Genomic DNA, 288,358 nt, shown 5'->3' with positions numbered 1-288,358 from the left:
TTTCCTGTTTGCAGACAGAGAATCTCCAGAAAACAATCCGCGAACAGTAGTTCGGGGTCAAAAAAAATTAATCAGTGTGGGAGAGGGAAATCTCCCGAGAACAATCCACGAACCGTAGTTCGAGTTCAAACAATCAATCAGTGGGGGAGAAAGATAGGCACGATGGCTGCGTTACCTATCCTTCACTGTTTGCAAAGAGAGAGAGCCTGTTGTTTCTCCGTTTGCAGACAGTGAATCTCCAAACAAGTCAACAAAGAGTAATACTAGTATTTTCCGAACAATCAAACAATCATTTCGCAATTCGTCGTGTTTACACGACCTTACCCGGACCGTATGGACAGTTTCTTGTCTTCCGAATCCAGCGCCCGATCGTCCTCTTTTCCTTGTATTCCTCGCGGCACTCCTGATGGTTCCCAGTCAGGACCGTAGATCACTCGAGAGAGGTCTGTTCGGAACCAGTGAAGTTCGGATGATCGGCTGCCAGACGAGGGTCTATTGGGCAGGAGCTCTCCCGATCGTTGCAGTCGTTCACTCTGTCGTCAGGACCTCTCCCACTGGATCCACGTGTCGCTGATGGGCCCCACCTTGGGCGCCAATTGTAAAAAAGGTCAGGGACAACCAATATTTGCCCGGCGGTATTGCCTCTTTAACCCACAAAATATTAATCAATGAAGAGGCAGGCGCTGGAGACTGGAAGGCAGGAAACAAGGTTTTATTCTCTCCGGAGGAGAACACATCAGTTCGGACAGCCAGTATCGTCACGAGGTGCTCTAACCGCATCTCTGAGGCCTGGCCTCTTATACACAGGTTTATGATCTTTATTGCAGGTTACACATTCTTGCAATGCTTTGAAGTATGAAAGGACATCCTCGGAATCTCCCCTTCAGGTCCGTTCCCACACACATTTACAGTTGAAGTCCCCACCCCGGTCACAACAGGTGATGATTATCGCGCAGCTGGACATTCCGCCGATTCACGGAATGTGTGGGGTTGATCGGATCTCATAGGGTGGGGGCTTTGATCAACTCGAGGGTCCTTTAATGGGGGAAGCTTCCTACTGTACGGGGGGGGGCAATAAACAGTATCCGCAGAGCCAGGTGGCGGCCTGGGAACGAGGAAGACAAACGGGCACACAGGAAAAAGGGGGTTGCCGTACGGAGTCTGCTTTTTCACCCAGTCATCTGAAATGAAACAGCTGCTCCCCCATGGAGTTTTTTCTGCCTGTGTTTCCCTCTGTGAGTGTGTGTCAGTGTCGTGTTCTCTGCTGCACCTGGCCAATTCTGAGGTCACCTAAAAAATTCTGGCCACACAAAAAAGTGGACATATGAAGGAGGTGAGTAGAAGGATCATTATGTCAGCAGACACAGGAATGAAGACAATTCACATTTTTAATGTTGAAGACAAGATAGTGCGGAGCACTGGGCACCCGTAGTGCTTAGAAATAACATTCTGCATAGCAAGCACTATACATAAACCAAGTTGTTATTCTTATTTACTTGCAGCACTAGAAGGCACTGACAGCAAGCACTTTAGAAACATGTTTTATTGTTATTATATGTCAGAAAAGTCATGTAATGTTCATACTTTAAGTTAATACTACAACAGGAAATAGAGACTCAAACCAACCCTGTTTATTTGAGACCCTGAGGATGAGCTCGTAGATGGCACGCTTGCATGACAGGTAGAAACACCCTTTCCTCCTGCTTTAGCTCCTATAGGTACGGTAGTTTAAACTGCACTACACAAAACGAACCCAAATGCACTCTGGGAGCTGTAGTCGTGACTCAACTGAAGTACTAGACTTTTGAATTCATTCTGCATTTCGGTTTTACTGAATCTCAACACTTTTCAAAAATAACTTGTACCAGTATTGCTGCAAACGCAATCCAAAAGAGTCCCAGAGAGGACTGCTAGAAAATTGTTTTAAAATAGCTCTGGCAGCGCCAATAGGTTGCAGAAGGGTGGTTTAGGGAGAGCAGGAGGAAGGCAGGGTTTTAAAAGAGGGGGAATTTACAAATCATTGAGATGGGGTGGGGTGGGGTGAGTTTTTAAAAGCAACTAAAAGTGAGAGGAGAACGGAGTGAATGAAACATACAAAAAAAAGCGCACGCGCACCTCGCGCGGCAGCAGGGGGGAGGAGGGAAGGAGGGGGCTGCGCGATTCACTTGCGTGAGCGATAATTGCCACCATATGGCGACGCTGGCTGCCGCAAGTGAATTGCCAGACGTGCACGCGTTGCCATTTAAGGCAATGAAACGCGTGCACGTGTTTGGCTCAAAAGCCGAAGCTATAGCAATAGGTCATTTTGCCTATGCAGCGCATGCGCGCTGCGTAGGGGAGACCTAAAAATAGGTCGTGGAACACCACCTCCTCAAGAGAAGGCTATGATAAGTGCACATACATCTACAGCGATTCAGCATTTCTTGCTCTTGCGGATGAGGAAAATGACTACACCATCACTGACCCGCAAGAGGAAACCCCTGTGTCTAACTCTCACCAGCGTAGAAAACAAGTTCAACTAGTACCATGCTACAAGCTTGACAGTAATATTTTTTTATTTTTTCAAACATTGATCGAACTGTGAAAAATGCTCTGCTTGATACCACCATGACTGACAGGAATTCGCCCCTACGTATAAGCACGTTATTTGCAGATTTGATCTACAATATATTTAGAAACTGATGAACAGACCCAATTGGTGGTGAAATAAGTGTGCATATTATCACTGCAGATAGTATTATTGGAAAAACAGGAAAGGACTGGGAGCATACTGCAAAGGAGAAGAAACATGCCTTGGCAGCCGTTTGTGTTTTTGCAGCCAGCAGAGACATACAAATAGAAAGAGGTCTACTGTGCACTCACGGTCCGTACCGCAATGAGGGGAGCTGCGAGCCAGTGTCTCTCGTGAGGCTGATCTTTAGAGATGATACAGGTACAGCTGTTGGTTTAATGTTGATATCAGCTGCAAAACACCCTAAGCAGTGTTGTGGGAGATGTGAGGGGGAGGGTGGGGCAGCATAGGGAGAGTAAGTGATTGGTGCGAAACACAAGCAGGCAAATATAAAGAACGTAGTCCCCAGAGCGACATATCAACACAAAGCGTTAGGAGAGAGTAGCTAGTCGGTGCTCTGTGGCAGAAGAACAGCAAAACAAAGGAGGGAAAAAGCGGAATCATTGCCTGGTAGCAAGCAAGGATTTCTAAAGGACAGTGGCACAAACAAATATAAAGCAGAGGCAAGCAGTGGGCAGAGTTTTACTCCACGAACAATCTACAACAAGTCACTAAGCAACAGCGCATGCGCTGTTATGCACGACCAAAAAAGTGGACTTGGGCAAATTTTTCTAGTAGTGGGTGTGATGATCATGTTAATATTGGTTCGAATAGAGCTCATTCTCAGGAACATTATCTTAATAGACTGTATAAATCATGTGGGAGACTCCATTTTGGACATGGCTTGTCGATCTATACAGTTAAAATTCCTTCAGCCATAAATTACCCCTGTGAGGTGTTGGCTATCGGTTATTGGAGTTCCTTTGTGGGTTGGATTTTCCACCACATTTGCAGCTTGAATACTCTGACAGTCCTCAATGTTCTTCACCCGGATTTTGGCTTAATGTCAGCCTTCACTCTAGTATAGCAAAAGACACACAGATGATGGACAGAACGCAGAGCAAATCAAGCATCCACCCCCAGTCAAGAGATCTGGGTTAAATTCATTGTTCTTTTGCTCAACATGCCACCCCAGTTTAGACCCAGCCATCTGGAGACAGCCAGCCCGAATTGCCAAGCCAGGTCCTCCCTGAAATGGAAACAAGCATCCTGGGACCGGTTTTGGGGCATCACCCCTCATCAGCCAGGTTAGCTTGAATCCAGTGGCACTGTGAGCCCGGGACCCGGCATCACCCCTCATCAGCCAGGTTAGCTTGAATACAGTGGCACAGTGAGCCCGGGACCCACGTCTGGGCATACCTGACACACTTGGGGCGAGAAGGCAAAAGACACACAATTGATGGTTGGAATGCAGAACAAATCAAGACATTCACCCCAGTCAAGAGATCCAGGTAAAATCCATAATTATTTTGCTCACCCGGCCACCCCAGTTTAGACTCAGCCACATGCAAATCAGTGTTGACCCTGTGCCTCACGCAGACAGTACAGCCCAAACTGCCAAACCAGGTCCTCTCTGGACTGGAATCAAGCATCCTGGGACCGGTTTCGGGTATCAGCCAGGCTAGCTTGAATCCAGTGGCACAGTGAGCCTGGGATCCACGTCTAGGCATACCAGGCACACTTAGGGTGAGAAAGCAAAAGACACACAGATGATGGACGGAATGCAGAGCAAATCAAACTTTCACCCCCAGTTAAGAGATCTGGGTTTAAGCCATCATTCCTTTGCTCACTATGCCCCAATGACCCTGTGCCTCAAGGGAACAGTCCATCCTGAACTGCCTAGCCAGGTCCTCCCTGGAATGGAAACAAGCATCCTGGAACCGGTTTTGGTGCGAGGACACGGCCTGGCAGTTCAATCTGGACTGTTCCCTTTGGTTGCAGGGTCAAGACTGATTTGCAAATGGCTGGGTTCAAACTGGATTGGCATGGGGAGAAAAAAACGATGGATTTAGGCCCAGATCTTTATACTGGGGTGAATGTACGACATTGTTCTGCAGTCTGTCTATCAATTGTTCTTTTTGCATTTGTCACCCCAAGTGGGATGGGTATGGTCAAGCTATCCTGGCTGATGAGGGTGAAACCCCAAAACCGGTCCTAGGATGCTTGTTTTCAGTCCAGGAGGACCTGGCCTGGCATTTCAGGCTGAACTGTTCCCATTGGGTGCAGGGTCAAGACGGGAAACAACCTTTTTAACGCAACTTTTACAACGCACTACCATTACAACGAAACTTTTACAACGCAACATCCATTACAACGCATGCATTTACAACGCAACCATTACAACGCATGACACTACAACGCACACCACTACAACGCATGTCATTACAACTCAGTCATAACAACGCATACCATTACAGCGCATAACATTACCATCCAACACTTACCCTACTGTTGCACCCCCTGGAGTTAGAGTAGTAATTTTTACCCCTACACTATCCAACACTTACCCTACTGTTGCACCCCCTGGAGTTAGAATAGTAATTTCTACCCCTACACTATCCAACACTTACCCTACTGTTGCACCCCCTGGAGTTAGAATAGTAAATTTTACCCCTACACTATCCAATACTTACCAAACATGCAATGTAATGTAATGCGTTGTAATGGTATGCGTTGTAAATGTAGTTTTTAAAATTTCGTTGTAATGGCATGCGTTGTAATGGAATGCGTTGCAATGGATGTTGCGTTGTAAAAAATGCGTTGTAAAGGTATGCGTTGTAAAAGTGTGCGTTGTAACGTCATACATCCGGTCAAGACTGGTTTGCATATGACTGGGGCCATGGGGAGCAAACAAAAAAAAACAATTGATTTAGGCCCAGCTCTCTGTACTGGGGTGAATGTATGACATTGTTCTGAATTCTGTCCATTAATTGTTCTTTTTGCATTCACTCTGGTATAGGCTGCTGTCTTGAGCTGGGGAAATGTGCTTTTGGGTGGAGAGTCGGGCTCACTTTGTGGCGCTCTTAAGTGCGACATGTTTGCTCTTTGGATTAGATTTTAATGTAGGTTCTTGTTTGCCTCGATCTCTTTTTAAGAGTAATGTAAAAAATGCCTCATATAAAAAAGTCAGGTCAGAGATATTGCACTGTGTCAAGTAAATGAGAGAAATCTGTAGGAACAAGAGAATAATCTTGGGTTTCACCTGCAATGGTATTTAACATGGAATCTCGCACATGGGACTCATTCTTTTGACAACAATGAATTTGCTTCCCATACGCTTTATTACTTGTATCAGGGACAAACCCCAAAGAACGAGAAATTGTGTGAATTATGTTTGTTGCATGTTCCAGATTTTAACCATTTATTATTTGCATGTCCTTCTTAACATGTTGCATGTTGCCACTTTCTAAGGCCATTGTTTCTCAAATATAATATTAGTTCAGTTTCTGAGGCCCACATGTGTTAAATGTTTCCTCTCAATTAAATGGCTTGTGGTAGGATTTTTCGCTTTTGTAAATGTTTCTTAAACCTGTATTAATGAATTAGGTTGGGCCTGATTCACAGAACTAACTTAAGACAAATTCCTAAACTTACTACCATTTTGGTATTCACAGAAGGCACTTACTCATTTCGGTATTCACAGAAGTTAGGAGTCCTAACTTTAGGACTCCTAAATGCCTTCTGTGAATACCAAAAATCTTAAAGTTAGGATTTTTCTCAGTTTAGGAGTAGTAAAGTTAGGACTCCTAACTTTAGGACTCCTAAGTGCCTTCTGTGAATACTAAAAGTCTTAAAGTTAGGATTTTTCTCAGTTTAGGAGTAGTAAAGTTAAAGTAGTAAAGCAAAGTATATCCTGTAGGATATATATATGTATAGCCTCAGCTCATACATCAAAGATATGCAGGATTTCCTGAGACAGATAGAGGGGATCATGTGGGGGGAGGACATGCTACTTATAACGTTGGATATCACGAGTTTATACACCTGTATTAAAAATCAACAGGGAATAGAAGCGGTTAAATGGCTCTTGGTTAAGTGTCCCCTTAGATTTTGACAGAATAATATCATGCTTTAGGAGATGGTCCAATTTTGCCATGAATACAAAATTTTTATTTTTTTAGGCCAGCTCTATAGGCAGCAATGGGGAACTGCAATGGGCACGTGCTTCACCCCCAGCTACGCATATCTTTTTGTTGGCTGGTGGGAAGGGCACATGGCTTGGAGGGATACACCAAATAATTGGTTTGAGAACTTGATATTGTGGGCCTCAGCGGAGGAATATATATCTTTTCTCAATATCAATGACTTGAATCTGACATCAGTGACACAAGTGTAGTCTATCTAGATCTGGAAGTTTATGTTGCAGACAGACATATTTTGACCCTGCTGTATCGGAAACCTACAGCGGGCAATTCTGTCTTGCACGCCAGAAGTTTTCACCAAAGGAGCATGATTATCAACATCCCTTATGGGAGCTCCTATGGTTGAAAAGCAACTGCACGACATCAGAAGAATAGCTCCTGGCCAAAGAAGAAGCATTTAGGCATTTTAAAACAAGGGGATACTCACATTACATTCTGAGTGCAGCAGAGAAAAGGGCTGGTAAAATCACCAGATCAGAACTACTCATACCAAAAACATCACATACAGTAATTCGAAGTAGTGGGACCAAGCCTGTTAGAATGATTACCGGCTAGTGGTACAATTTTTCAAAAAGAATTGGCATATCCTCCAGGCAGACTCCATCTTGAAAAGTGTCATTCCCACACAAACTGATCACATACAAAAGCTGCAAGTCCATTAACGACCATCTGGTCTTTAGTCATTATCGCACGCCCACACAAAAGAAAGTGTCACCAGTTTTTATCCTTGAATGAAAGGCAAGGCTTGTAAACACAGTCAGAAAGACAACATAAACTCAATGTGGACCGAAAGGCAAGAGAAAAATCAACCGATTGCTAAACTGCAATTCGGAATTCACGGTGTCCTGCTTGGAGTGCCCATGCCCAAAGTGGTACATAGGCAGTACTATCCATCCTGCAAAGAAGCGTGTTTTAGAGCATATGCGTGCAATCGCGTAAAAGATCCAACTTATCCAGTGGCACGCCACTTCGAGATTGCGCACAACAGCAACCGTGATCTGGTAAAATTCTTTTGTGTAGATCAGGTCCCAAAGCATGAGAGAGGTGGTGACAGAGTTAGAAACCTACGAAGAATGGAGTTGAAATACATCATCGATCTTAACACCATGTCACCAACAGGGTTAAATACCTCAGATCAACTTATGGGTTCACTTAGATTAATACTCCTGTCACTAAGTACTGTTCTTCCATTCCAAGCCCCCCTTTTCTGACAAGTTGAGGGTGAACTATTGTCATTTCCTAATTTAGCCTATTCCTTTGAGCCAACATACAGTCTCCGAAAGTATTCACGAAACGCCAATTTAGCCATTTTTAGCCTATGTCAGCTCCTTTGCCGGGTTTAGAATTCGCCCATTCAGGGCTTAATGTTTGCTCAAAAATTGAAAGGCCTGGTATCATGTGTAAATTGAGGAGAAAAGAAAAATATTTGAACACAGTTAACTTAGGCAACACGGAATACGTGAAGGCCCATCTTCTGCACCCAAGTCAGTCGAGTTTTAGAGCAAATTTCAGTACTGAAACTGCTCTATTAGATGTCTCTGAAACCATAAAAGCTACACTTGACAAAGCAGGCAATGTGGTACTGGTGTTGCTGGACCTTTCCGCGGCCTTCGATACCGTGTCCCACCACAGACTCCTGCGAAGACTCCAGGAGGGAGGTATCGGAGGCACGGCACTCAGATGGTTCAACTCTTTTTTAAATGACCACCAGCAAACTATTTGGTCCCCTCCTTTCTCAGCTCCTATCCCTCCTATTAATGTTGTGGTCCCACAATGCTCAATATTGAGCCCGACATTGTTTAATTTATAAATGCCCCTCTTACGCTCCTCACAGAGAATTATGGCGCAAAAATAGGGTCGTACGCTGATGACACGCAACTGTTGTTCACCTGTGAGAAGGGTGCCGATTTCAAAGGCAGTGTGATCAACACCTGCCTATCAGAGGTGTTTTCCTGGCTCAGGCAAAATCAACTGAAGTGTAATCCAGAAAAGTCGGAGATTATTTTCTTCAGCCCCCTTCCCTGTGTAGCATGTTGTCAATGGTGGGCGCAGGACATGTCCTCCCAGCAACTTCAGTTGGCATTGTGAAAAATCTTGGGGTTAAGTTGGACACTGCCCTGTCCATGAAGGCTCAGATCCAAACAATGGCCGGGACTTGCTTTGGATTATTGAAAATGCTAAGGAATGTTATTCCCCTGCTCCCTGTCTCACACAGGGAGATGGTAGTCCACGCCCTGGTGGTATCGAGACTGGACTATGTTAATGCCCTGTACCTGGGCCTTCCAGATTATTTACTAGGCCGCCTACAGGTGGTCCAGAATGTGGCGGCCAGAGCCATTTACATGGCAGGGCTTAGGACCCGAATGACCCCTCTTCTGTCATCTTTACACTGGTTACTGGTTTAAAAGAGGATTCACTTTAAACCGTTAGTCCTGGTCTTTGAGGCCTTTCACAAGATAGGGGTCCCCTACCTTGAGAAAAGGTTTCAGCACTATGTCCGTCGATGGACCTTGAGGTCCAATGCCCAGCTTCTGACGTCCACTCCAAAGTTCTTGCACTTCCGGGTAGGTGACAGATCCTTTCAAGTGGTGGCTTCTCGGTTAAGGAACAGTTTGCCCCTTTGTCTTAGACAGGTGCAGGATCTCCTCACCTTCAGGAAGAAACTAAAAACATGGCTCTTTCAACATTAGATCATGGCCTGTTTCGCCTTGGTGCACTCTGCGTGGTCTTTCGCAGCACCGGGACACTCTGTGGAGTAGCCGCACACTCTACAAATACCTAGTTAACATAAAATATTCTGGAGGGGTACCACAGAGTCTGCAGAGCAATTTGTCAATCTCTTAAATGTCAATTATCTAAATGTGAAGTTTACCCATACTATCAGTAAGAGCAGCATAATGTTTTTAGATTCTGAAGCAGGCAGAGAAGCTAGAGACTAAACTCCACAGGAAGGAAATGGTAGGAAATGCATGCAACCAGTTTCCACCCAATCCACGCTAAACACAGTATACAATACAGAGAGATGCTAAGAGCTAACAGGAATTGTAGCACGACAACTGAGTTAACCAAATGCCAGAGTGAAATGAGTCAGCGATTTCTGGAGAGGGGTTACATTAAAAGAGTGGTCGATGAGGCTTGCAGGGTTGCCAACAAAAAGCAAAGGGAAATGATCCTATTCTCCACAAAAGTGCCAAGGGAAGAGGAAGGTAAACCACAGGTGAGGTTTTTAACCACCTATAATATCCAACACTGGGAGTTTAGAGATTTATGGAGTGGAAATTGGCATATAATTAAAGCTGATCCTATCATTGGCAAGTTACTTCCCAGACACCCCCCAACTTACCGGAGAGCTCCATCATTGAAAGATGTAATTGTGAAAACAAGCCCAGAGATTGAAAGTGAAGCAATCTGGTTGAGACCACCACTGGGCTTTAGGAAATGCAGTCTTTGCAGGACTTGCAACATAGGTCAGGACCGCACAACTTTTTTGACCCCATTTGATGGAAGAGAGATAAAGATTATGGGATTGTTTACATGTGAGACTGACTTTGCAATCTACTTGCTGACATGGGCAGCACTACGCTGCAGGTGCACAAAAGAATCCTACAACATGTGAGGGCTATCACCAATGGTGATTAATCGTATCCAGTCGCCCGACATTGTGAGGTTGCACACCAGAAGAATCCTATGCATGTTAGGTACTTTGTCATAGATGCAGTACCAGTCAACAGGAGAGGTGGTGTCCACACTACGAAATTCTGGGAGCTGGAAACCAGATATATCTTGGCATTAGATACTAAGGCACCGAATGGACTGAACCACGAAGAGGAATTTCACTCCTGTTTGTAATTCTGGAGGTGAAATACTGAGTGGTATGCCTGTGGGTGTACAGGAAGATCTATTATGTAAATAAGATAAATTCCCTGTAATGTTGGCCTATTTTCTATGACAATCTTGAATGATGACAAAACTAAAGATGGCATTAAGGATTAAAGTTATTATCAAGGGGAGGTAATGATCAATGGGCATTTAAGAGGTCCAGCGTACATACCCTAAATTCAGGCAAACAAAGAAGAATACGCAGTTCCTATGTGAAATATTGGTCACCATTAGAAAGCCATGACAGATAATGTCTGGCAATGTGTTACAGGGGTTCAACCAAGGGGGGGGGATTCCTCCTTTCGGAACTAGGGCTCTCACACACCCAGCAAGCTAGGTGTCATGCTACATCATATTAGCCTGCTCCTCGTTGGGCCGGTGCAGCAATGCCCAACGGGCACCCTTAAAGGGGCGCTTTGCAGGAGATCTTTTGTTCCTTGCGGTAAGGGTGCAGTGGGTGTGAGGGGCCTAGTCTGGTGTATATGTGTGTTTAAAACAAGTCAGGGAATACTTTTGAAGACTTTATTCTGTTAGGTACCCTAACTGAGTAAAATAATGCGGGAGGGGTAACGTATTTTGTTTTCTATGTAACAAATTACCTACTCTACTCCTAGATGGTCGACATGTTTCTCGCCTTAGACTTGTAATAAGAATTATCAGTGGCGATTCTTCAGGATCGTGACCAAACAATATTAAAATACAAACTATCTACAAAGGGTGTGGCAATGGTCCAATGCTACCTGCCAATGGTATTACCCTAGAGTCTTGCCTCCTAGGGATCTGTAACCACCTGTAATAGAAACAAACAATTACAAAACACAACAGTCCTGATTGTATACAGTGTATGTCATGGGACGTTGTGCGCAAATTGCATATTTGTAGAGTAAAAACACTGTGTTCCTAGTGGGTTTGACAAAATTCAGCTATCACTTGGAAACCACAATGCTACTTCAATATCCACAGTAAAATAAATACAACACCACAGGCATTACGGATTAAAGCAAATAGATTTCTTGTATAGAAAAGGATGTACAAGGCACTTGCCTAGAATTATGTTGAAGTGCACACAAGTAATCTAGTTGCACTGCATATATTGATAAGCCATAGAAGGGACTATACAGTGGCCGCTCCTCCATTGGGGCATGGGGGTGTTGCCCTACTGCTTTCTCGCAGTGCGAGAAGCGGAAACATAAAATGGTAAAACTACCATTTTATGTTTCTGCTTCTCGCATTGTGAGAAAGCAGAGGTGCCTGGTTGGGGGCATGCGGGTGGGTTGTCTTGCTCGAGAGCAGGGGTGAGTGGCTTGCCTAATGCTTTGGGCCCTGACTGTTTGGTTGTCCGACCAAACCAGTCATGCGCACTCTGTGCGCGGCTGGGACGCTGTCCGCTATACTGCACCAATCGCAACGCTGCCATTGCAGCATTGTGAATGGCTTAGGAGAGGGGAGGGAGGCTGCCTAGGTAAAACGCGGACAGCAGCAGCTGAAGCTGAGGCGGCGGATCATAATCCGGAGGAAGCCAAGGTACGTTTTTTATTCTATTTTACTTACCGTCCCCCCACCTGCCTGCCTGTATTGCCGGCCGTGACTGCGATCACTGCAGAAAACCCACACAGAGAACTATTGGGTTTGAGGTTGGGTTCAGGTTAGACATATACGTGCTGAGGTAAGCTCGCTAAATGCGCTTCTTACATTTTCCATTTCACAGCAGCGTCTGGCTAGATTAGCAATAACTTTAGCACCTTATATTCTTGCAATGAACACAAATGCAGAGGCGCTGTGTTGTATATTAGTTCTTCATATAATATGGCTGCCAGTGGTCATTCCTTTCTTTGTGTTCTTACCTCCTCAGCCTTTCAGAATACCTGTGGGTGTTCTAACTTGTACCTGGAGTGTTCCACTGTTGACAGTTGATGGTCTGGTCAGCTGGCGAGGTGTGCACACAGCGGATGTATCACGATACATTGCGCACATTGTGATCGCGTGCTTCTACCCCGCGTCTATTACCTTGCACAGACCATTACATCGTCAACGATAACATCGATGTCTGTTGCAACGCGATTGCATTGCTTTCTATTGGCCAGAACATTACTCCGCAGAACATGAAGTCGCAGACCAAAACAACGCGGTTTGTATATGTCCTACAATAGTGTTTGGTATCTGCTCCGTGAACCCGCCTCTAACCCCTGACCCCCACTGCCCCCCGCACGCTAATTCTTCTATTTTTATTTCGTGTTATTTTTTTTTGGGGGGGGGTGTAAATTCATTCTGTAAATGTATTACTAAAAATGCCTGTATTTTTTGAAGGCTTACCTTGCCATGTTTTAAACACGTATTGGGAGGGTATAAAAGGAGTCGCCCACCCTGCCTCCATCCATTTCGCAGTGTATTGTCCAGCTGGTCAGACGTGAGTGCAACGTTCTTGCGCACAGACCTCCGCCATTTCAAGTAAGTTAAATTAAGTAATTGCTGTGCCTCAAACCCGCTCTTTGCATTAGTTGTCCATAAACGAATTTCGTTTATCTCTCGTCCAGGACGTGGCATTCAGAGGCATAGTGCTTCAAAATTGTGAACTTGCTCGCTTTTGGACTTGCAGTGTACGCGACGTTTCCCTACGAATAGGTACGTGATTTTAATGTGTACTCCCAGCACTCTGCACCTTAGTAGGTTTGTACATCTGGCCCAAGCTGTATTCTCCCATAAAGCCTCTCACCATGCGGTTTCTCTCCCATTCATATGCCTTCTTGCTCATTTGACCCTCATACTTATCCGTTAGCTGTTTGCCGAGATCATCACGGTTCTCTCCTGTAAGATAACTTTGTGAGACAATGACTGACAGCTAAAACTGGTGTGAGGCCTCGAGGTCAAAGGTTCAAATCCTTGCATGACAGACTCGGCATATCATTTTTCCACGGTCGATAACATTCCTACAGTTGATTATTTACAGTGCTATACAAAGGGAAAACTACAAATAGACAGCACCCTACAAAAAGCAAGTCATCGTTATTGAAATAGTTATTTGTGATTTATCAGTTTACTGATACATCATATTCATTTTCCTGCTATTAAGCACTGTTTTAATGTATGGGTACAGAACATAAAACATTTTATTTCTTTTCAAATATTCCTGAAAATGTTTGCGGGATTCGGACAGAAAATGTCGGCAGCGTGCCTGCTGTAAGTTGGTGGATATACATACCGTTAATCAACAGAGGTCTCTGCTTGGGTGTATCATTTTACAACAGTGTTTGGTATCTGCTGCTATTAAATGTTATTACACAACAAAATGTGCACGTTCTGTTTTTGTAGGCGAGGAAAGAATATGGCAAGTACCACTAACGCCTAAAGTTTCCAATTCTGTGATGGCATTTGCCTGTGCTGTTTGTTCTGAGGATGACATTTGTTTGGAGTTGAAATGTCGATTAAAACAGAACACAGTTTGTGTACAAAGGACTGATTGGACACAGGTTTGATAATGTATATTTTTTGTGTTTTAGTGTGTCTTTTACATATTCACTCGGATAGAGTTGTTCATGTTCTGCACTTGCTCATAACACCGTTTTATTTTATTTATCTAGCCATCTCTTTTATGTGAATTTAATTACTAAAAAGAAGGGCATCTAAACGTATTTGCGGTAGCTCTTATTGCTCTTATTTTTCAAAAAAAATTATATGATTTTTTTTAGAATTCTTTCAGATGGAAGTTTGTTTTGTTTGCTAATACAATACCCTTGTTCCCTCGTTGTATTCCTGAGTCACCCCATATTCATCGTACATTCATAGCTGGTAGCGTCTGATTTTAAAGAGAGGCGAAGCTTTCAAGGAGGAGCTGGCTTCTGCAGTAACTTTTGCTTTTTGTTTTTTGTTTTTCCTCTTAACCGTAAAGACACTCTTGAAGTTTGATAGGTCAGTAGGTCAGGTTAAAAGGTAGGGCTGACAGAAAACATTATATGTATCTGCAGCTACAACATTCATTGCAACCTTCCAATGGACCATTCTGGCTACTATGTTCTTTGTCGAATAGGACCAGTTTACTCAAAATAACCTTGAGATGCTTTAATGGTGCTTTGCATAGCCAGATATACTATTGTAACTGCATTAGGCCTAATGGATGGATGGGTTTTGAGTTTGAGTTTAAAATATTTATAAAGCGCGCATACACCTGGCGGTTTCATGGCGCTATGAAGTACTGAGTCCAGGAGGGCTAGAAGTCAGGAGAAGGAAGGAAGAGACAAATTAAGTAGAGAAAGCTTGTGTAAAAAGAAAAGTTTTTAGCGCCTTACGGAAGAGAGTGTATTGGACGCAAGATCTGAGGTGAGCAGGGAGAGAGTTTCAAAAAGCAGGGGCTAGTGTAGAGAATTTCATGCCTCCCCACTTTTTGCGTTTAAAGCGAGGAACTATGAGCAGTTGTTGGGCGGATGAGCGTAGCTCCCTGACCGGGACGTAGGGTTTGATTTCTGAGGAGATAAAGGCAGGGGCTGCGCCGATCCGGGCCTGATAGGTGATGCAGGCCAGCTTGAACTGGGCTCGTTCTCGGATGGGGAGCCAGTGTAGGGACTTAAGGAGGGGAGTGACGTGATGGAATTTGGCCAAGTTAAAGACCAGGCGAGCCGCCTGGTTTTGGACCAGCTGTAGTCGTCGCATGCTATAGGCAGGCATGCCACAGTAAAGTGCATTGCCATAGTCCAGGCGAGAGGTTACCATCGCCAAGACTATGAGCTTAAGGGCGGAAAAAGAGAAAAAACGAGAGACTTTACGAATAGTGCGGAGTGAGAGAAAAGAAGAAGACACAACAGAGCTGACTTGGGAGTGAAGAGTGAGTTGGTCATTAAGTTTGAACCCAAGGGTTTTTACAGATGAGGAAGGGGGAGGGGGAGGGCCTAAGGAGGGGGGCCAGAAGAGGGAAGTCCAGGGACTGGAGCAACCAGCTGTTAAAACCAGCTCCGTTTTGTCAGGGTTTACCTTCAGGTGGTTGTAGTTCACCCAGTCCCGGATGAAAACCATGACAGAGTGGAAGTTGGACATGGACTCAGGGGATGTGGATAAAGAAAAAATAAGCTGGAGGTCATCCGCATAATTGTAGACGGAGACCTCCAGCTGTTGAAGGGCAAAAATAAGAGGGGCAATATACAAGTTAAATAAAAGAGGGGAAAGGGAGGAGCCCTGGGGGATCCCACATTGAACTGCGCGGAAGTCCGCCGAGAAGTCACCCAAGCGCACTGCCTGGGTGCGGTCACTCAGGAAGGAGGACAACCAGACCAAGGCCGAACCTCCAATCCCCGCCGCCCTGACACGGGAAAGTAAGATGGAATGGTCAACCGTGTCAAAGGCGGCGGAGAGATCGAGGAGGACCAGGGCCTGGGGGTGGTTTGTGTCCATACCCTCTCTGAGGTTGTCAAGGACCGATAACACTACGGACTCCGTGCAGTGAGCGGGGCGAAACCCGGCCTGGCGGGGGGCTAATACCCTCTTCTGCTCCACAAAGGTACTAAGCGCTCTGGTCACGTGGCGCTCCAGTACCTTCCCCAGAAAGGGCAATAAAGAGATGGGGCGGTAGTTGACAAGAGCAGAAGGGTCAGCGCCAGGTTTTTTTAGAATAGGAAGGATGATGGCCGATTTGAGGGGTGGAATAACAATGCCTTGTGACAATGAGCTATTGAGGAAGTTGAGAGGGGGCAGCACACAGGCTGAGTAGATCTGTTTCAGTATGTGAGCAGGACAAGGGTCCAGAGGGGAGCCTGATTTGACCGTGGACAAGAGGGAGTGGAAGGATTCCTCTGTAAGAAGGGGGATAGAGTCGAGGTGTGCTACGACTGGCGGGCACTGGGGGTCGGCAAAGAAGGAGGGGGGGAGGGATGTTTGCTTTAATGTTAGAAATTTTATCTAGGAAAAAGGAGTTGAGGGAATCACATAAAAGCTGGGAAGGAGAAGGTTTAAGGGTAACACGGTCAGAGTAGGCAAGATCGTGGACGATGGAGAAAATTTCTCTGGGCTGATTTTCGGCAGTTAAAATTTTAGTGGAGAAGTAAGCTTTCTTGGTCGCCAGGATTGTTTTTTTGTACAATGCCAGGAGGGTGATATACTGTTTTTTAAGAATCGGACAATAGTCTCGCCTCCAGGTCCGTTCCGCACGGCGGACACTGAGTTTTTGAGCCTTCAGTACCTCATTGAACCAGCGGTTCGCGTCATTCGTGCGCCTGGAAGACAACCGCCTTAGGGGGCGACTAAGTCGCAGCCTGATAGAAGCCAGGAGTTGATTGAGTCGGCTTGTGCGGAAGACCACAACCCGTAAAGGTCTGGGCTGGAAGCGGAGAGTATGGCGGACAGAGAGGCCACATCCGCATGGTTCCAGGAGCGCACCCAGATGTTTTTGGGAGGAGAGGGCTTGGGAACTGAGCTGAGGAGTAGGGAAAATGAGATCAGAAAGTGATCAGACCAAGAGCAAGGGAGGTAGACAGAGAAGTTACTGGGCAGTTAAGGGACCAGATCTGATCAAGGGTGTGGCCCTGGATATGGGTTGGGGAGTGAACGTGGAAGACGAAATTGAGGGAACCAAGGGTATCCGAGAATTCTTTCGATGTGGAGCATTCAGCCGGATCTGAGGGCCAAAAGTTAAAGTCTCCTAACACCAAGATGGAGGAGTTGTTAACTGCTAGAGTGGCCACCAAATCTTGGAAGCTAGGAAGAAAGAGTTGGGAGGGTAGGGGGGGGCGGTACATAAGCAGACAAGTGAGAGGAGTACCAAAGGAGAGTGAGCGAGCAACTAGGAAGTCTGAAGAGCCGATGGGGGAGAAGGCTAGAGGTTGAAAGGAGATTTCTCTACGGGCAATCAGGGCGACGCCGCCGCCCAATTTGCCGGAGGGTCGGTCGGCTCTTAAAGCATAATATGAGGCAGGGAGTGCTGCAAGTAGAGAGGGAAGGGAGTTGTCACCGAACCATGTCTCTGTAAGAAATAAGAGATCAGGTTTGTGCAGGTCCAGTAAGATGAAGAGTTCATGGCAGTGCTTGACTGCTGACCTGGTGTTAAGGTAATAGGCGGATAGGGTGATGGGGACAGGGGGAGGCAGTAGATCAGGACACGGACCAATGGTTGGAGGAAAAAATGGGGGGGGCAGTGGGGTGAAAGGAGCGGGGCAGTCAGTCCCAGCCTGTCGATTCGTGCGGTCACAATATCGTTCAGAGGCCACGGGCCTTGGAGGTTGACCAGCTGCACGGAGGAGTACTGTATAAATTGGGCATGATGGGGGGCCCCTGGACCCGGTCGGGCGCGGACGGGCGCAGACGGGCTTACCTTTGGCGCGCCTTCGGCGCGCAAATGTCGCGCCCGCTGCGCTTCCGGAAAATACACATAATTTATGGTAGATGGAGTGGCGGCCGGGGGGGGCGTGGCCTGCGGCCTTGCCGGAATGGCGGCGAGGGGTGTTTGAGCAGAGGGTGAGTTCTTAAAAACACAAATAGTTAACAGTGACAATCAATTTTAAAAAGCAGGATCTCACTCCCGGCTTCCGCCTCAGGAGCTCAGTTCAATCTAGTGATGGCGCTAGTAATCAGCGTTTATATAAAGTGCTCAGCCGGGGGGCGTGGCCTCCGAAAAGGGGGCGTGGCCTCGGCCTTGCCGGAATGGCGGCGAGGGGTGTTTGAGCAGAGGGTGAGTTCTTAAAAACACAAATAGTTAACAGTGACAATCAATTTTAAAAAGCAGGATCTCACTCCCGCTTCCGCCTCAGGAGCTCAGTTCAATCTAGTGATGGCGCTAGTAATCAGCGTTTATATAAAGTGCTCGACCGGGGGGCGTGGCCTCCAAAAAGGGGGCGTGGCCTCGGCCTTGCCGGAATGGCGGCGAGGGGTGTTTGAGCAGAGGGTGAGTTCTTAAAAACACAAATAGTTAACAGTGACAATCAATTTAGGTGGGTGGATGGGTGGGTGGGTGGGTGGATGGTTGGGTGGGTGGATGGGTGGATGGGTGGATGGATGGATGCTGGATGACTGGATGGGTGGCGGATGGATGCTGGATGGCTGGATGGGTGGATGGATTGGTGGATGGATGGGTGGTAGGATTGATGGATGGGTGGGTGGATGGATGGATGGATGAGTGGATGGATGGGTGGAAGGATGCATGATGGATGGATGGATGGGTGGATGAATGGGTGGATGGATGGGTGGTAGGATGGATGGATTGGTGGGTGGATGGAGGGAGGGATGGGTGGATGGAAGGAGGGATGGGTGGAGGGAGGGATGGGTGGGGGGATTGGACGGATTGATCAAGCCCACACACTGCAGGCGTTTCTGGTCCACCTGGCACAGCCTCTTCCCCCACTACTACAACAGACATTCAGAATGCGCCACCCTCATCCTTTCAACTTTAAAAACATTATTTAGCAGGTGCAAGTCTCTCGCCTGAGTACTGTGCGCTGTCAGTTGTGTATTCTTCAAACGCGCACTCATGGCATCAGCCTCAAAGACTGGGGCTGTGGCCACCAGCCGGGCTCACAGACACATGAATGCGCGTGCAGTCCGATCCCAGTCACGAGAGCACTGCACATGCATATCTACATCCTAATGCCCATGCCTTCCTAAGACACCCACACTTTAGCTCTGTGGGTTAATACAGTTTTCTACACTTTTTAAATTGACAAAGCCAGGGCTATCCCGATTTCTTGATTGTAAAAGGGATTATGAGTGTGTCTGGAGCCTCAGTAAAGTGAGTTATAGGGTACAAGGAGCCCTGGGTTAGGGTTCAGACAGGTGCGTGACTCAGAAAAGTTTTAGACAAACCTTTATTTTCTTCACCTGGGTATTAAATCGGATTTTGGGATGGTAGCCACGCCCCCTTGCCCTGTGCCAAAGTGCTGTTGGCCCCACAAACATATTCACGACCCATGGAAGCAAAGAGCCCTGCGTTAAGGAATGGAGCCTCTGTGCGCTGTGTGATAACCTAACTGAAAAAACGCACTGTCCATTATGCCATCTTAAATACATGATACATGTATTATACCAATCTTATTAATCACACAATGGCCATAAACCTAAAATCACATGTAGTATTCAAGCAATGGCCATATTTTTATATTAGTTATTTATTTATCCCTCCAAATTCGGGTACCATTGAGATTTAATTTTTTTTATGTTAAGTGATAGCCATATTTTGTAGGTGCTGATGTACGTAATCATTTCTATTGTATACCAACATGTGTTTGGTTATGGCCGCTATCCCACTCATTGTTTTTACATCTCGCCTAAGCCTTCGCGTTAGCGATGCTTTGGCGAGATATTAAGTAGGGGCTTTCAAAAATGCTCCCAAAGGCTTTTCCAGGCGGATTGCCTACAGTGCATGTGAGGAGTATTGCTCTGGGAGTATTTAACCCCTTAGCTTATGCGTGTGCAAGATCCTGTCAGTAGAGGATCCCTGTATTGTCTGCTTCTCTACCCCCATTCGCACACCACCTCTCACTCTAGTTACACCCCCCTTCCACACACCAATAACACTCTGTGCCACATAATTATATGCTACATAATTACAGTGTGCCCAACTCAACGTACACTACAAATAACACTCAGTGCTACATAATTACACGCCACATAATTACACTGCACGCAATGCAACATACACTCCAAATACCACTCATTGCCACTTATTACACGCCACATAATTACACTCTACTGAATGCAACTTAGACTCCACACAATGCCACTCAGTGCCACATAATTACACTCTACTGAATGCAACATACACTCCACACCTATACCACTCAGTGCCACATTATTATATGCTCCATAGCATCCACTCCCCCGTTAATAATGTCCCATAACAAAAAAATTATAACAACCAAGCATGAGAACAGGAAGTAGTTGCCATCAGGGCAAGCACAAAAAAAGTAGAAGACAAGTTTTATGTTTAAATCTTTTTGTAATCAGGTTTTTCAGCATATAATGTTGCCTTTGTTTGTATAAAAGTAACAAAACTGCTTAACACTTTTATTATAAGTTTTCAACATAATGCACAGCAGCCACAATGCTCGACAACATAGCCAAAAGTTCGGGCTAATCACATCAGGTCCCCACGGCAAAACCTATTGGCTATGGCAATGCTTGTTTCCTTTTTTTGGAAGTCATGTACCTATAACCATCTACATCGTTTATGACTTGCAACAGCAAATAATGTTCCTGTTTGTGTCTTGGAAATGATTCCCTTTGCTTTTTCTTTTAAAGGAAATGTCGGATCTGAAGGTGGCCAAATACATCACCTCCAGCAGAGGAAACCGTCTACTAAAACACAGTGGTTATATCTATTGTAAGGAGAGACATTCGGAGCCACGGGGTCATTGGTGGTGTGTCCGATACTACTCCAGCCATTGCAGAGGCCGAGCGGTTACTCTGGGTGACTCTGTTTTAAGAAGCACCAACCTTAACCACTCTGCCTCTGCAACTGCAATTGAAGTGAGAGAATCTATAAATGAAATTAAAGTGATTGCAGGCAACTCCAATGACCCGTGCGCTCCTTTTTAAGGGAGGCATCCCAAAACATTCCTGGACATGTTGCTAGTAGTATGTCCACTATTCCAAACTTTCGACGAATAATCCAACGTAAGAATCAGGCAACAAATCCTAAACGCATTACACCACAAACCTTTTCAGGTATAACAATACCTCGTGAACTTTCCCCTACAGTTGCGAATGAACCATTTCTATTATATGACAATGAAAATGCTCAAAAGCGTAATTTGATATTTAGTACCCCCCGTAATTTAACTAGGTTGGAGAACAGTGATGTTTGGATGATGGATGGTACCTTTAAAAGTACTCCCACCCCTTTCACCCAAATATACACTATTCACGGCTATGTTAACCGCACAGTAGTTCCTTTAGTGTACAGTTTACTATCAGACAAACAATCCCCAGCATATACTGAATTTTTGTCAGTCCTAAAATTAAACATTCCAAACAAAAGTCACGGAAAAGTAATCATGGACTATTAGCAATGCTCAATATTATAACCAAATTGTACATGGATACCCAAATCCAAGGATGTTTTTTCCTCTTTTCCCGGGCGTTTTGGCGTAAAATCCCAAAAACATCCCTAATTGAGGATTTTGCGTCTGACAGCATATTACAGTTTGAGCTTAAAAACTAACCGCACTTTGCATTGTTCCTCCTGACAGGGTAGACGAGTACTACACATTGATTACCGAGTCTGAGTACTTTATAGCAAACGAAGACAAATTGTCACCAATTTTTAATTATTTTGAAGACACATGGATTGGCCATCTAAGCAGGTCAGGTCGCCGGAGGAAACCACGTTTTCTTGTTGACTGGTGGAATTGCTACTCGACCTGCTTAGAGGGAGGAGCAAAGACAAACAATGCCATAGAGGGTTGGCACAACTCTTTAAAGTATTGGCAAAACGCACCCTAATTTCTTCCATTTTGTAGAGATTTTGCAAAAGGAGCAAAGCTACCAGGAAATGCGCATGTCACAATCGTTAGCATGTACTTTAAATCCACGTCTTTTCCATCGCACAAAGGAAATGTCTGCCCGACTATTGGCAGCACTAAAACTTTTTTCCTTGTCTGTGGTTAGTGACTACCTAGCTTCCGTTGCACATATACTGAATTCCTTTCCCTAAGAATGTTTGTACGTTTCTGTTTATCACAGCTAATCTGCATAATAAACAATACTGTCAATGTTATATGCAAATGTTCCATCAGCAATTTCTGTGCAACATCAAACAAGAATGCAAAATGTGAAATCATGGCGTCATTGTTTCCAGTGTAAATAAAATTTAAAATATGTCAGTAATTCCATAAATCTGAAGTATCAATTACATAAATCAGAAGTATCTATTTATGTGATATCAATACAATGTAATACGAATAAAAATTTACGGATTTTCCCTTATTCTCGTGTGTTGTTATTTGTTGGGACAAAACTGCAACAGTTAGTGAAATGAAAGTTTGCTAGGTGAGGAGCGCATTCAGTTTTGTTTCCGGGGTGTGCCTGCGCAGTAGCAGTGGAGCCCTTTACAAGGGCTGCAGGTCGACCACCCATCCATCAATCATCCATCCATCATGAACCCACCACCCAGCCACCCATTCATTCACCCATCCATCATGCATCCATTCATCCACCCATCCATCCATCAGGCATCCACCACCCATCCACCAATCCATGCACCCATCAATCATGCATCCATCCATCATGCATCCACCACCCAGCCACCCATCCATCCACCCACCCATCCATCATGCACCCACCACCCAGACACCCATCCATCCACCCATCCATCATGCATCCATCATGCATCCACCACCCAGCCACCCATCCATCCATCCATCCACCCACTCATCCATCCACCCATCCATCATGCATACACCACCCAGCCACCCATCCATCCACCCATCCATCATCCATCCACCCACCCACCCATCCATCCACCCATCCATCATGCATCCATCCACCCATCCATCCATCCACCCATTACACTCTTTACTCTCTATTAATTGTGTGCTCATGCTGCCGTGTGAATTTCTCTGTTTACATACTTAGCACAATCTGTCTATTAATCTGCATGCTCTGTCGTAATTAATTGGGTGCTAATTCTAAGTTTACAACTGTTTTGTTTGTGATGTATTATACACAGTAACTCTTTAAATTATGCATTGAGCAACAGTTCGCTGTCTCTATTAATTGCGTGCTAATTCTCATTTTACACACTGTCTATTAATGTGCGTGTGTTTTGTTTGTGATTTATTCGATACCCGGTGAAGCAACTATTTCGGGACGCATGCTACCACATCCCCGGCGATGCAACTATTTCGGGATGCATGCTACCCCATCCCAGCGATGCAATCGCCAGCGATGTAGAAGTAGCCGCGTTGTTGTAGCATGCGTCCCGAAAGCATGCGTTGTAACGCCGCCCGCGATGTAAAAGTCGCGTTGAGATTGCAGCGCGAACTAATACATTAGGTGTAACAGGTGTTTCCCGCGCACAGCTGTGTCTTAAATAAAACTACATGTAACTTAACTAGAAGTGTTCTGAGATCCATCTACAACAATTTGGCGATGATTTGGCTGACTAGACCAGAGAAGAAGTCATCACAGCTTCGAACAGCACCTCGCACCAAGAATCCTTCAGTGGTCCACCCATCTGCTGCCAGTAACGAATCAAGAAACCTGAGAAATGAGGGAAAGCTACAAAAAAACGAAACTAAGGAAAAGAAAAGAAGCAAGTACCTCACACGTCACTCGCTCCAACTGTGAGTCAATTGCTGGTCTGTGCGTGTCCCTCCCTGAATGCGTCATATAAACTCTTGACCACAAGATGGTGTATTTACACTTTGGAAGTGCCGAACGAGAGCAAAGATTGGACCACGTTGCTAATTAATGCTGTTTGGCAGTGATAATTGACACCATCCAATGAGTTGATCAGGGGCAAAGATCGGGCCTGATGGTATCTGAGGGTGTTTCGTAGAGTTGATTTACACCTTAAATCTGTTATCCGGGGCAAGGATTGCATCCCGGTTTGAGGTTCAGACCACTTTGCGGATTCACGCTTTTAAGATATGGTGATCGGGCGCATAAATCAGGTCCCGCTGTGAAGTGTTGATCGGGGGCGAAGGTCAGGCCCCGCTGCTTTGAAGGGTGAGGACAGCAGTTCCTTTTGAAAATAACAGGCACTTTTAGAGCTACGACACTAAGGAATGACAGTGGTGAGACATTTGGAGATATTTTGATTGATCTGTATGCTCCTCCACACCCCATTGCTGCCATGGATAATTTAACTGTCACTGTGCCATTTTTTTATATTTAGCATGAGCCGGTTGAAGCGAGTTAAGCTTACCTATAATATGACAGTCGCATAGAGGAGCAATTTGTCTTCCTTGATGACGACATCAATTGTGCTGCTTATAGATGTTTTTTGCACTAACGTGCCTGCAGCCACCCGGCACACATTTTTACCATGTGCCGCCATCTTGTGTGTCATTCTTTTTTTCACCGCAACGCCGCACTCATACTCTATCATTTCTTGCGGCTGGATTGTAGACAGCAGTTATGGTGAAACACAGTCTTTGAGGTAAGCGGTGGCATGCAAACTATAGCGTCTTGTACATAGAGGACACTGATAAATCACAACCTAATGTAAATGCAGAGAGACAATTTTTTAAAGTGTTTTATGTGTGGGAAGTCACAGTATGCTTCTGCATTTGAAAGTCAAAAGAAATTAAGACCACACAATAAATACTGTTGTGTCAAAGGTTGATGATTTATATGAAAGTGGAGAGTCCGTCAGATGTTGTGTTGTAATTACATTACCAGTTGTTATTACATTGCCATGCCCTCCCAGATCTGAGTCAAAGAGCTCACTATAAGAGACAGAGACAGAAAGCCCAGCACTGGCACGGCGTATCAGGGACAGTGAGTCCTGAACCGGGTCCAAGAGCCCATGACTGGCACAGTGTACCATGACAGAGTACTCTAACCGGGCATTAAGGTCCTGTGACTAGAACCGGGTCGGAGTGCTAACAGAACTGTGACAAAGAGCCCAAACCTAGGACTGAGAGTCCAGAACTGAGTCAAAATGGGGACAAAGGTCCCAAAAGAACCCGAACCATGGCCTAGAGCCTAAAACGAGGAAATGGATAGGGGACAAAGGTCCCAGTACCAGTACCAGAGGGGACAAAGGTCCCAGAACCGGCAATGAACAAAGGTCCCAGAACCAAGAGGGGACAAATGTCCAAGAACCACGATGGAGAGCCGGGACAGAGAGCCCACAACAGGGACAAAGGTCCCTGAACCAGAACCAGGTGAAAAACAAAAAACAAAAGCAACACTGGGCAGAGTGCCCACTACCAAGAACTTGAATACAAACTGAAACAGAGATTCCAGAAGTGAAGCGGCCCACAACCAGGACAAAGTGTCCGCACTCGAAGAATCAAATCGACATGAGAACTCAAGCTTGAAATGTTACTCAGTAATGAAGCGCAGAATTTTTTTTATTATAAAGGATGTTGTGATCATATGTCAGTCCGAAGTACATCAAGTAATAATAAAAAACTCCTAACATCACATGCGGTACTGCACTTGAAAATCTCGAAGATTACCCAGGACTGTGGCATCTGCTGTTAGAGTTCTATGCACCCTCATAACTTAACATTAAAGAAATCTGTAACTAAAGCATGGAGGCATCTGTTGAGCAGTTGATCTTCAACTTGGAGCAGAAAGTGATGGTGGACGGAAACAGATTGAAGAAAGTGAACTCTCTCTTCCTGTTTTTGGTGCACAAACAGTCTAAGGGGAGTAGGTGGTGGAGATGCCTGTTAGTTGTTTTGGGTGATGTCTTTCACCTCACCCTTCACTCTTTATCCCTAAAAGCTCCTTTGCCTTTGCGAACTAAAAACAGTTCAAGACGTCGTAGACCTCCTATCTGTCTTAAAGATTTTTGTTGTTGTCTCCCATACATTAAGCTTTATTTTTGTGATTTGTTTATTTCCTTTTTTTCTGTAAAGGAGGAAGATGTGTTGTATGTTAGTTCTTCATGTAACATGGCTGACAGTGGTCCTTAGCCCTTCCTTTGTGGTCTTACTTCCTCAGCCTCTCCGAATACCTGTGAGTGTTCTAACTTGTACCGGAGTGTTCCAGTCGTGTCAGTTGATGGTCTGGTCAGTTGGCGAGGTGTGCGCTCAGCTGTGTCTTAAATAAAACTACATGTAACTTAACTAGAAGTGTCCTGAGATCCATCTACAACACGCTCAAGTGCATAATATAATTCCTGCCTTTTACAATAAGGCAGGGAAATACTTTGTGGGTTACGAAGTAAAACGAAAGTCTGAGGGTTTCAGATGTCTGTGATGAAAACACTCAGCTGAGCTCCTGGTCTGTAAATGTGGCAGGCAGGTTGCCTACAAAACCTGCTTACAAGAGTGGAAAATTGTACGTGTAAATGCCGGCCTACAACTTAGAAATCAGATGGCAGTGCACTCCCTTTACAGACAGACACCAACACTCCAGGTCCTGGGTGACTCAGGTTTTCAGGCCTTGGCCACTCTCTGTGGTCAGCTCTGCTGTTTAAATCCTGTAACGGCGATTATTATTTCTTTCAAGTTCCAGTGGCAATCAGTAAAGAAATGTGGTCTACTGTCGGTGTAGAAATAGAGGATGTTTCTTCCTCAGTACGGACATGAGGCAATGCAGTGTTCGTTACAATTTCAGCAACCTGGATTTTGCTAAATAAACATCACACACATTAAGAAATGTTGACTGATCATGACCTGCAAATGCGGTGCCGGTGTGAGAGCTAGGGCTCTTTGAGTTAGAGAAGGTCAAAGGACTCCGAGATACCCGTGAGCACTCCAATTTGCTCATTGTTATTTCTTAGCTTTTTACTTGGTTTTCCGAGCCCAGTGCTCACACTTCTGTGCTTACAAGGTTGTGACTGGGAGCTATGTCTGTGACTTACTTTGTTCACTTGTCACAATGGCTAGCTGCTTCTTTAGAAATCTGTGAAGTCACAATCAGAAGAAGACCACTAGGACATTCCAGAGGGCTTCATGTATTGTATGAGAGTCAGTGTAGCATTGTTTGGGCGTACGCGTGTTACTAAAATTATTGTCAAAATCAAATTCGAATTTGGGGAAATTAAAGAATTTTTCTGACCAAATCTGAGATGACGTGTCCTCGGTGTAATATTGGGATGAATGATGTTCTAAATGGGATACTCATAATTTGGAAATATAGGGTTTCATTTTTCAGAATGTATTTGAATGCACAAGTTAGTACGGGAGGGGATAATAATCGTACTGTTATTGCAGAGTAAATGTGAAACCCGAAAGCCCTAATGTATTGCATGAGCGAGATTTTTAATGTTTACAGACTGTGGTAGGTCAGTGGAACCTCAGAAAGAGTTAAAAAATATATATTTTACCTACAACTTCAAAAATATGTCGCATTGCTCCAATTTTTGCATACATTATGTTGCCTCGCTATACAGGCCTCCGTAGTGAGGCCTGGAAGCACGATATTCAAAGTCTGTTTCTATTTGAGGTTAGAAAAGATCAGATTTAACAGGTCTGTGATGATCTTGTGGAATATGGGTTAGTTTTGTCTTGGCATCTTTGCATCTCTCTGACACGGTTCCATGGGTCCAGTTTGAGTCTGACCGGAGTCTTCTGTGATTCTGGACAATTCACTTAATCTCAAAATGAATATTTCAGTCTGTAATGCAATTGGTGCTTATGTAAAGCGCTCTAATACCTTCTGGTCGAGTTGGCGCTATATAAAACTGCAAAAACAAACAAACAAAAAACTGTTCCTGTAGAAGCCTGCAGCCAGCTCTCCCACATGCTGGGTTGCCCACTACAAATGCTGCCTATGCTTGATTCCACTTAATATCTCTCCTTCTAACACTCAGTAGTTCCTGTCTGTTTAACTCACTTATGGGTTCTTTTGCATCCCTGCTTTATCCCCTGGTCTCTCTTTTCTTACCTTACTTTACTTCCGTCTTTCTCCCTTTTCTGACTTTACCACCCTTGTTCTGGGCTAAGCTTGTTGATGAAAAATAAGTTGCAGTCCCCACAAATAAAGCCAGCACCCACTATCTGCAACCACTGGCACAAATTAAGCACAGCAGGCACTGATCCCATAGTATGGACTCCACATGATACACCTGGTCTCCAAATCTTGTAAATCAATATCAATATTAATCAATATTAATGAGAAATGTCTCTTATCAAAAAAATCTGGTTAAACTTTGCTCTGTCACTTTGTGATGCACTGTCAGTAACTGGGGCCATAGGCACTGAGCTGCTGCATTGAGCCCAGCTTCATCACTGAATCTCTGAAAAGAAGTGAGGAGCAGGGCCATCGTGGTGAGATGACACATGCTCTTTCTGGGATTTACCTCTGACAGGAGCGGATGGAAAAATGTCAACTGATGAATTAATCCTTGTGAATGATTTCCCGCCGGGAATACTATAGATGTCTGACATGAGTGAACTCTGTGTTAGCTCATGTAGCATATCTGACATGCTAGAAAATGCAAAAATGATGAGCCCTGCGGCACGGGGAAAATTATAGAATTAAACTATTCCTCCTCATTTCAAAGTATGTGTGCCATGCACTTATTTAAATAAGAGAACAACTCTTTTGGGAGTCTAATTGTATTACACCTTACATTTCGCTAAAACCCATGCTGTAATTTATTTTACATGTTTTAAGGTCTACTTCTCATTGCTACTTCTGATTACTTCATTCCAACTTGACTTCATGTGTAAGGTCATTTAAATTTATTATTATTACTTTAATTTCTCAAATATGCTTGAAAATGCACCATTTGTCCACTCTTGACACTTTCAAAATTTGACTTCAGAATTTTGTGAGTCTCCTGAGATTTAAGGAGCATTGTTAAACACCAAATTCATAAGCCTTAAATTTACAAAGCATTACAGAGGTGACACAAACCTGGTTTTCTGAAAATAACTAAAGGGCAGAAGGATATTTGGTAAACCTTTGTGGCATGACAAAAATGCCAAGCGACATGTAGAAAAGGCTATGTGTAACAAGGAAAAGCCTTTTGAGGCACATCAAAAAGTTTCTTTTGTTGGCAACTAATTTTACAGGATAAATATTTTAATCGCAAATGTTGTACTCCAAAACATTATATGGTGCATTGCATTACAGTTACATTTGATTAGCAATCTAAGATGTTGTGGGTTGTTATGATATTGTAACATAATATATTTATTTGTAAAACATACACTTACCCTGGAGAGTGGATGTTCATCATGAATTAACTCACCAGTACTCATTTTATCAACCTCAGAAGGATGAAAGGGTGATTGTGCCTGCCAAGATTTGAACATGTGACAGATCCTTACAGTGGATGAATTAATGCAATACAACACAATACATTACAATACACCAACATTTATGAAGCGCACCAACTACCTCAAGCAGAGGTGTCCTGGCGCTGAGTAACCAGACCCAGTTTGTAGAAGGCAGCTGTTGTGTGCTGAGAAAACAGTAGACACTAAACGTACTTTACATGCGTTCAGTGGTAAATTGAAAAGTCTTGGTATAAGTGGTATGGTCGGGTAAAAAGGCCTGGATGCGTGCCCCAATGAGATGCTGTACTTAGGAGTGTGGCCACAGGATTTCCAGGCTGCTGCAGGGAAGTCACTCTGCAGCACCTCAAGCACTCAGAGAGAGATACCTATAACCAAGACCATTAAAATGTAACAAGTTAGCCTATTTAATGCTGACTGATTGGGGCTCAGACGCGTGCGGTCAGTCTCTGAAACCCTGCTGCTTTCTTTTTTACTGAATTTCTTGTGTTTTTATTTTCATTGCTTTGCTCTGTTTTCAATAAATTCGTATTGCGTGAGGAACTTTGGGGTTTAAAAATGTGCAGTGTTTAGTGCATGTTACTCTTAATGGTGTTGGAGTAATTACCTCGCCTTGTTGTTCAACTGCTCTAGTTGCAGTGTGGGCGAGCCCCTTTCTCTCTTCAAAAGCCCGTACGGTCTCCCTTTTTAGGTCGAGCCTAGACAGAGCTTGCGGTGTGAGGCAATCTGTTGTCTGTACTTTGTGGGGTCTGACTCCTCCCACGCTCTGGAGTGGCATGTGTATGTGGTCATTTAAAATCACTGCCTGCAAATGGCTAATGATGGGTGCATGTCCCACCTTTTCTCAGAAGTTCACTCCCTTGGAGAATTGCTGCGGGAACAAGCAGCGATGCGCACGCTGATTGCGAGCCTTTATATTGTTGTTTTAGCTTGAATGTGCTTTCAGTACGAAATGCGTTAATCCGATGTGTACCTTTATTAAAAGTATTTATAGTTTTGTGTTTAAAGTCGGATGCTTGATTGAAAGATGCATTTGGAGAGCTGCAGCTCCCAGGGGTGGCAGTGCGAGCCGCACTCACCATGTGAGCAACTTGAAGCTTCCTAGGAGCAGTGTATGCTATGCGGGGATGGTTTGGAGAATAGCTGATGTTCGCAGCCAGAGCGGGCCGCTGCAGCCTCGCTGTTCCTCTGCAACCTCACTGTCCTTTGCCAACCCACTGCCACTGCCACTGTCACTGCCTCGTGCCTCTATCTCACACTCCTACTGCTGCTTCATTAAGGTTGCATTTTTTTAAAACATTTTGCTGCTATTTTCGCTTCCTCTGGGTTGGTTACACGAACCCATCCCCCCCGGACCGCTCTGCCCCTCCTCTCAGTCCTCCCTTTCTGCTTTACCTCTCTCCCTTTTCGTGATCAATCAATCAATCAGTCAGAGCATTTGTATAGCGCACTACTCACCCGGGGGGTCTCAAGGCGCTGGGGGGGGGGTCCGCTACTGCTCGAACAGCCAGGTCGTGAGCTGCTTCCTGAAGGCGAGGTGGTCCTGGGTCAGGCGGAGGTGGGCCGGGAGGGAGTTCCAAGTCTTGGCGGCCAGGTAGGAGAAGGACCTTCCTCCTGTTGTCGCTCTTCGGATGCGGGGGACGGCGGCGAGGGCGTGGCTGGTCGATCGAAGCTGGCGCGTGGGAACGTAGAAGTTGAGGCGGCTGTTGAGGTATCCTGGTCCTTGGTTGTGTAGGGCTTTGTGTGCGTGGGTGAGGAGCCGGAAGGTGATTCTCTTGTTGACCGGGAGCCAGTGCAGGTCTCTCAGGTGTCCGGAGATGTGGCTGCGGCGGGGGATGTCCAGGATGAGTCGTGCTGAGGTGTTCTGGATCCGCTGGAGTCTCTTCTGGAGTTTGGTGGTGGTTCCGGCGTAGAGGGAGTTGCCGTAGTCCAGACGGCTGGTGACGAGGGCCTGGGTGACCGTCTTCCTGGTCTCGGTGGGGATCCATCGGAAGATCTTGCGCAGCATTCGCAGGATGTTGAAGCACGACGTGAAGACGGCGTTGACTTGTCTGGTCATGGAGAGGGTGGAGTCCAGGATGAAGCCCAGGTTGCGTGCGTGGTCAGTTGGTTTGGGTGCGCTGCCCAGGGCGGGGGGCCACCAGGAGTCGTCCCAGGCGGAGGGTGAGGATCCCAGGATGAGGACTTCCGTCTTGTCCGAGTTCAGTTTCAGGCGGCTGTTCGACATCCATTTGGCTACGTCTGTCATCCCCTCGTGCAGGTTGGCTCTGGCGGTGGCGGGGTCATTAGTGAGGGAGAGGATCAGCTGGGTGTCGTCGGCGTAGGAGATGATGTTCAGGTTGTGCTGGCGTGCGATGTCTGCGAGGGGGCTCATGTAGACGTTGAAGAGAGTTGGGCTGAGCGAGGAGCCTTGAGGAACGCCGCAGATGACTTCGGTGGCCTCCGATCTGAACGGGGGGAGGCGGACTCTCTGTGTCCTTCCGGCGAGGAAGGAGGTGATCCACTCCAGTGCCTTCTCCTGGATTGCTGAGGCGCTGTACTAGGGTACGGTGGCAGACAGTGTCGAAGGCCGCGGAGAGGTCCAGGAGGATGAGGGCCGCTGTTTCTCCGTTGTCGAGCAGGGCTCGGATGTCATCTGTAGCTGCGATCAGGGCGGTCTCGGTGCTGTGGTTGGCCCGGAAGCCAGACTGCGAGAGGTCGAGGGAGCCGTTTGTCTCGAGGAAGGCGGCCAGTTGCTTGTTGACGGTCTTCTCGATGACTTTGGCCGGAAACGGGAGCAGCGAGATGGGGCGGTAGTTCTTGAGGTCGGTAGGGTCTGCTGATGGTTTCTTGAGTAGGGCGCTGAGTTCGGCATGCTTCCAGCTCTCCGGGAAGGTGGCGATGTCGAAGGAGGTGTTGATGATGTCCCGCAGGTGGGGTGCGATGACAGCGTCGGCCTTGTTGAAGACGTGGTGAGGGCAGGGGTCTGTCGGAGATCCGGAGTGGATGGAGTTCATCGTGCGGATGGTGTCTTCGGTGCTGATCGGGGTCCAGGCACGGAGGGTGGTGGTGGGGGGCGGTGGTTCGGTCGTGGCGTGCGTTGGTTGAGTGCTGAAGCTGTTGTGTATGTCCGCGATCTTGTTGTGGAAGTAGGAGGCGAGGGAGTTGCAGAGGTCTTGCGAAGGGGTGATGTCGTTGTTTCCGGCGTTGGGGTTGGAGAGCTCTTTCACGATGTTGAAGAGTTCCTTGCTGTTGTGTGCGTTGGTGTTCAGTCGTTCCTTGAATGCGGTTTTCTTGGTGGCGCGGATCAGCTGGTGGTGTTTTTGGGTGGCGAGCTTGAGGGCAGTCATGTTGTCCGGTGTTGGGTCTCTGCGCCAGGTTTTCTCGAGTGCTCTGCAGTTCTTCTTGGAGCTCTTGAGTTCGTCGTTAAACCATGGGGCTTTCTTGCTGCCGGGTCTGCTCGGCGGGGTCTTCAGCGGGGCGAGGTCGTCTGCGCAGTCGCTGATCCATTTCGTGAGGTTGGTGGCCGCTTGGCTGGGGTTTGTTGTGCTGGTGGGAGGGTTCTTGCTCAGGGAAGTAGTGAGCTGGTCTGCAGTGATCTTGTTCCAGCTTCTGCGGGGGGCCTGTTGCTGGTGATGGTGGAGCGTGGTCCTTCTGTAGCTGAAGTGGACGCAGCTGTGGTCCGTCCATTGGAGTCCCGTGGCGTGGCTGAAGGCGATGTCCTTGCTGGAAGAGAAGACCGGGTCGAGCGTGTGTCCAGCGTAGTGGGTGGGGGTGGTCACCAGTTGCTTGAGTCCGAGGTTGGCGAGGTTCTCCAGCAGGGTGGTGGTGTTGCGGTCGTTGTTGTTCTCCAGGTGGAAGTTGAGGTCCCCGAGGAGGATGTAGTCAGCGGAGAGGAGGGCGTGTGGGCTGATGAAGTCGGCGATGTCCTCGCTGAATTGTGTGCGTGGTCCCGGGGGTCTGTAGATGAGGGTGCCTCTGAGGGTGGTCTTGGGGTTGACGTGGATCTGGAAGTGCAGGTGTTTGGCGGGTGCGAGGTTGTCGTCGGTGTTGGTCGTGATGCGGATGGTGTTCCTGCGGATGATGGCGATGCCTCCTCCTGTCTGGTTGACGCGGTCCCTCCGGATGATCTTGTAGCCGTCCGGGATGGCGATGGCGATGTCGGGCGCTGAGGAGGCGTTCATCCAGGTTTCCGTGAGAAAGGCGACATCTGGGTCTGTGGTGTCGAGCAGGTTCCAGAGCTCGACGGCGTGTCTGTGGACGGAGCGGGTGTTGAGCAGGATGCACTTCAGGTGGGTGCTGCTGGAGTTCGGCATGGTGGGTGCTGGTGTAGCGTGGGTCCGGTCGCAGGTGAACTTGCAGGAGTGGCAGCTGAAGGGTCCGTGGGTGCGTCTCGGTGTGGCTCGGTAGCAGCCCGGGGTTCGGCCGGTGTTGAGAGCGTTGAGTTCGGTGGAGTCGTAGGTTCGTCTGGTCGGCTTCCGGCGGGTGGGCTGGGGTCTGCGGGGGCACCTGCAATGTATATAAAACTGTCATCTTCCATGGGGCATATGTACAAGCCCCTATCGCCACTACACCGTCACTTTTACCGACGTTGTGTTGGCGATAGAGGCTGCGCCTTATGTACAAGGCAGTGTTATGCCTTTTAACGTGGCTTAACACTGCCTTGTACATAGGGCCCCCTTTCACGCAACGGTAAGAGTGAAATGGGCTTGCAGTGGGTGTTGTAGTGGGCGTTCCACCGCAACACCCATTGTATTTGACGCTGCCCCTGATGCAGCGCTACTCCGGAAATAATTTCTAAAACCATGTCACCTTTCCCTGAAGTGCAAAATCATACATCTACTCATCAGTGGGGCCCATAACACCGCGAGTCACTCAAAAACACTTCCATCCTACTTCATGGAATGGTGAGATTCAAAGGAGAGCTACTGTATCATAGCGGAGTGTCTAAACTAAAACTAGATATTTATACTATTTACACCTGCAGTTTAAATGTGTTTACCATTGTTTTTATTAACAAAACATTTGTTTAGACACGCCACCATTATGGTTGACGAATCTGCTAGTAAAGAGTAGGCGTAGGAAAATACAAGACCAGCTTAATTCTCCATTTATCTAATTTCTATTAAAAGCAAAGTTTAGCATGTCTAAAAGTTTATTCACTTTATTTATTCCTTTATTTTAAACGACATTAAAGGAATAAGAGTTGTATTTCAAACAGTTATACTCATTTATTTCAGAAATTCAGAAATAGACATTTTATTTAGATTTTAGTAAAATTCATGTTCTCCTTACTTCCCTTACTAATAACCTCATCTAAAGCTCAATTCTCATTCAAAGGAAAAATAGAAATTATTCTAAGTTGTACATGTCAGAAAAATCAGCATACCGACAGCATCTCTGGAGGAAATCGAAAAGGAGTTTTTTCTCAAGTAAAATCAGCACTTTTTATACCTTTTCACTAACTTTATCTATCTACAACAGTAACTACCAGCATAAAGTCGAGTTCTGATTGGACAATTTAGGGATGGATGAGCATCACCTCATCATTCTAATATTCGCTTTCCGTTGTGTCAGCTGAATTTTAAAGGGTCCTTTGTTTAAGAAAGTCTTTGGCCTAGTCACATCCTCAACTAGCAACTCCATGAACTTTTCCCACGTTCAGTATTTCAAACGTCCATTCTTTTTGGCAGTCATCAGGACTTCCAGGGCATGTTGGCCTTGAACTGCTTTCATTCAGGCACAGGCAGCTCTCATTCATTCTCGTCTTTCAGCCGCGCATGCGCTTTTTCTCTCGCTGTCTCAATAATCAAGAGACTCCATTTTTTAGTAGGCCTCACAAGCCAGAATGGGAACTATCATAGAAACAAACACAAATAAATGTTAGATTATTGAATTTTAGCCTTTCTGTTCACCTCCGTCCATACTATGGTTTCCCTATTAGTTATTACCTAGCAAACAAGCACATTTATGCGTGATATGCTCACCTGTCTCCAACCTCCAGCCACAAATACATAGACAAAAAGCACAATTATGGCATTTTCGATTATTTAATAGCTGCTCATCAGTTCAGGACACGACAGAATCACATATTTAGTTAATTATGATTGCAACATAAGCAAAATTATTTTCCCACGTGTACTTGTCTAGGTGCAAATTTTATTCTAGGTTGGTTAATTTCACACATCACTCAATTAGTTCAAATTATGGTTATGGAAGTGTGATTTCACAAGGGGTATACAACATTTTGTTTCTCCACCTTGCTCCATCACCCCCTATGTACAAGGGTGGCGTACATAGGAGGCAGCACCAAAATTAAGACCAGGAAAACCCTGGTCTTAAGTTGGCGAAACGAGGAGAAATACACTAATTCTCCTTGTTTTTGCTTTTTCCATGTGTGCTGCCTTGTGCAGCACACATGGAAAAAGCAAAATGCCATGGTTTGTTTATGTGTAGGAAGGTGTCCCTTCCTGTACATAGACAAACCTTGAGAAAATATTCCATTTTGTCACTTTCATGTGTGCTACAAGAAGCAGCACACATGAAAGTGACAGAATTGCATTTTTGGATTGTTTATGAGCAGAAAGGGATACCTTCCTATACCTAAACAATCCTCCCCTGCACCCAGACACCCTTTCACTCTGGTGCAAGGGTGCCTGCGTTGGCGCTAAGTTGCTAAACTTAGCACCATCGCAGGGGGAAACACAAGGTTGCACCACATTCTTATAAATATGGTGCAGCCTTGCATTTCAGAAGTGGCGGAGCGTGTTGTTAAGCCAAGGAAGCTAACGACACGCTCTGCCACTTCCTAGTACATATCCCTCTATGTTTCAAAGACAGCAGCTCTGAGCTGTCCTGTTGATTTGTGAAAATGTTGATACACAGATAGACTGTGTACGGCTGCTATTAAGGGCTATTTTTAGCACATGATATAGGAAAGCGTGTGAATTTCACTTATGTTTTCCAAGCTGTGGGAAAGCTGTTAGGCTACAACAAAACAGTAAGTTCTCTTCTTTCAAATGACCCCTTTTAAGGCAGACTCTGGCCTCTATGTTGGTGTAAAAAAAAGACGTTTTATAGACCTTACCCTCTTGAATTCCCCCCTATTCTTTTTTAATCCAAATAGCAGACTAACATGTCCACCACTCAAATAATTTCATATTTCCCTATACTAAATTTCCACTAATCCTGTTTAGGTTCCAGAGTAGCGTGCTACCGTCCAAAAAGCACTTCAACACTGCCTCAGGCGGCAGCAAGTGCTATATGAATCCAAACCCTTCCCTCTTTCATCCCTCCACTATCATTTCAATCCGAATAAAAGACTAACATGTCCACCTCTCAAATTAATTTCATTTTTTCCTAGACTAATTCACAACTAATCCTTCTTGGGTTGCAAAGAAGTGTGCTCCCCTCATAAGGCGTTGCAAGCGCTATATAAATGCAAACTTTTCCCTCTTCTAGCCCTCCGCTATCCTTCGCAATCCAAATAACAAAGTAACATATCCAATGCTCAAATTAATTTCATATTTTCTATACTAATTCACCACTAATCCTTTTGGGTTCCGGAGTAGTGTGCTACTCGCTGAAAAAGCACTTGGACGCCTCATCAGGGGTAGTAAGCGCTATATAAATGAAATTACAATACAATATAATACTACAATACCATCTGCGTATTTCATACCATCTCTTTAGTGAACGTGTTTCGCTAGATGGAGCTAATAAAGTAAATCTACAGCCTTGTATAAATGTAGCAGGGGCGACACCTAGTGCTGATATAGGAAGCGCTTGCTGTGATGAAGTTTAGCCCAGGTGATCTACCTTTTGGATATAGCTGTTCCCATTTTTAAACACTACTCATATTTTTGAAGAACCCCTGTAAAAAAATGGTTCCAAACCAAAATAGTGACTTTTGTTTTGAAAAGTGCTTAACCCGCCAGTGGCTGTGCCTGCTTCAGAGAGCTCAAGTGCTGGCTGATGTGATGGGGTTGAAAGTCTTGTTTACACTCATTGCTTGCCCGCTACTTGCTAGTCCCCCAGCTGCAAGTAAGCTGAGGGTCTGAGGTTGGACCGGGAGGGAGGGGGAGCAATCCTGTGATGTCGTTGTGGGTGTCAAAAGATGTGACAATGCCTTGACTATGTAGAGGGCTCTGATACCTTCAGGTCTAGCCAGCGCTTGGGAATCCTCTTTAAATAATTAAATAAATATCCTTTTCTCCGCCGACTTAGGGGCAGATTTACAGAAAACTGACGGATCTGTAGAGATGCATTAGTTTCCTTGCCCTTTCGTGAAAAACCCGTGTGCCACGATGAATGCACCTTATTTACACTACGGCGTACTATGGCGGGTCAGGTGCGTCAGAAATTCGGACGCATCCGAAATTCGGACGCATCGTTTGGCAGAAAAGTCATGCATTGCTGGAATTGTGTCACAAGTACGACGCACCTGCAGCAATGCGTATTGCGGCCTATTCCCAATACACTGCATTACTCCTTACACCTGCTTCAAACAAGCATAAGGTTTTGACGCACCCTGCATACAGTATTACTGACGCAGGAATAATGTCACGCAGGGCAAGCAAAGAACTAGAAATAACTGGCTCTGTGTGCGTGTATTGGACCCTCCGCGCAGACACACACCCATCTACTTTCAGTGAAATGTTGGTGGACACAAAAAAAGAGTCTCCGCATGGTGACGTGTGACCCTCCTGCATTTAAACGCTGCAAGACTGTGCTCGTTCTGCAGCCAGTCTGAAGCTTAGTGAGTGGTGCTTCAGTGAGTGCAGGTTGTGCTGGTAAGTGCCATCACTGTCCCCCCCTACACCAGGACATTCCTTCTCACTTTGTCATGTCTTGCCTATGTGACTGATTGCTTTATGCAGGTAATAAGTAGAAAGGCATCTGCTTCCCAGCACAGTCCTCCCTCATAGAACGTTAAACCATCTACAAGGAATTAGTACTTGCTGGCTAAAATCTAGAGGTAAAGTGCACTTCTGTTTATATATGTGATTTAACTCTAAAACCTGATCTGGATCGTTATCATTGTTTAGGATAAAATTAATTTCTCCTAAACTCCCTTTAACGATGGAACTTAATAGTTCCTCAGATTTTTCACCTTTCCACCTCAGTCTTACACCATTCGGCCTATGTGGTTCAATGTTCACCACTGTTCTCCAAGGGTGGACAGTCCTGCCACCCCAAATTGTGGTTTCTAGAATGATACAATTATGGTCACTCAAGAAGGTGACTTCAATCCTAGGGACCAAACAATAGGGGACGATATTAGAAGACACAATAACATGGTCAATGATAGAACTGGTGTTCCTACTCTTAAACATAGGAACAATCTGGCCATTTTCATCGTTTAAGTATTGTAAAATTTCCAAATCATGGTCTCCCATAAATTTGTTAAGTAATTCGCCGTAAGTATTATGGCGAAAATGCAGGTCGTCCATTCCAGTGTTACTTTTGACCCCACAGACCTTTTGGGTAGACATTTCACAGATAGGGATATTAAAATCGCCCACCCAAATAAAATCAAAGGAAACATTTGATTCTGCAATCAAGTTCTCAATAGCAATGGCCAAATCCTTCACAACTTGCTGTCCAGTATTATAAAAGATGTTATTGTAAAAAGTAAGTAGAAGTACATTACGACCGTGCTTCTCATGCAACCAGAGAATCTGTACATGGGCCCCCACACTCAAAAACCTCTCCACAATAGGAGACTGATTAATAGAAACTAATATCAAAAGACCACCTTTGGCTCTTCCTGACACAGAACCCTGTGCTAATAAGTTGTATGAAACAAAACCCTCGTAGTTAACAAGATCCGTACACCATGTTTCTTGAAAACAAATAATGTCGTGTGAATTATTTAAATTCATCCAGCCCAAAATATCACCTTTAGAGTTCAACCCAGCGATATTCCAGCTAACGATAGATATCCCATTTTTGCCTCAGATGCCGATCATTTCTGGGGTGGGAACTTCTAGTTGTACGTCCCCTGCACTTTGATCGTTATCTTGTCTACCCCTTTCATCTACACCCATACTTGGGTTAGCTGTTCGTAGAAGCCCAGGGTCTTCAGATAATTCCAAATCTTTATCAACCTGGCTAGCGGGCATAACCTCTGTGCTAATATAACAATCCGGGTTAAATCAATCGTTAGCATCTAAAGAACTTAGGGCTTGGTACCGGTATAACACAGGTACCTCAAACACGGGATATCGATCAGTACGTCTACTGGGGGCAAAAAAACCTCTCTTATCTCTATCAATGGGTTCATGGATAATGTGGCTATAGAAAAAACCAAGTGGGCGTAAACTAATACCTTTATCAGAGTATGGTAACGAGGCCGCTCTTATCAAGGTGGTTGCAGCATAGGGAAGGTTTTTAAAATTAACAATAATGCAGTCACCCTCAATACTCTTTCTGGAATTGCCAATCCAATTAACCCTTCTGGTGGTGAGGATCTGATTAGAAGAATTCATAGGGAACCCACATTGTCGATTGAACCAGAACATCGTTTTATTTTTAAGAGAATCAGGTGATTCCGGCTGATTCTGGTTCTTATTCTGTTCCAAGGGTGGCACATTTGTTAAGACAGCCACATACCGAGCACAATCGTGAGGTAGATTGATAGTGTGGCTCCGCTTGACTTCGATGGATGTCTGGCCACTCTTGGGTTCTACAGCTGCCGGATTCTTCTTACCACCGGTAGATTGGGAATTATGCTCGCCTGCTACTATCTTGTCCATCTCCCCGCTACGTATTAGGTATACCTGGAGCAACAATACTAACCCTGTGTCCTTCCGCTGCTTCCCTCGAACTTTTTTACCAGTTCACTATGGGCAAATAAATGATCCCCTATCCTAGAGTCTAGAAAGGGAGTCTAGCTTTTCGGACAAAGGTTTAATCAAGCTCTCTATTTTAGCACCAATGATATTAAGTAATTGCTCAAACTCGACCGTCATTTAATTTTACTGTACTAGGGCTACCCATTTACTCCTCTCTACCTGATATGCTTTTGGGCAGTGTTTTAGCTCCCTTATTATTATTATTTCCACCTCGTTTTTTGTTTGAGCTTTTCTACAGCCCCTCCTAGTTTTAGGAACTGGAAACCTTTGAGTTGAAGTATTTAATATATCAACTAGTATGGTTGGTGTTATTGGTATTTGGGCTGAGACCTTCGGAGATGTACTAACTAGATTACTAGACTCCCTACTTACTACAAGAGGGACTAGTGATGGTGTTAAGGGCATTGGTGGCAAACTACCTGAACCCAATGAAAGTCGCCGTTCTGTTCTATCAATTTCATTATTAATTACATTTACTGCTCTCACCAGATAACTATCGAGCGTTGCACTAGCCTGCTCAAGGGGGGTTTTATTTCCCTTCCGCTTTGACATAGTTGCAGGAAATAACAAAACACAAATTAATTTCAAATGTACACGAAGCTAATATGATTTAAATGCTAAAAAGAGGACAAAATTACCTCGAAATGTTAAAATTGGGAGAGTAATAATCAAGTCCACTACAAAAGGTTCATCGTCCCTTTACGTAAACTAAAGTGGCACTTGAAAGTCTTACTTCGTTGCTGTGGAGGTGTCCTGAATTGGAAAACCCAAGGGGTCTGGCCCAGCCCAGCCTCATCCGTATCGGACGGCCTCAGACGGCAGGCCCTTTGCCCGGGCTTGGCCCGGCGTGAGCCCGCAGGACAGGAAATGGTGTTTAGCTAAATCACCCCCGATGACAAAGGGGAGGGGCCGCTGGTGTCATGCTTGCCCCTGCAGCCTCCTGGGTCCAGTAGTTTCTCCTGCGGTGATCTGCCCCACACAGCCGCCGGTAAACGCTGCATCTCCCGCGGGAGCGCGAGGTCAATATCAATGCCCCCGGTGACAAGAGGAGGGGCCGCTGGTTTCGTGCTTGCCCCTGCAGCCTCTTGGGTCCAGTAGTTTCTCCTGCGGTGATCTGCCGCACACAGCCGCTGGTAAACGCTGCGTCTCCCGCGAAGCGGGAGTCGCAAGGTCAATTTCAATGCCCCCGGTGACAAGGGGGAGGGGCCGTTGGTCTTGTGCTTGCCCCTGCAGCCTCCTGGGTCCAGTAGTTTCTCCTGCGGGGATCTGACCCACACAGCCGCCGGTAAACACTGCGTCTGGTTGGGGAATCTTTTCCGTCTTGGAAGTATGCACCAGACACTCCAGCTGAAGGCAATAGGCCTCATTCTGGGTCAACATTAATGTGTGTCCCAACGCTGCTAAATGGCAGAATTATACTTGTGTTTGACTAGATTACCAGCTTGCTCCTCATATGCTCTTGCAGAGCTAATTACCCTTTAGTTGTTCTAGGAAATTTGCACCGGAAAATGCATTATTTCACCTCATTTGTAAAATTAATTCATGATATAAGCACTACTGCACTCCTCGCCTCTGGAGGTTGTTGTTGAAATTTGGGCCAGGTATTGTGCCACAACACTTTAAAAGATTACCAGGTGCCACTGCTCACATGGAGTGTAGGTAAGCCATATTAGTCTGAAAAGAAAAGGTTTATGCTTTATTCTCATGTTATTTATGTGCTTCAAAAGTGAACCTGAATTTAATAGGGATTTTTATGTGATAAACATTTACCTCTCCTAATCGTATAGTCAGGTAGTAGATATTCATGCTTATTTAATAGCAAAGAGACCATCACAATACTTTTGCAAGAGTAGTTGTTAGTCCTGCCATCTTTTGGCATGGTTTCCCCTGTCTTTTTGTTCTCTGACCTTTTGTTTTTGACTGTGTGCTATATTTTGTTTTTGCTGATGTTAGGATTCTGGGCACTTTACCACTGCTGACCAGTGCTAAAGTGAAAGTACTTCAATCAATCAATCATTGACACTTATAAAGCGCGCTACATACCCGTAGGGTCTCAAGGCGCTGGGGGGGGGAGGGCGGTGCCGCTACTGCTCGAACAGCCAGGTCTTCAGCTTCTTCCTGAAGGAGAGGTGGTCTTGGGTCAGGCGCAGGTCGGGAGGGAGGGAGTTCCAGGTCTTGGCGGCCAGGTAGGAGAAGGACCTTCCTCCTGTAGTCGCTCTTCGGATGCGGGGGACGGCGGCGAGGGCGTGGTTGGCTGATCGGAGGTGGCGTTTGGGAGCGTAGAAGTTGACTCGGCTGTTGAGGTAGCTCGGGCCTTGGTCGTGTAGGGCTTTGTGTGCGTGGGTGAGGAGGCGGAAGGTGATTCTTTTGTTGACGGGGAGCCAGTGAAGGTCTTTCAGATGTCCGGAGATGTGACTGGTTCGTGGGATGTCGAGGATGAGTCTGGCTGAGGCGTTCTGGATCCGCTGGAGTCTCTTCTGGAGCTTGGCGGTGGTACCGGCGTAGAGGGCGTTGCCGTAGTCCAGTCGGCTGGTGACGAGGGCCTGGGTGACGGTCTTCCTGGTCTCGGTGGGGATCCACCAGAAGATCTTCCGTAGCATGCGTAGGATGTTGAAGCACGCCGAGGAGACGTTGTTGACTTGCCTGGTCATGGAGAGGGAGGAGTCCAGGATGACGCCCAGGTTTCGTGCATGGTCAGTCGGTTTGGGTGCGGTGCCCAGGGCGGGGGGCCACCAGGAGTCGTCCCAGGCGGAGGGTGAGGAGCCCAGGATGAGGACCTCCGTCTTGTCCGAGTTCAGTTTCAGGCGGCTGGTCGTCATCCACTCGGCTACCTCTTTCATCCCTTCGTGCAGGTTGGCTCTGGCGGCGGCGGGGTCGTTGGTCAGGGAGAGGATCAGCTGGGTGTCGTCGGCGTAGGAGATTATGCTGAGGTTGTGTTTGCGTACGATGGCCGCGAGGGGGCTCATGTAGACGTTGAAGAGGGTGGGGCTCAGGGATGATCCTTGGGGGACGCCGCAGATGACTTCGGAGGCCTCTGACTTGTACGGTGGTAGGCGGACTCTCTGTGTTCTTCCGTCGAGGAAGGAGATGATCCATTCCAGCGCCTTGTCCTGGATGCCGATGTTGCTGAGGCGCCGTACTAGGGTGCGGTGGCAGACCGTGTCGAATGCCGCGGAGAGGTCTAGGAGGATGAGGGCCGCTGTTTCTCCATTGTCCATCAGGGCTCGGATGTCATCGGTGGCGGCGATGAGGGCGGTCTCGGTGCTGTGGTTGGCTCTGAAGCCGGACTGTGAGGGGTCGAGGGATCCGTTCGTCTCGAGGAAGGCGGCCATCTGCTTGTTGACGATCTTCTCGATGACTTTGGCTGGAAACGGGAGGAGCGAGATGGGGCGGTAATTCTTGAGTTCGGAGGGGTCCGCTGTGGGTTTTTTGAGAAGAGCGCTGAGTTCGGCGTGCTTCCAGCTCTCGGGGAAGGTGGCGGTGTCGAAGGATGTGTTGATGATGTCTCGCAGGTGGGGTGCGATGACAGCGTCGGCCTTGTTGAAGACGTGGTGAGGGCAGGGGTCGGTCGGTGATCCGGAGTGGATGGAGTTCATCGTGCGGATGGTGTCTTCGGTGCTGATCGGGGTCCAGGCGTGGAGGGTGGTGGTGGGGGGTGGTTGTTCGGTCATGGTGTGCGTTGGTTGGTTGTTGAAGCTGTTGTGTATGTCGGCGATCTTGTTGTGGAAGTATGAAGCGAGGGAGTTGCAGAGGTCTTGCGATGGGGTGATGTCGTTGTTTCCTGCGCTGGGGTTGGAAAGCTCTTTCACGATGTTGAAGAGTTCCTTGCAGTTGTGTGCGTTGTTGTCCAGCCGGTCCTTGAAAGCTGTTTTCTTGGCGGCGCGGATCAGCTGGTGGTGTTTCCGGGTGGCAAGTTTGAAGGAGGTCCTGTTGTCCGGTGTCGGTTCCCTTCTCCAGACTTTCTCGAGGGCTCGGCAGTTCTTCTTGGAGCTCTTGAGTTCGTCGGTGAACCATGGGGCCTTCTTGCTGCCGGGTCTGCTAGGCGGGGTCCTCAGAGGGGCGAGCTCGTCCGCGCAGATGCTGATCCACTTCGTGAGGTTGTTGGCGGCCTGGCTGGGGTCTGCTGAGCTGGCAGGAGGGTGCTGGCTCAGGGACGTGGCGAGCTGGTCTGCTGTGATCTTGTTCCAGCTTCTGCGGGCGGTCTGTTGCTGGTGGTGGTGGGTCGTCGTTCTCTTGAAGGTGAAGTGGACGCAGCTGTGGTCCGTCCATTGAAGCTCAGTGGCGTGGCTGAAGCTGACGTCTTTGCTGGAGGAGAAGACTGCGTCGAGTGTGTGTCCGGCGCGGTGGGTGGGGGTGGACACCAGTTGCTTGAGTCCCAGGTTGGCGAGGTTGTCGAGCAGGGTGCTGGAGTTGCGGTCGTTGTTGTTTTCCAGATGGAAGTTGAGGTCTCCCAGGAGGATGTAGTCAGCGGAGGGGAGGGCATGCGGGCTGACGAAGTCGGCGATGTCCTCGCTGAAATGTGTGCGTGGTCCGGGGGGTCGGTAGATCAGGGTGCCTCTGAGGGTGGTGTTCGGGTTGGTGTGGATCTGGAAATGCAGGTGTTCGGCGCTGGTCAGGGTGTTGTCGGTGCTGGTCGTGAGACGGATGGTGTTCCTGTGGATGATGGCGATGCCTCCTCCCATCTGGTTGGCGTTGCGGTCCCTGCGGACGATCTTGTAGCCTTCTGGGATGGCGATGGCGATGTCGGGAGCTGAAGAGGCGTTCATCCAGGTCTCTGTGAGGAAGGCAACGTCAGGGGCTGTGGCGTCTAGGAGGTTCCAGAGTTCTACGGCGTGTCTGTGGACGGAACGGGTGTTGAGCAGGATGCACTTGAGGTGTGTGCTGCTGGTGTTCGATTTGGCGGGTGCTGGTGTGAGGCAGGTCCGGATGCAGGCGAACTTGCAGGCGTGGCAGCTGAAAGGTCCGTGGGTGCGTCGTGGAGTGGCTTGGTGGCACTCTGGGCGTCGGCCGGTGTTGAGTGCGCTGAGGGTGGCGGCGGAGTACGTCCTGCGGGTCGGTCGGGATCGTCGAGGTCCAGGGGTCCTGGCACTGGGTGCGGTCCAGGCGCGGACGGGCGCAGACGGGCTTACCTTTGGCGCGCCTTCGGCGCGCCCGCTGCGCGTCAACGCTGCGCGTTCGCACGGTCGCCATTTAAGGCGAAGTGCGCGGGTGGGCGGAGCAGCTGGGAGGCGGGAGCGGGGAGGGTACAGAAGAAAAAGGGGCGGGGCTAATGGCGGTGGCGGGAAGCGGGAGCGGGGAGGGAGAGCGGCGAGGTAGGCGGGCAAGCAGGAAGGAGACAGGCACAATGGAGGTCAAATACACGAGGAGAAAAACGTCACAGAGAAAAACAGGCAATAATACAGGACAAAACGGGGAAAAAACAGTGGAAACGCGATCTCGGGCACAGAAACAAAACAAGCACAATTTTCCGACAAAACGGGCAAAAACCAAAGGGGAGCGCTCAAGGCAGCAGCGAGAACGGCGCTGAGGCAGAGGCAGGCACTGGGGGCACACGCAGCAGCTGGTGGCCGTGCGGCGCGGGGGTGTCCCACAGGTGGGTCAAACTCACCTGCGTCGCACGGTCGCCATTTAAGGCCAAGTGCGCGGGTGGGCGGAGCAGCTGGGAGGCGGGAGCGGGGAGGGTACAGAAGAAAAAGGGGCGGGGCTAATGGCGGTGGCGGGAAGCGGGAGCGGGGAGGGAGAGCGGCGAGGTAGGCGGGCAAGCAGGAAGGAGACAGGCACAATGGAGGTCAAATACACGAGGAGAAAAACGTCACAGAGAAAAACAGGCAATAATACAGGACAAAACGGGGAAAAAACAGTGGAAACGCGATCTCGGGCACAGAAACAAAACAAGCACAATTTTCCGACAAAACGGGCAAAAACCAAAGGGGAGCGCTCAAGGCAGCAGCGAGAACGGCGCTGAGGCAGAGGCAGGCACTGGGGGCACACGCAGCAGCTGGTGGCCGTGCGGCGCGGGGGTGTCCCACAGGGGCTTCCTGTATGAAATGTAATAGAATTTGTTTTTTCCATGATTGGCATGTTTGAATTACTAGTAAATCCCTAGTACAGTGCACCATGTGTGCCAAGGGCCTGTAACCAAATGCTACCTGTAGGCCTGCAGCACTGAGTGTACCACTCACATTGGTAGCCCTGCAAACATGTCTCAGCCCTAGCACTGCAATGTTTGTGTGTGCAGTTTAAATTGTCATGTCAACCTGGCAAGTGCACCCACTTGCAAGGTCCAAACCTTCCCTTAAATTAAATGTAAGCCCGCCCCTTATTTTTAGGCAGAATGTAGACTCCTGGGCAGGGGGCAGTGCATTTAAAAGGTAGGACATGTACTGTTGTGTTTTACATGTCCCATAGGTTGGCAATGGAGCTACCCTGAAACATCTTACAGTTGTATCTTCCAATTGAGAGCTGATGGAAAATTGGAGTTTGAGGTCCCTGGACCCAAAATGTCAAAATATATCTTTTAGTGAAGTTGGTTTTTAAATTACAGGTCTGAAAAAGCTACTTTTAGAAGGTTGACATTTTCTTACTTTAACCAATCTGTGCCTCTGTCTGTTCCTGGATACATGTCTGGGTTAGGATGACAGTTGGGCTGTTTGTGCGTTCACTCTAGACACTCACTCAAAGAGAGCAGAGTTGTGCCCTGCATATCCTGTTGGCCCATCACCAGGCTGATGGGTCTTCCTGAGCTAAAGTGTTTGGAGGAGTTGAACTGACACCTAAATAGGGCTGTGCCTGTCATACACAAAGAAGTCTCCACCCTGTGTAGTGTGTCTGAAGCCAAGGCAGGGATAGGCAGTGTCTTGTGCAATATAAAAGACTGTCCTTTAAAATGTTTCCGACTTCAAAGGCTAAAATAGGTATAAATACTGGACCTATGATCTACTGCTACTTTGCTGTTTGCTTTGTTGTGTTGGCCTGCTGCTAGCTGCTTCTCTCCTGGGAGTGAAATGACTGGACTTTGCTTTCTACATCCTGCTTCCAAGGTGCGCGGTTCTCCAGGGGCTTGCATTGACCTTGCCTCCTGTTAAGAAGTCTCATGGCCATCAAGACTACACCTCCCAGCACCTGGGCACTCTTGCTAGGTCCTGTCTTGCCAAGTGGTGCCCAATCCAGTTCCTGGGTCCTTGGATGTGAGTTCTAATGATCTCAAGAAGAAAATCCATGCATCGACTCTCAGTGCCATTCCGAATCGGCACTTCGCTGCAAAACTCAATGCATCACCGCTTCCAGCACTGGAGCATGGTCCCCGTTTGACGCATTCGACAGCTGCTTACAACGCAGCCCCTATTCTGTTTCAGTGCTTCAGAGGAACCGCTGCTGTGTGACTTTAGAACACAGCATTACCAGAATCCGTGACACACCGCTCTGACTCTGACACAGTACTGGCTTCATCACTGTGGAATCGACGCAGCATAGCTTGACTTTTGACGCATCATCCCTTGATGCCGATTTCTTCATCGACACCGCACAATTGGCTCATCACCTCCCCTGCAAGAGTAAGCAACTGACTCATCACCTCCCCTGCCTAGCAGTAAGGAATTTATGATTCATCTCCCCTTTAGGAGTAAGGAATCAACACATCACTTGCTTTTCCAATGCTTTACCTCCCATGCACCTCACATCATCCTTGATTTTTGACGCATCAAAGGTACTTTGTCCCGATCAAGGCATTAATTTATTTCAATGTATTAGACTTGCTTTCATCTTTTAAAAGTGATATCTTGACTTGTGCATGTTGGATTTTTGGAGTCCTTTTGTATTGTTTTCACTGTGTATATTGTGTGTGTGTATGTGTGTGCAAATACTTTACACATTGTCTCTGAGATAAGCCTGACTGTTCTTGCCAAGCTACCAAAGGGGTGAGCACGAGTTATTCTGCGGGTGTAACTTAATTGCCCTGACTAGAGTGAGGTTCCCTACTTGGACAGGGTGCAAACCACTGCCAACTAGAGTCCCCATTTCTAACATTGGTGATCAGCATTAAGGATAGGACTTGTAGTTGTGCAGTGCATACAGTGATTGGTGTACACTACTTCCATATCTCAGACCATTACACCCCAACATAATGTTTTTACTTTTCACTATTTTTGCAAATCTTGTGTTTTTTGCCACAGTCATGCCTCGGTCTGTTGAGCCATCAGCTGTAGCTGCAGATATAGTGCTTGAGGTAGAGAAGCTGGAAATGCATACTGTGCTTCACCTCAAAATGTTCTGGAGGGAGCACAAATGTCCTTTTAAAGGCCTCACTAGGAAGGAAGAGCTGCAAAAGGTGCTGAAGACCTGGTTGGAAGCCAGGGAAGCTGGTGAGCACCCATATGTTAATGATAATGTGGATATGGAGGAACAGCGCCTGCATGGTGAATTTGTGGATCAGGATCTACCTGAGGAGGAGAGCACCCTCCAGGGCAATCAGCAGCGTGTCCTTCAAAGGTCCGTCCACAGAGGAGCTGGAGGACAGGCACGTACTAGAAAGCACAAGTTGGAGCTGGGCTTAAAAAGCTCAAACTGGAGCATGAGAAGGAGCTACCTAGACTCAGAAGAGAGACAGAAAAAGATAACTTGTTCATGGAGAAGAATACATTGGCCATGGAAAAACGAAAAATTATGTTAGCTCAGGTGCTGAGTTTGAAAGAGCTGGATTTGAAGGCCTACTTCAGCACAGATGATGGCAGCAATTCTAACGTGCAATCTGAAGGAAAAGTGCACATACCCAAGTACTTAGGCAAAGAGTACACCAGGGAGAATGACCTACATATGGGGTTTCAGGATTTAGAGTCAGCTCTCCACATGAATCGGGTCCCTGAAAGAGAATGGGGCAGGTTTGCAAAACTACAACTGAGGAGGGTAGGGTCACATTGTTGACACTAGGGAAAGCAAGTGAGCTTACATACCCTGTCATGAAGGATGCCCTAATCACTATGTAGGCTGTGAGAAGTTGGCCTGGCATATGATGTACACTATTCTAGTGGGCACCTTGCACCAGTCCAAACTACCCTTATTGATGGTAGGTTTAAGACAACCTTTATGGAAAGCTATCCTAGTGGTAGCTGCGGAGAGCAGCCTTCAGGCTAAGTCTTGAAGGAATGTAAAGCAGCTTGTTTTACCAGTCTATAATCTCTTGAATGATCAAATGAAAGTACACCACACAAGGTATACATATAAAATATATGTATTTATTCTAAACATAACCCCTCAAGTCTCTTTATGAGGCTAGAGACCAAAGTACAATACAAGGAACTTAATTAGCATACGATAAGTTGCACAGTATACGTTTTGCCCAAGGGGCCTCACAAACCATATACTAAAATAGTGGTATAAGAACCATGTGAGGGTTAGAAATCAGGCCTAGGGCCTGTAGAAGCACTCGGGCAACCAGGAACCACCCAAGGAAGGGACGCAGGAGACACACGGGGGACGAGTGCAGTGTCTAAACACAGCAGCGAATCACCATTGACTTTCTATGGAGAACGAACAAGTTCCAATTTTAAAGATTAAGGACACTTAGAGGTGAACTACGATGGAACCCTCTTAGACTTAGACACTTCGAGAGTTAAGACCCACGTGAGCACTGGAGTACTTGTGTTACCTCACCCAGGGAAGCCGGGTGCATAGGTGCCTTTTAGTGTCGAGTTTTGTCGTCAATTCCAATGGAGAGCTGGGAAGAAGTGCTGCAGGCGACCAGAGGAAAAGTGTCCAGGTGGATCCAAGGGTGGATCGGAGATGTGAAGAACCTGAAAGCAGAGGGAACAGAGTCTGGGTCACTAGCCAGTGACCAGGATGGCAAAAGGAAGATGCCAGACGATGTCAGTTGCTTTTGCTTTCAAGTGGAGTAGGTGAAGCTTGACTCTTCAGCCACGAGGCGCAGGAGGCGTTGACGCTGACCAGGAGCTGGATTTGAGCTGTCCCACAAAGGATGTCGAGTGCTGTAGCATCGCAATTTGGATTGGACTCAACAAGCCTTGGCAACAGCAACCCATGCAAGATGACAAGATTGGCTTCGGTGCAGACCAGCAAGGTCTGAGGGACTCACTTGTTTGGAGCAAACAGGAAAGCTCAAGAAACAAAGGATTGTCCTTCGTGGGGACCCACTAGCCAACAGACTAGGGATCGCGAAGGAGCATCGATCTGCGGTGAAGAAAACGGGCCCATGGAACACTCGTGGAGTGTAGGCCTCTCAGCTTTGGTGCAAAAGGTGCTCGGGGCAAGGGCAACAAATAGCCCAATGCACAACTTTGGAAAACTTCGGGAAGTAGGTGCAGTTGCAAAATTGCAGGATGTCCATGAGTTCCGGTCCCACGTCTCTCGTGTCAGCTACAGGTCTCAGCTTAGCTGGGGACTCGTGTCAGCCTCGGAGATGTCTGGAAGTCCATGTCCTGTGTCGCAGATTCTTCGGGATCCGGCGGGAGCCTCGAAAATGCAGACCGGCAAGATGCGCTTTTGGTGCCTGTTTCAACAGGGAGGTCACTCCTTGACCTCAAGGGAGATTCTTCAGTCTTTCAGTCGAAATGAAATGTCGAAAGTCCAAGATTTCTTCTTCAGAGTTTCGTCAAGGATAATCTAAAGTACTAGGGACTGGGTTCCTATACCTATACCAAGTTTAGGGGTTTGGCTAACTCTGGGGTCCCACTTATGGGAGGACCTGAGGAAGGGGTGGTTACACCCCTTCCCCTTTGTCCAGTTTCATGCCAGAGCTGGGGCAAAGTGCCCCAGCAACCAGTTTGAACTGGGAAATGCATGGAGCACCTTGTGTGCCCCAGACAGTGTCTGAAAAACATTCACTGAATGCAACCCACCCTGCCCCAATACACTAAAAGCTGTCTGGGGAGATGCTGGCACATCCCTGGACAGGAAACCTATTGTCCAAGCCTCCTCTGCCAGAGTTTCGTTCAGCAGCAGGAGGTCAGACTTGTGTCTGTGGCAGCAGCATCCCTTTTGTGATGCTGGGGCTCTGTTTAACTTTAAACGGGTAAACCAGTGTGTACATGTCTTCTCCCTCTAACAGGGTGGAATGCTACCCCGCCGCCAGAACAGGGGGGAGGGGGGGGGAGTATTCCAAAGTGTTTGACATCAAACACGAAATGTTTTGATAAAGCCAAACCAAAGTTAGCATTAACCACGAGGATTATAATGCACTTAAGAGTATATGGTATGGCTATATCATGGAACAGCTATAAGGAGATATTTCTAAAAGCTGCAGAGGGGGTCAGCTCATGCTAGGGCACCCTCTCACACAAAACCAAGCACTCTGCCTTCAGGATTGTCAAGGGCTGCCATAGGAGTGACTTATAGGTTAATATGTGTCTATATGTAAAGGTAGATATAGGTAGACTATATCCAAGTAAGGGGTGCTTACACCACCTTACCCAGGCTGCAAGTGCAGACCTGTGGTGCCATTTTGGAAGGCTTCCCAGGGGTGGCATCATACATGCTTCAGCCCCTGGTAGGCCTTTGGGGTACCTATGCCCTGGGTACCTAAGGTACCATATACACGGTCTCACAAGGGTAACCCAGTAACTAATCTGGTATGTACCTAAAGTACATTGTATCAATTTAGAGAAAGCAGATAGCATGGGGCCCTGAATAGCAGGATCCCAGTCCAACTAACTCGAAAACCAGCAAAACAAAAGGCAAAAAGTGGGGGTAACCACATAGTCAGATTCCACCTTTCTACACACGGTCTTACTCCAGAAAATCACAGGGACAAGTATAGGAAGAGTACCAAACTCCTGAGCCAGAAACCTCAATAGGAGGGGCAGGAACACAAGTACCTGCAGTCTCTGCGCCCATTGCTGCCACCATCTCTCCTCAGCCTGCGCCTGAAGGCACATAAATTGAGTGGCTGGGCCCCAGCATCACTGGAGTCCGAAATCACACCAGAAGGGGCAGGACCACAAGTCCAGGCAGTCTCTGGGCGGCCGTCGCCACCACCATCTCACTGCAGCCTGCACCCGGAGGTACATAAATTGAGTGGCCGGGCCTCCGCTGTGGGGGAGCCTGAAATCGCACCAGGAGGGGTAGGACCACAAGTCCTGGTAGTCTCTGTGGCCTTCGCCACCACCATCTCTACAGAGCCTGCGCCACGAGGCCCATAAATTGAGTGGCTGGGCCCCCGCAGAGCGGGAGCCCAAAATCGCACCAGGAGGGGCAGAACCACAAGTCCAGGCAGTCTCTGCAGCCGTTGCCATCACCTTCTCCCTGCAGTCTGCGCCAGGAGGCGCGTAAATTGAGTGGCTGTACCCCCGGCCAATCTGTACCTGTCAGAGACCGGAGGAGGCTAGTCTGGCCACCCCTCTATCTTCTTGGCCAACATACAGGGACGTTTGTTTGCCTTATTGCCTGTTGCCGTGGGGGGGCAGGAATTACACGCCCAAGCCTGCAAAGTGGCTTTTACACTTCCACCTCCACCATCGCTGCTTTCATGCCAGGAGGCATTTATACACTGCCCAAGGTACCTGCAGCATCTTACAAAAAAAGCAACCCTGGCAGTCACAATATTTCAGATTATATTGATGACATAATTCTGTTCAACCTAGCAAAAAGAAAGAAAAAGGAGAAATCCTCTTGACACAGGAAACACAGGAAGTGCATTTATTAAGACATTGATACATTTATTTGATAAATATCAAAGTACCAAAATTAATACAAGAAATTGCAAGGACTCAGACACTTCAGTCTGGATAATACAGTCAAAGATCTCTACAATGATGAAGATTGTGATCCCGTCCTTGTTGCAAAGAACATGAAACAGCCAGCACGCGTTTTGTCATCACCGTGACTTTCTCGAGGCTGTGGAAACAATAGTAAAAACATGTATAAACACTTATTATATCCCTACAATGTATAATACATCCTATCCACATAGAACAGTGTATAGGCAGGATATAGCAAGAAAAGAAGGTCTGAAACCATGCAGAAAGGTGCAGAAATGTAACAATTAGTGTAGAAAATGGAAATAAATTCAACACAGAGTAAAGGTAAACCCAATACCAACAATCGCGTAAAGAAGAATAGAAAAAACATATCGTGATGTTTTCCAATCCATTTGGTGCATAAGACAAGCAGAAAAGGGAACATGGAGAAAGATTAACAGTGGAACCACCGATGTGAAGCAAAACCGTCATGTATCCAAAAGAGTATAGCTAAGACTCATGACCTAAGAGGTATACAAATTGTTTGAAGAAGTTAGATGGCTCAGCGGTAGTGGTAAGCAGATGTAATGGGAGTAAATCTGTAATATCGGCATACAAAGCTGAAAACATAAGAGTTACCAAAAATCAGAGACACAAATCTGAGTGTTTAGAATGAAATTGTAATGTCTAGCTTGGCTGTATGCTCACTCTGAAATTTGTATCTAGTGCAATTTTCGGTCACCGTTGCCTTAGCTAAATCATTTAGGGCTAGATGTAGGTAACTCTAATTTACCGACTCATAAATACCAAATTTTACCGATTCGGTATTTATGAATCGGTAAATTAGAAGGAGGGAGATGTAGGTAATTTTTCAATTTTAATTACCGAATCGGTAACATTCGGTATTTACCAAATCGGTAAATACCGATTCGGTATTGCCCATTGATTCCTATGGGCCTTGAAGCCCATAGGAATCAATGGGCAATACCGATTTGGTATTTACCGAATCGGTAAATACCGAATCCTGCAAGGGTGCAGGGGGTGTCACTATGACACCCTCTAGCACCCCAAGTACAGGCTTGTGTGACATGTGGCACACATACATGCCCTAAGGGTATGTCTGTGTGTCACATTGCACAGGTGTGCATGCACAGATGTGCATGCACACCTGAATTCGGTATGTTACCACCCAATAGGATTGGGTGGTAAAATACCGACTCTTAAGGGCCTGTGGCATTCTTAGGAGTGTCAGCTACATATGGATTTACTGAATCGGTAAATATACCGATTCGGTATTTTACCGATTCTGTAAATCTACCGATTCGGTAAATTTACAGAATCGGTAAAATATAGGCCCCCTACATCAGACAACCCTAATACCGGTCGGTAACGGCCGAATTCGGCAGTTTCCGACCGGTATTAGGGCTCCTCCATCTGGCCCTTAGTCGTGTCCTGAAAGACTTGTACTTGAAATCTGCCTGTTAGCAAAGAAATAATATATTCTGAATTAAAATTGCAAATTAGAATTTATCCGGCATGTCAATCACATGTAAGATTTTGAAATAATAACATCTGGATTTAAAATTATATGAATAATTGATTCCCGTCGTGACTTACATGTCAAAGTATTCTTTGTAGAAATTATGGATGACGATTTAATACAGCATCTAGGGTGCTATGATAAGTCCCAGGACCACTTACAACAAACCAAATTAAAAAAAAACAGGAGGGGGCAACACCGCAACAAATGCAGGAGAAGGGGCAACCACGAGATCAGTCTCATGCAATCTGAAGAATTGAGTCAGACCACAAACACTGAACAGGCTAGAGGAAATAATATATGTACCACTCTAAAAGAGAATATAACAATTGTGAACCTGTCTGACCATGCAGTCTCACAATGTGATACGGATGTGTTGATCAAAGGACGTGGTTTCTGTCCGAAAACACTACAGGCCTTTGCACATGTTTATATTGACCTGTTTAAATTCATCCGTTGTATGAAACTGAAAAAATTCTATGAAGAGAAACCTGTACCTGTGTATTCTATCAACCCTACGATATTACATTGTAATAAAACCTTTAAGGATATTCAGGATCTGAATTTACTGTTATCTTTGGATGATAGTTCTAATTCCCCTCCTTCTATCCTAGATATCTTATCTGATTTGGATATTGTACCCAATTTAAACTTAGACTGTGGCTTGCAACATAAATCCATGTTTATACCTCCTCTACCACCAGACAACCTGGTGGATGCATTTTACAAAGCAGTTACACATGATTTACACGGTAATGATTTGGATATAGTGGTAATGCGAAACACAGACTATATTCAAGAAATTGAGAGGCAACTCATGGATGGTCAGGGGTACATAAGACTAACTAGCAACCCACTCAGTGAAATTACCAAATACATAGAGCACAAACTAACTATGTTGAGAGAACACAGGCATATCACTGATATTGAGTATAAATACCTGTTCAACTCTTCACCTAGGGCACAATGCCTATACATTTTACCGAAAATTCATGAACCCAGTACTTTCCCACAAGGAAGACCTACAACTTCCAGTATTGGGTCTCCAACTGAACATATATCGGAATAGATAGATGTATACCTGCTGCCGTTAGTCCATAATCTCCCTTTCTACCTTAGAGATACAGGAGACCTTTCGAACAAATTGGAAGATATTGAATAGGCCAAAGAATTCTCTTTTGTTACATTGGACGTTTGGTCCCTCTACACTTGCATACCATTAGAGAAGGGATTACAAGCTCTTAGTGACACACTATCCCGGAGAGATGCAACTATGTTCGAGCACACTCAGATGCTTCTAGACCTTACTCGCCTGACACTAGAAAACAATGTGTTCCTACATCAGGGTATTTGGTTTAGACAGGCTGTGGGAGTCGCAATGGGTTCTAAGTTTTCACCCTCCTACACAAACCTGTACATGGGCAATTTCGAACAGAGACATCTGTGGAGGGCTGCACCTCCAGAAGTCATTGGGCAGATAATCTATTGGGGATGGTATATTGAAGATATTTTCCTGATCTGGTCAGGGAACGAGGCATGTCTGTCTGAGTTCTTAGAACATCTCAATAACAACTCCTACAGCCTGTGTTTTACTTATAAAACAAACAAACTAGGAGATTGACTTCTTAGATGTGGTAATATATGTCAGAGAAAATAGAATCATGTCTAGACATTTTAGCAAATCAACAGAGTGTCATTCAGTACTACATGCCTCTAGTGCGCATCGTAGTTCACAAATAAATGCCATCCCATTGGGAGAGATGACACGGATTAGGAGGAACTGCAGTGAAGATACGGTCTTCCTTACAGAACTGAGCAGATTGGAGGAACGTTTCATTCACAGGGGCTACTCACAAGAAGTCCATGACATCTCTCTAAAGAAAATCCTTAATACACCAAGGCAGTCTCTACTGTACAATAAGAAAAAGACTTCATGGAAAGGTAGGGAAAACAAATTGGCTTTTATTACTGGTAACAATACACAGAGCCAATCGATCTACAAGATTCTACACAAATATTGGCATTTACTCCAATTAGATAAATCATTGGATAAATACATTCCCAAGAAACCACTGGTGGCACATAGAAACACAATACGGGAGATTCTCTGCCTAAGTTGCCTGCCCCCAATTAAACATAACACAACTGGTTACCCACCAGGCCATGTGGTTTCTAAAAATTTGCACAATGTAATGTTTATCCGTTTTCACTCAATAAACTAACAGAGTTTCAGTATAACACTCCTACTAAACACTGCATAACTGCAACACCAGGTTTGTAGTTTACTGTATTATATGTCACTGTGGACTAATCTGCATAGGAAGTACCCTACGCCCTCTAAAAGAAAGAATCCAAGAACACATGAGGACTATTCACAATAACAACCCAGACTACCCTTTTACTGCGCATTTTAACAACTCACACTCCTCGGTGAACATGACTGGTATTAGATCGTACGACTAGTAAATGCCAAAAGCACAAACAAGAAATATTTATGGCATATAGAGGGGAATAAAGTCGAAACAGTCGCCTCCTACAAATATCTTGGATTCTTGGTAGAACGAAAATTAAGCCACAAATCATAGCTCATTTCAATGAAGTCAAAATCTCAAAACCTGATATATGGCTTCAATGTATTAAAAAAGAAATGAAGCTGTCCATCATATGGCAACTTATTAACAGTTATGCAGGTACACTTAATGACAACAGTAACCTATGGCACTGAAATAATGAAAGGAAGTGAAATCACGGCCTTAAACAAAATACAAACAAAAGTATATTAAAACGTCTTCCATTTCCAGCAAGACGCATCGCCTGCCCAGGTGCGCCTAGAGTTTGGCTTATTAAGCCAGGAATTTTGCAGCAAAAGAGCATTCATAGAACTGTGCTGGAGGTTGCGTTCTTCAGCAAGTGGGACCATAGATCACCTATGCTGGAAAGAAATAGAAAGACAAAAAGAAAAGAAAATGCAAGGTACTGGGGTAGTTACTTAAACCAGGTGATAAAGGACCTCTCTGCCCTAGGTATTTGGAATCTTAGCATAGGAAAAAAGGCATTCAACAAACTAATCAACATCACAATAAAATCCATGTCCCACTCAACGGATGAGAATACCCTATTGCAAAGACGGCATGCCTGGACGGTTATTAATTCATATGGGAAAAGGAAGCCTCAGGAATATTTATCAGCCTATTTCTCACTTACCCTAAAACATCAATTTATGAGGTTGCATCTGGGCATGTGGGAAACAAAAGACTTTATCCCAGCATGGAAGGATAAAAGGGAATTGTAAATATATAAGGATATATATTAGTACAAAGAGATAATTTTAAGCCGAATGTATGTAGATTTATGCTTTCTAAACTGTGTATCATTGATGAAATAATGAACAGATGATGATTGAATACATTTTTTTTTTAAAAGGAAGGATAAAAGGGAAAATCGAGACAGCAGACTATGCGGATACAAAGACGAATCTATTCAACACATTTTTTGCGTATGCCCTAAGCTATTAAAGGAACAGAAGTCACTATTAAAATCACTACTGAATAGTTCGAATATGCGATCATGTAGAGAAGCTGTAATCACCTGGCTTGGCTGGACCTCAATCCCCCTAGTATGTAGAGGGGTGAAACTTTTAAATGTGTATTTAAAGGAAATCGGTTGAAACTCTGTAGAGAGCGCAAAAGATTTTCTATCAAAAACTAAGACAACCAGGAAAATCAAGAAGAGTTAAAGGCCATTTTAATAACAATGATGTTAAAAAGACATGAGCTTTTTAAAGTTTCGTTTAAAAATGAAATTTTAAATATTTGATGCACAAAAGTACTGTATAGATGAACCTTGTAAGATTCTGCCAATGATTTTATGTGTTTATATGTAGTAGAACTATTTAAAAAATGGTTTTTTGTTTTTAAAAATACCGATCACCCAAAAATTAAAATCTTGAACATGGCTGGTATTAGATTCCATGGAATTGCACAAGAGAAGAACAGAGACACAATGGATTCTGAAATTGAGAGCTGTAGAGATGGGTCTAAATACCGATAGGGAACTCCACGTGTTTCTGTCCGAATAATCCCTAGAGCCGGCCCGTTAGAGTTTTACATCTGCTAGAAACACATGCTCAATGTATGATAGATTAATTCTAGTAACGTAAGTGCTGTGTGAAGAATGAGGCTTTCATATCCATATTGCGTAGTGTGTCTTTTCTTATTGTTTGTTTAGGTGCTTCTTGAGGGATCTCAACAATTCGACACATGCCATTGTCATAGGCCAAACTCTATGACTATCACTGAGTCAGTGTACAGCATAAATGTCAATGTTAATTGGAAATTTGTACCAATTTGTAATATTTGTGACATTACATGTAATAAACGTTCTACATGTCCTTATTTCTAACTATCTTACCTTGGTATGTCCATCCATATATGGTGTCCGTGAATTGCAATACATTATCAGTTTGCTTGTAAATATTTGTATATATTATAGCGTATTGCAATTATTCTTATTCGAATTGCATGTATTGTTATTAACTTTACCTTTTGTCTGTCCACACTATTATATTGTATGTGAATGTCTGTCTGCCACTCTTTCTCACTTTGGATGCCCTTCCAAGATGGCCACCACGTTGCTCCTGCTATATAATCTCAGTAGGTAGTATTATCGAGCTAAATGCCAAGGTTTTTTCCTATTGCTGCTAAACCTTCTTTCACGTGACTTCTCACTTTATTTCCGGTTATCGGGATGTTTAAAAATGCAACAATGTAGCGATTGGTTATCGCTACGGTACAAATGGGAGGAGACTGCTTTCACCAGAGGTTGGCGAAGCAATGAGGTTAGTGTACGGTTGTTTTAGGAGTAAGCACAATGATATGCCCCTCTCGCCTCACATGCTCTTCATTTTTTAACAGGCCACTATCTGTACCAAGAGCACTTATGCTCCGTGTCTCAGAGTGTGCTGCTTGTGTATTAGCATGCCGCACTCACTGTTATGAGCCCACTTGAGCTAATCAGTTTTTACGGATATTTTGTAGCAAGCGTAGCATGCTGTGCGGCTTTCTCATAACATGCGGTTCACTCAAAAATGGCCAATAATTTGTGTTTTGGCGCTTTCTTCTAACATTCAGTTTACTCTAAAATAGGCAATAATGTGTATTAAGAGCCCAGCTGCTCTTGTCTCTCGGCACATGCTGCATGTTTATTAACATGCCCATCTCGCATAACATGCTGTTAGTTTTTAAACAGGTAACTATCTGTACCAAGAGCTCGGTCATAATAGGCTGTTAATCTGTGCTGCTTTCTTCTAACATGCAGTTAATTCTAAAATAGTCAACAATTTGTATTAAGAGTGCAGCAGCTCTAGTTTCTTGGCACATGCTGCATGTTTACGAACATCCAGCACTCTATGTTGTGAGCACTTCTATGTTTAATATTGGGAAAGTTACTGGAGAATTACTGCATAAGTCTGTTACTTTGCCCGGAATGACATATGTTTTTGGGCGTGCTGCTTATCAGCACTACAGATCAAGGACACATTTGTTTAAAATATTGGAAAATCACTCAGTTAAAGTGATTTATATTAGTCGCACTTCTCTGAATAACAACTAGTTTGTTCACAGGGACTTATCATAGCGCCCTAGATGCCGTATTAAATCATCATCCATACTTTCTACAAAGAATACTTTGACATGTAAGTCACAACGTACATCAATTATTCATATCATTTTAAACCTGGACGTTATTATTTGAAAATCTTACATGTAATTGCGGGTCTATGGTTGACATACCCGATCAATTCTAATTTGCAATTTTAATTCAGAATATATTAGTCTTTCAGGACACAACTAAATGTTTTAGCTAGGGCAACAGAGACCAAAAATGGCCTAGATACAATTACAGAGTGAGCATACAGCCAAGCTAGATATAACAATTTCATTCTAAACACTCAGATTTGTGTCCCTGATTTTCAGCTTTGTTAACTGATATTACAGATTTACTCCCATTACGTCTGCTTACCACTACCGTTGAGCCATCTAACTTCTTCGAACAATTCATATATCTCGAAGGTCATGCTATAGCTATACTATTTTGGATACATGACTATTTTTGCTTCACATCGGTGGTTCCACGGTTAATCTTTCTTCACGTTCACTTTATTGCTTGTCTTATGTATCAAATGGACTGGAACACATCACAATATGTATTTTCTTTTCTTCTTTATGCGATTGTTGGTATTGGCTTTACCTTTACTCTGTGTCACATTTATTTCCATTTTCTACACTAATTGTTAAATTTCTGCACCTTTCTGCATGGTTTCTGACCTCCTTTTCTTGCTATATCCTGCCTATACACTGTCCAATGTGGATAGGATGTATTATACATTGTAGGGATATAATAAATGTTTATACGTGTTTTCACTATTGTTTTCACTGCCTTGAGAAAGTCACGGTGGTGCTCAAACACGTGTTGGCTGTTTCATGTTCTTTGAAACGAGGACTGGATCACTATCTCTATAATTATAGAGATTTTTGACTGTATTATCCAGGCTGAAGTGTCAGAACCCTTGCAATTTCTTTTATTAATTTTTGTACTTTGATATTTATCAAATAAACTAATGAATGTCTTGATAAATGCCTTCCTGTGTTTCCTGTGTCAAGAGGATTTCTCCTTGTTCTTGCTATTTGCTAGGTTGGACAGAATTATGTCATCAATATAATCTGAAATATTCTGAATGCCAGGGTTTCTTTTGTTGTAAGACGCTGCAGGTACCCTGTATAATTGCCTCCTGGCATGAAAGCAGTGATGGTAGCGTTGGCGGCGTGTAATCCCCCCCCCCACTCCCCCTGCCTACACCCATGGAAACAGCCAACAAACGTTCCCGTATGCTGGTTCAAGAAGATAGAGGGGTGGCCCAGCCCAGCCTTCTCCGGGCTCTAATAGGTGCAGATGGGCCCGCCCCGTGCAGTGGGGGCCCAGCCACTCAATTTATGCGCCTCCTGGGGCAGACTGCAGGGAGATGGTGATGGCAACGGCCGCAGAGACTGCCTGGACTTGTGGTCCTGTCCCTCCTTTTTACTAGGTTGGACAGAATTATGTCATTAATATAATCTGAAATATTGTGAGCGCCAGGGTTTCTTTTGTTGTAAGCTATTTCACAAGTCACTGCTGTTACTTGTGTTTCCTACACCTTAGGTAGTGGGGTGTTCCTTTCCCTAAATGGCACCAAGTCTACTCTTTCATGCTAGGTTACTATTTTAACTTACTCTGTAGCACGTATATACAGTAATTTGTAGGTGCACCCCTTGTATCCACCAGGACCTATTCCTGTTTTGTATACCCGCAGCATCTGTCCGCGCCTGGCCGAGGCCGGGCCCACCCTCTTCAGCCTTGTCTCTCGTCATCACACAAGAACGAGCACTGAAATAGGGCATTGAAGTGGGATACTAAAGTCAGCAAAAAGAGAAGATAAAATCAGGTCTGTGCATAAATGTTCTCAATTGTTCTTTTTCTACCGCTTCTAACCTACTTTTCATCTAGTAATCACTAGCCAATATTAAAGACACTATAAATGGGCAAACGTAAACTATCACAGCCACTGGGAAAAGGGGTCTCAAAAGTGCCCGCCTCTGCCAACTCAATAGCAAGCTATCAGACGAATGTCATGGGTATATTGAACAGTGAAATTACTAATGCAGAAGTAGGATTGGCTGCTACAAAGTCTGCCCTGCATAATGCCATGGATAAGGTGACAGAGAAAGATAGCTCAACGGACACAGAGAACCTGCTAACCGTAGTAAAATCTGTCACACCATGAGTGTTTAATAACGCCTGATGATTAGCGAGAAGAAGAAGACAACTACAGGAGTTAAAGGAAATACCCATGAAATCAAGATATCAAGACCTAACACTAAGGAGAAATTGAAGAAGACCGCCAAAACAACAGACTGCTCTCTAAACAAGCATTCGCAATGCAATAGGTCTCTCTTTTGCGAGATTTTGAGCTATTGGCATTGTAAATGACAATGCCTTTTATTGATGTGTTTTATAAACCTGCAAGCGGTGCCTAAACAGGCACTTTTTACTTATTGTTGTTGCTTACGAGAAGCCAGGCTGACAGTAACTCTGCCTCTTTTACTTTGTCATCATATTCTTTTTATAGTTTATGGCAATCGTATTTACATCACCCAGGAATAGTGCTACCTATTGTGGACCTCCAAGTAAAACGTATTTTGCCTTTGAAGCGTTCCCCAACACCTAGTAATAGGTCCATTTTCTGTCAGCTTCTTGTGATTTAAAGCCTCCTAATTCTGGTCTAAGGCAACAGATTTACATGTGCATGTGGAAAGGCTGGCCTTGACATCAAGGAGTTCTCAAAACAGTGCTTAATACAAAAAGACACCCAGAGTGTTTTGCATCTCTTTTCAAGCTTGTGCTTTAAATATGGAATCACATTCTACTGGGACACTTACAATATAAATATTGTGCGTAAAGAAATGTCCAGAGTGCTGTTTTTTATGCAAAGTGTGCTTCCTAAAACTACGGAGCGTCAACAGAGAATAAACTAACCCCAGTGGTCCAGAAGAGTTTTTTTTTATTTCAACATGAATGCTGATAAAGTTGTGTGTTCTGCGTTCAACAACTTATTTTGCTCGAAGGTACATAACAAAATATATACAAAATAGCTCACTTGAGCTTCCATGGAAGGCAAAAATGTCAATTGTTGGTTAATAATAGTTTGAATCTCATCTTTTGAACACATAGTGTTCTTTCTCAAGAAACATGTTCTAAACTACTCAGGTTCAAGTTTTTTAAATATTTGTTTTAAAATGACCTAATAGCTACAGAATACTGTATAATATGGTTGTTTTGCATAACATGCAATTCTTCAGTTGATCATGTTTCATAATGTGGTCAGCATTTCTGCTTACATCTTGAAACCATTGTCTGTTGCAGAGAGTTGTGGCTTCCATTGCGGTAACGGGTATGGAGAACACCTACTATTAGCAATGGGGGGAAATGTTTCACAAACAGCTGCATCTGTTTGCAGCATGCTTTGACTTTTGTAGACAGGTATTTACAGTCCTGATTGTTTACAGGCTGTGCACTTGCGCATATTTGGAACATCCGCCCCCCATGTGTAGAGGTGATGTCAGGTTTCCCATGTGCAGCCTTTGGGTTCTGTGCGCGCAGTATTCAGGATTATGTGTGTGCATCAGATTGTGGTTCCATTTGTAAATACTGGGTTTTGTGTGTATTTTCAAGGGTCCCATATTCACAGTATTTTGAAGTCTGCGTGCGAGCTTTGGGATTCGTGTGTGAGGTGTACTCAGTATGGGGAATATTTAGGTCGGATTGGGATCACAATTTGGCCCGGAACCTGACGAAAAAAGTGGCCCACATTCAAGGGGCGTGGCCCACAATTAAGGGGCGTGGCTCACATTCAAGGGGCGTGGCCCACATTCAAGGGGCGTGCCCTTTCATGGAACACCGTTTGGTTACTCTTTGAGGTTTAATTTGTAGTGAAATATTTAGTAAATTAAGCCTTTTAAATCTTACAGAGCAAGTAACATTGGTAAAGACTAGGAGCACTGCAGTTCTGATAACTGAATACTTACTTGCAGTCTTAACGCCCTGCACAATGCTGTTAGATACTCTTTCCCAACCAGCTATGTCCTAGACTCTAATCATCACATTAATCCGAAATCTAGCACAAAGTCAAGGAGAAAGGGTAAGAATGGAATCTCTGGGAATAAAACATGTAATAACAAAAGTAAGAATTCACAAACGAGGAAAAGGCAGTCTGGGGTGTAAAGAATGCTGGAAAATGTATCTGTACAATCTAGTCATAAGTGAATTTCACAACCAGCAGGTGATGTCCATATACAAAAAACACAGTTCTATTTATGAGTACCAAATACAGTAATCAATTAATATTGGGTGGATGCACAGCTCAAAGGTTGGTTCAATGTCTCACCAAAATTTAGAAGGGGTTCTGGTGCACCAGAAGGGTGACGTCGAGGGTCCCACGACGTCTATACAATAATGAAATAGTGAAATAGTGAGACTAGACGAAGTCTAGTCTCACTATTTCATTACCAAATACAGTACACATGATCCAATTTTTTATTTAAGGGCCCGGGCGATGAAGTGATCTGCCCAGAATCACAGGTTGTTGAGCAGACGCTGGGACTCAAACTTGAATCCCGATCTCTACAACTCTTGCGTCAGGCCACATATGCCTATGCACAGACCAGAGACGTTTTAAGGCATGGACAATGTGGGCTCTGGCCCAGGGCCCCAGCCTTTCAGGGAGCCCCCTGATAGAGCCAGCTCTGTTCTGCAGAGAATCTTGACCTAATGACCATGCATACTCCTTAAACAGATTGTTTTAATTACCAGTTTTTCAAAATATTTTTAATATGGGCGATGAGTAAGAACCTATCACAGAGATTTTGCAGAAAAATGTGTTTATGTTTCATGCAACATCCATAAAAAAATGTCTTTGATATCAAACAGGCCATCACATATGAGAAATGGGAGGATGTCACTGAGATTATTTTCAGTAATTTTAGTGAGCTGCTACCGTGTTGTAATATTGAAAACACATGTCAATGTCCTTGAATATTAGATGTAAATACATTAAGAATTTGGACAAGTATGGTAGTGCACTGTCCAGTGACCAGCTGAAAGAGGGCATCAAAGAGGAGAAATTGGATTATAAATTCAAATCTGTTCCGAACAGGCACCCAAAAATATGTTTGGCCCAGGGCCCCCAAAATCCTTAAGATGTTTGGCACAGACAAGGAATGAAAGTGAGAGGGCACAGGGCCAAGGTGACAATGGCCTATATGCTGAGCAACTAAAAAAACAGCAAGGCCCCTTTCTGTCACAAAATTATTCGAGCCCTCCAGCAAAGGAGCACCTAATAAGCAGGAAGCCCCTGCTATTACTAACCTACTCAGCCCTACCCAGACCTTCAGCTCAGGAGCACATGAACAGCAGTAAGGCCCTGCAATTAGTAAATTAACCCCTTCGATGCGGGGCTGTTTCCCCCGCTGTGCTGGGGGGGGGCGCCTACAGCGCCCCGGTGCTCATGACGAGGTCAGCTCGTCATGAGCTACGGCGCTCCGGTGCTCATGACGAGCTGAGCTCGTGCCCTCTGTGAGACGTTTTTTTTTTCTCCCCTTTCCTAGTCCACAGAGAGCACAGAGACAGAGAAATGAATGCAGCTTCACTGTGCATCTGGGAAAGGGGAGAAAAAAAAACGGCCCACAGAGGGCACGGAGACACCGGCCCTTCGGCCCATGCCCGAATGCCTCTGAGACATACCAGGGGTGTTATGTCCGTATTTGGGGCTTATTTGTAAAACATTCAGGGCTCCGTGTACATAAAATGTAGGGTGTCTATGTTTAATATTTTTCTGGTTTAGTATGTGTGTAATATTTGGAGTTCTGCGTAATCATGTTTCTGTGTGTGCAGCATGAGTGGAATTGTGTGCAGACTTTTAGCTTCAGTGTAGTCCGTTTTTGAGACCCTCTGTGTGTAGCACAGGAGTGTTTTTTATGCGCAATATGTGGCTGTACGGATAGTTGGGTAGACGTGAGGGGGGAGGTGAAAGGAAAAGAAGGGGCTGTGGATGGATGGCTGGGTAGCAGTGCTTAATTAGTGCCGGGAGGTGCATGTGGTAGGCATCAGCACTCGTCCATGTGTTCAAAATTACATTTAGTCTTTGGGGATTCGAGTATTTTTGTGTGTGTGTTCAGATTTCTGTAGCGCCAACTCCACCCGATAGCCTCAGAGCGCTTTACACGAGCAGCAGTTGCATTACAGATGGACGCATCCATTTTTAGACACGAGGAGATTAATTATTCGCCCAGAATCACAGGATGTTTGTTCCCCTGCTTCAAAGTCAGCCGCCCTAGCCGTTAAACCAAACTGCACCCTGGGGTGCCAAGTGCAGCTTTAAAGATAAGGAAGAAAGATTAGTAAAGGAGAAAACAGAAGACTCTGTGAAGGGAACAGACATATTTTAAGATCCTGTATTCACAAGTACCTTCAGCAAACAATTGTTTTACTCGATGCCAAACGGGTACCCCTGGATTACACCTATGCACCCCTGAAGTGTGTAATAACAGCTGTTGTTTTGTGTGCTTTGAAAGGTCGAAATTTCCAGCAAATAAATATCTGTCTCTAATGATGTGACATGCCACGCAGTAGTGTTCTCTGTGTACAGGGCTGTGGAGCTTACAATCAACAGAACTTGTTTTGCTCTGGAGGAGCAAGAAGGAGCCTTGCACCTCCTGTGGTCATTCCTGGACAGTAGCATCATTCATCCTTCATATGTACCTTCATGTAGTGTTACCCAAAGTCGGAGCTGGCTCCTTCCTGAAAAACACATACTTAAACAAACCACGTTGCAAGTGCAAATTCCCTACAGTTTCAAGAGCAAATTCCGTTCATCAAATTTTTTTTTTGTCTTTTTTTTTTTTGTCTTAATATAGCGCTCAGCTACTCCAAAGGAGTGTCCTGGCGCTTCATCAGATTTGAGAGCAGGTGTTTAAGGGCGGGCAGACCAGGCGAGGACTATTATACAAAGAGCCATGTCTTTAGCTCTTTCCTAAATTTCAAAAGGCTGGTATTCTGTCTCAGGGGGACCGGCAGGGAGTTCCACAATTAGGAGCTAGATAGCGAAAGGAACGCCCGCCCAGTCGAGCCCGTCGGACAAGAGGAACAGTTGCCAAGGCCAGGGAAGCTGACCTCAAAGTGCGTGAAGGCATATAAAAAGCCAGCCTGTTTCTGATATATTTGGCTCCGATGCCGTGGAGCGCCTTGAAGGCTAGCGTGAGAGCCTTAAACGCCACGTGTTCTGCGATGGAAGCCAAAAATGGCTCTAGCAGCGGCATTCTGTACAACTTGCAGACGAGAAATGAGAAAATTCGGCAGGCCCAAATAGAGCACATTAGAATAATCAAGGCGGGAGCCTATCGAAGCCTGGACCGTCACTTTCCGGTGACATAGAGACAGCATCGGGAGGAATTTCCTGAGCATTTTGATGATGCCAAAACATCTGCCCACAAGGCCCATGACCTGGGGTTTCAGTGTCAATCCATCATCAATCTGAACACCCAGGTTCTTAGCCCTGGAGGACACAGCCAAGGGAGGGAACATATCTGGTGGCCACCAAGACTGCCACCTGGGGTCTGATGGGCAACCAAAAAATAGCAGCTCCGACTTGTAGGAATTGCATTTCAGGCTGTGTTGCTCAAACCATTGGAAAACCGCTCCTAAGCAGCCACTGATCTGCACACCGTCAAAATCAGCACCCTTCGGGCAAGTAAAAAGAAGCTGGGTGTCATCAGCATAGGACACGATCCGGGCACCTCGGGACTCCGCCAGAGCCGCCAGGGGTGCCATGTAAATGTTAAACAAAATAGGGCTCAACACAGAGCCCTGCGGCACCCCGATCTCCAATGGCATCATCTCGGCGAAGAACGGAGGGGCCCAGACCGTTTGTAAAAAAAAATTTTGGTAAATAACACAGATTACCTGTTTGGAAGTTCTCTACCCATAATAAGGGTCTAAATTGCATATGCAAAACATCCACGTGCAACTTTTGAACCAGATTTTAAAGTTGCTTCTGGTAAAGAGGAATATAAATTGTAAGATACACAGCGCTCCATGTATTGGTGTTAGTATTGATGTTACCTCTGCACTCTTATGATTAGAACCTATAAATATTATGTAAGCTTTAAAACAAAAACGTGTGACACTGTGTTAAGTCAGCCCATAACGAACCGGATGCCCAGGCTGCTGGCGCAAGGCGCCTCTTAGTTTTCATCGTAAATAATTACCAAATGAAGAGACGGGCACTGGAAGCAGGAAGACAAGGAAAAAGGTATATTTCTCATGAGGAGAGCATGTCATTTGGGACACTCGCATAGTGTCTTCGGGAGGTGCTCTAACAAGTTTCTCTGAGGCTTCGTCTTTTATACACAGGTTTAAGGCACACAGACATCCTTCATTACAATCAAGACATTGTGAAGTATGAAGATATTCCAACACGTGGCTACAGTAGGGGCCCTTATCCTCCATGCAATAGGAGGGGGCTGTCACGCAGCTGAGTGTTCTGCTGATTCCATTGGAATGTGTGTGTCTGATCGAATCTCAGGGGGTGGGGTGGTCATGATCAATAGTGGCTCCTTTCAAGAGAGGCGAGTGCATACAGTAGTGGGCAATAAACTGTATCCTCGGGCTAAGGGATGACCAGCGGTCCGTGCAGACATTCAGGCTCAGAGGTCGGGGTCATCAAAGGAGGGGTATTCATGGAAGGAAAGGAGGTGTTGGTCAGGCGCGGGGTGTGATCCCTAGAGACAGAGTCATGCGGGAGGGGAGGTGCTCATGACTTGTACATGTGAGAGCGGGGGGGGCAGTCAGGATGCATGGGGGAAGCTTGCAGGGTCAGGGAAGGGGCTGATGATCGATCGTGAACAAGGAGACCATGATACCTAAAATGGCTGTCGTGTACGTGTGTGCATGGGTCTATGCTAGCGGGATAACACAGTCAGTGTTTTAGCGATATCCGTTCTGCTTACAACAAGGGGTACTGTGAACACAAATGAACGCCGCTTATGTACATACACATTGCTATTTTCAACAGTCGCCTCTTTTTTTACATAAGCGAGTTCAATTTCTACGTAGTCGATGCGATAGGCAGAATGCACTACATGTCAGTTTACATTTGTTGGGTTCTTCATGCAAGCCTAGAGATCGGCATAATATTGAGTCGGAGTCAAGAAAAGAGGTTTCCGAAACATTACAGAATCAAGTTCAGACTTTTTCTCCGATGACATTAATTAAGAGTAATCTGATACCTTCGGGTCTTATCAGTACTTTGGGAAGCTAGATACATGGGTGACCGACGAAACATTTTTATAAGCAATAAAAATTGAGGGAGGAATGCAATTCGATGTAAACAACTAGTCAAGGGGTGGGTAGAAAGTTCAGGAAGGGGGGGGGGTCTTAGTGAAAAATGTCTTTTTCAACGACGAGCCACCACTGGTAGACTCTGGTAGTCCGTTTTCTTTTCGTTGGCGCTTTTGAGCACCGGCGGTGGAGCTATAAGTCCAGCTCGGAATCATCCTTACGCGTTGCAGGGTGCGATCAGTCCTCTGCTGTTAGATCACAGTCCTGTTTCCTAACTCATTTTCTTAGGGGTGCCTCATGCTGGGCACCTGCGTGACTTTCTTTTTCCGTGGCAAAATCCCATTCCATAGTCAAAAGTTTATATGAAAGAGTTTGTTGAATAATCGAGGGAAGAGAGGGTGGAGTGGGGCCAGATCTTCGAACACACCAAGAGACCAAGGGAGCAAAGGACAATGAGCAGGCAGGCCCATCAGTCGGACTAAAAAGGGGACGGGGACTTCAGGCACGAGTGGGTCAGCAAGTCGAGGGCTTCAAGGTAGCCCTTCATTCTTTCATCTGCTGAGTTTGAGAGTTGTGCCTCGTCCCGCGTCTCATTGCTCTGCGGCTCCACCTTTGGTTGCGGTCACATGTGCTTCATGATCTGTGGCCAGGCTGTGCGTCACGTCCAGCTCCTCTCCTCCGGTTATTATATCTTTAAATGAGTATAAAAGCAAAGTTTTAGAAAGACTGGCAGGAGAAGACATTTATACATTTCAATACCGTCCCCACTCCTCTGTAGGTGGGGAATAAGTTCATCGGTCACAGTCAGAAGTCGTCACTTATGGAGTCTGTAGAAGGGCATTGCTTATTGAATTCATAGACCTGCTTAGCGTTCATTCGCGACATATGATGAGAGAAGTTGGACTTTTATACACAGTGTATTACATCAAATTCAAAATCGAGTCCTTATGTAGAGACTCGTCCTTCCCTTTAACCCAAGTATCGACCATCTTACATCTCCCTTCGGGGTCGGCTAACTCTTGCAAGCAGGGGCGTTATCGTCATGAAGAAGGGGGAGGGGTGCACGCAAAACATGCTCTTCTTGGGGAGTGAACGTTAATCAAGGTCGTCAATTTCGCTTTCGAGGGTAGATGACATGAAGCTGGGGTTAATCGGGGGAAACGGGGACGCTTTGGGCAGGGAGCTGGGGTCGATCGGGAGAAGTGGGGTACTCTGGACATCCACACTTAAGTGCAGAGGAGCGAAGTAATCTGTGCATTGGGAATTGCATTTTTAGCGAACTGAGAAACAGGAGGCCATTGACATTATAGTCCCCCTATAAAGGCCAGATTAGGGGACGTTAGTCGTCTGACCCATCCTTTCTTTCATGACCAACTCGGGTTCTATTGTTTTGCAGAAAGGAGAGGTAGTAACATAGCAAGTTACAGTCGTTTTAGTTCCTGTCAATTTTTCCAAACACCTTTGTGTTCGAGGAAACCCAATTAGGTGTTGTGCCGGGAGGGGCACAACGTTACCATTACAAGAAAAGAGGGAACAGGGGGGTTTTAGAGAGAGAGAGAGAGAGAGAGGGAGAGAGAGAGAGTGAGGGAGAGAGAGAGAGTGAGGGAGAGAGAGAGAGAGAGAGAGAGTGAGGGAGAGAGAGAGAGAGAGAGAGAGAGAGAGAGAGAGAGAGAGAGAGAGAGAGAGAGATCGCACTCTAAATGGTCCATTCTGTACACATGGAGCGAGAGAGAGAGAGACGTGTACAATAATGGGCCATCCAGTGCACACAGAACAACAGGGATTAAGTACTCCGGAAATACAGACAGAGGGATGACGTAGATCCATGCATCACGTATACACAAACTCAGGCGAAGACAGTACATGTATTATGTACGAAAATCCAAGACAAAACATAAAACAGTTATTGGCCAAAATTATCCCTTTCTGTATGCTGTGCATTCTTAGCATCCTAAGCTCTTTTTACCTTTTTCTTCTCTTTTAACCGTCGGCTGCCCTTACTGGTGGCTTTGATTGTACACACTTACGCCTTTGGCAATTGGTCATGAACTAACCTGGTCGGGCTAATGCTCACGGTGGTTTATTCGAGTCATTTTTAGCAAATGCGTTTCCAGGCTGAGACAACGGTTGGTGTCAGTTGGAGAACAATGGGGCAGCTTGGAGTTACATGTCTAGGAGGGTGCGAAGAAGGATGCAGTAGATTTTAAATGTACCTCACCCCAAAATATTCCTTAAACTTTCCCTATTTAATTAATTGTGGGATGCTTATTCATTAGCGCACGTCATTTTAGTTGTACTATTCGGGGTGCCAAGCGAAGTTATATTTTGTGGTTTCCCCTTCAGGCTGCCCTCCCAGGCGCTAAGTTCAGAGAGAGAAAATAGTCGTGGTTTGCTTGTTGCGGTTAGGTACCATAATCAAACCCTTTTTCCCGTCTCTTCGTCCGTTAGATCACCGTTTTCATACATTGATCGATATTCCGATGTGACCTGCAGAGAGAGAGAAAAAGAAGGGGGCAGGGGCTACATTGATAGACACATTAGCGTGCATAAACCCAGAAAGGCTTTTACTTACTGCATACGCGGCCTATCTCCACGGGATGCAGTCCCTGCCAACTGGGCGTTTTAAGCCCCGGTGGACCGTTAGTGTGACTCTTTTTATACAGGTAGCACATAAAGTATAGGCTAAACACCAGGATTTTTAGCGGTTGCTTTTTGGCTGCACAAAAAGGAAAAACGCACACAACGAAAACTTGGACCCTTCATTTTTGCAATATTTCTACGTACTATACTTTTTAATCCTTTAAACAGTGGTCATTTATTCGAAAATTACCAATTCACACGTGACAACTACGTTTGCTTTTTCCAAAAATCTTTAATAAGAATGTTGGTGCATAAATATGGGCCTACAACCCCGTGGGCCGGTCACGGAGCAGGCTGGAACTGTAGATGTGGGGATACTTTATTAGTAAAAACTTTAGTGGAGTCGGTGGTCGTTTATTTCATAATAAAAAGTGCGAAAGCGTAATAAAATCATGTCGAGACTTCAGTGTGAGCGAGTGTCATAAGTATTGGGCTTCGGACTTTCAATAATCATGATGCGTCAAACTTAACAACAATTCATTGCCTGAATGTTCAATCAGTACCCATCTGATGTCAATTTACTGTCTGAACACATAATCAGTACCCATCCAATATCAATTCATTGTCCGAACATATAACCAGTACCCATCCCATATCAATTCATTTCCCGAACTGACAGTACACATCCTGAATCAATTAATTGTCCGAACATATAATCAGTACACATCCTATATCAATTCCTGTGGTTAAAAAAAAAAAAAAACCTTCATACGTATCTCATGACACCAGGGCTGAACAATCGGGGTACAACAAGGAGTTGAAAGTTTCATTTGCATCGGCGCCATTTTGGGTGCAGTCAGGCAGAACCAGGCATAGTCTAAATCTCTACTAACTCGTGGTTGGCCCAGAGCTTCTTTTGGCAGTCCAAAAGTTCCATTAAAGGGTAAAAGAAGGGATCGGTGGTCTGAACCATCAATCAAAAGGGGAGGGAGGCAACAATGTTCCTACCGGGTCATACTGTGCTTTCACCGGAACTGATCCGAACTGTAGTCTGCAGGATTCTAGTCATTCAAACTGAGGCTGGCGACAGCATGGGAGCGCCGACGTCCTGCGGCTACATTTCCATCGTTCCGTGGGCAATCATGGCAGTCATTCCCCATCGGGGGTATCTGCGGGGGTCGGGGACACCCGCGGCTCCTCTAGAATCTTCAAGGTCGTGGAGAACTATGATGGTGGAGTCAACAAGTGACCGGGCCATTCCTTCATGCTGGGCCTGCTCTTGCCAGGTCGATCGCCATTTTGAGAGTTCGGCAGCTACCGGCGATCGCGGGGTCAAATGAGCGGACGGGCTCCAACCTGCCGGGCGAGGTGTTGCAGCATCGCCACAGTGGATGAACCCTTTTCCGGGTGCGTGGAGCGTCACTGCACCGCAAGAGTGGACAAACCCTTTGCCGGGTGCGAGGTGCGTTGAGGGCGCAGCTGGGGAGCCTCCACCTGAGGAGGTGGGAGAGGCTCGTTCGCGCCGCCTCTCCTTCCCGGTGCACCCTACGGCGTCTCGCTTGACATTTGTTATGGCCGGACCAGGCGATGAGGACGGGGGGGGGGGTCGGAGGCATGTGCAAGACATCCCCCCACAGGGTTGTCGCAGCCATTATTGAAGAAAGAAGTGGCGCCTGGCATGTTTTCGGGCCGGGCCTCCGGTGGATGGCGGCCGGACGCTCTTCGCCCTGGCCCCAGGAACGGGTTCCTTGGTTCATCCGGTGGGGTAAGCCTTGGCGTGTGACGCCTCTCCTGGGCCTTTCGTGCAGTGGCCTCTCCACTCCCAGGCCCTCCATGGATGATGGTCCAGACTGGGATAGAGAGGGGGGGGGTCGAGGACACGGACATTCCCCCCCCTTGCAACTCTCCAGGGTTGTCGTAGCAGTCCCTTTGGCCGGGTCCCTTCGGCCTCGGCCTCTCCTCCGGCTGCACCCTATGTGATGATCTCCGGCCGACGGTTGGCAGCAGGACCCGCCCTATATGTGTTGCTTCCGGCTGGGCGTAGCCGTAAACCTGTTGCACTTTGGAAGTTTCCAGAATGGGGCGGATGTCTGTTGCTTTGTATCTTTCTCAGGTTGCCGTTATTGGGCGTGGCAGGCGGTGGGACAGACATGTTTGGGGCAGTGAGGGGCGATGAAGCCTCGTTGCCTTGTGGCCGTTGCAATGCCACGCTTGGTTTCTCTTACTGTTTTCAGGTTTCTTATTACGGGCTTATTTCTAACGTTTCTTGTTTCTAGGACAATAATAGATCTTATCATTAAGTATTGTTATCGTTTCCTTGTTCGTTATTTAATAAAAAGTTCATCAGTGGCCTACTGATTTCGTTCTCCTATTCCTTTCTTTCCAGGTTGTTTCATGCTAAAGTTTCTGTTAACAGGATACAGTGATCACTTTGTTATTATTGTATATGTCCTTTTCACTAGGGGTGCTCTCTGGTCGGGCCAGATGACCTACCTCTAGTAAATGGTCCGGGTGAAACTGGCGTATCAATCAGTGGGGAGTAGATAGGCATGACAGATTACAACGGGGGACAAAGGTCCGCATTACCTACCCTTCACTACTTGCAAAAGATTTTTCCTACGTTATTTGCAAACAGGGAATACCTCCAAGAAAAGAACCAATTTCCAAACAGTCAAATGTTCGGACAGACAATCAATCAATGAGGAACGAAATAGGTACGACGGGTTAAAAGCTTGCGTTACCTACCCTTCACTATCGGCAAAGGGAGAGAGAATATTCCTATTCTTCCCCGTTTGCAGGCTGAGAAGATCCTTAAGAGAACCAACTTCGAACAATTCAATGCTCGATTCAAACAATCAATCAATGGGGAGAAAAATAGGTATGACGGATTACATTGGGGACAAAAGTCTGCATTACCTATCCTTCACTATCTGCAAAGACTAAACAGAGTATGGCGACTCTGTGCTTGTTTGCAAATAGAGAATCTCTCAGAGACAATCAATAAGTAATACTAGTATTTTCAAACAATCAATCAATCAATTTCGCAATTTGTCGTGTGTCACGACCTTACCCGGACCGGACCATGTGGACAGTTCTTCGCCTTCCTTTTTCCAGCGCCCGATCGTTCTCTTTCTCCATGTTTTTACCGCAGCATTCCTGTGGGATTCCAGTCAGGACAATAGGTCATTTGAGAGAGGTCCGTTCGGAATCGGTGAAGTTCATTCAATCGGCAGCCGGACGAGGGCCCTCTCAAGGCAGGTATACTCCAATCATTTAGATGTTCACCTCATCGTCTGGACCTCTCTTACCGGACCTTATGTCGCTGATGGACCCCGCGTTGGAACGCCAATTGTAGAAAAGTCAGCCCATAACGAACCGGATGCCCAGGCTGCTGGCGCAAGGCGCCTCTTAGTTTCCATCGTAAATAATTACCAAATGAAGAGACGGGCACTGGAAGCAGGAAGACAAGGAAAAAGGTTTATTTCTCATGAGGAGAGCATGTCATTTGGGACACTCGCATAGTGTCTTCGGGAGGTGCTCTAACAAGTTTCTCTGAGGCTTCGTCTTTTATACACAGGTTTAAGGCACACACACATCCTTCATTACAATCAAGACATTGTGAAGTATGAAGATATTCCAACACGTGGCTACAGTAGGGGCCCTTATCCTCCATGCAATAGGAGGGGGCTGTCACGCAGCTGAGTGTTCTGCTGATTCCATTGGAATGTGTGTGTCTGATCGAATCTCAGGGGGTGGGGTGGTCATGATCAATAGTGGCTCCTTTCAAGAGAGGCGAGTGCATACAGTAGTGGGCAATAAACTGTATCCTCGGGCTAAGGGATGACCAGCGGTCCGTGCAGACATTCAGGCTCAGAGGTCGGGGTCATCAAAGGAGGGGTATTCATGGAAGGAAAGGAGGTGTTGGTCAGGCGCGGGGTGTGATCCCTAGAGACAGAGTCATGCGGGAGGGGAGGTGCTCATGACTTGTACATGTGAGAGCGGGGGGGGCAGTCAGGGTGCATGGGGGAAGCTTGCAGGGTCAGGGAAGGGGCTGATGATCGATCGTGAACAAGGAGACCATGATACCTAAAATTGCTGTCGTGTACGTGTGTGCATGGGTCTATGCTAGCGGGATAACACAGTCAGTGTTTTAGCGATATCCGTTCTGCTTACAACAAGGGGTACTGTGAACACAAATGAACGCCGCTTATGTACATACACATTGCTATTTTCAACAATGCTTGGGATTTTCAATGCTAAAAAATTAATTCAGTTTTACCTGTGATAATGAAATGGGCCATCTTATAGCTGTGCAGTGGCTTTTGGGTATGCAAATTAAAACAGGCATTTGCAATGCAATCAGCCTCACCTTTGGGACCTTACATGTATTTAGCTATGCAGCACATTATCCTGGGTGCTGACACATCTACTGTTCTTTAACATGGAGGGAAAGTAAGCACCAAACTGCATGACACGCCAGTTATGGGAACACATGGAGAGAAATATTGGCTTTTAGCAGGAAAATGTATAGTCCAAAGCTCTCTTTTTAATATAAAATCAGGGCATTCGGTGGTCATATTACTGAAAATAAAAGATTTTTTAAAATTGTAGAAGACAGTTTCTATGGACTGGAATCTGGAGAACACTAAAGTGTTTCTGGTATTTTACTGACCTCTGCTGGTCGTATTCTATCAAAACAGTTGAACAGAGGCAGTTGAACAGAAAAAAAGTCCCCAAGCGGAAGCAGACAAGTCCCGAGGGCTGATCTCCAGAGCCCGCAAAGTACATACACATATAAGTATAGAATAGTTATATACAAAAGTATATACAAGAGGTCTCGAATGCTCGACTTAAAAAGCAGCCGCCATTGTCAATAAAGTAAACAGTGCTCACCCACTAGATGAAGCATGCCTTGTTAGGAGCGAAGTAAAATGTCCATTCCTCATGGGGGGAACACTTGGAGACAGGGCAGTTCCAAGGCGGGACTTAGAAGCCTCATAATGAATCGAAAGCCAGCTTTTACTAAGGACAATGACACCAGCCAATGAAAAATATGGGAGGTGAGTAAGCAAGGCTTCCTAAAGCATACTCGACTACAGCATACCTTGCAGAGCAAGTAGCGGATGCGCTGCCGCTATGCTCGACCTATTAAGAATAAGTTATCATGTCTTAATCAATCTTAGTCCTTAATCGCCTCTTACATCACAATGGCTCACCAACACTGGCCTTTTCTTTATCAATGCTTCCATCTCATGCTGATTTGTAGAGCCTAGTGGGCATAGACGTCCTAGCTGGTACTCATGCCTCTCTCTTCAGTTCTTCACTAGGAGGAGAACCTTCCCCTCACTGTGAAGTACGAGGACGGAAGGGAAATGTTCACTGGTGTTCCTGAGGTGAGTATGTTGTTCTATGCCAATAAATCAACAGAAGTTGAGAAACGCCTCTTTCAAACAAAACCCAGGAGCTCTACCATCGCCACCCAGCCTGAAAGCTGTACCATGACTCTTTGTAAGGGCTGCTCACTCTAATGCAGGCTTCTCCAAAGAATGCCTCATGAGCTACTGGCAGCTATCTAAGAGTAGCTCTCCTCAGTCTCCTGTGTGCAGATCATCTTACTAAATTTGAAGATTTTGTTTGGTTAAATTGATATAGGTGTACCAACATTAAAAAGTCTTTAATTGAGACAAAAATGTGTGTATTATCAGAACTCATAAGGTGTTTGATGAAAAATTGTTGCATTTCGAAAATGTATTTAAAGCTGATATTTCAATAATAAATCAAGTGGCTATGGCTTATTACTAACAGTATTACCTTGGTGCCAGGGGCAGTGCTGCAATGGTTACGCATTACCTATACATAGGTATTCCAAATTGATGAAGCTTGTCTACATTACTGCTGGCAACCCTCCTGATACACTGAAGTGATCGCTGCTGGTAATCTACATATGGTGGTCATTAAGGTGATCTAACAAAACAAATAGTTGTTGACAATTACTTTCATTGAATAAAAGTAGGTCTTATTACAGAGAAGGTTGGAGACCCCTGCTCTAGTGTGTCAAAAATCAGTGCCTGGCTGAAACATATGGTGGACACTTACCTACAGTGGTTGCAGTTGAAGTGGTGAGGATGGTAGGCATCATTTCAGAACATCTAGGGCTGTTTCGATAATCAGGTGGCATTTGTGCCAGATATACTTGCCAAGCCTCTTTGCTCTCTCGCGGTTATGGCAGGGACGAGAAAGATGCCCATGAAAACAGGAGAGGAGCTGTTGTGAGCATAACAGTCTTTCATTGGTTTTTTTAAATTTGTTTATTTTGTGAAACCATAAATAAAGCATTAAAAAAAACAGAAGAGGAGAGACAAGGAGAAAGAGTCAGAGGAGGTCCTTTCTGCTACCATGCACATTTTGTTGGAAGCAATCTTACAGGACATAGCCAGACTAACAACCAGTGCTAAATGGAAGTGCCAGTCCTGCCTGTAAGTAATGTCCTGCTCAGTCCCACCCCAGTTTTCTGGACCAAGATTTGAAATACCAGTTTGAGATTCTTTTTAAAGCCCCCCCTGTGTTTTTTCCTGCATCAGCCACCTCAGTAAGGAATTCCCTTCCAAGGATAAGCTTCTCCAACATTGTTATATCTGACAAAACAGTGCAAAATTCATGTTTTTTCAGTAACATGTTACAATGATTTTCCCCTTACTTCTCCACTTACCCACTTTCCTCTTGTAGCACCCTGTTCCGGCTCCGCCCTTTCCACAGTTTTCTGAATTTGAACGATATTTCTTGCCTATTTAAATGTTCTATATAACGATCCTTTATTTCCCAATAGCAGAGATGATTTATACATTAGAGTGATGCTGGGTGGTGCTTTCTGAGTGGGGCCAGCTGGCCCTGGTTATCGTAAGGACTAACTACTCACCTGCAGATTTGATTGATTGATTTGATTTATATATTTATAAACTGTGCAATTGCCCATGGACGTCTTGGTGCTAGCTAGATGCAGAGAGACCTAAGAGCTGCCAAGTATATGTTTCTAGCCGGCGGTGAACAGCCAAGTTTTTATCTCTTTCCTGAATGAAAGCAGAGATGGGCTATTTTTCATTGCAATTGAGAGCAGATTCCACTCCTTAGCGGCCTGCAGCAGGAAACCTATTCCCCCCCAACTGACCTGTTTATATTTTGGCACCTGGATAAGTTTTAATTGGCTGGATCTCAAGGTCCTAGATGGCTCATACAGTTTCAGGTGATTTATTTAGAACTGCAAGCCCATCCCATGAAAGGCTTTGTAGGCCATACACAATGACTTAAACTTTATTATTTTTCCTATTGGAAGCCAGTGGAGGGATCTTAATCTATGTGCTATAGGCTCGGACTTGGGAATGTCCAGCACCAGCCTGGCTGCTGTGTTTTGCAGGCACTGCAGTTTTGCCAGATGCTGGACCTGAATCCCTGCATATAGAGCGTTTCCATAATCCAGCCTTGATAAGGCGAGCATTGTTACCACCGTTTTACAGGAATCATAGGGAATAAATGGTAGGCGTTTCCTTATCATTTTCAGGATGTACAAGATGGTGGATGCTAATTTGTTTGACTGTGCATCATATGACAGTTTATTGTCCAGAAGCACTCCCAGTTCTTTTATCTTGTTAACTGAGGATAGGCGCCTGCCTAAGCTATCTGGCCACCAATCTTGGGACCATATTTGCATGTCTGTCCCCAGCAGCATGACTTCACTTTTGTCTCCATTTAACTTTAGGCAATTTCCCTGCATCCATTGATTAATCTGTTCCATGCAGTATTTAAACTTGTCTGCCGTCTCTTTGGCATTGTTTGCAATTGACACCACAATTTGGGTGTCGTCAGCATAGGAGACCGGCAGGAAGCCGCAGTTCCTGATTATTGCCGTCAGAGGTGCCACGTACAAGTTAAATAGAGTGGGGCTTAAAGAGGACCCCTGGAGTAAACCACACAGAGGGTCAAATGGTTTAGATTTAGCCTTTCCCAGCTCCACTGTGAATGTTCTGTTGGACAAACAAGAGGCTAACAGAGTTCGAACTGACATATGGACTCCAGCTTCGGTTACTCAGCTCAGGAGTGTATCATGGTTTACTGTGTCAAAGGTCGCCGAGAGATCCAATAGGATCATGGCGGCCTTTCCTCCGGCATCCAGTACACTCCTGAGTTCCTCAGTTCCCACGAGCAGGGCTGTTTCCGATCCATGTCCCTCTCGAAAGCCAAATTGCGAGTGGTCTAAGGCATTTACCTCCGCGAGAAATTGAGACATCTGTCTATTCAGTAATTTCCCCAGAACTTTAGCAGCGAACGGGATTCCAGCAATGGGTCTGTAATTACAGGGTTCCTGTGGGTCTAAGCTTGCAGTAGCAGCAACACTGAGGCTGTTTTCCATGCCTCTGGGAAGTAACCAGAATTGATTATTTCTGTGAATAGCAGGGCGAATTGCTCACTCAGTAGTTCAGGGAATAGGTGCACCACCTTTGGTGGGCAAGGGTCCGTTAGTCCCCCGCATTTTGTTGACCTAACCACCTGAAGAATCTGCTCTACTGATGCTGGCAGAAAGTGAAATAAGGGGTTCAATATTAATGGAAGTGTTTCCTCTTTAGGTTCCGTGTTGGGTAGTATGTGAATAGGATTGGCTGTCATCTTAAAGGACACATATACTGCGGTGACTTTATCAACAAAAAATTGGTCCAGATTGTTACCAAATTCAGATCAAATTTCTGTTTGTTTGGTGCTATCTATTTTCGTTAGTTTTTATACTGTGGAAAAGAGTTCTTTGCTAGAATGTTTTGTTTTGTTTATTTTTCGAGTGAAATATTTGCTTTTTTCTTCTCATATTCATTTTTTGTAAATGGGAAGGAGTTTCTCTCCTAGAGGTATCTTTTTAGGTCTCTGCTAGGCAGCGCATGCGCTGTCTCGTCGAGAGATGCTGTATACAGTATTGTGGGGGAAGCTCCACCCACTTTCTGCCCATGCTTTTGATTGGCTCAAATCTGAAATGCTGTATTCTGATTGGTTGCCAGCGTATTAGTCCCGCCTCCTTACTTCCACGACATCATGTTTATCCTTCCATGGCTATCAGCCCCTTTACTTCAGCAACTCTTTTGTTCACCTGCCTCCCCCTGTTCCCTCCCACAGTCTGTGACTTCTCTGGCCACCACCACCCCCCCACCAACTCCCATTCCTGCCTTCTTCGGCATCTGCATTTGTGTTTACAATGCAATAGGACTCACGTAAATACGAGTCCTATTTCATTTGTAAATGCTTTTTTTCCCTCTGATTGGCTGGCTGCATTAAAGTAGTGCGCATTGTGCACGAACACCGGAAGACAGGCGTCTGGTGTCGGAGTGTGGGGGGGGCTCATGTGCACCACAGAGAGCCCAGCACATAGGCCCTGTTCTCCTGTCCCCCGTGTGCCTGTTTGCCGTCTGCATGGTTTCCCGGACCTTGGGAGCGGCTGTTTTCACACAGCCGTGGAGACAGTCCACATGTCAGAGAAACGGGTTATGCCGAACGAGAACCTTTCTGCTACGAAGCATATCTCTGCGTGTACTTCTATTCTGATAACCAAGGGAGTCCTATGGGACAGGGGTTGTAGCAAAAGGAATTAAGCTCTTCCCCCCCCTTCTCTGACTCCATAGCCTTGATTGTGGCGAGGGTCTGGTAAATGTATAAACACACACCCCATGTGATCTGATTCCGACAGGTCGCCCTCGGGGATGACAGCCGTCGGAACTCGCGGGGTCTCGCAGAGGGGAGCTGGTCCAGTGAGAAGGGCCGGAGAAAGGGGGCTGAGGAGCCCTTAATATCAGGAGAGCTGCATCCTCCGACCCCGCTGAGGAGCCCACATGAGCCAGGGCTGACAGGAAAACTTTCCCCAGGTGCTCACCGCACTTGAGTGAGCTGTCATCCCCCGGTGGCCCTCCAGCTCACCTCACAGCGTTTCTGGGGCTATCAGCGCTGCACCTCCCTCCTTTTCCTCGCCTTCCCCCTCTCTCTCCTCGTGTGTGTCCTGCAGACTCCTCTCACCTTCAGCAGTGTTAGGATTAGACAGCATTTATACGCACTGCTCCTCTTTATTCCTTAAGATTTATTACGAAAGATAATGAGCTCCAAAGGACTGGCATGCCCCTCTACCTCTCTCCCCCCTCTTTCGTTCTTTCTCTCTACGTGCTTTTTCTGTCAAAGGCACACAGGACAAATCAAACCAAAAAAAAACCATAATCTGACCATATGGATCAAGGGCGCCCGAGTATTTATACTCTCTAATTACAGGCTTTATTTTGTTTAGGTCTCGGCTATCTTTTACACATCTGGCTATTAATTTAGCAACAGGCCAGACAAGGGCAAAAATAACTAATGCAGTATACTTGTTTATTAAAAGTTACAGATACATCGAATCGGTTGAAAAGCTTCTCAGAGCTTCGTACCGACTATGATATCAGCCATAGGGATTTTTTTAAATACCTACAGATCAGGGATTTTTTGTTAAGGAAAACGGGGGGGGGGGCGAGAACAATGCCAAAATAACGCAGCAATAGAAAACCTATGCAGGGAAACCACTCCTAGAATTGGGGAAATTTACAAGAATTTTAATATTGCATTCCCTGATGATTTGGATAAACATTATGCTAGATGGCAAACTAATTTATCGGTGCAGCATGTAAACCCCGTACGTGCGCTGGAGCTTTCACAAACTTGTTTAATGTTTATTAAACTGCAAGCTCAATATTACAAAACATTCTTTTCCCCATATTACACTCCCTATAGAATTGCTAAATGGGCAACTCAACAGAGAACTTCATGCCCTCGCTGCTCACTGTTTGAAGCTGATATTAGTCATATGTTCGGCACCTACACTACATTATCTAATCTGATACTAGATATATCCAACTTCTTTTCTGGGATATTTCACCTAGAAATTTCTATATCATCTGAAGAAATATTGCTAGGAGTGGCGGAAACCAAGTGACCCATACCCATGCAGAGGCTGATCTTTGTGGCTATGGCGGTTCTCAGACTTAGCATAGCCACCTCATGGCTGGATCCACAACCACCGGCCTTCACACAATGCAGGGCAAGATTACTCGCGACTTGCAGTCTGGAGGGGGCCATTTACAAAAATAAAGGGCTAAATAAAAGAAAGAAAGGCATACTGATATGGGGACCATTATTGCAGTGGATACAAGATCACTCCTAGGGGTAGAAACTATACTGCGGGGTTTCTTAAGATGTTAGAGGGAGCATAGGTCCAGATATCTATGTATTTAAATTGCATTTTATCCCTGTTGGTTACTTTCTATATGCTCCATGTGCAACACATACCTTAAAATTTGTATGTAATAATTTGGGATTGTAACATGGACTTGTATCGAGACCGTGGTCTTCGGGCGAGTGGGGGGAGGGGAGTATGTATTAAAAGTATAAAAACTGTGAATAAAAATAAAAAAAATAAAAAAGTTACAGATACAATATATTAAAATTTTCGTTGCTTATCTTCATAGTGTAGTTAACAGCGAATACTAAACCCAGTATATTAATATATTTATAATAGCAACTACACCCTTAAACTCATTAATGCCAAGACCAATTGGCATTGCCAATGCTTGTTGTTGAGGGACTGCTACTTTAATGGCTGAGATTATCCAACTCGAAATTTGGTTTGTGGCTACATTGCTGTCCTGCTCTGGTTCAGGAATTGACATTGCTAAATGCTCCTTTTAATTTAGGGGAGTTAGTCTTTGACCAGTCGAAGTATGTGGCGCGCCTAGGTAGAGGAGCCGATACAACAATATCCTTTTCCAACGTTTATAGAAAATATTATTGCCTTGTGGTCTGGCCAGGGCACTGGTAGGATTTCTATTATCTTGATGTTATTGTTGGGAGTAAAAATCCCATTGAGTGTGTGCCCTGCCTCGTGCGTGTTATGCTTGACAATCTGTTCCCTGGCTAGGTTGGATAGTGCATCTGCCAATGTTATTGTGCTAGTATCAGAGCTCTTTTCCAGGTGCAAGTTAAAATCGCCCAGAACAGTAAAATCTGAGTTCTTAACACTACATTCCAGATATGGGCTCAGCAGTTGTATCAGTTGTGTTTTTGCCCAAGGTGGTCTGTAAATCAGAAGGCCCTTAAACGTATAGTGATTAGTGACGTTTATCTGAAAGATTAAGATCTCACAATCTGGATTACTGCCATGGTCTAAACCCTTGGCCCTCAGTTCATTTCTATGGATGACGGCATGGCCCCTCCCCCCACGTTTCCCCTTTCTGCCTACACTGATGATTGAGAATCCTTCCGGAACTGCTAATGCTAGATCTATATCTGAGGCATCGTCAGCCCACGTCTCGGTAATGAAGATCAAGGTTTTGGGTTTCGATCAGTTCAGCTATTTCTGAATTGTGCTTGACTAATGACCGAGCGTTAATTAGCCTCACCTTAATGGTTTTGTTATTTGGCCTGTCAGGGTGGGTCTGAAGAGCATTCCGCCTTCTGCTCTGTGTGAAATTGAAGGGTAACTGACATATCAGGCATGGTTTAGCTTTGTTCTGCAACAACAGATGCAATGAAACCTTCACAGTCACAGAATTATGAATTCTACAACATGATTATGGTTAGGCACAAGACATTATGTGTAGAATGGCTAAACTGCTAACCAAGAGAACAGTATTTTACTCTTGGCTTTCCCATTTGAACGCAAATGTGTGATCTTGGCGAAGGCACTTATTTGCCTATCGCCCAATTCCCTATTTGGCAACCTGTGAGCACTTAAAAATTAAATTAAGTTGGTATTTAAAAATAATCACATTTTTGGATTACAACAATATCTTTCCAGGGTCCTGTGGTCCTTCCATGTTAACTCCCAATTCAGACTGTGTAATCGTTCCTTTGAGCGAAGCATCAGATCTTAAAAGAGGGGTCGCAGCTACACTCAGAGCTAAAAGGGTTGTTTCTCTGCCAGTAGTCATGCCCTTAATCGGGGTAGGACTCAGGGTCACAAATAAAGAGAAACAGCCACTAACTGGTGCAGAAAGCCCCTTATCTAGAACGACACATTTGCCCCCAAACAAGAGTTAACTGGTGGGCCAACTGTGGCGCAGGCCCGATGCGGCGAGAGAGAGCAGGCGAGTCGCCATAGCGCCCGGCCGCCGCCCCCTCCTTGGTGCCCCCATTCAGGAGCCATTCATGAATTGTACCATTCTGAGGCCAAGGTCCAGGCATGGATCTAGTCCAGTGCCCCAGAAATAGTCACTGTGGAGTAAAAAGAGTGGACAGGAGGCACAGCAGACCTCCCCTCAAGAATGCAACGCTTCATTAATGGGGTGACCGCGACATATTCCTAGCCGGGGCTCTCTGACTGAGGGGTCTTTTAGAGGAGCCATTGTTGGGTTTGGTATTGTGAGGGGACGTATGCCCCAAACCTAACAATGACTCCTACATAAGCGCTCGCGCAGCTGGAATGTCCACTCCGCCGCAATGTAGGGAGATGATAAAATGTAACGTCCGTCCGTAAGCCATCCCCTTTATATATATAGGGAGGACCAAAGAAAGAAGGGATCGAAGCACAAATTCCCGCACTGATCTAACGTCCCCTACAGTTCCTAAGCAACAGAACGAAGGTGCTGATAGCCTAAGACACAATCCCCTATGTCCCATGAAGATTCAGAGAGATAAATCTCATTGTTTCTTCAAATTTAAAGCACAAAATTGTGGCTCTGCACCCTTCTAGTAAGTCACATTTACATATATTTTTAGATAGCAATCCCTGTACAATATTCTTTACAGATTTGAAAGTCCACATTCATTTTCCCAAAGTGAAGTAAGTCACAAGCTCTTGAAGTTTAAAACTTTATCTTTATTCAATGCTTTTTTTCAACGAAATAGCCAACGCATTTCGTCCGTTACCGGACTTCTTCAGGGCACAGCAAGTTTATAGTATCCGAGATATATGTTGGTAATCAATTCAACCCTGGTAATTTTGAAAATTGCCTATCAATTTTTATGGCATTATAGAGATGTCATTTGATTTTCAATAGATACTGGAAAGTGTAACCGCAGGAGTCCGCGTGTTGTCGATCATGTGGTTATCCGTAGACCTGAGATTGTGACTTACTTCACTTTGGGAGAATGAATGTGGACCTTCAAATCTGTAAAGAATATTGTACAGGGATTGCTATCTATAAATATATGTAAATTTGACTTACTAGTCGGGTGCGGAGCCACAATTTTGTGCATATATATCGAGGACACGACCGAGCCAGACAGTGCATCCTGCAATATCTGGAAGAACATCTCGGCAGAGAGTAGCGCAGGAGTTCACCTAAAAGACCAAGCACACGCCCAAGCAGATACTGCTGCACCCATCAGCTACAGAAAGTTGTATTTACACAGTGCTTACTATGCCTGACGAAGCGCCAATGTTCCTCAAAGAAGACAAAAAAAAACATTAGACGTGGACAACTCCCAAAAGAACCAGACAGTCCTTCAATAACTTCGGAGAGAAGACAGCATCACTGTGGAAAGAATGTATGTAAATAAATTGCGACTTATATAGCGCACGTATCACCCGAAGGCATCAAGGCGCTTGCTTAGGGAACCCGTCCTGGTATTCCCCTGTGAGATACCCCGGCAGGGTATCCACAAGGTGAAAGCCAGGCATCCCACCGCGAGGGGCCGTAGTGGAGATTAAGCAAGCTATTGCCCAGAGTCGCAGAGTGTGACCCCGTGAGTCGAGTAGGCACCAGAGCGAGAATTGTCGAGTCCGTGGAATTTTTGAGCCCGAGACCCGCCTAGGCAGGGAATCGAACCCTGGTCCACGGCCGATCTCAGCTTCCAAGTCTGCCGCCTCTAACCACTGAGCCAAGCTTCTCCTAGACATGCTCGCAACACCTGCATCCGACAAACACCTGCAGTGACTCGAGAAACTATGATGATCTACTCAACAGCGAGGAGACACCGTTCTACCCCACTGAGACATAACACAGTCACCTGGCCAGCTCGTGATTATTTATGATTGCCAGTATCAATATCTCAGTAGTGCCCTGAGTCGGTGTCCGGTGTTGCATGAGCGGTGCATCGGTTCATTGGCAAATAGGAGCTATACTTTTCTGGATGCATCGTCATACAGGCCACTGGTCTGACGCTGTAAGGACCAAGTGATGACAGCAACGAAACTGGGTTCTGGTAGAGTGCTTTATACAAGAGCGTGTAAAAAACCTAAAGCTAACCCTTTAAGAAACAACTCATTACAAATAAATATTTTGAAAAGTTTTAATTTTATTACTTCTTTTTTCCCCTAAAAGATAGAAGCTTAAATTCAGCAGGGATTTTGGAGTCTGTTCGAGAAGCACTTAGTGAGGCTAAAGCAGTTCCTGGAAAATCATCACAGTAGTATCCATCAATACATTTCCAGAAACTGGAGGATCTCGGTCTAGAGATAACCAACACATGGATTTTAGGGAAACTGACTCTTTGTTTGCAAATTTAACCACCCACTCTCTTGCAATTGAAGTCTCTCAATCTGAAGGGGAATTTCATGTAGTCTCAAAAGTTGGAGATCCTATATTGGAAGACTTTACGCTCCCTGATCTTCCTGACTTCAATACTAATTCAAATCAGCCCTCCATGTTGCTCCATGCACTTAATCTAGATTTGTCCAGGCATTTCATCCCAGTTAATTCCCTGTCCCTCAACACCGGTGTTCCTTCTCAGGGTCGTCCGGTACAAATGCAGCTGTTCAGTAGTACACCCTGTAGAACAAGCTTATTAGATACTCTGGGATCGATTACACCTGATCTATTCCTACATTTCCACCCCTCAATTCATAACCAGAGACAAAAATGTTGATGTCGGACTCATTACTTTGTTTTAAAAGAGTGCTGTCTTCTATATCAGCAGTAATGGAGAAATCACTCAAAGTTAGAAGACCCACTCTCCATTGAGCGGCAAATAGACACTGCCATTTACTGTCACTGTCAGGTGAGAAGGGGGGCTACTGTGATACTAGAGGGAGAGAGCGTGTGTTTGTGCATGTGAAAGAGAGAAAAGGAAAGACAGAGACAAAAGTTGGGTGGTGGGGAGCAGCAGAAGAGAGAGGGGCCCCTGCACAGTACCACCAACGGTGAGCTAAAATCACACATTTAAGCTGTCAGTAAAATGAGAGCCTCAAAGAGGAGCCTGGCTCCTTCAATCCAGGCATACAATGTATGAGGCATTAATGAGGTCTAGTGGAAGAGATTTTGGAAGTTAAGCACCGAGTGGCCCCTGGGACACGAATGGGAAGATTTATTGAGGCGTGTGTGGTGTCACTGTCGACCACTGATGGGCCATTCAGTCAGGAGTGTCAGGACACAGTGCCGCTTAATCCGCCATGCGTGCATCACATAAGTAAATGCACTGCTGTTTTGGCAATGGGTGTGTCGGGCAAGGAAAGGGGAAAATAACATGAAAAAAGTCTGGGAGGGATAGGGAAAATAAAATGAAAACAATGTGAACACAGTCAAGGGAGCAAAGTAGCCTCATTCCTGTAACAGTTTCCACTGCATCTACCTACCACCTTCCAAAATCTACAACCAATTTACAGACATTGACATGCTTCTGGGAAGTCCTTGCGAAGCTAGGAGCGAAAACTTAATGGAGTGCCTTCTGGAGGCTTCTTTGCCAGGTGCTGTTAGCACGTGTTTTGAAGTATGAAAAAGAAAACATGCTCCAAAGAAAGAGAAAACATGGCATCTGACGCCATCTACTGGCATCTGCACGTAACATGTACCTCAATTAATGAATACGGCAGCCATGCTTCAACAAGCATTTGCAATGCAATAGGATTCGCATTTAGCGAGAAATATTGCATTGGAAACGGGAGTGTGGACGGACGAGAGCAGGCGGACGCGAGAAGGCACGACCAGTAGTGGTTGGGAGGGGTGCGGGGCCCCAAGAAGTCATGGACTGCGGGAGGAGGTGGACGGGAAGAAAATAGTGTTTGAAGTAAAGGGGCCAGTAGCCATGGAAGGATACAAATGACGACATGTCCGTCATGGGGAGGGACTAACAAGCCTAAAACTAATCGGAAGGCAGCTTTTAGGACCTAAGACAATGAAAAAGATGGCAGAGAGTGGGTGGAGCTTTCACAAAGCTTCCACACTATACGGAATACTGCATCCCTCGCAAAGCGTGCAGCACATGCACTGCAATGCTAGGCTCGACCTAAAAAGTTGTCTGTAACAGATGGTACTGTGACTTCTGCTAGGTGGACACATACAAGCCTGCCCCCAGCACCCCTTGCAGAATGTCACACACTTGTGAACAGCAAAGCCCAACAAAAGGACTATTTAACATGGTATTCAATATCCCCATGTCATCAGGAGATGCTATGCTACTCTTTGATGGCATTTGGATAGGAACAGCAAGACGCACAGTGGGCTACAAAGGCGAAAAAATCAGGCGAGCTTGGACTGGACGGGAGCCTCTCATATGACATCTTGTGTCTGATAATTATTCAACCACACAGAATGATAAATGCCTGCCAATCAGAGGCGAAAAGACCATGGTGGGATGAGAAAGACAGTGCTTGTTCCCGCACAGCGGCTCAGTGCTTATGTGACGGGGACGGCAATGCCTCCATCTCACCTGAAAGTGCCAATGTTGCATGTGAAGAGATTTAGCCGGCAGCGTCAGATTAAAATTGGATTTAAAGCCAGATGCCTGTAATGTACTGCTTTTCAACAGTCTGATTAATCTGCCTGTGAATGGAAGATACACAAGGCTTTGGAAACGGAGTGAGGGAGGAGAAAAGCGGTCAGGCTAGCAGCCGAGGCCGCAGCTTCAGCTTCAGCTATTCCATGCCTTGTTTCCCACACAATTTAGTGTTAGGGGCTTCAAAAGCATTTTGTTGCCGTTGTATTTAGCAGAAAGTGGACCTGAAGGTATACGAGCTCTTTAAATAAGCACCTGATAAAAGTACACAAGGATGCTTATTTTTTTGTACTGCAGTGGCCTCTGGGTATGAAAATTAGAAACGAAAAAGAAGGCTGGTTGTTGTGTAACAGCTTCCCTCTAGTAACAGCAGATGGTACTGCGACTGCCGCTATGTGGACAGTTCAAGCCTGCCCCCACAACCCTTTGCAGACACACACTTATGAACAGCAAATCAGAACAAAGAAACTCAAAGCCACTAGTTTGCAATTTTAGATATCATAGCACTTTTTAATTATTTGCTGCTTTTTGAGCACTGACTAAACCTGCTAACATGTTCCGGGAGTGACAATACCCTTGTGAGCAGCGGGAGTTGCGGTGGGGCAGAGAGGCGGGGCGGGGAGGGGCAGGGTGAGGGGTGCTAAAAACCGGCATATGGATAATTGGAGGTAAGTAAACAATTTAATTAATAAAACGAATATCGTAGCGTGCCCTGCCCCTCCCCCGCCTCTCTGCCCCACCGCAACTCCCTCCACGGGCCATGGCTGCTTGTGAGGGGAAACGGAGGCTGCATGCAACCAGTTACATAAAATGAAAACAAAATTACAGCCAGCGCTCTGCCTCAGACAATTTTGACGGCTTCTCTACTTACTTGATTTATTGCAGGCTGAGGAAAAAGAAACCAAGCTTTGAGAATTACTCACCAGGAACTGCCTGATGAGAGCTCCATGACTTATTGGGAGGGGCGGGAAGAGCAGAGAGAGTGCGGTGGAGGAGGAGCGAGGAAAGTGACACCACAAGGAATTGAAAGAAAGCAAAATCAGAGCGGTGCTCGTGAAAGGGCGCAGCGCTGATAGAAAGCCTGGCGGAAGATAGATATATTACAAATAATCTGCTGGTCTTCATGGTAACTGTTGTGACGTGATTTGTATGGGCACCTGTGACCAGAGTTGGCCTAAGGCCTTGCGCGGAAGCTGGACGCGCAGCAGCAAAGCACGTACACCGACACTGGGTATCTGCTCGGAAGTGACGTGCTTGAGCGCAACGTCCTCCTTTTATTGACGCCGCAGGCCACGCCTGGCCTGCGAATGATGTGGATGCGTGTGCGTGTGTAAGCTAGACTGCTTACAGTCATTACATCCCTATCCAACTATGCAATTTGTTTTTCTTTTAAATCAATGAAAATAAAGTCAGTCTTATAATACTTCACATCAAAAATGCCTGGGTACTTGCGTGTCCCTTGTTGACCGATTCAGGGTCTCAGCAGGCAGGCATAGTCTCTTAATTTCTGGCTCGGTGGTGGGTTGGGTCTTAAGTTGTATCTTCGGGCGCTTCCCCTACCGCCCTCATCATTCTGGTGAGTGTCTCTGATTGCAGCCGCCGATGTTTGGGATGATGCTGCGGGTTCCTGATCGTCCACTTGGCATTCTGGGGGATTTGTATCTTCTCGTCCTGAAGTCGCCGCCCCACTTGACTGGCTTTCTTCTTCTGCTATCTCCGATCGTTGTCTACACTCCTGCTGGAGGGCTTTGAACCACGAGGTGTTTCGTGATACCTCTTCTCCTCCCTTTTGGGCTGTGACCATGGTGCCTTTTGTTGCCGTCACGGTCCACGTGCCCGGCTCGTAGCGGGTTTGGAACTTCCCCCCCCGGACGTCTGTTCCTGATGATCACTCGAGTCCCCGGGCTTAGGTCTCTTGGAGTGGCCCTCCTTTGCATGCTGACGCGCTGATTCCCTTGCCGCCTCCGTGCCTGGGCTTCTTCTGTGTCAGCCAGGGGTGGTGTCGACCCCGGGGCTGTGGGGAGGAGGTCTCTCCAGGGTCCTTGGAACATGAGGTTTCATGGGCTCCTTTGGGTTATGCAGTGGGGAGTGCCCCGATATTCTCGCAGGAACTCGTGCAATCATTGTTCGGGATCGGCATGTTCCACTAAGGCGATTCGGAATACTTTGTTGAGGGTCCGCATAAACCTCTCCACGTCCCCGTTTGCCTGGGGCCACTGAGGTGTGATGCGGCGATGCTGAATTCCTCTTGTTGTGAGGAATGTGGCGAATTCAGCCCCCTGGAACGGTGGCCCGTTGTCGCTCCGTATTTCCACTGGGTAGCCGAACATGGAGAAAATCCTTTCCAGCGCTGGTCCTACGTGTGTGAAAGCAGTGGAGGCTACTCTCTCCACTATCGGGTACTTGGAGTATGAGTCGATGACTACGAGCGTGTGTCCTTCCCCGGGGAAACTTCCAAAGTCTATGCTCACTTTGGTCCAGGGAGATGTACAGGCATCTTCCGTGATTATTGGCACAGGTCTCTCCGGGTCGCTCGTCAGCTGGCAACTCATGCAATTCCTCACGTATTCTTCCACCCTGGTTTCCAGATCCGGGAACCATACCTTCTCCCTCATGCGTGCCTTCATCCTGGTCGTACCTTGGTGCCCTCCATGGGCTAGCTGTACCGCCCGGTGTCTTAGGCTTTGTGGTATGATCAGCCGCGTTCCTCTTAGCAATACTCCGTCGTCCGTGGCACTCAGCTCGTGTCGTATTCGCCAGAATTTCGTGAGCGATTCTTTATCTTCCGCAGCCCAGGAAGTGGGTGGACGCAGGTAGTCAGCCCATGAACCATCTTGGAAGGCCTGAAGCGACCTCCGGTACGTATTGTCGGTGGCTGCTGCTTCCTTGATGTCTTTGATGGTCATGCTGTTCGGGCATGATGTGATGGCCACCCACCGAGCATACTCCTCACAGTCGTCATCCGCTGGTTCAGGATCTTGTTGTGAGGGATGGCGTGACAAGTAGTCCGCAGGATTTTTGGCCCCTGGGCGGTAGGTGACCTCCATCTCGTATGATTGCAATTGGATCACCCACCGTTCGATGCGAGGTGGCGGATGAGGGGCGGTTCCCTTGAAGAGGGGTACTAGTGGTTGATGGTCAGTGACCATTACGAACGGGTGACCTTGTAGGTATAAATGAAAGTGGCTGCAGGCCCACTTGATAGCGAGGGCTTCCCGCTCAATCTGGGCGTATCTCGTCTTAGTCGGGGTTAAGGCCTTACTGGCAAACGCTAATGCCGTCTACTGGCCAGGTTCATGTTCTTGGGTCAGGACCGCACCGAGCCCCACCGGGCTGGCATCGACGATCACCTCCGTGCGTTTTGTGGGGTCGAAGTAGGAGAGTGTGGCTTTCTCCAGGAGTGCATCCTTGATCCCTTGGAATGCTTCGTCTTCTCGCGAGCCCCACTGCCACGGGGCGTCGGTCTTAGTCAGTGCTCGTAGCGGTTCACTCCTGGTGGCCAGGCCCGGTATGAATCGGCCACAATAAGTGGCCATACCGAGGAAGCTTCTTACTTCTGTCGGGGACTTTGGCGCTAAAGCGTCCTTGATGGCCTTCGATTTCCTCGGGTCAATTTGGATGCCCTCCTGGTTGAAGACATAACCAAAGAACTCTATCGAGGGCTGAAAGAACTGACATTTCTCTTTATGGAGGGTTGCTCCGTGGGTGCTCAGTCTCTTCAGAACATCCCTCAGGTGCTTGTAGTGTTCCGAGGCAGTGGCAGAGTGTATCAGGATGTCATCGCTGACATTTATGACTCCCGGCAATCCCGAGAGAAGTTCTCGGATGGTGTTTTGGAACACCTCCGCCGCCGAGGAGATGCCGAAGTTCAGCCGTTTGTAGCGTCGGAGCCCCATGTGGGTGCTAAAGGTGGTGATGAAGCGACTTTACTCCGCTAGGGGCAGCTGGTGGTATCTGGCATTTAGGTCTATCTTTGAAAACCACTTCGACCCGTTTACGTCCGCGACGATGTCATCCATGGTAGGAGTCAGATGTCTCTCCCTTCGGATCGCGGCATTCGGAAGCCGCATGTCGATGCATAGTCTTATTGCGCCCGGCTGCTTGGGTTTCTCCACGATGACCATGGGTGACACCCATGGGGTGGGCCCTGTGACTTTCTCAATGACGCCCAGTGATTCTAATTTCTCCAGTTCCTTCTCCACCAGCGGGCGTAGGTGGAAGGGTATACGGCGGTGGCGCAATGCAGTGGGGGTGACCGATCTGTCAATGTGCAGTTTGACGGGTTCACATTTGATGCAGCCCAAGCCTTTGAATAGTTCGGGGAAGCGTGCCAATAGCTCGTCTACTTGATGTGCTCGTATGAGGTTTGCAAAAGCTATAAGTTTCAAGTCCTCTGCTGTGTGGCTGATTATCAATGTGTCGGCCTCCCGGTTGATGATGTGGATCGTTGCCATCACCTGTGACTCATCGGCCTGGATGGGTATCGTGATTTTGCCTTTGAGGGGTAGCGGTGTGTCCGCTCAATAGGCGAAGATTCTCGTCTTGGATGGTATTACCTCAGGCCGTGGGCGTAGTTTGTTGAATTGTTGTAGGCCCATCACATTTACCGTGGCACCCGTATCGATTATGGCCTTGACCTCGTTTCCCGCCATCTGTACGATGCATGTGGGCTGTGGCCGTCGTCATTGTTTAAGCTCTTGTGCAAATGAGACGATGTATGCCTCCTCATCCTCCGACTCCAAGTCGTCATACACGGTGGGTAGGAGTTTCTCTGCCCTTGCTGGTGGTGGGTCGTTTAGTGACAGTTGGCGGACAGCTTTTGTGGGCATCCGTGACTTTCTGAATGTTTTTGGCGTGTTTCTCCTGCGACACACTGATGAAAAGTGGTTCGGTATTCCACAATTTCCGCATGTTTTCCCTTGGGCCGGGCAGTCCTTGGCCGCGTGGGGTTCATGCCCACAGTATCCACATCGTGTTCGAGTTGGGTCCCTTCGGTGTTCCTTTTGCGGTGGTCCACATGGTTGGGACCGTACTGCATCCGCCCGTTCCACTTTGATGTTTTCTATCTTGGTTGGTGGCTGATGTAGTGCCTGTTCCATGGCGGTGGCTCTGACGCTTGAGAGTTCGTGGGATCGAGCGAGGATTAGGATATCTTCCAGTGATATGCCCGGTTTCCGTAGGATCGCCCCTCTCAATGTCTTGTCTCGACATCCCTGAATTATCTGCCTTCTGATGGCTTTCTGTTGGTCTTCGTCAGTAGAGCTGGCCAGCTCCCTGACACGGGCATGGAATTGGTCCATCGTCTCGCCTTCCCTTTGACGTGCTTGCCCCAACTTGAAGACCTCGAAGTCCACATTCAGTTGGGGGTCAAAATGGCCATTCAGAGCGGCGACTGCTGCGTCATAGTCGGTCGGAGGCCCCGTATTGGGCAGGTGCTTGAACAGTCTAAATATTTCATCACCTGCGTAGTGCAGCAAGAGTGACCGCTTCACTGCATTGTCTGTCTCTCTAGTCACCACAAAGTAGTTCTCCAACCTTTCAAGCCATATCTTCCATCTTGGGGAGGCTGTAGGTGGGTCGGTCGCTTCACTGAATGGCGGTAGCACCCCTGTGGCCGCATGCTGAAATGGGATGTTGATGATTGGCGCAGGCGCGTCTCCGTCCCCCATGGTGGCGGCGTGTCGGGGTGGTGTCCGTGGGTCCCTCCTGGCGCTGTCTCCCCTCCTGCGCTGGCTCTGCGATGCGTGGTCGCTGTGCGGCTCACCTCTGTATCCTCGGGAGGATCGTACACCTCAGGGACGCCACGTGGTGTTCACGCCGTAGGCCGTGTTCCCCTCTCGGCGACGTCGGTCTTCAAACAGCATGTGGACGCCGCGTGCTGGACCGGAGGCTGCCCCACCCCTTGGTGCGGGCAGAGGGTGCTCTGGGGTGCGATAGGTACACCCCCCAGCGAGTTCCGCAGCTCACCCACAACGCAGGAGCCTCCAGCAGGGTGAATTCCTATCTCACGCACAATGCATGAGCAATGGCAGGGTGCAGCGTCGTTCCGCGTCTCACGCGAAATGCGTGGGAAATGGCATGGAGTCGCCGAAGGCGGGCCGGCTTCACGCGCTCCGGCGCCGCTACCTCCTCAGAGCCTCGTGGGTACTGTCGCGTCCGTGGCCCTGGACTGAGGGCGGAGGACAGGCATGCAGGACCCACGGTCGCAGGAAGGGCCGAACAGGATATACGCGGTAGGCACCGCGGGGAGGAGCCGGACGCTCCGACGAGGCACAGGCGTGCAAGCGAGGGTTGGGCCCCCTCATCGCCAATGTTGTGACGTGATTTGTATTGGCACCTGTGACCAGAGTTTGCCTAAGGCCTTGCGCGGAGGCTGGACGCGCAGCAGCAAAGCACGTACACCGACACTGGGTATCTGCTCGGAAGTGACGTGCTCGAGCGCAACGTCCTCCTTTTATTTGCGCCGCAGGCCACGCCTGGCCTGCGGATGATGTGGATGCGTGTGCATGTGTAAGCTAGACTGCTTACAGTCATTACAGTAACCAGAGCCAGTCTATGGGTCGGGCAGCTGCGAGGAGCAGGGCAGGCACAGACAGCAGTGCCCCCTGCTCTGAGGCAGGCTGCAGCACACGCCTCCCTCTCCCTCCGCCTGGCTCTGATGTGACAAATGCAAAAAGAACAATTGATGGACAGAATGCAGAACAATGTCATACATTCACCCCAGTACAGAGATCTGGGTCTAAATCCATATTTTTTTTGTTCACCATGCCATTCCAGTTTGGACCCAGCCATATGCAAATCAGTCTTGACCCTGGGCCCAATGGGAACAGTCCAGCTCGAACTGCCAGGCCAGGTCCTCCCCATACGGTAAACAAGCATCCTAGGATCGGTTTCGGGCTTTCAGCCCTCATAAGCCAGGATAGCTTGACTCCAGTGGCATGGACAGCACTGGACACACATCTGGGCATACCCATCCCACTTGGTGTGACTAATGCAAAAAGAACAATTGATGGACAGAATGCAAAACAATGCCATACATTCACCTGAGTACATAGATCTGGTCCTAAATCCATCGTTTTTTTGCTCACCATGCCATTCCAGTTTGGACACAGCCATATGCAAATCAGTCTTGACCCTGCGCGTCTATCCAGGCTGAAGAGAGGTGAAACCCCGAAACCGGTCGGAGGATGCTTGTTTCCGGTCCAGGGAAGACCTGGCTTGGCAGTTCGGGCTGGCCTGTTCCCATGAGGAACAGGGTCAAGACTGATTTGCATATGGCCAGGTCTAAACTGGGGAGGCATGGTGAGCAAAAGAATGATGGATTTAACCTCAATCACTCGACTGGGGGTGAATGTTTTGATTTGTTCTGCATTTCGTCCATCAATTGTGTGTCTTTTGCTTTCTCATCCTAAGTGCACCAGGTATGCCCAGACATGTGTCCTAGGCTCACTGGCCACTGGAATCAAGCTATCATGGCTGAAGAGGGGTGAAACCCCGAAACTGGTCCTAGGTTGCTTGTTTCCAGTCCAGGGAGGACCTGGGTTAGCAGTTCGGGCTGGACTGTTCCCATGAGGCACAGGGTCAAGACTGATTTGCATATGGCCAGGTCTACACTAGGGTGGCACGGTGAGCAAAAGAATGATGGATTTAACCTAGATCTCTTGACCTGGGTGAATGTTTTGATTTGTTCGCATTCCGTCCATCAATTATGTGAGGCAGGCTGGATGGGGACAGAGCCTTGAAATACACAACAACAAAAGCAAAACTACTGAAGCAGTGATAAAGTATGTTGACAATTCTTAACAAGAAAGGGAGGTGGCGGCATGGCAGGGGAGGCGGCAGTAATACAACTGTGGTGTTAAGAGGGATGTGAGGAAGAATCTTACATTTGAATGTAAACGGAGAGGGAGCTAAAGCTGAACACAGACAATCAATAACAGAGCAGGAAATCAAGAAACAAATAGTTCCACAGAGAACTGATAAAGAGCCACAGTGGAATGAGAGAGTACTAAGTCCCTGCTCTGTGGGTGGAGCTGAAGAGAGAAAGGAGGGACAAAGAGGCAGGACTGACCCCCAGCAAGCAAAGATTTTTAAAGGACACTGACATAGACAAATTAAAAGCACTAGGAAACAAGCATTTGCAATGCAATAGATCTTGCAGTTGTGAGAGTTTGAGCTATTGGCATTGTAAATTGCAATGCATTTTATTTACATGTTGGTTTTTGAAAGATAAATAAAAGGCATTGTCACTCACAATGCCAATAGCTTAAACTCTCGCAAATGCGAGACCTATTGCTCCAAAGTCGGCAGTCTAGCCGCCAGACCACATCCTCTCCCCTTACATGAAATGTAGATTAAGATACGTAACACCTGAAAAGCTCCCTGTGTTCTGTATAAATAGGTGAGCTGCAACTAAACCGTTTGTAAAACCCTGCAGATGTGTGCCTTGTTTTTGCTTCCGAGCGCACTTGCTTTTATGCTCCAGTGGGCCCTCTATCCCACTGAATCTGTGCATCAGAGGTATATATTTTGCTTTTTGTTAGTGCGTGCGCGATTAGTCTTTGACAGCCCTATGTAATTTTTCCTAGGTTGTCATGTCGAGAACTATGGGGCCAGCCTATTAAGCTCCCTCTGGTACGTTCCGCAGATCTGACCTACATTAGGGAATAGCAGTGTTCACGGCTCCCACTGAGCTACAATACATTCCCACCGTGAGTGCTGGTAGTGTCATGAGAGTTCAACCACAAAGTGAGAGTCAGAGCTTCAGCACTAAGGTGTTGACAAGGCAGTGAATCCATTAAATAGTGATATTTTATGACTGGGTGACAGGGATGCTCTACAGCATGGCTACAAGCACTGGCAAAGCCAATAGTCTCCAAATGCGAAACTTATTGGCTTTGTCAAAGCTTGTTACATTTCAAGTTTTACTTATTCTTAAACTTCCTGAATATTAGATTTTTTCAGGATGTTGTATTTCTGTGCTTTTCTTTTGTGCACCATATTATTTGGTTATAGTGTGTATGGTGAAAAGAGCTGCCTTTATATATCTGTGAGAGTTCAGGTTGGTCGTGGGGGTTTAGAACGGGCAACGATTAAAAGTTGTGGCGTTCAGGCCGAAAGCAGAGCTAATTTTTCACAGTGCCAGTCAGTGGCTAACAAAAGGGTTCAGAATAAATGCTCCTGCAATCCTTGGTCTTTCCACAGTGCTTGTAGAGTAATGGTCAGGTTTGCTAATTGTAAATGTGATTCTATGTGCAAGTGTGTGAAGGGGGTCACAATGGTCAAAATATTAACAGGGTGAAAGAAAGAAAAGGTATTCCTTACATCTGAGCAGGTGCCTTGTGTGTAGAGGAGGTGAAGGAGATGCAAGGAAACATGCGGAGGAGAGAGTGAAAAGAGGGTATAGAAGAGGAAACAGATGAGGTGTGAGATATGCAGAAGGAGAGTTTCAGAAAGATAAGGAGAAAAAGAGCACCATTGTCTAACTGAGAGGCTGCAGAAGAAAGTGGTGTGAAGAAAACTTGGGTGATGTACACTCTGAAGGCCACTACCCCTTCCTCAGACATTAGTAATACTTAAGTCGGCCCGCTTAAAAAGTTTAGATCAATATGCATGTAAATGGTATCTACAGGAATATATGGCGCAGGTGGAACACTCTTCATTTCTGCCTATTGTATTATAGATGCTGGTATAAGCCCTGAGCTCTCGGACTTGGGGCCTTTAAAAACAGGTATAGCCCTAGGCAGCGGGCTATAATGGTAGCTTTGACAAGAAAAATCTATGGAGTTAACAAGTTGAAAGGATGTAGTCTGGACACAAGGAATATATTCTTTGGATGTAGTTTATTGCAGGAAGGGAGAGCCGTCACAGCAGGCAGGTGGATGGCAAAGTAATAACTGCCTCAAAGAGAACACTGTACATGGAACATTCACTGTGACATAGAATGGTTCCAAGTTGCGCAATGCATATCACCACACCTCCCCTCTTTTAGTAAAAGAAACACAAAAACAATAAGTACAGTGAAAGAAAAACATAACTCATGGGAAGATAAATGAAAAGTACAACAGGGTTGAACATAATCTCGCAGCTTGCTAGGTTTGAATGAAAAGTACAACAGGGTTAAACATAATCTCGCAGCTTGCTAGGTTTGACAGACACTCTGGTACTTTTCCTAACCTCTTCCCCCTCTGAAACATTTTTGAAATTGACATTACTTGAAGAACTAGAGGGATCTTTCGCAATCTGGGAAGTACACCACCAATTGCCATTGGTCAATCTGACCGCATTCTTGCGAGTATCCACTACTTGCTGAGAATCTAAAAACTTTGAAAGACCTTTCCTAACTGAAACAGGACTTTTAACTTTGACCCAATCTCCAATCTGAACGTTCTGAGAAATTTTCTTTCCAGGTTTAACCTGTTTAGAACACACATCAGAGGATTTTCTATGAGCAGCGTCCCACATATTGCTCATGTCGCCACCTTGAGAAAAATTTCTTACCATCCAGAAAGGATATACTTGTGAACAAGCTTTTCTTCCTCTCATGAGTTCGAATGGAGTGTAGTTGGTAGCAGAATGAGGGGAAGTGCGGTAGGACCATACAAGATCTTTGACCGCTTTAAATACACAACTTCTAGACTTGAAAGCAGCTTGAACACACTCCACAATAACTCTGTTAAATCTTTCTGTCTTGCCATTGCTTTGCGGATGATAGAGAGGAGTTCTGGTGTGTTTGATACCACACGACCTCAAAAAGGAGTTCATTTCATGAGAGATGAATTGAACGCCGTTATCAGTTAAGATCTCCTCTGGATAACCTTCTCTCAAAAATATACTATTCAAGCAATCAATGACGCTTTTAGAATTTGGTATACTAATTGGTTCAACTTCGACCCACCTTGACAAATGATCAATGAGGACCAAAAAGTATTTGGAGTTGTTGGGGAGAACATGGAACGGTCCCAGAAAGTCCATTCCCTACTTCTGCCAAGCACGACCAGGAAGAGAAACCTTAGATTCTACAAGGCCTTCCAAAAATAATACCTTGTCACTGGCATTACAACGTGAACATAGTCTGACAGTCCCATCTATCTGAGAGTCCATTTTTGGCCACCAAAAGTCAGATCTCACTTTTCTTTTAGTAATAGTGGCACCGAGATGGCCAGAATGTGCTGCCAAAATAATTTTTTCCTAAAACATGATGGAGGAACCAATTTGTCACCACGGACAATTATACCATTTTCCATTGAAAGCTCAGTATTAATCTTCCAAAACATTTGGAGATCGGGAGAAAGACATTTCTCTTTCGGCCACCCCTTTTTAATAAGAGAGGAACCTTCTTTAAGAACCACATCATCACTTAATGCTTTGATCCAATCATCCTCTAGAAAAGAAATGGACTCTTGACATACATTAGCAACAAAACACTCCTCTACTTCAGTCTCCCAATCTTGTTCATCACTGTCGGTTATGGGAAGCCTAGAGAGGCAGTCAGCTCTGCTGTTTCTTCCCCCTGGTATGTATTCCACGCTAAAGGAGAATTCAAGTAATTTCGTGGACAACCTTGCTAAACGAGCTGTCGTGCGTTTGACATTTTTTCCATTTAAAATATCAACCAAAGGTCGATGATCCGTTCTGAGAACAAAAGACCTGCCCCACAAATATGATTTGAATTTCTCCACACTCCATGTGCAGGCTAAAAGTTCTTTTTCAATGACAGAATATTTCCGTTCAACGGGACGGAGAGTGCGAGAGGCAAAGCCAATTGTGTATTCCTTCCCGTCAGAACATTGAGAAAGAACTGCACCCAAACCGTACTCACATGCATCAACCGTGACAAAAGCTTGTCTTCCTTCAATAAATGCTTGTAAAGCTGGAGCTGAAAGTATATGATCTTTGATAATCTGAAAACCTTTTTTGCATTCTTCTGACCACACGAAGGCAGCCCCTTTCTTTAGTAAAGACCTGAAGCATTCAGTAATTTTTGCAAAATCCTTCATGCACTTTGCATAAAACTCACACAAACCGAGGAAAGACAAGAGTTGTTCTCTGTTTTGAGGAGCCGGTGCCTCAATAATGCTCTTAACTAAACCAGGCCTAGGTTTAATACCTTTTTCCGAAATGATATGTCCTAAATACTCTATTTCTTTGGCCTTGAAAATACGTTTACTGTTCTGCAGGGTTAAACCTCTATTCTCGAGAACTTCCAAAACTTCACTAATTGCTTGGTTGTGCTCACTCTCTGTTTTAGTAAAAATGAGAATGTCATCTTGAAAGACAACTACATTGGGATTATGGGCAAACATTTCCGACATGAGTCTTTGAAAGACTGCTGCGGCTGACGCCAGTCCAAAAGGAAGACGACAGAATTGAAAAACACCATCAGGAGTGACGAAGGCAGTGAGGTGTCTGGATTGAGGGTGCAATTCTATCTGGTGATAGGCAGCTTTAAGATCAAGTTTCGTAAACCACGAAGATTACCCCACTTGTGCAATAAGGTCTTCAATTCGTGGCAGAGGAAACCCATCAACCTAAATGGCTTCATTGAGAGTGCGTAAGTCAACACACATTCTCAAATCTCCTGATCTCTTCTTGGCTAAGACAATGGGGGAAAGCCATACAGTGGATTCAACTTTTTCAATGATCCCTTGATCACACGGAGCCTTCAAATGTTTAGACAGATCACTTCTGATGCTCAAAGGAACATTGCGTAATTTGTGCTTGGTAGGAACAACATTGTCTTTTACTCTGATAGAATGCTGAAAGTTAGTGATTTTTCCAAGACGGTCCTCGAAGATTTTACTAAACTTTTGTTCCCAAGTGTTGTGAACATGAGTACAGAGTGTATTGTCAGTAATCGTGGTAACAGAAGTGTCTCCTTTAACCTGTTTGTCAATGAAAACTGGATTAGCTAATCATGGCTTAATAGTCAAACCTATTTCAGCTTGGTGGATAAGACCAAGAACATTAATTCCTTTCTTGGCCACATAAATGTAAATGTGGGATACTTGTAAAGCGCACTGTTACTCTACCCGAGTGTCCTGGCGCTGTAGACCGCTGGGGAACCCGTCCTGGTTTTCCCTGTGAGATGGTCCCTTTCTGGGTATCTCCAGGGTGAAACCAGGCATCTCCGGTGTGAGAAGTTGGCCTGATGTGCAGTGTTCACTATTCTAGTGATCACTATATATCAGTCCAACAACCCTTATTGATGATTGGTTGTAAGTCAACCTTATAGACCAGCTATCCTAGTAGCATGGATACGAGCAGTCTAAGGCTAAGACTCTAGAGGGCGTGTTAAGCCAGCTGTATTACCATCACATTACCCCTTGAACACCCAGTGAAAGGACACCACACAAGTGTTATGAAAATAAACAATATATTTATTAGAATCACAACAACCCTGTACTCTTTATGAGGACAGGGTGCTAAGCACACAACAAAACTCTTACGAAAATACTTAAGTTAGCACGGTATACACAAATGCCCGAGGGGCACGAAAAACCATATACTTTAAAAGTGGAATGCGAAATTACTAGCAGGTAAGTACAGGACTAATAGGCTTTGGAATCGCTAGGACTTGACTAGGGAATCGTTAGATTACTTCTAGGAGACCTAGGGGACTCGGTGCAGAGTGTGCACTCTCACGCGGGATGCGGGACAAAGTCTATGGAAGCTAGTAACGCTAAAGTTAGTGTTCACGGGCGAACCCGACCTGGTAGGGAGAAAACGACAGTGGATCCTGACCCTTGGATAGTGAGGCTATGCTGGGGCACCGAAATGCCGAAGTTACCTAGCCCAGGGGCTGCAGCTGCATAGGTCTCAAAAGACGTCGGGAATCCTCGTTGCCGGACCAGGAGCCTGGAAGAAAGATGCTGGCAGGCGACCAGTGAAGATAGTTCGAGTTGATCCAAGCCTGGATCTGGAAGATGGATGACACCTGAAAGCAGAGGGGACCAAGTTCGTGACTACTAGCCAGTAGTCAGTGGGCACCAGGAGGGCACCGGATGGCAGTCACCTCGACTAGGTGAGTGGGCGACGCTGGCTCTGCAGATCTCACGGACCAGGAGGCGTTGTCGGCGACCAGGATGGAGAGGCGAGCTGTCCCACGATGGATGAAGCTGTCGGCGTCAAAGTTACCCAGGATTGGGCAACAAGCCTTGGCTAATTCAAGCCCACGCGGTGGACTCAAAATGGCGTCTTGAGTGGACCAGGAGGGTCCGGGGTGCTCCTCTTCGGAAAGGGAGCAAGGGCCAGTCTGGAGCAACCAGACCAGCAGCAGTGATGTCGTCGGGCGTTGTTCAGAAGGCCACAAGCCAGCGGGCTAGTAGCCAAACAACGCGGTGAGCAGCAGAAAGCAGAAGGGCCCCACGCCGATCGTGGAGATGCTGGGGGGCTGCTCTTCGGTGCTGGAGCTGCTCAGGGTCGGGGCTTCTCGGACCCCAAAGCACTCACCAGGAAATTACTCGGCGGGCTTGCTGTGCAGAAGTCGTGCAGTCTTGCAGATGGCCGGTCCCTCGAGGTCTCGTCGCACCCACGGTTCTCAGCTGGGCTGTAGGGGTGGGTAGAGGTCAGAGGTGCCAGGGAAGCCGGTTCTCGTCGAGCTGGGCAGTCGGATTCCGGAGGAAGGACTTGCAGCAGACCGCAGTGTTCTTTAGATGGTGCCTGCGGATGCAGGGTGACTACTCCTTAGTCACAAGGGAGAAATCTTAGGAAGAAGTCTTGAGTTCCTTTCATGGAAAGTAGTTTCAGGATTCAAAGATGATCTAATTTGGAAGGGGGCCAGTCCCTACCTTTATCTGGGAAAAGGGGGCTGGCACGCGACTAAGTCCTGCCCTAGGGGTGGGACCAGGAGGGGGGTGGTTACACCCACTTCCTTGGTGGGCTTTTCCCCAGCACAGGGTCTGGAGTGTCCCTGGAACTGGTTCAAGCCAGCCTATGCACAGTGAGCACCGGGGTGCCACGTGCAGTCACCTTCCTCTGAAGCCCTGCCTACCTACAATACACAAAATCCTGTCTGGGACGGTGCTGGCACCGCCCCTGGCAAGAAACCCTTTGTCCTTATCTCCTGCTCTGGGAGGACTCCCAGCAGCAGGAGGGCAGACTTGTGTCTCGGTGGCAGCATCCATTTTGTGGATGCTAAGGCTCTGTCTGACTTTAACCGGGGTTAGGGGTTACATACATGTCGTGCCCCTCTAGAAGGGTGGAATGCTAACCCCGTCGCCAGAATTGGCGAGGGGTTAGTATTCCAATTCGTATGACACCTTACTCGACATGTTTTGATAAAGCGATACCAGAGTTGGCATATAACCGCGAGGATTATAATGCACTTAAGAGTATATGGTATGCGATATCATGGAAACGGCTAAGGGATGGATCCCGAAAGCCGCAGACAGGCTCAGCTCATGCCAGAGCACCATCTCACACGATTCCAAGCACTCTGCCTTCAGGATTGTTAAGGCCTGCCATAGGAGTGACTGATAGGAGATCTGTGTGTCCATTTTAGGGTTAGATATAGGTATACTATATCTACAGCAAAGGGTGAGTACACCACCTTGCCCCAGCTGTCGTGCAGCCAGTTGTGTCAGTTTAGTTAGTCAGCCCAGGGGTGGCATAATACATGCTTCAGCCCCTGGGAGACTTCTGGGTACACCTCAGCCCTGGGTACAGGGACTTGGAGAGGGCCCAGTGCCAATTCAGTACCTGAGTACAATTTGGATAGAGAGAACAGCTAGGCTGTGGGTCTGATTAGCAGGCCCACAGCCAGGGAAAGTCGTAAACCAGTGCAGCAAAAAGCAAAAATCTGGGTGATCATAGGATTGCAGACCCTACTCTCCTACATGACCCCCCCCAAACTTTGGGACAATAAACTAACCTTGACCAGGTGAGTCTTCTTGCTCTAAGTGGAAATACCTGGAGAGCCCATCAGCATTGCTGTGATCAGTACCAGGTCTATGCTCCACTGTAAAATCCATCCCCTGTAGGGAAATGGACCACCTAAGCAGTTTGGGGTTTTCACCCTTCATCTGATTTAGCCACAAGAGGGGCTTATGGTCTGTCTGAATGGTGAAGTGAGTGCCAAACAAGTAGGCCCTCAGCTTCTTCAGGGCCCAGACCACAGCAAAGGCCTCCCTCTCAATAGCTGACCAATTCTTCTCTCTGGGTGTCAACCTTCTACTAATGAAAGCAATAGGCTGATCATTACCATCAAAATTCAGTTGAGACAGAACAGCCCCCACACCCAACTCAGAAGCATCTGTTTGGACAATGAATGGCTTGGAGTAATCTGGACTCTTTAGGATAGGTGCTGTGCACATGGCCTGCTTTAGGTCATTGAATGCTTTCTGACGGATGTATGACGTTACAACGCATACTTTTACAACGCCTACCTTTACATCGCAAGTTTTACAACGCATCCCATTACAACGCATGATGCTTTTGGGCGCTGGATAGTGAATAGTTTAATTTACTATTCCAACTCCAGTCCCCGTGGATAGTAGGGAAGGTGTTGGATAGTACATTAAACCTATTCCCTATTGTAGAGCGCCCCCAAGCGCTATGCGTTGTAATGGTTTGCGTTGTAAAAGTTGCGTTGTAATGGTAGTTCGTTGTAAAAGTTTCGTTGTAACGGCTGTATACCCTTTCTGACAGCTTGCTGTCCACTGAACTTTCTTTGGCATCTTTTTGCTTGTCAGGTCATTAAGAGGGGTCACTATGGACCCATAATTTCTGACAAACTTCCTATAGTACCCAGTCAGGCCCAAGAAAGCTCGAACCTGAGTCTGGGTGATTGGAGGAGTCCAGTCCTTGATGGCCTGTATCTTACACTCCAGTGGCTGAACCTGGCCTCCACCTACAAGGTGGCCCAGGTATACAACCTGTGTCTGCCCTATCTGGCACTTTGTGGCCTTGATAGTGAGGCCTGCCTTTTGCAGAGCCTCCAACACTTTCCTCAGGTGGACCAGGTGATCCTCCCAGGTGGAGCTAAAGACAGCAATATCGTCTAGATATGCTGCACAGAAGTCATCCAGCCCAGTGAGGACTTGATTCACCAACCTTTGGAAGGTGGCAGGTGCATTTTTCAGTCCAAAGGGCATTACCACAAACTGATAATGCCCTCCAGGGGTAGAAAATGCTGTCTTGGGTTTGGCCTCCTCAGCTAACCTGATTTGCCAATACCCAGCTGTCAAATCAAATGTACTTAAGAAGTTGGCAGAAGCCAATTTATCTATAAGTTCATCTGCTCTTGGTATTGGGTGGGCATCAGTCTTAGTGACTGCATTGAGGCCTCTGTAGTCTACGCCAAACCTCATCTCTTTCTTACCACCCTGGGTGTGAGGCTTTGGCACTAGAACTACTGGGCTAGCCCAAGGGCTATCTGAGGGCTCAATGACTCCCAGCTCCAACATTTTCTGCACTTCAGTTTTGATGCAGTCTCTAACATGATCAGGCTGTCTGTAGATTTTACTCTTGACAGGCAGACTGTCTCCAGTGTCAACATCATGGGTACACCAATCAGTTTGGCTGGGTGTCAGAGAGAACATATGTCTGAAGGATTGCAGGACTTGCCTGCAATCCTGTTGCTGATGTTCAGTGAGGCTGCCACAAAAGACAACACCATCAACTGATCCATCATCAGGATTCTGAGTGAGCAGGTCTGGGAGAGGGTCACTCTCTTCCTCCTGTCCCTCATCTGTGGCCATGAGCAAGCTCATGTCCTTCCTGTCAACATATGCCTTGAGCCTGTTAACATGGAGCACTCTGAGAGGGCTCCTGGGAGTTCCAAGGTCCACTAAGTAGGTAACCTCTCCCTTTTGCTCAATGATGGTGTGGGGCCCAGACCATTTGTCTTTCAGAGCTGCTGGGGCCACTGGCTCCAGCACCCACACCTTCTGTCCTGGCTGGTACACAGTCAGAACAGCCTTTTGGTCATGCCAAGCTTTTTGAAGTTCTTGGCTGGCCTCCAGGTTTTTAGATGCCTTCTCCATATACTCAGCCATCCTGGAGCGGAGACCAAGTACATAGTCCACTATGTTGGTTGCAGGCTTTTTGAGAGGTTTCTCCCATCCTTCCTTCACCAAACACAGGGGTCCTCTTACAGGATGCCCATACAGAAGCTCAAAAGGGCTGTAGCCAACCCCCTTCTGTGGGACCTCTCTGTAAGCAAACAAGAGGCAGGGGATCAGGACATCCCATCTTCTCCTAAGAGTTTCAGGTAGCCCATGAATCATCCCTTTGAGGGTCCTGTTGAATCTCTCAACAAGCCCATTGCATTGTGGGTGGTAGGGTGTGGTGAACTTGTAGTTCACACCACACTCCTTCCACATTGCAGTCAGATATCCTGACATGAAGTTTGTACCTCTGTCAGAAACAACCTCCTTAGGGAAGCCCACTCTGGAGAACACTCCAACTAGGGCCCTTGCCATTACAGGTGCTGTAGTGGTCCTAAGTGGAATAGCTTCAGGATACCTGGTGGCATGATCCACTACCACCAGTATAAACTTGTGCCCTGATGCTGTCTGGGGTTCCATTGGACCAACAATGTCAATCCCCACTCTTTCAAAGGGAACCCCCACCACAGGTAGTGGTATGAGGGGGGCCTTTGTTTTGCCACCTGACTTACCACTGGCTTGGCAAGTGACACAGGAGCGACAAAACTCCTTGGTATTCTCATTCATATGGGGCCAGTGAAAGTGTGAGACAAGCCTGTCCCAAGTCTTTGTCTGACCTAAATGACCTGCAAGGGGAATCTCATGGGCCAAGGTGAGAAGGAAACCTCTCAGAGACAAGGGGATGACCAGCCTCCTGGTTGCACCAGGCTTGGGGTCTCTTGACTCAGAGTACAGGAGTCCATCTTCCCAGTATACCCTGTGGGCACCTGTGGCATTCCCTGCAGCCTCAGCAGCAGCCTGCTGTCTGAGGGGTTCAAGGGAAGGGCAGTCTAACTGTGCCTTCCCCAGGTCTGCTCTGGAGGGTCCCCCTGAGCCCAGAAACTCAACTTGATCAAGTTCAAGCTCTTTAGGCTCAGTTTCCCTCAGTTCTCTCAGATCAGCCTCCTCAGAGACTTGATCCTCAACCTGGGGCAAGGGGGAAGGCAAAGCCTTACCCTTACTGCTCTTCTTCTTGGAAGGTGTCTGGTCCATAATTTCAGGATCCAGCACCTGTTCAGTGGGGCATTTTCTGGCCTGTGACCTAGTCACAGCAAGCACATGTGCTGGCAAGCCTAACATTTCCATGTGAGTCCTCTGCTCCACTTCTGACCATTGTGATGACTCCAAATCATTGCCCAACAAACAATCAACTGGGAGGTCTGAACTGACTACAACTTTCTTTTGTCCCTTCACTCCACCCCAGGAGAAAGCCACAATTGCCACACTATGACTAGTAGTGACATTGCTGGCATTGGTCACCAGGAAATCAGTACCTGGCATGATCTGTCCAGGGTCCACAAAGTTAGGTGTCACCATGGTGACACTGGCACAAGTGTCCCTATAGGCCTGAGCCATTTTGCCATTAATCAAAGGCGTCTGCCTGTATTTGCCCAAAGTATTGGGACTTATCTCAGGGGATATATCCATATCCCCCGTACAGACAAGGACAGCCTGAGTGAGTGTGCCAACTAAGTTGTCAGACCCCTCAGTTCCCAAGGTTAACCCAACTAATGCCTTGGGAGGTACACTACCACTACTGACTGTACTAGGGGTGCAGTTGCCTTAGGGGCTGTAGTGGCAGGAGTTTGTCCTCCTCTTTTGGTGCACTCACTAAACCAGTGAGATTTACTTTTGCAGTACTGGCACCACCTTTTTGACTGGCCTTCTTGAGTCTTCTTCTTCTGGGAAGCCTGACCCCCACCCTCTTTGGTTTGTTGGGGACCTGGTGAAGACTTCTGGTCATTTTGTTCACTCTTTGCATTACCCTTCTGGTCTGCTTTCTTCTGACCACCCTGGTTCTGGTTCTGGTTCTGCTTGATCCTTGTCCTGACCCATTTGGCTGCCTTCTTTCCCAATTCTTGGGGAGAGGTCAGATCTGAGTCAACAAGGTGCTGGTGCAACAACTGGTTCTGACAATTGTTTAAAATTTGTTCTCTCATCATAAGATTATACAATCCTGTGTAATCTGTAACCTTGCTACCCAGCAACCAGCCTTCCAAAGCCTTAGTGGCACTATCCACAAAGTCAGACCAGTCCTGAGACTGAGTTTTCTGGGTGTCTCTGAACAGCAACCTGTACTGCTCAGTGGTTAAACCAAACCCATCAATCAGTGCATTTTTCAGGACCTGGTAATCATTAGCATCCTCCACTCTTGTAGTGAGGAGCTTATCTCTACCTTTACCATCAAAGGAGAGCCACAGTATAGCTGCCAACTGACTTCGGGGAATGCACTGCACAGTGCAGGCCCTCTCCAAAGCAGCCATCCATTTCTGGATATCATCCCCTTGCTTAAAGGGGGGCACTATCTTAGTCAGGTGTTTAGTATCTAAACCCTTCTCTCTATCTCTTGGGAGATTGCTGCCACCAGTGGGAGCTAGCCCACTCATCTGCTGCTCTCTAGCAAAAGCAAGCTTTTCTTTGGCCAGGGCAAGTTCTTCCCTTTCAATCCTCAGAGCAGCCTGTCTCATTCTAGCTTCATGTTCTATTCTCTGAGGGGAAGTCACTCTCCTCTGTGGAGAGTTTTTCCTCCTCTGGGAAGAGGCATTAGAGTGCAGAGATCTATTGGAGTCCCTAGAAAGAGATCTATCTCTCCTAACTCCAAGGTTAGGCCCACTTCGGGTTAGTACTGGGGGGCCCCCAGATCCTAGCCCAAGTAAGTCTAAGTTGGCCCTGGTTAGCCTTCTGACTACCTCAAGACTTTTGTCTACCTCATCCCCAGAGAGTTCCTCTTGATCCTCCTCCTCAACTGCAGTAGCAGTGTTGGGGAGGTCTGGATCCCCAGAGGTTCCCTCTAAGGCTGGCATATTCTCATGTAACTGAGAAATCTTTCTGGCATCATATGTCTCTAAGAGACCTATCAGAAAGGGAATGGTGGGGTTAGACCCCTGCTTCAGTTTCCTGGAGGTACAGACTTGTCTCATCTCCTGAAAACTGAGAGCTGCATATCTTGAAGTGACCTGTGGAGGGTCAACACTGACCAGGGGAGTCTCAGTAGATTCTCCCTGGGTAGACATGCTTTTCTAGTGAGGTGTAAGTGGTGCACTTACCTACACTATATGTTTGCCTACTGATCCCTTGCTAGAGTTGTAGTTTAGGGTGTGCTAGGCCCTAGGAGCTACAACAGCTGGTTCAGTAGAACTCAGAGTATTCTAAGCTAAGTTATATGTACCTTTAGTACTATGTGATCTTTCACAAGATATTTTTAGGATATGTGTGGTAAAACAACAGCAAGCTCAAATCCCAACCGCTGCTCACCAATGTGAGAAGTTGGCCTGATGTGCAGTGTTCACTATTCTAGTGATCACTATATATCAGTCCAAACAACCCTTATTGATGATTGGTTGTAAGTCAACCTTATAGACCAGCTATCCTAGTAGCATGGATACGAGCAGTCTAAGGCTAAGACTCTAGAGGGCGTGTTAAGCCAGCTGTATTACCATCACATTACCCCTTGAACACCCAGTGAAAGGACACCACACAAGTGTTATGAAAATAAACAATATATTTATTAGAATCACAACAACCCTGTACTCTTTATGAGGACAGGGTGCTAAGCACACAACAAAACTCTTACGAAAATACTTAAGTTAGCACGGTATACACAGATGCCCGAGGGGCACGAAAAACCATATACTTTAAAAGTGGAATGCGAAATTACTAGCAGGTAAGTACAGGACTAATAGGCTTTGGAATCGCTAGGACTTGACTAGGGAATCGTTAGATTACTTCTAGGAGACCTAGGGGACTCGGGTGCAGAGTGTGCACTCTCACGCGGGATGCGGGACAAAGTCTATTGAAGCTAGTAACGCTAAAGTTAGTGTTCACGGGTGAACCCGACCTGGTAGGGAGAAAACGACAGTGGATCCTGACCCTTGGATAGTGAGGCTATGCTGGGGCACCGAAATGCCGAAGTTACCTAGCCCAGGGGCTGCAGCTGCATAGGTCTCAAAAGACGTCGGGAATCCTCGTTGCCGGACCAGGAGCCTGGAAGAAAGATGCTGGCAGGCGACCAGTGAAGATAGTTCGAGTTGATCCAAGCCTGGATCTGGAAGATGGATGACACCTGAAAGCAGAGGGGACCAAGTTCGTGACTACTAGCCAGTAGTCAGTGGGCACCAGGAGGGCACCGGATGGCAGTCACCTCGACTAGGTGAGTGGGCGACGCTGGCTCTGCAGATCTCACGGACCAGGAGGCGTTGTCGGCGACCAGGATGGAGAGGCGAGCTGTCCCATGATGGATGAAGCTGTCGGCGTCGAAGTTACCCAGGATTGGGCAACAAGCCTTGGCTAATTCAAGCCCACGCGGTGGACTCAAAATGGCGTCTTGAGTGGACCAGGAGGGTCCGGGGTGCTCCTCTTCGGAAAGGGAGCAAGGGCCAGTCTGGAGCAACCAGACCAGCAGCAGTGATGTTGTCGGGCGTCGTTCAGAAGGCCACAAGCCAGCGGGCTAGTAGCCAAACAACGCGGTGAGCAGCAGAAAGCAGAAGGGCCCCACGCCGATCGTGGAGATGCTGGGGGGCTGCTCTTCGGTGCTGGAGCTTCTCAGGGTCGGGGCTTCTCGGACCCCAAAGCACTCACCAGGAAATTACTCAGCGGGCTTGCTGTGCAGAAGTCGTGCAGTCTTGCAGATGGCCGGTCCCTCGAGGTCTCGTCGCACCCACGGTTCTCAGCTGGGCTGTAGGGGTGGGTAGAGGTCAGAGGTGCCAGGGAAGCCGGTTCTCGTCGAGCTGGGCAGTCGGATTCCGGAGGAAGGACTTGCAGCAGACCGCAGTGTTCTTTAGATGGTGCCTGCGGATGCAGGGTGACTACTCCTTAGTCACAAGGGAGAAATCTTAGGAAGAAGTCTTGAGTTCCTTTCGTGGAAAGTAGTTTCAGGATTCAAAGATGATCTAATTTGGAAGGGGGCCAGTCCCTACCTTTATCTGGGAAAAGGGGGCTGGCACGCGACTAAGTCCTGCCCTAGGGGTGGGACCAGGAGGGGGGTGGTTACACCCACTTCCTTGGCGGGCTTTTCCCCAGCACAGGGTCTGGAGTGTCCCTGGAACTGGTTCAAGCCAGCCTATGCACAGTGAGCACCGGGGTGCCACGTGCAGTCACCTTCCTCTGAAGCCCTGCCTACCTACAATACACAAAATCCTGTCTGGGACGGTGCTGGCACCGCCCCTGGCAGGAAACCCTTTGTCCTTATCTCCTGCTCTGGGAGGACTCCCAGCAGCAGAAGGCAGACTTGTGTCTCGTGGCAGCATCCATTTTGTGGATGCTAAGGCTCTGTCTGACTTTAACCGGGGTTAGGGGTTACATACATGTCGTGCCCCTCTAGAAGGGTGGAATGCTAACCCCGTCGCCAGAATTGGCGAGGGGTTAGTATTCCAATTCGTATGACACCTTACTCGACATGTTTTGATAAAGCGATACCAGAGTTGGCATATAACCGCGAGGATTATAATGTACTTAAGAGTATATGGTATGCGATATCATGGAAACGGCTAAGGGATGGATCCCGAAAGCCGCAGACAGGCTCAGCTCATGCCAGAGCACCATCTCACACGATTCCAAGCACTCTGCCTTCAGGATTGTTAAGGCCTGCCATAGGAGTGACTGATAGGAGATCTGTGTGTCCATTTTAGGGTTAGATATAGGTATACTATATCTACAGCAAAGGGTGAGTACACCACCTTGCCCCAGCTGTCGTGCAGCCAGTTGTGTCAGTTTAGTTAGTCAGCCCAGGGGTGGCATAATACATGCTTCAGCCCCTGGGAGACTTCTGGGTACACCTCAGCCCTGGGTACAGGGACTTGGAGAGGGCCCAGTGCCAATTCAGTACCTGAGTACAATTTGGATAGAGAGAACAGCTAGGCTGTGGGTCTGATTAGCAGGCCCACAGCCAGGGAAAGTCGTAAACCAGTGCAGCAAAAAGCAAAAATCTGGGTGATCATAGGATTGCAGACCCTACTCTCCTACATCCGGCATCTGTGGGGGGCCGTTGTAGAGATGAGGCAAGCTTAATGCCCAGAGTTACCGAGTGTGTTCCCTGGTTAGAGTAGGCACTGAGGCGAGAATTATCGAGTCCGTTGACCCTGGTCCAAGACCCTGCCGCTTCGGGAATTGAACCCTGGTCCCAGGCCGTTCTCTGCTTACAGGTCTGCCCCCTCTAACCAGTGAGCCACACCTCTCCACATACACCTTCCCCTTGATAGTTACTCCTAATACATTGATGTCAGCCCAGAAAAATCCGAGTAAATTAATCCTACTGCCTTCAAAGGCTACAGTAAGAATATCTGGGGGCAATAAACTCTTATCATGCCAAAATTTGGTGTATTTATCTTGTGAAATAATGGTGATGCGTGCACCAGTGTCGACTAGCAACTGAACGTGATCTTTTCCAATGATAACATCAACCTCGGGATCAGGAATATGTTGAGCAACGCTTTTATCATGGGAATCCATGACTACCACCACGTATTCCTGATGCATGATGTCCTCATGAGAAAGATCACCTTCATTTGAAAAATTGTCGCTATTCACGTTAATACTTTCATCATTGATGACACACCGAACATTTCCTCTTACGCTTCCTCTCCTGCCTCTCATGCATATCTTAGCAAAATGCCCCATTTTACCACACTGCCCGCATTGTTGATTGACAGCAGGACTGTTCTTAAAGGAAGAAACATGAGAAGAAGAACCACATCTATAGCAGAACATTCTAGAGTCAAATTGTCTGAAGCTACCACCTCTAGATAAATTGGCCTTCTGAAATTGCTACGTGGAACAAAAGGAATTCTGGTTGCAGGAGAACTAGAAACAGCACCAGAGGTTGTGGTATTGGACATGGCTGTTTCCAGCTGTTTGACATCATCCATAGAGGTTTCTATGCTTTTAGCTATATCGACCGCTTTATCTAATGTGGGGTCTTTGCACGTAAGTAACTTCTTTTGAATTTCCTTACAATAGCAACGTGCAACAAGTTGATCTCTAATGAGTTGTGATGTGAAATTGTCAAATTCACAATTTGCGGCTAACATTTTTAAAGCAGTTATAAAAGTATCAATGTTTTCATCACTCTTTTGTGTTCTTGTGAAAAACTTATACCTATGTACAACTAAGTTTTTTGTTTTAGTAAAATATTTTTCTAATTTCGCTTTAGCTATTTCAAACTCATCAGGATCTTGACCTTCAGGTGGATCATATGGAGGTAAATGGTCAAAAACATTTTGACCTTCGACCCCCAAATGGTAGTACATGAGGTTCTTTTTCCTCTCCGGCCTATATCTTTGGCCATCAATAGCACCCAAGTAAGCCATGAACGATCTAACCCATAATTTCCATTCTAATGGGGGATCACCAGGTACTTGTAAGAACGGAGCAGGTGGAGTGACACTTTGCATAGTTAAATAGAAGAAATTTTAAGTATTGATGGAGTGTAGATTAAGTTTGCTAGGTTGAATTTGCTTGAAGAAAAAAAAATATTAGAAAACTTAGATATGTTATAATCCTTCAATGAAATAAAATATGCGCTGGTTGTGAAGAATGTGCTCTAAAACACCCAGAACTTATTTCCCCCCCCCAAAAAATGTGAGCTTATCACAGAAGTAATATGCTGCAAAAATTGTGTGTGTAACACAGAAGTGACACACTGTAATAATTGTGTGTGTATCACAGAAGCAATGAATTGTGTTGAAAAAAAAAAATGTTCAATTGCAGATTGAGTTCCAACTTCTGTCACTAGATGGCAGCATGCAATAGTAAATCCTGTCTTTTCTCTGTCCCAGATAGTGCGTGAATTGCTTGAAGAAACGAACACAGTGTATTTAGACAGTGAAATTGAAAAACAAAACGATTGTCAAACACAAGTGGAAGCTGTGTGTGTCAGCGTCGCATTTCAGGTATTACTTGATGTTTAAAGTAATTTTATTGTATCCGACGAGTAGCCAGCAACCAGCACGGTGAATGATTTATATTTTTCTTTTAAAAAAAAACGAGGAGATGGTAAAAGTGTCTGACGTGTGGAAACACCAATTCCCTCTTGAGCCAGCAAATTCACGTAGCGAGGTGCAGGTGATAATCCAGTACTGGCTTTGGTTGGTAGGGAGTTAGTTACTATGGAGAGTAACACACGAGCTTGCAGAAACGTGCCTGTAATTGGTTAAAAGTGAACGGCAGATGGTCGCGTGATTCGTCCAAGATTCGACGACATCATCATTCTTATGGAAGCAGCGTCGAGTGAAGGTCCCGTTAACTTGGTGAAACGCGGTGAGGATAATAGTGTATTTTAATGACAAAGTGTTTTTGCATTCAGCAGTCGCGTGTACCTTCAGGACCTGGGAAACTCTTTAAGGAATTATAGAGAGATCTTTGAAAGGAGCAGTCGGGCTTCCTCGTGCTTTCTTTTCCGTACTTCTCTTAGGCAAACAGAGAAGTAAATCACCGAGTTAGGCAAAGTCTTTGAATGGGTACGGCTCTCCCACGCTCTCTCGAGTGAGTACTTGTAAATTAGAGTCGAAAATGTACTCACGGTTTTGCGTGTAGGATGACTGTAGAATGTTTAAAAAAACGGCACAAGTTGAAAGTTCTTCCTGGTAGATCGGCAGGGTCGTTGAGTAGATCCCGTCCTCAGTCGCCAGTGAAAGGATGTAGCCTGGACACAAGGAATATATTCTTTGGATGTAGTTTATTGCAGGAGAGCCATCCCAGCAGGCAGGTGGATGGCAAAGTAATAACTGCCTCAAAGAGAACACTGTACATGGAACATTCACTGTGACATAGAATGGTTCCAAGTTGCGCAATGCATATCACCACACAAGTGTGCGATGAGTAGCCAAGATTCCTCAAGATTCATGCAAAACACTAGTAACGGCACTGGCCTTGTCCAGATTGGATTACGGCAACGCCTTGTATGCTGGGACATCCACAGATCGGAGTCGCTTGCCCACAGATTGAGAGCCCTCCACTGGCTACCAATGGAGAAGAGGATAAGATTTAAATCAGTCTGCCTAGCATCCAAGGCCCTCCACTGTTCAGGACCACACTTCTTGAAAACACATCTGAAACAGTACGAGCCATGCAGGAGCCTAAGGTCTGGTCAGGCAAAATTGATACAGGTTTCTAAATTCAAGCAGGTCAGGTGGGAGGGGGGGGAGCTTCCTGTTGTAGACAGCCAAGACCTGGAACCTTCTCCCAATTACAATAAAAAACAGCCCCTCGCTCCTGTCATTCACAAAAGCCATAAAAACTTGGCTTTTTACACTCCCAGTTACAGCACTACATCTTCGGCAGTCCTTTCCACATCGATCTAGTGCCAAGTCGCCCCCGGGCATTCGCGCGCTCTATACATTTTCAAATCAAATCATGTTGCCTACTTCTTCTTCTAGGAAAAGACGTGTGGGGAGTGCAACATTTGATTACCACTGATTCAAATTGTATGTTACCTGGACTTGATTGTTACTTCCACAGGACTCCCATACACACGTTCACTGGGTTTGGAATTAGAGGTTTTGATAATAACCAGCTCAACTAGTGAACAAAACAGTGGATGGTCGAGAAATTGCCGTACATCATAAAAAGACTTCTCAGCAATGCTTGGTTAGGCATCCATGGCTCAGTGACACTCCTGCATTTGGAGAGGCTTTGGAATCACTTGGTACAGTCTCTCTAAGGCCTTAATTGAAAGCTAAGGTTTGTCCATCACAGGTACAAAAACACTAATTCAATCTTTTAGTCATCTGGTACACAGGAGGTCACTATTTTTCCATCAAATGTTCTTGGTTCCTTCAGTCAGGATATGGAGAAGAACCCTGAACCATGATTTAACAATGCCTGAAAGCACAACACCTTGCTCATCCTCTAATGCTCCAGCAGCTCAGACATGCATAGGAACCACAAACGCCTATGTTTCTTGTTGTCTACCAATAAAGGTTAAAGTGGCACCCTTGTCTGCTCCCCGTTACTGTTGATTCGACCATCATTTATCTGAAAAGCACTAATAGTAGGTATTGTTCCTTTCAGTACTTGTTAGAAAATAAATTTGAGTTTTCTATGCTGCATGACTTAACAGACCAAACAAAAAATAAATAAAATGATTTTTTTCGGTCACACAGGGGTAGGGAACAAGAGAGAGGTGTAAATTGACAGCGAGGGGTTGGAAGCATAAAATGTAATTCTTTTGTTTTAAATCCCTGCGTACTTGAAAATGTCTGTCTTTAAGAAACGTTTATACATTCAGTTCTAAGGTCCAGGGTATAAGTTAGCATACCAATGGTTGTCAGGTTGGAAATAATATATCCAGGGGCGGCCATAGGCATGTGCAACCTGTGCACCTGCACAGGGCCACCAAACCCCACGGACCACCACACCAATATATATCCTTAATATAATAATCCTCTGACGAGGGATACATATTTGTGTTGGGGCCCCTGGCAGTGATTTGGCGGCCTCCAGCTCTGTTCCACTTCCAAACACCTTCTTGAGCTCAGGGGGGGGGGCTCCTCCCCACCCGGACCCCCTCTTCTGGGGCCCCCTACCTATGCTCTCTGCCCAGGGCTGCCATGAGCCTAGAGCCGACCCTGATATATCACACCAGCACTTTCTGGAGCAGCACCAAAGTCAAGTCTTAAGCCTTCAAAACACAATGAACCTGCACTCTGTGCTCAGTGACAGGGTAAGAGCCTGACAATTACAACAACTATTAGCTTTACTGTCTGTTCAACAGAATTTTAATCCAGATTTCTGCAAGTCTACTTAGCAGTAACTAAGGATCCCATGGCCTGGTCTCACTGGCACCAAGAATTCACTTGAAAGAATTGCTGAAATAACCAATGGTTTGAAAGCGTCACCCTCATAGCTGCCTAACAAACATTAGCAAATGGGTCAGCGGGGGTAGAACCAGATTTTGTGTTTAAAGCTTTCAGCTAATCAGGATCACTGTAAGAGATCAGGAGTAAGATGTAAAAGTAACAATGGCAGGAAGTGACAAAAAGGGCATCCATTCTTCTCGTGCCTTCCACGTGTTTTACTTTGTTTAATTGTGGTTTGTATTGTGCAGTTTGAGCCACTCACAAATAAAAAATTCACCCAGAGAGACAAAGGAATGACACAGAATCCGTAGTGATGCCGAGGCAAGCAAGAGCTGAAAAGAGAAATCCAATCCCTATAGCTAGCCCCTAAAAAATGTATTATTATTTTGTTACGTGTGAAGTTAGGTTCCAGCTCAACCTGTAATGTGTAATCTAACGAGGGACTTATGCAAAGGATTATTTAGTGCCAGATAAAAGAAGTGGCAGGTCACATCGAGTAACAATGTTTTGAGTCTATTGCGACATCATTCACCAGATAAGCCCTCTGAAGAAGGAGCCCGATGCCGTGATCACTTGAGACTTATTTTGACAACCTCTCCCTAACAACAGTGACATTTCTTCAACTCTCAAAATATAGAATTTAGAGTCAAATGTTTGTGGGGAATAAAGCTCAACGAGTAGTGAAGACAATAGGGTCCTTGAATTGCAGAGATGTCGTAAAATAAATAATGATAATAATTCAGATTTGTAAAGCGCGAAGATATTAAGTGTTTTGAAGGCACTGGGGGTCATCAGGGAGATTCCAGGACTACTCACAAGTTTGCTGGTGTCTTTGGTAAAGCCATAAAGCATTTTTCAATTGCCCAAATTGCCAAGCAGTGACTCTGTGACAGGGAGGAGATCACGGGGGGGGGAGAGAGGGAAAGTGAAAGCGCACCATGTGCGCGTTGTCCTGGAAAACGCAGAGACCCATGGGACAGGAGATGTGCGCTCGTACGGAGTGCACATCTCCTGTCCATACGCGTGCACATCTCCTGTCCCCCTTCCGATGAAAAACCAATGACAATAGGTCTCGCCAAGGTGAGCAACGCATGTGCTGCGTCGCTAGGCGAGACCTAAAAAGGGGTTGGGCTCGATGCACACAGACTGATTACAGCAGGTCTCGAAGAGACAGCTGTGCTGTCTTGCTCAACCTACAAATGTGTATAATAGGATAAAAACCCTAGAAGAATGCTTCAAGAAGAATCTGGATGTCATAATATCTGGGATCTGTTTGCTTGGGGTAACTCTCAAGGAAATATTGGACCACTTACAATCACATACTGGAAAGTCCACTATAAGAGAAGCAGCACAAGGAAGCAATGTGGTTCCCATATCGACACCTGCAGCTCCAGAATAGACCCCCTATGCAAAATCTGTCCGCCCTGTCCACAAATGACAAATATCAACAATTCCAAAATACCAACCCCTTGTCAATTTCCCACCTCCCACCGGAATCAACACCATTTGTAATTATACTAAGAATTGTACCCACCTTGAGGGCCCAATGTAACAGAAAGCTGGCATGAGCTCAAGAATAAGGTGATGTACTAGCTGACTAAAAAATCTTAGAGCACAGATTGCCTGGCTAAAGAAATGATAATGGTAAGAAGAGTTGGATGTACAGGACACCTAAGGAAAACTGGTAAAGACGACTGCATTGTGGTGAACTTCGTACCCACTTTGTGGTAAGAACCCTTCTTTCTGATCTTGCAAACAAACATGATGATAGCAATACTACTAGAAATATTAGAGCCCAACCTTTGGGATATTTTTATAGGCCTGAAATGTTTATGGATAAAACCAACAATTTCACACAAATTGTATCATAAAAAGCACCCCAAAAACTATTTCAAGATGGACAGAATGATTGTTGATATGACCCTAATTTTATATACAAACCCCAGTCCGTGATCCCAACAGCGAACCAGTTCCTCCCCTCTCGTACTATAATGAACCAAATTGACAACAAGAGAGGGTTGGAGATAAGGGCCACACTCATATCGATGTACACGCTGTAAACTTGGTAATAGTTATCCCAGATTTGGGTTCTCAAGGAATAACCTCAGAAGTACACCAGCAAGAATATGCCTTAACGATTAAGGAACTCAGAACTGGGTCTATCGTTCTGCCCAATGACCGAGCCCCCTAATGTATCTGTTGTTGTATAGGATAAAGGAAGAAACCTACAGAGTAAGTATCTGAGTTCTTCAAATTGCCAAAACACGAAAAACATTAAAACCATATTGAAGACCTGGAACGTTTGCGGAATAAGAAATAAATTATTGAATCTAGAGTGCCTGTAGTATCGGGGGGAGGAGTCATACACGGCCAGCAGGTAGCATCAATGAGGGAGGGGGGAGGTCCGGCACTCCCACTGCACAACAGATATGCACCACTCCACTGGGGAAGACACCTTAGCGAAGTTGATTGACTACAGCGAGAGAGGGTAGGCCAAGAAAATGTGCCAGCTGTTGCTTCTCCAAATTTAAGTTCACAGGTTGAGGAGCAGGAAAGGGGAGGCATTCTGAATATATATCAGTTTGCTCTGGAAAAATAAAAGACCCATAGAACCGAGGTATCCCAGGGTATTGGCAGGCCAACTACAGGCATTTGCTCTTATGCAAGTACACCAGTGAGTGCAATAGAACTAGTATCCTGGATTGTAGCAGGCCTGTCAGCCAAGTTTTGGAACCAGGAATGGTTGGAATATGTTAACCAATTTAAAATCATTTGTATGCAGGAAACCTGGGAGGTAGACCACTTTAATTTTCACCTGGCTGGGTACAAATCGTTTGGGATCCCCGCAAGTAAATCCACGGCCGGAAGAGCGAGGGGAGGTCTCCTAATATTCGTGGATTTGTGCTTGGAAGGGGGTGGCCTGATTTAAAATGGAACTCAGAAAATATGATAGGCCTCGGTTTTAAAAGTAGGGGCCTTAATATAATTCTGGATAATTTCTATAACTCTGGAGGTAATAAAGTGAGAGAGCTTGATGAAAGATTAAGCCGGCTGAGAGAGCAGAAGCAGGGGCAAACGGCGCCTATGTCTCTAATAGTGGGGGACTTCAATTGTCATCTGTGCCCCAAACTGTTACCAATCAAAGACTCTTGGACATAGAGGAGGGGCCACACTTCGAGCATACAATGGAGGGAAAGGAGCTGACTAGGGTGATGAAAAATTACATGCTCGAAAAAACAATAGATTTACTGGTGGTGGAACCTAATAAAATGGCTACCCCCACTTTTAAAGGAAGGGGCTGTAGCTCTTTCATTGATTTTATTTTAGTGTCCCAATTGCTTAAAAGGAGGTTATTTGAATTTTCAATAGAACTGAGTAGTTTTAGTGACCAAAATCCCATAGTATTGTCTCTAGCAGACCCAGTGAGAAGGAGGGTCACAAAAAGGGGGACTTTGTCTAATTTAGAAAAAGTCACCGATCAGGGCAGGCGTTTGAAATGGTCACGTATTAATGGGGAAAAATGTTATAGGTCTCTAGTAATAGAGGAATGCCTAGTGCAAGGGCCACACTTAGTGGAGTCATTTGAGGAAATGGGCCGTCTAATCAACGGACTTTTAAAGACGACAGGGCAAGGGAAGCTTAAAAATGACCCCAGAGGGTTTGACAAAGCATGTTCCCTTGCACCGAGAAATCTAAGAGTCGCCCTAAGACTTAATCCAAGGGAAAAATACAGGGTCATGCAATGCAGGCTAAACTATAAGCAGGCAGTAAAGCGCAGGAAGTGTGCTCTCCAGACACAAACCTGGGAGGACCTGAGAGGAGCAGCTGAAAGAAAAGGCATGACTACCTTCCGGAAGATTATTAATAATCCGTGCTTCCAAGATGGGAATAGCCTGCAGATAAGAGCTAATGTTCTTCCGGAAAAGAGGGTGGAGCAATTCAGAGGGCTATATAATCGGCGGAACAGTGAGCCACCGCATAACGGGGAGGAGACGGGGGTGGGGAATGTAACACTAGAATTTACCCTGGAAGAGATCACCGCTGGCATCCTGGGTCTTACTAGAAATAAAGCACTGGAACCGGACGGGATCCCCCCGGACCTCTTCCTAAGTCAGGTGGATCTATGGGGGCCAATTGTAACAAGAGTAATTAATGCTGCTATAGCTACGGGGCTCCCTCGTTCGTGGTGATTGGCTATAATAGTGCCCATTTTTAAAAAGGGGACAGACATAATCCCCAGTGCTATCGCCCAATTTCCCTTAGAGATGTTACTGCTAAGGTTTTGGGGCGAGTTATTTTAAATCGCCTGATGAATTGGGCTGAGGAACACCATATTATTACTGATGTCCAGTACGGATTCAGGGCTAAAAGATCCACAACAGACCAATGTCTAAATTTATATTTATTGGTGGCAAAATATACTATTGCTAGCAATGAAGCAGTCTACCTAGCCTTTATGGATCTTACCGCAGCATTTGACTGCGTTAACAGGGAGAAGCTGTGGTCTTTACTGACCTCTCTTGGGGCAGATCAAGAACTGATTAAGATTATGAAAGCCCTACATTGGAACACCTCGGCCAAAGTCAGATACAGCTTGCACTAGTGGCGTGCGACAGGGGTGTATTTTGGCCCCATTCCTGTTTTCCCTTTATATAAATGGTCTAGAACAAGCCCTAGTAAGCCTAAATGTGGACTCTCCTAGAGTAGGCAGAAGAGTAACCCCTGTTCTGCTTTATGCAGATGATGCTGTACTGCTGGCACGCACTCCACTGGGACTACAGCGACTGATGGATGGTTTCCTGGAGTTCATGAATAATTTAGAGCTGTCTGCCAACTTGACCAAGTCACATGTAATGAAAACAGGAACCAAATCAAGGAAAAGTTTCAACTATAGAATAGGTGACCATAAACTAGAGAAGGTGCAATCCTTCTCGTACCTGGGCATTTTATTTGATGAGCATATACATTTCAAATTATTAACTGAGGAGCGTTGTAAAAAGTTAGTGTCCAGTACAGGGGCAATTATGAGTTTTGGCCGTAGACTTGGACGCTGGTCCCCGGCTGAAATGATGAAATTATATAATTCAATCTGTTACTCTAAAGTGGTGTATTGGGAGGAACTCTGGGGGTTTGCTGATTGCAACAAACTGCAGGTAGAGAACAAGTTTATGAGTAGGCTCCTCAAAGTCCCACAGGGCGTCCCCTCTCATATTGCTCATGATGAACTGGGTGAGGTTTTGTTTATAGAGGGCAGGGTCCAGGTCAGACCCTTGATACCATGGCTAAAGATCTGGGACAATCCAGAGGCAATACTGACTAGACAGATAATCATGGACTGTCTTGTGAGGGGCAGGGGAATGAACATCCCATGGCTGAAGTATCTAAAGGCGGCTTTCAAAAAGATTGGCTGTAAAGATCTCTTCTCAAACCCGACCGGAATTACAGGTCGGGATACGGCTAGCGTGAAGACAACGTTTTTTAGGCACAAAGTCCTCTAGAGAAGAGAAGGAATGGGGTAAACAGTCGATCAAAGATTACAGCTTAGTGAGGACCAGCGATGGAATGGAACCGTACCTCGCCCTCATGCACAACGGTCAGGATAGATTTTTAATCACACATTTTAGGCTCAATCTTTTACATTATTTATTAGCCGACCCGGCAGGTTTTACTAGTGTAGCTGAGCCAAAGGGACCCTTCATTTTGTATTATTATGCCCCTTTTATTTATTGCCCAAGCGACATTTTTTAGTTAGTTTGTTGAAGAAAAATAAATTCAAACATGCCAAGGTGGCTCTTCTACATTTACAAATGTCACAAGACCCCTTGACCCTACTCTCCATCACAAGCTTTTTGAGATTAGCAGTCAAACTAAGAGAGACAAGAGGGATCTCCTGAAAGGAGTGACCCCAAAGACAATAGCAAAACGCGGGGGAGGGTTTGGGATCAATGTATTATAATTGAATCGGTTTATATGTATATATATTAATGTTATTTTAAACTGTACTTTTATGGTGTTTCTTAATGCCGAATAAAGATTCTATTGATTGATTGAATCCAGAGTGGCTAGAGATTATCAACCAAGCTCAACTGGCTTATCTTCAAGAGACATGGTCACTGGAGGAAATATTTGTGGAGGGCTTCATGTAATTTTTAACCCCAGCAACTTCTTCAGAGGGGGGACGGGCTAGGGGAGGCCTGGCTGTTTTAATATCAATAACCTCCTAAATGAAAGTTTTAAGGACCTATTTGTCCTCCCCCTATTTCCAGTTTATGAATTTAATCACAGAAGAAAGGGTTAATTTGGTAATAATTAACTTCTATAATAACGATTTTGATACAACTAAGGTGACGGTTATAATGGATTTAAGCAAAGAATTTGATTTATTTTTAGCCAAAATTAAGGATGACTATGTATTATTATGGGTAGGAGATTTTAATATCAGTAAATGTTATAGACAAGGACCTGAAAGTTGTGGATATGTTAAAACTAATGGTGACGGTATGTCACATTTTCTGCATAACCTCTATGGAGAAGTTTGGTTCTTATGGCACAATGCATTGGTGAATGTGAAATGGAAGTATCTACATATTATGGGAATGGTAGAAGCTCTGATATTGATCATGTACTGGTCACACCTAATAGATTCCCTTTTTGCTACCCTGAAATCCTCAAGCGACCATGCTGCCCTGACATCAGCTCTTAATGTAAATATTACAAGGCCAATTAGTTTACAATGCCTGAAGCAAATTAGAATACAGGGTAAAAATGGCCTTCCACTAAGATGGGAAATATAGATGGCATAGCAAAAACCCAGGAAATTATGGCAGACTCTCCTAATGATTGTTATACCAGCACAGATTTTATGTCTACCCCACAGATTTTATGTCTACCCCAATGCCTATTATGGAAGCTTTCTGTAAAATTATGGCTTGAATTGCAGAGAAACTTAAATGCCCTCCCAGATGGAAAAATAATAGAAACAGGGGTTGGTTTGACACAGAATGCTCAGTAATAAACAGAAAATTAAGAAAAGCCTTACGGGATTCGCCAAGAGACAGAGAAAAAATTAGCAAACTGTGAAATATGTACAAAAACGTTGCCAACAAAAGGAAAAGCGAGTTGAAAGAAAACATTTAGGAAGATCTACTCCAGGTGGCTGATTTAAATGATAACATCCTTTTTTGGAAAATAATAAATCAGCCATTTCTTAAAGAGAAAGAAGACCCAAAGAATGAGACATTTGTACAACAGGGGGACTGGATAGAACATTTTAACACATCTTTCAACCCAGAGGGTAGCATTTTTAATTTGTCTTTTACATATTTTTTATCAAATTGAACTAGTGAACATTCCTGATATATCTTTGGAAGAGGTCATTAACGCCCTAAACAAAGCAGCTAGTGGAAAGGCCTCTTGCCCCGACAGGGTCCCAATAGATATTTTTAAAGCACACGTCACTTTATGGGCACCGATGCTGACCCAAGTATGTAATTCTACAGTAAAGGGTATCCTCGCAACCTCGTGGATAGAAAGCACAGTAGTCCCTCTTTTAAAAAAAGGAAATCGAGGCAACCCGAAATGTTATCGCCTAATATCTCTCCTGGACTCCAGTGCCAAATTAATGGGTAGAATCCTTCTGAGCAGGTTAGAACAATGGGCAGAAGAAAAACATATACTTTCTGATACACAATATGGAATAAGACCCGCTATTGGACCAATATAACTATGTGTCAATATACACTTGTTAATTAATAAATATACTGTAGCCAGGACAGGGCAGGTGCACCTGTGCTTTGGCGATCTGAGCAGATGCTTTCGATCTGGTAAACCATAGCAAACTCTGGGAAACACTTTTGAGCATGGAAGATCCACGGGGTACCATTACCTATCTCAATGGTATTCCCATCTTACAGCAGATGATGCATCACCCTTCACTTGCTGTAAGGTACGTACATTACTGCCCAAACGAGGAGTGCACAGACAACTTTAAGGTCACCCGTGGTATTAGACAGGGTTGTTTCCTTGCCCCCCTGTTCTTCTCGCTTCATAAAAATGGGGTGGATGCATGCTTACAGGAAACTAAAGCTGATGCCCCCATGTTCGGTACTCGCCCGGTCGCCATCTTACTATATGCAGATCATGCCGTCCTTCTTTCTAGAACAGCTAATGGGCTGCAGCTGCTGATAGATACATTTGTAAAATGTATGGACCATAAAGATATGAAAGTTAATGTGAGAAGTTGGCCTGGTATATGATGTCCACTAATTAAAGTGGCCACCTTGCACCAGTCCAAACAACCCTTATGGTGATTTAAGAGGTCAAAGATAACCTTAGAAAGATATCCAAGTTGTAGCTGTGGCGAACAGCCTTGAGGCTTATTCTTGAAGGAATGTTAAACAGCTTTTTTTCACCAGAATGCAACCTTATTGTATTGGTTAAATGAAATGAGAACCACACAGTAGTTATAAAAATATGTATTTATTATAACATAACACGCTTTAAATGCCTAACAGTATCTGCCACACGCAGATACACACAAGGCGCACAAAACTGTAGCACAGAAACAAAGGTAAGTAGCACTAATACACAGTGAGCTCCATGGGGAGACCAAACCATATACAAAAATAGTGGTATTAGAACCACAACTCGAGTCAAGACAGAGTCTAGTGGTTACAAAATCACTGGGACCCCAAGAAACCACCCAAGGTGAGTAAATAGGGACCCCACGGGGAACTGGTACAGTATGAGAACATCACCGCATGCTACGTACAATTAAATGGGAGAGTCGCGGTTGCAAGTGTAAAGTTTAAGGACCCTTCCCAATGGTTTACAAAGAAACCCTTTGGAACCTAAAAGGTTGTAGAGCCACCCCACCTGCAGATACCAAAGTGCCAGAGTTCCCTATACCAGGGAAGCCAGGTGTATAGGGTCGAAGTAGCATCGGAAACAGCTGTTGTTCTCAGTGGGAGCCTTCAAAGAAATGCCACTGCTAAAAAAAATTAAAGTGTCCGGTGGAACCCACAGGTGGATTCTTGATGGAAGAGGGGACAGAGTCTGGGTCACTCAGGAGTGACCAGGGGCTCGGTAGACGAATGCCCACTGATGTTGTGTGCTTCAGGTGTGAAGATGGAGATCTTGACTCAATAGCTGCAGGGACCAGGAGACGTTGAGGATGACCAGGAGCCAAATACGAGCTGCCCCTCAAAGGATGTCGAGTGCTGAGGGATCTGTGTCCGGCGGGAGCACTAAAATGCCTTGGCAGCTGCAACCCATAAAGAAGGTCAGAGACGGTTACTGTCTGGCCCAGCAAGGACCAGGAGACTCACCACAGCAAGGGGAGCCAGGGTAGGCCTGGAGCAACCAGGGGAGCCTAATAAAACAGTGTTGTCCCTCTAGTGGACCCTCAGGCCAAAGGCACAGGAGTCGCGAGGGGACCTCTAGCACTTTCACAAAGTAACAGCTTGCAGGGCACAGAGTGAGAGGAGGCCAAAGTCCTTTGTACAAATTGCACACCGAGGTTGGGGCTATGAACAGCCTAACGCACTTAGTTGAGAAACCAAACAAGCATATGCACTTGCCAAAGTATGTGTTGCACATGGGTTTGGGTTGTGCAGTCCCCACAAGGGATACTTGCCTCAGACTTGGTGAGAGGACAGGGAAACCTCAAGGAACATAGGAACCCACCTCCAGTGTTTCTGGAGCCTTTGGAGTCTGCAGAAGCTCAGGATCAGCAGACCAGTCAGTTGCCTTACGGTGCCTGCGAATGCAGGGGAGTGACTCCTTCACACCAAGGGAGATAACTTTAGTTTTCCTTGATGCACCACAGGTACATGTATGGTGCATGGGCACTGACAATGCTTTGGACGGAGAGGGCGACAAACTCCGGCCCAGCAGAAGTCCAGCAAAGTCCAGAGTGTCCAGAGGGTTGAAGGTCAGTGGTTTCTTGTTCAGAATCTTGTTCACATAGAATCTAGGGTCCTACAGCCAGGTAAGCCCTTAAGTACCCATGGGAGAGGGATCGACAGATTCAGGGGACCCTCCTAGGGGAGGGTTTGGACAGTGGGGAGGTTACTCCCATGTCCTTTATCTAGTTTCGCACCAGAGTAGGATCCAACGGCTCCCAGATTTTCATTGAGCTGGACCATGCACAGTGACACCAAATGTGTCCCTCGTGCGGACTTTCAGGCACTTTTGAAGTGTACCCACCTAGCCACAATAAACATGCCTGGGAGGTGGTGACACCTCCCTGTGACAGGATGCCTGTTGTTCTACCTTCCCCTGCTCAAGCTTGGCTCTTCAGCAGGAGGGCAGAAATGTGTCTCTGGTTGGCAGCAACCATTTTGTGCTATCTGGGACTCCACGAAGCCTACTTATGAAGGGTGGAATCTTGCCTCCTATACCCGTTACCAGTGTGGAGGTATGATTCCAAGGTGTTTGCTATGTTTTGTTGCAGCCGTTTTCAAGATTGCATTTTACGTGAGCATATAATGCACCTCTACATATATGTCGGGCTGCATCACTGACAACCCGGGAGAATGGTCTCCGAAGGCTGTAGGGGTGCTTTGCTCATGCAAGAGCACCCTCTCACGTAAAACCCGCACCCTACCTTCAGGATTATCAAGGCCTGCTATAGGGGTGACTTATAGGTTTCAAGTGTAGTGACCTATAGATATAGTAAACCTATACCTTTGATAAGTGGTGCAAGTGCCAGCTTACACAGGCTGCAATCGCAGACCCGTAGTTCTATTTTGCATGGCCGCTCATGGGTGGCATAATACATGCTGTAGCCCAGGGGAGGTGTCTGGGGTACCTATGCCCTGGGTACATGTGTACCATATACTGGGGACTGATAAGTGTACCCCAGTATCCAATCTGGAGTGTACCTAGTACAGTTCATAACAGTTTTAAGGCAAAAGCAGATAGGCTAGGATCCTGATTAGCAGGATCCCAGCCAGACTATTCAAAAACAGTATTACATTCAGCAAAAAGTGGGGGTAACCATAAGAAGCAGATCCTACTTTCCTACAGTTAATTTGAAGAAAACAGTCATCATGGTATCTGGAAAAGGCAGAGCAAAACAAGGCAACATCACATCTAGGGGGAGAGTCTCGGGGAGACACAAACCTTTACATACTTGGGCATTCAGTTCACTGCATCGGGCTCTTGGGAAAGTGACTGGGGGTGGATGTTTTGCCAATGTGCAACATTCCGTCGGTCACCTTGTGTGTTTTGCTGTTCGCCCTATGTGGGAAGGGTATGCCCAGACGTGGGTCTCGTGCTCACTACACCACTGTATCCTGGCTGATGACGGCTGATAGCCAGAAACCTGTCCTAGCATGCTTGATTCCGCTCCAGGGAAGACATGGCTTGGCAGTTCGGGCTGGGCTGTTCCCAAGAGGCCCAGGGTCAAGGCTGATTTGCATATGGCCCTGTCTGAACTGGGGTCGTGTGGTGAGCAAAATAACGATGGACAAATCCCAGATCTGTGCCTCGGGTGGATGGTTTGAAAATGTGCAACATTCCGTCCATCATCTTGTGTGTTTTCCTGTTTGTGGATTAAGTCTCGCATTTCATAGATATTACAGTTAGGATGACTGTTGGGTTTGAAATGACTGCTCATGGATTAAGTCACTAATTTCTTTGGTCTAACAGTTGGGAGCACCGTGGCATTGGGGATGGATTTTGAGCTTTGAGTTGGGTCTACGGCACCTTTGGTGGTTAGTTCCCTTTGTGTTGTCTCTCATTTCAGCCTGGCCAGCTGATTTGTTTGTGGCATTAGGGGTTTGGTAGGTGAGGCATGGTGTGGTAAACTGTGTGATTTGTTTTTGTTGATAGAAAGGGAGAAGGTGAGGTGTGTTTGACTTATTTATTGATTTCTTTATTCCGATTTGCATGCATGATTTTTTACTATCTTTACATTAAATAGTTTACTTTCATGTTTTCTGATTATATTTAACCCTTTGCATGTGTTCATCGGCCAACGGCTGTCGCGAGCACTACCTCTGTGGTGCTGCGAACGTCCGTTGGCCAACGCGACCCCACCCACTCGGCTAAACCGCCGCACTAGCCTCTTGTTATGTGATTTGAAGAGATGCATGGAGTAGTTGCAAATGTTATTCTAGCTTTGGTAAATAAGGGAGATATGTTATACCTGCTGCTCAGCCAGTGTGAGTGTGGTGTGGAATGTTGGTGCATGGTGATGCAGTGGAATGTTGCATGCAGTGGAATGTTGGATATCTATAAGTGTCAGTTGTAGTATGTGCTGAGCTGCGGGCAGGCTGCTCCTGGTGAGGCTCTTTACTATAGCTCTTGATCCTAACTACTTATTAAACCATCTTACCTAATCTACACCTGGACTAATGGAGTCCTTTCCCCACAGTAATAGTTTTTCCTGGTGATTGTTTGCCCGGCGAGTACGCCAGACGTCCCCGACACAGCGGTTCTTTGATAGTTATGCTTAATATTTCTTAGTCAACCTCATACTAGTGACGCCTCCTTTTCCTTTGTAAAATATTCTTACTCTTTCTATATTTTTTCCTCTATTATTAATATGCTGTGTTAATAACCCTTAAGGTTCATGGTAACTTTCTCTTCCCTCTGTCTCCCTTTACTGTTTCCCCTTTGGGGAAGTGGTGGGTGCATCTCTGCGGGAGCTCGCGGAGGGGGCGCTATCTACTGGACTATGTTCCGGTTAGATATCGCAAGGGTTTTCCAAGGGGTGGGAGGTGGGTGGGTGGGGGGCACTTGGGAAGGGTTGGTGGTGGGAGGTGGCAAAAATGTAAAAATGTCCTCAGCAAGCAAAGATGTGTTAAAGGGGATGGTAGCAGGCAGTTTTTTGGTAAAGATTTAGGGCAGAAATTGACATTCAAAGCTCCACCTCTTTTTTTTTTTTTAACAAGGTATGGGTAGCATAAAATATTTCTCCTGGAATGTTAATGGCCTCCGTACCAAGCCTAGAGCGAATCGAATCATGCAATATTTGCGCGACTTGGATGCGCAGGTCGGAAATGCTTGCCCTCATCAAGAAAAATAGGTGGGTTGACTTTGCAGTATCTACTAGTCAAACAACAAACATTAGAGGGGTTTCAGTTATTTTCAAAAAAGGGGCCAAGGCTAGGTTGGTATCACAGGTGGTGGACCCAGGTGGCAGATGGGCCATCGCGTCAGTGGTTATAGCTGGTTCACAAATTACAGTCCTGGGATATTATGGACCGAACCAGGATGACCCGTCTACTTTGGAGTCTATTTTTTCACACTTGCTTTCCTTTCCTGAGCCTACTATCATTGCCGGTGATTTCAACGTGGTATTGGATCCCCTGTTGGACAATTCAGCTAATAGTCGCTCCCTAGTTCTTTCCAAGTCTAGATCCGTATTACAGAGTGCGATGAAGCAATATGGATATGTTGACATCTGGAGAGAGAGGTCTGGACAACAACAAGGGGTTTCCTTTTGGAACTATAAGTACCATCACCAGTCCAGGATAGTTAGCCTGAGGCTGGTAGATTCTGTTAGGACCATCGACTACCTTCCTTTACATCTATCGGACCACTCTGCAGTCGTATTGGAACTGGTTCGACCCACTAACAGGTCTCCCCCTAGATGGTCCTTTGACCGGTCTCTTCTCTCCTTTCCAGAGGAGATTGCCTATCTCAAGTCAGAGGCCCACAATTTTATGTTATCTAATAACGGCTCAGCGGCTACTGGGAATATCTGGGATTCGTTCAAATCCTTCTTGAGAGGACTTATTACGGGGAAAGTCTCCTATCGTAGGAAGCAACATAAGGAGGAAATCAACTCTATTGAAGCAAGAATACTCCAAATCCAGCAGGACATAGACATCAATCATAGGGCTTCTGACTCTGTTCTTAAACCCCTCCGGAATGAATTGTTGGTCTGGAAAGGTAGGTTGGGCTCGGTATTAAATCTCAGACTCCAACAGAGATGGGAGGCCAGTAAGTTGGCTCATTTCGAGTATAGTGAAGGCGCAGGGAAATTATTGGCATGGAAGACCAAAGTAGATCAGGTCCGAAATAACATAGCTGCTATCACGGTGGACAATAACACCTTTTCATCAGATGAGGATATTAGGAAGGCCTTCAGAGAGTTTTTTCAATCTATTTATATGGCGGACAATGATATCTTACCAGAGTCTGCTGAAGGTTGGCTGAAGGATATTGATTTACCTTCTCTTTCCTATGAGCAATCTCAATTTTTGGACAGTACTATCACTGAAGAAGAGGTAAGGTCTGCCATAAAAAAAGTAAGAAGGGGAAGGCGACGGGACCCGATGGGTAGCCGGCTGAAATCTACAGAGCTCTAGAGATAGAAATAGTCCCCTTTCTTACCATGCTTTTTAACCAAATCTTACTTGAAGGTCATCCTCCTCCTACATCTTGGGATAACGCCTCCATTACCCTCATTCTGAAACCGGGAATACCAAAAGATGCCTGCGGATCTTATAGGCCAATATCAATCTTAAATGTGGACTACAAGATCTTTACCACAGTTCTTGCTACTAGGCTGGCCTTGACTGCGCCCTCGGTCTTCCATCTTGACCAAAAAGGCTTTGTGAAGGGGCGACAGCTATATGAGTTAACGAACGATCTGATAGGCGCATGGATATGGCTTTGGCCGAGGATCTTTTTTTTTTTTTTTTTTTTTAAATCGCACAATCACCCGTAAGGGTCTCTAGGCGCTGGGGGCCGTTGGGAAGATTAAGCGAGCTATTGCCCAGAGTCACATGGTGCTGGGCTAACCTGCCGCCGGAGCCGGGGATCGAACCGTGGTCCCCAGATTCCAGCGTCAGTCGCCCTGGCCGCGGCGCCACACCTCTCCCTCCGCTGGCCGCCTTCACGTTGGACACAACGAAGGCCTTCGAAAGGGTCAATTGGGTATACCTGTCGGAGGCCTTGGCCAAGTTTGGCGTGGGTGCGCGGTTCCACCGGGCGGTCGCCCTACTATATCGTAATCCAACGGCGTCCTTGTTGGTTAATAGAGACCTGTCGGATCCCTTCACCATCACTAGGGGGACACGGCAGGGCTGCCCGCTCTCCCCCCTACTATTCGATTTTTATATCGAACCCTTCGCGCAACAACTGAGGGATAAGGTCACCATCAAACCTTTTTCTTTTAGAGGGTGGAAGAGGAAAGTAGCTCTATATGCCGATGATGTGCTTATCCTCACATCAGAGGTTAGTACCGCACTCCCCGCAATTCTAGAAATTGCCCATGAATTTGGTCGAATATCTGGGTATGAGATCAATGTTGCAAAGACCGAGATGCTTGTCTGGAATGACGATGGGAGTACTATGGAGGTAAAAGCAGGCTCTTCAATGTGGTATCTGGGCTTAAACATTGTGAAAGATATTAAGAAACTTGCCCAAGTTAACCTCTCAGCCGTAGCTAAGGAGTGCCGTAAGTTATTGCAATCATGGTCTCACCTCCCACTGTCTTTAATTGGGAGGTTCAACTTAACCAAAATGTCGATTCTGCCCACAATTTCTTTCTTATTTAACACCATTCCCTTATATTTTGATCAATCCTGTTTAGCTAAATTACAGTCAGACATAACATCTTTTATTTGGAATAACCACCTGCCGAGAATAGCCTGGAAAAAACTCAGACGGCGATGGGACAAGGGGGGCTCTGCTGCCCTGGACTTAAAATTATATGCTTGGCTTTCCAGCTGTCCCATACCCATATGTTGTTGAAAATGCCCACCGATTATGGGGTGGGCTTAATGTTTTCAGCCATGTTGGACGGGGAAGGCGTCAGTCAGTCGGGCTTTCTTTTTCAATTTGGTAACCCAAATTTTTTTTAAAAGATTCAACTGAAGGTCCTACAAGGACTGGCAAAAATGTGGGCTGAAGTAACAAAGTCTTTTAAGCAGGGGTATTTCTGTGATAGAACTCCGCTAGGGGGGTTACCTGAAAGTCCCGCATGGCTAGGAGATAATTTAGCGGTGCCCTTGAGAGAGGCGGGCCTTGAAGTGTGGGGAGACCTCTTTTTTGAAGGGGACCTGCTGTCATGGGAGCATCTCCAGATTAAGATCGGCCCCAACCTATCAAGGTTTAAATACCTGCAAATGGTCAGCTGGACTCAAGCTTATAAAACTTTACCCCCTAGAAGGAATAAGTTTGCACTTGGAGGCTATAGCCTATTAATTACCAATCTAGTGAATAGCGGGCCGACTACAAAAGAGATCTCACGGTGGTACGAACTCATACTTGAGGAATCGGACGGGGAATTCAGTTTACCGGACCGGCTATGGGGTCCTTTAATTGCTGGTCACAACTTGTAAGAGCTTTAGTCCGCTTCATTTGGGCTTTTAGGGAGTATTGTGAAGCCTTCATGGCTACGCAGAAATCACCTCTATACCCTGCATAGGGAGTACTACTCTCCCCTTAGACTATCTAAATTTACCATAGGTAATTCAGTTGCATGTGCTAGGTGTGGGGTGGTGGCAGCATCGGATACCCATATGTTCTTCGAATGCCCCCGTTTAGCTTCATTTTGGGAAGCGATTAGTAACACTCTTACAACATCATTGGATGCCCCGGTTACCATAGACTTGCCTCTTGCGATTTTTGGGGTTCTAGAAGGACTACAGAGCGCAGCTAAAAGCTTAGTGTTTTATGCAGTGCTGTTGGCAAAAAGGGAGATCAGCAAGAAGTGGAAGGACCCTTCACCTCCTTCCATCAGGGACTCGCAGGCTTCCGTCTTGCAGATTGCACGTATGGACCTTGCTAGGTCTGGCAACCAGAGTAAAAGGACTTATTGGCATCTCTTATCATGGGTGCAATGAGGTGTCCGGGGTTTTTTTTTTTCCCCCGGGTCCGATGATTACATTACTATGGTGGTCTTTTTCTCACGCCATTTGTATAGCCATTGTCCGGTCCTAGCCCGGTCCGCGTTGGCTGTTACTTCTACCAATGGTTACCGTTGGGTAGGTAACCGGTGTTATATGCTTTACGATGAAGCCCGTAAAAGCGGAGGGATGCCTGGCCCCCACTAAGTTCGTTCTTATCCCTGCCAGTTTTAGCAAACTGAGACAGCTGGTTGTAGACTTATTTGGTCTGGCATTTGATACCATGGTGGTAATGAGGACAAAAAAAAAAGATAGTGAATACAGTTGCCTGGAACAACCACTTTTCCCTCAGTAATTGATTGACCAATTATTGACTTAATTCGGTTGGCTGACGCCCGGACTGACCAGATTGTTGCCTTGGACGTACCCTCTGCTCAGGATCCCTCCCACGGTATGTTTATTATCATGATTTACTCGTGAGTTCTCTAATGGTCTGCCCTCATATTAAACAATTTAATCTATCTTTTATTTACCCCTTCCCTATTTTTGCTACCTTAAATAGGTTTCCAAATACCAGCATGATTGCTATTTGTTTCCTTCACCTTCACTGTGTGTGTGGAGCACCTTCTAAATATTGCGTTACCTGATTAACCCTTTCCTTACCCACTATCTTGTATTTTTCCTGGACTTTTCCACAGGTATCTCCAATAAGGCCATTATTTTGATGCCCCACTATTCTCTCATATCAAAATTCTTGTTTGAAATTTCGTTTGTTTACTCCCCAGGGAGAAATCATATTTATTGTGTTTATTTTGTCCTGATGATGACCTAGAACGAAGGAAGGATGAAAAACAAATGACAAACTTCGGCAGGCATATGGATCTTTATTGTGCCATGATATCATGAATTAAATATTGGACTTATTTGACTCATGCACATTATCCACCAACTGATTATCATTCTTATACGTGTTTCACTTTGCGCCGTTTACCTGTTCTTCACAAGCACCATCTGTTCACTTTGCACTTTGAACATACTTATGATTATCCAAGCCCGCTACACCAATCAAACCCTCGGGAGAGAATGCTGAGAGGCGCGAAAGGCCCGGATGAATATAGTAAATCAAAGAGTATAGTCCAAACTGGAAGGAAAATCACCATCACCTTCGCTCACCCGGAAGCAGCCGAACACTGGTCACAGGCAGACAAACATAACAGGAACCATCGACGGAATGGCATGAACAAATTCAACAAGATCAATGAAACCAGACAATGGTTGTTACATCTGCTCCTGGAATGTCAATGGCCTAAGCGCAAAATTAGAAGATCCTGACTTCTTGAAATTCATCGAACAGTACACCCTTCTCCTCTTTCAAGAGACATGGCAGATAAACCCTTCACCAATTGTGGGATATAAAGAATATCTTAATCCAGCAAAAAGAGAACCGAAATACGGAAGAGCAAAAGGAGGCCTTTCCATCTTTGTCTCGACCTACATCTCATGGCAAGTTTCTGAAGTCGATCTCGAATCAACTTGGTTGTCATGCATCAAATTAGTGGCCTCACCCTTTTTCAGCCTGCTAATATTGAACGTCTACATCCACCCATCACCTAAACAAAAGAGATCAAGCATCGAGACTTTAACAGCAACACTAGCCACTCTCAAACTTGCTCACCCACACGCCAACATCATACTGTCAGGATATTTCAACATGAATCTATTATACAGCAGCAAAGAAGGATCAGTAGGCCATACTCAACTCAGCAAACAAGGTGACACACATGGTAACAGATGCGCATCCCTGCTGAAAGAACAGTCAATGTGCATTCTAAATGGACGAGTTTCGCCGGGGTGTCTCCCAGCATACACCAGGGTTACGCAAAACACAGGATCAATCATTTATTACACACATTCTACCATACATCTCAAATTTCCAAATCAAAGAAAGGACAGAAAGCGATCACTATCCCTAAACCTTTTCTTTGGTCAAATTTAACAACAGACAAAGCTTTGTCCCTACAAACACAGTGCTATAACCTGAAACGCCTCACCCGGAAAAGGGAAAATATTGGCGATATTATGGCAACATGCACTGCTCGCTTGGAGAGTTTTAAAGTCGAACCATCACTTATAAAGGTTTGGGTATCCTTCACTCATGATCTAGATAAGGAATTCACAAGGCAATGTAACGGCCACAAAGTAGGAAGATCATTGAGGGCTGCGTGGTTCACCAACAATCTAACGAGAGAAAAAAAATCAACTGAATAAACCTTTAAGACAATTACAAACCCGAAGCTCAGATTCTTCACAGGATATTCTGTCCTTAATATCTAAATCAAGAAAAAAACTAAAAAGGGATATCAAGGCGGCTAAAAAAGACTTTAGAGAACTTTTCTGGGCAAAACTCCACTATGCCAGCAAACAAAGGGACTCCAAGCTCTTCTGGGAAGTCATCAACCAGTTATCAAATGGCAAGAACCGGGATTTTAACTCGGAAATAATGGAGGATACCTGGAGAGCGCATATTGAACATACATACAACGCTATTCCACCTATTGACATTAGAAAACATGGAGGCTCAAACGCAGGAACAGGACATGACACAGTAAAGTTAAAAACAACACATTTCATCCCGGAGATTTCACAAGAGCAGGTCCTCAATATCATAAGAAATTTAAGGCCTGAGGGAGCCCCAAGGCCCAACGTCCTGCCAAATGCATTATTCCGGCATGGCCCCTCATTTTGGTCTGGTATCCTTACCCCGCTTTTTACACACATGCTAGCATCAGGCACAATCCCTGACTCCTGGCAAGGAAGCATCTTAAACCCCATATATAAATCGGGTTCACGCTCGGACCCTGCTAACTATAGAATGATAGCACTAATTGACGTTGAGGCCAAGATTAATGCTTCAATCTGCTGGTAGATCTAGAAGATTGGGTGAGCCGAACAAACCTGATCCCAAACACACAAAAATTCTGGCCAGGAACGGGCACTCTTACTAACATTTCTGTGGTTACACTCCTAGTCAAAAAAGCATTCGCAAAATCAAGAACTTTGTACGCGTGCTTTATCGATCTTAAAGCAGCGTTCGATAAAGTACCAAGAGCTAGTTTATGGGCCAAAATGCGCAATTGGGGGGCACCTACCAAACTTCTGGAGGCGATAATCAACATTTACTCAGACACGTGGGTACAAGTGCGGATAGGAGACGGGCGCAGCATAACAAGCAAGATTCCAACCAAAAACGGATTAAAACAGGGGTGCGTACTGGCCCCCTGCCTATTCAACATCTACACTGCCGACCTTGAGAAGCACCTCCAACACGTTCGAACTGACCCCCCAAAACTGGGTAACACGCCAATCACCAGCCTCCAATATACAGACAATATTGTTCTCCTATCACAAACACTGATAGGTCTGCAGCGATCAATGACCCAACTAGGAATATACACGATTACAGCCCAATTAACAATAAACCTCAAGAAAACCAAGGTGCTATGCTTTTCTAAACATCGGGAAACAGGGCCAGAAGGCAAATTCATATGGAATCTAGATGACAAACCAATATCCCAGGTGGATTCGAACAAATATCTTGGGTTTGAACTCGATCACAATCTCAATTTTAACCACCAGCTAGACCAAGGAAAAATGAAAGCAAAACAACTCCACTACGCCTTTAAAACCCGAGAGAGGAAGTTTAAAGGCTGTTCAACAGGTCACCTGCTAAAGGTAATTGCAGCAAAATTCATTCCAACTATATCATAAGGGTCAGAATTGATGAACACAAAAGATGCAGCCACCTTAAACCAAGCCCAGTCGAGTCTTTTTAAGAGTATGTTCTCAATCCCCAGGTACATCTCCCAGTCACAGATATGACTGGAATATTAGCTTAAAAACCAGAAACCAGCCCGCCAAGGAGCGATGGCTAAATATTACTGGCGGATGAGACAAGCAGAGGAAAATACCTTAGCCCACTCTTGCTGGGCAGAAATTGAACAGCAAGCAAGGCAAAATAACTTCATTGTCACTGTATTAAAAGAATCACTTGCAGACCTACACCTTGAAGAGGCCTGGCACACAATCACTTCCTTATCCATGTTCAAAAATGCTGTGAACACCGCAACCAAACAAATTTCTCTGTTAACGGACAAAACTGCCTTTACAAAAAAAAAACACACATGGGCAGTGATTCAATCTTATCAGATGCTGAAACCACAACAACATCTGTCAGAACACTTCGCACAGCACAAAAAGCATTGTCTGATGATGCTACGGTTGGGGCACTTCCCCACGAAGGACTTGACCCCGAAATGGAAGCGTACATGGCCGACGAAAGAATGTCAACTGTGTGGACAGGGAGAAGAGACATTACTACACCTCCTATGCATCTGCCTTCTAGAAACTCGAAAAACTGTGCTTCGCAAGATCTTCAGGAAAAAACAGTTAAGGACATGCAGAGCAGCTGTCATTGAATGCCTTAGAGGTTCGTCAATCCAACTGTCCTGCATAGCCATTACGTTTTGGGAAATGGCAGCCAAAGAACTAGATAATACACAAGAATCAGCCTGAGTGCCTCTTACGATACTGACTGGTCCTTTCTCACCCGCTCCGGCCCAATTATCTGACCTCTCCTCAATGAATATCCTAGCATTTTTAAATTGTACATACTATTGAGGATCGACTAATGACGACACAATGTTTCTATCTTTTGCACTTCTCCAACTATCACCTTTTAATCTTTATGTATAACGTGCTTTTACAATCTTTTACGATTTTTAACGAAATCAAATAAAAGTATTATTGACTGACATATTTATGATTCATGTTTGATGGTGCTTCCAATTATTATTTTTTCTCCTTTATTTGCCAAATATATTTGACTATGAATTTTGGCACCAGATTGTTTTTTGTATACGAGATTCAGGGGCAATATTATCAAGCAGGGCGTTAAAATTATCCCTGTTTTAGCGGCAGAAAACTGCCAATAAAGCGGCGATAATGGGCTTGATAACATGCCCTGAAGAATTCCAATAGAAGCCCATGTTCACACCAGAACATGGGTTTCTATTGGAATTCACAAGGCCATGTTATCAAGCCCATTATCGCCGCTTTAGCGGCAATTTTCTGCCGCTAAAACTGCAATATTTTTTAACGCCCTCTTTGATAATATGCCCCATAGTTACTTACACAAATTACTTCATATTGACACCCTGAGACAGTGTTGCATAGTACAATACTTTACCCAGGTTTCAATTACATATATGGGTTACTCCGGTCATATTTACCATATGTTACACATAGGGCACAGGCTGTAGCAAGCATGCTTCATATGCAGAAGAGGGGCGGCACATGCAAGGACAGCACATGCTTTCAATTCCATAGGTGTGGAATGTGCAGCAATAATGCAAGCCTCTCAGACATGTGTAACACATTTGGCATTGGCTGTAGAAAGCTTCCCTCACATACAGAAGAGGGGCGGCACATGCAAGGACAGCACACGCTTCCATAGATGTGGAATGTGCAGCAATAATGCAAGTCTCTCAGACATATGTAACACATATGACACAGGCTGTAGAAAGATTGCCTCACATACAGAAGAGGGGCGGCACATGCAAGGACAGCACACGCTTCTATAGATGTAGAATGTGTAGCAATAATGCAAGTCTCTCAGACATATGTAACACATATGACACAGGCTTTAGAAAGATTCCCTCACATACAGAAGAGGGGCGGCAAATGCAAGGACAGCACACGCGTCCATAGATGTGAAATCTGCAGCAATAATGCAAGCCTCTCAGACATGTCTAACACATATGACACAGGCTGTAGAAAGCTTCCCTCACATACAGAAGAGGGGCGGCACATGCAAGGACAGCACACGCTTCTATAGATGTGGAATGTGCAGCAATAATGCAGGTCTCTCAGACATATGTAACACATATGACACAGGCTGTAGAAAGCTTCCCTCACATACAGAAGGGGCGGCATATGAAAGGGCAGTACACACGCCCATAGATGTAGAATGTACAGCAATAATGTGAGCCTCTCAGATATGTGTTACACATATGAGCACAGGCTGCTTTAACATAAGAAACAACTACAGCTGTGGTTAAACATGTAATGTATAAGCAAGGTGTGCCTGGTCTCTACCACTTGACCCTAACATACATCCCTACATACAGTTTCTCTCTCTGACCCTTCTTACCCCTCATATTGGAACTAAAACATATTCACTATCATGTCCATTGCAGAGCCAAAACTGGACCCAAAACACCTCGCTGCAAGAAATAGGTATGCTAGAGTGTGATGTATACTTTGGTGCAAAGAAAATGGGTACAAAGGGAGCAGAATATGTTCCCTCATATTCAGATGTCCTCTTGTTCAAGTACCTTGCAGTGTTGGTAAAGCGGTTACAAGTAGCTCAAAACAATGATGAGCAAATAGACAAAACACAAGTCAAGTCAAGTCAAGTCAGAATTTATATAGCGCACTACATACCCAGAGGGTCTCAAGGCGCTTGAGGAAGGGGGGGAGGTTTACTTATCGAATATCCGGGTTTTAAGCTGTTTTCTGAAGGCTAGGTTGTTTTGAGTGAGGCGGAGGTGGATGGGAAGGGAATTCCAGGTTTTGGCCGCTAAGTCAGAGAAGGATCTTCCCCCCATGGTGGCTTTGTGGATGCGCGGGACGGCGGAGAGGGCTAGGTTGGACGACCGCAGCTGGCGGGTGGGGGTGTAAAAGGAAAGGCGCGTGTTGAGGCAATCCGGTCCAAGTTCGTAGAGGGCTTTGTGTGCGTGGGTGAGGAGACGGAACGTTATCCTTTTGTTGACGGGGAGCCAGTGCAGGTCTTTCAGGTGACCGGAAATGTGGTCTTTGCGAGGGATGTCTAGTATGAGTCTGGCTGAAGCATTTTGGATGCGTTGGAGTTTTTTCTGCAGTTTTGCGGTGGTACCGGCGTAAAGGGTGTTTCCGTAGTCTAGACGGCTAGTAATCAGTGCGTGGGTGACCGTTTTTCTTGTTTCGGTGGGGATCCAGCTAAATGTTTTTTTGAGCATGCGTAGGATGTTGAAGCATGATGATGAGACGGCATTGACTTGTCTGGTCATCGAGAGTGAGGAGTCCAGGATGATGCCCAGGTTCCGTGCGTGGTCAGTCGGTATGGGGGCTTTTCCTAGGGCCGTTGGCCACCAAGAGTCGTCCCAGGCGGAAGGGGATGCACCTAAGATGAGGACTTCCGTTTTGTCCGAGTTCAGTTTCAGATGACTGTGCTTCATCCATTCGGCTACTTCTTTCATTCCTTCATGTAGGTTGGTTTTGGCGGTGTTTGGGTCTTTGGTGAGTGAGAGGATCAGCTGAGTGTCATCAGCGTAGGAGATGATGTTGAGGTTGTGTTGACGTGCGATGGTTGCGAGGGGGCTCATGTAAACGTTGAAGAGGGTGGGGCTGAGTGATGATCCTTGCGGGACGCCGCAGATGACTTCGTAGGCCTCTGACTTAAAAGGGGGGAGGCGGACTCTCTGAGTTATTCCAGCAAGGAACGAGATGATCCAGTCCAATGCTTTTCCTTGAATTCCGATATTTCTGAGGCGTTGTATCAGGGTGCTATGGCAGACTGTGTCGAAGGCTGCAGAGAGGTCAAGGAGGATGAGGGCGACTGTGTCTCCGTTGTCCAGTAGAGTTCGGATGTCGTCTGTTGCTGCGATGAGGGCGGTCTTGGTGCTGTGTTTGGCTCGGAAGCCAGACTGTGAGGAGTCGAGTGATTTGTTGGTTTCGAGGAAGGCGGCGAGTTGATTGTTGATGGCTTTCTCAATGACTTTGGCAGGGAATGGGAGGAGCGAGATGGGGTGGTAGTTTTTGAGTTCGGTAGGGTCAGCTGTGGGTTTCTTCAGAAGGGCGCTGAGTTCGGCGTGTTTCCAGCTTTCTGGGAATGTGGCGGAGTTGAGGGAGCAGTTGATGACGTCTCGGAGATGGGGTGCGATAACGGAGTTAGCTTTGTTGAAAATGTGGTGGGGGCATGGGTCTGTAGGGGATCCTGAATGGATGGAGTTCATCAGGTGAATGGTGTCTTCTGTGGTGATTGGGTTCCAGTCAGAAAGGTTATTCGGAAGAGGCACAGGTTCGGAGGTGAGAGGGGTGGACTGGTTTACGGGTTGGTTGTCAAAGCTGTTATGAATGTCGGCGATTTTGTCATGGAAGAATGAGGCGAGGGAGTCGCAGAGGGCTTGAGAGGGGGTGATGTCGTTGGAGCTGGCGGTAGGGTTGGTGAATTCTTTGATGATGTTGAAAAGCTCCTTGCTGTTGCGAGCGTTGTTGTCTAGTCGGTCTTTGAGTGCTGATTTCTTGGCTGTCCGGATTAGTTGGTGGTGTTTGCGGGTGGCGTTTTTGAAGGCGGCTAGGGTGGTAGTGTTTGGGTCTTTTTTCCAAGTTTTCTCAAGGGAGCGACAGAGCTTCTTGGATTTCTTAAGGTCATCGTTAAACCAGGGGGCGTTCTTGCTTCCTTGCTTGATTTGATGTTTTTTCAGGGGTGCTAGTTTGTCGGCGGTTTGGGTTAGCCATTGTGTGAGGTTGATAGCGGCTTGGTTAGGGTTCGTTGAATAGGCAGGGGGTTTTTAAAGAAGAGATGAAGAGATCTGGTCGATGGTGATTTTGTTCCAATTTCTTCGCAAAGTTGGTTGAGGGTGGTTGTGGGTCGTGGTCTTGTTGTAAATGAAGTGGACGCAGCTGTGGTCCGTCCAGTGGAGGGGTGTGGTGTGAGTGAAGGAGATATGCTTGCTGGAAGTTAAGATAGGGTCGAGTGTGTGTCCAGCGTTATGTGTGGGGGTGTTGACAAGTTGTTTGAGTCCCAGATTGGCGAGATTGTCCAGAAGGGTGGTAGTGTTACTGTTGTTGCTCTTTTCCAGGTGGAAATTGAGGTCTCCCAGTAAAATGTATTCTTCCGAGGGGAGGGCGTGTGGGGTGATGAAGTCAGTGATGTCTTCGCTGAATTTTGTACGGGGTCCTGGTGGCCTGTAGAGGAGGGTGCCTCTGAGTGTGGTCTTGGGGTCGGTGTGGATCTGGAAGTGAAGGTGTTCGGCGATAGCGAGGTTGTCTTCTGAGCTGGTTGAGACGCGGATGGTGTTCTTGTGGACGATGGCGATGCCTCCTCCTGTTTGGATGTTGCGGTCCTTACGGATGATCTTGTAGCCGTCCGGGATGGCTATGGTGATGTCTGGAGCTGAGGAGGCAGTCATCCAGGTTTCTGTTAGGAAGGCTATGTCCGGAGAAATGGTGTCGAGTAGATTCCAAAGGTCGATGGCGTGTTTGTGAACCGAGCGGGTGTTGAGAAGGATGCATTTAAGGTGGTTGGTGTTGGGTCTCTGTTTGTTGTTTGAGGGTTTGGTGTGGGTCTTGATGCAGGAGAATTTGCAGAAGTGGCAGGTGAAGGGTCCATGGGTGTGTCCTGGTGCTGCTTGGGCGCAGTTAGGGAGTCGGCCGGGGTTCAGTGATCGGAGGGTGGAGGCGTCGTAAGTAATGCGGGAGGGGTGGGTGATGTGGGGACCAGGGGGTCTGGCGCTGGGTGCGGTCCAGGCGCGGACGGGCGTAGACGGGCTTACCTTTGGCGCACCTTCGGCGCGGCCGCAGTGCGTGGACGCTGCGCGTTGGGACATTGGTCATGAATGGATGGAGGAGGGGGGCGGAGCGAGGGAGGGGCCGCAGGGAGGTGTGATCGGGGTGAAGGGGCGGTCTGGCAGGCACAACAACAAACAAAATGTCCGCAAATCTAAGCACGAACACCACGAGATCGGCACAAGCAGGGAAATAATTCTGCAATGTGGGCAGAGGCGCAGATAATCTTGGAAGCAGGCAGAACCAACAATTGTGACTAGCGCAGCAGGCAATTTAATATTTACTCGCGCTACAGGAATAACAATCACTCGCGCGATGTGGGCTAAGAGTAAAGCTAAACAGCGCTACAAAAATGCAGAGCACAAACACTGCTGGTGGCAATATCTAGTCAAGCGCTACGATACCCAGTTTCCAGGGGGCCTGGGGAGCGACCGATGCTGCACGAGTCAGGCCGGTCACAGAGGAGGCTCAGGCGGGTCAGCTCTCTACTATCAGTGGGAGGGAGGGGCCGAAGGGAGGTGTGATCGGGGTGGAGGGGCGGTCTGGCAGGCACAACAACAAACAAAATGTCCGCAAATCTAAGCACGAACACCACGAGATCGGCACAAGCAGGGAAATAATTCTGCAATGTGGGCAGAGGCGCAGATAATCTTGGAAGCAGGCAGAACCAACAATTGTGACTAGCGCAGCAGGCAATTTAATATTTACTCGCGCTACAGGAATAACAATCACTCGCGCGATGTGGGCTAAGAGTAAAGCTAAACAGCGCTACAAAAATGCAGAGCACAAACACTGCTGGTGGCAATATCTAGTCAAGCGCTACGATACCCAGTTTCCAGGGGGCCTGGGGAGCGACCGATGCTGCACGAGTCAGGCTGGTCACAGCGGAGGCTCAGGCGGGTCAGCTCTCTACTATCAGTGGGAGGGAGGGGCCAAAGGGAGGTGTGATCGGGGTGGAGGGGCGGTCTGGCAGGCACAACAACAAACAAAATGTCCGCAAATCTAAGCACGAACACCACGAGATCGGCACAAGCAGGGAAATAATTCTGCAATGTGGGCAGAGGCGCAGATAATCTTGGAAGCAGGCAGAACCAACAATTGTGACTAGCGCAGCAGGCAATTTAATATTTACTCGCGCTACAGGAATAACAATCACTCGCGCGATGTGGGCTAAGAGTAAAGCTAAACAGCGCTACAAAAATGCAGAGCACAAACACTGCTGGTGGCAATATCTAGTCAAGCGCTACGATACCCAGTTTCCAGGGGGCCTGGGGAGCGACCGATGCTGCACGAGTCAGACTGGTCACAGAGTATATTAAATCTGTGCTCTGTTCCCTGTAGTGTTAAAATAGGTGAACGTGACCCTTTAATTTCAAAATCACCCAAAATGTATTTTTGGAGTAGCAGGTGAAATTTCAGATATTTACCTTCAAGAGTCTTATGCCACCTACAGTGTCCTACTGGGTACGAATACCTATCCATACTGCGGAGGAAGATTCAGAAGACTTTATTCACATTTACACATTCTTTTCATCCCAGCAAAATTTTAGGAGAAAAAATAATAAAGTAGCTTCTATACTTCAGCCATCCCTTTCTTTTAGTCAAAGGCACCTACGAGGAAAGAGAAGACACAACACTTCCACCACAGACAAGATGGAAACATCCTTTACAACGCAACTTTTACCATGCAGTGCCTTTACGATGCAACTTTTACAACGCAAACCATTACAACGCATTGCGCTGGGGGCGCTCTAGGATAGGGAATATGTTTAATTTACTGTCCAACACCTTCCCTAGTGTCCACGGGGACTGGAGTTGGAATAGTAAATTAAACTATTCACTATCCAGCACCCCAAAGCGCTATGCGTTGTAAAGGTATACGATGTAAAAGTATGCGTTGTAACGTCATACATCCCAGACAAGACAGTTGTTTGGCACCCCCTAGGGATTGGGAGACTTTAATACAGGTCAGTGAATAAACACTAGGCCCAGGCATCATTTTCGTAAAACCGCTGTAATACTGAGTGATTTCTACACTTTCATCTGATGCTCACTATGTGAAATTCCTGAAATGATGCCATTACGCAATGTAATTTAAAGTCTGTTTGTGTAAAAATCCTATTGCACAGTAAAATAGTTAACAAACAGAATCCGAGTGGTTGTTGTTCGTGGCACTTGTATTTTATTTTTTGTGGGTATTTAGCACACAATGCAGCTTTACATCCACAATGGGAGGGTAGGATGCATTTCACACTAAAATATAGCGTTAATCTTGTATCCTTTGTTCCTGTTTGTCCAATGCATGCATGCCTTATGCCTCTTCTTGTGTTTGGACCAAGTACTTGTGTCCATCCACTGCTCCAGTTTTTGGAGCTACTTTTCAATTTGTCATTAAGCAACTCCATTATGTGTGCTCGTGTTTTCATTGCGTACTTCCCCTCCCACCCGCCCACAATTCATGCTTGCAAATATTTTTCCAACAATATTTTTATTAAGATCGACATTCTCTCATCCCTATCAAATCATGAAAAAAGCTTCCTAGAAACTCGTATGCATGTTTTGATAAACTCATTATGCAAATACAGAACACTAACCACACTTTAAAAAGTGGCACAAGTATATTCATATAACAAAGACGTATGATAATACGCGGCTAATACTGTATACTAGGCTAAAAACTGATTTGAAAAGCATATATGTGAATATTTTTCAAATGGCTTGGAGCACTGTGAAGTGTTGGGAGGGTTTATCTGAAACAGCAACACAAAAGAGAATACGGAGGCATATTTACAAGGGGATTGCGCCACAGGAATGTCACTTTTGCCGACGTTCCTGTGGCGCAATGCCCTGCTCTGTATTTACAAAGTGGTGTCAAGACACTTTTTGTGGCTTAACGCTGCTTTTACGATGTCCCTGTGACGATAGGGGCTTTGCCTTATTAACAAGGGAGCGTTAAGCCACTTAACGTAGCTTAATGCTGCGTTGTAAAGAAGGCAACCTTTCACGCTATACTTTGAGGACCTCCCGCAGAATGTGATGAGGGGACCCTGAGCCTCCCATATCTCACTGGGCCCCAATGAGTATTCCATATCTCACCGGGCTCTTGGGCTGAATGGTGGCTGCCAAAAGGATTTGGGGGCCCCTGAAGCAAAGGGGTCCCCATGCACTGCAGGGGCTACAGGGGCCTTTGTTATGCCCCTGTCGTGCAGTCCACCATACCTTCTTTCATATTGCTGGGACAACATTTCGCTTTACCCACTACTGTGGCGTTTACAATGAGGAAATAGCAAAAGTCTATATGGAATTGGTTTTGTATGTTGATAGGTACAAATGAAGGGTCCGAATCACTACTGTGCCATATCTCTGCTCCCCTTCCCCACCAAAGTACCTGGAAAAAAACAAAAACCCATAACTCACTGAAAACCTGGAGAACAACCATCTTCTGGACAACGCCCAATCCGGACACCATACCAACCACAGCACTAAAACTGCCCTAATCGCTACCACCAATGACATGAGAACCCTGCTCCACCGAGGAGAGACAGCAGCCCTGATCTTCCTTGACCACTCGGCAGTGTTCAACCCTGTGTCCCACCACACTCTCATCAAAATACTTCACCACTTCAGAATCCAAGGAGGCACACTGAAGTGTATCACCGCCTTCCTCTTTGGAATAAACAAGAGTACGGCTAACGCCGTTCACCTCGGAATCCAAGAACATCATCTGCAGCATTCCCCAAGGCTCATTCCTCAGCCCCTCTTTGTTTAACACCTACATGAACCCCTTGGCCCACATAGTCAAAGCCCAGGGATTAAACATCATTTCCTATGCAGACAACCCCCTACTCATCCTTTACCTCTCAGAAGACCCCACCACCAAGAGAGCAAACTTCCACAGGTGTATGATGAGCGTTGCTGACTGGATGAAAGACAGCTGCCTGAAACTCAACACAGACATGATGGAAGTGCTGGTCTTCGGCAAAAACACCCCCCTGTGAAATGAATCCCGGTGGCCCTTGGAACGAGGACCCTCTCCCACTCCAACAGACCATGCTTGTAATCTTGAATCCTCCGAGACAGCAGAGTCACCATGATACCCCAGATCAACGCAGGCCCATCCGCCTGCTTCTTCACTTTTTGCATTCTATGGAAAATCTTCAAATGTTTCCCTATCAACACCAGACTCACTTCACTCAAGCCCTATTCGCCATTCGTCTGGACTACAGAAACACACTCTAGGGATGAATCACCACTAACCTCCTGAAGAGACTGCAACCCATACAGAACTCAGCGGCTAGACTCATCCTTGACCTCCCTAAATGAGCCCACATCACCCCTCACCTCAAGAAACTCCACTGGCTCCCTATACAGAAGAGATGTCTATTCAAGATGCTGATCCACACCTAAAATGCCCTGCAGAACCAAGGACCAGCCTACATTAACCACCGCCTAAACTTCCACCAACCCTCCAGACACCTCTCCCTTGCGCATACCCCCCACATCCGCTGAAGCAACAGTGGAGGAAGCTCCTCCTCCTACCGCACGGCAAAATCCAGGTACGACCCAACCCGCACCTTCGCTTCTCTCTTGGAATTCTGAAAGGCACTCAAGACTGTTCAACGAACCCACCTAAAGCAGCAATAACCCCAGCGCCTGTATACACTCATGAGTGATTACCTGCGCTTTATAATCCCACTTGATTGATTGAATGAGAGAGTAACCAGTGGGCATCATGGAGCTCTTGGTTGGCGGGGGAAATTTAAAAGAAATTGCTTACTTTTTTGCTGTTTATTGATAGGGAGACCCATACAGTGCCAACACAGTGCATCATTATTATGTAGTTTGACAGCAAAAAAATCGTTTAATTACAATGATGAATAAACCTTAAAAATATAAACATGTTAAATAATGTGTTACACTTCAGACAATCAGACTGCAAAAGGATGGGAATCAACTATAAAACTAAGATCAAAAACTGGGTTGATACAAATTAGTCTCTATGTTCCCTACAGTTTTTAAGAGATACTGTGACATACATACTGTAACAAATAGCAATACACCTCAGGTTTGCAAGACATGCTAAGGATCTGACAAGCAAAGTGCTTAATCTATAATACTTAGATGGATGATTTCAATAGGATTAGCCTAAAACATTCTAAATTATTTAATACAGAATAATCTGCAGATGCTTTATGCTTGACCACATATTTATTATGTTAAACACTTAATACTGGTATCTGCCGTGGCTTGCAAGTAATGGCTTCGAATCCCTGAAATTTGATCTCAGCCTTTCATCCTTAGGCATGAACCTTTCAAAGTTACTTGCTCATTGATAAATCTGTCAAGTTCATTATGGTTTGGTGTGCCAGTGGCAATGAAATCCAGGAATGTACTTTTGTAGGCTTGATGGAACTGTCATATATAAAGGAAAGACTCCTACTAGATTTAGGAGTCATCGGGTCCTGATAACCTCCTCTCCTTCCCATGCAGTTTTCTGAATCTTCTTCACAGGTCACAGCGCGGGCTTTACTAGTTATAATGGGATTATCTTCTTAAAACACATTTCAATTTTTCGGTTCAGTTCCTTGTGTTTTAAGATGTCCCCTGTAAACTGGTAATGGCCAACAGGGCAGCCATTATGAGTGGGGCAACATATGTGGCTTCGCGGAGGCCACCATTTGGCCTGGCTGCATTGCAGAGGTTCCCTCGACAGCAGGAGCCTGTTTCGTTGCGATCCACATACTGGCCGACCACCCAGAACCGGTTAGAGCACAGCGTGTTGGAGCATTTCTTTATAAAGTAGGATAGGGTGACGTTGTGTTGTGTACCTACAAAAATGGAGCAGAAAGAAAAGTAGTTTTAATAATGATCTGTGTCAGAAAATTATAAATCCAACATGCTTCCATAAAGTACCCTTGGGTATGGGCTGGGAAGCCCGTCCCTTTCCAGAGAGCTAATGACACCTCGAAATGTACCCGCAAGATCAATAAAGCTTGGAAACAGTATGAAACTACTTCTTTATGTCTGTATGTTTCAAGAACACATACCTTTTGTTATATATCCATTTATGACTTTGTTTGTGAAGTGCAAGACTGAGATCCAGCTGTACATTCTTGGATCAGGGAAAGGGAGAACACAAAGGTATAACAAGTATTGGCAAAGCTAATAGATCTTTCCTACGCTAGAGAGTTATTGGCTTTGCCAATGTCTTCTGGGCATGTTGCAGAGCAGCAGGGCGGCTGTGCAGCATGGCTAAAAGTTAGATAAAAGTGATATGATGCAGTCAGCAATAGCAGCATGATAGTGCTTTTTTCCCTTATGGTGGGTGCAGGGGCAACACAGGCAATGGGAAGGTGGAAGCGGGTAATGAGGAATCAACACAGACAATGGAGGAGAGAAGAAGAAAAAATAGTAGAAGCAACACAGACAAGAAGGAAGGAGGAAAAAAGAAGCAGCAACACGGACACAAGAAAGAAGAAAAAAGAAGAATCACGGACAACGAGGAAGAGGAAAGAGAAACAAGAACGAGTAGCAGGAGGAAGCAATTAAGATTAAGCAACACGTACTTGGTGCTTGCTTCAGCTGAAAGAACAGGAAGCGAAGTTGACACATGCTGGCCAGATAGCAGGCAGCTTAGAAGAGTGACAATGAAGGCAACAAACAGTAAGCAACGGGCAGCCTTTAATACCCCTCGTAGCGAAAGCACGTACACTGTCAGCAGGCGAGCGAGACTGCAACAGTGTCCATCTGGGCCTTCAGAAATGTACGATGGCTACATAGCAAAAGGTCCACAGACCAAATCACCACAAGCACTGCGGGCTCATAATGCTCCCCTCTGACCGGTCAGGGTGATTCAATGCACCATATGGTGGGTATACAGCCTATCATGGGACTGCTCCTAGCTTAATTTTGGACAACAAATTAAATGCACGTACCCTCAGTAAGTGCCTTTTGTCATTGCATCTGACTTCTCTGATCCAACATTACATGTAATAATTAAAATGTTGGGCGTGTAGACGATGGACATGGGAACTAAATGGAGTGAACCCAAAACGAAAGCTTGCATTGCACAGAAAGGATATTAAAATACCGATATTAAAACCTTGATAGTGCTAACTAGTATGTTTTTTTGTTAATGGTATTATGGGGTATTCAATAAACAACTAATATATCCTGTGTAATCATTTTAAAATGCAAGACCTGCTGATGTTACATATTCCAGAATGGTTATCGCATTGAAGTATTTTCATTTACCATTTGTTCGAAGGGCATCGAGAATACAGGCGTTTGGGAATGTAAGTGAATGTTTTATTGAAAACTGGCTTTCTTAGACCACCTCTCAACCTGTCACTCACTATGTCCCTGTGGGATCCAAGCAGCATCAAAAAGCACAACAACACATGGGGCGTTTCAATATGAAAACTTTTGAAACAGATGCATTAGACCTGACTGCCTTAGAGGGGTCTTCAACAAAGTTTGTGTGTGCTTCCTCACATTTTTGCTGATTTCGTTTTGCTGGCCTTAGGACTCTGAGCACTTTACCACTGCCAACCAGTGCTAAAACGCATCTCTCCGCTAAACATGGTTTGATTGACGTATCCACAACTGCCATATTAAATTTAGCCTGTAGAGTGCACTCCATCTGCTTGGGGCCTGTTAATTAAGTGCCACACAAGTAGCACATTAAACATGTCTCATGCATGCCATTGTAGGTCCTGTGTGAGCAGTTTACTGCTACATAGACTTGGCAGTTATAACCCCTTGCCAAGCATTAAACTTCCATTTAATTACACATTGGTTACCCCTAAGGTAGGCAGAACCTAGTTACCCCATAGGGCAGGGTGCTGTGTAATCAAAAAATTAGGACATTTACTTCTTGGTTTTGCATTGCCTGCTAGTGAAAAACACCCAAATTCATGTATCACTACTGTGAGGTCTACCCCTCTCATATGTTAACATTGAGAACATTTTTAAGCTGTAAATCCTGATTGAGAAGGAGTAGATCTGGCATGTTTCATATCATTGGAAAGGTGATGATAAATCCTCTTTACTAGTCAAGTCGAATTTATCATCATCATTTTAAAAACGCCACTTTTAGAAAGATAGCATTTTCTGCTCTTAGCCCTGTGTGCCTGCAATCTGTCTCCAATACACTTCTGAGGTGGGTGACAGCTCGACCTTGTGCATTCCCTATAGACAGATACACATGAAAGGAACTTAGGTGTGACTGATGGGCCATCCACATCCTGATTGGCCATCCTGGGTAGGATGTGGGGGAAGAGCTGATACTTACACCTGAATAGGCTGTGTCCTGCCCCTACACAAAGGGATGCATATCCCCCTAAAGTGAGTCTGGGGCTAGGGAAGAAAGAAAGGGCCTCTGGACACTTCAAAGACTCTTCTTTGAAGTCAACCCCACTTCAAAGGCATAAAAGGGTATAGGTATTGGATCTCTGAACCTACTAATTCAGACTTCAGGACCTGTGGAGAACTCTGCCAGGAAGAAGGACTACCACTCTGCTGGACTGTTGCTCTGGAATAATTGCTCCCTGCCACCCTCTGCCCTGTTGAGGAAGAACTGGACTAACGTACGTGAACCTAGAGTGATCTTCAAGGGCATACTGGCTTGCCTCCAGTTATTAAAGTCTTATCCCCTGCTCCTGTGCCTGATCCAATGGAAGTGGAAATGGAAGACATTTTCTGCTGTCTGAAGCAAAACTAATGCATCATTGCTGTTGTGGGAATGGAACTGGAGCATCACACTTGGAACCAGCCATCACCCTCGGAACGACACATATGGACTACTGTATCACTGCTGCTGCAGCCAGAGATGGTCGATGCATACCTTAACCTATGCGGAGAAACACATATGCATTGGCTTTGGAACTAACACATCTTGGACCCTGCGCTTGGTATTTGGAACCGGGTTAGCTTCATCGTTGTGTGAAAAAAACCGAAGCATCACCCCAACTGCGGGATCAATACTGATGCATTGTCTGGCTGCACCCCGCATGTCTCTGTTGCGACCAGGATCAAGGTACTTTTGTTCAGCAGGCCTTGCATGGTACCTGTATCTGGCCCGCACTCCACTGGGGTCTGCCTGAACTCTTGACTTTACCCTGGTTCAGTACTATTAGATAACCTCATAGGTGCTTATTGCTGTTAAGCACTATTTTAACATGTATTCTTTAAAATCTCTTATGTCAACTTCTACTTATTGGATTTTTATCATTTTGGTCTTGATTTATTTATAAATTCATAATCAATTTTTTCAAAACTGGTGTAGTCTTTTTGTGGTGTTCTCACTGTGTTACTGTTTGAAGTGAAGTGGTGCACAAGTACTTTACACATTGCCTCTTAAGTTAAACCTGCTTGCTCGGTGCCAAGCTACCAGAGTGTGAGCACAGGTTAATTTATGGTGTATATCTGACTTAACCTGACTATGACTGTGGTTCCTGCTTGGACAGGGTGCAAACCTCTCCTAACCAAAAACCCAATTTCTAACAAGATATTAAAGGTTGTCGACCAGAAAACCCTAAATTAAAACAAAAAAGTGCAAAGCGGATAACTTTGCTTGAAAGGGAAACAAAAGATTCATTACGTTGAACAGTTTCGAGAATGCAGAGCAGGAAAAGGCTGCCATCCTGTGGTTATATTTTGTATTACTCTTCACAATAAGGTTGCTTATATGGTGACATACAAAAATTGTACACCCACCAAAATTTTTAAGCAGGGAAGGATAGTGGGAGGGAGGAAGAAATACTATCTTAATCACGTCCGGTACAGCGGAAGGGCACTGATTAACTTGAATCAATCTGTGCATCACAGAAAGGATCATAAGTCACGTTTGGCCAGCACTAGGCAATTAAGGAGGCTGCAAAGAAAAGAGACACTGAAGCCAAGAAATGGTAAGCTATGGGGGGCCGGTAGCAATTTTTTGGAAACAATAGTGTCTCGTAAGCAAGAAGCATGTGCTTGTGCATGCGCTCACAGGCTCAACCATAAAAAGGGAATATTTTGGTCTAGTGGCTCAATATTTTGGTCTAATGACTCAGTGGACACATTAATCTACTCCAGGGGTTTGTGTTTGACTCCATGATCAGACATTAAACTCCATGTGGGCCTACTGAGTCTATCATCTTTTTGTGGTTGAAAAAATGAATGGCAGTGCGTTGGATAAAGATTAAACATATATTATTTGTCAATAGCATAAAAAGACTTCGATGTGGACAAAAATTGCACTTTTTAAAACAAGTTACTCGCCTTTTGTAACACCAATTCTGGTGGATACTCTTATCTAACAGCAGAATCTCACTTTGTGAATATCCCAGGCACCAGACTGGATCCAGAAACTTGAAAAGCAGCGCTTGAGCACACCAGTAGGTGCACTGTGCAACTCCGCACTGACTTTCTTCCACTCTGGAAGTGAAAAATGGAGCCACATGTAAGTACCGGCCATGTGCACTGTTAGTTACCTTCAGAAGCTTGTTCATGTCCTTGGAAGCAGAGCTCATCAGCAGATTGGAAGAACCAGTGTACAGATTACTATGTTGGGACCTTTTCAGAAGGAAAAGGAAACCATTTGACAGAACAGGGAGGTCCGAAGTAGGCGAGGAATCTGTGGTTAGATAGAGTATCTACGAGAGGGTGTTGCCAAAGGTAAGCAACTTGTTCTTCTGATAGATGCTTCCAATCACAGATTCCTTATCTTGTGAATAAATACCTAGGGCCCCACAGTTGTGGATCTGTGGAATGGCTCAGATTAAATAGTCCTGCAGAACCTAATGGTCAAATTCACTTTCCTAAGTACTTGACTGCCTGAGCCAATAGTGCTTTGTAAATGTGTGCACTAATGTTCAAGTATTAGCCTGACAGATATCCAGGACAGGTATTTCATGTGCCTACGCAGTGGTAGCAGTCTTAGGTCAGGGTAGTGAGCCCTCAGTCCTTGTGGAAGCTGCTTCTTAGCCAATGGATAGCGGATTTTATTACATAATACAGAGACTATCCAGCTTTAGATGGTCCACTTCTGCACCGCCTTGCCCTTCATTGTTCCAGAGAACCACACAAACGGCTGATCTTTCACCCAATATTCCTTGGTATGAATGATGTAATAGCTCAGTACTTTCCCGGGGTCCAAGAGGTGAAGTCTCTCCTCTTCTTTTAAGGGATGAGGCGGAGCAAAGAAGGTAGGAAGAGTGATAGCTTGTCTGACATGTAAAGATTTCACTACCTTCAGCAGGAATGCAGCACAAGTTCTTAACACATGCTGCATGTTAGTGCTACCAGATAGACGTTTTCACAGTCAGAAGGCATAATGGACAACTGTGCATTGGCTCAAAGTGGTAAGCATTAGGAAATGTGTTGCAAAACCTAACAAAATGCATCACAACAGTGATTTGAACAGGGACGGCTGGTCCGTAAAACATAAAATGGCAGAGAGGGCTGGCAAGTAACCTCTAACAGAGTCCACTGCAAGTTCTTATGGACCTAAGATAAGCTCGACAACATGACAAGCTTCAGTTTGGCCTACAATGTGTCTTTGTGGTGGGTGCTGCTTGAAGGCATAAACTTATCCCAGCACATGGTTTACACTGATTTTGTGGAAGGGTGGCTGGCTGCCAAGAGCCCCTCAATGACTTTGAAGGGAGATCAAAGGAGGTCCACTGCAAGACCCTGCCCTGCTTTTGCAACAAAAGATCTTCCTGAAGTATCAGCCTGATCGGATGACAGATGCTCAGGCCTAGAAGTTCTGGGTACCAAATCTTCCTGGACAATCTAAATTCACTAAGATGACTTGGACCTGGTCATCTCTTATCTTGTTAAGGAATACAGATGGACCGCGATACACTCTAGGTGGAATGCGTCTCAGGGAGAGAGCCATATTGAGAACTCAAATGTGAAAAATTGTTGACACTGCAAGTTTTCAGTAGTGGTGAAGAGCTCAAATCACGGCTTTCCCCACTGCCAGAAGACACCCTGGGTCACCACCAGGTGTAGCTACCATTCATTATCCACAAGGCGTCACTGGCTGAGTTAGTTCACCCTGGCATTCAAAGATCCCTTCAGGGGGTTAACCTGAGGGAGCTGCCCTGAAAGACCAGCCTGACACAAGACCAACGACCGCTCCCTGCTCTGCTTGTTATGCAGTACCACATGGCAGTGATGTTGTCTGTGAGAACTTGCACCAGTCTCCCTCTGATGATTGTCAGAAAAGCTTTCACCCCTAAAAAAATTGCCACCAACTCCAGCAAACTGATGTCGAAGTAGGTCCCCGTAAAATACCAGAGTTCTCTGATCTCCACCTCTCCTAGATGTCCTTCCTAACCCATTAGTGACACATCCCTCACTTTGTTAACTTTGGGTATGTTGCAAAGTCATCCTGTGCCCTGGGCACCCCCCAACTTTTTGCTGACTGGAACTGGCGGTAACTGACTCTGATTGACCCTGGGCTCTGTTTAACCAGGCCGAGGGTCAGTGCCAAGCTAAAAGGAACACATTAGAATGCACTAGGGTACACTATGGTATGGTGGGGTACCCCTGTAATTGGCATGACCTACCCCATAAGCCCCTAGTATGTAATAGGGCAGGGGATTGTAACTACCTTGAAGTCTCCAGTATCCTGGGGCATGGCAGTTTAGAGGCCAGCAGATTTTCTGCACTAGCATGTGTGCAGTGCTGAAGCCCGAGGTCAGTTTAAAAGCATCCCTGGTGGCCAGGACAGCTATTAAACCTTAAATGGTGCCCAAACTCGACTTTGGGGGTAGGGGCCCTTAAAAATGAAAAACCTACCATGTTTTTGAATATTAGGGACCCCCAGGGTCACCCCTAGGTATCCCAGGGGTGGGGGTCAGTTATCTATAAGGAGCGCCCTTATAAAATGAGTTTTTTTTATGCCTGGGTAAAGTGAAATTTTACATGTCACTCCCCATATTGTTTTAAAGAGCTGCTCAAATTCGACTTTGATGCTAGAAGAATTGGGTAAGGATAATCTGCTTGATTTCTGCAGATTCAGAACCCCTGAAGTCTCCTCTTGCTGCACAGGGGGTGGGGGTCCTGTAGAAATTAGGGAAATACTTATTAAGAATGGTTTTATAAGCCCTGGTTCTTGAAAAGTGACCCAAGTCACTTTCCCCATTGCAAACCCCATGGCCCATAAGTTAACATGGTAGGAAGTGATTGATTAATAAATATTGATAGGAGAGGACTGGCCAGACCATTCAAAGACTTCCCAGAATGGTAGTAGTAAATCCAACAATATTATATTGTTGAATTTCTCCTAAAGTGTACATATAAGAAGTTATTTGATTTTCTTGTTTGTAAGTCCAAATTCAGCCTTTCAGTGGTCTGCCCTGATTGGTCAGAGTTAGGTGGATTAGACAGGCTGCTGGGATGGCAGTGTGCTGGTCTATTGGAATGCCAGGCCAGGAGGTGGCGTCGTAAACTATGCTCTTCAAAGGCAGAGGGGAAGCCTGGGTTTCAGTCCACTCGGACTATTTTGTGTTTTGTCTTAATTAATTATTTACTGAAATTGTGTTTTTAAATGCTTTACCGACCTGTCTTTGAAGTTAAGCCTGTCTGCTCGCAGCCACATTACCAAGGGTTGAGCAAAGGAACAATTTTCTAAGACCTATGCTGAGTCCTATCATGTGTTAGTAGCCTTATTGCCAGTGGCAGACCTACATTTGCCCCTACCAATAACCAACTTTCCAAAAGGGTGGGATTGCGAGAGTGTCTGCAGCTGGTCCAATTGCGGTCAAGCAGCCATCCCTGCAGATATGTTACTGTCTCATCCGAAAATCTGGATGGAATCAAACAGGTTCTCATGGGGCTAAGTCCACAGATCCCCTTGTAGTGCTCACATGTTCCATCTGGCATGGTCAGTAAGCACGATGATGGAGGCTAGTAGACCAAGAAGGCTCTGAGTCATTGTCACAGAGCCTCGGGACAGAGGCTGAAACTTGGGCATCATAGCATGAATGTCCTGGACTCTATGGCCTAGATGTATCAAGATTCCATTTTGCGAATCTTAAATAGCGATTTTTAGAGAATCGCTAGTTAGAATTCGCAAAATGGAATGTATGTAAAAAATCGCTTTTTTTAGCGATTCCTTATTATTCTTTATTTGCGTTTTCACATTTTGCGAATTCGCAAATAAGGAACAATTTCCCATGCATTCCTATGGGCCAGGAGGCCCATAGGAATGATTGTGAAGTAATTCTCAAATTGCGAATTCGCAATTTGCTAATCGCAATTTGAGAATTATTTCAAGGGTGCAGGGGTGTCTCATGGACACCCTGCTGCACCCTTGAAACTTACATGTGTGTGCATATGGCGCACATACATGCCCTATGGGCATATGTGCGTGTCACATCCCACCCTCAAAACTGCCAAATTTTGGGTTTTGAAAGGATTTTGCAAATTAACACGAACCCCAAATTGGTGTTCATTTGCGATTCCTTAACCTGAATTCGCAATTTAAAAAAGCTTCATACATGGCATTTAAGGAATCGCAAAATTGCGATTCCTAAAATGCTTAAGCAAAATAAGGAATCGCAAATTTTTGCGATTCCTTATTATGCTAATTTCACATACATCCCAAAAGATGCAAAATGTCCGTTTGCGATTCGTTAAGGCCGAAATTCTGCGAATTTCTGCCTTAACGAATCGCAAAAGGCTTGATACATCTAGGCCTATAATTTGGAGAGAAAGCCCACAAGCACAGCTGGCTCTAATGAAGAAAAGCCCCAGCAAAAGAGTCAGGCGTGACTTTGGCAAGTTGATTGAGAACCCCAATGATATCAGGTGGTTCACCATCATGTGGAGGTGCCTGGACATCCCCAAAGAAGACTGTGGATCATATTAAGGCATGACTCCATAGCATCACACTTGTCCCAATAGCCACTCCCACACAATCAGTGGTGTCTAGGCATTATCTGATGTCAAACTGAGCCAAGTCCTGGCCATCCTGAATGGTGTGAGCCAAAGATTCCAGTAAGTCTCCTGCACCCACTGTAAGATCTCGCCAACTATGTCCCTGAGTGCAAAGATGAAGCGACCCAACAGGCAGCTGGAATTGACCAACAACATGGCAAGGCTGGCTGATAAAAACACCCTCACACCAACTGTTTCCACGTATTTAGATACTGAAAAGTCATTAAGAGTTCACCTTACTGGTGGATGCTTGTGCCACCAAATTCTCAGAGGTTGGATGATGAGTTAAAAATCAGGGGAGATATACAGGGTAAGCTTAAAGTTACACATGGTAATTCTGCAGACCCTTTATGGTGCAGAGGTTTTGGCTTGGGATAGGTGGGTATCATGCGAAGGTTTAGAAAGTAATTCTCTGAAATTGCACCTTGAACTCCCAAAAAATGCTATGATTCAAGCTGAAAGGAGAGAGTTGAGAACTGTAGGCTGCAGTGCTCTGGCAGACTGCAGAGCCTTGCGCTTCTATTTTTCTCTTAAAGATGGGCCATCCGGTAATAAATTGTTGGAGCAAATCTTACCAGAAATATTTTTAATTTATGCCAATAAAAATAATCCTGTGATAATAATGCTGAAGCTTTTGGGGGTCCCAGAGATGCGCACCAAAGGAGGGGCAGTAGCCTGGACCAATCACATAAAGAGTACACTCAGGCAAAGTGCTCTATCTTAAAACCAAGAGCTCAGCTATTACCTAGCAAAACTCTCAGAAGAGCACGGATCTATTTCCTTACTTCTTTCCCATTCCAGAAAAGTGCCTACATAATGAAGTCTTGTCTTTGAGGGTGGGAATTAACCCTGGGTAATATATCAAGGGATTAAGTTGCTAAGAATAATGGGCAGTGCCCCGTAAGCGAGGAACAAAACATTCAGTGAGCCACTTACTGATGGATTATGCATTCTTCATTGAGGAAAGGGAAAAGTTACTAGACCTGTATTTAAAATACATGGAATCCAAACGAGGGAAATGGGTCTGGATTTGATACTTGACCTTAGGTTCCGAGATATAGCTATTGCCATTGTCCAGTATTTGTGTAAAATCTTAAAGACACAAGTGATATTACTGCTTTTTAGTATTTCAATATTAGGTTGCCATCTGTGTTTTTTAATTAGCAAGGAAATGTTAAGTGCAATGAGAGGATCTCCAAATAGGAATATGTTAGAAGACTGGAAGTTCGTCTCAAACTGTAGCATAATTAAGAGTGATCATTGAAGTTGCTATAAGCTGCCATGCACTATGCACTTTTGAAATGCTGATTAAAGTAATATGAATTGTTTGTCATTGGTTAAAACGTTTATGTTTTTTAAGTATTGTATATATATGTGAGATCTTGGGCTGTGAACTGTATTGAGTTATTGTATGTAGGAATCTTAATGTTTTATTGCTTGCAATTGTATAATTTGTAAGTATGTGTGGTTGAAAGATATAATTGTGAATTGTTGTTTTAGGCTATTTAAAAGAATTGTAAATTTTTATGAATTGTGTATATATTCCTATATGAGTGTATTTCTTCGAAAAAAATATTTTGACTTAATTTGACTTAGAGATTGACCAAAGGGCCTGAACATGGTTTATCCCAAATGCTCAAGAGCATATCAGTGAGGGACTCATTGAAGGGTCAAAGAGTTTTGGTTGGTGCCTGTCTAGACTGAAAGACCACAGTAAAAATATAGTTTTTTTACCTCTGTAGTGGGGAGATGAAGGTCAAGGACTACAGCAACTCTCCCTGTCCTAATGACAGACGCAAAGGATGTACTTTCCTCAGTTGCTGGTCCAAGAGGGGAAACCAACCCAGTATTGAGTGAGGTATCTAATCCACTGGCATCTTGCAGGCCTAGATACAAGTTGTCCTCAACATAGGGTGGTGCAAAACTCTTCGCCATCGTCCCCATTGTCATTTCCATGTAGCTCAAGCCAAAATGTTGGTGGAGCATCTGTGCATGGTTGCAGGGCAATGGTATAGAGTCAGAACGTTTCCCTATTGGATGTTATACATGTGGTTTGGGGCAGCCTCATTCGAAGTCAACTCAAATTCTTCTCAGAGTCGGATACCACAGTAGGTTGTGGCTCATCGTATGGTGGCGTTAGTTCCGGCTTCAACGTCCAAGGCACCAGTGATGCCAGTAGAGAACCCAAAGCTGGTTCGAGGGGCACAGATGATGCCTAGACTGTAACACAATTTCAGGCCCCTGCAGATCTTTGGGGCCTCAAGGCGCGGCAGAGGGGCTGGAACCATACCAAGCATGTTCAGCATGGTCTCCTATAAAGTCTTCCATTTGCTGTAACATTACAGATGGACCTATAAATATGGGGTACATCAGGGCTAAGATTGGAGTTCGCTCCTTTGTGGAACAGGAGTTAGGCATAATGATGCCCTTGCGCTTTTTTTCTGAGATCAAGAGTGGCGGAAAGTTGGCGAGTCCCGGCTGGACTTCTTCTACTTCATTTTGGACTCACCCAAAGACTTCAACCATGATGAACCACAAAAATGATTTTGGTAGCTGGTCTGCACTCTTTACTTTGACAGGGAGCTGTACCTGTCTGGATTCTTGTGGTGTTTTTCCATGTTCAGCTTCTGTTTACTTTGATTTTTGGATTCATTTGGGCACAGTTGCCACAGAACTCAAACAGGAGAGGCGTGCCTCGTGGCAATGTTATGTTATGTTATGTTATTAAATCATTTATTGAGCGCACTAACACTGATTAGTTTCTTGGCGCTAAGTTTGACAGTAACACAACGAAGGTAAAGAGAAGGTAGATTAAAAAGCTTGTCTGAAAAGCCAGGTCTTCAGTGCTTTCCGAAAAGGTAGAAGATCTTGGCAGAACCGAATTTCCAGAGGAAAGGTGTTCCATAAGCAGGGGGCAAGTGTTGCAAACCTACGTCCACCAGAGCGTTTAAGTTTGAAAGGGGGGGTCTGAAGAAGGCCTAGGTGGAGTGAGCGAAGGTTGCGGGAGGGAACGTATCTGGTGATTAATTGATTAATGAATTTAGGGCTTCTGCCATGCAGTGATTTAAAAATCATACAGCCTGCTTTGAAGGTACAGCGTTGTATGATCGGAAGCCAGTGCAGTTTAATGAGAAGGGGGGTCGCTGCCTGCCACCTTGGTTGCTTCAAGATCATCCTAGCAGCATAGTTCTGTACCATCTGGAGACGCTTGAGTAGATAGCTTGGGAGACCCAAGTAGATGGCATTCGCGTAGTCCAGATGGGACAGAACAGTGGCGATCACAACCTGGGTAATAGCTTCTAGCGTTAGTAGTCGCCGGACCTTCCTGATTTTTTAGCTGGTAAAAACATTTGGAGACCACCTGGCCCACTTGTGCCTTTAGTGAAAGGTCACTGTCCACAATGACTCCAAGCGTTTTAGCCGATGGTGATGGTTGCGGAGCTTGACCCAGATCTGAGGGCCAATATTGAGGACCCCAGTACTTAGCACTATCCCCAGTCAGTACCAGTTCGGTTTTACCCGGATTTAATTTCAGTTGATTTTGATCCATCCAGGATTTAATAAACCTCATGGTTGACTGGAAGTGACTGACGGATTTTTCAGAGTTGTCAACGGTGAAGAGTAACTGCAGATCATCTGCATAATTAAATACTCTCACCTGTTTGTCCCTCAAGGTTTGTATAAGGGGGAGTATGTATATATTAAAGAGATGAGGTGACAAGGAAGAACCCTGTGGCACTACGCATGGGATAGGCTGTTTAACACCGGTTAGGTCCCCCAGGCGCACCGCTTGAGAGCGGTCCTCCAAGAAAGACCTCAACCAGCAGGCCGCCGCGCCCTGTATGCCAGCCTGCTCGACACGGTCGACCAAGATGTTGTGGTCGACCGTGTCGAACGCGGCCGACAGGTCCAGGAGCACCAGTGCCCGGGGAGAGCGTCTGTCTGCGCAGTCTCGGAGTGTGTCCAACACTGCAGTGACCACTGCCTCCGTTGAATGCGCAGGCCGAAATCCAGCCTGATGGGGTTCAAAGCAGGAGGACTCCTCCAAAAAGTTAGAGAGGATTTTCGCCACGTGTGCCTCTAGAATTTTTGCCAAGTAAGGCAACAAGGAGATGGGCCTGTAGTTTGCCTTACATGCAGGGTCAGCCCCGGGTTTTTTTAGTAGAGGTATGACCGTGGCTTCTTTGAAAGCAGACGGGACTATGCCCGACAAGAGGGAGTCATTAAGGAGGGCAAGAACAGGGGTAGGGTAGGCGGAGAAGCATTCTTTCAAGATGCGGGGGGGGCAAATATCCAGTGGGGAGCCGGATTTAACTCTCATCAATAGTTCCGAAAGCTGGCCATGAGTTATAGGTTGAACGTTGGTAAGGGTGGCAGAACCGGTCTTGATTGCCATGCCGGTCGTGATTGGGGTCTTTGATTGGGGAATGCTAGATTTTATATCTGTGATTTTGTCACTAAAGTAAGTGTTAAGTGAATCACACAGGCACTGAGTAGGGATTACTTTAGGACGGACATTCTCCAAGTTGGTCAGTTCATTAAAGACAGAAAAGATATCTTTAGATTTGTTTGTTGAGTCTAGGATACGAGAAGAGAAATACTCTGTCTTTGCTGCAGAGATGGCATTCATGTATTCCTTCCTCGCCCTAGTATATTTAATTTTTCCCTCAGTATCATAATCACGGCGCCACAGGCGTTCAAGATGCCGGAGGGCCAGTTTCCTACTTTTCAAGTCGGCTGAGAACCATCTGTTGGCGTCCGTGTGCCGTGCTAGTCTAATTCTTTTATAAGGGGCATGAAGATTGCTGGCCGCTTGTAGCCAGTCGGTTAGAGTGGAAACTGACAAGTTTACGTCGTTATCCAGGGAAGGGACATCATTGGCTAGTGACTGTAGGAAAGCGGTCTTATCCATTGCGTTCCAATTTCTGGCTAATCTGCCAGCGATTGGCACAGTGGTTCTGATATGCTTAACACAGATCTTAAATTTAAGAATAAGATGATCTGACCATAGGCAAGGCAGGGTTAGCGGGGAGGACACACATGTGGTATTAGACCACACTTGGTCTAGTATGTGTCCTTTATCGTGGGTGGGGGAAAACACCAATTGCTTGAAGTTAAGGTTAGACAGAAGGTCAGTCAATTCTGCCGATTGAGAGCCCTCTGCTGGGTCTTTATACCAGTAATTAAAATCACCTACTAACATGACCCTGGTGTGATCCAAAGCCAGGTTAGCAACTCGCTCACTAAAAGCCATGGGAAACAGTGGCATTGAAGTGGGTGGTCTATACAAGAGAACACATGCTATAGTCATGTGGGGAGTAGCAATTTTTAATACAAGGTTATTGTTGTACATTGTTTCTTCATGTAATATGGTTGTCTTCTGTCTTAGTCCTTTCTTTGTGTTTTCTTGTTCTCTGTCTACCACAATGCCTATGTATGTTCTGACTTCTACCTGGAGAATTCCACTAGTGTCAGTTGGTGGTCTGGTCAGCTGGCGAGGCTTGTGCTCAGCTGTGTCCTGCATTAAATCTATTTGTAACCAACACGAAGTATCCTGTCATCTGTTTGCATCATTTTTACAACATTTTGGCAACGTTTTCTGCTGACCAGACCAGACCAGAGAAGGAACCATCTAACACAGCCTGAGCTACACCTCGCAAAAGAACCCACTGCGCAACACCTATCTTCTGCCAGTAACCTTTTCAGAGGAAGCTTGTAACCAGATGATTGAAGGAAAACAAAGAGGAAATTAAAGCAAGAAAAGAACTGTGAGTGCATTGCTTATCTCTGGCAGTACGGCGCAAAATTAAATGTAGCAGGAAGATTAGGTGTAAGAAAATATAAGCGGTGATGTAACCGGAAACCTATGAGTCCCCTTGTGTGATGAAGAAACCAACCGCTTGTATTTGAAGCGCATTTAAATGTTAAGAAGCATATTTAAGTAGCAACAAAAGTTATTCTTAACTGCTTTGCAACTGAAGGAGAAAAAAATAACTCATGAAATGTTTTACTCGAGAAACCCCATAGAGCGGAGTGTCAACCCACAGCTGCAGGGAGTGAAAAGAGACGATTCTCTTGAAAATCGGAAACATGCTGTCACAAATGAGTAATTTATAAGCTGAAACAATATTTAACTCCTTCTTCTTCAAGAATGAGAAGTGGCCAGTGACGTTCGTAAACCTTGTCGGTTTCATCAAAGTCCTACAAAAGAAGCATCTGACACATCAAATAGCACGGAGCGAAAGTGTCTACTTATAGTGTGCATTGTCACTGCTGTTAAAAAAAAACAACAACAAAAAAAAACGAGTGAATCGGATAGAAATTGGACACATGCTTTATGAATATTACCTATTTAAAGAGTGAATTGGAGACACGAACTGTATATGGAAATGAAGAAATTACTTGGAAAACCGTGAGTTTTTAGTTATGATGATAACGGAGGGAAAGTTACCGTGAGTCTAAAGTACGTATGGTTACCGTTATTTTCTCTCCGTGTTGTTATGCACTTCTCCTTGGCACATTTAAAAATGATGACGCATTTCGTTTTCCATTGGAGTCAGTGGAGCAGCAGCATGCTCGATTGTGACGTGGGACTTCATTTCAGCTTGGAAGGTCTTTCAATGTCTATCTTGACAGGCTGGCTGCTTCATCGCGCATTGTCATGCAGCGTGTAACGTCACTGCGTGAAGTCAAGCACCCATTTTGTTTTCACCATGAAATTCAGTTTCCTTGACAACTGAGCTTCCGGAGCACATCGCAATAATAGAGTCTTGTGTTAAACTTAAAACTGCGCTCGTCCCTACTCCAAGGTTTATGCATGAAATAAAGGTAATCCAGCATATTCACTTCATCTTTATTTATCGGAATATTAATCACTCTACAGCATTCGACGTGAAAGCCTGCACTCGGTTCTGGTATATTTGAAGACAGTTTATGTGTAATATTCTTCACGGCAGCGCCATCTTGTGGAGTTTGTACTGTATTTGAAGACAGTTTATGTGTAAAATTCATCACTGCAGCGCCATCTTGTGAAGTTTGAACTGTTTCATATGTGGCTTATTTTTATGGTTTGTACAGATTGATGGTCAAAACACGGACTTGTATTAGAGTATCAAAACACAACGGAGACTTTATGAGTTAAAGTGAGTTAAATACATGAAAACAATAAAGTCGGTAGCCAGCGAAATTGAGTGTATTGATACCACATCCTGTTCACGCTTGGAGTATGGCACTGATCACGAGAAGGCGCATTTTGCATGCAGATTCTCCAAAGCAATTTAAAGCTGAGTAATTTGGGAAACACAACACTTATTGATGGAATTTGAGAACTAACGTATTGGTTGTGTCAGTAGCAGTGTCAGTATTTCTAGTAAATGGACAAAAGAGTGCAGAGCAAAATTAGTCCATATCTGAGTCAAGGAAGCGAGATGACAGAAGTAAAAGAAAGCAAAGTTAGAAACAGAGCATGGACAATGGTCTTGCAAGTTGAGTCAAATTTGCAAGATGAACAAAATGTCCACAACCGGGACAAAGGTCCCAGGTGAGAGTCTCGACGGAAGGTCCACATCGGGTACAGAGGTCCCAAGTGAGACTCTGGATAATAAGTTCACAATGGGGACAAAGGTCCTGGTCCCATGGGAGTCTTTGGATGGTAAGTCCACAACGGGGACAGAGGTTCCAGGTAAGGTTCGGGATGGTGAGTTCACAATGGGGACAGAGGATCCACGTGTGACTCTGGACGGTAAGTCCACAACGGGGACAAAAGTTCCGAGTGAGTATTTCGACTGAAAGTCCATGGCGGGAACTGTCAGAGTTTGGACAAGAAGTCCACAACGGAAGCAAAGTCTGAAAGCCTGTTTTTGGGACAAAGGTTCATCTTTTGAAGTGAAAGTTTCTCAAAGGGCAAAAAAAAAAAATTCTAGCATCTAAACGAGAGAGGGCAAACGATGTCAAGGAGAAGTGAAGGAGTCCGGAATAGTGGCGTGGAGTCTAGAGACTCCGAAACAGGAGCGGCTGAAATTGTACTGATGGTGACTTCAAAACTTAGTTAAATCTGAATTGGGACTGTGAGTCCTGAAGCATGTCACTGAAGCAATGTGAGGATTCTGTGTCAGAACGAATTCAAGAGGCAAATTTGAGACTGAAGAGTTTCAAGATCTTCCAGGTCTAAGGATTTGTGACAGCGAATTGTTACAGAGAGGTTCTGGGAGGAACCAGGAGTACGAGCTGTTGTGTCTTGTTGTTGGGCAGCTCATTAGCTTGTATTTTGGGGGTCAATGTGGAAAGTGTGTGGCTGTTCTTTCCCATGGCGGTGTCTTTTACCCAATGGTGTACCCTTCTTTAGGGAGGGGGTGGGGCCAGTCGGTACCCATGGTATACTCTATGTAGGGCGTGTTGTGGTTTACATTCCAGGTGTGAACCTTGTGCAACGTTTGTTGTAGCTTGTATTTTGGGGGTCAATGTGGAAAGTGTGTGGCTGTTCTTTCCCATGGTGGTGTCTTTTACCCAATGGTGTACCCTTCTTTGGGGAGGGGGTGGGGCCAGTTGGTACCCATGGTATACTCTATGTAGGGTGTGTTGGAGTATAAATTCCAAGGTGTGAACCTTGTGCAACGTTTGTTGTAGCTTGTATTTTGGGTGTCAATGTGGAATGTGTGTGGCTGTTCTTTCCCATGGCGGTGTCTTTTACCCAATGGTGTACTCTTCTTTAGGGAGGGTGTGGGGCCAGTCGGTACCCATGGTATACTCTATGTAGGGTGTGTTGGAGTATATATTCCAAGGTGTGAACCTTGTGCAACGTTTGTTGTAGCTTGTGTTTTGAGGGTCAATGTGGAAAGTGTGTGGCTGTTCTTTCCCATGGCGGTGTCCTTTACCCAATGGTGTAAATTCCAAGGTGTGAACCTTGTGCCACGTTTGTTGTCACCCTGTTTTGTTGTGTTGTTAGTGGTTAGGTCACCGAGTTTGTTAGTAAATGTTGCATGATTGTGAGAGATCAACACCAGGTGTGTGATGACGGTTTCTTGGGTCTCTTCTCCTTTTGTGTTCTTTATTATGAGGTTGCACTGACATTTGGTGTACTCTTCTTTGGGGAGGGTGTGGGGCCTGTTGTTACCCATGGTTTACCCTTTGTTGGGCATGCTGTAGGTTTGGTTTCAGGGTTTGTACTCTGTGTTGTACCCTTCTTTGGAGAAGTAGTGTTGGAAGTTAGTCAATCTCCAGGTTAACCATCCTGTGCTGTCGTGTGGTGTAGCCTACTTTGGAGGGTGTGGTGTTGGTGAGTAATCAATACCTATATTAGTTCTCGGGTTGACTGGTTTAGTTTTTCTGAATTGGGTTGTAGGGTTAGTGCTGCTCTTATTGGTCATTGCCTATGTCAGTTCCCTGGTTGTCTATCCTGAAGTGTACCCTGTTTAAGGAAAGTTGTGTTGTTTACCAGGCTTAGTTCCTTATGTTGTTCCTTATTTTGAGGGGTCATGTTTACACTGTCTGTGTGTTTGTATAAAGGGAACTTTTGGTTTCTTTAACTTTCTTAGGGTATGTTGTGTTTCTCCCAATCTCTAGGGAGGGGGATGGAGTGTATTGATATTTCGGATTTATCTTGTTATTGTACAACATGGGGTAGGTGTTGTTTGAGTGTTTTGTTTCATCTGAGTGTTTCATTTCATTCTGTGTCTCTGAATACTCTTTTGTCTTTGTGGTTGTCGTTGCAGTCTTTTGTATTGTAATCTTTGTTTTCCTTTATTTCTTTTCTTTTCTATAAAGGAGGGAGATGTGTTGTACATTGTTTCTTCATGTAATATGGTTGTCTTCTGTCTTAGTCCTTTCTTTGTGTTTTCTTGTTCTCTGTCTACCACAATGCCTATGTATGTTCTGACTTCTACCTGGAGAATTCCACTAGTGTCAGTTGGTGGTCTGGTCAGCTGGCGAGGCTTGTGCTCAGCTGTGTCCTGCATTAAATCTATTTGTAACCAACACGAAGTATCCTGTCATCTGTTCGCATCATTTTTACAACAGTTATCTGTGTTGACTAGCGTCATGCAGGTAAGAGTGGTGACATCCAAGCTGGAATGGATAATCGGCGCGACTCCACCTCCTCCTTTCCCGGTAGCGCGGTCTGCCTGAATAATGTAGTAGTCAGGTGGCAGTGCTGCTATAATATCGGGTGCTGAAGTAGGGGTTAGCTAAGTTTCTGCCAGAAGGAGGATGTCTGGCTTCTCCGTGTCTAATAAAAGGAAGATGTCCATCTGATGCTTGACAAGGGAGTGAGTGTTAAGATACAAGATAGCGAGCTCATTGGGGGGTAGATTGGGCGAGGCCAGACATGCTGCACGAGTGGAAAGGTGACAGCCTTAGCTCAGGATACCATGCTTACAAAGCTGATGGAGTGTATCCTTTGATAGAAGTAGATGGTCATTGTTTGTATTACACTCCATAAGATCGGCCCTGGAGTAATGGATAGTTTGGGTATTATGAGGTGCCCCTAGTCCCGGTCGGTCGCGGACGGGCGCAGACGGGCTTTCCTTAGGCGCGCCTTCGGCGCGCAATCGTAGCGCCCGCTGCGCTCGTCCGCTGCGCTTCCGAGGGAAACACATGATTTACAGGAGTGTGGGCGGAAGGGGGGCGTGGCCTCCGAAGGGGGCGTGGCCTGCGGGCAGAGCGAGGCGCGAGTGAAGCGTTCTACGCCAGGTGACAGCAGCGCTTTTCCGCTTTCCACAGGCGTCAGGGGGTAAGTGGCCAGTTAAAATACACAAGAATCACAACAATTTTTAAAAGAGACTATGTCCCGACTTTCCGCCTCAGGAGTGTTACTACAAATGGCGGCGCTCGTAGTTCAGAGTCCCTATGTAGTGAGGGTGGGGGGCGTGGCCTCCGAAGGGGGCGTGGCCTGCGGGCAGAGCGAGGCGCGAGTGAAGCGTTTTACACCAGGTGACAGCAGCTCTTTTCCGCTTTCCACAGGCGTCAGGAGGTAAGTGGCCAGTTAAAATACACAAGAATCACAACAATTTTTAAAAGAGACTATCTCCCGGCTTTCCGCCTCAGGAGTGTTACTACAAATGGCGGCGCTCGTAGTTCAGCGTCCCTATGTAGTGAGGGTGGGGGGCGTGGCCTCCGAAGGGGGCGTGGCCTGCGGGCAGAGCGAGGCGCGAGTGAAGCGTTCTACGCCAGGTGACAGCAGCGCTTTTCCGCTTTCCACAGGCGTCAGGGGGTAAGTGGCCAGTTAAAATACACAAGAATCACAACAATTTTTAAAAGAGACTATCTCCCGGCTTTCCGCCTCAGGAGTGTTACTACAAATGGCGGCGCTCGTAGTTCAGCGTCCCTATGTAGTGAGGGCGGGGGGCGTGGCCTCCGAAGGGGGAGTGGCCTGCGGGCAGAGCGAGGCGCGAGTGAAGCGTTCTACGCCACGTGACAGCAGCGCTTTTCCGCTTTCCACAGGCGTCAGGGGGTAAGTGGCGAGTTAAAATACACAAGAATCACAACAATTTTTAAAAGAGACTATCTCCCGGCTTTCCACCTCAGGAGTGTTACTACAAATGGCGGCGCTCGTAGTTCAGCGTCCCTATGTAGTAAGGGTGGGGGGCGTGGCCTCCGAAGGGGGCGTGGCCTGCGGGCAGAGCGAGGCGCGAGTGAAGTGTTCTACGCCAGGTGACAGCAGCGCTTTTCCGCTTTCCACAGGCGTCAGGGGGTAAGTGGGCAGTTAAAATACACAAGAATCACAACAATTTTTAAAAGAGACTATCTCCCGGCTATCCGCCTCAGGAGTGTTACTACAAATCACAAGTCACAGACATCTGTTTGAGACAGTGCCTACAAAGTTTAAACCTTGCAGCTTTAGAGGGTGACATTTTCCCCTGCACACTGCAAGAATTTGAGAGAAAAAAACCATTGAGTAAAAATCTCTTCAAGTGAGGAAGGAAAAAAACAAAGCTCTGGATCAGCATTTGAAGGCACAGAAAGTAAGCAAATGACATAATCGCGCACAATGGGGCGCTCACATGGTACTATGTGTGTCACTTTCTGAGTGGAACTAAGTCAGTGAATAGCTGCATGGGGCTATCTGTCGGCATGCAGGATGACTGCTTTTTGAGTTACCAAATCCAGTCTGGTGCCTGGGGATATTTACAGAAATGTGTTGATGAATCTATTGTTAAATGTAAAAATCAGAAATACTTGTTGTGGTATCCTGCTCTCTTCTCTTGCTAGTACTTTCTCTGTGTTCTGTACTACGCTGTGCAGCCAGGGTAAGTGATGACACAGAATGTTCCCTGTGTGTGTGTTTGAGTGGGACTGTATGAGGGCTGAGGAGCAGGGATGCTGCTCCCGGTGGGGCTGATTTTCCCGATACTACTTTTAATACTACTACAACCAACATATCCTCTAATGTTCCTGTCCTGACTGAACCTAAGAATAAATCTACCCTTATAACAACATCTCAGTCTACCTCATTTCTGGAATTCCACACACGTGTTATGTTATAATGGTAATGAATTATGGGGAATCTACAGAAGATACTACTGGGAGTCACCACAGTGACCAAGATCAGTGTCCACAGCAATCAGCCAGCAGATATATTTGCAGATCTTTCTTGAAGAGGATGAATTATGAACTTAGGGGCAAATTTATATGTTGGTGGTAAAGATACTTTGTTGCAAATGGGGCAGAGAATCATTAACACCAAAATAATGGTCAGCCCACCTGATTTAGATGCAGGTGGACGTAGGTTTGGCTACGGCAGTAATTACTCTATCACCGCCATACCCAAACCTCTCCGACGGGCGAACCGAGTAAGGGCCGTCAGAGAAATGCCTTTATGTCTGCTCACCCTACCAGGATGGGGGGCATAGAGCAATCTTTTTTTCTGTCCATTACCACCGGAGGGAAAGTAAAATGCTAATGATGCCCCTATCGCCATGAGAGAAGATTCCCCTGGTACGGGGATAATCAATTTTTTTATTTTCAACAAGAAAATCCCGCTTTGAGAATTTCTTTTTTAAAATATAAAAAGAAAATTGTTTGGTGCAGGACTGCAATCAGGCTAAAGTAGCCATGCACTAAACAGTGAAATGCATTGGCAGGAGCCTGCAATGCTTAGCTGTCAATTATAAATGTGGCGTGCCCTCCCTCCGCCAGGGGGTTAGAGAAATGTACTCTGTCCCCTTGGCAAACAATGGACAGTCCACCAACTTATAAATGAGGCCCTTAGTCTGAAGTCAATGAATAGGGGGTTCCAAAGCTGTGCTGAAGAAGGAATTAATGAAAGGTTTATAAACAATAGAAATCGGTTTAATAGGATGCTTTCTCACACAACACTGAGCAGAGTTTTGAAAATATCACCCCGCACTTACAGTTTGTATTGGCTTTCCTGGCATCGGTATTCAGTGTTTAGTATCAGTAATTTGAGCTTAGATATATCGTCTGACGGGTATAACCTCTTCTAAGTATAGTTTAGAAAAATGTTGCCCCATTGGAGTTAATAGTAGAAAATCTGCACACAATGGGACCATGTTTGTGTACACAATATTCAAAGCATACTATTTATGTGAGATGAGTGAAATGGCCCGAACAACGCGGGCTCATCCACGCGTGCCTTTCCCCGCAAACTGAACCACGCATATGCAAGGTCAAGGCAATGCGCTGTCCAGTTGTAGAGCGGATGGACGGGCACAAAAGACAGTGAGAAGAAGGATTGGAAGAGGACGCAGTGAGGCAATTGGGGCTGGGCTGGGTCTTGAGGGTGAGGGGGATTGTTTTTCAGGGTGGGGTGTAATTTTTAGGGCTCAGGAGAGGGTCGGGTTATTTATAGGAAAAGGGGCAGTTTTAGGGCTCAGGGCATGGGGCTGGGTTTGGTTACTTTGTAGGTGTAGGAGAAAGTTTTTAAGGCTCAGGCGGGGGAGGGGTTGGGACGTTTTTAGGACATGGGGACATGTTTTAGGGCTCAGGGTGGTGCGGGGTAAAAGGGACAGTTTTAAGTGCTTGGGCAGTTTTTGGCCTTAGGACGGGGTGGCTGTGTTGGGACAGTTTTTATAGCTCTGGGCAGGGGAAACTAAGGTCGGGGTAGTTTTTGTGGCATGGGGCTAATTTGTAGGGCGCAGAGCAGGGGGGAAAAGACAGTTTACTGGGCAGGGGACAGGGGTATGATCTTTAGCATGCATGTCTCTTTGCCCATCATGTCTTTACCATGAAATTGCATAGTGAAGGCATGCATGGTTGTGACCGCGAGGTACAGGTATGCATTGTTCAGCCATGCGTTGTACCATCATGCAACCATGAGACGATATTGCTGTGTACAATATTCTGATACAGAACAGTTTTGAGAGACCATTTTGTATAAATGTATAAAGTATGTGTTGTTTGTCACACAGCAGAAAACTGCTATACAGAGTCAAAGTAGAACATACAGGCAGTGAGTAGAGAGGTAGTTTCTGGGAGCAGACTGACCCATAAAAGTCTTAAACGCCTTCTTTTGATGTAAGTCCTGGCTTGGCTGTGCTGGGTGCCCAGAGGGTATAAGCCCTAGTTGATGCCCTTTAAAATCCTTGAATTGTACAGTTTGCATTTCAGTAGCACAGCAAATCCATAGAATGCACAGAAACCTGCACCAATCCGGAGACGCCTGCAGACCCTGTGAAATCCTATGTGCAAACAACATTTCACACATGAAGCTGCAGATTCTCCTTAAACCTCTAGATTGGGTCCACTGCAAATGTTCCTTAACACTTTTTAAAACAGTTGTTGCAATTTTAATGCTCCACACATGATTTTGAATGTGGTCCTCAGTGTTTTCCACGTGTCACTGCAGTTCACTTCCCAGTGGGTGCAAATTGTAGGAGATGTGTGTGTGGCTTCCATGGATCACTTGGAGTCCTGAATGTGAGTAGAAGAGTGCATTGAAAAGAAGCCCAACAATTCAGCTATGTGATCGCTCTGATTGCGGTATGTATATACCACCTTCCTGGCTCGGTCAGTGCATTCTCTCAGAAGATTGGCTCAGTCATCATATGGTCCTAAGAATCCTGAGGCCCCTCTGGATCCTCTTCTGTCAAGCTCACACTGGCCCTATGTTCGTTCCTTCATGACATTGCCATAGCCCCCTTTCTGCCCACTCTCCCCCTTGACCATGTCTCTCTATCTGACTAATGTTATGTTATGTTATGTTATGTTATGTTATGTTATTGGGCTTTTGTAGAGCGCGTGAATCACCCGGGGGCACCTCTGCGCTTGTACCTGGGGAGGACATTGAAAAGGGAAGGGAAAGCAAGTTATCGGAAGAAATGTGACCATTTAGAACAAGAAGGTTTTCAGTAGTTTCCGGAAGGATTGGAGAGATGTTGATCTCCGCAGCACCTCTGGTAACGAGTTCCAGTATAGCTTTCCCTTCAGCTAGCACACCCTTTCATTCTACCCTCTGCACTTCACAGCTCCTTCTTCCAACTTTGAACCAAACCTCTCTTCCCCCCACTTCTATGTGGACATTTTTACCCAACCATCAGTTGCCCTCTGCTCAGACCCCCTACCCCACCCCTCCCAATCTTTACTACACTAGTTTACCCTGCACTTTCAACAATGATACAGTAGGAACTCCAGGGCCGGCTTTATGGGCGTGGAACAGGTGAAACTGCACCTGACACTGAGTTTGGGTGAGCGTTGTGGTTAGAATAATACATATGGTTTTCAAAGGACCTGTTGCTGAGTTCCTTGCATGTCCAATAGTTTTCACGCATCAATAAAATTGTCAAGATAACTTTGGTGATTAATGTTCCTGCTGCAGAGAGATAGGAGTTTTGCCTAGTGACAGTTTTGAATCATCATACAGTAGTGCTAAGGATTAATGTGCTTGCTGCAAAGAACTCGTACTCGTAAAAATGTAGATAGCTCAGTGGGTTACTGCTTTTGTCACAGGATCCTTTTGTTACTTGCAGTTCATAAATTACAATCTTAACATAGCACACTGACCCATGAACTGTCATCAAAGAGCTGCATGCAAACTGCAAGGTATTGGTTAGAACATTATGCCCCTCCCCAGGCTGTCGTTACTCTAATGTTGCTTAAAACGTTTTTCTTTGGGTAGAAGTACATTGTTATTAGTAAAGCCAAACCCAACCACTGTGGTGTGTTTTAAATCTTGAGTTTGTTCCTCTCCAGACCAAAAATTCTTAAAATATCCTTCCCACTTATATGGATGAGGTTATTCCTGCACCTTGTATTCCTCATTGTCTTAAGTAACATTACCTATAAACTGATTTATACATGTATGTTTCATTGTCTTTGTATGTGTGACGTACAGTGCTCTGACGCTTTACACTGGCATGAGTAGCACAATAAAACAAATGAAATGCATGTGAAGGGGTGGCCCATGAGGAACAGGGTCAAGACTGATTTGCATATGGCTGGGTCCAAACTGGGGTGGCGTAGTGGGCAAAAGAAAATAAGATGTAACCCATATCTCTTGACTGGCGGTGAATGTTTGATTTATTCAGCATTCTATCCATCATTTGTTGCTGTAGCACTTTATGGAGATATGATGGGCACTGTTGTGGGTGGTATTGAGGGAATCTGTGGCAATAAGGTCATGGGTGGCGGCGTCAAAAATGATTGTCACACCGGGTTCAACAGTGGTAAAGCCTGCCCTTAGCCACACCTCTGTCAGGCTACGGGGAGAAATGCTCTAGATACATTGTATTTTGTGGTGAATTTCCATACTTCAAAGAAACATCATAGAAATATAAATACTTTGCAGGCTGACCTGCATATCTGTGCCTTCTCATTAAAGTGTGTTATGTGCGGATCAAGATTTCTACCTTTGCACTCTATGTAAATGTAGGAAGAAAAAGACAATTGGGTCCAAGCTGGCGGTTATATATCCTAAAAGATGCCAGATTCTAGTACACAATGTGAAAGAACAGAGGATGTCTGGTTGGATGCAGTCAGAGACAGTGTCTATCTATCCGGAACTCAACAAGGCTAACTAACTGCGCTTCAAATGAGAACTTGTTAAAGATCAAAGCTCAGCAAACTCAGACCTTGAAAAGATAATGTTTCTAACCATAGAGACTGCAGTTTTCTAGATGGATATCTTGTTTTAACCGGCCTTCAGAAACCTGTGATGCTTTTTTTAGAAAAATAGAAAAATATGTTTTTGTCTGGACTGGTGTCAGGGGTCACAGTTGCCTAGAAAGAGTTGTCGAACGCGGCCGACAGGTCCAGGAGCACCAGTGCCCGGGGAGAGCGTCTGTCTGCGCAGTCTCGGAGTGTGTCCAACACTGCAGTGACCACTGCCTCCGTTGAATGCGCAGGCCGAAATCCAGCCTGATGGGGTTCAAAGCAGGAGGACTCCTCCAAAAAGTTAGAGAGGATTTTCGCCACGTGTGCCTCTAGAATTTTTGCCAAGTAAGGCAACAAGGAGATGGGCCTGTAGTTTGCCTTACATGCAGGGTCAGCCCCGGTTTTTTTTAGTAGAGGTATGACCGTGGCTTCTTTGAAAGCAGACGGGACTATGCCCGACAAGAGGGAGTCATTAAGGAGGGCAAGAACAGGGGTAGGGTAGGCGGAGAAGCATTCTTTCAAGATGCGGGGGGGGCAAATATCCAGTGGGGAGCCGGATTTAACTCTCATCAATAGTTCCGAAAGCTGGCCATGAGTTATAGGTTGAACGTTGGTAAGGGTGGCAGAACCGGTCTTGATTGCCATGCCGGTCGTGATTGGGGTCTTTGATTGGGGAATGCTAGATTTTATATCTGTGATTTTGTCACTAAAGTAAGTGTTAAGTGAATCACACAGGCACTGAGTAGGGATTACTTTAGGACGGACATTCTCCAAGTTGGTCAGTTCATTAAAGACAGAAAAGATATCTTTAGATTTGTTTGTTGAGTCTAGGATACGAGAAGAGAAATACTCTGTCTTTGCTGCAGAGATGGCATTCATGTATTCCTTCCTCGCCCTAGTATATTTAATTTTTCCCTCAGTATCATAATCACGGCGCCACAGGCGTTCAAGATGCCGGAGGGCCAGTTTCCTACTTTTCAAGTCGGCTGAGAACCATCTGTTGGCGTCCGTGTGCCGTGCTAGTCTAATTCTTTTATAAGGGGCATGAAGATTGCTGGCCGCTTGTAGCCAGTCGGTTAGAGTGGAAACTGACAAGTTTACGTCGTTATCCAGGGAAGGGACATCATTGGCTAGTGACTGTAGGAAAGCGGTCTTATCCATTGCGTTCCAATTTCTGGCTAATCTGCCAGCGATTGGCACAGTGGTTCTGATATGCTTAACACAGATCTTAAATGTAAGAATAAGATGATCTGACCATAGGCAAGGCAGGGTTAGCGGGGAGGACACACATGTGGTATTAGACCACACTTGGTCTAGTATGTGTCCTTTATCGTGGGTGGGGGAAAACACCAATTGCTTGAAGTTAAGGTTAGACAGAAGGTCAGTCAATTCTGCCGATTGAGAGCCCTCTGCTGGGTCTTTATACCAGTAATTAAAATCACCTACTAACATGACCCTGGTGTGATCCAAAGCCAGGTTAGCAACTCGCTCACTAAAAGCCATGGGAAACAGTGGCATTGAAGTGGGTGGTCTATACAAGAGAACACATGCTATAGTCATGTGGGGAGTAGCAATTTTTAATACAAGGTTATTGTTGTACATTGTTTCTTCATGTAATATGGTTGTCTTCTGTCTTAGTCCTTTCTTTGTGTTTTCTTGTTCTCTGTCTACCACAATGCCTATGTATGTTCTGACTTCTACCTGGAGAATTCCACTAGTGTCAGTTGGTGGTCTGGTCAGCTGGCGAGGCTTGTGCTCAGCTGTGTCCTGCATTAAATCTATTTGTAACCAACACGAAGTATCCTGTCATCTGTTTGCATCATTTTTACAACATTTTGGCAACGTTTTCTGCTGACCAGACCAGACCAGAGAAGGAACCATCTAACACAGCCTGAGCTACACCTCGCAAAAGAACCCACTGCGCAACACCTATCTTCTGCCAGTAACCTTTTCAGAGGAAGCTTGTAACCAGATGATTGAAGGAAAACAAAGAGGAAATTAAAGCAAGAAAAGAACCGTGAGTGCATTGCTTATCTCTGGCAGTACGGCGCAAAATTAAATGTAGCAGGAAGATTAGGTGTAAGAAAATATAAGCGGTGATGTAACCGGAAACCTATGAGTCCCCTTGTGTGATGAAGAAACCAACCGCTTGTATTTGAAGCGCATTTAAATGTTAAGAAGCATATTTAAGTAGCAACAAAAGTTATTCTTAACTGCTTTGCAACTGAAGGAGAAAAAAATAACTCATGAAATGTTTTACTCGAGAAACCCCATAGAGCGGAGTGTCAACCCACAGCTGCAGGGAGTGAAAAGAGACGATTCTCTTGAAAATCGGAAACATGCTGTCACAAATGAGTAATTTATAAGCTGAAACAATATTTAACTCCTTCTTCTTCAAGAATGAGAAGTGGCCAGTGACGTTCGTAAACCTTGTCGGTTTCATCAAAGTCCTACAAAAGAAGCATCTGACACATCAAATAGCACGGAGCGAAAGTGTCTACTTATAGTGTGCATTGTCACTGCTGTTAAAAAAAAACAACAACAAAAAAAAACGAGTGAATCGGATAGAAATTGGACACATGCTTTATGAATATTACCTATTTAAAGAGTGAATTGGAGACACGAACTGTATATGGAAATGAAGAAATTACTTGGAAAACCGTGAGTTTTTAGTTATGATGATAACGGAGGGAAAGTTACCGTGAGTCTAAAGTACGTATGGTTACCGTTATTTTCTCTCCGTGTTGTTATGCACTTCTCCTTGGCACATTTAAAAATGATGACGCATTTCGTTTTCCATTGGAGTCAGCGGAGCAGCAGCATGCTCGATTGTGACGTGGGGCTTCATTTCAGCTTGGAAGGTCTTTCAATGTCTATCTTGACAGGCTGGCTGCTTCATCGCGCATTGTCATGCAGCGTGTAACGTCACTGCGTGAAGTCAAGCACCCATTTTGTTTTCACCATGAAATTCAGTTTCCTTGACAACTGAGCTTCCGGAGCACATCGCAATAATAGAGTCTTGTGTTAAACTTAAAACTGCGCTCGTCCCTACTCCAAGGTTTATGCATGAAATAAAGGTAATCCAGCATATTCACTTCATCTTTATTTATCGGAATATAAATCACTCTACAGCATTCGACGTGAAAGCCTGCACTCGGTTCTGGTATATTTGAAGACAGTTTATGTGTAATATTCTTCACGGCAGCGCCATCTTGTGGAGTTTGTACTGTATTTGAAGACAGTTTATGTGTAAAATTCATCACTGCAGCGCCATCTTGTGAAGTTTGAACTGTTTCATATGTGGCTTATTTTTATGGTTTGTACAGATTGATGGTCAAAACACGGACTTGTATTAGAGTATCAAAACACAACGGAGACTTTATGAGTTAAAGTGAGTTAAATACATGAAAACAATAAAGTCGGTAGCCAGCGAAATTGAGTGTATTGATACCACATCCTGTTCACGCTTGGAGTATGGCACTGATCACGAGAAGGCGCATTTTGCATGCAGATTCTCCAAAGCAATTTAAAGCTGAGTAATTTGGGAAACACAACACTTATTGATGGAATTTGAGAACGAACGTATCGGTTGTGTCAGTAGCAGTGTCAGTATTTCTAGTAAATGGACAAAAGAGTGCAGAGCAAAATTAGTCCATATCTGAGTCAAGGAAGCGAGATGACAGAAGTAAAAGAAAGCAAAGTTAGAAACAGAGCATGGACAATGGTCTTGCAAGTTGAGTCAAATTTGCAAGATGAACAAAATGTCCACAACCGGGACAAAGGTCCCAGGTGAGAGTCTCGACGGAAGGTCCACATCGGGTACAGAGGTCCCAAGTGAGACTCTGGATAATAAGTTCACAATGGGGACAAAGGTCCTGGTCCCATGGGAGTCTTTGGATGGTAAGTCCACAACGGGGACAGAGGTTCCAGGTAAGGTTCGGGATGGTGAGTTCACAATGGGGACAGAGGATCCACGTGTGACTCTGGACGGTAAGTCCACAACGGGGACAAAAGTTCCGAGTGAGTATTTCGACTGAAAGTCCATGGCGGGAACTGTCAGAGTTTGGACAAGAAGTCCACAACGGAAGCAAAGTCTGAAAGCCTGTTTTTGGGACAAAGGTTCATCTTTTGAAGTGAAAGTTTCTCAAAGGGCAAAAAAAAAAAATTCTAGCATCTAAACGAGAGAGGGCAAACGATGTCAAGGAGAAGTGAAGGAGTCCGGAATAGTGGCGTGGAGTCTAGAGACTCCGAAACAGGAGCGGCTGAAATTGTACTGATGGTGACTTCAAAACTTAGTTAAATCTGAATTGGGACTGTGAGTCCTGAAGCATGTCACTGAAGCAATGTGAGGATTCTGTGTCAGAACGAATTCAAGAGGCAAATTTGAGACTGAAGAGTTTCAAGATCTTCCAGGTCTAAGGATTTGTGACAGCGAATTGTTACAGAGAGGTTCTGGGAGGAACCAGGAGTACGAGCTGTTGTGTCTTGTTGTTGGGCAGCTCATTAGCTTGTATTTTGGGGGTCAATGTGGAAAGTGTGTGGCTGTTCTTTCCCATGGCGGTGTCTTTTACCCAATGGTGTACCCTTCTTTAGGGAGGGGGTGGGGCCAGTCGGTACCCATGGTATACTCTATGTAGGGCGTGTTGTGGTTTACATTCCAGGTGTGAACCTTGTGCAACGTTTGTTGTAGCTTGTATTTTGGGGGTCAATGTGGAAAGTGTGTGGCTGTTCTTTCCCATGGTGGTGTCTTTTACCCAATGGTGTACCCTTCTTTGGGGAGGGGGTGGGGCCAGTTGGTACCCATGGTATACTCTATGTAGGGTGTGTTGGAGTATAAATTCCAAGGTGTGAACCTTGTGCAACGTTTGTTGTAGCTTGTATTTTGGGTGTCAATGTGGAATGTGTGTGGCTGTTCTTTCCCATGGCGGTGTCTTTTACCCAATGGTGTACTCTTCTTTAGGGAGGGTGTGGGGCCAGTCGGTACCCATGGTATACTCTATGTAGGGTGTGTTGGAGTATATATTCCAAGGTGTGAACCTTGTGCAACGTTTGTTGTAGCTTGTGTTTTGAGGGTCAATGTGGAAAGTGTGTGGCTGTTCTTTCCCATGGCGGTGTCCTTTACCCAATGGTGTAAATTCCAAGGTGTGAACCTTGTGCCACGTTTGTTGTCACCCTGTTTTGTTGTGTTGTTAGTGGTTAGGTCACCGAGTTTGTTAGTAAATGTTGCATGATTGTGAGAGATCAACACCAGGTGTGTGATGACGGTTTCTTGGGTCTCTTCTCCTTTTGTGTTCTTTATTATGAGGTTGCACTGACATTTGGTGTACTCTTCTTTGGGGAGGGTGTGGGGCCTGTTGGTACCCATGGTTTACCCTTTGTTGGGCATGCTGTAGGTTTGGTTTCAGGGTTTGTACTCTGTGTTGTACCCTTCTTTGGAGAAGTAGTGTTGGAAGTTAGTCAATCTCCAGGTTAACCATCCTGTGCTGTCGTGTGGTGTAGCCTACTTTGGAGGGTGTGGTGTTGGTGAGTAATCAATACCTATATTAGTTCTCGGGTTGACTGGTTTAGTTTTTCTGAATTGGGTTGTAGGGTTAGTGCTGCTCTTATTGGTCATTGCCTATGTCAGTTCCCTGGTTGTCTATCCTGAAGTGTACCCTGTTTAAGGAAAGTTGTGTTGTTTACCAGGCTTAGTTCCTTATGTTGTTCCTTATTTTGAGGGGTCATGTTTACACTGTCTGTGTGTTTGTATAAAGGGAACTTTTGGTTTCTTTAACTTTCTTAGGGTATGTTGTGTTTCTGCCAATCTCTAGGGAGGGGGATGGAGTGTATTGATATTTCGGATTTATCTTGTTATTGTACAACATGGGGTAGGTGTTGTTTGAGTGTTTTGTTTCATCTGAGTGTTTCATTTCATTCTGTGTCTCTGAATACTCTTTTGTCTTTGTGGTTGTCGTTGCAGTCTTTTGTATTGTAATCTTTGTTTTCCTTTATTTCTTTTCTTTTCTATAAAGGAGGGAGATGTGTTGTACATTGTTTCTTCATGTAATATGGTTGTCTTCTGTCTTAGTCCTTTCTTTGTGTTTTCTTGTTCTCTGTCTACCACAATGCCTATGTATGTTCTGACTTCTACCTGGAGAATTCCACTAGTGTCAGTTGGTGGTCTGGTCAGCTGGCGAGGCTTGTGCTCAGCTGTGTCCTGCATTAAATCTATTTGTAACCAACACGAAGTATCCTGTCATCTGTTCGCATCATTTTTACAACAGTTATCTGTGTTGACTAGCGTCATGCAGGTAAGAGTGGTGACATCCAAGCTGGAATGGATAATCGGCGCGACTCCACCTCCTCCTTTCCCGGTAGCGCGGTCTGCCTGAATAATGTAGTAGTCAGGTGGCAGTGCTGCTATAATATCGGGTGCTGAAGTAGGGGTTAGCTAAGTTTCTGCCAGAAGGAGGATGTCTGGCTTCTCCGTGTCTAATAAAAGGAAGATGTCCATCTGATGCTTGACAAGGGAGTGAGTGTTAAGATACAAGATAGCGAGCTCATTGGGGGGTAGATTGGGCGAGGCCAGACATGCTGCACGAGTGGAAAGGTGACAGCCTTAGCTCAGGATACCATGCTTACAAAGCTGATGGAGTGTATCCTTTGATAGAAGTAGATGGTCATTGTTTGTATTACACTCCATAAGATCGGCCCTGGAGTAATGGATAGTTTGGGTATTATGAGGTGCCCCTAGTCCCGGTCGGTCGCGGACGGGCGCAGACTGGCTTTCCTTAGGCGCGCCTTCGGCGCGCAATCGTCGCGCCCGCTGCGCTCGTCCGCTGCGCTTCCGAGGGAAACACATGATTTACAGGAGTGTGGGCGGAAGGGGGGCGTGGCCTCCGAAGGGGGCGTGGCCTGCGGGCAGAGCGAGGCGCGAGTGAAGCGTTCTACGCCAGGTGACAGCAGCGCTTTTCCGCTTTCCACAGGCGTCAGGGGGTAAGTGGCCAGTTAAAATACACAAGAATCACAACAATTTTTAAAAGAGACTATGTCCCGACTTTCCGCCTCAGGAGTGTTACTACAAATGGCGGCGCTCGTAGTTCAGAGTCCCTATGTAGTGAGGGTGGGGGGCGTGGCCTCCGAAGGGGGCGTGGCCTGCGGGCAGAGCGAGGCGCGAGTGAAGCGTTTTACACCAGGTGACAGCAGCTCTTTTCCGCTTTCCACAGGCGTCAGGAGGTAAGTGGCCAGTTAAAATACACAAGAATCACAACAATTTTTAAAAGAGACTATCTCCCGGCTTTCCGCCTCAGGAGTGTTACTACAAATGGCGGCGCTCGTAGTTCAGCGTCCCTATGTAGTGAGGGTGGGGGGCGTGGCCTCCGAAGGGGGCGTGGCCTGCGGGCAGAGCGAGGCGCGAGTGAAGCGTTCTACGCCAGGTGACAGCAGCGCTTTTCCGCTTTCCACAGGCGTCAGGGGGTAAGTGGCCAGTTAAAATACACAAGAATCACAACAATTTTTAAAAGAGACTATCTCCCGGCTTTCCGCCTCAGGAGTGTTACTACAAATGGCGGCGCTCGTAGTTCAGCGTCCCTATGTAGTAAGGGCGGGGGGCGTGGCCTCCGAAGGGGGAGTGGCCTGCGGGCAGAGCGAGGCGCGAGTGAAGCGTTCTACGCCACGTGACAGCAGCGCTTTTCCGCTTTCCACAGGCGTCAGGGGGTAAGTGGCGAGTTAAAATACACAAGAATCACAACAATTTTTAAAAGAGACTATCTCCCGGCTTTCCACCTCAGGAGTGTTACTACAAATGGCGGCGCTCGTAGTTCAGCGTCCCTATGTAGTAAGGGTGGGGGGCGTGGCCTCCGAAGGGGGCGTGGCCTGCGGGCAGAGCGAGGCGCGAGTGAAGTGTTCTACGCCAGGTGACAGCAGCGCTTTTCTGCTTTCCACAGGCGTCAGGGGGTAAGTGGGCAGTTAAAATACACAAGAATCACAACAATTTTTAAAAGAGACTATCTCCCGGCTATCCGCCTCAGGAGTGTTACTACAAATCACAAGTCACAGACATCTGTTTGAGACAGTGCCTACAAAGTTTAAACCTTGCAGCTTTAGAGGGTGACATTTTCCCCTGCACACTGCAAGAATTTGAGAGAAAAAAACCATTGAGTAAAAATCTCTTCAAGTGAGGAAGGAAAAAAACAAAGCTCTGGATCAGCATTTGAAGGCACAGAAAGTAAGCAAATGACATAATCGCGCACAATGGGGCGCTCACATGGTACTATGTGTGTCACTTTCTGAGTGGAACTAAGTCAGTGAATAGCTGCATGGGGCTATCTGTCGGCATGCAGGATGACTGCTTTTTGAGTTACCAAATCCAGTCTGGTGCCTGGGGATATTTACAGAAATGTGTTGATGAATCTATTGTTAAATGTAAAAATCAGAAATACTTGTTGTGGTATCCTGCTCTCTTCTCTTGCTAGTACTTTCTCTGTGTTCTGTACTACGCTGTGCAGCCAGGGTAAGTGATGACACAGAATGTTCCCTGTGTGTGTGTTTGAGTGGGACTGTATGAGGGCTGAGGAGCAGGGATGCTGCTCCCGGTGGGGCTGATTTTCCCGATACTACTTTTAATACTACTACAACCAACATATCCTCTAATGTTCCTGTCCTGACTGAACCTAAGAATAAATCTACCCTTATAACAACATCTCAGTCTACCTCATTTCTGGAATTCCACACACGTGTTATGTTATAATGGTAATGAATTATGGGGAATCTACAGAAGATACTACTGGGAGTCACCACAGTGACCAAGATCAGTGTCCACAGCAATCAGCCAGCAGATATATTTGCAGATCTTTCTTGAAGAGGATGAATTATGAACTTAGGGGCACATTTATATGTTGGTGGTAAAGATACTTTGTTGCAAATGGGGCAGAGAATCATTAACACCAAAATAATGGTCAGCCCACCTGATTTAGATGCAGGTGGACGTAGGTTTGGCTACGGCAGTAATTACTCTATCACCGCCATACCCAAACCTCTCCGACGGGCGAACCGAGTAAGGGCCGTCAGAGAAATGCCTTTATGTCTGCTCACCCTACCAGGATGGGGGGCATAGAGCAATCTTTTTTTCTGTCCATTACCACCGGAGGGAAAGTAAAATGCTAATGATGCCCCTATCGCCATGAGAGAAGATTCCCCTGGTACGGGGATAATCAATTTTTTTATTTTCAACAAGAAAATCCCGCTTTGAGAATTTCTTTTTAAAAATATAAAAAGAAAATTGTTTGGTGCAGGACTGCAATCAGGCTAAAGTAGCCATGCACTAAACAGTGAAATGCATTGGCAGGAGCCTGCAATGCTTAGCTGTCAATTATAAATGTGGCGTGCCCTCCCTCCGCCAGGGGGTTAGAGAAATGTACTCTGTCCCCTTGGCAAACAATGGACAGTCCACCAACTTATAAATGAGGCCCTTAGTCTGAAGTCAATGAATAGGGGGTTCCAAAGCTGTGCTGAAGAAGGAATTAATGAAAGGTTTATAAACAATAGAAATCGGTTTAATAGGATGCTTTCTCACACAACACTGAGCAGAGTTTTGAAAATATCACCCCGCACTTACAGTTTGTATTGGCTTTCCTGGCATCGGTATTCAGTGTTTAGTATCAGTAATTTGAGCTTAGATATATCGTCTGACGGGTATAACCTCTTCTAAGTATAGTTTAGAAAAATGTTGCCCCATTGGAGTTAATAGTAGAAAATCTGCACACAATGGGACCATGTTTGTGTACACAATATTCAAAGCATACTATTTATGTGAGATGAGTGAAATGGCCCGAACAACGCGGGCTCATCCACGCGTGCCTTTCCCCGCAAACTGAACCACGCATATGCAAGGTCAAGGCAATGCGCTGTCCAGTTGTAGAGCGGATGGACGGGCACAAAAGACAGTGAGAAGAAGGATTGGAAGAGGACGCAGTGAGGCAATTGGGGCTGGGCTGGGTCTTGAGGGTGAGGGGGATTGTTTTTCAGGGTGGGGTGTAATTTTTAGGGCTCAGGAGAGGGTCGGGTTATTTATAGGAAAAGGGGCAGTTTTAGGGCTCAGGGCATGGGGCTGGGTTTGGTTACTTTGTAGGTGTAGGAGAAAGTTTTTAAGGCTCAGGCGGGGGAGGGGTTGGGACGTTTTTAGGACATGGGGACATGTTTTAGGGCTCAGGGTGGTGCGGGGTAAAAGGGACAGTTTTAAGTGCTTGGGCAGTTTTTGGCCTTAGGACGGGGTGGCTGTGTTGGGACAGTTTTTATAGCTCTGGGCAGGGGAAACTAAGGTCGGGGTAGTTTTTGTGGCATGGGGCTAATTTGTAGGGCGCAGAGCAGGGGGGAAAAGACAGTTTACTGGGCAGGGGACAGGGGTATGATCTTTAGCATGCATGTCTCTTTGCCCATCATGTCTTTACCATGAAATTGCATAGTGAAGGCATGCATGGTTGTGACCGCGAGGTACAGGTATGCATTGTTCAGCCATGCGTTGTACCATCATGCAACCATGAGACGATATTGCTGTGTACAATATTCTGATACAGAACAGTTTTGAGAGACCATTTTGTATAAATGTATAAAGTATGTGTTGTTTGTCACACAGCAGAAAACTGCTATACAGAGTCAAAGTAGAACATACAGGCAGTGAGTAGAGAGGTAGTTTCTGGGAGCAGACTGACCCATAAAAGTCTTAAACGCCTTCTTTTGATGTAAGTCCTGGCTTGGCTGTGCTGGGTGCCCAGAGGGTATAAGCCCTAGTTGATGCCCTTTAAAATCCTTGAATTGTACAGTTTGCATTTCAGTAGCACAGCAAATCCATAGAATGCACAGAAACCTGCACCAATCCGGAGACGCCTGCAGACCCTGTGAAATCCTATGTGCAAACAACATTTCACACATGAAGCTGCAGATTCTCCTTAAACCTCTAGATTGGGTCCACTGCAAATGTTCCTTAACACTTTTTAAAACAGTTGTTGCAATTTTAATGCTCCACACATGATTTTGAATGTGGTCCTCAGTGTTTTCCACGTGTCACTGCAGTTCACTTCCCAGTGGGTGCAAATTGTAGGAGATGTGTGTGTGGCTTCCATGGATCACTTGGAGTCCTGAATGTGAGTAGAAGAGTGCATTGAAAAGAAGCCCAACAATTCAGCTATGTGATCGCTCCGATTGCGGTATGTATATACCACCTTCCTGGCTCGGTCAGTGCATTCTCTCAGAAGATTGGCTCAGTCATCATATGGTCCTAAGAATCCTGAGGCCCCTCTGGATCCTCTTCTGTCAAGCTCACACTGGCCCTATGTTCGTTCCTTCATGACATTGCCATAGCCCCCTTTCTGCCCACTCTCCCCCTTGACCATGTCTCTCTATCTGACTAATGTTATGTTATGTTATGTTATGTTATGTTATGTTATGTTATGTTATTGGGCTTTTGTAGAGCGCGTGAATCACCCGGGGGCACCTCTGCGCTTGTACCTGGGGAGGACCTTGAAAAGGGAAGGGAAAGCAAGTTATCGGAAGAAATGTGACCATTTAGAACAAGAAGGTTTTCAGTAGTTTCCGGAAGGATTGGAGAGATGTTGATCTCCGCAGCACCTCTGGTAACGAGTTCCAGTATAGCTTTCCCTTCAGCTAGCACACCCTTTCATTCTACCCTCTGCACTTCACAGCTCCTTCTTCCAACTTTGAACCAAACCTCTCTTCCCCCCACTTCTATGTGGACATTTTTACCCAACCATCAGTTGCCCTCTGCTCAGACCCCCTACCCCACCCCTCCCAATCTTTACTACACTAGTTTACCCTGCACTTTCAACAATGATACAGTAGGAACTCCAGGGCCGGCTTTATGGGCGTGGAACAGGTGAAACTGCACCTGACACTGAGTTTGGGTGAGCGTTGTGGTTAGAATAATACATATGGTTTTCAAAGGACCTGTTGCTGAGTTCCTTGCATGTCCAATAGTTTTCACGCATCAATAAAATTGTCAAGATAACTTTGGTGATTAATGTTCCTGCTGCAGAGAGATAGGAGTTTTGCCTAGTGACAGTTTTGAATCATCATACAGTAGTGCTAAGGATTAATGTGCTTGCTGCAAAGAACTCGTACTCGTAAAAATGTAGATAGCTCAGTGGGTTACTGCTTTTGTCACAGGATCCTTTTGTTACTTGCAGTTCATAAATTACAATCTTAACATAGCACACTGACCCATGAACTGTCATCAAAGAGCTGCATGCAAACTGCAAGGTATTGGTTAGAACATTATGCCCCTCCCCAGGCTGTCGTTACTCTAATGTTGCTTAAAACGTTTTTCTTTGGGTAGAAGTACATTGTTATTAGTAAAGCCAAACCCAACCACTGTGGTGTGTTTTAAATCTTGAGTTTGTTCCTCTCCAGACCAAAAATTCTTAAAATATCCTTCCCACTTATATGGATGAGGTTATTCCTGCACCTTGTATTCCTCATTGTCTTAAGTAACATTACCTATAAACTGATTTATACATGTATGTTTCATTGTCTTTGTATGTGTGACGTACAGTGCTCTGACGCTTTACACTGGCATGAGTAGCACAATAAAACAAATGAAATGCATGTGAAGGGGTGGCCCATGAGGAACAGGGTCAAGACTGATTTGCATATGGCTGGGTCCAAACTGGGGTGGCGTAGTGGGCAAAAGAAAATAAGATGTAACCCATATCTCTTGACTGGCGGTGAATGTTTGATTTATTCAGCATTCTATCCATCATTTGTTGCTGTAGCACTTTATGGAGATATGATGGGCACTGTTGTGGGTGGTATTGAGGGAATCTGTGGCAATAAGGTCATGGGTGGCGGCGTCAAAAATGATTGTCACACCGGGTTCAACAGTGGTAAAGCCTGCCCTTAGCCACACCTCTGTCAGGCTACGGGGAGAAATGCTCTAGATACATTGTATTTTGTGGTGAATTTCCATACTTCAAAGAAACATCATAGAAATATAAATACTTTGCAGGCTGACCTGCATATCTGTGCCTTCTCATTAAAGTGTGTTATGTGCGGATCAAGATTTCTACCTTTGCACTCTATGTAAATGTAGGAAGAAAAAGACAATTGGGTCCAAGCTGGCGGTTATATATCCTAAAAGATGCCAGATTCTAGTACACAATGTGAAAGAACAGAGGATGTCTGGTTGGATGCAGTCAGAGACAGTGTCTATCTATCCGGAACTCAACAAGGCTAACTAACTGCGCTTCAAATGAGAACTTGTTAAAGATCAAAGCTCAGCAAACTCAGACCTTGAAAAGATAATGTTTCTAACCATAGAGACTGCAGTTTTCTAGATGGATATCTTGTTTTAACCGGCCTTCAGAAACCTGTGATGCTTTTTTTAGGAAAATAGAAAAATATGTTTTTGTCTGGACTGGTGTCAGGGGTCACAGTTGCCTAGAAAGAGTTGTAGGGAGCTCCCTACAACTGGTGTAGGTCATCCATCGACTAAGAGAAGCACACTAGTTAACCAATAATCATCTTACTCTAGTCCTGGACACTGACACCCAGCACTTAATGCTCTCCTAAACCAAGAGCATGTTTAGTTCAACATCTCCCTGTAGACCACAGCAGGAAAGTGGCATTTCTTGCTCTTAACCCCTTCGCAGCGGGGGTAAATCCCCCGCTGTGCTGGGGGTCGGGGGCGCGCACAGTGCCCCCGTGCTCATGACGAGCTTAGCTTGTCATGAGGCACAGTGCTCGTTTGCTCATGACGAGCTGAGCTCGTCATGACCACACCCGTTCCTGTGGAATGCTCAGCACAGCAAGCAGGGGAATTATCCCCGCGTGTGAGCGTTCCACGGCTCATGACGAGCTCATCTCGTCATGAGCACCGGAGCACCGTGCCTCATGATGTGCTGATGCAAAGAGTAATATACTTAGAACAATAAATATAGACACAATCGATTACAAATGCACAGAAATTTTAAACTGACAACTTCACAAATATGTAGCATATAATTCACGTTTTTTGCATAAGGTGCGTAAAGAGGTCGACGGCGTTTCGGTCCCACTACAGAGTCATGGGGACCATCATCAGGACATTATATTAATGCCTATTGGTTGAAAGCCTCTATTGCCGAGGGGGGGCTACCCCGGTTTGCTCGGGATAGGAGCAAGAGTTGCAGTGTTGGCCTTGGTCAGGCGGTCGAGTAATTACCCCGAATCGGTATTTCAGTAGATACGCATTGACTCGTGGGTCAAGACGCGGTTTAGGAATTACCGGTTTAGTCGGCTTCAATTCACTTCCGTGCAATGCTACATATTTGTGAAGGTGTCAGTTTAAAATTTCTGTGCATTTGCAATACTCCAGAAAACTGCAGCTTTTTCCTTAAAAGCCCTGTTTTGGCTTGTGCTTCCTTCACTGTATTGATCTGTATGTGTCTTGGTACAGGCTTGTGCCCCACTACGTTGATCTGTTGAAGGAATCCTTTTCCGTGCATTTTTTGATTGAAGTAAAGATTGAGACCTCTGTCCGGCTGGACATGTCATTTTGAATATAGAATCGATTGTGTCTATATTTATTGGTCTAAGTATATCACTCTTTGCATGGGACCACTGTTGTTTTGAATTAATATACTCCCCGAGGTCCTATGCTGATTGACTTGGGGTTCCCTTGTTGACTTTAATATATCATGATGAACTGAGCTCGTCATGAGCATGGAAAAGGTTAGATCAGGATCTGGAAGGCTGATATAAACACAGAGGTAGAGGCAACTATTTCAGTGCTGTTCTTTTAGGTGCCAGGGGTTCACTCAACACAGCAGGGTAGGATGGCTTCCTCCATCTCTGTTCTAGACGGATTCTGAACTGCCATGAACATTTACAAGAAATATAAAGTTTGCAATGGACATTTAAAAGTAGTATGAAGTTTGCATGGGTATATAAAATGGAGATCTCTTTTGCCATTGACATTTACAAGGAAGATCTAGTTTGGGATTGGTAAGCGAATTCAGACAAATTAGTAAGACGAGTTAACGGTCTACGCGGCCACTCTCCTTCCAGATTACTATATTCAGGTACAAGGAGGTGACTAGTAGTGTCTGGAAATGCACAAATCCCTTTGTGCCAAACTTCCAGCATCTTGGATTTTTAAAACTCTGTGGGTGAGCTCTGCACTACCTTTCAGTTTCACCATTTTAAACCAGTTCTGGCCATTCCACTGTGAATAAATTCCTCTGTCTTCTGGCAAACCTAGCACTGTGCTTTTCACAGAGGAGCTTGAAGTGTTGGGGAGGGGAATCTTTTTAAAAGACTGTGAGTGGAATGTGTCAGGAAAGCAAGCCCATGGCCGCTTGCGAATTATTTCCTGGTTTGCACACATGTAAACCCTTCGAAGCTCAGAGCTGACAAATATCCATGCTAGGGACAAAGGATTGCTTTTTTCTCTCCACAAAATCACTTTTCATTATTTTTTCTTCACAGAGCATAAAGCACTATGTTATAATCTGTTGTGTCAGCGGGTATTGATGGGTATGTATTCTTTTCTCTTACAGACTTATGTTTTAACATTTTCTGTTTGCTTTCAGAGAAAAGGAGATATGTTATAATCTATGAATAATGTCTCCTTATGTATGTTCCTGCCATCTGGGTGATGTCCATTAGAATGCTTCAGTGCTGTGATGTAATATAGAATGTTCAGTGCTGTGGGGAGACTAATGACAGTTTAGATGGGGCTGAGCTACCTGCTGGCTGCTCCTGGTGGGGCTAGATTTGAGCTAGACTTTGACTAGATCTTGACTAACTTAACATCTTAATAAATACATCTTAAAATATACCTACTTGCCTGGACCAACTTACTACACACTACCACATGAAATTAAATTTAGATTAAAGAGGAATAATTCGTAACCTCGATAGTTCGGGCATGTACTACTTTTCATTTGGTTTCTTTTTATTTTACTCTTAAATTGAGTACAATAAACTCTGGTGCACAGTCTAAATATCGAGTTTTATATATTTACCTACAAAAATATCGAGTTGGAAATATCGAAGGTATAGAATATCGAGGTCAAGAATATCGTTGGACAGAATATCGACCCTAAGGTAAGTAATATTGATTTTTTTTAATATCGATGTAAGTAATATCGATGTTAGTAATATCGATAGCATATATATCGATGTAACTAATCTCGATGTTACTAATATCGATATTTGTATTATTGTTATGTATATTATTATGTATGTGTAATATGTTTTTGTTAAGTATTTTAATTGTTTTAAATTATATGTGTACTATTTTTATATATTAATAATGTTATTTTTAAGTAAAGTTTATGTTTTAGTACCGGAGCGGGTTGTGGGTTTATAGGGGAATAGGGTGGGAAGTAATTTAAATATACTAAATTAATTATTAATTTGTAGAAATTATAAATTAATTTTAATTAATTTTTGTTTTTATTTCTGTAGTGGGTTGTGGGTAATGGATAATTATTTTATTCATAATTAATTGGCAATTACTTATTTTAATTGATAATACATTTTTTGATATGTAATCAATGCTTTTAAATGTTAATTAATTTGTTTAATTGGCAATTAATGTTTTAATTGGTAATTATTTATTTTAATTGGTAATTATTTTTTAATTGGTAAATCATTTTGTTATTTGGCAATTAATATTTTTAATTGGTAATTAATTTCTATTATTTGGAAATTATTTTGTAATTACTTGGTAATCAATGTTTCATAAAAAGTATTATTTGGTATGAAAAATAATTTTATTGTTTAATAATTTTTAATTGTGAATTAATTTTAAAAGTAATATTTCTTTGTATTGAAAAATATTTTATTGTTTAATGTTTATTTGGTGACTAATATTTATTAATTAATATGTATTGGTATTTATTTTTTAATGTATTGTTAATTAATTATTCAATTGTAATTGCTTTTAATAATTATTAATTGTTTGTAAATGATGTAGATTTATTTAAAAATTAAATTATTTATTATTTTAAATACAAAAATTATTTATAAGTATGTTATATTTAAATTCTACGCTATCCAACGTTTTCCTTACTGTTTCACTCCCTGGAGTTGGAATAGTAATTTTACCCATACGTTATCCAACGTTTTCCCTACTGTAGCCCCCTCTGGAGTTGGAATACTAATTTTTACCCCTACGCTATCCAACGCTTTCCTACTGTTGCACCCTCTGGAGTTGGAATAGTGATTTTTACCCCTACGCTATCCAACGCTTTCCCTACTGTTGCCCCATCTGGAGTTGGAATAGTAATTTTTACCTCTATGCTATCCAATGCTTTCCCTACTGTAGCACTCTTTGGAGTTGGAATAGTAATTTTTACCCCTACACTATCCAATGCTTTCCCTACTGTTACACCCTCTGGAGTTGGAATAGTAATTTTTACCCCTACGCTATCCATTGCTTTCCCTACTGGTACACCCTCTGGAGTTGGAATAATAATTTTTACCCCTAAGCTATCCAACGCTTTCCCTACTGTTCCACCCTCGGGAGTTGAAATAGTAATTTTTACCCATACGCTATCCAACGCTTTCTCTACTGTTGCCCCCTCTGGAGTTGGAATAGTAATTTTTACCTTTACGCTATCCAACGCTTTCCCTACTGTAGCACTCTTTGGAGTTGGAATAGTAATTTTTACCTCTACGCTATCCAACGCATTCCCTACTGTTACACCCTTTGGAGTTGGAATAGTAATTTTTACCCCTACGCTATCCAACGCTTTCCCTACTGATACACCCTCTTGAGTTGGAATAGTAATTTTTACCCCCAAGCTATCCAATTCTTTCCCTACTGTTCCACCCTCTGGAGTTGGAATAGTAATTTTTACCCCTACGCTATCCAACGCTTTCCCTACTGTTCCACCCTCTGGAGTTGGAATAGTAATTTTTACCCCTACGCTATCCAACGCTTTCCCTACTGTTGCCCCTCTGGAAATGGAATAGTAATTGTTACCCCTACGCTATCCAATGCTTTCCCTACTGTAGCACCCAATGTTATCATTACTGTAGTTTTTTTGGACTTTGAACAGTACTTTTATTTATTTAGCTATTTAATATTTTTATAATTACTTTTTGATAATGTAGTATAATAATAATTTAAAAAATATTGAAAGTATATTTAATTTTTTAATGTATTAAATATAATTATTTACTTTTTATTTATGTTATTGCTTAATGTTTAGATGCATTTGTAATGTATCATATTTTCTAATAATTTATGAGTTATTAAAATAATTATTACAACGTATTATTAAGTATATATTATATATTTTACGTATATATTTAATTCATGTTATATTATTGTATATTTATTATTTATTAATTTTAAACATTATTAAATATTGTTAACTATGTTTATTTGGTTTATAAGTATTATTTACTTTATTTTACACTTTTTTAATTACAAAAAAAAACCAATATTATTTATTACGATATTTTTAACATCAATATTTTTTTTGATCTTTTTGTACTTACCATGTTGTAGATAGGATGTCGATATTCTTGCCTTCGATATTCCAGCTTCGATTTTTCTGTAGGTCGATATTTTGTCCGTCGATATTCTGTCAGTGATTCATAAACTCTATGGTTTCAGACCCTCCCTTTTTCCTTGATTTGTTTCTAGTTGCCACTGAAGAAGGGACACTGTGATCTCGAAATGCATTTGGCATATTAGAGAATTTAACATTTCTTCAATTTTTTGTAATTTAAGGCACTCTAGAGTGCCTCAAAACTCAAAAACTGTAGGAGTGACTCATTGTATTAGTTTGGAATATTGACATTGTCCATTATTAAATGGGAATACAAACAATCATAATAGCAATTGTAATTAATAAAAAACATTCTGCTATACAAAGGAAGAATTGGAGTGATAGATTCATGAGTAGTGGATACAATTTCCAACCAATTAGTGTTGCTTGGTCATTGGTATTACAGATATTCATGGATAGCCATTTAAGGGACTGCAGTGATGCTGGTCTCAAGCACAAGCTATGGATGGGTCATTCGCTTGCCATTGCTTTGCCAGTCAATCGGGTAAAATCTTATTAGGGCTTGAAAAATCCACTCGCTTGCTCGCTATGGTGAGCCAGATTTAATCAGAATAAGCTATTTTTAGGGCCTACTCACCCTTTCTGGCGAGTTGGAAGACAAACTGACTTTTGACCTCTGTCTTTGAAAGCTGAGCAGATGTGACAAGATTTAAAGGCATCTCTATTGTGAATGAGCAATAAAGATGCCTTTAAATCTTTTTTATCTTGTCACATTTGATCTCTTTCAGAGACAGAGGTCAGTACATTACAGTTAGTTCGAAAAGATTTTTCAAGTTACTAAACCTGCAGCTCCTGTAATATTTTATGAATTTTTAAGCCCTGCTTATCACTACTAAAAGTAAAAAAGGCAACTAATCTCCCTACAGATTAAAGATGATATCATGAATGAATGAGGTCTGCATCTGTTTTTAAAATGCTACACTGTTTTAAGCACCTATATTTAACTCAGAAGGTATTCGACGTAATGCACAAGCTTTACACATCACAGACTCATTACTGTAGGGACAACAATGGAGCGCTACTACTTGCTTGCCACTGTAAGCCATCATGAGTGATGCTAGTTCTGGGAATTGATACAGCACCTTTAGCTATTGTTACTTATAAGATGTACAGCTTCTCTGCTTACTGTCAATAAAACCCAATACCCATACTGATTACACAAAATATATAATTCACTGAAAAAACAAAGATTAAAGTGACATTATAGTCAGATGAAAATGTCAGTAAAACATAACATCTTAAACACAAAAGCCACTGAAATTCACCAGTTATAGTTACCTAAAGTAACTATATGTAATCTGTTACAGTCAGATGAAGGCTCAAACCAGATATCCAAGCAAGGCACATTCCTATCAGCCTCCGGTAAGAAAGAGTGAATAGATGCTAGTTTATCGGAAAGCAATCTTGCAAGCGTATTGCAGCTAGCCTCAGATGGAGGGGTGGAAGAAGAAACGCAATCAAGGGATGTTAAAGATTTCACAATAGCAAGTAGATTAATTTTGGGCCACCTTAATTTTGTTGGCATAAAATGAACACCGTACCTACCTTATGTGTCTTTGCCAGGTTTTTAATGCTTATTGGTACTAATTCCTAGTAGCCCGATTAGAGTCTTTGAGCCATAAGAGCTCATAGCGCTTACATTGCTCCTTAAGGACAGATAACTCCTCATTAAACCACTCCGCCTTAGGTGCGGATCAGCAAACTGTCCTATCAACAACAGGAGCAAGTGACTCTAATGCACCAATTATCCAAACTTTGACTTGAAAACTAGCAGAAGTAACACAGCTATCAAGGTTAGGGCGATTTGTGGCAACAGCCTTAGTAAAACTGGCAGGAGTAATCCTAGATCAGTTCCTAGACTATATAAACATATATTACCTACTGGGAGTAGCCAGTGGGAAGCTATAGTTAGAACCTAATTACTATTAAAAAGCAATTTTTGTGTTGCTTATATATTTGGCGCCCAAGGAAGACTTTTTACAAACTTTTCCAAATTAGAACTCACTTAAGCTGCAGTCTGGAAAGTGTTGGGTGGACTGTGAAGCGGGGGCTGAAAAAAAGAGTGGATCCCAAAATGTTCCTGTGTTAATTCCTATCGATGTTTTAGCCCCACCAGCAGCCCGAACTGCTGGACGGAATTATGCCAAATTTGGCAGAAAGCTAGATATTAGCCCGCAGATCGTGCTTTTTATGATTCGGTGTAAATCCATTCAGTAGTTTTTGACCTATTAAGCAGGAAACCAATTTCTGTATATAGGGATGCAGATCCACCGTCTAGGTCCTGATTGGATGGCCGCACCTTCACAGAAAAGCTTCAGCTGGCATTTTGTTTGTCGCATGGCTGAGAGTTGGGAGAAGAAGCGTTCAAAAACAGATAAGGGGTCAGGACCACATAGAACACATAGGGGAAACCCTTAGGGACCCCTCATGGGCAAACGTTGTCCACTTTTCCTTTCAATGTCCGATCCATAGATTCGTGGATTCCCCGCAGGGCTCACTGTGGCCCATTTGTAAAATCACAGAGGATCCGCGAATCCAGACAAAAAAATTACACAAACAAACACTGCCTGCAACCCCATACTTGGGTTTGGGTGCATGTGGTAGGATTGGCCACAAGGCCAGGCCCTGCAGCCAAACCCCCACCTCTCACGGTCAAAGGCCGTTTGTGGCGCTGGGTATATTAACATGTATGCTAAAAGAATCACAGCAACTCACTGGAAAAACAAAAAGTTACAGAGACGTTATAGTTAGGTTCTTAATTTAGTTGCACAAAAGAATAGAAATTCAGCAGTTATAGTTATACTTATAGTTAGACTTATCTGAAGAAACTATAACTTGACCCATTAAGTGACTTAAGGCAACGAGTCTTAGTTTCTTAACACAATTCTAACTATAAGTACAACTACAACTGCTGAATTTCTATGGTTTTGTGTAACTCAATACAGAACCTTGTTTTTTCAGTGAATCTATATATAGTCACTGAAAAAACAAAGGTTACAGGGACATTATAGTTAGACTTTGAAATATATATGTATATATATTTATTACACACACACACACACACACACACACATAAATATATATATGTATATATGTATTTCATTAGTTGCTTTACCTAGAGCTACTGTGCCACTCCCTTGATAACAGATTTGAGAGCGATCCGGGCATCTCACAACAGCAGCGTTCTGAGAGGAGCACTGATCCTCCAAGGTACTGATGCAGGAATAACATTCCTGATCGCCAGGGACCAAAGAGCTATTGCCTGAAAGGAAACAAAAGGAAACATGTTGCTTATTGTCCCAAACTAACAAAGCATGTTTATATCAGAAACATCCAAACACAGAAAAACTAACTGGGAAGAACATAGATGGTCAAAATGGTGGCCCTAATGTTAAAGGTCCATACAGTGAATTATGTTTCCTGGGCTACATATAGGATTGGTTTACCAAGATTTGCACTCTCATTGCTACAGGGCTTTACATCCACATCAGTCTTATAAAGGTCCAAAAAGCTGCTTTCTATGAATAGGTGTGCCTTACTGCTGGAAATTCAGGAATATGTCACAGCTACTCTGAGAAAAAAATCTTTGTAAAACAGGTCACAGGCTAGAAACATCTGGATCACCTTTGACTAACATCTATTTATTCTCTGGACTAGTTTGATGCTTCTACATACATTCCTGATGCTGGCGTAATTGTATCACTTTCATTATGCATCCTACACAGTGCTATAACAACTTTTAAACATGGTGTCTTAGAGAATGTGGTCCAAATAGACAACTACTCTCAAATCCATTGGTTCAAATTTGTGATTGAAAACGTTTTGTCACTTCGATATTCTCAAGAACGTGGGATAATGATTGCAAAATATGCTTAACGCAACTCTTCACATTGCAGTCTATCGAGGGAAAATAATGCCATGCTAACCTTGAATTCTCAACATGACAGTACCGAGCGACAGTCTCACAAAAAGACGTAAAATTACTGCGATAAAGTCACCGGGATGGCGATAAAAAAGTAACCCCCAATGCGAAGAAAAGTTGCAATGGGCCCAACCGCGTAAAAAAAAGTCCGCACTAATCTTCCCCAGGCCTGCAATTCACATACATCAGACAGGAAAAATCACTCTACAAGTAGAAAAAAAAACATACAAACAAAAGCCAAACAGCAGCGAAGCACAATGGAGGTAGCTGGAGCCCCACAAGCCCCCAAGAAGAGAGGGAAGAAGCGGATCCTGTTAACAGAGGTGGTAGAACACCATCAACTACTGTTCGTCACTTCCAATGTGTCATTGGTAACAAAAAATGGAATATGGCAGTCCATCGTGGACAAGGTGAATCCAGTCGGAGTGCTACAGAGGACAATGGAAGAGGTCAAGAGGTGCTGGAATGATGTCAAGCGCAAAACCAAGCAGAAACTCGGCCAACAACCAGAAGGCAGCAATACAGGCTGGAGGTGGGAGTCCAGCGCCACAGAGGAACTGGACAAGATGGAAATGGTGTCCACAGTCATCAGTGGGGAGGCGGTGGCAGGAGTTGAGGGACGGGACACTGCTCAACATGACTGGACACAACAGCACCAGGGTGAGTAACAACCAGGGACTGGGGGGATGAGGAGAGATGGGCACAATGGCACACATGCACAATTAAGTAGATCACATCTGCGGACAAAACATGGCCCAGACCCCCAACTCCCACTAAGAGACCAACTTACCCAAGTATGCAACATATTAGCACTGTGTAAGCACAGAAGTCAAAGGCACATCGCATGAAAGGGAGAAGGGGCAGCAAAGTCAGAGCTGTAGGGGCGACTCCCTCAAAATCCTGCACACACACAAAACAGGCAGAGCACATCAACATTGACAACAATGTTGTACAAACCGCAACACATCCACAACAGAACAGAGGACACAACTTGTGCTGCTTGTGTTTAGAAACTGGCAAATCACATTTGGCATTGCAGGGAAATGTGAGATGACGATGTACAAGTACAAAGAGACATCTGTGATGGTGTCAAAATGTCCACTGTCCCGCATCAAATAGGCAGCTCCTCCCAAGCGGTCAAAATATACACTGTCATGCAGTCTGAATGCAAACATGTACAATGCGTCAACATACATGTGAACACAATGTTAAACTGCATCTCCCCTTCACATTAGAGAGGGAAATCCAACGCCTCCTGCAGAACAGGCCGAACATCTCTTCTCTGATGACGAAAAGGACCACCACACCTTCGACCCCGACGCACTCCAACAGCTCGTGGACAGCCTCTGAACCCTACCTCCAGGAGCAGGGAAGCCCAGCTGCTACGAGGAAACCCCACCTCCTGCACAGACCACACAGCAGGCAGCACCCACCACCACGGCTACCTCCCAGGACCCCCACAAAGACCACATGGACTTGCAACGCCATGTGTTGGGGTGCCAGGAGTAGCTGGCTGAACAGGTGTGGGTGGGGTTCGACCACATGACAGCCAAACTAGATGCCATACGTGGGTGTCTAAGTCCCATCGAGACCACACACAGTCCCTAACGGAAACCCACAATCCACTCCATGCTCTCCAATGAACCATGGCTGACATTGCTGGAGTCTTGACTCAGAGACAATAACAACTGTCTAGTCAAAGTGGCCCTAGTGATGTCACTAGGGAGTTGGGATACATACAGAGGAGAATGGAGACCATGGAGCGGACGCAGGCGGAAAGAGCAGCTGCCATAGCCGCACACCAGTGAGAGGTAGCTGGGTTCCTCAATGCCCTAAAGATCCTCCTCATGGCATTGCTGCCACAAGCCCTGGCGCTGATGAATGCTGCTGCTACCACTCCCTCCTCATCTCTGCCCCAGAAGTGTCAGTGCCAAACAGTGCTGGAGACAGAACACCACCGCCCACACGTGAGGCACATGAAACAGCAGAGGATGAAGATGAGGATAAATCTGCATTACTGGCAATAAGAAAACTGTAGCATTCATCTCCACCATATGAACGGTTTTTGCTTGGTTCTGCCTTCTGCATTTTCACCTTCCACTGTCGCCCGATACACTCAGAATTCAAACTGAGTTCTGTACTCTTCCCCTTCCGTTAAAATTGTCATTCCCTGAAGGACTCTGGCTGGCCCTCCATGGGCCAAGAATGTAAAGTGGAGTTTGCATGGCACTGTACTGCTCCAGCTACAACACTCCACTGAATGTGCATTAAACATTCATATATACACAGATGTGTCATGTTTATGATCTTTAAAGTGTGGAAGTATGGATAAATGTAGGATCAGTGATTCCACCTTGCGTCCATGTTGCTCATGTTGTGGGACTTGGGTCACAGGGTAACACATTGCGATTGCGGTCTGGCTCGCGCCGGCACTACAACAAGGACACACGCATTAGTTGCTCCCTTGTCCATCCCAGAACGGAACCACACCCAGAACCCCGGGGTCATTGTTCACACCCTTACGCTGGCCTGGCATACGCCAGGCCAGCCTACTCCGCTTACTTTTACAGGGGGGGAACGACAACGCTACATGTCCCAGGTCTTCCTTGTAGTGATCTGCTGATCACAGGATTAGTTGTCAGCATGCCACAGCCACTCTCTCATGGATGGTTTACACCCACACCACACCCATCCAGCACATGCATCACAGGACAAGTGGCCAATAAAAAAGGCAGGGCGCACGTGCCTGACGCCATTTCCACTCTCTATCTGGGTGTATCCGTGGGGTTATTATTAATGCTTGAGGGCCTAGGGTCCTACCACATCACATTCCCCAGTGTCGGAGGTAAAATGATGGTGTCCTCACCACGCTACCCAATCATAGAGGGTCCATGACTTGCGGGGCAAAGACTTGGTGGCACCGGATACACTGCGGCCGGCACAGGCACACCGCCACGGGACAGTGACTTTCGGTGCACTGAGGTAGGGTCACCTTAAGTGCTGAGCGGGTGTGCCCCATCCTGGCTGTCCGGACTGGTAAGGATTTCTGTAAGCCCTGCTAGACCCCAGTGTAGGCCTGAGACAGCGGGCAGTGCTGGCCTACCGGCACGTGGCATTGCCTCGCGGGTAACAGAGTTAGTGGCACCCAAAGGGTTGAGTGGGTGTGCAGCCTGCAATGATGCAGTGTGCATTGATTTGAACTCTGCCATAGTGAACTCTAGAACCAGAATCAAGTGTGTGACTGAGCGGGGCTGCATGATGTGGAGGGTGCCATGTTCGCGGGCTTGGGGCTTGCACCGGCATGTGGTGGGCCCTCTTGGGGACACGCCAGTGGCGGAAGGTGAGCAGTGAGGCCTGGGTGCACAGGGGCAGGCAGTCACTGCTGGGCAGTGGGAGGGGCTGGGGTGCAGCTGCCTGGGTACGCATGGGCAGGCATGCGATTATAGCGTGTGCAATTGTATGTACTCTGCCATTCATGAATCTGGACTCTCTTTTGGATAAGGGACCTGGTGGACTGCAGTGTATACAGGCACGTGGTTGGAGAAACACCGGTGGCAGTAGGTGAGCAGTGAGGCCTGCGTCCGCATTGTTGGCACTCTCTCTCCCTCTCTCTCTCTTTCTCTCTCTCTCTCTCTCTCTCTCTCTCTCTCTCTCTTTCTCTCTTTCTCTCTCCCTCTCTTTTTCTCTCTCTCTCTCCATCTCTTTCTCTCTCCTACTCTTTCTCTCTTCCTCTCTTTCTGTCTCCCTCTCTTTCTCTCCCCCACTCACCCTCTCGTTCTCCATCTCTTTTTCTCTCCCTCTTTCCCTCTTTCTCTCTCCCTCTCTCTCTCTCTTCCTCTCTCCCTCTTTCTCTCTCTCTCTCTCTCTCTCTCTCTCTCTCTCTCTCTCTCTCTGTCGCTCTCTCTCTCTGTCCTCTGATGAGCGTATGACACACCTTCTTATCTAGAATTTTGCCTTGCAGGCTGTGACCTACAGATTGTCCCTAGAAGACCCGCCATGACGCTTCAGAATAGTTGTTTTACATTTATTTGAATAAAATGTTTTGTTTGGCGATTCAAAGATGAATGAGTCATTCTCCTTTTTCTGTCCACACATGCATGTTAAGCGTTGTGATTGTGCGACATCAGGCGAATTGTTTTGTTCATGGTTTCGTGAAGTTGATGTAACATATCTTTGTCTGGGGGGTGGTGGGGTGCCCGGGGTAGGGCCCCTGGGGGGCAGGAGGAGGGAAGTCCTTGGGGTGGTGGCTGTGGGTGTTGTGGCCCTCTTCGGGCTCCGATCTGCATGATCAGTAGCTCCATGGCATATGTTGTTCTTCTGGTGTGGCTCTGGGCTGGGCTCCCTTTTATGGTGCAGGTTGTCGTCCGACTTTACACCTGGTAAGAGCAGGTGTTAAATTTCTGCTGCTAACACGCCTTATCGCCTGTTTTGGGATCTTATTGCCGATCTAGCTGGTCATTGAGAATGTTGCAGAGTGGTGTTGTTGCAGCTTTTTGCACGGCAACACCTACTCTGCATCTCATTAGCTATAGTTGCCGGGGTCATCGGTGGCAATGTTTTTTTAGGCTGCTATTGCAGGTAAACTGGTGATATGGGCTTTTAGCACCAGCTTGTGAATGGGACGATAAATGTATTGCCATTTTGGCTGTGATAAAGTGCTGATAACTCGGTGATATGTCCTTGAGAATATGCCCTTATGTGTTCTAGTATAATTTATATAACAACTCATTCCTCGTCAACCAAAGCACATCATCTCTGAAGGACGCTTTTCTGTTTCAAATGAGGGATTTCTGGGAAATATTTAGAATGTCAGGTAACATGAACAAAATGTTTCAGATGGCTCCAAATAGTATCTTCTGATCAATCAAACTTTGAAAATGAATCAATTAAAACCATTTTCATTTGCTTAGATCCTCTAGAAGGTAGTAACCCATATGCTTATTTACTATAATTCTGTGTGTCAAACAGAACCACCCCAGAGACTCTTTTCTGCTTTGATCATGTGGGCTTTAGTCCTCACTAAACTCATGCAATGCAACACAGCACGGGAACTTACTGCGCTGCATAGCGTGAAAGGAAGAGAGAAGAAATGCACCATATTTTCTAAGATATTTCACGCTTCTACTCTCTTTGCGCAGGCACACTTGTAGCATCCTAACGCCCCTACAGGCAACCTTGCATCATGCTGCAAGGGTACATGCATTCCGCCCGCCATCCTGTCAGGGATTGGGACCGCCCGCCATAAGGGCGGGGGTCCCGTGGGGGGTATTAGGATGTGCCCGCCACAGTGGCGGGCACATCCTGTATTTTTAGCATTGTGGTGGGCTGTGCTCTCTGCACCGCCCGCCACAATGCTAAAAATGCATTTCAGCATTTGCATTTACAAAGCGGCAGGCACCGCGCGGTGCATGCCGCTTTGTAAATGCAAATGAAGGGGGGTACCACAGGTACCCCCCGTGTGCACCCCCCACCTCTCCTTCACTCTGGGGCCCCCAGAGTGAAGACCGCATACCTTTCCGTGGCGGCAATGCCGCCACGGAAAGGCATTGTTAAATGCCCATTGTAATATGGCTGGCGGTGTCTGATAGACACCGCCACCATATTATTCCTTTTCCGCCCCGGCCGCAAGGCGACCGGGGCAGAAAAGCGGCGGACGGTCTTTCCGTCCGCCGAGGTCCCCCGCCATACTAATATGGCGGGGGGAAACGAGTGAGGATGTCGGGCGGATTGCCCCCGCCAGGCTGGTGGTGGCTACCGCCAGACTGGCGGGGGCAATCCGCCCGACATCATAATGGGCCCCTAGATCTCTTTGTATGTGGGCTGCACAATGGAACAGACATGCAAAGAGGAAGCAACAAGTAGTAGTATAGATATTTCACTTTGTTGCGCAAAGGACCATTCTGCCGCAAATTCAGGTTGAATTGCTGTGGTAAATCCTGGTTAGTATGATTTGCATGGATTTCTAAAAGTCACTAAAGCACTTGCACTGCCTTGGGTTGACTTGTGTGCTGTAAGGACAATTCAAGTGCTTAGTAAAATTGGCCTAATACTTAAAACCTATTCTACGAGCAATGTCGGAGTAGACCTGATACACTTTCTTGATATTGGTTAAAGGTATCACTCACTGAAGAAGCAGTCCTAGTGCAGTTACTCATATTTGAGTCTAGTGTCCATATAAAGTAGTTGAACAAAATATAAACAAAATATAACAATAATCACTTAGTCGTACCACAAAGACATCCAATGCACCCTGCTTGCACGAAACTTAATTTCTATTATAATCTAAGTTTTTTTAACGTGGATGATTTTAGAATGAACTGTTGTAGCTTGTGTTTATTTGTTTAATAAATATGGTTTGAATAAAAGTATGACTGTGCCTTAAGTCTAGCCTTGTTGTATTTTTCAAATGTACAATATGCAAAGAAACCATAGAAGCTTTTTGGTTTTGGATACTAACACCATGCTTTAAATTGGCATTCATGTTTCTTCTGAATAAATATATATAAATAAAGAACATATGGAGATTGTTGTAGCAATCTAGAAAAGGACAAAGACAATGAATGTCTTCCATACGGTAGTGAGTTACCTTTTCTCTAGTTGAGTTAGATCTGCATGTTGAGAAGTTATGTGCCGGTTCTTTAACTATTTTTTTTTCACTGACATAATTCCTATTAAGAGCCACAGTTAATGGCCCTTTCAAAAATGGGACTAGCAGGGGGGGGCGTGGCTTGGCGCCGTAGGTGATGGCGGCGCCTGAGTGAAGCTCCGCCGAGGCACCGGGAGTCTTCCCTCACTCTCCGCTATGTTCCTGTGCTAAAAGCCTCCTATTGACGTCGGAACATCTCTGCATGGCTGCGGCACTCTTGGCGGCCTTTCTACAGCGACGGAGAAGGAGATAATCGCTGCTTCGCAGCCACGAACGTTCCGGTGAGCGCAGCCGCCATTTTAGACACCCAGTCCCGGAACGGCTCTATCGCGGAGACGACTTTAAGTCTCCGTCCTGCCTTCAAGTGTGCGCTCTTCATCACCGGGCCACACATGCACCTCCTCATGACCCAGTCTCGTTGCTGTCTTTTTTTCGGCGCTCCATACATGAGGTAAAATTTTTCTTTTTTTTTTTTTTTCCCCTCATACAGTGCGTCCGCCATCTTAAGAGCTCCACAATCTCTTTTCCCACATGTTGGACTATTTTTCTTTATACCTCAAAATCTGGCTTTCCACGCCCAATATTTTACACGGTCCTTTCTGGAGCGGTTTTCTGCATACATTCTCGCTCCATTGTAAGTAGGGATGGTAGAATGCGTACTATCCTTACTAGCTAACCTATTTTTGTGGGAATTGCCTCAATGACGCACCAGCCTCCTTTTTACCTCTTTTTCTGCCCAGTCATGTCTTGGTGATTTCTCCTTATTATTGGTCTGGCTGATCCTCTTTTTTGTTAAGGAATCACATGACTTTCAACGCAGTTTGTGAATACGCTGTGTGAGGCACTTGGTTGCACATCTCCGCCATCTTGCTCTTTGCTCTACTTGATTGGCTCTTCATTACTGAGGTCGCTTTCAGCTTTTTTCCTGGCTAAATACCAATTGACATTTATTTTTTGCTTTTCTGCATATTTCCATGGGAAAACAGCAACTCATGTCTCGCTCTTCTTTTAAAGCATCTTCAAAGGTGGCTTTTATCAAGAACTCGAAAGTCTTTTCTGCTCTCTCCAACTTAGAAGACTCTCGTTCACCTTCAGGTTCGGAGGAACTAATGGACACGCCGTCCCCTACCACATTGGGGAAAACGGCCACCAAGCGGTTAAAGAAAAATCCTCTTTCTCCGCCCAAGTCACCATCCCCGGTATCCATGGAGCTGCTACTGGAAGAAATACGCTCCTTTCGTCCTTTTCTCGAGGAAATTGGATCACTCCGCCCTTTTATGGAGGAGACTAATGCCAAACTTCAGGTCCTCACGGACAATTGGTCTCAACTTGACACAAGAGTCTCTTCGGTGGAACACTCTGTTGCATCCTTTCAGGAATCACAAGCCAAAGTTGCACATCTGTCTTCACAAGTCGGATCTCTGCAAAAGCAGGTGGAGGAGTTGGAAAATAGAGGCAGGCGTAATAATCTTCGCATTTACGGCCTTGCGGAAAATCTTGAAGGGTCAGACCCGATTGCTTTTTTCAAATCCTTCCTTCCTAAATTGCTCCATCTACCGCAGGATACATCTCTCAACATCCAACGTGCACACCGCTTGGGACGCCTACCTACATCCCTCTCCATGTCTCAAAGGCCTAGAGGTGTCATCCTCTACTTCCTGGAGTATACTGATCTTTTGAAAGTTCTTGCAGCGGCAAAGGCTCTTCCCAAATTGACATGGCTTGAATCCCCGCTATACTTCGCTCAGGATTATGCCAAAGCCACTGCCAACCGTAGGAAAGCTTTCCTTAGCATGAGAGAGGTCCTTCGCGGCATGGGCGCCCGATATGGCTTATATCATCCATGTTTGTTTAAGGTTACCTATAACAACAAAACCACCACCTATGAAGATCCGGTGAGATTGCAGAGTTTCATCAATGCTCATCGTACTTCTACTATGGATACCTCCGGTCCTTCATCGTCTTCTCCTGGTTGATTCTTCATAATGTTGCCGGTCTGGAGACTTACGCTCTTCTATTGCTGTGTTGTTGTTCGCCTCAGGTTTTAGGCTAATTACTTGATTCTGTTAGTCTTTTCAAGTCTTACTCACACGTTCTGTTGGTATGGCTTCCCCTTGTTTTTGACGTTTCATGTTTACTTGCTTGTTTTTCTCCCTTCTCCATATTTTGAAGTTCCCCATTGTGTCCTTTCCCTTATTTTCATTTTTTGCTCTTGCTTTCTACTTTGTACTATTTTCTCAGATTACCCCGTATTTGTTTCCACAGGAACTCATTGACCCATGATGACATCTCCCTGGTTCCTCGCCCGGTTGTCCTCAGTTGTGTTGCCTTCCCTACCTGGCTCCTTCCCCCCTCATCTTCTTCTCGTATTCTCCCTTCATAGGTATGTTTTCCTCATGTTTTTTGTCCCATTTTTGTTCCTTGTTCTACTTCACTTCCCTTTCCTTCATCAACTCGCTCATGTTTTTCATTACGATGATGTTCTTTTATCCTCAAGTCTTCCTTACTCCTTTACTACTTTAATTTCTTTTACCTGCTTACTCTTTTCTTTTTACCTCAACTTCCTTTTCTTTTCTCTCAATTTTTACTCATCGTTCTTTTACTTTTCTGATTCTACTCTCTTCTTTTCATTCTCCTTGTTATTTCTGGGATGCATTGCTCAGTTCATTTATGCTTTTATTAGTTCACTATGTCTTTAAATTTGATTTCATGGAATGTTAAGGGTATTAATTCACCTGTTAAGCGACAACGTATTTTATCTCACTTAGCTAAGTTGAATACTGATATTGCATTTCTTCAAGAAACCCACCTATCAGGCACAGAATCTGATAAGCTCAAAAGAGGTTGGGTGGGTGATGTCTTTTTTTCGCAGGGCGATGGAAAACGTAATGGTGTTGCCATTCTTTGCCGCAAGTCACTCCCTTTATTGGTTCTTTCTCAAGAATCTGATACCAATGGCAGATGGACGCATGTCAGACTATCACTTAGAGGTGTTCCAATCTCTCTCCTTAATGTTTATGGTCCCACGACGGGTGACCCCCTTTTTTGGGCTGACCTCTCTCCCCGTATCACTCAATTTATGGATGATAATTTCATTCTTGCAGGAGATTGCAATCACCTTTTTGACCCTTTTTTGGATAGGAAATCTGATGCTACTTATATTCCCACAAGGCCCCACAAATTGTTCACCCAAGCTATATCGCAACATAAGCTCATTGACTCTTGGCGCTTATGTAACCCAACTTTGCAAGAGTTTACTTTTTATTCCCCCCACCATCGTTCTCAGTCCCGGCTTGATTATATTTTTGTTTCGCATGCTCTCTCTCAAACTTTGCAGGCGGCGGAAATTGGTCCAATTTTACTTTCGGATCATGCCCCTGTCCTGATTAGTCTTGAAGTTTTACCCAAAATTGAAGGTCCTAAGAGATGGCGTTTTAATAATGCTCTCCTTTTAGATCCCAATTTTTCTGCTTCTTTTTCTGCCTTTTTTGATGAATTCTTCCTGCTTAATGACGTCCCACCTATTTCGAAACATACTCTGTGGGATGCATTTAAAGCGGCTGCACGTGATTTCATTATTACCTTTGTTGCTAAAAAACGTAGATCTGCCCGTCAATTCACCAAAACCCTCCTTCAGGATATTAAGAGACTGGAACACGCCTACTTTACCTCACACTCTTCGGATAGTCTGACATCTCTCGTTGCTGCTAAACTTAAATTTAACGAAAAATCTACTGAGGATGCTTCTTTATATTTGCTTAAATCTAGTGCCAAATTTTATGGTGGTCGAAACAAAGCCGGGAAGATTCTTGCTAATTACTTAAAGGTCAAACAAAATAAAATACACATTGACTCGATATATGATGATAATGCCCATTTACACCACAAAGATGCTGACATTCTTGCTACTTTTTCACAGTTTTATGAGTCCTTATACACTTCAGATACCCCTTCCTCCCCTCAGACTCTCACTCATTTTTTCTCTGACATTCAGGTTCCTCCTTCTTTTCCTCTAGACCTATCCTCTTTAGAATCTGACGCTTCGCAAAAAGAGCTCCTTGATGCCCTTAATCGTTTAAAACTGAACAAAGCACCTGGTCCTGACGGGTTCACTGTCGAGTTTTATCTTCATTTCTCCAAGCTTCTTATTCCAAAACTTCACTCCCTTATCCACTCTTTTGTTGACATGGGTAATTCTTACGGTACTTTTTCCGATGCCCATATTTGTTTAATTCCCAAGCCAGGGAAGGAAGTCCAATATTGTAAGAATTACAGACCTATTTCCCTAGTCAACATAGATTACAAAATTTTTGCCAAACTATTAGCACTTAGATTGGATCATTTACTTCCTGATTTGCTTGGGGATGAACAATCAGGTTTTGTTAAAGGTCGTTATATTACAGACAATACTAGACTCTTATTCAACGTTCTGACAAAATCCTCGCATCTCCAATCTCCCCTTGCAGCCATTGCCTTGGATGCGGAAAAGGCATTTGATAGGGTAGAATGGTCCTACCTTTTCCACACCCTTAACTGGTTTGGTTTTGGCCCTAAATTTATTTCCCTAATTTCGCTGTTATACTCTCACCCACGTGCTGCAGTTTTTGCAAACGGCCAAGTCTCTCCTTACTTTGATCTTGGTCGCGGTGTACGTCAAGGTTGTCCTCTTTCGCCCTTCCTTTTTAACTTAGCCCTAGAACCTTTTCTGTCTAAACTCCGTCAAAACCCTAATATTCATGGCTTTCATTATAATGATCTTTCCATCAAATTGGCTGCTTATGCTGATGACATTTTACTGTTCATCTCTAACCCTACTGTCTCTATTCCCGCTTTTTTGTCGGAAGTTTACCATTACTCCTCAGTCTCCGGCTACAAGCTTAATAATGATAAGTGCGAGATTCTACCTTTGACAAAGTTCACTTTTAAACAAGACTTTCATGCCTCCAATTTTACTTGGAGTCCTTCCAATATCAAATATTTAGGTTTGCATATTACTCCCTCGATCCCTGATACAGTTTCCCTTTGTTTAACCAAATGCATCCAGAATTTGTCCGATCTTACTGCTAGGTGGCACCCTCTTTATCTGTCCTGGTGGGGTCGCCTCGATACGATCAAAATGATGCTTTCCCCTGTTATTCTATATACCCTATCTAAAAATGGGACTAGCAAGGCATAATCTTATTGTATTCGTTTTTTAACCTACAGGGACCCTGTTCTGAAAGGTACCTTATATTTATCTTTTCTAAGAGACTATGTAGGAATTTTGTAGCTGCAAAGAGAATTACCAGTCTGGTTGGCTTGTGGCTTGTGCAGGAAGTCTTCAGTCACCAACGTATTACAGAGGTCTTCAGAGCAGGCGTGAAGTTTCTGGCGGTCATATGAGGTGTCAAATGAATCTGTTGTGAACTCCTGGTTGTCATAAGTGCCAACGTCACACCCTTTTATTGTCGCTGACACATTTTGTTTACCTGATGTAACAGAAAGACAAGGGGGAAATAATTAATATCAATGGAGTTGATAGCAAAGACAGAGGCTGACATTTTCATTATAGGATAGGAAGAAGAGATAATAATTGTTCAACCAAAATCAACATGGGGTTTGTGCACCACGTCCTTTTACCTACTTGTAATAAGGCAGAATTGTTAAGGGGAAAGACAAATAAAAGTGACCACACACACTGAAACATATACCTGCTGGTTCTTTCTTGAGGGATTGGTGCACTAAACATACTAGCTTCCATAGACATAATAGACAGCAGGTCGATCAACTATAAATCGCAGGATTTAAAGACTAGGGGGCCCATTTACAAACTGCATTTTGTTGTGCATACAGTAGTATTACAACACTAGTAATAACATACAACAAAATGCTATTCACATGGTATACAGCCTTTACAACGAAAATTTTACAACGAACTACCATTACAGCGCAACTTTTACAACGCAAACTATTAAAACGCCTAGCGCTGGGGGGCGCTCTAGGATAGGGAATAGGTTTAATGTACTATCCAACACCTTCCCTACTATCCACGGGGACTGGAGTTGGAATAGTAAATTAAACTATTCACTATCCAGCGCCCAAAAGCATTATGCGTTGTAATGGTATGTGTTGTAAAACTTGCGATGTAAAGGTAGGCGTTGTAAAAGTATGCGTTGTAACGTCATACATCCGCAAAGATGTACACAAATGTAAGTATATGCAGATAAAGGTCAGGAACATTCTGGCATCCAGTAGTGAGATCCGGGGTCTAGTCTGCACCGTGACATAGGTGAGAAAGGCAGCTAGAAGAATATACTATGCCAATTCTATGCATACCTATTGACAATACTGAAGCAGATATTGGCTATCTGCTGATCAAGGAGGCTGCTTTAAACAGGGAAGGCAGCAAAAATGCAAGCCTGATGTGGTTGTGCGGCCTTGCGTGTAAAAAACTCACACATCTGTTTGGGTCTAGTCAGGCTCGTTTGCAAAACCTTAGCTCAATCCTGGGTGCCTGTGGCTTTGGGCAATAAGCCTTTAACAAAGAACAAGTGCAAAGCATTGGAAGTACCAAAGCAGTTGTGTAAGAAAGAAACCTGACCCAAAGGAAATCCAACACCAATTTGTAAATAGTTTTTAGACACCAAAATGAATAAAATCCACTGGTGGGTCCCGTATATATAAATGATTAAGCAAATAGTAAATCATGGCTTTTCACTCAAATCAGAAGCACACATTGGCAACTACAAGGGTTAATGGATACTTTGAAAACCTTTATAAAGTTGTGTTTTGTGGAACTGATGTAAGGATTTACAGGATGCAGATGGATGCTGATCTGGAGACAGGGGTTTCCCTGCGGCTACTCCCTCATCTACAGTCGTAGTGTGGCTACTTTGGCCAGAGGGGTAGATGTTCCTGGAAGCCTGGTTGAAGTCCTGCCAAAAACCATTTCCCAATAGTCTACAGGTCTTTGGTTACACAGAAATCCCTGGTTCCTTTTAAGTGAGGCTTGTGTCCATCGTGAGTGAACAAATTGCATGCCAATGACTCTTCTGGGTCAAGAAGACTTAGTTGCAACTTTTGAAGGGTGGAACTCTCCCAGGCTGCACTCCGAAGGTCATCTGTGGTTAAACGATTGTGGCTTCCAACTTGCCAAAGCAGTCTTCTTCACCTTTTGTGGCATTGTAGCTGTAACAGGATGTCAACCAACTAACTCTTGGTGTCACTTCTGTCTAGGGCTCATGGATAACTTTTTCTCATGGAGGCCACCACAGGCACAGTCCTCTCTGGGTGAGCCAAGGAGCAGCAGGTGCCATCCAATCTGTGGTGCAGCCTCTTTTTGCAGTGGCCAAGGATCAGCAGGCCAGTCCTTAGGCCCTTCCTCAAATGCAGACGTGATCTGAGGTTTGGGTGACAGGGGTGGCATATTTATGCCCAGAACCTACCCTCTGGGGATGCAGTTACTACTATCCAATGGGCTAGCATGTCCCACCCACGTAATGACAATTGCCTGCAAAGTATGGCATCTAGCTATCATAGGATGCAATATTCTGCTCCCTCCCAAGATCTCAGTACCCTTCTCTTGGTGTGGAGTTTTGTAGCGCACCCTAGAGGTGTGGCAACTGTTTTCCCCCACTGTCCCCCATGCCAACCTGTCTACTGGAACAAAAGGTGTGCACCTCTTGTGTGTGACCACCAGTTGCCCTGTATAGGTGGCTTCCCTTTTAAAGTGAAAAATTTGGGCTCACACTATGTTTGTTCATCCTACCAGTAAAGGTAACACTTCTTCCAACAGCATGCCTTTTGTGTTTCATCCTAGAGTCATTCAAACCTCCCTCAGGAGGGCAGAAGGCTGTGTTGTGACCAGCAATCACAAACGGTCTCTGGAACTTTGGATAATAGAGTGGCAACTTTCCAAAATTGCCATTTAATTAAAAGTTTTTTTTGTCTAATTTTTTATTAGCATTTCTACAAAAAACATAACAATATTGGCATACTGCAAGAACACTTCAGACCGTCATGTACAAATTTGACAACGACCTGTGTTTGGCCAGTAAGATGCCCGGCAGGAGGATCTTCTTACTCTGTTTCGCTTTTCTTCTTCATTGGAATCCGCCCTAACAGGCATTGCCCCACATGCCATTTTCCTAAAACTAACATTAAATTTGACTTGAGCATCAGCTCAGGTTTAATGCTGCAGTTGATACCTTGAGGTACTAAATTTTGTAGCTCCATTCAGAAGATAGCACAGTTGACTTGCCTGTGTGTAACCCTGTACTGGCCAATAGGACTAGCTTTTTTACAGTAAAAACAACGTTTTAGGACTTTTACAGTTGGAACGTGTGAAAGCACATGTTCCACTTCTTAATATACAGCACCCTGCCTTAGGGCTCGATAAGCCTGCCTTAGGGATGGCTTATATGTATATATTTAAAAACTGAAGGTCTGGACTTGGTCATTATTTTAAGTGGACATGTTGAGATAGCAGTTAGAAATCTCATCTGTCAGCCAGCAGTGGGAGGATGGGACTCATGTTTGCTTAGTCACAATCGTGGTCCAAATACTACATGGTTAGTCTCAGATTTTAATAAAATGGGATTCGTTCATCTGGCTATTAGAACTCTAACTTACTATGCCACTTTCTACAGGCAATTCATTTTTGTAAATGTACATAGTTTATGTAAGCAACAGCAAAATAAAAAAATGAAAGAGGTGGACCACTTTCACACAGCATTAGTACATATTCAGGAATGATGGAGGTACCTGACGAGAGAGACTGCACCTGAGAGACAGATATACTAACATGTTGTCTCGTGGTTGCACCGCCTTAGTGGCGCAGCCCTGACGCCAAATCCATGTTGGGATTTGAAAAGCCTTCATATCTTTCTGTGGCTTGGCATTATATTTGAATCCAAAAGTAACGGAAGGCAGCACATAGCGCTGCTGAGCTTTACTTTGCGTCTGGTAGGCGCTAAATGGGTGGAGCATGGACCAGGGTGCGTGTGTTGGCCCTAGACTGTCTGAAGAGTGCCAGAGCTATAAGAAAGCAAAATTGCACAAGATTTGAATAGATATGGCACATTTATAAATATATCATGCAAACAAGTGCAGTAAGTTGTCTTGATGCATTGCGTTAAGTGAAACGTTAGTAAACGTGCCCTTGAGATTCTCTTTTTAACCTTGACTGGTTGAGCTACACTTGTTATGAAAAAAATGAATTTTTTGAGTAGGAGTATTTGACGGCCTTGATGTTTTATCGCGGTGAGAGCAGAGTGCTGTCAATAGATCAATGCTGATTGATTAATTGGATGTGAAGATTGACTTACTTTTTTTGTCGCAGAAGATGATGAGAGAGATCAGGAAATGGGAACACAGGCTGCACAGATCTCCACAGACACCCCTCAAATCCGCCAAGTCAACAGCAGAGGACATTCCTTTTCACACCTGCCTGCCAAACCTTGGAATGACCTTTCCCTGCACCTCAGGCCCATCTCATTGCTTCAGCAATACCGGTAAGGACTCAAGACCAGGCTGTTCAAATGAGCAGTTCACCACAAGCAGCTGGCAACTCCAGCACCTGAAGACCCTCACAGGTGATGTGCAGCGCTTTACAAATTCTTGATTCATTGATTGGTTGTTGTTGTAGAACAATGCTTTTCTTCAGAATTTTAGTCATCTCAGAAATTGTGTGATGGTTCTGAAATTAGATACTATTAATGGATCCAGCAATTAATGTGAGTTGAGATGGTCCCACCAGGACTCAACAGATTTAACAACTGGCAGACAAGTCGACAAAAGTGGACGTTCTAGATTGATCCATTAGGTTCAGTTCAAGAGTTTTCACAACGATGTCAAAGGGTTAGGTACCAAAGGAAATACTAAATGACGGACTCTGTAGAGCACCAGGTGTTGATGGAAGATGTCTGGTAAGAAAAGCCATTCTTTATTCTGAAGGTTTCTCCTGTTGTGCTACCATAACCCACTACAGCATAGAAATGGCGTTTAATGGGGAAAAAAACTGACTAAATGTAAAGCTTCTACATACTAAATTATAACAATATCTATATGAAGTTTTACATAAAGTTATTGTATGCTTTATTGCTTACACCCAAAACATGGTGTAGTAGAACACTACATATGTAAGCTTTGGTTTTGCTGAAGACCCCCCCCCCATCAGTGTAAAGAAAATGGTGAAATGGAGACACTGCATGGCTAAACTCACAGGGGGGAGGTCAGAGGCCTTCACCAGTTTTACCACTCACCAAAAAGTTTAAATGGCCTGCATTACAGGGTGATTTATGCATCTCCCTGAGGTGATCCTGCCCAACACTCAGTAGTTCAGCATTAAACAAAGTCAAGATATGAACAGAGTAAAAATACAGTTACATAGACATGATGGGAAATTTACAGTCAGGCAAATCATTACCTCATATAAACAGGTTGGTCAGACAGAGAGGGTTTTAGGAGGAAAGGACCATTAAAGTGGGTTTTAAATTACAATTCCTCAGACTCCAAACATGACTTTCTTATTTGCTCACCATCAAAATCAATTACTTATTAAATGTAATAACGTGACCCAATGTTATCCTATGAGAGAGGTGGGTTTTGTAATAGTGAAAAATTACTTTGCAAGTTTTTCAGTACCAGGACTCTTACCAGTCAATTTAAAAGTACATAAGTAAGAGCGGTAGTAGTGGCTCCAAATGGGAAAATGACCGCACCTATGTTTTGTATGTTACTGTGATCTGATTTATGTGGGCAGCACGATCAGGCCACTTAAAGAATGGAATCAAGAGCCTATAAGAGCAATCCGCAATGGTAATACCAACTACCCACTTGCTGTTCATTATATCTCAGTACATGCAAGATTGGATTGATTGCAAGATTGGAACTTATCAGACTGAACTTTCATGGCATTGCATTAGCTGAGGAGAATGCCCGTGGTGGCAACAGAACTTTAGCACTCAGGAAATTAGAGACTAGGTGGTTGATAAAACAGTTGGATCATTATGGGTATATAGTAAATGCCATAAGGCAGTGCCACCGTGTAAATGGGAAAATGCTGGGCACTTTGTCAAACCACTATGCTATATGTCTTATGCTATGTGTAAATTTTAAGACATCATTGGATCTGAAGATTATCATGTATTGATTGGTTTTTTCTATGATATCCTATCTACCTTCCCCTCTATAATTCTCTCGTTTGCCTACTTTTTCATACACTTTAGACACGTGACTATATGACTTTCCAATCAGAACAGTTACCAGACAGGCCAATCACAGGTCATTGTGTGTGCTTTAGACCGTCTGATATGCTATTGCGGCTTTTGAGTGTATGTCCAAAAGTCACTTTTGATTGTGTAGAATGGATAAAGGATGGTGTGTTGTGATTATTCTGGAAGCTCAGGCCACTTCCTTAAAGAATGGATACTGATTTGGTTGACAAATAAATATATGGTTTAAGATATTTTGCATTCCACTATAACTCTAAATGGTTTCCTTTCCGTAAATGTCATAGGTTTACTATAACGTATAATTCCCATAGTTTTACTAGGTAAACAAAGTTTTATGTGCACTAAGAAAAACTCTTGATGGCCTTTCCATATGGCGTCAATTGAAGTCCCTTACCTCCAGATATTTTCTGGGATGATTGATTTTTTTATTTTTTATTAGATCTGATAGCTTATTTGTTGATAATAATTAGGTATTTTGTACCATGCTAGATCATGACTGTAATCAAGAAGATATAATCAACGCGTTATGGGGAAATCTCCTTATACGACAATAAATATTTTGGACTTTTAAATATGGTGCTGTTTTCAGTTCCACTTCCTTGAGCGGTTTACCTCTTTGGATTTTCTGGGTCTAATTAGGTCATATGACCGTGACGTGCTCTATACGTATAGGATGACGGGCATTCAGGTTTACTGCTTTTGAACAGACTGGCGTTTTGGACACCTTTGCGGGATAACGGGTAAGTGAGCTTAGTCGGCTCAACTGCGGACTTTAGTTGAGACAAAATGTTTCACGTGTCCTGGGATAACAACATTATTCAGCAATTGATCACTCATTATTATTTTCATTTTTGCGAGAGAGCAAACTAAGTACCCCCTCTATTGCTAAAGTGGCTACTTGCTACTACGTTTGATTCATGATTTCAGAATCGATTTGCAGTTTTGGTATTTACACACTACTTATTTATTTTTTGCACTATCAACACAATAAGATACATTTACAGTCTGCGTTTTGTCCACCGTTTGTTTTTAACCTCACCACTTTGTTTTTTTACACATAATGTATCACTATATGTACACCCGCTTCATTGTGTTCACATATTAGGTTGGGTAGTAACTGTTAGAACTGGGGGTCTCTAGTTGGCAGGGGTAGGTACCACTGTCCAAATAGGGAACCTTGCTTCTAGTCAGGGTAAGGAGGAAACCCTCTGAGATAACCCCTGCTCACCCTCTAGGTAGCTTGGCACGAGCAGCCTAGGCTAACCAGAGGCAATGTGTAAAGTATTTGTACCAACACTCACAGTAACACAGTGAAAACACCACAAACTGACTCCACATCAGTTTAGAAAAATAAAGGTATTTAATCTAAACTACACAAGACCAAAACAACAAAAATCCAACATACACAGTTCAAGAATATGGTTTCAAAAGAGTTCTTAAGGTTTGCGATAGAATAATCCACAGATGCGTGAAAAGTTCACAGTTGTGTCACGTTTACTCACAGTACCTTTTAGTTGCGACAAAGTTCCAAAAGCGGAAGCTGGTGCGGTGGAAAACAAGCGATGCTTTGCTCCTGAGACCCTGGGGAGGCGTTTGCGACAGCCCCGCTGCAGCAGCGGGCGTGTTGCGACGAATCCGGTCTGTATGGGGAGGAAGGCCACTTGTATGGATTCCGGTGCGGAGGTTCCGTAGGAAGTTTGTTCTCGCAAAAGGCACGATGCAACGATCTTTGGAGTTACGACGATCTCCGGGGCGACGATGCGCGGACCAGCGGTGATCTTCTCTCTCGCAGCTCCTCGACGCGATGGTTTCTGCGACGACACTCGCAGTGACGTGATGCGGTCCGCAAGCAAGCAGTGCGGCGATCTCACCCAGCGACGACAGGCTTTGCGACGACACTCGCAGCGATGTTCGACTTTCCCGCACCGGTCTGGTGCGTCCGCAAACAAAGGATGCGACGGCTCTGGCAGCGGCAACAGACGCTGCGACGATCTCAACCTTCGTAGTGGCGGGAAACTTCTCGCACTGTCGGGGATGCGCTCCGCAAGCGAGCGATGCAACACTTTTCAATTGCAAAAGTCTCTCAAGCTTAGTTTCAAGCTTCCCAGCACAGGTACAACTTCCAGAGGCCCCACAACTGGATCAAGCACTCTAGGAAGGACAGAACTCTCTCAGCAGAGTTCAGGGAAGCTGGAGGTGAAGTCCTTTTGTTCCTGGGACTTCAGAACAGGGAACCAGCTCTTCTCAGGCCCTTGGAGATTCCTTCAAGACAGGGGATGCAGCACAACAGCAAAGTCCTTCCCCTCTCCTTGGCAGCAAAGCAACAGGTCAGTCCAGCAGAGCAACAGCAAGACAGTCTTCCTTCTTCAGATTCAGCTTTCTCCTTGGCAGAGGTTCCTTCTTGATTCCAGGATGATCTAATTTTCTGTTGTCAGGGGTCCTGTACTTATACCCCTAAAAGTCTTTGTTCTCTTTGTGCAAGTGGGCCCTGAGCCCGGTCTGAACCAGTTCTGGGTGTTTCTTGAGCACTTTGTTTTCCTAGCTTCTCCTTTCCTTTCAGAGTGAGGGGCAGGGTTGTCAGCCGCCCAGCAGGAAGTGGAGCCAGCATTGTGGAGGGAAAGCACAGCCTTGGAGCACTTTGTTGACACAATTCCTTCTCTCCTTTCACAGTGCAGGGCAGAGACATCAGATGCACCACAGGGGTTGGAACCAGCACTGTGGGGGGCGGGCACAGTCCTATTTAGGCCCAGGTGCTGACTCATCCCACCACTCAAGTTGCAAATGCAGTCATTCAGCCTAGGGCTGAATCAGCCAGCCTCCTGTGGAATCCCCAGCCCCTGTCACTCTCAAACCAGACAGTCAATACACAAACAGGCCAAGGCACACAGAAGGGTCAGACAAGAGAACAGCAACTTTCTAAAAGTGCTGTTCTCAAACACAGGATTTAAAAACAACCTTTCCTAAAAGATGTGTTATTAAATTCTGAGTTCAGGGATACTAGACTCTTATGTCCTATCTTGTTCCTATGAGATGAAATGCTGGTAGCCACTGTAGCCAGCATCCCCCATGTTAATCTATGGAGCCGAATAGCCTTACAATAGTGAAAACGAAAATGGCTGCCATTCACTACCAGAGCATGTCACCTGCACCAGTACATGCTCTACCTTTCACATACACTGCACCCTGCCCAGGGGGGTACCTTGAGCCTTCCATAGGGGTGACTAATGTGCATGAAAAGGGAAGGTTGAGGCCTGGTCAGTGGGGACACTGACCAGGAGGACATGGTCAGTCCACAGACTGCACACAGGCGCTGCGGTGGCAGGCCTGAGACACCATTTTAGGGCTACTCATGTGGGTGGCACAATCAGTGCTGCAGGCCCACTAGTAGCATTTGTCATCACCAGCCCTGGCACACCCAGTGCACTTTACTAGGGACTTCATGGTGATACAAATATGCCAGTCATGTAATCCAATCATAATAACAATTTACACAGAGAGCATATGCACTTTAGCACTGATCAGCAGTGGTAAAGTGCGCTGAGTCCTATTGCCAACAGCCACGGGTCAGGAACAATAAGGGAGGAAGAAGCAAAAAGTTTGAGGATGACCCTGCAAAAAGGGCCAGTTCCAACAGTAACATAATTAGATGTGTGATAAGCAGACTATAGGGCTATGCATGAAACTACTTCAGGCGTTACACATTGCTTAAGGAGGTCAATGCTTTTCATCCCATTTAGCCAGGGCTTATCAGCAGGATTCTAGGTATGATTATGGTATACCCATGATCATTCTTTAGACAAAATTAAATCTTGATCTTTCATTGTAGATAACAGCTCAAGAGTTTGAATACCTACTCTCGGATTTGACATTGGAATTGTGTTTGTCAATTTTATTCGGAAGTAAGTGAATTTCACATCCTAGTAGTATTGCGCGCATTTGCAGGGTGACTTCTGGTTATAATAGTGGATATTGTCTACACTCAATGTTCCAGATACTTTGTAGAGAAGAGTAGCTCCAGTATCTATGTGTGGGCATTTAGGGTTATTTGAAGCTACACATGAAGATTATTAGGATGAAGAACATTGAACTGGTGTGTGCATGGTTATACTATTACAACTATCACAACTGGATGATAATTAATTAACTTGAAGCTAAGGATAATATTTTTGGTGAAGCTTTGGTGTAATGTAATCATGGATCATTTGAATGAACTTCCGGTCAATAGAATACCTCTACCTTATCTCCCATTTTCTATATACCTCCTTTACCATCCATTCAATTCTCTTTCTTTTCATAGGATTGGCACAAGTCTCGAGGAGTACTTCCATGCATGTTTGAAACGTTAATATATGTAACAGTTATTTGTATCTTAGCTACAATTTGTATACAAGTTTCAACAATATGTATTATATCTGGATTTCCAGCCTTCAAAAAGTCTTAAAAGACAAAACATGTTTTGGTTGTTCTTTTGCTGGAAGTGTTATTGTAAAGAATAAACCAACAAGTGAAAACTGGGAAAATAAATTGGACTTTATTACTGTAGTTCGTGGAAAAAGTATCTGTTTGTTCCTCACACGGACTCATAATCTATATTGAATAATGTATTCATGCTTATTAATATCCATTACTGTTAAGGTTATAACAACTACCTATGAGGGTGCTGGGTGCAGTTCTATCAAATGTTAATTTAAATGTACATGTCCAACTTTTCAAATACCACACACCCTGCCCTTGGACCGTATACGGGGTCACTTATATGTATTAAAAAGGAAGGTTTAGTCCTGGCAAAGGGTTTATTTTGCCAGGTTAAAATGGTAGTTTACAATTGCAAACAAAGGTAGGGATGGCTGGCCTGAGACAGATTTAAAGGGCTACTTAAGTGGGTGGCACAATCAGAGCTTCGAACCTGTTAGTGGAATTTAATATACAGGACTTGGGTACATGTAGTACCACTTTACTTGGGACTTGCAAGTGAATTAAATGTGCGAGTTGGTTGTAAGCCAACTTTACCATTTTTGAAGGAGAGAGCATAAGCACTTTAGCACCTGTTAGCTGTGGTAAAGTGTGCAGAGTTCTAAGGCCAACAAAAATGAATTCAGCAAAAATAGAGGGAGTGAAGGCTAAATGTTTGGGTATGATCTTGCAGAGAGGGTCAAGCCCAACAACATTTGATCATGAAGTTGCAATGCCATAGTTATGTAGGAATAGAATGTTTGTAGGAGAGGCCATTTGCATTCAAGGTGGGTTCCTTAGCAGAATGAGGATAAGACCAGTGTTTAGGGTGGTGCACTGAGATATTGATGATATCCATGTAGAGTGAAATAGCAGTAGGAAAGATGTATTTTGTAAGAGAGATGTGGCTTTGAGAGATTGGGGAATGCTTGCTCATTAGTGATGAGGGTATAAAATGAGTCCCAACTAAGGATGTTGCGGAGGGAAGGGTATCGGAGGTGACCGGAGTCATCTTCGATACCCTTCCCTCTGCAATGAAATGTTGTTCATTTTATTAAGGAAAAGGTGCTTAATTTTACAGTGCAATGGTAGATGAAAGGATGTGTCCCCTATATTGAAGAGTGTGTTTCTTTTTTTGTTTGCTTCGGAAATGATTTAGTTTGCTAGGACACATTTAGGAATGTTAGAAGAGAAGCAGGTCTTTTCTAGTTTCAAGGTTGGGTAACTGCTAGCATTTCAATTGTAACGAGAATAGGGGGCATTGGATTTGGATTTGAATTTCTTAGTGCAGCATGGTTAATGGAATTCAGATAGGCTTTTGAGTGTAACAGAGAGTCTCCAAGATGTTTATCTATCAGACCCCAGAGAAGAGCACATCATGTCTATTCTAATAAATTGAAAGCAAAGTAATGTCATTACTGCACAACTATCTGTGGTACTGCATGCAGCATGCTAGAAATCCTTAATCTGTGGATGACCAGAAATCAATCTAATTTAATTTGGATTTTTAAATGAGATGCTCAGGACTAGTGAGGATGATTTAGGTGAAGACGCTGAAGGCCCACTTGAAACCAAACTGTTACATGGCTTTTACCTCACCTGATGCCTATGAGGCAAAGACACAACAATCAAAAGTTACAGGCTCAATACAAGCCTACATAACTGCCATACCAGAGATGTGTGATTAAATTTGACTTACTGCGCCCATTATGAACAAAAAAAGGAGGACTTGACTACCATTACCTAGGTCCTGATAAAGGCCCGGACCCCTCAGGGCAACCCATGCCTAAACATGTTGACGACTCGTGTGATGCTAAGGAGAGTTAGCATGTCCAAAGAACATCACCACTTCACCTTTCAACCTTACTCCTATACTTTTCTCCTACATAAAATTTCATCTTTAGGGTATCAGAGGTAATTTTAAGTTTCAATGCACAGATCCCACCATTGAGAAAAATATGTAAAAAGGTCCCTAAAAGAGTCTCGGAGTGATCTCTAATAAACAAGAAAGCCCTGTTTTTCCGGATAATACCAATCTCACAATTATTGTTACCTACACTGTTTCACAGAACCATAGAGGTTTCAAGAAGATATAGCACACAGTCACATTTGATATAATACTTAAATTCACACATTAGCAGTGTACACAATACTTATTAAAGAGCAAAGTTAATAAACGGAGAAAGAGATCGTTTGTGCAAAGTAGTACAAATGTATATTTATTCAGCAATGTTATTGTTTTTTGATAAACTGACAAAAACAGTACTTATTATGAGAAATACATTCAATAACAACAATATTGTAAAAAACATAAAAAGTGATAATTAAAATGTTCATCAGAACAGGGGTCGACGCAGCGTTTCGGTTAGGAATCTCAATTAAAAAAACCTTCTTCAGGACCAGTTCTGAGGTATATTTAATTCCTCGGACTTGAGTGAGTCAAGAAGCCCATTAGATGATCAGGGAAGTAGATTCAGACTGTAAAATTTATATGTTGATTAATCTTCACATGGTTATACTCATGTTCACGCTTGTGTAATAGGAGCCACCAATTTCCATTCGTATGCTTAATATATTTTTGCCAATTTTAATCAGTGGCAGATCGGTGTAGCTGTAGCCTTCTAAATTGGCTAATCTTGTCAACAGCGTTATTATGGGGGTTGACCTCCCACTTATCATACCGGGTCGGCCTCCCTGCTCCTATTACAACAGCGTTCCTGGGATTCTGTTGTCATCAAATGAGTACCCAGGTGCGAAACACAATGATGACGCCACACTATAAGATACCCTATTGGTGATCACCTAGACCACCAGAGGCAATTACTAGTTTTGAATGTCTAGCCTATACTTAAGGGATCCATGCTTCAGACACCAGTGCAATTCACTCTCCTTTGATTAATAAATTAACAAGAATTGGGGGCATTTGATTTTGAAGTGACTTTCTTAGTGCAGAATAGTTCATGGGCTTCAGATAGGTTTTGGTGTAACAGAGAGTCTCCAGGATGTTTAACTATCAGGCACTGGCGAAGAGCAAATAGTTTCTATTCCAACAAAATGATGAGAAAGTAATGTTAGGCCTGCACAACTATCTGTGGTACTACATACAGCGTATTAGAAAGCCTCAATCTGTGCATGGCCAGGGATCAATCATATTTTATTTGGATTTTTTAATGAGATACTTTAGATAAATGATTCTCTTATTATCTGTCGCTGTAGTCTTACCTAGCACTACAATTCAATCTAGAGTTTGCAATCAAAATAGACACCATTTTCCATCATGCACTTACAAATGGTATTTACACAGAAAAATAACCTTATATGGCTAAGTAGGCACTGCGAAAAACAAAGTTATTACTGGCCAACTAGATGGTACTTTTGCAACTTTTGGAAAACCAAGTCATACACAGTTCCCAGCAGAAGATACATTAATGTGCTGAGTTATGAGAGGACGGTAAATTTCTCAGCCATTACAGCGTAACCAAGTATCTCCTGGTAGTGTAAAATTGAAAACTGTTGCAATTACCTACCTACACTTAGTACAGCAATGGCCTCTAAACAGACGTTCTGCGGTGGGGTACACTGCTCTATCTTGATGAGGTCCGCTGCACATCCTCCATCACCAACATCCATGCAGGAGTAGCAACGCAGGCTGGCAACCCCTGGAAGAAAAGAAAATGTGAGAATCACTCTTTCCGCACAGTGATTCACAAAACTCCTTGTGTTCAGTGCCTCAGCGGTCATAATGGAGAGAAGCACTGCCCATGAACTTTGCTTATTAAAAACACCCTTCTGTGAACAATGCACTCCTAATTGGAGAAAACCACCTGTGAAGAGTGCGTGTGTTAATATGAAGAGAACAACCCTCTCTGATCAGTGTGCCCCTACTGTGGACAGGGCTCGACTAGCAGGAAAATAACTACTATTGATCAATGTGCCTTTTGTGTTGTTATGGAGAACATGCAAGTCAATTAAATGTGCCAATTAGGGGTATGCCAATGTTAACATGTTGAGAGAAGAGAGCATAAGCTCTTTACCACTGGTTAACAGCAGTAAAGTGCACAGAGTCCTATGACCAGCAGAAACTAGTTCAGAAAAAAAGGCAAAACTCTGAGGGAATACCAAACAAAAGATGGTAATTTCGATATAATATATACATTCTGGGCCTTATTCACAAACTGATCTCCGGTATCCCGTGCTATATTTTAACGCACCCACCTACACTATCCACCCCTCACCTGGCCCCTCACTTGCACTTCACCCACAGGCTGTTGGAAAAAAGATCTCCGACAAAGAGCCCCTCCTAGAGGTGAGCCCGTTGGACATTGCACCGCCTGTCCAACGAGGAGCAACGGCCGATGATGAAGCATGACACTTGCAAGAGTGTGTGAGGCCATTCATTCCAACTAATGGGATGCCCAGGGTAGCCCTCCACTGAGCACTACCCTCCTATTAACCTTCTTCCCTCCTTGACCATATAACTCTTCACCAAGGAACAACTGAGTCCCCTTTTTGTCAGGCCTTATTCACAAAGGTCAAGATAGACAAAAAGTTAACTTAGACCAAAAGTATTTTCGGTATTCACAAAGGTAAGTTAGACTTTTGGTATAAATTATACTTTTGGTCTAACTTTACCTTTGTGAGTCCGGCCCTAAATTTAGATCTGAAGTCTAAGGGACTGATTCACAAAGGTAAAGTTAAACCAAAGGTCTAACTTATAGCAACAGTCTATCTTACCTTTGTGAATATCGAAATGTAGTAAATTTGGGATTGTGGTCTAAATTAGGCTTTCGGTCTAAGTTAAACTTTTGATCTAACTTTACCTTTGTTAATCACTTAGACTTCAGGTCTAAGTTTACCTTTGACAATCATGCCCTTTATAGATACGGTTCAGTGGCACTTTTCATTAAAAGGCAACTTCTGACTCAGTGTTCCACAGCTTTTTTCAATCTATGTACTGTGTCCGCTAAAATTTCCAGACTGTGTGAAAATCCATCTAAGGGAACAAAGTAAATGAGGGGAAACAGTGGAGAACAAGCATTGGCAATGCAATAGGACTGGCATTTACTCAAGACCTATTGTATTGCAAGCGGAAGTGTGGGGTGGGAAAGAAGGTACAAACGGAAGCTATTTGTGTTAAAAAAGTTTCTAAGTGGGCCTGTTGTATGTGTCTGCCATTTGAACTTGAGAACAATAACTCGCAAATCGTATCAATCACATTCTAAATTCTATATTAAATGTGACTGGATGGATAGGAACTTGATAATGTCTTTTGTCGGACATCTTGAAACTCGTATCTCTTGTGAATCAAACTTTTATAGAGGGGGACAACCTTAGAGGTCGTTGCCCTTGGAGGAGTGGCCAGAGTAGTGGAAAACACATATCCCTCACAAAAAAACTCCAACATCGACTTGTTTGTTAACAATTTAGACAACATTAGAGAGTCATGAGAACAGCCATTTTAAAAACTTAATTTGACTGCTATTTACTGCTTGACTTCAAATCTTCTGTGACTCAACTACTACAGTGTGAAAATCAGTAGGCATTTGTTCTGCCACTGCCACTCACACAAACATACTTCATTCAATTAAATACACACTTAAGCGGTCACTTAGGGACAAGAACACTCCAATGGAGCCAAAGATACAGCACAGGCACGCACCCACACATTCCATTATGATTTCAGAGCTTGACTCGTAGATACGAATACTCTGATGGAGTCAAAGGAGCTGGGAGGTGTCCAACACAGGCACACGTTTACGCTCATTGCCACTCAATCAGATATGCTCTCAGAACTTTACTCAGGAAGACAGAAGACAAACATTTCTATGAAGACAAAGATGCAGTGAGGCAGTGCCCATCTAACAAAGGTACAAGCTGATGAGCATCACAAATCTATCCAATAATCACTTGGGGCTAAACTCAGGGATATGAGCACTTCAAGGCAGGCAAAAGGTCATGTGAGGCAAGTGGGTATCCATCACGGTCAGAATTTTACACACATCACCACACACTACGGGTTACACTCAGGGTTAGTAACACTCATATAGAGGCAAAGGTATGGTGAGGCACTGGGCCTTAAACAGAGGCAAACATTTACATGCACTAGTGCTCACACATATGAATACTCAGGATATGACTCAGGGACATGAACACTCTGATGGAGGCCAAGGAGTGCAGCAAGGTAGTGGGTGTCCAACACAGGCACAAGTTTATGTGCATTTACACTCACTGCAATACACACTCCAAGCTTGTATCAGAAATACGAAAAATCCAATGGAGGCAAAGATGCTGAGAGGCATTGGGCATCGTACACAGGCACAAGTTCACATGCACCGCCATTCAGTAAATGTATTGATAATCTTAACAAAAGAAGAAAGGTGAATTAATTGTGAAAAGTAAATAAGTTAATGATACTATAATGTATCTTTGTCAACCCATACAATGTCTGTGTTTATATATATATATATATATATACAATTAAAAAAAACAAAGGTTAGAGGGACTTTATAGCTAGGCTCAGATTTCACTTGTACAAAACCATTGAAATTCTGCAGTTATAGTTTCCTTGAGCTAACTATAACTTATGCCCAAGCAATGCACTGATTATAACCTCACATAATACATCACTCATGACATGGTCAGTGACATCACTCATGACATCACTGGATGACATCTCAAATGACATCACTGATGACTTCATGTAGTGATGTGTGTTAAACATATTTACTAAGGTACAATAAAAGTTAAATTAGTAATGTTTGTGTATAGGCTTTCCTTTTTTCAGTTTCTATGTTTGGTAAATTCTGGTGGACTTTTTTCAGCGTTTTCAATACCTTAAAAAACAGTGTTTATCAGTGGTTGCAAATTTTCGTGTCATTAACAAACAACAGAAATAGTGTTTTTCCTGTATGTATGGATTTGCTTTTATCGTTGCTTGCTTCCTGAACTGATAGTGCATGTGTATAGACAGTGTGCATACAGGGTGTATGAGGTTCAAATACATTTAAAAAAAGGAAAATTATTGTTGTGCACCATACAATACTTCTTTAGTGAGTCTAAGGTCATGCACACTTGCTCTTTCCTTCCCATGTAAATATTTGTGAAAAGGCCCTCTCAACATTGGCACTTGAGACAGGCAATGCCAAAACAGCCAGCACACAATTTGCTAACTCTGGTCACTGACAAAGCTTTCCATGCAATACTGGTGCACCTGAAGATTGTGATTCTCTGGGACAGGTTCTGCAAAATATGCATTGAACTGGGCGCATATGCCCTCAGTTATTGAAGCGGTCAAAAATTAGGCAGTTCTTTACAAAGTCCTCGGAGACACTTCCCATTTACGGAAAGGAACTAGAACTTTTACAGGGTACCTCAATGAGGCCTCATTGACTTCAAATGCCATGGTTGGTTAAGGGACATTTCTTTTCATCATTGCCTGCCATTTCTCATGCACTCACTGTAAAATGAAATCTCCTGAATTTCTCCTCAACATTTCTTTGCTTACCAAGTGGCAGGAATTCTAACATGGAACCTATTGCAGTACACTAATTCGGCAGAATACTTGCCCATCTACCTGACATCCCAGAGAGACTGGACGTGTGAGCTCGGAGCTCCACGCCGATCCCGGCAAATATCCCGATTCGGGACCTCGAAACCGCCCCCCAGGCACCTGAAGTGGTGTCAGTAGGGTTCTGGGGGCATCCGCTGCAACTGCGGGACGGGTTGGTGCCCGCTGGCAGAGAACAGACGGAGGGACCCGATCGGTAGCGGCTCCTCAAAATGGCAGTATCGAAGTAGGAGCGAGTCTGGAGGAGGTGCTGAGAGGCGCTGGACGGTGGCCTCAAGCTGCAGCAAGGAAATAATCGCACCCGGCAGGATCAGATCCACTGAGCCGCCGCTAGCGCCGCTGCTTCGTCCGCGGTGAAGGGAGCCTGAATGACTGGGGCACCGCATGGCGGGCGCGAGCAGAAGGAGATTGCCACGGCCGCGGATCGCGGCAGTCAAAAGAGCAGGACTGATGGTGAATGCGGCCATCACGCGAAGACATGCTCTGTGGGGACCCAAGCACAGCTTCTTAGCACAAGACGAAGTGAGGGGGCGCCGGCTGCAGTAGGTGTGCCCCGAGGGACCGATTGACTGGAGACGTGGACCGGCATTGTGTGTGCCTGATGCTGCGTGGGGGATCGGCAGATGACGGACAGCATTGCACACCGCAGTAAACACGCCCGTAATGGAGAGTAAGCGCGCCCTCTGAACCTGGGTAAGAGCGCGAGGTGGAGCGGACCTTGGGGGTGGCCGTAAGCATTGAGGAGTGGGAGTTGGGAGCGCCCTTCGGAGCCGAGGCTGCCTGACCCCATCTTGGCGCCCGGCGATCGGTGACGTTTCCCCGGATACGATCGTGAGTTGCTGGGAGAAACGAGCCCCATACAGACTGTGAGTAGAAGTGGGCTTTCCCCCCCCAGGGGTTGCTGTATGCGGGAGGGGCGCGGACCATCTGCCCATCACGGAGGCCCCATCAATATTGTGCCTGACCTTAAAATGGCGGCTTAGCTCACCACCGACCACCTCCATTGGCAGCTCACCATTAAGCAGGCACGTCCAAGGGGACTGGGGGGGATCGGTCCCAACAGTGTGTTCTCCCTACTCGTCGCTGGAGCCCTTACGCGCAGGAGTGGGACTGCGCTGACCCCCTAGCCGGCTGGATCTTATAAGGCGCCTGAGATGGAACAGACCCACTTTTAGAATGATTCAAAGCTGATCCATGGAAACTTACACCGAACTAGCAACGTTTTCCGGGGGCGCTACTACCCATTTCCCCGGTTGGACTCCTGCAACTGTAATTCGCTTAGCCCTGTTCATTTGACCTGCCCTCTTCTTCCTCCTGATTTATGGTCACCCTCCATCTACCCGTGTGCGCTTGTGTGGCCCGTCCATCCGCTATCTCTCCCCGTTCTACTCTTCTCCACTTTCCTGCTAATGACCTCTGCCCTCACCTGTCCTAACCCCCACCCTGTTTATTTACGAATTTTCCCTCGTCAATTGAGATCTAGCTATTTTGTTCTGATGCCCGATGGAGCTACCTAGTTTAGCTATAGGGGAGACAGGTCGGGGATTTCCCTCCTTGGACGTCACCTACCCAGTTGGTTTTTAGCCAGACTCCCTTGCATCTCTCCTGTCGTCGTCTCTTCCCACATCCTCCCTCCATTTATGTCTCTCCTTCCCCCCTCTCTATAAGTATTGAGACTGAACTATTTTGTCTGATGCCCGATGGAGCTACATAGCTTAGCTATAGGGGAGATGGACCGTGGATTCCCTCTTTGGCCGTCACCTACCCAGTCGGTCTTTAGACAGACTTCCTCTTGTCTCTCCTTGTTGTCTTTTCTCTCTTTCCTCCCTTTCACACCTCCCCGCCCCCTCCAATGCTTTTCTCTCTTCTTTCTCTCCTCTCCTAATGTATTGCCTATAATTTTTGATGTATTGTGTAATTGTTGATCTGGTCTGATACATTGTTGATCCTCATGTATAGTGCTCTGATACCTTTGGGTCTAGCCAACCTCACTTTCCCTCCTCCCCTCCCCCCCACTACTTTCTCACTCCTCTTTCTCCTCCCCTAATGTATTGCTGACTGTTTGATATAATGTTTTCTTGTTTGATCTTTTCCTATATATTGTTGAACCACATTGTTGCACTTCCTTTCGTCTCTCCTGCAGTCTCCTACCGCACCCGCCCTCCATTTATGTCTCTCCTTCCCTCCTCTCTTAATGTATTGAGACTGAACTATTTTGTCTGATGCCCGATGGAGCTACTCAGTTTAGCTATAGGGGAGATGGGCCGTGGATTCCCTCCTTGGTCGTCACCTACCCAGTCGGTCTTTAGACAGACTTCTTTTCGTCTCTCCTCATTGTCTCGTCCCTAGCTCCTATCCCCTCTCCCCCGAATTCTCTCCCCTTGCCTGCTACTCTGCCTACCCCCTGTCCTTTGTGCCCTTTGACTAAGCACTCCTTCTCCCCTTGTTGGGGAAAGATCCAATATTTATACTCTGGAGTCTCAGCGATCCCGCTGAGTGAGTCCACTGCGCCAAGGGAGCCACTCACACTTGAGGTATGGTATGGCACCCCTTGCCAAAGCACTCCCTCTCCCCTTTCTGGGGAAGGATCCAGTATGTAGGCCTTGGAGTCTCAGAGACCTCTCTGAGAGAGTCCACTGTGCAAAGGGAGCCTCTCGCAACAGAGATAGGGAAGTGATACCACTTCCCCTGGGATCACAGCTTACTGGACTTTGGAAGTTTGCCTTGACTCGTCTACCGGTTTGTGTACCAGTCACCCTTCCCCTAATCTACCCATGCTGTGTCTCTCACCCTAACCTCCTTTTTCCCGCCTTCATTATCTGTCTACTTCCCCTGCTCCAACCCCCCTCCTCTGAATCTCTCACCTTGCCTGCTTCTCCCCTTACGTATTTGTGCTTATTGTTTATCTCGACCTTACCAGTAACTATGTGGCCATGCTCCAAGAACTATGTAGCCTTTGTTATGATGTAACCTGTAACTATGATCTGATGCACATGTAAAGTGCTCTGATACCTCCGAGTCTAGACAGCGCTATATAAAACTCTTGAAAATAAAAATAAAAAATAAAAATAAAAACTTGGTACACAAGGGTGTTTTCACACTCTAGTTGTTATTATTCTGTTCACTCTAAAAATCAAAAAATGCAGTAGAGTGTACTTATTTTTATATCAGTATAAATATGCAACCAAAGATCCTCACATTTCTTGACTTTTGGCATCATCACTAAGCACAAATTCTGTAAACGGTCACCACATGGATAATATAGCATTCACGGCCTCTGGGACGGAGAATCCCCAGCTAAATGACACAGTTGGTATTACTCTTTCCTTGATGCCACACAAAGCACAAAGGGCCAGATGTAGGTCGGTCGGTAACGGCCGAAAATCGGTATTTTCGGCCGTTACCAAGCGGTATTCAAGATTTGGTGTGTAGGGGCACTTTTTTACAGAATCGGTAAATTTACCGATTCGATAAATTTACCGGTTCTGTAAAATACGGAATCGGTATTTTTACCGATTCGGTAAATCTCAGATGTAGGTGGGACTCTTCAGAGTCCCAAAGGCCCTACAAATTCGGTATTTTAACACCCAATCCAATTGGGTGTTAAAATACCGAATTCAGGTGTGCATGCACATGTGTGCATGCACACCTATGCCATGTGACAGACAGACATGCCCTTAGGGCATGTCTGTGGGCCACATGGCGCACATGTCAATTTTTGGGGTGCCAGAGGGTGTCAAAGTGACACCCCCTGCACCCTTGCTAAAATCGGTATTTACCGATTTTGTAATTACAGAATCGGTATTTCCTATTGATTCCTATGGGCTTCACAGCCCATAGGAATCAATAGGAAATACAGATTCTGTAATTACAGAATCGGTAAATACCGAATATTACCAATTCGGTAATTCCACATCTGGAATTACCTACATCTCCCCCCCTCTATTTTACCACTTCTTACATACCGAATCGGTAAAATTCGGTATTTAAGAAGTGGTAAAATAGATTTACCTACATCTAGCCCAAAGTGAGAAATATTTGCGTTTTAGTTCCCGCGCATGATGAAACAGTGCACCAGAATGGACTAAAAAGTCAATAACATTTTTCATTAACTCTGAAGATTGTAAAGATGGTTTCAGCATACCATCTTGCAAATGGCAAGGATCTCTTACAGGGAAGCACATCAGCTCAGCTACTAATTTTGACAGGTCATCACACAACTTTTTCATATATGTAGCTGAATTATTGCACATACAAACAATATCCTCCGGTCTTTGTTGAACGTGGTAAGAACTGTTTGCAGCAGCGTTCCAAGTGACACTGCATTCCATGTTTTCCAAACATCTGCAGGTGTCATGTTTTCTCAACAATCCCAGATGCTTGGTGACAGCACTCTTTGAATGTTTAAAGTCTAGGGAGTTTGGCAAATCACCTACTATCAATAATGACTCGCTAGAATAGGGGGGCTGATGTATCAAAGGGTTTCACCCATTCTGTGTCTGTGGGTAAATGTGATGGTACATATTGAGAAAGATTCATATGAAACCAGCCATTTTCCTTATCAGTGAAAGAATCAAATGTATTTCCTGATTCTCTACAGTTTACCAAATTATTAAATGAGACCTAAAACATGCTTCTAAACCCTGCATCATTAGACCAAAGACCACAAAACTGAAAAAAAACTAAAGGAAGAAATAAATATATATTAGTGATATCCCGAAACAACAAACCTCAAGCAGAATAATGTTAGCCCAGTGTTTCTTGCTCCTGCCTTATGTAACACAATTACATCGTATTGACCCCTTCAGGAAGAAATAAAAATTACTAATTCACTCACCTTCTCCTTTGTTTGAATGGCATTTAGTTTGTGGTTGTGGAGGTGTTTTTTCAGTATTTATATGTTTACACTGATGAAGGCTATTTTTCTTTTGGTGGGGTTTTATCAGTTATTATAGGTTTAAACCTAAAACTGGACAGCCTATTTGTTTACCACTGTGTGATTACATTTTTAAACATAGACTATGTGAGTGTCTGTTTAACTGTTTCTTTCTGTGTGTGAGTCAGTGTGTGTGTGGCTGTATAAGTGAGTGTGCGACTGACTGTATGGGTGAATAAGTGGGTATGTGAGTAGCTGTACAGGTGAGTGAGATGGTGTGTCAGTGGCTGTATGAGTAAGTGAGTGGCTGCATGGGTGAGTGGCTGTGGGAGTGGCTGTGTGGGTGAGTAATAGGGTGTGTGAGTTGCTGTATGGGTGAGTAAATAAGTGTGTGATAGGCTGTAAGAATGAGTATGTGCTAATCTCGGTGACAGTTTAGGTGAGGGAGTACATATGCTAGCATTTGTATGTGTAAGTAGGTGGGTGAGTATCTGTATGGGTGAGTGGGTGGCTATGAGAGCGTTAGTAGCTGTTTTGGGGAGTAAGTGGGTTTATGGTTGACTGAGTGGCTCTGTCAGTGGCTGTATAGGAGAATAAATTAAGCATGGGCGAATTTTGCGAATTCGCGATTCGCGAATTTGCGGATTTGCGAATTCGCGATCCGCAAAATTCGCGAATTTGTGCGAATTTGCGGATTTTTATATTTTTGCGTGTTCGCTGGGCGCTTTGCGTGTTCGCGGGGCGTTTTGGCATGTTCGCGGGGCGCTTGGCGTGTTCGCGGGGCGTTTTGGCATGTTCGCGGGGCGCTTGGCGTGTTAGCTGGGTTTTTTTTGGGCGAGACCGTGATGTGCCCTCTGGTTCATCACTGCCACCCTCTCATTTTTTATGCCCTTCTGCCCTCTGTACCACTCGTTTTTGTGGTCTTCTGCCCTCTGCCCCACTCGTTTCTGCCCTCTGCCCAACTCGTTTTTGTGGTCTTCTGCCCTTTGCCCCACTCGGGGGGGGTCTTCTGTGCGAGTTCAAGTGCCTCTTGTGTGTATAAATGGTCAGAGACCGATCAGAGCAGCAGATGAAGAGAAAGAAGCTCCTGGTCACAGGAACAGCACGAGGATTGCGCTCATGAAAGTCAAGGATACAAAGGCCTCTATCCAGCATCACAGCTGATTTTCGACGGTAGATTTGGGAAGAAGGCACACCTGCCTAGCCTCGACGACGCTCACGATTGTTTTTGGGCTGATGAATGAGTCACTGAATTTGAGCTTCAACTAGTTCCAGCGACCATGTGTGTGTTACTATGCAATCGCATCGATGTGCGCAGGGGTCCCTTGAGTGAGCTGTCAGCAGTGGCACGAGGATTGCGCTCGTGAATGTCAAGGATACAAAGGCCTCTATCCAGCATCACAGCTGATTTTCTACGGTAGATTTGGGAAGAAGGCACACCTGCCCAGCCTCGACGACGCTCACGATTGTTTTTGGGCTGATGAATGAGTCACTGAATTTGAGCTTCAACTAGTTCCAGCGACCATGTGTGTGTTACTATGCAATCGCACCGATGTGCGCAGGGGTCCCTTGAGTGAGCTTTCAGCAGTGGCACGTGGATTGCGCTCGTGAAAGTCAAGGATACAAAGGCCTCTATCCAGCATCACAGCTGATTTTCGACTGTAGATTTGGGAAGAAGGCACACCTGCCCAGCCTCGACGACACTCACGATTGTTTTTGGGCTGATGAATGAGTCACTGAATTTGAGCTTCAACTAGTTCCAGCGACCATGTGTGTGTTACTATGCAATCGCACCGATGTGCGCAGGGGTCCCTTGAGTGAGCTGTCAGCAGTGGCACGTGGATTGCGCTCGTGAAAGTCAAGGATACAAAGGCCTCTATCCAGCATCACAGCTGATTTTCGACTGTAGATTTGGGAAGAAGGCACACCTGCCCAGCCTCGACGACACTCACGATTGTTTTTGGGCTGATGAATGAGTCACTGAATTTGAGCTTCAACTAGTTCCAGCGACCATGTGTGTGTTACTATGCAATCGCACCGATGTGCACAGGGGTCCCTTGAGTGAGCTGTCCATCATCCTGTAACTATTTTAGGATGGCGCTGGCAAGCTGCCAGCGCCATCCTAAAATAGTTACTAAATTAGCTTCAACAGGAAGCACTAATAGATAAAATAAAGCAGGTGCTTGAGCACCTGCTTTATTTTATCTATTAGTGCTTCCTGTTGAAGCTAACTTAGTAACTATTTTAGGATGGCGCTGGCAGCTTGCCGGCGCCATCCTAAAATAGTTACAACAACTTCAAGCTTGAAGGCTTGAACTTTTGCCCCCCCGATCCGCCGCTCGCGGATTTGCGGATTTTCGGTAAATTCGCGGGAGTTCGCGGATTGCGAATTTACCGAAAATCCGCAAAATCCGCGAGCGGAACGGATTTTGTGCTCATGCTTAGAATAAATGAGGGTATGAGTGAGTGTGTGGTTGTGTGAGGGGTTCTTTAGGTGCATGTGTGAATAGTCGTATGGGTGAAAGAATGGTTGTGAGTGGCTGTATAAGTAAATGAATGGGTGTATGAGCAGCTCTATGCATGAGTGAGTGGGCTTGTGAGTAGTTATATGGGTCTATGAATGAGATGTGAGTGGGTGTGTAGGTGAGTGAGTGGCTCTGTGGATGATGTCATCAGTGATGTGATTTAAGATGTCATCAGTTATGTAATATGTGGGATAATAAGCAGTGCATTTTAGGGGCATATGTTATAGTTAGCTGAGGTAACTATAACTGCTGAAATTCTACGGTTTTGTACAAGTGAAATCTGAGCTTAACTATGAGTCCCTATAACCTTTGTTTTTTCAGTAAATTTCAAAGGTTTTTTTTCAAATTCTATTTCCTAACTATAATGTCCCTGTATCCTTTGGGTTTCTTTTGTGAATTTCAACAGTGTTTTATAATATTATTTCCTAACTATAACACACTTGTATCCTTTGGATTTTTAAGTGAATTTCTAAGGTTTTTTAACTTTAATTTCCTAACTGTTACCAGTAACCTCTGACAGTGAGTGAGTGCATGAGAGTTTCAATTGGTCTGTGAGTGGGTGTAATGCTCTATTACTTACCGGTAATCTTCATTACTCTGGGTCCCGTTGTCCTCGTCCCATTCATTACAAAGTGGAGATGACCATCTCCCGACAGAAAAAAACAAGAGGAATGCTGGGACACTCATACTGCCCCTCCCCCCGGGAGTACATAAGCAGTACTTACCCAGCAGCCCTCCTGTACTAACAAGCCCAGACAGGAAGGCCGGACGTCCGGAAGGGAGGGAGGGGCGTATGAATGGGACGAGGACAACGGGAACCGGAGTAATGAAGATTACCGGTAAGTAATAGAGCATTACCCCCAGGTCCCTTATGTCCTCGTCCCATTCATTACAAAGTGGAGAAATACCAAAGCAGAAACCCGGCCTTCCGTACGCACAAGCACACCCAGGAAACCACAACAAAAGCAGCAACCCAAGGGCGCACCGAGAAGGAGGAAAGGAAGACCGCAGGAAACAACCGGCCCGCAATCCAGCACAGGACAGTAGGGAAAGCACCGGAGACAAAGAAAAAGGCCAGGGCTCCAACAAGAAAAGGAGGCTGCCAACCCGAGCAACCGGAAACCGGGACCGGGACCAGGACACAAAGAATCCGCCAAAAACAACCCACTGGAGAAGGCTGCCAAGCCCAGAACCAGCAGAAAGGCCCACAGGACCCGGTAGACCCATAAGGAAACCGAGACATCTTGGAAGAAAGCCAAAGAAAGGAACGGCCAACAGAGTGCAGGCACAAGCACTCAGACCAAAAAGGAAGGAGAAAGCACAGGCCAGAAAACCGGCCAACCCCCCAAAACCAAAGGAACAGACCCCAAGAGACCGGAGGAGGACACCCGGCCGAGGAGGCCCAGGAAGCAACAAGAACCCAGGAGCCGAACAGGATCGCGAACCCGACACGAATGACAGGGAGGGGGGAAGAACCCCAAAACCCCAGAACCCAGCCGAAAGCCCACCAAGCAAGGAGAGGCAAACAAGACCGGAACAAAACCAAGAACCAGGATGGTCACAGAGACAACGACCACAACCCCAGAAAAACCCCAACTCCAAAGGGAGGAAACACAAGGCAGGAGGGGAGCACAGAGCAACCGGGAAACCCCAGCAGCCGCCCAACAAGTCGAGAGGGCAGCACAAAAAGAAGGCGCCCACACGGCACAGGACCGCCTAGGAACCACACACCCAGGCCAGACAAGCAGCAAGGGCCGGAGCAGCGGAAAAAGGAAGGCCCAGGGAGCACAGCACCCAGACCACAACCACAAGGCCAGAACCCAGTAACACCGGAGAGGAGCCATGGACATAGCAAAAAAACAGGGCAACAACGCCAACAGAACCAGGAAGCCAGGACCAGAGCCAAGCGACCCGACCACACAGGCGGAAGGGCAGGCCCAAGCAAACCCCAGAAGGAGCCAACACAGCGCCCAGACGAAAACAAAGGGCAGGCGGAAACGGGAACCCCCAGCACAAAACGGCCAGACCGCACAGAAGGCCAAAGCGGAAGCAGAAGGAGAAAAAGCAGAGGACCAAGCAGCAGGAAACCAAAGACAACCCGCAGCCAGGAGGGAGGGACACGCATAGGCCAGAGCACCACAGAACCACACCCCATCCAGAGAGGGAGGGGGGCGGGGCACCCAAACAGACCCAGACCGGGAACAAAGCCCGGGGAAGCAAGGGAGGAAGAAGCGAGCCAGGACCCCAGAACCAGGAAAGAACCAGGAAACATCCGGAAACAAACTCCCAGAGCAGGCCGAAAAGAACAGCACAGCCTGAAAACCCAGGAGGCACAGTCGAGGCCACATACAACCAGCAGGAAGCCGGCAGAACCGGAGCCACAGAACCCCCCACAGGCCCACAACACCGGGTAAACAAGCCCGGGAAGAGAACCAACAGCAGGAGAAGGCCCAGAAGGAACCACCAGGAAGCGGCCCAACCGCAGAACACCCCGCCAGGACCCAAAGAGAGACCAGCAAGGAAGCAGAGCCAAAAAAGGAGCCCAACACCCAGGAGCGGCAAGCCCCAGCCGAAACCTCAGCCAGGCACCCACCAAGGGAACCAGACGAGACCAGACCAACCCAGGGAGCAAACACCCCCGACAGCAGAGGGACCAAGAAGCCAACCGCACCCAGCAGCCCCAGGAGGCCAGGCAGGAACCAACCCGGCCCGGCCAAGCACAACCACAGAGCAGACAGCGGAGCACGGGGACAGCACACCAACCCAGAGAACAGGAGGCACGACAGGACACGGCAGCAGCTAGGAGGCCCCAGCCTGGAACAAACCAGGCAGGCACCCTGGCAGAAAACAGGAGGGTCGGCCAGGAAACACCCAAAGCAAGCCAAAGGCAAGCAGGGGTAAAGCCAGTGCAGAAGCAACCAGGCGAAGCACCCAGAAGGACCCGGGACAACACCAGAAGGCCCAAGCCTGAGCAAAGGGAAGCCCACAGCCAGTCCCGACCCAGCAAAACTGCAGGGAACAGACGAGAACATGAGCAGGCCGTGAGGAACAGAACAGAACAGCCGCACCCAAGGCAGCACAAGCCACCCAAGCGCAGGTAGAGGGGACAGAGCACCCCAGAGGTCCCCCGGCATGACACCCGCAGGCAACCAAGGAGAGGAACCAGGCGCAGCCCAAGGGACCGGAGGAACAGGGCCAGGAACCAGGAGGCCCAAACGCCGACCAACCCCACAGAACCCAGGAAGCAGAGGCGAAGAACCAGGACACACAACCGGAGCAAGGCCACAACAGCCAGCCCGCAGCGTAGTCCAGGCCATCTACTAAGAAGCGAGAAGCGACCCAGACAGAAGAGCAGCAGAGGGCAAGGGGCAAGCAAGCAGGCCGGGAGAACCCAACAACACAGAGAAAACCCATGAGCAAGCAAAAAAGGCAGAGACGCGAAAAAAGGAACCAGCCCCCACAGAGGCGACAGGAACCCAAGCCAACCCTAGAAAGGAAAACCCCAAGCTCCAGCGGCCAAGAGCAGGGGCACCATCCAAAGAAGGAAACCAAAAGGAGAAGCCTCGCGACATGCCCGCCCCCAGAGAACAGACAAGAGCCTTTGCGGGCAGGCGGCAAGGCCGCAGGTCAGGATCAGAAACGTGACCACGCAGACCAAAAAGAGGAGCACAGGAACCACAGCGCCCGACCGACCAGCACCCACCAGACACCCGCGCATCGCAGTGTGGGTGCGGGGGGGGAGCACCAGAGAACACCAGCGCACCCGAGCAACAACAAGCACACCGAAGCAACCGCCACTGAGCACACACAGGAAGCAAGCAGCGCGGGCACCGATGGCGGCAGGCAGGACAACCCAAAAAGAAGAGGGGATGAAGTACAGCGCCGAATGCACGCACCCCAAGCAGGAGGCCCCGGTAAAAACCACAGCATCCCCAGGACACCCCGACTCCGGAACATGGCACAGCCAGAAGGACAGCCAGGCAGTCACCACTCCCAGGACCAGCCCTAGAAGAAGAAGAAAGGGGGCGAAACAGCCAGAGCGGGGCCAACAGCCCAACAAGGCCCCCACTGGCACAGGGAAAAAAACATCACAGTCCCAGAGAAGGACTCAAGTGACGCCACAGCCCCGCACAAGCAGCCATAGAGAACCCCGGACTCCGCCAGGTCGGCGATGGATAGACATCACATCAGCAAAGGAACACTGCACCCCAGCGCCTGAGACCAACAGCCAGAAAGCCATCCAGCAGCACGCCACAAAAGAAAGGCAACCCAGGGATGCCAACCCCCCCAAATGACAGCACGGGCCCCAGCCACATGAGAGTCCAGCACAACCACCATCGAAGCCCCCAGCAACACAGCCACCATGCCGAGGAAGGAGCAGTGGGACAGCCCGGAGGACCACAGGAAATGTAGAGCACGGGACACATCCTGAGCCAGAAGCCCGGTTCCCAAAACAGCAGCCCCAGTAAGAACAGGACAGAGGCGGAAAAGCTCCCGCTGCAGCAGCCGCTGAAGGGCAGCGCCGGACCCTAATCCGAGGCAGCCCGAGAGCAGGGCGGGGGCTGCAGAAGCACAGAGCCGGCCTCTTTCGGTGACCGGAATGCAAAGCGCACCGAACCCCAGCAGGAATGCGCTCGGCAACCAGGCGCGGTAGTCTAATTAAAGGGCCCCCGAGCTCTTCACGGACCTAGCCCTCGAGGAGATGGTAGGAATCCAAGTGGCGCTGTAAGACCAACTCGTGCTAATTAGACATTGTTCCTGACAGCCATTGAGCGCCGCTTCCAGCACAGAAAATGAAAAGCATGTCCATGACACTGGGTGCGAAGTAAAGACTCCCAGAACATTCTGTCATTTGACACGGAATCAGAGCGCCACACAAAACCCCAGGCTCACACGGGAAGACACATCAAATGACCCGCCCAGAACACAGGAATTCCAGCGTCAACGCTGAGACTCGAACACTGCACCCCAATTCGAAGTCGGCAGACGCATGCTAGAAGGAAAGAAAAAACCCTGCAAGCGGGACTCACCCAGAGTGGGGGCCAACCCAGGAACAAGGCCCCCACTCCTCCTTCTCCACAGCCAGGAGCAACAGGAGCCCATACAGCGAGGCATGTCTCCCCGGCCAAGCTCGGGAAGACGAGCCCATGACCCAGAAGCAACTTCCTTTCGGGAACTCCAGCCCCAGCCGCAAAGGACCGGCAGGTGCACGAAGTGCACAGCAGAACACTGGCTCCAAGACAGACTGACTCCCAGCAAGCCCGGCAGGCCAGGAGGCAGTCCAGGAAACCCCGCGCCCGCACAGCCAGGCAGGCGGGCGGGGGGAGGAAGAGAAGCAACGCCACTCCAGCCCAGCAGGAGCAGCACCAGCACACCATCCAATCTGTCGACAGACAGAAAAAAAGAACAGGAGGGCTGCTGGGTAAGTACTGCTTATGTACTCCCGGGGGGGAGGGGCAGTATGAGTGTCCCAGCATTCCTCTTGTTTTTTTCTGTCGGGAGATGGTCATCTCCACTTTGTAATGAATGGGACGAGGACATAAGGGACCTGGGGGTAATGGTGTCTGAGTGGGTAAGTGAGTGTCTCAGTGGGTGTCTTAGAGCGTTCATGAATGTCTGAGAGGGTCCGTGAGTGGGTGTCAGAGTATCTGAGTGCATTGTGAGTGCATCCATAAGTATGTATGAGTCAATCTGTGAGTGAGTGCAAAAGTGTCTGAGTGGGTCTGTAAGTGGGTGTGTGAGTCTCTGAGTGAGTATGTGAGTGGGTGAATGGGTCAGTGAGTGAGTATATGAGTCTATGAGTAGATCTGTGAGTGAGTGCATGAGTCTCTGAGTGGGTCTGTCAGTGGGTGCATGAGTCTCTGAGTGGGTCTGTGAGTGAGTGAATGAGTATCTGAGTAGGCCTGTGAGTGCATGAGTCTCTAAGTGGGTCTTTGAGTGAGCATGGGAGTGGATGTGTGAGTCTGTGGGTAGGTCTGTGAGAAAGTATGAGTCTCTGAGTGGGGCTGTGAGTGGGTGCCTGGGTAAGTTGTTTTGCGAATAGGTGCATGAGTGTCTGAGTGGGTCTATGAGTGAGTGCATGAGTCTCTGGGTGGGTCTGTGAGTGAGTGCATGAGTCTCTGAGTGGGTGCATGAGTCTCTGAGTGGGTCTGTGATTGAGTGCCTGAGTTTCTGAGTGGGCCTATGAGTGCATGAGTCTCTGAGTGGGTCTTTGAGTGCGTATGGGAGTGGATGTGTGAGTCTGTGAGTGGGTCTGTGAGTACAAGTCTATGAGTAGGTTTGTGAGTATGTGCATGAGTGAGTGGGTTTGGGAGTAGGTGCATGAGTGGGTCTATGAGTGAGTGCATGAGTCTCTGAGTGGGTCTGTGAGTGAGTTCATGAGTCTCTGAGTGAGTGTGACTGGGTGCATGAGTCTTTGAGTGGGTCTGTAAGTGGGTGCATGGGTCTCTAAGTGGGTCTATGAGTGAGTGCATGAGTCTCTGAGTGGGTCTGTGAGTGAGTGTGTGAGTCTCTGGGTGGGTGTGTGACTGGGGATATGAGTATCTGAGGGGTCTATAGGTGGATGCATTGCTCTCTGAGTGGATCTATGAGTGAGTGCATGAGTCTCTGAGTGGGTCTTTGAGTGAGTGCATGAGTTTCTGAGTGGGGGCTGTAAATGAGTGCATGAGTCTCAGAAAGGGCCTGTAAGTAGGTGCATGAGTCTCTTAGTGGGTCTGTGGGGGTGTGAATGGGTCTGTGAGAAGGTTTGTGAGTTTCTCTGTGGGTTTGCTAGTAGGTATACAAGTCACTCAGTGGTCTGTCGGTGGGTGTGTGAGTCTCTCAGTGGGTCTGTGAGTGGGTTTGTGACTGTCTGAGTGCTCTCAGTTTTGCCCTCTTCTGCTATTTCTGCAAATTTTTCGGCCCTCTGTTTAGCCTTTTCTGCTAGTTTATATGCCCTCTCGTTTGACCCAATCCCCCTGGGCCTGGCCATTTGTCACTGGGTGCCCTGGTCCCGACCAGGGCACTCAGTGTGTAGGATTGGGGCTGCAGGGTGAGCCTCAATGCCCTAGTGGTCTCAGCTGGCTCCCTACATCCTGCAGGAGCCGGCATGTCTATTGTGCACAGGAAGCTGTTGGAGATGCAGCTCCCTCTGTGCAAGAGCAATAGTTTCATCTCTTTCTCTGCATGTCTGCAGGGAGGGAAAGAGAAGAAACATCCGCTTCAGCAAGTGGGAGCATTTTGACATCACCTGCTTGCCGGAAGTGGAGAATTTGATTGATTGGCAAAAGCAAACAGCTATGTCCAAGGGGTGGGCACCCCGAGACATAGTTGGAATATTTCCTTGGGATGGCATCCCCCAGCACCATATACGGCTTCAGGAGGGGGCTGCATGCCCCCCTCCTATCTTGTACGTATACAAAAGAGGGCAACCCAATATTCCCACGGAACTGGGTATCCTATCTTGTGCATGGATCCGCCCCATGGAGGTGGTGATCCCCGGGGATCATTGAAGGGTGGCCTGCGCAGCCCACTTCCTTTTACTTTTAAAGCCCTGGGGAGGTGCTGGTCCCTGGGGATTCTCCAAAGCCTGGGAGCGAGGTCCTCGTGGCCCCTGTCCTTTAAGATAAAAAACCCGGAGAGGTGGTGGTCCATGTGGCTCGCTCCCACTCCTTTTTTAAAACAATGCCAAGGACCTGGCCCACCCAGGGGCTCTTTTCAAAACAAGCGAGGGAGCCTGTATTTTTTTTAAACTTTCACCAGAGTTGCAAATCTGCCACGAAAAAAAACATTTTTGCCCTGGTAATATCTCTCTGGCACCCCAGCATCAGAGCTAACGGGTCAGATTATTCTCACCCTGGCCCCTGTTCTTTTCTTTTTTAACCTTTTTTCAGGAACTCAAGTCCAAAGACGGCTGCCAACCCTTCCTGGTTGAAGTGTTGGCAGCCAATCAGATCTCAGCATGAGATCAGGAGGCTTGCGGAGCCTTTGTGTCCCTAGATATACAAATTAATTTTTTCTTTATTATCTCCCAAAGTACTGAACAGATTTACACCAAATAACAAAAAGCACTCTTTCTGAACCTAGAGCTAGCTTTCTGGCTAGCTTGGTGTAATTCCGTTGAACCGCTGGGGCTGTAGTCGTGTCTAAATATTCCTACAACAACAAAGGCAAAGGATTTAGTTTTAGTAGGTGTGAGGCCACGATCCAACATAAATACTAAAAAAACTATCCAAAAGCTTTTGGAGCTCCCTCCCCGTTCTGGCCATGATCACCCAATTGTCCACGTACATAGGTACAGGCAAATGTAGGGATCCCATTCTAGGGGGATCAGCCGCAGCATCAATCAAAACACCATCTAAATCTGGTCTACAGTCAATAAGCCCTGCCTGAAGATATATTGTGCAGATGTTAAAATGCACTTCTCATTTGCCCAGGTTTCAAGTTGGTTCAACAAAACTCTACCCAATACCTTGGGTAGAGCATTGCCGATAAACCCTGTCCCGTCTTTAAAAATTGGGACAATCGTTGCCCCAGACCAGAATTTAGGAGGGTAGGCGCAAACTGCACTCCGATGCACATTCATCAATATTGGAGGCCAGAGTGCCAGATTGTCCTTACATAGGTCAACCGGGACGCCATCCAGCCCTGGTGTTTTATTGATAGGGTATCTGTTCAGAGCCAACATCACCAAGGGAGACTGTTCTCTCTTCTTTGCCCCCTAGGTCTGGTGGGTCCTCTATGGCACTATGCTCGGTGGGATCCGATTCATAAGAATCATACAGTTTCATAAAATGTTTGACCCAAAGATGCTCAGGGATGTTCACATCTATACCAGTAGTGGAGCTAATTGAAAAGAAAGGTGCATTGATTATCTTCCAAAATTATATCACATCATTTTTTGCGCAGGCTACAGTCACGATGCCAAAGAATGACACCTGCCAGTGGTTGAAGCCGAAGGCGCTGTGGGAGTGACGAATAAAGCTACTGATGGTGCAGTTGTCACGGACTTCCAGTTCCTGTAGCATCTACAGTCTTCCCTATCTACAGTTTGCCAGTCCAGAGGTCATTCCTGTGAGAATTGCTCTTCATCCCGAGGTTGACAGCAGAGGTTCCAGTCCCCAGCTATGTCTCAGTGTACGTGGCGTCACAAGAGAGTGAAGTTGCGGCATTCTATGGCTCCTTCGACTCACAACATGGATTCCAGCGACTCTTCTCGTCCCGACATTGAGACCGCCGCTCATACGTTACTCCTGTGCCTCCCCATTTTTCCTCGAACCTGGGCAACTTGGAACCAGATGCAAGAGTATTATAATGCTCTTCATCTTGTCTTCGGACCCTCGCCTTCCTCTGGAGCGCCTGGGGGCCCCAAGGAGGTCGTAGGCATGGCAACTGAGACATGCCGGCTAGATCGCCCTCAGCGATTAGTCTGCATCTTGGATACAGTGGCGCCAGTGCACGGCCCTTCGGGATTCCCATCTGTGGCACCATCTGACCCCGACGTGATGTCAGTGGTTCCTCCGGAGATTGTTTTTATGGCGCTGGAGGGCCGAGCTGAAGTTGGTGCACAATGCTGTGGGGAGTCTTGCAGGATCTCTTCTCCTCACCCCCTTTTGTCTGCATCACTGTTGGCACCGACCAATCCCCCTCAACCTTCCCATGACGACGCTGATACAGCGCTGTTTCAATACCTTTCAACGTAATATCCGGAGCCATTTTCAGAACCAATAGTTTCTATGGGTGATTCATAAAAACAGTTGGTGGACGGACTGGGGGGGGTGGTTTCCTTAGAGCAACCTGTGCTTTTGGAGCATCCGATGTTGGACAGCTGGATTGCTGAGTTGGGTGAAGCGAGTGGTCTAAATCCATCCCCTGTTTCTACTCTTTTATCTCTTCCGGACCTTGCCTCGGAGGCCAGTTTTTCTTTTGTAGAAGTGTTAAAAAGAGTGGCGGATGTATTTTACATTTGACCCTGTCTACGGTGGAGAAATCTATAGACCTTCTCATTGAGGTTCTTCATCCTGGCTAGTGGGGAATTGAACCAGTGCTCTCCTTTTTTGAGACACTTTCTGATATTTTACTGGGGGCATGGGCTAAACCTGAGTCAAGTATGCCTGTGGACTGTACTATTGCCCATAGTACCGCCCTGCCCACGCTTGCCTTATTCGTCAGCCAACTCTCCACAGTTTTGTGGTCCAGGCCGCTACAGCATTCCATGATATGGGTAGCTGTCCTCATTTCCCACTTGATAGAGAGTCCCAAAAGCAGGACTCTTGTGAGAAACGTGTCTTCTCTTCCACCAGTGCAGCACTATGCTCCACTAACACGATTTGGGTCCTCTGATGCTTTTCCCTTGTCTTTTGGGTTTTCCTTGGCACAGCTATTGCCCTTGTTCCCATTAGCTAATAGAGGTGAACTGAACTAGTTGATTTTGGATGGCCGCCAGGTGACCAGGTTGCTTATGAGGTGTAGAATGGACTGCACTGAATCCATTGGCCGAGCCATGGTGTTTGCTGTAGCTTTGCATGGCTTCGGACTACTGGCTTTTCAGAGGCTATCCAGTCAATCTTTCTTGACATGCCCTTTGTTGGGGTTCATTTATTTGGTGCCCACGCAGATGCTGCCTTACGAAGTTTTCAGGACAGCCGGGGAGGTTCAGACCCTTTGACTGTCCCTACATTCTTTTTTTCTCATTCTATGATCGGAAGGGGCTGTCCTTGTTTAAGGTTTCCCCTTTTTATTCTTGTTCCCCCAAAACTGTTGTTGGTCATTTATGGTACCAGTGACTGTATAGGAGGCTCCTGCCTTTGCAGAACTCCCCCAACCCATTTTCGTTCGGGCCTCGGGTATTGGTGACTAGTTGTCTTTCTTGAGACCCTGTATGGGGTCTTCTGCTACCTGTACGTGGGGTTTTTGGATCACCCTGTGTGGGATTCCTCTATTATGAGGTTAATTAATCCTTTTGTGACATCGGTCACTTATGCTTATTGCCTTTGTACTGTTCCTTGACTGTGGTTCAGATTCTACTAATCCCGTCCTAATATTCCATTGGAAATGCTGTTTCTTGGCTTACAGTTTCCCTTTGCCAGCCTCTTGTCTCTCCCTTGTGTATCCATCAGGTTAATGGTACACACCTTTTGGTATACACTCCTTTGGAGCTTTTGCCCTCTGCATCCTTCAATGTAGATATTTATTCTTCGATTGTTACTATTGCGCCATAACTTTTCTTGAGGCAAATCTCTTATTGACTCAGGTTACATTCATCCCTTCTGTTGATCGCTCTTATTCTGTGGGATGCAGGATGTTTCCATCTTCTGACCTTTAGTCGTGTGCACCAGTATCACGTTATGCTACCCATTCTGGTTACAGGTTGAATCTGGCTGTCTCCAAAGAGACTTTGTTGCAACCAAAGACCTGTAGCTCAGCGGTAATGTCTTATGCCTCTGTTGGTACAGGCAACCGCAAGACTGTGGTTCAAATCCCTCCAATGTTGGGAAGCATAAGGCCATGCTATCTTGAATGTGCCGATTTCGTCCAATTCGGATGCCCAGTCGGAATGGTGAGTTTTTGAATGGGAGACAGCCTGGGCTTCCTGCTACTGTCCCTTTCTATTATTTTCTGTTATCCCCTGTGCCTCATGGCCCTTGCGAGATTGTATGCATCTCTGATCTGTATATTTATGTGACCTGGTTGGGCTTCCGATGGGAATTGTTTTCCCTCATCCATCTTGAAAGATGATAATTCCACCTGAATATTTCTTTTTTTTTTATTTCAAAAGTTTTTATTGAATAAAAAAGAGATTTTACAAGTATAATACAATACAGTACAGTAGTGTTGCGGGGGCATATGCATGATCTCAGGGCCTTGTTGTATGTAGTTCCATTTGGCGATTTTTGTTGGTCTTTTTGTGGCCGGCGTTGCGTATGCCCCTAATACCCTTGGCTGATAGAGAAAGAAGAAAGAAGAGAAGCAGGGGGGAGGGGGATTAAGCATTGGCGCTTGTTGGTCTGAGGGGGTTTGCCTTCGTGGGTCTAGGGGGGTTTGTATGCACCTAGGTAAGAGTTTAAGGCTGCCCACATTTCCCGTCTAGCTGTATGGTTCGCTGAGTGTTTCGCGGTGATGTTGTCGGCGCCTCTCAGGAAGGTTACCCAGTTAAACCATCTCTTGAATGTTGCTTTGCTAGTGTCCTTCCAGTTCGCTAGAATTGTCTTAACGGCCGCTGTGAGTAGAAGGTCAACTAGTTCCCTGTCCCCCCTGCACTCTAGGTCTGAAGCTAAGAAGGCTGTGGCGATTCCTGCTAGACCTTGTTGAATGCTTCCCCCTATTATCGTGTTGATGAAGTTATACACTTTGCTCCAAAAGTTCTTGACTTTAAGGCATTCGTAGATGATGTGGGTTAGGTCTCCTTTCTCTTTATGGCAGTTCCAACATATGTCGGATTCTGTGGCTCCTGCTGCTGCTAGTCGGGCTGGTGTCCAGAACATTCTGTGCAGTAGCCAGAACTTTGTTTGCGCTAGTTGTGGGGATACTTTGTTCTTGGAGGCTGAGACCCAGAGCTTGCGTTTCTCATCCTCGCTAAATGTTCTGTTGTGTTTAGTTTTCCCAGAACGCCATGGTCTTGGTGTTTAGTGTAGACGTGCGTGGGCATATGAGTTTGTATATATGGGCGGTTTGGTGGCCTAGCTTATTTAAGTTTCGCGCGTATTCTATGATGGAGGGAATCCCTTTGGAGAGGTTTGCTTTAGCGATGGCAGCTTTTATCTTAAGAAATTCATAGAATTCAATGTTGGGTAGGTTTAGGGACTGTTTCAGCGTCTCAAATGTGAGCGGAGTGTCCTCTTTTTCCAATTGGGCAGGAGTTGTGATCCCTCTCTCATACCACTCTTTGTTCGCCAGTGTTTTGCCCCTATAGGTTATTCTTGGGTTGTGCCAGATCGATTCCCATTTTGACCTTTTGATGCTGTTTTCCATTTCTTTGTCTACTCTCAGGAGTGCTATTCTAGTTTTTTTGAGCATGAGTTAGCCTCTGGGTGCTTGTTTGCTGTGAGTAGCGCTACTGGGTTGCCCCCCCCCAGGATGTGTCTCTCTAAGTCGAGCCAGACTGGTGTATATTCTGGCGTGGGGACAATCCAGTGTAAACCTTGTTTTGCCAGACATGCTGTTTGGAAGGCCCTGTAGTTCGTCATGTTCAGCCCCCCCAGTTCCTTCCGTAGTCTAAGTTTTTGCAGTCTTATTCTGGCTTTTTTCCCGCTCCACAAGAATTTGTTGATGGTTTTATCGAGTTTTTTTGTGAAAATCATCGGTCAGTGTTAGTGGTTACTGTTTTCTTCAGCTTGACCCTCTAGGTCCTACGTGTTGTGGTTGCTTGTTTGACAAGCGTTCTCTTCATGTCTGTTTCCCTCAGCGAGTGCGTGCCTGTTGAGATTCTCCTAGCAGGTGACGTTGTCTTTTCAGCCAAGTTCCCCGCTCTATTCTTGAAAGGGCTCCCTACCTGTTTTCTCTAATATGCCACCTGGTACTCGCAGGTCGCAGCTGGTTCAGCTGTGTGTCTCGCTGTGTATACAGAGTATCTTTTGGCCATTGCTGAGTCTTATTGAGCTGTGACATAATTCCCCTCGTAGGCATTTTGGTAGGACAGTGTTTGAATTTGTACATAGTTACATTATTGCCTTTTTGGCTATGTATTGGTTACCTGGGCTTCTATGCCTGCGTTTTTTGCTCTGGCGTGATTACCTTTCTGTTTCAGATCCATGTCTTTTCTTTTGTTACCCTCTCCCCTTTTTTTGTTAAAAAAAGGGGGGAGGTTACAGGCTGAGGGCTTTTCTCCATGTAAGAACTACTTTTTCATTTGGTGTATGTTTAGTTTCTCTAGGACCTTCACCTACATGGGTTAGCTGGATTGGTTCTGATGGTTCTCTTCTGTTTGTTCTTTATTAGGACAGGAACCTTCATGTGTTTCTTGTCGTGCCCAAGTTTTAGTGTACCTTGGGGGTTCACATACTACATTCTTACTGTTGTCAGATGTTGTTTGTGTAGGATTTCATCCTACTCCCCTCCAGGCTTGGTTTTCCTTGCCTGGGTTATCTGTTCGACTTTTTTGGTCCTTGGTCTTTTAATCCAAACCTTGCAAAGGAGGACAGTGAATGCCTTTTAGCACCTCTAGTCCACAGGTCCTTTTATTAAAAGATTGATGCCACCATCTGACTAGCTGGGTCTGGTAGCTCAGCCCTCTATTGTATGCATTCAGGGGACCTCTGCTCCTCCTCTCCTCCTTCTCCCATTTGGCGCCATGCTATATGTGCTGTGGAGTTGGGTAACAATGGACATCTGTACTGGTCTGATCTGGACATCTGTACTCCAGTGCCAATAAGCCTATGGTTGGGTGTGCACTTTTCTCAATGTGCATGCTATTTGTTTGCATTTTTGTGTGGTCCTTACCTCGCTTTCAATGAAAGAGCCAGCTCTCTTTTTATCTCCCCTGAGTGGAGATGGTCAGTCTTACTCTCAGCCAGCTGGTCCAGCTGGTCCTTCTTGGCACAAGTATAGGACTGGTTTGCAGACCCTCCTCCTAGGGTGTATGGCTATGGTATCTAGTTCACAAGTTAAGGATTTCCTACTCCTAATTAAACTAATTCTAAATTAAAAAATATAAATCACTTTAAACAAGTATATTTTAAGTTACTTTCCACCCTTATCTCCTATAAAGCGAACATCCTAACACATACATTTAAACATTAAAAATTATACTTATAAATATAAAATAAGTACTACTAAAACAAAATAGAATATTGTAAACATTATGCAAAAAGAAAATAAAAAACAAATAGTTAATATTATTTACAACTTTATGTTTAATGTCGATATTTTCAAAATCGATATTTATAACTAACACAAAAATCGATAAAACTTACCTCGAATCTTTGCATCCTCATATTTTTGACTCGATATTCATGACACTCCATATTTCATTATAGATATTCTGTGTGTTCACCATTTGCGTCTGATAAAGGGGCAGAATTTCCATTGGGACACTGGGCCAGACCATCTGTAGCAGTCTGTGATGCTGAGCCCAGTGTAGACAAATTAGCCTGGTTGGCACCTCTATCGTCATTATTGTCCACCTTGGAAGTTGAAATTGAAGGTGCAGACTCTGAGTAACAGGTTTGCCACCCTATCACCTCGGGCAGACCAGGTGCCTTAATTTGAAAACATGCAAGCAGTTCTTTGAAAGTCTTGTCAATGCTCTGCAGTGCCGCTGTAATAGGTGCCAGCATATTTGCGAGGCCTTCTTCTATTTGGCCAAGCTGCCCCACATTACTAGGCTAATTTAGATCACCCATTGTCCCCACATGCCCTTGTGGTCGACATTTGGCATCGAAAGACCCATCCCTCTTCACAGGCTTGTCTGCTTTCGATCGCTTTTTGCCACCAATCTTGGGTGCCAGCCCCAAGCAAGAACTCAATCAATCAATAAATTAGGGGCTTTAGAGCGCACTATTCACCGAGGAGGGCCTCAAGGCACTGGGGAGGGGGTGCGAGCAGATCCGTAGGTCATTCAAAGGGCTAGGTCTTGAGGTCGTTTTTGAACTAGTGCAGTGTCAGGCTTTGACGGATGCGAGGAGGAAGTTCATTCCAGGTCTTGGCTTCGAGGTAGGAGAAGAATCTGCCACCTGCTCTGGCCCTGTGGATGCGAGGGACCCTGACTAGGGCGAGGTCGGTAGAGCGCAGGGCCGGACTGGGAACCAAAACCGGCCCCGGCAAAGTGCTCGGCCGGCCCCCGGGGCGAGATCTGAGCTCTTTGCCGGGGCCAGTTTTCGGCCGATTTTGTTGCAGGGCCGATTTTGCAGCTATGCTGCCAGGGCCGGACTAAGAACGAAAACCGGCCCTGGCAAAGTGCTCGGCCGGCCCCCTGGGGGTGCGACCGAGCTCTTTGCGGGGCCAGTTTTTGGCCGTTTTTGTTACAGGGCCGATTTTGCAGCTATGCTGCAAAAACGGGCCAGTAACAAAAACGGCCCCCAGGGCCCAAAACCGGTCCCCACCCTAGCGGCGCACCGGGGGATTGCCCGGTGCCCGCAACGGCCAGTCCGGGCCTGTATGCTGCATAAACGGCCCTGTAACAAAACCGGCCCCCAGTGTCCCAAAACCGGCCCCCACCCTTGCGGCACACCGGGGGATTGCCCGGTGCCCGCAAGGTGAGAACCGTAGGTCCTGCTGAGGGGAGATTTCGAGAGACTACCACAATGGATAATTAATTATTTATTTAATTTTCCCTTGTGTTCGTCTCTTGAAATCCCCCACAGCCGTACCTTTTGCTCTTACCTGCAGCGGCTGTGGCTGCCTGTGACACTATTACTATATCTAATCTTCCCTGGAGGGTACTGCAGTTGCTTTTGTCTAAAGGAGATACACTAGCAAGTTTCTCCTTGCATCCATCTGTGTCAGCTTTTGTTTAAGTGGTAGTATGCTCATCCATGTTAAACGTGACAGATCTCCTGGTGGCCACAATCCTCTCCTCCACAGAATTAATCTCAGAACTGATAACTGACATAGCAGTAGCCAGGTAGTTGGTAACTGAGCCAGCCCCCTGATTGTCATTAATACTGGCTGCAAATGGCAATAGCTTTTCACTTACCCATTGTTAGAAGTGCAGATGGCTCTTTGGTGGATGATGAAGGTTTCACACCACGATGTGTGGCCCAGCCCAGCGTCCTCCAGGCTTTGACGGGTGCAGATGGTCCCCCCCTTGGCCCGGGCACAGCCCACGCGCACCACATGAAGCGGGAGCCTGTGACACACTAAAAGCTTTGAAAATGGGTGTGTCCTACTCCTTCCACCAGGTCTCACAGTGGCACCTTCATGCACGGTTGCTGCTGGGAGTAAGAGTCCCCTGTATGGCAGCAGCAGAGTGTTCTGTAGCAGCACTCCCTGAGCAGCGGGAGCCCACAACACGCTAAAAGCGGGGAAGAGGCGGGGTCCTCCTTCTTGCCCACAGTCTCACGGTGGCACCTCCTGGCATGGTTGGTTGGTGCTGGGACTAAGAGTCCCCTTGTATGACAGCAGAAGAGTCTCTTGAAACAGCTATCCCCCCTTAACTTAAACCTTCTTCTTACATAGTCAATGATATCACACATTACATCAATGATGACATCAAGAGTGAAAAGTTAATTACATCATTAATTGCACTATCATTAACATTAATGCTTGAACCATGACAGCACTTATGGCTACAGTAATTGCATCATTGATGACATCACTGCTTGTTTCTGCAATGCGTTTTGTTTCAATTTTGAGAAAATATAATATTTTAGTTCATATTTTCCTTGATAGTGAGGAAACCATTTTTTACAGAGATTGTCCTTGAAAATAAGACAACTGTGATTTATGTGATTTATATATTGCAAATGAAGTCTGGTGTTCAGTGCTGGTTTTAGACACTTTTTAAAGAACTAAATCATTATTATGAATTACTTGTCGCACAAATGCCACTCTGTGCAGTTAGAGAAGATTTATTATCTACCGCTGCTGCCATCTGAGCCAAACCGTGGATGCCAAGCAAGTTAATAATGTGTCCTACCCCCTGTTATATATTCATGGCATCTGCAAGCCGATGCCTGATGGTGTGCAGCCTATCTGACTGGATGGAGGGGCAGATAACATCCTTTATACCATAATGGCCCTGTCCTACTGAAAACCAACCAATGGCAGGCAAGCCCGGGCACTTTTGTATGAGGGAGGGCCTGTGATAACACGTGGCATCTGCTGCGCGACAATGTGCTCACTGTAACAATGTACCCCACTGCCAGCCGCTTAACAAGAACAGCCATGAGGCCATCTATTGATTCAGCGGACAAGAAATGTTTGGGCATATTTACAAACACCTATCACCATCACAGCGTCACTTTTATGGACGTTGAGGTGACATGGGGACTTTGCCTTATTTAATTAATGTGGCTTAACACAGTCTTGTACATAAGGCACCCTTTCACGCTATACTTAGTATAAAAGGAAATGGGTGCTGATTTTGACACTGCAATATATTAAGAAAAGTGACATAAATATGGGGCAGTGCCAAAATTAACACCGAGGAAAAGATGGCCGTACCCTGGTAAACGAGGAGAAATGTTTAATTTCTCCGCATTTTTGCTGTTTCCATGTGTGCTGCATTGTGCAGCACACATGGAAACAGCAAAACGCAGTTGATTGTTTATTTGCAGGAAGGTGCTCCTTCCTGCAAATAAACAATCATTAACCCTTTAGGTGCTGCCGTCGGCCAACGGTCGTCACGGGCACTACCTCCCCAGTGCTGCGTGCGACCGCTGGACGTCCAGTTCAGCACTGGATAATGGACAGCGCAGCACTGGGGAGGTTTGTTTACGAGCTCCTAAGGTGTTAAAAATGACGTTTTGAAACTTCTATGTGTGTGGATGTTTGAGGGTAGGTGACATACTTAGCTGTGAGTGGACAGGGTAATCAGTTATGTTCTATCTGTGAGGTCTCAGGGAAGGTGAGATCTTCAAATGCAGAGGAAGGGAACTTCCCTGCTTATGTGCTGTGAAGTCTTGTAGGTGTTTGCTTTGTTCACGCTAAATTGGCAGGGTATGCCCAGATAAGGGTCCCTTGTTCACTTAGCCACAGAATTCAAGCTAGCCCAGCTGTTAAGGAGTGTTACCCCCAAACTGGTCCCAGGATGCTTGTTTCTGGTCCATGGAAGACCTGGCTTGGCAGGACTGTTCTCATGAGGCACAGGGTCAAGACTAATTTGCACATAGCTGGGTCTGAACTAGGGTGGCGAAGTGAGCTAAAGAACAATGATGGATTTAATCCAGATTTGTGACTGGGGGTGAGTGTCTGAAAAGTTTCAGCGCTTCATCCATCATTAACACATGTTTGCTGACTGGGTTTCCTCCTTTAAAGTCAACTAAGCTGCCAAAACCTTTTACCTCCTTTACCTCCCTTGGATTGTCTGCCCTCTATTAAGGCTACAAGAGGGCCTTCTAGCTGCTGGACTGCTTACAAAGTGCAGTCAATATTTTAGAATAATTCTGAGCAAATAGGCAGGCGGTATTGCTTATTTGCTGATGTCAGCCTACAATGTGGTTATGGTGGTGTCACAGTCGGTAACGTCTATAATTCCTTTCTCTTTTCTAGGTGGTGAGGACTGGTGCCTCATCTACACTGCAAGGTACTTAGGCTCTTCCCGCAAACTGTTTCCATGCCTGTTAGATAGGTGCGTTGTATGTTGATTGTTCATCTCCACTTTCTGACATCATCTGTTTCGGTGATATATTGGCCATGTGGCCTGGTCATTTTCAAAGAGCCAGCAGAATAAACATAACAAGCATTAGCAAATCCAATAGGTTTCGCCCATGCGAGATGGATTGGCTTTGTCAATGTTTTTAGAAATTTTGCACAGCAGTGCAGGCTGCTTTGCAACGGGGAACAGTGTTTACAACGCAACTTTTACTACGAAGTACATTTACGACGCAACCATTACAACGCAACTTTTACAACGACTTGCGCTGGGGGGCGCTCTAGGATAGGGAATAGTTTTAATTTACTATCGAACACCTGCCCTACTATCCACGGGGACTGGAGTTGGAATAGTAAATTAAACTATTTACTATCCAGCGCCCCCCAACGCAAGTCGTTGTAACGACTTGCGTTGTAAAACTTGCGCCGTAAAGGCATGCGTTGTAAAATCATGCGTTGTAACGACATACATCCCTTTGCAACATGCTAAAAATAAAGAAAACAATAATGCTATGACTCGGGTAGCGCTGGCACCATCATAGCACTTTTTATCTTTAATTTAAGCCATGTTACACAGTAGCCCTAGGTACTTTGCAACATGACTAAAAAACGCTGACAAAGCCAATACATCTTGCATAGGAGAAAACTATTGGCTTTGCTAATGCTTGTTTGCGCGCCTTTGTTAGCGTTTGGTGAGTGTTTTTTATTGTTCATTTTCTGATATTATTACAAACATTGTCTACAGCAAGCAAAAATGCATGCAGTGTCTGCTACTTTCAAAATACCTATGTCTCCATAGGATTAACTAATGTGGGCCATCTTATTTCAGCTACCTTATTCGCTAATGGGGACCATTTTAATTGTGGTGCCTAGGGTTATTTTTTGTCACAATCCGACCCTGGTTGTTAGGTGCAAACCGGGAACTGGCCGAAGGTGTGAGGCATGATACAAGACCATTTGCCAGCGGTGACTTTCCACGTCCACCCAGCATTGGGACTTGCTGCCATGTCAGTGTTCAGATCTCCTGTGCAGGGAAGCCTTTCACTTCCAAAAACTCAGCTCTTTGAAGTGTGGGGGTAGTAAGGTTGAAGGACAATATGTCAATATCTTTTACCGCACTTGTTCATAAATCTTGCATATTAATACAACCCTGTGTGAGCTGCATCAAAGGATATCATATTGTCGACTTAAGAAGGATGAAAAGCTAATGCAGTCATGCGTGATTGATTGTGGCGCATTGTACAAAGATCTCCCCCGGAAGGGCGTGAATCTGCTAAGCTGCCCAGTCAGCTAGAAGAAGTTGCAGTCTTCTCCCCCCTGTGTTAATGGGGAATATCAGGAGTAACGATAATCAGAAGTGCCAGACATGGGGAGGTGGAGAGAAGTGCAGACACTGCATGATATCACAGAGCTCTTTGTACTTACATTTGACCTTATAATCTGCCTCTCCATCCACCAGCTTCCCACACTCTCTTTCACCAACACATCAGCATCAAAGACTCCCCATGGCAATGTGAGAGGCATGCCGTCCCCTGCACTGCTTGTAAAGACAAGCATTTGCATTGCAATAGATCTTGACTTTGGGACCTTGTAAGTTTTTAGCTATGAAGCACATTATACTGGGTAAAGTGATTCTAGTATTTTACTGTCCTCTGCTGGTCGTTTTCTATCAAGATAAGTAAATAGAGGCAGTTGGCAGAAAAATAAAACAAGCATTTGCAATGCAATCGGTCTCGCCTTTGGGACCTTATATGTATTTAGCAAAGAAGCACATTAGCCTGGATGCAGAAACATCTACTGTCCTTTAACCCCTTCCATGCTGATGACGAGCTCAGCTCGTCATCAGCGTTACCTACCATGTGCTGATGACGAGCTGAGCTTGTCATATAACGCGTTAATTCGAGAAATGCCGCATACCGTGGGAAAAACGGCCGCACGCATGCGGTTAACATGTAGAGAAAGTAAACACAAACTGTGTGACACGACAGGTATGGGAACATCTGGAGAAAAATATTGCCTTTCAGTGCGAAATGGTATAGTCCAAAGCTCTGTTTTTAATATAAAATCAGGGCCCTTGGTGGTCATCTCACTGAAAATACAAGATTTGAAAAAAATATTATTGTCTATGGGTGCTCGTGGAAGACAATTTCTATGGACTGAAATCTAAAGAATGCTAAAGTGATTCTGGTATTTTACTGACCTCGGCTGGTCGTTTTCTATCAAGAAAATTTAATTGAGGCAGTTACCAGAAAAATTAAAAATAAAGTCCCTCAGCAGAAAGCAATTGTGGTATTTTACTGACCTCTGCTGGTCGTTTTCTATCAAGACAGTTAAATAGAGGCAGTTGAACAGAAAACACTGGGGCAGATTTATGATGACTAGCGCATCCCCTGGGATGCGCCAGTCATCCTGCGCCGCTGCTCCGCCACCCATGGTGCGCCACATTTACAATGCCTGATACCACGCCCGAAGTCCTGCTCTGCGTTAAGTGCAGGTATGATTCATACATAGGCTACACCCTTTGCCAATCTCAATGTGACCCCTTTATTCTCCTCGCACTGAGCACCTTTGCATATGTCTTTTAGGTGCGAATACGAATCACGCTATACCTACACTACGGCAATCCTTGTGCCCTCGTGCAGGTAAATATTCTTTACTCTTTTTGGAGTCTGAGTAGGCATTTTACAGTACGTTAATGTACTTTCCTCACACCAATTCTGTACTTTTTTGCAGAATCTTTTTCCCAGTCCCCGTCCTGAAGAGAACCTTGAATACTGAGGTTCGAAACGCGTCGACAATACCACCCTGGGGCTACAACAAAGGGTGCCGCTAGGATGTAAATCATATCACCATTCTGTACCCTAGCCCCGCAACCCTATCAAACATTATACCACAGGCTCTCGCTGACTGGCAGGCTTGTTTTCGATCTCAATCCCGCCTGTCACTTGGTTTTTCAATCCCTAGGACTGGTGCCTGTTTTTTGTTTATGGACTAATCTTTGCACTGTATATAATTGCCATTCATGTGGATTATTATATATGTTATTGGTTTCTTTTGGTGTGTCTAACCACGTTTGTTTGATTCATTTTTTCAAATTTGTAAATGTGTACATTTGTAGATACTGTATATATGAACCCTTTGATCTGACGGTGGTTCTGTTTGTGCCTGTTTTTCAAAAAAATTTTGCTGATAAATGTATAAAAAAGAAAAATAAATTCGTTTGGAAAATCAAATCCAGTGGTCACATGGTACAGATTGACTGTGTGTCTGGGGAATTGTTTTGAGAATAATCCTGTCCAGCCACTTTGTTCTGTTTTTCCTATTATTGAGATCCGGGTTGGTCAGATGTAGGATCCGATACCTTTACTGTTTCACAGTCTGGTTGAGCGGGCGGTTGCCCGTATGGTGTTTTCTTTTTCATTTCGACCTATAAATCTTTGGTCGATTTTGTACATTTATTGTTAAGAGGGGGGTGCGCCCTCCTGTCAAATAGACATGGCGGAACAGGACACTCTGTCGTTCAGTGAGGATCACATTAAAAAACTCCTCTCTGACTCCAACCTTTTTTCCTCTGTTAAACTCAGCAGCACAGCCAAACAACTCAACTTTGCGGACAAATTGACGAGACTACGGAAAAAACATGTTCGCACAGAACTTCACGGTCATTTTCTACTTGCCAACCTCCGAGCCGGAACCATTCCATGGGGTCTCCAAATCAAGAACGTGCCTGTCATCTTTACTGACCATCCGGTTTACCGCAAAGGTTTCAGCTTTATTAGTACTAAATGTAGTAGGGACCTGATGGTGCATACAGTTGAAACCGCCCAGAGAATTCTCAAAAAAGAAGAGGAGGAAATTGAAGAACAACTCCAAGCCATCAGAGATAACCACACGGAAATTGAGGCCAAAGCTCTTTTGGAGAAGATTGAAAAAGAGTTGGTGACATTCAGGGACAATACCATCAATTTCAAAACGTCAAAGTTTGAGAAAGACCAAAAAAACTTTAACATTGAGACTGTGTATCCCTATTTGAAAGATGATTTCTACAGTAGACCTGACTCCACCAGATACCTGAATACCAATCAGGGAAGATCGAAGAGGAGATTTACTACATTCTCTGAGACATCTTCGTCTGAATCGACGGAGGACTCTGATGCGGGAGAAGGTACTTCGAACAGGAACCAACAAAATAGAAATACTCCAAAGAGGCCTTTTTTAGGGCAGGGCCAACAGCAGAAGCGGACGAGATTCAAACCCCAATGGGAGATGACTACCCGCAAGAAACATTACAACTCGTGAAATCATCTGCCATCATCAACATCTCTGAAAAAGTACTAACGAGAGCTGAACAAGAAGTTTTCGAAATGGGTCTTTCTTTTGTACCAGGGGTTGCCATGGATTTTACCAAAATCAAACTGGAGGTCACGGAATTTTTCCGCAAAGTCCGCTTGCGATGGTTCTTCAAGGATTCCAGTGATCAAGTCCATTCAGAAGCCTCAGGCCTGAGGAACAAGTCCTCCTTTTGTCCTCCGAACCATAATGTTTCCAAAAACATCATAGCTTTTGAACGCTCAGTTATGTCTGCTTTGAACTCGTTGGAGAAGAAACGCCCTTTCATCCCCAGAAACATTACGAAAAAACACAAAGAAGCCATCCAAGAACTTAAGACTCAACAGGAAGCAGTTATCAGGCAAGCAGACAAAGGGGGTGCGGTGGTTCTCTGGTCAAAAAACTTGTATCGAACTGAAGGTCGGAACCATGTATACAACCAGGAGTGGTACCGACGGATCACCCATGATCCCACTGCACAGATTCAGGACGAAATTGGAAGACTTGTCAACACTGCTAAAGAAGCAGGGATACTTGGACCAAAAGAATCAGAATATCTGGTGAAGCGGTACCCACGGACCCCCCATCTGTACTTTCTCCCGAAAGTACATAAGGACCCCTTGACACCCCCAGGACGCCCGATAGTGTCCGGGTGTGACTCTGTGTTCGAACCCATCTCCAAATTCGTGGATGTCTTCCTGAAACCCCTTGTGATTCAGGTGCCATCCTATCTCAGAGACACCATGGATTTTATAAACAAGGTGGAAGGGCTGCCATTCGATCCTACATGCCAATTACTGGCCACCATGGATGTGTCATCCTTGTATACACAGATACCACAGCAAGATGGCTTGGATGTCATGGAATTATACCTGGAGAACCGACCACGTCCACACAGGGTGCCCACGGAACTCATAATTTCTTTTGCAACCTTGGCTTTGAAGAAGAATTTCTTCACCTTTGAGGACGAGATGTTCTTACAAATCAAAGGCTCGGCAATGGGCTGTCCATTTGCCCCTGAGATGGCAATTCTGTTCATGGGCCAATTCGAGGAGAAATATGTTTTGAATAACAACCCCTACAGAGGTCACATTGCCCAATGGCTCCGTTTCATAGATGACGTGTGGTGTGTGTGGAACGGAACATCGACACAACTTGAGGAATTCCACGTATGGTTGAACGACAGGAGTCCTGACATAAAATTCAGCTTGATGTACAACGAGAAGTCCTTACCATTCTTGGATGTTGAGATATCTGTGAGAAATGAGGTGCTCTCATGTTCACTTTACCAGAAGAAAACAGACAAGAATAATGCTTTGCATTATAAGAGCTACCACCCGCGGAGTCTAAGGGATAATCTCCCTTACGGACAATATCTCCGGGTGAGACGGAACTGCACCACCATTCAACAGTTCGAGTTACATGGACAAGGATTGACTGCTAAACTACAAGAACGAGGATACCCTCGCAAGCTCTTAAAACATTCTATGAAGAGAGCGAGATGGACACCAAGGGAACATCTCCTTGAAAAGAGACTGAGACCAACGACGGAAAGGATGGTCTGCGTGTCCACTTTTGGTCCCCATACCAACCAGATTCAAAAAATTATCAGAAAAAGTTGGCATTTGGTGCAGGAAATATTGCCCGAGATAGGCACACCATTGTTTGCCTTAAAAAAGAACAGAAGCATTGGCCAAATGATTACATCTACACGCCCGCCTCCAAAAAAGGATTTACAAGATACGATCTTTGGAGCCAACCCAGTTATGGGGCATCGGAAGTGCGGGACATGCTCGGTCTGTGACCTAACAATAGAAGGATCCCTGTTTATAGATGGCAATAAGTTCTGGCGCCACAATGAACACACGAACTGTAAGACAAAATACACCGTGTATGCTATCCAATGTCCGTGCAAAAAACTGTACATTGGCAAAACCACGCAGGAGGTTCGCCAAAGAATTATTCAACATCGCTCACGGATCAATAACAAGAACTTGACTGCTCCTCTTGTTTCCCATTTCCTACAACAAAAACATTCTAGTCAGGATATAAGATGGACTGTTCTGGCGGTTATCAGGGGTGGCAGTGGAGATCCTGACCTTCGCCTTTCTCAAAAAGAGGCGTACCTTATCCTGAAGTTTGATACTTCTAATTCTGGTTTGAACGAGATGTCTGAAACTGTTAATCTATGAACTCGCCCTTGACCGATGTTGTTTAGTTTGGCTGTGCTGCATTATCATAACTCTCACTGGGCACTTTCTCATTCACCCTTCCAATACTATCTGCTGGGTACTATTGGTCTAATCTTGAGTCACCTTGGACATTGAGCTATGGTGTCACCTATGGCTATAACGAACTCCAAGTGCAATAACTGTCATTCCTAACAGTACAGTGTACAATGAATTCAGAATTTTCATGTTTTGATGAGTATAATGACATGCACTATTGTAGTGAAACAATGGGTATGATGACACGCAGTATTTTTGTGTTAATGTTGCTCATTTAAACTAATGATAATTGTTCTCATTGTATTGGCCTTGTAAATATGCGTCATTCCGAATAATAAATTGTACAATGAACTCAGAATTTTCATGTTCTGATGAGCGTAATGACATGTACTATTGTAGTGAAAACAATGGGTATGATGACATGCAGTACTTTTGTGTTAATGTTGCTCATTTAGACTGATGATAATTGTTTTCATTGTATTGGCCTTGTAAATATGCGCATACGGAATGTCATGTAAATCGGTGGAATAAGCTGTATACTGGCCAGATTGCAATGCTCCTGGCAGGCTTCGAAGCATGAAATCAGTTGACATGCCTCACTGCGTGACGCATCTGTGGCGTAAAGGTGGCGCATTGCTGGAGCTGCGTCGCAAGCGCGACGCAGCTCCAGCAAGGCTCGGGGGTGCACCATCTCCACAATGCTTTGTCAAGACCTACGCCTGCTTCAAGCAGGCGCAGGGTTTTGACGCAGCATTGTCCTGAAAGTGACTGAGTGAAATCTCATAGATTTCACTCAGCCACTTTTAGGAGGCGTTCCAGCGCAGGAACGCCCCCCCCCTGCGCAGGAACGCCTCCTTATGGCGCAGGGCTTCACAACGTGACGCATCTCCTAGATGCGTCACGTTGTAAATAGGGCGCATTGTTTGCGCCGCCGTTGCGTCAAATAAAGTGACACACCGGTGGCGCAAGGCCTTCATAAATCTGCCCCAAAGTCTCTAAGCGGAAGCAAGTAAGTCCTAGGACTGATCTCCAGAGCCCACAAAGTACATGTAAGTATATACCAAGCATTTGCAATGCAATAGGTCTCACATTTACACAAGTTTAAGCTATTGGCATTGTGAATGACAATGAGTTTTATTTAAAACATAAACAAAAGGCACTGTCAATTACAATGCCAATAGCTCAAACTCGCATAAATGCGAGACCTGTTCCATTGCAAATGCTTGTTTGCGTGCTTGCCTGTGCTACACTGACGGTGCTGCAAATAAATTAAATGAAGCAGCGCCGCTGGAATAAGGAAAGACCATTGAAGAAAATAGTGTGCACCCACTAAATAACGGAGACTGTGTAACGAGTAAAGTAAAAGATCTAGTTGTTATTGGAGGTATTGAATGGAGACAAGGCGGTACCCTGGAGGGACTAACAAGCCTCATAATGAATCAGAATTCAGTTTTTATGAAGGACAATGACCCCAGCCAATAAAAAAAATATGGGTGAAGTGGGTGGGGCTCCCACTGCATACTCTATTACAGCATGCCTCGCAGAGCGAGCAGTGCTAGCACGCTACCACTAGGTTCGACCTAAAAAGCCAGACTATGATCCTAACCTCTGTTGTGAAAACAGAAGAAAGACATATTTTCACTATCACAAGACATGCAAACAATGAAAGATAAATCATGAAATACATCACTATAGCAAAATAAAGGCATGAGTAGATAAAAAAACAGACAGCCATAAATAAAAGAAGATTATAATAAGAAGTCCGAAAAATGAAAAGTAACTAACTTTTGGGTGCAAGTTCAAAAAGCATTTCAAATGGTTCCAATGATAGAATAAAGCAGAGTACGCCCACCACGCCTGTCTTTCTTTCCCAGAGTTTTATATAGCGCAAAATTGACCCGAAGGTATCAGAGTACTTTACAAGAGCACCAGTTGTGTTACAGACAGACACATTAATTTTGTTTGGCAGAGAGAGATTCAGCGATTTGCCCGGAATCACAAGATGTTGAGCGCCCCTGCCGAGACTTGAACGCGGTTCCCCAGCATTGAGGTCGACGGTTCTAGTCGTAAGGCTACAAGGAGCTGCCCAGTGAAGCATACCCAACTTCCTGAGGGTCACCAACGTAGTGCATGGCTGCTGTGCTACTCACTGAAGAGGAGCAAAACTGATACATGAATCATTCTCTCTCATATTCATCGCCACACTTTATATCACTAAGCGCTACAATCTACATTAAATAGTAAAATGTTTGTTTCCTTGCGTACTCAAAATGCAGTTTATCTTGAAAATGCAGTTAAAGGAATAAAACACATAGAGATCATTTCCGCTTACAGAGTGTGATACAAATGACGTCAGTTTGACCTAAAAGTAGGCCCAGACTGTAGGCTTATTTTGAAATTCAGTGCACAGTGGCTTGAGGCTTGAAAGAGTGAAACCTGTGATTTATTATTAGCAAGCATAACCATTAAACTACTTGAGTGCAGAACTGGTCTCTGGGTAAGTTGTTGGCAAGATGTGCATTTTAAGGGTTTCCACGTGACACTGGGAATGCAAAGCATGTCCTACAGTGAGAGCTTTTGCATTAATGATTCACCATAAGATTTAAAGCAGGCAGCTCTAGCACCTATCTTTGAGAGTAATCAATTCAGCACACTGCACTATATAACTTGTTAACACATTAAATGCCACTGCTTCAAAGACTCCATCAATTGGGCTGCTTGCTGCAGACAGATAACCAGACACTTGAGATATTACTGAACTCTCAGCCCTGTTTAACACTGTTGACCACCTCCTTCACATGCAGAAGTCTCATATTCAAGCCCCAACTTTCACCCAATGTCGTCTCTGCAGTTCACCTTGTTCGCAGATCTCATCCTCAAGGGACACATTGCCAAGTAACCATAACCTCCTGGTACCAGCACACTCTACTAAACAAAATGAAACCATTCCTTCCTTCAATGCACCCAAGATTTGGAACAACATCCGAGGGACACTTAGGAATGTCCCAGCCCTGCTCTAATTTAGGAAAGAGCTGAAGCACTTCTTTTAAAAAACACAAAAAAGCATTAATGAGACATGGAGACGAGAGGGAGTGTGACAGAAGGGAAGAACTGAGAGACAGCGGTTTGGACATTTCTGGCAGTGTGGCTTTGGTTTCCCAGTCCGGGATCGGTCATATTGAGTCCATTCTTAATGCAATCACTCACATCGGAGCCCTGCCCCGTGTTTCCCTCCATCATAAGTTTTTCCTTATATAATATTTGAAGTTTATGTTTTTAAAGAGCGCTCATGCAATCAAGAACCCACGTGGAAGCACTATTAAAAGCGTAACATGAGAGACGTCATGCTCAGGGTCAGATTTTGTCAACAGTTTAAAATATTTAAATTTCACTTCAAATGTAATGCATAAGCACATCTGAGTTTGATATATATATATATATATATATATATATATATATATATATATATATATATATATATATATATATATATATATATTCAAACACTCCCTCCTTTCACCTTAAAGAAGGTTTACTGACACTGGCTGAGTTGCTGTAGAAATCGCTTTAATGGTGATCAGCACGAAGCAAGATGTTACCACAGCCCAACGTTTCTGCCATTACAAGCCTTGATCACGGGCGATAACTTTCTGTATCAGCAGCCCACGTGACATTTTATCTTCAGCGCGGGCCGTATTACCAACAGAATGCGGGCAGGGAAAAGTACATAATTAAATGTGGGCGCCAGCGTTTCCATGTCCGAATGCTGTACTGCATGCCACATTACTAAATAACATTCCTCCCTTAGCGCAAATTATTTCAGGTAAAGTCATTGCATAGTTCGTTTTATCCTCGTTCACTCACTGATTTCTTGGCGCTTTCAGCCTGCAGGTACGGAAATTCATCCTACTGCTCCCAACTTGCCTCACTCCATAACACCGTCACAGGGGGCAAGCAGGTCAGGCTCCAACAAATATATATATATTACCTACTGGTGGTCGGTAGGTAGTTATAGTTAGGACCTAGTTACCATAGGAGAATCGCAACATTCTATTCCCAATACCTTTGGCACCGATTGACGAATCTTTGCGAAATTTTCAAAACTCGTGGGGCGCTCCGGTCCGCTCCAATCTTCAATGTTTCAGGGTGATTTGGCAAGCAGGGGCCGAGAAAAAGGGGGGGTCCCAAAACATGTTTTCTCTATGTTATTTTCCACATCAAATTTTAGACATGGCTACAGCCCGAACTGCTGAACGGATTTACACCAAATTTGGCAAAAAGGTAGCACTTGTTTCAGAAACAACTCTTTTTGTAAAATAGTGTAAATCCGTTCAGTAGTTCCTGAGAAATTAGAAAAAGAAAAAATATCGATATATGGGCGGAGCCTAACCACACATGTCATCATGTGATCTGATTGGCTGTCAGCACTTCATCCTGGAATTGCTGGCAGGCATCTTGGGACCAATATACATGATAGTACCCCATTGAAATGCATTGTATTGAATCGAAGATTTTGAGGGTTACCAAAAGGAGAACTATAAAGGGTGATAACAGACTTTAGTTACATTAGAATTCATTTGTTGATGGCACCATACTGATTTCAGGAATTGTGGTGTGTTCTAAGGTGATCTTAATATGGAAACAGACAGGTTTTTAGGTGCTTCCTGAAGCTAAGGAGGGTGGGGGAAGTTTTTATAGTGAGTGGAAGTGAATTCCATAATCTTTTGGACTGCCCATCAGGGGCGTGCCATGATTAGTATCAGGGCTGGTACCTGCATTCCCATCATCAGTTCGCCAAATCCTCTGAAGAGAAGGCGGGAGCCTTCGAAACGCGTCAGGAATTCCACGGCGAAATGGGATTGAATCACTTTCTCTTGAGCTCCTCAGCTATTCAAGCACGCTGTGGCAAGAAAGGCGAGTTCAAGTTTCTCCCCGCGAGTGTGACCGTGTCCTTACACGCGAGTGCATATATATATATATATATATATATATATATATATATATATATTCAAACACTCCCTCCTTTCACCTTAAAGAAGGTTTACTGACACTGGCTGAGTTGCTGTAGAAATCGCTTTAATGGTGATCAGCACGAAGCAAGATGTTACCACAGCCCAACGTTTCTGCCATTACAAGCCTTGATCACGGGCGGTAACTTTCTGTATCAGCAGCCCACGTGACATTTTATCTTCAGCGCGGGCCGTATTACCAACAGAATGCGGACAGGGAAAAGTACATAATTAAATGTGGGCGCCAGCGTTTCCATGTCCGAATGCTGTACTGCATGCCACATTACTAAATAACATTCCTCCCTTAGCGCAAATTATTTCAGGTAAAGTCATTGCATAGTTCGTTTTATCCTCGTTCACTCACTGATTTCTTGGCGCTTTCAGCCTGCAGGTACGGAAATTCATCCTACTGCTCCCAAATTGCCTCACTCCATAACACCGTCACAGGGGGCAAGCAGGTCAGGCTCCAACAAATATATATATATTACCTACTGGTGGTCGGTAGGTAGTTATAGTTAGGACCTAGTTACCATAGGAGAATCGCAACATTCTATTCCCAATACCTTTGGCACCGATTGACGAATCTTTGCGAAATTTTCGAAACTCGTGGGGCACTCCGGTCCGCTCCAATCTTCAATGTTTCAGGGTGATTTGGCAAGCAGGGGCCGAGAAAAAGGGGGGGTCCCAAAACATGTTTTCTCTATGTTATTTTCCACATCAAATTTTAGACATGGCTACAGCCCGAACTGCTGAACGGATTTACACCAAATTTGGCAAAAAGGTAGCACTTGTTTCAGAAACAACTCTTTTTGTAAAATAGTGTAAATCCGTTCAGTAGTTCCTGAGAAATTAGAAAAATAAAAAATATCGATATATGGGCGGAGCCTAACCACACATGTCATCATGTGATCTGATTGGCTGTCAGCACTTCATCCTGGAATTGCTGGATGTGGTGTGTTCTAAGGTGATCTTAATATGGAAACAGACAGGTTTTTAGGTGCTTCCTGAAGCTAAGGAGGGTGGGGGAAGTTTTTATAGTGAGTGGAAGTGAATTCCATAATCTGGCGGTGGAAATCACAAAGCATCTATCACCCCAGTTCGCTTTCCTTGTGCGTTGGACATTAAGCAAATGAGCTGAGGATGAGTAAAGGGTCCTGGGAGTTACAAGAGTACGTAAAGCTTGTTTGAGAAACTGAGGGCCCGAGTTGTTGATAGCTTTGTAAGCGATACAAAGTGCCTTGAATTTTGTACAGCTTTTAACAGGAAGCCAGTGAAGCTGTCGAATGAACGGAGTTATGGAGGTGAACTTGGGTATGCCCAATGGAATTCTGGCTGAGGCATTCTGCACTAGCTGAAGCCTATTAAGAACCTTTTCCTGCGCGTTAAGAAGGAGGGCATTACAGTAGTCCGTTCTGGAAAAAATTAGGGTACTGATCAAAGTTTTACCGGCTGTTGTAGGAAGGTAAGGGAGAAGCTTCTTGATCTTCTTTAAAGTAAAGAAGGAGGTGGAGACTACCGAGTTGACGTGGTGGTGGAAGAGCAGTCTATCGTCAAATTCGACTCCAAGATTTCGAACCTTAGTGACAGGATCGGGTGGAGGTCCCATCTCATTGGGCCACCAGTGGGGGGACCAAGCAGGTTCAAGCTTCCCAAATGTCATTACCTCAGTCTTTTCAGAGTTTAACTTTAGACAGTTGGAAGACATCCAGGAGCTGATGGCAAGCATTCCCTCTTGGAAGTTCGCTGCAACTGAGAGTCCATCATGATGTACAGATAGAACCAGCTGGGTGTCGTCGGCATAGGTCGTGAGACTAATGCCATAGGACTTGATTACCCTCGCTAAGTCCGAAACATAGATATTAAAAAGGGTCGGACTTAGCGAGGAGCCCTGCGGCACTCCACAAGGAAGAGAAAACGTGGGGGAAAAAAGGGCCTAATTTTACAGCTTGCGAGCGATTGGTAAGAAAAGAAGCAAGAAGGTCTTTGGCCTTATGCTGGATGCCAATTGCTGAGACACGGTCGATCAAAGTGCAGTGATCGACCGTGTCAAAGGTCGCGGACAAGTCGAGCAGTATCAAAACTGCCGCCCCTCCTATGTCTAGAGTCATTCTGATTTCTTCAGCTGCTTTTATCAGGGCTGTCTCGGTGCCATGTCCTTGCCTAGATCCGATCTGAGTGTCGTCCAGCAGGTTGTTTGCATCAATGAATTTGGAAAGCTGTATGTTCATTAATCTTTCAAATATTTTTGCAGGAAACGGAAGGCAGGCAATGGGTCTGTAGCTGGAAGGAGAAGTGGGGTCGAGGTTGGCTTTTTTCAAAAGTGGCTTGATAATAGCTTTTTTCCAAACTGTTGGATATGAACCAGTGATGAACATGGTATTGCAGATATTGGCCAAAGCCGGAGAGATGGCATTAGGGATGAGGTTGAGAATGGAAGGAGGGCAGGGGTCCAGGGGTGAGCCTGACTTGGTACTGGAAATTAGATGAGAGATTTGTTCCTCAGAGACCCAAATAAACTTAGAAAAGGAGGGAGAGCTGTTGATAGAAGGATACTTAACTATATTGTGAGTTGAAGAAGGTTTGTGCAAGAAAGCAGAAAAAATAGAAGTGACTTTGTCCAAGAAGAAATCAGCAAGAGAATTGCAGAGGGGTTGAGAGGTGTCAGGAGGGGCATGGGGGGATTCGAAAGGTGGTTAACCACCTGAAACAATTTTCTTGCGGAGTTCTGTGCCTGATCGATTTGGGAAGTGTAGTAAGTAGTCTTTTCTAAGACAATGAGGTCTTTGTACTTGGATAGGGCACTTTTATACGACTGTTTGTCAAGAGGGTTGTAGTGCCTGCGCCAGTGTCTTTCCAGATTTCTGCAGTGTTGTCTTTGTAAACAGAGGGATTCGGAGAACCATGGAGCGGAAGGGGATTTCTGTTACGGAGAATGGTTTTGCGAGGTGCCAGTGTGGAACATGCCGTGTCCAGGGTATTGAGATAATTACTGGATGCTAGTGACGGGTCCGGCTCCACCGCATTGATGCCAGTGGTCAGCATAGATGCAAGAAGAGAAATATCAATGTTTTTCCAGTCTCGTGTTGAAGTGGGGGATGATGGTCTGGCTAGAGGTGGAGAGGGCTTGGCTTTAATAGAAAAACAAACTACTGAGTGATCTGTCCAAGTGAGGGGAATAGGAGAGGAAATCAAAATATCAGGGTTGTTGGTGAATATCCCATCAAGGGTATGTCCCGCCTTGTGAGTAGGCAGAGTAACAAGTTGCTGAAGTCCTACGGCTGAGAGATCACTAATAAGGGAGATGGTATAATTGTCAGTGAGGGATTCCAATTGAAAATTGAAGTCTCCTAATATGGTAGAGTGAGGAGCTCCAGCTGTATTCTCAACTAAATTGTTAAGAGTCACAAGGAAATTAGCTCTAGGGCCAGGAGGCCGGTAGAGCAAGGTACCCGTGAATGACTTGTTACTGGAGAGGCTGATAGAAAAGGAAAGGTCTTGGCAGCCTCCGTAATTAAAAGCTGTGGTTTTGAGTTTATAGCGGTCTCTATATATTATAGCTATACCGCCACCTTTTTTGATAGTTCTATCTAATCTGTGGATGCAGTAGTCCTCAGGGAGGGCTGCTTTGAAGTCAGGGCCAGAGGAGTTGTCACCCCAAGTCTCAGTGACAAACAATAGATCGAGATTATATGACACAATAAACTCTAAAATATCGAATTTATTTGTGTTTTGGAAGGGAGCGTACATTAATGAGTGCTGCCAGAACCTGTTTTGGGGTAGTAGCTGGAGGAATATGGTCGATGCAAGCAAGGCATTTGAAAGGACCTACCGAAGGATCAGTATATAAAAATGATGGCATAGAATGCGGTAGGTTGGGGGATGGATTAAGTGCTAAAAGTTGTGAGGAGGTATATTTACTCATTGCAGGGGCAATAGGGGCCTGAGGGTGCAATTGACCAGGGGGGGGGTGGCCCTGGGCCCGGTCCTGGCGCAGATGGGCTTGCCTTTGGCGCGCCGCCGCTGCGCCCGCCCGCTGCGCAGCCGGGAAGTGGTATGTACTATATAGGGTTGGAAGAGGGTGGGACTCATCCCAGCACAGGTGCGCTGAATGACTCAACCCCCAATGGCGGCAAGCCCTGCCTCCAACGCGTCAGATTCTAGTCGTCTGCGCGAGGAGTGGGCGGTGAATGCGGCGGGGCAGGGTGAGTGAAGAGCTTGTTATTAAAAAATAACACAATTAAAAGTTAAAAGTGCAGCAAATAAAGAAATACAATTTAAAATCGTGGCTGTCTCGTCCTGCGGCTTCTGCCTCAGAGGAGTCGTAATCACTGATCTTAGGCGTGCAGGGAGGCGAGGGATTAAGTAGGCGGGTGGGCGGAACTCAGCCCAGCACAGGTGCGCTGAATGACTCAACCCCCAATGGCGGCAATCCCTGCCTTCAACGCGTCAGATCCTAGTCGTCTGCGCGAGGAGCGGGCGGTGAATGTGGCGGGGCAGGGTGAGTGAAGAGCTTGTTATTAAAAAATAACACAATTAAAAGTTAAAAGTGCAGCAAATAAAGAAATACAATTTAAAATCGTGGCTGTCTCGTACTCCGGCTTATGCCACAGAGGAGTCGTAATCACTGATCTGTCTATCAGTCTTTACTTATGTAAAACATTATGGCACACCTGAAGCCATCTTGATTGGAATAAACTGTTAACACTTAAAACATTTAATTTATAAAGGAACACAATTAGGGGGGGTTCATTGTGCCCTACAAATGATGGTTAGTGCTGCAGAAAGAAAATGTAGGGCATGTTGTTGTATATTTATACTTTCTTCAATATGGCTACTTGGTGTCTGTAGTCCTTACTTAGTGTTCTTATCTTACCAGTCTCTCATAATACCTAAGAGTGTTCTATCTGTGATGTGACGATTCCAGCCTTGGCAGTTGATGGTCTGGTCAGCTGTGAGGTTTACTGCTCTGCTGTCTAACTTAAAAATATATCTTAATTACCTGAAGACGTGTCTTGCTGCCAACCTAATCTACTTACAACATTTTGGCGACGATTGGCGACATCCTGCGCTGACCAGACCAGAGGAGCAGGCCAGAAGAGAAGACCAGGAAAACCAGCGCAGCACGAGCAGGACCTCAAAAACAAGAATCCACCTTACTGCGGCATGTAACATGAAGAAAAGCAACTAAAAACTGGAGTAACACAAGAAAGCTTGATGAAATTAGCCGCAAATTTGAAGGAAAAATCAACAAAACCACTAATCCTGTGAAACGTGTGAAAATAAGCATAAAGCAACTGTAAGTAACTGAGAAATTTTAAGAAGACATCGTGCCAATGCAGCAATGATCTTGAGATTTCAAAGAAATTCTTCTTTAAGAAAAGAAACTGTTCATTTTGTTTTTGAACCTGCCAGAAGAGAAGTGAAGGGCACTCCTGTCAGAAACAAGTAACTCACCATAATTAGCCCAGCTGCTGACATTCTATGTTCCCGATTTGCTGTTTTGAAGAAATTTGACCAAAAAAAGAACAATCTTATTTCTGGTACTCTTCACGTCATCTTCATTAACCGTGAGTCTGCTTCTGGTGTGTCTGTAGTGTCCGAGTGTTCGAGTGTCCTCTTTTACCGTTGGAAACCGGGAGATCCTTCTGCGACGCTGCTATCTCCACACTGATGACATCACGGAATCTCCATGTGTCCTAGCGGAGAACCAGTGTGTCATCAGCATCCAGCGTCTTTGTGCCTTCTTCGATCTCTAACTTTTGAAGTACTTTGAGGACATCTTTGCGCAAGGTCACGCAACGTTAAGCAGCCATTTTGTTGCTATGTTCCCATTGTTACGGGAACACAAAGGAGCCAAATTTAAGAGTGATAGGAGGATATGCTCACTGTGAAAGTGCTTTCTTCCAAGCTGTAGTTGCCTAGGATATCGCAACATCTCGGTCAGTTTCCATTAAGCATGGGCGGATAGTGCGAATTGGCAATCCGCGAAATTGTGTATTTACGGATTCGAAATCCGCAAAATCCGCGAACTCTCGCGAATTTGCGGATTTTTTTTTTGTGTTCGCAAGGGTTTCTGCCAGTTCGCGAGGATTTTGTCGCAATTGTGAACTTACTTGTCAGCTCGCAACGGCCGCGACTATGTTGTTTCTACGTCTGGTTCATCATCACAGGTTCACAGCACCCTCTGTTTCACCACTGCCACCCTCTGGTACACCCATGCCACCCTCTGGTACATCACTGCCACCCTCTGGTTGGTTTATCACTGTAGATTATGGGGGTGAAAAAAAGCAAGCACACCTGCCCTGTTTCAACTGACATGAATTAATTTGGGGTTGATTAATGTGTCACTGAATTTAAACTTCCAGTCTGGCTGGCACCTGCTTCCTTATCTCTAATTTGCTTTCTGTTGCAGTGCAATTCTTTTTCACAGGACCTTTGTGGCCTATAGTTGCAAGTAGGCAACTGAACTCTGAAGGGGCCCCTCAGGAAGCACTACAGGGAATGGTTACTAATGATAAGATTGAACTTTTGCACCTGCTGAGTGCTTTCAGTTTTGTCTGTAATTGCTTTCTGTTGCAGTGTAATTTTTTTAACAGGACCTTTGTTGTATACTTGTAGCTATTCTCTGAGCCTGCTGTGAGGGTCAGAGCAGGGTCATAGAATAGTTGCAAGTAGGCAAATGAACTCTGTAGGGGCCCCTCAGGAAGCACTACAGGGAATGGTTACTAATGATAAGATTGAACTTTTGCACCTGCTGAGTGCTTTCAGTTTTGTAAAAAAACCAAATATCCAGCAGCATCCACAAAAAGTAATCCTTCCAGGTCAAGATCCAAATCAAAGTGACCAGCACATGAAGAAAGCACTGGGAGGAGCCTGCTGGACAGGAACAGGAAGTTGGAGACTGTGGGGCACTTCCTTCCTCCCCCCCCCAAAATGGACTCCTTGCAAAGAAAAAGTGCAGGCAAATGTCAACCTGAGGAGTTATTCTGATAAAAATCATAATTTTCAAGGTTTATGCTGCCTGCAGGTGGATTTCCAGTGCGAAATTGCAAATTTTGCAATCTCGCAATTGCGAGATTGTCGCTGCCCGCCGCATCTACGTGTTCGCAAGTGTTTACTCCCGCGAAATTGTAGTTGGCAAGTGCGACCAAGCAAAAAATCCGCTTCGCACGGATTTTACGAATTTTCGGCAAGTTCGCGAGAGTTCGCGGATTGCGAATTTGCCGAAAATCCGCAAAATCCGCAAGCGGAACGGATTTTACGCCCATGCTTAGTTTCCATATACAGCACACGTCGATGTATCCCAAGATCGAGGTTTCTTTTGTGGAAATGTCTTGCACCTTGTTATGCTCATTAATGCCCGTCCCTCAACTTGTTGTCACCTTTCCTAAAGTAAAGGTAAGCGACCGCATGTATTTTAAAGACTGGTGCCTTAGCCTGAGAGAGCTTGCGCCTGTCTGTGCTTTGTTAAATTCTTTTTAAAAAATGTCCTTTGTGCACTGAGACTTGCGAGTTGACAAAGCATTCGGAAACATAACAGCAAAACTTACACCAGTGAATAGCTGAAAGCTGGTGAATACTGTTACTAGAGTGACATCTAGAGGTTTCTGGAAGCATTTTCCTGTTGGCGGTATGAGTCATCTTTGTAACACAACAAAGCGAAGCCTCACCAGATTTTACATTGTGGGATCACAGCAACTATCACAGCAACTATCGGAAGATATTTCTAGTTTAAGGTTTAACACATGCGGTGTGATAGTTTTGGAGGAGATTTTGTAAAGCACGTATAAGTAAAGTCTTTTAAGAAATGTAAGGACAAGAGTGCTATTGTGAGTGAAACTGAAAATAATTTTGAAAGCCTTTTAGGCAGCCGCCATCAGCTTTCGGAGAGAGTAATTTATTGGATTACAGTGTCTTACAAGGAACAGCTTAAATGTAAGTGAGGCGGTAATAAAAAAACAAGAAAAAAGAAACAATCATTGAGTTTTAAGTGTGATGCCACCATTCAGGAAGACTATGAATCTCATGAAAAGAAAGCAATTGTATTTTGGGAAAGTGGCAATGAGTATTTAATTACTGACCTGGTGCAAACTATAACAAGTGCATTGTGAATCTAATGTGAACCAGGACAGAGAACATAGAGTTGGACTCAAACCCATAGTCAGGGAAAACTAAGGATTGTGAGAGTGAGTCTTGAACCTGGACAGGGACCGGCAGAACCAGAGGGGGACAAAGTAAGGTCCCAGAATCAGTACCGGGAGAGGACGAAGAATGTCCCAGGACCAGAAGGGCACAAAGGTCCCAGATTCAAAACCGGGAGAGGACAAAAGACGTCCCAGGACCAGAGGAGGACAAAAGTCCAACAAGCAGTACCGGGAGTGGACAAAGGGAGTCCCAGGACCGGCAGAGTTCACGACCAAGATTCGTGAAGGACAAGAGCTCCAGTACCATGACAAAGTTGTGACAAGGTGGTTCTTTGAACCGGGATAAATGTTCCGCGATTTGAACCGAGCTGTATAGCCACAGTACTGAGACAATTTGTCCACAAAAGAAATAAAATTTATAATGGAACTTAGTGGCCCAAACTACAACCAGAGGCACACAACCCGAGGAAATGATCCAGAACCTAGATATTTGGTCCAGAACTTCATCTTGGACTGTAAGTAAACTGGCTCCAAATTTTTCTTGGGGAACATCCTTCCAGAAAATTTTGAGAATTGGCGGCTTTTGTTGAACTTTCCTATCTTCGACAATGAGAGGGAAGCCGTGGCGGACAAAGACTGATCGGAGGAAGTAAACTGTCTCTTCCCGTTTTTGCTGGCCACAATGATGGATTGTAGAGAGTAGATTGTCTTTTTGTTTCTTTGTCAATCTAAGGGGAGAAGGTGGTCATCATGATCTTCATCATCTTCATGTTGATCCTTGTTTTGATTCTGTCCCTTTGCCTTCGTGATCTGGAAGTCTAAGAGGTTGCCGACCTCTTATGTGTTATATGTTTTCTTCTTCTTGCTTTCCATGCTTTAACTCTTACTAGGTGTTTGAGTGTTTCATTTGTGTTTTATCTGTAAAGGGAGAAGATATGTTGTATATTTATACTTTCTTCAATATGGCTACTTGGTGTCTGTAGTCCTTTCTTAGTGTTCTTATCTTACCAGTCTCCCATACTATCTAATAGTGTTCTATATGTGATGTGTTCTATATGTGATGGTCTGGTCAGCTGTGAGGTTTACTGCTCTGCTGTCTAACTTAATAAATATATCTTAATTACCTGAAGATGTGTCTTGCTGCCTACCTAATCTACTTACAACACATGTTTTAAGTGAGATCTCAAATCCTCTTCTATGTCATTAGAAAATTCTGACATGCAGACTGAAACAATCACTTTCAATACCAGCAGTAGTCTTCTAGGTAACTCCCTGGTGAGCAGTAGCTTTACTACAGTGATCTAATGAACAAGAGGGCTAACTTTCTGAATTTATGGCAAATGTGTGACACATCTGCATGCCTTTTTGATGGAATCAAAGTAAAAAACTGAAAGCATTTCCTACTGAGGAGACTGCAGTAAATGAGGAAATTAGGAAACTTTATAACAAATAAGTCTCCCAAGATGGCCACCATAGAAAAAAGATCCCAAATGTAGCACAAATATCACCCAGATATAGACCACATATAGCCCGATGACCGAAGTGTGCAAAACACTTTTTATTTTTAGTTGTTCTGCAGTTTTTTACAGTGCAGACTGGTCAGGTATTGGAGCGCTACATCTTACTTGGACCACTTATTGCGAATTTTGCACAAAGTACATGAGATTGATCTTGTGAAACATTGAACTTTACAATTCTGTTAACGTGAAGTTGCTCTGAACCGGGCTTTGTAACACCTGTTTTTACCTTCTCGTTTCAATTAATTCTCACTGTATTGTATTAGGAAACAGGATTTACTGTTTTTATGTACACTTTTATGATCTATGTTTCAGATAGTATAAAGTTTAATTAATTCTATGGCAGGACGGAGACGAGGATTATGCATATCTTTCCTCACTTTATTTGCATAGCAGTTCAAAGAAAACGTAACACAACAATCATTAAACAGAAGACTACACAATCCATGAACCATTAAGGGTGTAGTCTCCAAGGCAACTATAGTCCAATCATATCACAGTCCATCGTATATAATATTGTGATATCGCTTCCGCTTCCTCTTTCTTCACTGCTCGTCAGTTAAGCGTTTTCCTTACATTCTTGGCTTAATCTGACGTTGTTGCTGTTTGTACAGCGGTTTCTTGTGCATGTTATAAACATTATTGCCTTGGTATTGTTTCATATTCCATGCGCAGCAGGCTCTTGCTCGAGGGCGTTCTCCCCTTTGCAGTTTCGCCTGCTGTGCGCTCTGCGCGCTGTGAGATCCTGTCAGGCGCATCTGGTCCGAGCGAGGCAGTTCCGTCGAGCACTACCGCTGGTCATTACGTGCGTTTGGGAATCCGGTCACTCATTTAGTGTCCGCTTGAATCCCGACCAACCCTCGCCTAATTTTGTCACCACTACGCGGTGATTTTCCCACATGGCCACTTTAGTGACCAGCACCACCTGGTGGTGGTAATTGCTATTGCGCCTCGGTCTATTCTTACAAAAGCTAACGGGGAAAGCCCAGTTGTTGGAGCACCGGTAAGGGGGCTGCCTTAAGGATTTTAACCCCTTCGACGCTCATGATGAGCTCAGCTCATCATGAACCGCGGGTTTTTTAAAAGTGCCGCGCACAGCGGGAATGTGCGCTGCACGGATGAGGTTAAGGGCATTTGTTTTGTGCTCACACCCTCTGCTATCATGTCTTCTCCAGAAGACCATTTTTATTCCTCCTACCAGGAAGTGGAGGAGGAATGGCCCCCCAACTTCTCCCTCCAGCAGTGGACCAAGCCCTCTATCTGGCTATTTCTAGGGCGCTAGCTCCTCTTAGGGATCAGGTTGATAAGCTGGCGAAAAGCATCCCTGGGTTGTTCAGTGACCCAGATCTGGGGGTGGTGGGTCCAGTAGCTCCCAGATGGGTAATAAAAGGTATGTTAAGCATAACACGGGGCACTTGGAAGGGTTTGATACATTTACGGTGACCTTCCTCAAGAGTGCACGAAAGTTAAAATATGCACCCTCCCGGAGAAAATTGCGACTCTGTCATCACTATTGTAGACACCGACGGCTGGTTTCCCTTAGAGGGAGAGGGTGTATTGGAGGACTTTTTCTCCTCCGATGAGGATAAGGACTCTGGGCATCCCTGGCATCCAGAGTCCCACTCCTCTCAGTCCCCCGTTGGGGACAGGGTCCATTCGGGCATGTCCGAGCCTACCCAAATTTACCATCCTAGGTCGGTGGAGTGGACCCCTGATGCCAAAGTGATAGAGTATGTGGTGGGGAAAATCCATCAACCCCTTGAAAGGGAGGTCAGGAATAGGATGAGGGGAGAATGCCACAGGCTCCCACTGAAGGGGAAGGTGGCACACATGCCTGAAATTGATGAGAAACTATGTACCTTTTTTTCCAAGTATATGAGGGATCCCAAGAAAGGAATTGATAGGTCTTGGACGTGGTAGGGCCCTTGACCCAAATTATTCAATTGGTGGAGCCTTCAAAAGAGTCAGGATCCCCATTGTCCACGGATATTGTGTCTGATTGGGTGCACTACCTAAACCCTAAAACACTACCCCCTCCACTATCCAAACAGCACTGCACTACCCTTAACCCTAAAACACTACCCTCAGCACGACACCCAACACTATCCAAACATAACTGCACTAACCTAAACTCTAAAACACTACAACCAGCATGACTCCCTACACTACCCAAACACCACTTACTACCCTAAACCCTAAAACACTACCTCAGCACGGCCCCCTTCACTATACAAACACCACTGCACTGCCTTAAACCCTTAAACACTACCCCCAGCATGACCTCCTACACTACACAAACACCACTGCACTATCCTAGACCCTAAATCTACCCCCAGCATGACCCCCTACACTACACAAACACCACTGCCCTGAACCCTAAAACAATACCCCCAGCACGACCCCTTCACTACCTAAACACAACTGCACTACACTAAACCCTAAAACACTACCCCAAGCACGACCCCTTCACTACCCAAACAAAATTGCACTACCCTAAACTTAAAAACACTACCCCCAGCACTACCCCTACACTACCCAAACACCACTGCATGACCCTAAAACACGACCCCCTACACTACACAAACACCACTGCACTACCCTAAACGCTAAAACACTAGAACCTGCACAACCCCCTACATTCCATAAACACCACTGCACTACCCTAAACCCTAAAACACTAACGCCAGCACGACCCCTACACTACCCACACACCACTGCACTACCCTAAACCCTAAAACACTACCCCCAGCACGACCCCCAACACCACTGCACTACCCTAAACCCTAAAACACTACCCCTGCACTACCCTGTACACTACCCATACACCATGCACTGCCCTAAATCTACCCCAAGCATGACCCCCAACACTACCCAAACACCACTGCACTACCCTAAACCATAAAACACTACCCCCAGCACGACCCCCTACACTACACAAACACCACTGCACTACCCTAAACCCTAAAACAATAACATCAGCATGACCCCCTTTGCTACTCAAACATCACTGTACTACCCTAAACCCTAAAACACTACCCCAGCAAGACCACATACACCACTGCACTACCCTAAACCCTAAGACACTATCCCCAGCATGACCCACAACACTACTGCACTACCCTAAACCCTAAAACACTACCTCCAGCACTACCCCTACACTACCCAAACACCACTGCACGACCCTAAAACATGACCCCTACACTACACAAACACCACTGCACTACCCTAAACGCTAAAACACTAGAACCTGCACAACCCCCTACAGTCCACAAACACAACTGCACTACCCTAAACCCTAAAACACTAACACCAGCATGACCCCTACACTACCCACACACCACTGCACTACCCTAAACCCTAAAACACTACCCCTGCACTACCCTGTACACTACCCATACACTATGCACTACCCTAAATCTACCCCCAGCACGACCTCCAACACTACCCAAACACCACTGCACTACCCTAAACCATAAAACACTACCCCCAGCACGACCCCCTACACTACACAAACACCACTGCACTACCCTAAACCCTAAAACAATAACACCAGCATGACCCCCTTTGCTACTCAAACATCACTGCACTCCCCTAAACCCTAAAACACTACCCCAGCAAGACCCCATACACCACTGCACTACCCTAAACCCTAAGTCACTATCCCCAGCACGACCCCCAACACCACTGCACTACCCTAAAACAATACCCCCAGCACGACCCCCTACACTACCCAAACACCACTGCACTACCCTAAACCCTAGAAAAGAACCCACCATGTCCAATCCCCCTTACCTCTCACACCTCATGCTTACTCTCTCCTCGTGGTTCCTGCTTTACGTCGTCTCTGAGGGGAGGTGCACGTCGTTGTGAGGAAACGGAACAGCCTCTGTTTCCTTACAACGACGTGGATCGTCTACATGTTTTTTAGAACACATGGTCATTTACCATGCATATCTTTACAACAAAATTCGTTGTAAAGGCATGCGTAGTAAATGACCATGTGTTCTAAAAAAATTTGTAGTAATGACTTCGCCATGTACAACGCATGCGTGGTAATGCATGCGTTGTAATGGTATCTCGAAGTTAAAAGTCATTGTAATGGCTGTTTACCGATCAAAGCTGGCCCCTGTTCTTCAGTCAGATGTTTATTTGATTAATTAGGAGGAAGGAATGTGTTTTTTTTTTTTACTGTAAAGTGCATTCCCGGCTATTGTATTGTGAATGTGTCCGTGTGGCCTGGTTTCACTTCCGGTGAGAGAGTGGAAGAATCTCTTTGGATGTAAAGGAGTTCTGTTGTTGGATGGGGCCGGCGTGACACGTCATCAGAAAACATAGCTAATGAAAAGTGTCCTCCCTGAAGTGTGTAGCAGTGCCATGAGAGGTCAACGAGTGTGCGTCCGACCGCAGTATGCCCGTACTGCGTGACCCATGTGCCGCCTCGAGGGTACGGGAGGCAGAAGCGGCATCGCAGGTCCTCTTGAAGACCATTGTAGCACTAATTCTACATTTTGGTACTCGGGCATTTTAACTTTGTTGTTCCTGCAAGATACAAAGAGAAGATCCTGTGTTATTCAGTGCCGTTGTTACCTTTTTTGTGGGTTGTGGTGCTTGTCACTTCGCTGCCCCGCGGGTGCACACGACTGGTCACCCCACCTTGTGTGCCATCTGGACCTCTGCCCTCGGATCACTGGTTTCCGTTTCTGGAGTGACAACATAAACAGTTGCTCCCAAAGGAGTAGCCTGAACACTTAGGTGAATATCCCCTGCACCAGCATTCCACGGAAATTCTTTCCTAGCTCTCCCACGTCAACGAGGACGTCATAGTACGGCTCCGCTCGCAACACCATATGACGTCATCGGACCCATAAGAGGACCTCGCCGGCGTGCTGATGTCAGTCCCACCCATTTTTTCTGTGCCACCGAGGCAAACAGGCGGACCGAGACATTTTCACATGTATACATAGTATAATAAATATATATATAATCACTGACAAAACCATAGGTTTCAGGCACGTTATAGTTAGAAATTAGCATTTAAAAAACCTTAGAATTACACTGAAAAAAACATAGGTTTCAGGCACGTTAAAGTTAAAAATTAGTATTTTAAAAAACCCTAGAAATTCACTGAAAAAAACCATAGGATTCAGGGGTGTTATAGTTAGTTGGACATTTCACTTGTACAAAACCATAGAAATTCCCCCGTTATAGTTAGTTCAGCTAACTATAACTCGCGCACCTGCAATGTACTGCTGATGACGTCACATATTACATCACTCATGACATGGTCAGTGACATCACTTATGACATCACTGATGACATCTCATATGACATCACTGATGACATCATCCAGTGAATGTGTGTTTTTCTGAAAATTAAATATGTTTTATATATGTATATCTCAAGGTCAATGGAAGAATACATGGGTATATAAGTGTCTAAATGGATAATTTGTTTGTAAAATTGATTGTATAACTGACTGATTAAATGTTTCTTAGTGAATACATGGGTTAGTGAGTAATGTTTAAATATGTAAATATCTGTATCAGTCTCTCACTTTGTGTATAAGTGGCTGCATGGGTTGGTGAGTAGCTACATGAGTGTCTATATGGGTTATTAGTTGTTTTTTTGTGTATCAGTATGAGTGTCTGAGTGTCTGTATGGTTCAGTGGGTGGTATTTCTTAGTGCATAGATGCATGAATGAGTGACTCACTGTTTGTATGTGTTGAAGACAGCATGTGTGCAGGACTGTATAGGTGGATGAGTGTGTGTATGAGTGTGTTAGTGAGTGAATGGCTGTCTCAATAGTGTCTTTAAGAGTAACTACATATGTTTTAAACTAGTATATGTGAGTATTGGTGCATATTAGTAAGTATATGTGAGAGTGAGAGATTGGAAGAGTTGTTGTACAAATAAGTAGGGGTTTCTATAGGTGATTGTTTAAGAGAGTAAGTATGTGTTCGTTTCTGTAGAAGTATGTGTGGTAGTGTGTATATAACTGTATATGCAAGTAAATGGATATTTGATGCTTTGCTTGCATGTGTGACAATGTGTGTGAGTAACTATATGGATGAGTGGAGGTGTGTAACAGGATGTATAGATGTATGAGTACATATGATGAGTGAGTACATGTATGAGTGACTGTATAGGGACTGTTGTTGAATGAGTGGATGTGTGTGTACATCTTGGAATTACTGAATAGGCGTGTTGTAACTGGTAGTGGTATGTCCATTGTTTTAAAATGTTAGTTTGCCTTTTTGAGTGTGTGTATCAAAGGTTATATCAGGGTGAGAGGAGGTCTGCCACTCTATCCCAAGGATGATGTCATTTGAGATGTCATCAGTGATGTCATTTGAGATGTCATCAGTGATTTCATCAGTGATGTCACTGACCACGTCATGAATGATGTAATATGTGACATCATCAGCAGTGCATTGCGGGAGCGCAAGTTATAGTTAGCTGAACTAACTATAACGGTAGAATTTCTATGGTTTTGTAAGAGTGAAATGTCCAGCTAACTATAACGTCCCTGAAACCTATGTTTTTTTCAGTGAATTTCAAAGGTTTTTTAAATGCTCATTTTTAACTATGCCTACAGAGTTAGGACGTGTGCAGAAAGAGGAAGAAAGGCGCAGAAAGAAGCAAGCGAAATGCAGAAAGAGGCAGCAGAACTCCAGAAAGATGAAGAAAAGTGCAGAAAGAAGCAAGAGATATGGAGAAAGAACTAACAGAGGTGCAGAAAGAGGCCTTGTTGCAAAGTCATCCTGTGCCCCCAACTTTTTGCTGAATGGTACTAGTGGTAACTGACTCTGACTAACCAGGCCCGGAGCCAGGGCTATGCTGAAAGACACTTAGAATACAGTGAAAACACCTACATACTCTAGGGTACACTATGGGTTGGGGTAGCCCTGTGATTGGCATGTCCTCCCCTGTAAGGCCCTAGTACATAATAGGGCAGGGGGGTTAAAAATACCTCTAACTCAGATGTACAGAAAGAGGCAGGAGTGGTGCAGAAAGAGGGAAGAGTGGTGCAGAAAGAGGGAAGAGATGGGTAGAAAGAGGCAAGTGAATTGCAGAAAGAGGGTAGAGGGGTACAGAAAAAGATGGGAGAGTTGCAGAAAGGAGCAACAGAGGTACCGAAAGAGGCAACAGAGGTGCTGAAAGAGGCAAGAGATCTGAGGAAAAAAGCAACAGAGGTACTGAAAGAGACAAGTGAGGTACAGAAAAAAGCAAGAGAGGTGCGGAAAGTAGGAACAGAAGGTATTTGTTATCCATTGACCATTCTGAAGCCCGACCCCCTGGTTTCACTCGTGTCCATATGTCCCGCCTCTCCCTCGTTGGTATCCGCTCGCCATTTCACCCGTCTGTCCCCGCTCCCACACTGCCTCCTTCACTTCTTTCAGAAGTCTGTCCCTTCTCCACTCACTGGTCCTCTGCTCCAATATCTCTCCCCAGTAGTCAAGGCTCCTCTTTTCATCCCTGCTGTCCTACGCACCTGCCCGTTACCCCTCCCTCAATAGTTCCTGCTCTCAATTCCATGCTCCTTCCACCACCTTTGGTCACTGCTCTCTTTTAATCAGCTGGTCCCCTCCCACTTCCAGCTCTTCCTTTTATCCTTTTGCCTCTCTAGGCTTCTTCATTAACTATCAGTCACAGGCTCACAGATTTGCCCCTTCTTTCCTCTTCACCCGTCCCCACCCCCTCATTAGTATCGGCACACCATTTCACCCGTATTCTCACTCCCTTGTCTCTTTCTGCTGTCCTTTTAATCAGTCCATAATGTATCTCTTGTTCATTAGTCTTTGATCTCCTTTTATCCATATGCCCCCTCCATCTCTCATAAGTCCCTCGTCTCTTTCAATCATCTGCCCTACTAGGTCGTCCTCTCCTTTCACCAGTCCACCACTTTCCACTCACATATCCCTGCCCTGCCTCCCGCCTGTTGCCTCTCCCTCATTAGCCCCTGCGCTCTTTAAACACGTCTGTCCCTAACCCCCTCGCTGGTTCGTGCCAGTCAGCCTACTCTGGGGTGAGTGCTCCCTGCTCGCTCCCCCTATCATCCGCCTATCTACTGTCCCCTCACTAGTCCCTCCTCTCATCTTCACCCCGTCCTCTCCTGGTCACTAGCATCGGTGAACCATCACCCCATAGGCCACTCTCCCCTCGCTGGTATTTGCTATCCATTCAACTTTCTGACGCCCCCGACCCCCCTGGTTTCACTCGCGTCCGTGTCCTGCCTCTCCCTCGTTGGTATCCGTTCTCTTTTTCACCCGTCTGTCCCCGCTCCCACACTGCCTCCTGCGCTTCTTTCAGAAGTCCGTCCCTTCTCCACTCACTGGTTCTCTGACCACCTTTTCACCCATCTCTCCCCAGTAGTCCGGGCTCCTCTTTTCATCCCTGCTGTCCTTTACACCTGCCCGTTGCCCCTCCCTCAATAGTTCCTGCTCTCAATTTCATGCTCCTTCCACCACCTTTGGTCACTGCTCTCTTTTAATCAGCCGGTGCCCTCCCGGGCACCACTTCCAGCTCTTCCTTTCATCCTTTTGCCTCTCTAGACTTCTTCATTAACTATCAGTCGCAACCTCACAGATTTGCCTCTTCTCTCCTCTTCACCCGTCCCCTCTCCCTCATTAGTATCTACTCCCCATTTCACCCGTATTCTCACTCCTGCCAGTAGATAATTTATACCAGTAGATAATATATACACACACACACATATCTATGTGTGTGTATATATGTATATAGTGCATTAATTCGTATTGCTATTTGTACATATGTTCATTGTATGTCAGCAAATTGACGTTTAAGAACGAAGGCTCAGTTCTTATATGCAGGTCAATTATATTTTACTATTTTAAATGTAATTATATTTTAATTTATTATAGTTTTTTAGTTTATTGTGGTCAAATATATTAGCCTTTGGGCCATCAGTTCTAATGCGAGGTCACGTCAATAATTACCTCCAATGCACATGATGCTGGTAATCGAGAGTCCCTGTGCCAGAAGTTAGGTGCACTGATGCCCCTCCCTCCCCCAAACCATTACCTGGCAGCAGAAACACCGTATTCGCCACACAATATACCTTGAGTCAGGAGGACAGCCAACAGGATTCCCGCCAAGGCCACTTTTCGCAAAACCTTCGCGCGCCTTCCCTCTTCCATCCCTGCGCTTCCCTTCTTGTTCGTCTGCCGAGGAGAAAAGGTGGCGTCAGAGTCGAGCCAAGACCTGGAGTGAACTGGCTCTTGTAGGCAGCTTGCCAGCCCGTTGGGCAGGTCAGATCTCTTCCTTCTCTGCCTGCGTCAGAACTGCGGAAGGGATGACTTCGGGTGGGGCCTTAAGCAAAGACACCTCCTCACTCTCACACACACACACACACACACACACACGTAAGTGTTTCGACACGGGGTACGCTTAGGCAACTTGGTGAATTTCTACACTTGACTAATGTTCTGGAAACAGCGCCTTCAGGCTTCAAAACAGTACATTGCCTAAGAGCCGCTTTAAAAGGTCAACCAGTGACAAAACCGAGTTTCCTCAGACTCCTGGCGATCCGGGAATCAGGGCGCATCGTTTGACAGCCCTCCCACCACCGCCAGCGAAGAGGAAGGTGATTTAAAAACAAAGCAATTCCATATCTGCCCTGTCCTTGAACCGCGCTTGCATTGAGCAAGAAGGGAAACATCAAGGGAGTGTTTGTAATCTGACTGCGCTCTAGTGTTGCTTAAACTGAGAGGGCGGAGCACTTGCTGCTGTCAACCCTATTAGCATTCATAGTGCTTGTTCTTTTCTGATAAGTAGTCCAGAGCCCGAAGGAGATGAAAAACAATAGGATATTAGACATATACTTTAAATGTACCGACCTTAGAAGGATAGGAGGCGGAGTTGATTTTGCTGGGATTCAAATTGACGACACGCTGCAGTGCACATCAGATGTCGGCCATTAACACGCGGACCCACTCGAGTTGTATGTGTCACACTGAGTTACAGAACAAATCACCCGTCTTTGAACTGAGGTATGATGAAATCAAACGAGGGGTGAGAATAGGGAGCATGAATGAGGATTTTAACATACGAGCTCATGTCAGTTACCCCAACTCAAGGATGGGAGATCGGGAACATGGGGGGTGTTTCCAATGGGTGATCAAAAATGAAATAATGTGGAGAACTGAAATGAGGGGGAAACACAAGATAGACAACATAGAGGGCTGCATAAAACGCCTAAGAGATAAATTGAACTAGGGTAGTCATAGGGGTAAATGCTAGAGAACCAATGACGACAAGGTTGGGGACAGTTCTATGGGCACTCGTGCAAGCAAGCACATGTGGGTGGGTGGGTGGTAAAATACTGAAATACTCCGGGTTGAGTGGGTCTCTCTGGTCTCAGGTCCGTGGTGCCACTGCACTTGATGCACCATCAATGGCTACTCCTCTCGGAGTGGAGAATATTGCTGCTGGCAGCTGCGCATGCTGAGAGGGAGGCAGCCATCTTGACCTCCAGAGCCAATTTTCTAAATATATAATGAAACCCCCCAAAAATGGGGCACCCTGATAAAACACACACAACAAGACAAAACACAAAATGGAACACGGTAGAGCAACAGTTTATAGATAGGTACAGTTGCGCTATGGGTTTTAATTATAGGGCTAACTGGCAGAAATAACCTTTCTGCGTCTTACAGATGAGACAATACTTGCCCTGTCGCCACTGGGTAACTTTAGAAATGGAGATGAGCTGAGATCTAACTTTCTTTCTGGCGGAAAGTCATGAATAAACAAGCTTTGGCAAAGCTAACAGATATTGTATTGTCTGTGAAACTTTTGGCTTTGCCAGTGCTTGTTGTGTTTAAAAAAACATGTTTATTTGTATAGCTGTTGTGGGGAAGTTGCCTTGCACTTGCCAATATATAAAAAATATAGAGCAAAAGCAAATGTTACTTTTGTTCTAAAAAAAAAATGCACATTGTCCTAGCAGTCCCTCTACCTTAAGGGTACCCTTTGTGTGATGATGCTTCTTAAATGGCGTCACGCCCAGCGAAATTAGCCAACGGTTGTTGAGGGCTGCCCCATGCTGTAATAGATGG

At 45.4% G+C, this 288,358-nt stretch overlaps 1 protein-coding gene across 1 annotated transcript; it reads right to left on the bottom strand.

Annotated features, from left to right (window-relative positions):
• Positions 1–147,561: 147,561 nt before the first annotated feature.
• LOC144770764 (ly6/PLAUR domain-containing protein 3-like) lies at positions 147,562–286,853 on the bottom strand. The gene is made up of 5 exons (XM_078655513.1): positions 286,360–286,853; positions 225,385–225,516; positions 211,478–211,660; positions 198,740–198,886; positions 147,562–150,918 (listed from the first exon to the last, which is right to left on the bottom strand). The coding sequence occupies exons 1-5, from the start codon at positions 286,436–286,438 to the stop codon at positions 150,683–150,685; spliced, it is 777 nt and encodes a 258-aa protein (XP_078511639.1). The 5' UTR covers positions 286,439–286,853; the 3' UTR covers positions 147,562–150,682.
• Between the last annotated feature and the right edge of the window lie 1,505 nt (positions 286,854–288,358).

This window comes from Lissotriton helveticus, chromosome 7, assembly GCF_964261635.1.
Source record: "Lissotriton helveticus chromosome 7, aLisHel1.1, whole genome shotgun sequence".
Taxonomy (NCBI): Eukaryota; Metazoa; Chordata; class Amphibia; order Caudata; family Salamandridae; genus Lissotriton; species Lissotriton helveticus.
The sequence above is the reverse complement of the archived record's forward strand: the minus strand, read 5'-3'. Positions and strand labels throughout refer to the sequence as shown.

What these genes read in the sequence shown, in the direction of transcription:
- LOC144770764 (XM_078655513.1), bottom strand. Translation starts at nt 286,438, where the DNA reads ATGGAAGAGGGAAGGCGCGCGAAGGTTTTGCGAAAAGTGGCCTTGGCG. An exon ending in GGCTGTCCTCCTGACTCAAG is followed by an intron (nt 225,517 to 286,359) that starts GTATATTGTGTG and finishes CTTTTCTTCCAG; the next exon opens with GGGTTGCCAGCCTGCGTTGC. An exon ending in GCCACAAGCCAACCAGACTG is followed by an intron (nt 198,887 to 211,477) that starts GTAATTCTCTTT and finishes GTTTCCTTTCAG; the next exon opens with GCAATAGCTCTTTGGTCCCT.